Source organism: Gobio gobio (assembly GCF_949357685.1).
Source record: "Gobio gobio genome assembly, chromosome: 4".
In the NCBI taxonomy this organism is placed as follows: domain Eukaryota; kingdom Metazoa; phylum Chordata; class Actinopteri; order Cypriniformes; family Gobionidae; genus Gobio; species Gobio gobio.
In genome coordinates, this window is record NC_137100.1 from 23,945,486 (window position 1) to 24,190,911 (window position 245,426).

Here is a 245,426-nt window from a genome sequence, read left to right on the forward strand (position 1 = left end):
ACCTCCTGCATCAATGCTTGTTTGCTTTGCGGCCCATTTCAATACAGTTTAAAAAAAGACCAAGCATTCGATCTACGTCAGAGCGTCCACAATTCTTCACAGTGGTAAACCGGTGACAGGGTCATGGGCAGCCAAGGCTCATTGATGCATGTGGGGAGCGAAGACTGGCCAGTGTGGACCCTGCAGCTCAAATTGCTAAAGAAGTTAATGCTGGTTCTGATAGAATGCTCAGAATACACAGTGCATAACAGTTACGTATGGGGCTGCATAGCCGCAGACCAGTCAGGGTGTCCATGCGGACTCCTGTCCACCACTGAAAGTGCCAACAGTGGGCATGGGATGATTAGAACTGGACCATGGAGCAATGGAAGAAGGTGGCCTGGTCTGATGAATCACACTTTATTTTACATCACGTGGATGGCCGGGTGCGTGTGCGTCGCTTACCCAGGGAACCAGGATGCACTCTGGGAAGAAGGCAAGCCGGAGGGGCAGTGTGATGCTTTGGGCAATGTTCTGCTGGGAAACCTTGGGTCCTGGCATCCGTTTGGATGTTACTTCGACACGTACCACCTTCCTAAGCATTGTTGCTTGCAGAGCATGTACACCCTTTCCTGGAAACGGGATTCCTTGGTGGCTGTGGCTATGGCTCTTTCAGCAGGATAATGCGCCCTGCCACAAAGCAAAAATGGTTCAGGAGTGGATTGAGGAGCACAACAACAAGTTTGAGGTGTTGACTTGGCCTCCAAATTCCCCAGATCTCAATCCAATCGAGCATCTGTGGGATGTGCTGAACAAACAAGTCTGATCCATGGAGTTTGATCCCCACCTCGCAACTTACAGGAGTTAAAAGATCTGTTGCTAAAATCTTGGTGCCAGATACCACAGCACACCGAATTAACCGGATTGAGGGCGCATTCGTCCTTAAGCTTTATTTGTTTAAATGAGCTCAAATGACTGTCAGATGTAAGTAATTACCTTGACAAACTATACATCCTTTAAAAGATCTAAGAGTCAAGCTTCCATTTTTTACCTCTGTTTTATTCTCAAAATCTTATAGTGACAGTAATTTGTTAATATGTGTCAGGAGTTATGAATATAAAAACCGCGTCGGTACCGTTTGATTGTAATATGAGTGTCAGCTAGGGATGGCAGACGCGAAACAGACGTTTCGGGGCTTTGCCGAGATCCCGAAGCGCAGATGTTTCGAAACACTGCTCCGAACTGTGATTCGAAACACCCATGTCACGTGACTATGGCTAAATGAAGCTTCAAAGTGTTTCATCAGGTGGCGCCTTCCGAAACTGCGTTGATTAAAGGGGGCGGGAACAAGCCACACAGTCACACATCTGTATGAAACTAATTCACCACAGTTTAAAAGTGAAGTAAATCCATCTTCACCTCGTGGGTTTTTGTGAGAGGAGAGTGATTTTGTGATAGCGGTGATTTTGTGATAGCAGTGAGATTTATAGTGCGCTTTGGTTAGTTATATTTAGGCTAGATTTAAATTAGATATAGGCTATTGACTGATAGGTATAGACAGTGACATATAGTTAGTATAGATATAGTGACACATTCATATAGGCTAAGTTAGATAGTGACAGATAGATAGCACAGCATAAGTTAGATATATAGAATTATATAGATATAGATTCATAGGTGATATATAGATAGATATATTAATAGAATATATAAAAATGGAGGCTGCACGCAAGAGATGCCGTACATCTGTGGTGTGGGAGCATTTCCATTTGGAAGCACCAAATAAAGTGAGATGTGTGTATTGTGATAGGCAGCTAGCCTTCTGCAACAATACATCATCCATGTATTTACATCATCCAAAAATATGTGTGCATGCCAGCAACAAGTGTCCCTTGTGAGAGGATTTTTTCAAAGGCTGGAGAAATTATATGTAAAAAAAGAAGTCAGCTGAGTCCTTCAACAGCAGAGCAATTCATATTTTTGAATAAAAATGTTTTGTGACAAATGTGACACATTGTGGCTTTATTTATTTTATTAATGTTCATTTTGTATAACAAACAAAATATGTATAGTTCTTTACAATGACGAGGCTACAGGTTACAAAACCAAGATCATGTAGTTGTCAGACAGATGTTAAAAACAATTTTTTTTACATGGATCATTGTCAAGGTATTTCAGATCAACACATGGAAATGACCACTAGATGGCGCCGTAGAGACGGGTGTCAGATTGATTCGAAGCTTCGAAACAATATGACACATTTGCTTCAACTGCTTCAGTGCTTCACGAAGCCTCGGTCTGCCCATCACTAGTGTCAGCTGCTCTCATTCATAAAAAACTCCTCTATTCTCGTCATGAAGACTCACGACAAATCAACATCCCTCAGGGCTTTTAGTGCAAAAGTGTGCAGATGAGGAGAAATATTGATAGATTATCATATGTCTGTGTCAAATTTCTAAACAGAGGAGTATTTTTTATTCAATACTTACTCAGAATGCGCAGATGTAGCCTAATCATGAGCGATGGAGACTCTTATGTGTTGTTTTCAATTCATACTGGCAGCCGGAGGGCGCTCTGTGCACATGTAGTCCATATATGGTACAGACAGACGAAGAAGATACCATGTGCCATAATAAAAGTCCATAATAAAAGCTTCCTGAGATCGCTAAAGATGCAAAAAGAGACATTTGAAGACAATAAACACAAAATCGCGACGATGTATGGTTTGTCTGTGTTCTTTATACCATGTTGGGTGTATTCATAATAGATTATATTTATAATGCAATGCTATTTTACATAGCTTTTATCAATATGCAGAATATTGTACAATTATATATTTTCTGTCTAATTTTTTGATCCAAAGCCAAATGAGACCACAGAAGGTTATTTAAAACATCCCACTTGTGATATAAAGTCATTTTGGAGAAAAAACATGGTTTTAATCTTTATTATATTTTGATTGTGTGCTAAGCTAACATGCTAGCTAGCCAATGCACGGCTGCCACCTGGGCAAATATGTTATTTTTATTAATAATTTTGAATAGACTGAAATTAAAAAACAACTGAAATGTTTCTACTGTCAACAACGGCATTTGAGGCACTTTAGAAGGTGAAGTGAGAATTTTGATCAAAGAAATGAGGTCTGAATAGAGTCGTCAGTGATTATAATGAAGACAAAAGAATAAGATAACTAGAGCCATAACCTGGCCAGAGATGTGTGAAAGTGTTCTGGGGAGACTGAAACTGAATGGGCAGTTTGCACCTCAAAACAATAGAGACAATAAACTGAATGGTAGCTCAGAAGAGATGGCAATAAACATCAATTAACATTTTAGAGAAATTTCAAAATAAAATCATATGACATGATCTTTCAGAGAGAATTCAGAGTTTTAGACTTATCATCTTCAGATTTGAAATATAACATGGTCAGACATGTGGCTTCAGCTGTAGTGCACTTCTAGATTGCTAAAATGCCAACTTCAATTTTATTTTCATAAAGATTTTTCATACAAATATATTTATAATAACTTTACAAAACTTTGAAGCTTATTATAGCTATTTTTGATTATGAAAATAATTATAATTTTGAATTTACAGTAAACTGCCAAGTGTCTGCTTTCAAATGACGCCATCCTTATGATTTTAGTGCAAAGGAATCATTAAAGGGTTAGTTCACCCAAAAATGAAAATTCTGTCATTAATTACTCACCCTCATGTCATTCGACACCCGTAAGACCTCCGTTCATATTCGGAACACAAATTAAGATATTTTTGTTGAAAGCTGATGGCTGAGAAAGGCTTCACACAGGCCTCCATTGGCATTCAGTACATTTACACTCCCAAGACGCATAAAAGGCACTTAAAACGTCGTTACCAAAGTCCATCTCACCACAGTGACACTACAATAATTTTACGATGGGACGACAATAGTTTTTGTGCGCAAAAAAATCAAAATAACACCTTTATCCAACTTGTTCTTGTCTTCCTTGTGTGCCTCCACGACGCATGCGCGAGAATATGACGCAGATCAGGCGTTCGGACACATGACCCAGAAGCGATTTGTTTTAAAACAGAGGAAGAAGCGCGTGTCTAAGCTGTTGGATTCTACATTGATCGTGCTTTAGGTCTCGGCGTAGTTCTCAAAATGGGGCTTAAGTGTGCATTTCATGGATTCCCGAACGCTGGCGCTACGTAATATTCTCGCGCATGCGTCGTGGAGGCATACACGGAAGACAATAACAAGTTGGATAAAGGTGTTATTTTGATTTTTTTTTGCGCACAAAAACTATTGTCGTCGCATCGTAAAATTATTATAGAGCCACTGTGGTGAGATGGACTTTGTAACAACGTTTTAAGTGCCTTTTATGGGTCTTGGGAGTATAAATGTACTGAATGCCAATGGAGGCCTATCTGAAGCCTTTCTCAGCCATCAGCTTTCAACTAAAATATCTTCATTTGTGTTCCGAATATGAACGGAGGTCTTACGGGTGTCGAACGACATGAGGGTGAGTAATTAATGACAGAATTTTCATTTTTGGGTGAACTAACCCTTTAACTGTAACGGTTATAGTCTGATTATGCCATTTCTTAGTATTTTTTCAAAAGCGGGGGTGCAGGCTAACAGGTTAAGGGATCTAGTGGAGTCCATGCCTCAACGGGCCAGGGCTGTTTTGGCAGCAAAGGGGAACCAACACAATGGTCATAATGTTATACCTTATCGGTATATACAGCTCTGGAAAAAATGAAGAGTCTCTTAATTTTTTTCAGAGTATATATCTATACCGATCAGGCATAACAATATGACCATTGTGGTGTTGGTTCCCCTTTTGCTGCCAATATTATATATATATATATATATATATATATATATATATATATATATATATATATATATATATATATATATATATATATATATATATATATATATATATATATATATATATATATATATATATATATATATATATATATATATATATATATATATATATATATATATATATATATATATATATATATATATATATATATATATAATGTTGTGACAAGATAGTGCTGACTCCCTACTCGTCACCCATGTTAATCTTGGCAACACCTGGCGGTCCAAGCTGATGGCCATGAGGCAATCACTCAGAGGGAGATATAAGCTCCAGCCAAGAAGAACAGAGAAGAGCAGTTTGGACTCTCACCAGGTGTGTGGCTAACCTCTCTTTTCTTTGCCTAGAGAGATTGACTTTCCCCAAGTGTGTGGATTACCCAGCTAAATTGGCTAAACTTCCCTCTCTTCGCGGGGCAAGGAGGAACTACACTTCACACTACAGAACACTTCACCGGCACCAAAACACAGAGACTGAGTTTGATTGCACCTAATTTTGCACTGTTTGGAAGAATAAAGACGGCCTCTGGGCCGACACTTCATTGTATTTCATGTCTGTTCTCCTCTCTTCCTGTAGTCAAGCATGACATTGCTGGAGAATGCGGGCAGGAGACACCAGGCACAAGGATCCGAGTGAGGCCGCTTCTCTCCCTAGTGTAGGGGATGTAATCCGTTATCTTGCTGAAGTGTCAGTGCGTCAACAACAGTTATCAGAACGGCTGGTGGCAGGACAAAACCAGGTGGCAGAGGAAATGGTGTGTCTTCATGCAGACTACATCAGGACCCTTTTGGCCAATGTCAGACCCCCAGTGCAACCCATCACACTTCCAAAGATGACTGAACAGGATGACCCAGAAGTTTTTTTGCACACTTTTGAGGTGGTCGCAAGGAGAGAGGGCTGGGAAAAAAATCAGAATGGATAAAAAAATTTGCCCCCCTTCTCACCGGGGAACCACAACAAGTTTATTTCTCCCTTCCCCCATCTCACCTGGATGACTATGATTTTTTGAAGAAACAGATCCTGGCTCAGGTAGGCTTCTCCCCAGTCTGTGCTGCTCATGATTGGGTTTATGATGCGCGGATACCCATCCGCATGCAAGCGGCCCAACTGACTTAAGAGTACTGAATAAAGAGTACAACTTAGGAGGGAAACAAATACTTCAGAAGTGGGCAATGCCAAAGTAACAAACAAAAGTTTAGTCTACCTTGGGAGTTAAATTCTTACTAAGGGCTCTTTCACACCTACCTTTCTGACTTTTCAGGTTCTGTGGGCCTTGTTGATTCCAGAGGTCGGAGGAGAAAGGCCAGACTGGTTTAAGCTGATAGAAAGGAAACAGTAACTCAAACTAGTTAGAACTGAGGTCTGCAGAAGAGAACCTCTTAATGTACAACACATCAAACCTTGAAGCAGATGAGCTACAACAGCAGAAGACACACCAGTGCCACTCCTGTCAGCTAAGGAAACTGAGAATACAATTCACATTGGCAAAACTGTACAATAGAAGATTGGACAAACGTTAACTGGTCTGATGAGTTTTGAATTCTGCTCTGACATTAAGATGGTGGGGTCAGAATTTAGCATAAACAACATGAAAGTATGAATCCATCCTGTCTTGTAATCAGGGTTCATGCTGTTGGTGGTGTTGTAATGATGTGAGAATATTTTCTTGACACACTTTGGGCCCAATAGGAGCAATTAAGCATAGTTTAAACACCACAGCCTACTTGATTTTGTTGTTGAACACGTCCATCCCTTTAGGACCACAGTGTACCCATATTCTGATGGCTACTTCCAGCTGGATAATATGCCATATCACAAAGCTCAAATCATCTTAAATGGATTTCTTGAACATAACAATGAGTTCACTATACTCAAATGGCCTCCACAGTCACCAGATCTCAATCCAATAGATCACCATTGGGATGTGGTAAAACGGGAGATTTGCATCATGGATCTGTAGCAAATGCGTGATGCTATAATGTCAACTTGGACCAAAATCTCTAAGAAATGTTTCCAGCACCTTGTTTAATTCTAAACCATGAAGAATTAAGGCAATTCTGAAGGCAAGGGAGTAAACTGTTAAAATGTCATTGCATTGTCAAAAAAAATAAAAAAAAAATAAACCAAAAGAAATTATGCCTTTTGACGAACAGTAGGCTATTATGTTCTATCATATAAAACTATCAACTTTTTGTGAAATGTCCTTGAGTGGCCCAGCAAGAGCCCAGAATTGAACTCGATTGAACATCTCTGGAGAGATCTGAAAATGGCTGTGTACCAACGCTCCCCATCCAACCTGATGGAGCTTGAGAGGTCCAGAAGAAGAAGAATGGGAGAAACTGCCCAAAAATAGGTGTGTCAGGCAATCATCATCATACTCAAAAAGACTTGAGGCTGTAATTGTTGCCAAAGGTGCTTCAACAAAGTATTGAGCAAAGACTGTGAATACTTATGTACATGTTATTTTTTTTTTTACATGTTATTTAGATTTCAAACAAACTTCTGTGTTGTTTGTAGAATTTTGAGAAAAATAATTAATTTAATCCATTTTGGAAAAGGCTGTAACACAACAAAATGTGGAAAAAGTGAAGCGCTGTGCCTGTGATACTTTCCGGATGCACTGTAAATAAATAAACAATAATAATGATATTTACGTATAATCAATCCTAAAATGTGAATAGCTAAAATACTTTTTATAGGCTAAGTCGCTGTTGTTGTGCTTCTGCTTAGACTCTCAATGATCATTTCACTGATCATATCTAACAACTTGTTTAGAGAAATTATAGGTCGGGCCTGTACCATGAAGCCGGTTTAGGTGGCTAGCCAGGTATGTTTCAGTTCAATTTGATCCAAACCCTGGGGTTTTAGGCACCATGAAAGTGGCTCAGCTTTTAGCAGTGTTCATCGCTATAGTAACTTACGCTCCACGGCTAACCTGTTCCAGGGCAGGTTATGTTCCAGGTAGAGATCTCAAACAAAAATTGGACCAATCACCTATAAGCAAAGAGACACATGTCATCTCGAAACTAATCTTGTAACCCTGAGATTGTTCAACTACCATCATAGTACGGGCCGCTGGTTTCACAGAGAGGGCTTAGAGGACTAGGCCTTTATTAAATTGGGACATTAAGGAAACTTTATAAATGTGCCTTAGAAAAAAAAAACATTACTAGTGTGACAAAACAATGAAGTTGCTTTCAGTTAAGACCGCTCAAACATGCATTTTAGTCTGGGACTAAATCTACTGTTGATTCATCACACTGTTTGGTGTTTGGGTAAATGGATTTGTTTGACATATTGATGAATTGAAAAGGTGGGGAAAAACTCAAAAAGTTAGTTTGAATAAGCAGTAGAGCATGTGTATAGCAAACATACTTTGCTTTCACCTAAAACCAAACTAAAAGGTCAAACAAAGAGAGTCTGTGAAGGACGTTAACCATGCTAACTATCACTTCCTTGCTATTATTTAACCAAGTCGCTCAACCAAAAATATACATTTCAAAATGACCAAATATAAAATGCACGAATAATCTGAAGGATCAGTGCTGGGAGGGTCTAGTTAATAATTGATTGTAATCTGATGAAGGTGATACAGCACAGGGTCAGTGAATCACTCTTCTGTTACACATGGGTAGTGTTTAAAACTTTAAGAATTTCTGGCCGACATAGGCAGATTTTGGGGAAATATAAGCTAATGAACCTATGCTGTCTAGGTGGGCAGCACACTAGAGACACTTCCCGCTGAGTAAGCGTGTCAACTGCAGTTACACAGGGCGCGAGACAGCACGGGAGCATAGACTGCGTGTTGGAAATTAAAACTCGTCTTCACTGGTCAGAAAGGATAGGCAAAACAGCAGTCGTTTAAAGACAAGCAGATGTGGTTTGTTAAAGCATGGCCTGTTGATTGTCTTGACTGTCATGTCGGGTGAGTTAGCATGCGCGCTATCTGTCACACCACTGGTGATCTTAAGACATGTCGCGCCCATGACATTTTCATCAGGTGGCTTTATTTAAGAACATGTATCGTCGTCATTTGTAGTCCTATTGGGTTGAGACCGCATGCTTAGTGCGAAGCTGTGGTCATGTTTTGTAAATAAGGGAAGCAGCAGCAGCACATGCTAACATTAGCCGTCTAAACTTGACCCTAAACATCTTAGCGAGCTGTGCTACAAGAAGTCAAATGTTACGACAACTAACGGGATGGTCTATCCTCACGTAAGTGACGCTGAGCGACAAAAACATTTGGAGTAAAAGAAGCAGAATGGATTGAAAGACTTTCGCTCGGATATTTGAAGTTTCTAGTGCGGTGATCGTCTCGCGAGTTGGCTAGCAGTGTCGCTAGCTCACCAACCCCAAACAAACAAGTAAGTATTTCTCTTTACAGAAATAGTTTTTTTTGCGCGCTTTAAAACACTATGTCTTGTGTATTGCACCCTGTTAGACCTTATGTTAATGGTGTAGATTGGATTCAATACAATACATGTTGTCATGTATAATTCATATTTTTGTGTAACGTAACTGTACAGCCAGTTTGGCACACTGTCGACTCTGAGTGTTGATAAATGAACTGAGTAACGTGAGTCTGTAACCGAAAATCTCAGCTGCGCTCATTACACCTCTATTCATGCATAATTCATATACATACAGGTGTTTCTTCAACTACGGGTACTTCTAGAACACAAATATCTTAAACTCATTTTTCACACTCTCACCTGTTTATTTAACTTTTCATCACTTCATAATTATGTTTTGGTTGTAATGACATTCTGTTTCGGAAATGACCTTTTCAAACAAAACATAAAAAAAGTAAGAAGTGTACCGTTGTTTTTGTCTTACTAAGGCTAATTCAATAGCTAGCATGTATGTATCTTAACCCTTAAAGAGTTTCTGTATCTTGGAGGATACAGACATTTAACAGGCTGTAGGGGGAAGGGCCATGGGGGGATGGGCATTATGTGGTTGCAGTTGATGAGAAACACTAATGGGAGGATGGGTCATGTAATCAGGGTCATGTGACTTTATGCCAACATTCCAAACATTTGTATCAAAATCCAAAATGGCAGCATACGTGGAAAAAGACACTGGCCATGAGGTAAGTGTTTTTATATTTTCACAATTATGATATTTTAGAGTGATTTTGTTTTAGAAAATAGTTTTTTAAGGATAGTTTTACATGTTCTTGTGCATATTTTTAAAATAATCGTCTCACAACTTTGATTATCAGCCATTGAATGTCTGTATCCTGGGGGATACATTGCCCATATAAGGGTATTTAACAGGGCTGATCACTCACAGATATTCTTATGTTATGAGGCCTAAATGTTAGTAAATGAGTGGAGGGAAGAGGGAAGGAACCCCCCTTCCCAATACTTTATTTCACACACACACACACACACACGCGCACACACACACGCACATACGCGCACACACACACACACACACACACACACACACACACACACGTATACCCTGCATAGGCATCTTGGGAGAAAAAGTTCAGTTTTTTCCAATTTTTCTAATGTTGCATGGATAACATGAAAAAATTTAGCTAAATAATTGTTCATTCAATGTTTTAAAAGTTTTCATATGAACTATAATAAAAAAAGAATACATGTTACAATGTAACCCTAAATGGGCAATGTATCCTGGGAGATACAGACTGTAACTTTGAAAATAAAGGTCATATTTTGGAAAAAATTTATGAACTGTGTCATTTTAGTCTAGATACATACAAAAATAGCAATGAATCATTTTTCCATCAAATTTATTTATGCTTGCCCCTTTAAGGGTTAAAAACAGTCTATTAACTAATGTTTTCACATATTTGTGCACAATTGTATTCACATAGTTGTGCACAATTGTAACGTACCTTGATTGAAAGTTACGCAAAATCAAAATGTTCTGTTCAGTGATTTACAATAAGGTTTCACTTGTTAATATTGTTTAACTACATTTTGTTAACACGAACTAACAATGAAAAAAAAAACATGAATTACTCTTAGTTAATGACAATTTCAACATTTGCTACATTCTTGAAAATATGTATCTGTTAATATTCTTTTATGGACATGATGAGATAACATCTAACCATGAACAGTTGCATTTTTTCTTATCAACTAATAATTGATATAAACTAAGATTAATACAAACGGTAACAAATGTATAGCTTGTTAGTTGTTGCTGATTAACTAAGTTTAACTATCAGGACTTTATTGTAAAGTATTAACATGATATTTATCTTGATTCTTCTTGGTTTACAACAGACAGTACGTTTCATATCATCTAAAGCTCTTTAGAAACATTGGTGTCTCCTTGATAAACAAGTAGCCTACACTGATGTTTGATAAAACTGTATTAGGGTAAAAATGTGTCACAGCCACATTTTAGTCTAATTAAATATGCACTAATTTACATATATTTTCAGAACATAAATCTGAACATTAGATAAAGCCAGGTTAAGCCAGGCTCTTTTTATCACTCAGAAAATATCAAATCAGAAAATGCTGTCAACGGCCAGAACAAAATTTGCCATGATTTTAGAAATAAATTGGTATATAAACCACACAAATTATATATTAACAATCTAATCTTTGTAAAAACTTTCAGAATTTAGATAGAAATAAAACTGTTAGGTTAGATGCATGTAAGTGCTACTGAAGTGAAGACTTTTTTTAAATGTTTTCTAGCCACTAGTCTGAAAGAAGACATGCTATGGAAGCAAAATATCCCAAAATCAAAAAATTGGTTTATTTTTATTATAGATTTTCATAAATTAAGATTCTTGAAGGTAGCAAAAACACATGATGAAGGCATGGTAAAAAAAAGTGTTCAAGGCCGTTTTAATGAGACCTCCATTGTTCAAAATGGACTTAAGTTTTAGGAAAAGAACCCAGTGACACATAAGTGCCTGTAGTTGAAGAAACGCCCACATGTGTGCGATGTTTATTTCAAAGGAACTCTTATGAACATCTCTCAGCTCAAATCTTGCCTTTCATCTTGACCATATAATAGTTTTCGCATTGCAAAATAGTCATGTTAGGAATAAAGCACGTGTTGCGGTTAGGCAGCAGAAATGGCCCGCACCCGTGCTTGAAGGTGATGTTTAAAAAAAAAAATCTCCCCCGCAGGAAGTCGAGTTCAGTCACTTCTGTCTTTTGCTGCAGAAAATCATCCTGTTAAGGCCTTTGCTCCTTCAGAGAGTTTCTGTTCTCTACATCTTCCATTCAATGTTAGAGTTGAAGTTAATTTAGCTTATTTCATGAGTTTTGTGAATGTGCATGCATGGGCTTTTCAGTCTGTCAGGTTTAGTTGTGCTGTTTACAGTATGTGAGATGTCTCTTGATTTAATTCAAAACCTAAGATACAAAAAAGGTTGAATCAAACATCCACAAAGAGCTTTATTTGAAACCATACTGTGAGTCTTTCGGAACTTTTCCAACACATTACCATCCATGTTTACCCATCAATGACAGGTATTGGGTGATCAGGGTTCAGTCTGACATTACTGACTCATGAATCTGTCACAGTGTATGCAGGCTTTGCATTGATGCTTTTGTTTGAAAGATGACGTTTATTGAATCATTACTGAAGGCTCTTAATGAAAGATTCATTGAAAGAGACGTCATAAAGCCCGCTTATTTTTCTTCAACCTTCCCAGTACGAATGAGTTGTTGCAGCGCCTGCATCCCATAGAGAATTCCTAAATATAGAAAGGGCACGAGGGGAATCTGAATGCTTGCAACAGTGCAAACAATATGAGTCAGTTATTAAAGGGTTAGTTCACCCAAAAATGAAAATTCTGTCATTAATTACTTACCCTCATGTCATTCGACACCCGTAAGACCTCTGTTCATCTTCAGAACACAAATGAAGATATTTTAGTTGAAATCTGATGGCTCTGAAAGGCCTCCATTGGCACAATGCACGGTACACTCTCAAGACCCTTAAAAGGTACCAAAGAAGTCGTTACAAAGTCCATCTCACTACAGTGGTTCTACAATAACTTTATGGAGTGACGAGAATAGTTTTTGTGCGCAAAAAAACCCTAAATAGTGACTTGTATAGTGATGACGATTTCAAAACACGGCATAATTAAGCTTCGAAGCGTTATGAATCAGTGAGTCGAATAATGATTCGGATCGCGTGTCAAACCGCCAAACTGCTGAAATTTGGCGATCCAAACTGCTGAATCTTACGGGTGTCGAACGACATGAGGGTAAGTAATTAATGACAGAATTTTCATTTTTGGGTGAACTAACCCTTTAATAAATAAACATGTAGTGCAATAGCACAATCCAATAATCTCAGTGCAGGTTAAAGTCAATGTCTTTCTGTGATGTTGATCACAAGCTTTCTAAAGGCCTTATTGTAAAACAGTAGGCTCTTACTGTAAAAGCAAAGTCAAGACATTACTTTTTCTTTGAGCAAATTTCATAATCTTCTGATGGCCTTTGTGTCCTGTTTTTTTTTTTGTGTGTGTTGCCATAGCAAACAGCAGCAATGATGACAGTCCCAGTTTTGCTATTATTGCTATCCTTTTATGCTGTACTTCATATGGTATTGCAGAATTTTTTTTCTTTTTAGAATTCTTAATGGCAGTATTAATGCTATCTAAAGTCATCAGCCTTGTAAACACTTCTCAAAAGCTGATGGATTTGATTCTGAAGACAAAAGATAGTAAGAACTACTTTGTGAATAGCGATTCTATCTTCTACCATTTCAAAAAAATTCACAAAATTCACAATTTTCTAAAGGTTTATTAATAACTTGATGTTGTTGGATCAAAGGAGACAGTTTAGAGATCCACAGGCTAGCAACGGGGGAAGCATTATGAATGAACCTTACTATATCAATATCAAAAGTAGTAGAAAATAGCCTTAAAGGTGCAGTATGTAATATTGACAACCAGCGGTTGAAATCGATATTGCAGTCCAAATTCAAAATATTGGAGAGAGTTGTTTTCCCCGCCTCGTCCTCCCAGACTTGACGCTCATGCAGGTTGCCAGATTGAGGACACGCAACAGGAACGAGCACAATTGACAATGGAAGGCGACGAGGAGACTTACACACTGTAAGTTTATCAGTTGATTTATACGCGTTTTAATATGCCCCTGTTCATAGAGATTTTGAGATGGGTGCTGAGGCTTTTTAAGTCAAGTAAGCCTGTTTGTAATAGGGATGGGCGATATGGACTTAAAAATGTATCCCGATATTTTCTAGTATTTATTGCGATGACGATAAATGTAGTATCATTCCCCATGTTTTTGGATACAAGTGAGAGCTGCATGCATTCTGCATGCAGACTCAGAAAAACAAACAATGATCTTAAGTAAAACGTACCTGTCATCAAATCGGCTCCTATAATACATAATATATATACATTTATTTTTTTTATGTAAAATTCCACACCAGCCTTTTCAGAAATGGAAAAGTTGCAGATATAATTGTCTTCTGTAAAAGTGCAGGTAATGTTTAAATAGTGCAACTTTGCTGAAAAACATCACACAATACAAACAATAAGAATTCAAATCAATGACAAGCTTTAAATGTAAACCGATTCTGTATTTATTCATACACTCATGGTGCAAACAGTGGTAAAAATAGCAGAAACAGCTAAAGTAATTATCCCAAAAATGTCTTCAGATTACAAAAAAGCTACAAATAATGATTTAATGATAGAACTTCAGTTATTTGAGTTGATAAGATAATAATACCACGAATTCTTCAACTAATAAAAATAAACTGCACTAAATATTAATGAGCTTCTGGGTTCATGAATATTAATCACGTTGTCAGCGCTCATTCAAACTGATTTGCTGAAATCAAAACAGGCACAGTAATAAGTGCACGCCAGCCAATGAGGTTCCCGTTTGTGCATTCGTTTCTTCCTGTTCATGAAAGGCTGAATAATTCCAAATAAACGCCATTATTTTACAGGAAAATACAACAAAGGATATTGTTTACATGTAGCACGTCAATTCTGTGTGGTATAAGACTCTCTCGCTCTCTCTTTGAGTGTGTGTGAAATAGGGCTGCAACGACGTGCGTGAAATGCGTCGACGCGTCGGCGGCACATTATTTACGTTCTAGAATGGAACAGAAGATCTAGAATAATGGCAGCTTCTGCTCCCGGGCATAGTGAAAATGATCATTTATCATATAAAGCCAGACCGCGACATTCAAAAGTGTGGGAGTACTTTAAACAGAAGCAGAGTAAAACTGTGCTTTATTCGCTCTGTAACGCCGGTTTCACACTGCGCGCGGTGGCAGAGCAGGAGCTGTGTGTGTGTGTGGAGAGCGGGAGCTTTCACACTGCAGTCAGTGTTGCCAAGTCCGCTTTTTTCCGCGGAATTGGGCTACTTCTACACTGTTGCCGCGGGCTGTGTCTCATGTCCGCGGGTTGAAGCAAAAAAACGCACATATTTAACCCCCCGAACGCGATGTTTACCAGAGAACCTCCCGGAAACGCGATTGGGCTTGTTTTGGGCTAGTTTTGAGTAACGAATGGGTGGATTTTGTTGTGTAAACCTGGCAACCCTGCTGCCAGTGTTCTCTCGCGCAGCTGAACCGTGGCGCGTGTATTGCAACAGACGGTCACATTTTCCGGGGTTCTTCTCCGACCCCAGTACGTCTCGTGCTTTTATTTATTATGGGCTGCATATTTCTGCTGTAAATGCGACCCGGTTCCCCTCTGTCCCAAACACATATGCATAATAACTTGCTGTATATAGGTAGTTTACATGATTAAAGTAACATTAAAGTTAAGATATGCCTCTAGCTTTAATCATTTAAATGTGTCTTTGAAGTTTGGGCAAAAACTTCTGGCAGCTTTAGTCGTTGTTTATGCACATGTATCTTCAAAATAGACGACTAGTTATACATTAACACTATGCTGAAAGCTCCTGAATGTGAACCTTTTGCAGATAAATACAAGTGCATTTTCGTTTACTATTGACACACATCAATAAGTAAATCATACTCAACTACTATAGTAAACAACTTTTCCTAATTAGGCCTACTCTGTATACATTTTATGATGAATAGTATCATTATATATTATGTTTAAAAAGCTTCTTGTGTTCATATATTTCATTATAAAATGGCATGCTATGTACACTACCCTTCCTGAAATACAATTAATATTGTCATCATTCATTGATTTCATGTTAAAATAATATACAAATTCACTACCCTCTTTGAAATACAATAATCAGTAAAAAAGAATAATAAGATTAATCTGGAAAAATAATCGTTAGATTAGTCGACTAATCGAAAAAATAATCGTTAGTTGCAGCTCTAGTGTGAAACACTGAGCGCTCTCAGTCGCGCGCCTCACACTAGTGTTTAATGTGCGTCAAATACACTGCATATTCATTGAGATGAACTGAAATAGTATGCTTTACCGATCGATTGAGAGAGAGCGAATCTCTTAAGCGCTCAGTCCAAGTGCTCAGCGAGTGAAAATACATCTGTATGTACAGGTTCAGATGGCCCTCAGGTAGCCCCTCGTTTAGCTATGAACTCTTCCGCAGCTTTCGCTGTTTTCGCTCTGCACGTGTGATGCGGATTCAGCGCTTAGGGCACCGAGTGCTGCGGGGGGCACCACAAGAAAATTCTCTCTCCAACCCCCGTTCAGCTATACAAAGTGATGAACGCAGCCACCGCGGCCATTATAAAGTAATAACGGCCAGCGGTGGCACTGTGCGGATGGATCGAGCCATCAACTAGGCTTTATCGTTATTATCGCGGGAAGACAAATTCTTATCGTGGGGAGAATTTTTACCGGTATATCGCAAACGATAAAATATCGCCCATCCCTAGCTTGTAAGCGGTGTTTTCTGCCAACTGGCAGCCCAGGGTGTCAAAATACTATTGGGTAAATTGACAGCGGGCGGAATCACAGACCAAAACAAACACATTCCGACAAAGAACGTACATTTGAGTTGAATAACTATCTGTTTCCTAAATATCTACAAACATATTATGGTATTTTTATGCTTTAGTACAGTCAAAAAATTACATACAGCACCTTACATTAGGGCTGGACGTTTACGATTACGAAAACGTATCGAAACCGAAATCTAGAACCTCTAACCGACGTAATTTTCTCATGTCGGTTATTTCGGTTTTCACGTGACTCTGCCCCGTCAGGCACATCAAGTGCAGTTTGCAGGCACACAGAAAGATGCAGAACTCAGGAGCAGTTATCTTTGTTTATAGATGCTCAGAATTACTATGGTAATTGCATGTTTTACACAGTTTATACACGCAAGTTAATCACCGTTCTTATATGCGCTGATACACACAGACGGCGCGCGCAAGCCCCGAGATCACTTTCACTTGCTTCCTCATGAAGTTTGTCATTTAAAGGTGAACTATGTAGGATTTTTGCAGTAAAACATCCAGAAATCACTAGGCCAGTGTTATAAATTTTGTTCAGTTGAGTACTTAGAATATCCCAAATGTTTTCAACTATTTGTAAATCGTGAGAAAATTGCTATTTTAACCAAGGAGCCGGGACATGTGAGTTATGTGTGTGAGGGAGTCGCCTGTCGATTGCGTCATATCTGCGTCACCCTCGGTCTCCGGTTTTATTCAGTGAAACACTTTACTCTCACTGCATTGTGAACAAGTGTCATAGCAGCCGCCGAGCGAACGTCATAACTTCCTTTTCAACACACTCAGATATATCTAATACGATAAACAGAGCTGCGTTACCTCACGCTCAGCACTGGAGAAGAGGAAGTGCCGCCGGCAACCGTGTCATAATAAAAGTCCCGACAGCGACTATGCCATAATAACAGTCCCACTCTTCAATCGCTCCTGCGGCCTTGCTCAGCTCCACAACACTCGGTCCTGCTCTGCTTCTCTACAGTAATGTTAATAATCGCATCCATGAACATGATTTCTGCCCGAGTCCTATCCTGACTGTTTCCCACCGGCTGTGAGGTGAAGACCACATGTCCCGAGATTCTGCGCTCAAACGTGGCGTCATCAAACTACGCCTTTGTTTTGAACAGGCGACCTCTAGTGGACGGAAAAGTTACATAGTGTAGCTTTAAATGAGTTTAAAGGCTTGCCAGTATGAACATTAAAGCGATTGTGCACTATTCAAGAACAGCGTTATGGAAAACTTCTCCGTTCAGTGCTCATGAGCTTTTTTCCGAGCCGTGTCGTGTCTCTGACAACGCGCGCCAGATCACTTTCACTTTCGTCCTCACAAAGCTTTGTCATTTGTATGTGTTTTAAGGCCTGCCAGTTTGAACATTGAAGTGATTTTAGACCATCAGATGTGTATTATGTTGAACTAATGCCTGATATATTGTGACACACGAACACTCAGTAGACAGTAGCTCGCACATCACGTGAAGATCGCGCGCAGAGAGGAGCGCAGAAACTCATTGTCAACGCTGCCCTGTGATTTATCACTAAAGTAGCTTAGGAACTCAACCGTTATAGCTTATAATTGAATACCTTTGAAATAAGTACAAACCACAGCTTCATAATTAATAGAGACGGTATGACCAATTCACACACACAATCACTCTTTCATTAATGTTTTCAAATAAATGTAATGTAGGCCTACTGTGCTAATTTATTTGATGTACAACAAACAGAAATCTGCCCCATAGACAATAACTGCTTAAAGTGAACCGTTTCCTTCAAGTATTTTAAAATCACTAAGGAATGCTCTTTCATTAGAAAAAAATATCCCACCTTTAATAGTAGAACATATTTACTGTACAAACCTTATCAGTGAACTATGAGGGTAAAAAAAAAGAAAGCAAAATAATTGTTCATTAAGGTACAATGTTCAATTAATCAAGATTTTTATTTTTGGTCAAATCGTTACAGCCCTACCTTACATACATCACCTTTAAATCATTTTTAGTAGCTGGCACTATAGTAGCTGGCAGTAGAAGCACGTTCAATGTTATAACGAACAATACTTGCTTGTAAAAGGGAATGAACACATCACTAAATATTGAGAATGCAACAGCGTGTATCACTTCAAACGATCAGCCACTGTTCAGAACCCGCTGATAATCACTTCCTTGGATTCGATGCATCTCTCAGCTTGACGTTCTCATAAACCAATCACGTTGATGCAAAATGCACAGTGGAAGTGATGTCTCAGTCTCCACCGTGCTAGAGTAAAATAACGCAGTTACAAGGTGTGTATAATTTAAACTGCTTTATAACCCCAGACCAGTTGGCACTCTTTTACTCTCTTCTGAACTCTTCCATCTCTTCATTAAAGCTCAGGTGAAGGGTTGCCAGATGTCACAATAAAGCAAAACAAGCCCCTCAAAACTGCAATAAGCAGACATGGCAAAACAAATATAACTAATATTACTAACATCCTTCAAAAGAAATGTAATTTATATGAATAATCTATTCTAATATAAAATATTTATTAGATATTATAAATTGACTGATGAAGTAAAACAACATGAGATTGATCAACCAAACTTGAATTAAAGTTTAATTACACCTATGAGTTGTATTTTAATATCAATCACTTTAGGGCACATAAAAAAGGTTTCAAGGGCAAAAGGTTGTGATCCCCTGTTTTAGATCAGTTGTTTATGTGAAGGATCCAGTAGTAGACATGCTCGATCAATCTTTCCACACAGGCACTGGCACATCACTGCACGTTTCCTTCATTTTTGGTTGAACTAAACCTTTAAATTAAATTATATTATTCTTTATATTTAATGTTAGTTCAAATTAATAAAATAAAATTCAAAGTTTAGAATCAAAGCTAAAATAAAATCTATGCATATATCGAATTGAAATCCGATTCAAAATCGAAAATTGATTATTAATTGAAACGTAACCCCAGGAATCGATTTGAATCCAATCGTGAGACTCCAAAATAATCCCACCCCCTAGTTAATGATTCGTTTTGATGAACCATTACAAATCCCAAGAATCAATCTTTTAGTCTGTGCTGTTTTCAGTGGTTGCGTGAATAAAACTTCACTAAACATTATTTGTAGCGTACCTTCCATCTACATTAATAATCAGTATAAGCTTTGTTACTTTTAATATGAAACAAGTCTCAGTGTTAGCATTGTCAATTTTATCATGAAATTAAAAGAATTACATTTTTAATTTCATGTAATTTTGACTAGGGCTGCACGAATAATTCACAATCTATTAACAATCTATATTATCTGCCACAACAATTATGATTTATTTAAACCAATTTATTAAAACACAGCAATTAACGAGATTAAAACTCCAAACTTACTTTATATCACAACAAGTCAAATGTTTAAAATAACCTTATGTGATCTCATTTGGCTTTGGATAAAAAAATCAGACAATATTCTGCATAATTATAAAAGCTTGAATAGCATTGCATTATAAATATAATCTATTATGAAAACACCCAACATTTAAATAACACAGATAAGCCATATATTGTCACAATTGTGTGTTTATTATCTTCAAATGTGTCTATCTGCATGTTATAGCGATTTCTGGAAGCTGTTTATGTCAGAGAGAATGTCACATGGTATCTTCTTCATGCGTGCTATATATGGACTACATGTGCACGGAGCGCCCTCCGGCTGCCAGTATGAACTGAAAACACAACAGATTGAAATAATAACACTTCTCTGTATAGAAATTTGACACAGACATATGAGAATCTATCAATATTTCTCCTCATCTTCACACTTTTGAACTAAAAGCCTTGAGGGATGTTGTTTTGTCGTGAGTCTTCATGACGAGAATAGAGGAGTTTTTTTTATGAATGAGATCAGCTGACGCTCATATTACAATCAAAGGTACCGACGCGGTTTTCATATTCATAACTCCTGACACATATTAACAAATTACGGTCAATATATGACTGAGAATAAAACAGAGGTAAAAAATGAAGCTTGAGTCTTAGATCTTTTTAAATCATGTATAGTTTGTCAAGGTAATTACTTACATCTCACAGTAATTTTGAGCTAATTTAAACAAAGAAAGCTTCAGTGTTTCCTCGCGCAGGTTTTTGCATTTAATATTCACAGATGCTTACAGAGTAAACTTAGCCTACTTACACACAGCGGTGGAATCTGTTGCTTTCAGAAATGAACAGCTTTTCATGGAGAATTATTCCAGTATTATTAAACGAGTCTCAAAACGATGTAGTTGTAGTAGGAATACAGTACTTTATGTGTTTGTTTGAGATGATGTGTGTGTGGGCGTCGACTCCGGAGCCTCAGTATTTGAATCTCAATAGAATGCGCGCTCCGTGGGCGTTGTCGCATTAGTGTATAATGAGCCACTCAGGAACGACTAACATCTCTCTGCTTTCAACCAGATTACATAAACACAGAATATTTGTTTTTGATTTGGTTTACATTGTTTAAAACCTGACATTTCAGCGTTTCTTTAGACATATGTCTCATGTTTGTGAGACAAGTATTCACTAAGCTAGAGGTCATTTTCTGAAGACTATCATCTTCGCATCAAGTTTGTTTTCTTTATTTTGCAAAAAGCACAATTTGTTTTTATTGTGACTGTACACAAAGAAATAGAAACTTAACAGATTATAATGATGTAGAACACTTGCCTGAATGATAAAAAACGTCAGTTATTTGAATCTCTTTGGCACTGATAAGAAAAAAAAGTGAGCCGATCGCGCCGGCGCAACCGCCGACTCGAGAGGGTTACTTCTAAAATTCTGTATATGGCACAAGTAAGTGTATTTTTATTATAGAAGTAACTGTAAAGTGACTGTAGTAATGGGGTTATCAAATGTAGACTAATATAATTACCACGATCTGATGAGTGAATGTGTGTTGTGTTCCTCTGGCCAGTAAAGTTAGAAGCAAATAGAAAACGAGTAGAAATAAACTGAGATGTGTATCGCCATGCATCTCAAAAAAATACAGAGAATCACTCAAAAGTGAAGTGAAGTGAAATAAAAATCATGACGCAGGGAAGGGCATAGCAATAGGCTATATAAGTAAACTGTGTACGCTTGTTAATGTGTACAGTTCACACAGTGGTTGGTAGTACAGAGTTGTACTCTTCATATACAGACAGGTAAAAGAGCGTTGTTGGTAGAATTCACCTGATTCTTCTGCAGCTACGTTCACACATTCTGTGTTTTGGCCATATATACAACATCTTCTATGACTGTCAGATGGTTAGATGCGTACAGCAGACAGAAGCGGATCGGATCCATTCTCTAATCCGTGAGTAATACCCAAGTGACAGATACTGTTGTTAAGGCATATTTGAGATGATCTGATATGGAATTTCTGGGGTGTTATTGATATCTAATAATCTATATATTGTTGTGTATAATTACCTTTGTGTTTTACACCTATTACCTGGAGCAGCTAAAGAATTCAAAACCCTTTACTTGATTCAAAATCATGTTGTTAGAGTCTGAAATTAGCATGTATTTAGGAATTCTGACTAACTCTAAACTTCTGCTTTTTAAGTTGCTGAAAAAAATAAAAGTTTTATTTCTTGATTTATGATTGTTTATTTTTTTGTTCACATGAAAGAATGTGAAAACCCTTTTATTTGATGTAAGTGGTCGTTCACACAGGACACATTTATGTGTTCAAAAAGAGTGGAGGGGCCAGAGATTTCTATCTGGCGCTTGGCATGTCCACATAAACCTGACCCCCTGGTCATATACAGATGTGGTATCTTTGACAAGATAACCTTACAAAGCGTCAGGACTCAGGTCAAGCTTACATGCTGAACACATGAAAATGATTAGGTCATAAAGAAAAAAGAAAAGTTTTTACAAGCTAGAATACCATGGCTAGCAAGTTACTGGTTAAAATTATCATTAATTCCTCTATCAACATCAACAATAATACAGTTATTGCCGAATATCGGTTGCTGATATATTATACACTGCTACTTCAAATTCACGTTACGCGTACTATGTGGAGCAACTATAATGACTGCACAAGTGCACATTTTACAAGAAAAGATATTTGTCAATGACGCTCAGGATCACCAAATGCTTCACTGTCGTCAGTCATCTCTCCTTACTCTCATCATGTGATATTGTGTAGTAGGGCTGCATTCGGATTAATCACAAAGTTTAACCATCATAGAGCAAATGTTTATCATTTGCATTTTAGGTCCTGTCAGTTTAAACGGTTAGTTCACCCCAAAATTTTAATTCTTCATCATTTACTCACCCTTGTGTTGTTCCAAACCCGTAAGACTTTTGTTCATCTTTGGAAACACAAATTAAGATATTTTTAATAAAATCTCTGCCAGTTCTGTCCTCTCCATTGACAGCTACGCAAAGAGTTTGTAAAACTAATCCATATGAATCGAGGGGTTTAGTCCAAATTTTGTGAAGAGACACACTCTTTATATAAGATGCAAGATTAAATTTAGGCCTTTATTCACATATGTGAATGGGAAGTTTAAACATTCGAAGCATGTGTCCAGAAAAGTGCGTCTCATCTTAGTATTTTTTTTTTTTCATTTTGGTTTCACATTTCTGAGATCTCCTTACTAAAAGTATACTTGTTAAAGATAAATAAATGTTAAGTTATTTTTATAATGCGTATATTAAAAGCTCTGAAAATAACAATAATAAAGTCAGTAATTTTTTACCCCAGACAGATGCAGTTGTAACCTAAATATTTTATTTTTGGATTTTATTTTTGTGCACATGAAGTGGGGGTGGCATGACATCAGTTGATTCTGTCTTTAGCTTAAAATAAAAAATTCTAAAATTATTTTAGAGCTCCTTGGATTATTTTTCATCATCCATTTCATAAAATGTTATTACAGATTAATAAACTGTATATAAAATTATTTGATTTACAAGTGTCATGCTTGTGATTTGACATTACTGCTTTATTTATTCAGAGAAAGAAGTAACTTCAAGTTATTGGTGTATTCTACTTTTCATTTTATTACTATAACAGCGCCCCCACTAAATGTATATAACATTCTACCAGCAGGCACTAGGACCTGGAGGAGGCTTGTGCTGCTGTGGAGGCTGCGCCTGCGCCTGCACGCGCTAGAGAGTGGGGAGTCACTGTTGACGGTCACGTACGCGCATTCACAAATTCAAGGCAGCATTTAAAAACTGTCAATATAAATCACCATACATGTAGTGTTAATTTTGTCACCTATTTTTAATTTAGTCTTAGTCTTAGTCTTGTGCCAAATGTCCTTGTTAGTTTTAGTCATATTTAGTCATTCACATATCTTTTTTTGTTAGTCAAGTTTTAGTCGACTAAAAGTCTTGTCATTTTAGTCTAGTTTTAGTCAAAAGACAACTCAAGGTATCTTAGTCAAGTTTTAGACGACCAAAAGTCTAGTCATTTTAGTCTAGCTTTAGTCAAAGGAAAACTCAATATATTTTGTGGCAAAATAAGTTACATAAAATATATATAACCTGCATAATGTGCAACAACACCATAGCTAACTGGTTGATTTACAGCATAGATGCCTAAAATCAACATTAGCTCATGAGATGATGGGCACAAATATTGATTTCGATCTTGATTCAGTATGAATTCATATGTATATAGCCTACTGTACATATAAGGAGCAATACGTTTTTTACACTTTTTTGGGGTTATATTATATTTGCTTGCATTCTTTACTATTCACTATTATTAACATTTCAAAATTTCACAAATAAGTAAGCAGTTATGATCTGCAATACTTTTTTGAGCAACTAGACTACATGTGTATTATTAAAGAGCCATACAGGCACCCAGTGGGTAATGGCATTACAAGTGAATTTTTGTATTTTTCCAGCCACAAAATGGCTCTAATTTACCTCTTTGCAGTGGAATTCTCTATTTTAACCTTAATTAACACACTAATTGTAATATAAATAATAAAAATATTAGAAGAAAAATATTTTAAGTGGTCATTAATGGACCATAAGTATTGCACAAATAGTATTTAGTACCAAAAGATCTCCTCAAAATATTCAATAAATATTATTGAATTAAAATATAGGCTATTTATTTTTAAAATAGTTAAGGTGTATGGTCACATTTGACCACCAATGAGTATAAGTGTGACTTAATTAGTAAGGAATACCTGAGAGTTAAATACAAGAAAAACATTAATATTAATGTTAACAATGTTGCATCTCTACCACTCTCCCTAATAAAATGATACTGTAAATGTGGCTGACGCACACTATGCTGTACGGTTTACCAAAAATTGCTGCAAACACCTGTATAGTGAAGCTGTTGTGTAACTTGCGCGGCTTAAGCCATTCACATACACAGACACAGCGCTAGAAGTGTTGAGCGCTCCGGGAACCACGTGACCACGCGTGCCCCCCGAGATGACAGGAGGAGTATGAGAGACCTGTAACCTACTCGAGCAACAGCGGGAACTCTTTCTGAATATTTTGAACAGCTGAATATTCATCTCATGATGAAAAAGTAGAGACAATTGTAGACGAAAATGAAGAGAGATTTTATCTTAGTTTTTATTTTATGCAAAACATTTTAGTCTCGTCCTTTTTCGTCAACAATAATGCATGTTAATTTAGTCTTAGTCAGTGTTTTTGGACATTGGTGCAGTCTCGTCTTCGTCATGGAAAAAAAGGTCGTTAACGAACATATTTAGTCTCGTCTCGTCTGACGAAATTAACACTACATACATGCAATGTATTTGCTTGTTTTTGCTTGCTGACATACAAGTTCACTTCAAGAATGACCACACTGCTCACATGATCTTAGCGCCATAGCACTCCTTACGCACGTGAGTTATTGCAGGCGCATATCAACACGTTATCATATCGACAGACAAATCGGCATTGTTTTCATATCGGCCGATGCCAATTTTTATATTTTAAGCGTATATATCGGCCGTTTCCGATGTCGTACCGATAATATTGTGCATCCCCATCACCAAACATTGTGTAACACTGCCAACACAGTAAAACTACAGCAGCAAGTAGATAATGTACACTTTCTCCATTTCCTCCACCAGGTGAATGTTGCTGTTTTATCTCTCATCACATGTGTCTCTGTGATGGACATGGAGACAGCTGTCTGTGAACCACGTTACCAGAACGGTGACGTCCACCATGAGGAACTCTGTTCAAAGCAGCCCACCGTTCTCAAGATCCACCTCTACCACAGCAGCTCTACTAACTGCACCCCTCTCTGTTACCCACCGGGAGAGTACGTGACCGAACAGCTCATCGTCGATGCTGCCAAGGAGTGCGGTCAGTTATGCCCATCATGTGATTATAGAAAAGAAGCTAAAAATGTATTTAGAATTTATAAAGTAGATATGAATATGTTCTGATAAAGAATAATATGTTACACCGTGTTCCTTCCAGATGCATTGCGATAAATCCCTTCCATGGAGACTGTGACAAACGTCCCACAACATGATTTTATTGGTTGCTTGGTGTTTAAATTTGTTTTGTTGCACTGATTAGCCCCACCACTGTGAAGTTTAATTTATCAAAAACTGGGATGCTCTATGCTGTGTATTAAACAAAAATTATACTGTCACGCAACATTTTCGCTTTCACTGTGAACAAAACTAGGACTGTGACTGAAAACTTGTCACGTTGCTCCTGTTTAGGACACTGTGTTAAAGTGATTTCCCTTAAAAAAAGGGTTTACCAGCCTAACATTGTTTTCTTCTTGCCCAAGTACACAGATTTATTATTGATAAATCTTTTTTATTCCTATTAAGGAGATATAATTATTGTACTGAGATTATTACAAAAACCTTTATTGGAGGCATGTTGGGGATTCTCACATTAAAATCAGGTGCAGTATTGATGGCTTATATAATAAAAGATCCTGTCAGTCCACCTGTGTTTACGGTTAAAAAAAGATAAACATCATCCCCGGAGCCATCAGCTCGTCCCCCAACAGGGCATTGGTGACAGACATGCGATGGTATTGTAAGATGTCACACTTTTCAACTGCTAAGCATAGTGCTGATATTAAAATAATGTAAACGGGCTAGTAAATTCATCGGTGATTGATTGTCATTCATTCTGCAAAACTGTATAGAAAGACCTTGTCTTTTTTATGCACTGAAGAAGACATCAACTAATAAATGCATGTGCATGTTTAGGTGTGAAGTACACTTACCACTTAAATTATTACATTTATAACAAGCCTCAGCAAATCTTTGTTACCAGTAAGATTGCAGAATAGTATATATATTAAATACACACTATAATATAAAAAATCTGATCACCAAGGCTGTATTTATTTGGTCAGTGTTATATACATTGATATTGTGAAATGTTATTTTAAAATGTCATTAAGAAATGCTTCTAATTTGCTGATTTGGTGCTAAAAAAAAACATTTATCAGTTTTTTTCAGGATTCTATTCTGAAGGATCATGTGACACTTGAGTAATGGTGCTGAAAATTCAGCGTATATTCAAATAGAAAACAGTTATTTTTAATTGTAATAATATTTCACAATATTACTATTTGTAATCAAATTATTTTCTTTTAAAACTAAAAACTTAATTATTTACACTTGACTGATAGTGTAGATAAGGACCATTCTGTTCTACTAACTAACTAGTTAACCTCACAAATTGACTAGTTGGCTGTTGGGCTATTGTTGATGATCCAATCCCTGGTTTATATGTGCAGGCATTTCTTACTTTACACTGGATGTTTTAGTGTGAAAAAGTGTTTTAAAGCATTTATGGTTTCTCCATTCTTTGTTTTTTTACGTGTTGTTCTTGGGCCATAGGGCTGATGTTGTGTCTGTCTCTCGTCTCACTAGTGCCTGTTCTTTATGTTCATCTGTTTCTCACAGGAGTTACACCAGTCTTCTGCAGCCTGTTTGGACTGTACAGAGAAGATGAAGGGGTCTGGTTATCACCCAATCATGTTCTCCATTTAGACGAAGCAGCCAATGATAGTTTGTTATTCAGAATTAGGTAATTCACTGAGCTCCATCTTTCACTTAATTAACCTGGTTTATATTATTTGGTCTTTTGTCCTTTCTGTCTCAATATTTTGTAGCCTGCAGTTTAGTGACTGCGATATTTCCTGTCAGGTACTATTTTCCCGGCTGGTACAGTTGTGGAGCGTCTCGGGCGTACCGCTATGGAGTGACTAAGGGATCTGAGAGTCCTGTCCTGGATGACTATGTTATGTCTTACCTCTTTGCTCAGGTGAGGCTTCCCCAGTAATAAAAAAATGACCTTTTATTGTGAATTAAGCATTGCTGTCTGTGGATACTGAATCACCATAGCAACAGTATTTTACAGTTAGGCATCACTTGCCCTGAAATCTGAGCATATCTTGTGTAATTGAGCACATCCATATATAATTTAATTACAGTTTGGCCTAGATTATCTTCTCAGAGAACAGACAGTCTTGGTTTCTGATTTTACAGTGTTGAAATGTGAATTACGCCACTCTGTATCTGCACGGATAAAGGCCCCTATTTACTAAACGAATGATAAATAAAGGAAACTCATGCTGGCTGCTCTCCGACTACCGAGTGGGCTGGTTTTGTGGCGCCCGCTTGTCTTCCTTCAACAGTCTGGTATGTGATGACTGTCACTGAGGGGAAGGTGATTGATCTGATGTTTTATTAGTACTTTTGCATAGTGCGTCTCATTAGGACATCTTAAAGACAATTCAATTTTTTTTTTAAATTTTCTAAAGAGCATGTTAATACAGCTTCCCAATGCAAAATGTAGCCACAATGCTGGATCTTAAAATTCTAGGCTATTTTGTCAAAGTAAATAAATGACTGAAAACTAAGATTGTTTTAAATGGCATCTTAAAAAAATGTGTAGTTATTTAAGATTACATTTTAATAGTGTTATTAGTAAAAAAAAATACTTTGAGCATTAGATCACGGCAAAGGTAATGTAAATGTAGAAATAGAGGAAATGGTCTGCACCGTTTAAATTTGGGTTAGTTCACCCAAAAATGAATTTATTCCATGATTTAGTCACCCTCAAGCCATCCTAGGTGTGTATATGACTCTTCTTTCAGACGAACACAATCACAGTTATATTAAAGGGATCCCATGGTGTTGAGACTTGTATGGCTTAATATAACATAAATTATGTCTCTTACTGAAATATGTAGTTGAAAATCCATGAAAGATCCACGTTATTTAAAAAATCCATTATATATTTAAACAATGGGTGCCGCCATTTTGTTTGCGTTCTAGGTTGATGACGTAGAATGGTTGCACTCTGCAATCAACTGGCTCTACCCGTAGCTATTTTTACCACAACACACCTCAAAAAATGTTTGAGTTAAACAAAACCAATCAATTGCTTTGTAATTGCATTTAAAACACACTCAAACACACGTGCACACAAACGCTCTCTCTCACACACACACACACACACACACCAACAAATCGCGCCCACGCCCACAAACACACACCTTTTTTTTACGGTCTATGACACACACACACACACACACACACACATATGTCAGACTGCTCTGTTCTCAAACGAGATGTGTTATGGGCTGCCCTCGTCAGTCTCCACGACAGGGGCTGAATCTGAAATAACATTCAATGTGGGATTGAATGAGTGCACTCAATAACGTCCACTATGGTTTCGAACTCACTACAAATGGCTGTGCCCTCAAATAGTGCCCTTCAAAAACAGCCATTTGTAATGAGTTCGAAACCATAGTAGTGCATAGTAGTACTATTTTGAGTACCCTCAAATAGTAGGGCTGTGTTGAAAAAATCGATTCACCAATTCTGAATCGATTTTCATATTAATTTCTAAAGATCGATCCGTAACTCAGAGGATCGATTTAATAATAGGCTTACATTTTAATTTGCTGCGTCACTGAATTCACGCATTCGCGCGAGGTGGAAGGACATTAAAACAACGAACATGGCATCTTTGAAAACTCCAGAAACGCTAAAAGCTGCGATCTGGCAGATTGTGGTTTCTCTTGATTTCAGGCGTTTATCCTCCGAAGCCGTACAGGGTGCATCCCTGCCGCTTCAGCGCGTACACAACATCCATGACGGTCTTTCTCTTGGCGTGCTCGGTGTAGGTCACGCGGCATCGCGGATCACGTTCTCCAGGAACACCTTCAACACTCCGCGCGTCTCCTCGTAGATCAGACCGGAGATGCGCTTGACACCGCCGCTGCGAGCCAGACGACGGATGACGGGTTTGGTGATTCCCTGCAGGGCCGGCGTTTGCTATAGGCAAAACTCAATCTCGCCTAGGGCAACCAAAGAGCTAGAGCCGGCCCTGATTCCCTGGATGTTATCGCGCAAAACTTTACGGTGACGCTTAGCGCCTCCTTTAACTTTGCGATCTTAATGTCAATTCTTAATGTCATTTTTAATAATACATCAGGTTCGCGTCTAAATAATTGGTCTACTGCTGCTGATATACCTCTGCGTCCTCTGTCATCTACACCAGTGCAAGTTTGTGAAAGCAGTTGTATCAACACTCTGGAAGGGGGATTGTTCTTTGCAACCATCAATACTCCATTAATTTGCAGTTGAATTTCTATAATAATAGTATCAATATGTTGCATAACTACAGTCCTGTAATTCAGGTAACAGCTGGAAAAAAATGCTTTCTTAAAAAACACTTATTTAAATCTCGAAGATCGGATCAGATCGAATCAAATCGAATAATGATAATCGATTCAAGATCTTGAGAATCTGAATCGAATCGATTCTTGAAATTTGAATCGAAACCCAGCCCTATCAAATAGTGCCCTATTTGAGGGTATAGGGGGTGATTTCGGATTCAGCCAGGGAGAGTGCTGGCCTGCCGAATCGGAACCAGGTGACAAACTAGGCAAGTCAACCTCATGTATAACATTACAGCTGATTGAGCGTGTGTGAGCAGGCCGATCTATTGGCGTGTGTGTGAGAGAGAGAGTTTGTGTGCACGTGTGTTTTAAATGCATTTAATTGGTTTTGTTTAACTCTGAAACATTTTTTTAGGTGTGTTGTAGTAAAAATAGCTACGGGTAGAGCCAGTTGATTGCAGAGTGCAACCATTCTATGTCATCAACCTAGAACGCAAACAAAATGGCGGCGCCCATTGTCCAAATATATAATGGATTTTTTTAAAAACGTGGATCTTTCATGGGTTTTCAACTACATATTTCAGTAAGAGACATAATTTATGTTATATTAAGCCATACAAGTCTCAACACCATGGGATCCCTTTAAAAAAAACATCCTGACTCTTCCTAACTTTATAATGTCCAAAAAAGTGCATCCATCCATCATAAAAGTAAACCATATGATTCCAGGGGGTTAATAAAGGCCTTGTGAAGTGAAGCAATACTTTTAATTAAGATAAATATCCATCTTTCAAACTTTATAAACTAAAATAACTAGCTTCCGACTGGCGGCCATATGCATCGATTAACCCTTGACCTGACGCTCAATGTATTGACGAACATGGAAGCGCAAGAATTGGAAGTCTAAAACGAGAATTTATAAAAAAAAAAATGTCAGAGGATTTCGATATAAGAGAAGAGAAGCTTGAGTTTGTTGCCCAGCCCTATTTTTTTTAACCGCTTGAGGCGTCAACGCTTACGCTACTCATACATCGCGTCAAGTTGCTCTTGCCGTAAATCGACTTGCATAGGCTGTATGACGGAAGCTAGTTATCTTAGTGTATAAAGTTTTAAATATGGATATTTTTCTTACAAAAAACCATCGCTTTGCTTCAGAAGGCCTTTATTAACCCCCTGGAGTCGCATGGATTACTTCTAATGGATGGATGTGCTTTTTTGGACTTAAAAATAGGTCTGCCATTATAAAGCTTGGAAGAGCCTGGATATCTTTAAATATAACTCTGATTTTGTTAGACTGAAAAAAGTTAGTCATATACACCTAGAATGGCTTGAGTGTGAGTAAATCATGGGATAATTAATTTTTTTGGGTGAACTATCCCTTATCAAATATTAAATACCGACCAATAAAAAAACTCTAATATCGGCCGATATGCAATATGGTACTAATAATTCAGGCTTTGTTCAAATGTTTTACACAGTCATAGTCTGAAAAGGAATGAGAAATATTCTTGAATGTAGGTTACGTTCACCTTCACCCAATTTTATTTAAAAATATCATCGAAATATCATCGTTAGCAGATTATGCGAAAGAAACCTCTTAATGGTGGTGCAAGATCTCACTGCGAAATTATACCACTTATAATGATTCCCTCACCGACTCGGCATGATGGCCAGAGGAGAACTGGCACCTTGACTGAGCCTGGTTTGATAATTTAAATGAGCTGGACAACATCACCATTTTGGTACAGTGGCTGTACAGCCAAATCAAATTCTGTTGCATTATTTTCCTGTCTAACACTGTGAGGCTGCTTTGAAACAATCGGCATTGTAAAAAGCGGTATATAAATAAAGGTGACTTGACTCGACTACTTGCCCCCTAAGTAAATAATTTAACTCAAAATATTAATTTGATATATTAATATAATTTTAAAATGATCAGTTTTAGCGGTTGCTGTCATGGAATAACAGACCACTATAAAAGAATGATGCATGGTTCTGTACTAAGCATGGACAAGTTTGTGAAAGGAACTACCAAAACACTGTGTCTACACCAGACACGAGCAGTGTGACGTGATGTGACGAAAGCAAATAGAACCTATTATAATCAGCGATGCTGTCTACACTAGATATGCCGTGACTGACAAATCCCTGACAGTAAACTGATGCCCGTTCTATTTCCAAGTGCTTGCGCTACTTTTGACACAAAGGACAAATGGATTTGCAACGTTCGCTTTTTTGCGTCTTGAGTAGACATGCCTCGTCATATTTTCTTGTCTTGAGGCTATCTCGTCCTTGGATTCACCAGTGCAACGATGGGTAATGAAGAGTGACCACAGTGTGTTGCGTGCCTCAAAATATTAGCTTCTGACAGTATAAAGCCCAACAAGTTAAGATGGCACTTAACTTCAACTGGCTGCTCTTAAAGTGGTCTCTAAGACGTTTTAGTACTGCATTAATTATAATGCTTCAAATAAATCCTATAAATCCTGGATTTTCCAAGCAACGTCATGTCTGTTGAGAAGTCTTTATGTGGGTGAATGTTGGTGTGGGGCTCGAAAATATTTTTCTCTACTAAGTGCGGGCCCGATAGAAGAAGAAACCACTATCATAGAGAAAGCTGTGTTTGAGTGGAAGTGTCGAGTCAGATCAGATGACGATCATGTTGAGTTCATTCAGGGAAAGAACAGGCTTATTGGGGGTTTAAAATTAAGCTGTGATGTGTTTGGAGGTGGACTCTCTGACCCCATTGGATTACATGGGTTTATGTCCTGTAAAAGTGCAAGTCTGACACTGACAGTGACAGGAGTCATCTTTAAACACGTTGAGGAAGCAGCTTTGCAGTGTCATCTTGTTGTGTACACTTGTCAGTCTATGGCTGCTCTGTTTGTGGTTGATGTATTCACAATGTATGTTTGCTTTTAGCAGACATCCCAAGTCTCCCGGAAGTCCCGGGAGTCTCCCGCATATTTATAGCGGCTCCCTGATGCCCGCAAATTAGTTAAATTCTCCCGCAATCTAGAGCGAGCGAGCAAGAGCGCGCATGCGAGACACAAACTGTGCACGCGCGCACGGCAGAGAGGGAGAGAGAGCGAGAGACCTTGCGTGTGTGTGCTAGTGTGCACCTAATGAAGCGCATGTAAGACGGAGAGCGTCCTGATTGGCTTGTTTCGGTAAGTCAACCAATCAATTGTCAGTGTGGGCGGGCTTTTCTCCCGAACCGAATTAATTAGTTCAGTGTATTTAGAAACTGGAGCGCCATGGCAGAGGGAGAGTGCCCCAAAAAACGAAAGTATAAAGTATAAACATAATGACAATCTTGCACGCTCTACAGTTTGTAACTGACATGTTATGGTTGAGTTAAACAAGTTTAATTTCATGTGCATATTTTTCAGTTCGGCTAGTTGCCAAGGCTACATGAAAACAACAAACTCCTTAGACCTGTTTAAAGTTGCAATGAAATATAAATAAAAGCAGTTTACATAAATAGAAGCAGCTTATGTAAATAGTAAAAGTGATCTACATAATTTTACATATTTTTTTTTTTTACAAATAATTGCATAGGCCAATAGAAATGATATATTAATGATATATTATATTATACTATACAAGTATCTGTACAAATACTATACAAGTATAAGTAAATGTTCTGTGGTGAAATTCGGGATACCTTTCCTCCTTTCATGTTTTTTTTTGGGGGGTTGGAGAGATACCTCCCTAAAATGACTTTTTTTCAGGTTGGGATGTCTGTTTTAGATCATCTGAGGTTTTCTCTAGCACACTCGTATTAATGCACAGCCGTGTCGTAGTTGATAGTATACAATGAAAACAACATTATGTTTGCTTAATGATTCAAGTTTAACATGGTATGTTTTATAAATGGTGTTTTTCTGTGTAAAACCCCAGTTCCATGATGACTTAATCTTTCTATTGGGTTTTAAACGTAACATACTCTTAACAGCAGTTAATATAATTAACCTTACCCAGGGCAATTTTTAGATATAGGCTGTTATCGGCCAGGCTAATTATTTGGCTGATAATTACCATCTTGAGATTATTGGTTGATGCCAAATTGGCCAACAGCCTAGCCATTTGACAGTGCTGTAAATAGATAGTGGACATTTTACATTTTTTTTCCAGTAAATATTGTGTAAAATAAGTGTTAATTCAAATTAAGCAAATTTGTGAACATCCATCATTACTAAGCTAATTGTTTTAATTACAGTACCAGTCAAAAGTTTGGAAACATTACCATTTTCAATGGTTTTGAAGTCTCTTGTGCTCATCAAGCCTGCATTTATTTGATTAAAAAAGCAGAAAAAAAAGTAATATTATGAGATCTTATTCAAATGAATATTTGAAATAATGGTTTTCATTTTTAAAGGGGTACTTCAGTGCTGGGAAGATGAATGTGTATTTAAACTGTGTCATTTATGTAGTAGAAATGTGAAATTATTTTTGAATTTGGTGCCTTCTAGACTGAGAAAAGACAGAAAATGTATTTGTCTCGTGGGTAAAGACAACAACTCCCAGAATGCACTTGCTTCGCTGCCCTACGAGGCCACTCCCTACCCCGCCCCCAGCGTCATTTTGATCTTCATAATAATACAATAATTTCGTTCAGTTAGATAATAAACACTACAACTAAAAGCTGAATATGTATTTTCAATATAGTGTGAGTGAGCCGAATGAAAGTCACAGGACAAACGCAGCAGGAGTCAGATCTCATTCATCACGAGAGCGAAGCGCTGAGGTAAGCGCGGCATTCATTCTCAGCGCGTGTCCAGTCTGGCGCGTTTTCTGATCGCATATGGAAGCTAAACTTTCATAGGAATTCACTGAAGTTGAAACACTCACTTTGCTCTGCATCGCTCCGGTTATGAATGCCCGAGGCGAGTCGAGCGCATTTACATTCTGTGCGTGAGATCTCTACCCTGTGGGCGGATTGAAAACATGCGGAACAGCTCCCTCTACTGGCTGTAGTTTTTAGCCTCTGGCCAAAAAATACTCCGATGACGAAAGGATTTTTTTCCAGAAATAAAATGCCTAATTCTCTTGTCTCAGGAGGATACGAGGGGGGAAAGTACCATAACTCAAATATACTACGGGGTTTCTACTGATACAAAGCCTAATGCTAAATCACTGAAGTGACCCTTTAACATACTTTACTTAATTTATTTCTGTGATGCAAAGCTGAATTTTCCGCATCATAATACCAGTCTTCAGTGTCACAAGATCCTTCACGATTCTTTGATGAATGAAAAGTAAAAAAAAAAAAAGAACAGAATTGATTTCATATAGAAATCTTTTGTTACAATATACACTACTGTTCAAAAGTTTGGGGTCAGAATTTTTTTTCCCGAAATAAATTTATATTTTTATTCCGCAAGAATATGTTAAAAGCTGGGGTTTCAGTCAGGGCCTTCACTAACGATCAACACACCCCACGCCGCTGCCATAACACCACACACACACACACACACACACAACGATACATATACAATACAATCATGCACTGTATGCACTGTTACGAACGTGCTTGTAGGGGAGGGGGCAAGCAACAAAAAAGGACACGTGACACAAAAAGGCAATTTAACTATTTATTGATACCACTGCACTCACACGTCACCGTTTAGGCAACTGGTGGAATGAATGAAAAATCAACTCGCTGACATAAATACTCTTAAACAAACAAACAAAAACACAGAACAACAAGAACATCAAAAGAGACACAGATAAACACAGCTTGTCAGCTAACGTTACCGGTTTGACATCAGGATGCACACAAAGCTTGCGCAGCCCGTCATCTGCAGCGGCCTTAGCTTGTTTCTCATAGATCGCTCGCAACCTGCGAAAAGTTCAAACGGCGGATGACATCAGCGGGGGGTAGCGCCGACACATCGCTGGGCCTTTGGGGCGTTCTATCACTACACCTCAACATTTGATTGGCTGAGGACCCACGTCAGTCAAAGTTATGATCCAATGGAAAATGGCAGCTTCAACTGAAGGCTTGCTATTCTACTTGTGCTGGTCCACGGAGCTGTGATGCGTTTAGATGATGAAAATACAGCTCAGCCTCACAAAAAATAACCACATTCTTTCTGGGAATATAATTGTAACGTACTGAAATGGAGAGCAATTGAATTTAGATACGTTCAGACACACATTAATTTAATTATGAAAAAATATATATTTTTGATTTTGACAGGGCCAGCAGAGAAGGCCCTGATGGCCCTGACAGCCCACCACTGGTTAAAAGTGATATAGATTTATATTGTTAGAAAACATATCTATTTTAAATAAATGCTGTTCATTTTTTATTATTCGTCAAAGAATCCTTTAAGTATCACCGATTATAAACAAATATTAAGCAGCACAACGGCTTTCAACATTTATAATAAATCTGCATATTAGAATGATTTTGAAATGGAAAAATTCAGCTTTGCTATCACAGGAATAAATTATATTTTAATATATTAAAATAGAACACGGTTATCTAAAATTGCAATAACATTTCACAAAACTGCTGTTTTTACTGTATTTTTGATCAAATAAAAGCCCTCAGGTTTAAACGTGGCCTTAAAAGGTTAGTTCAGTTGTTATTCTTTCGCTTTCTGCCAGAAGCTAGTTATTTTACTTAATAACGTAATAACCGTGAACCGTACACGCACGCACGCGAGAAAGGAATGTAATATCACTATTTAAGATAGCCGTCGGCAGGCTTGTGATACGTTTTGGTAGCCCGTCTGAAAAACGCATAGCCCCGGGACGTTGAGCTTTGCAAACACTGCCGTTACAAGTCAGAGTCTGATCACGAATGAACCAATAACACCTTCTCCAGCCTGTGACAGCGTGCTAAGGTATGTAATCAATAGATATCAAACGATCTGTAACCAATGCAATACTAACACATATAAAAAAACATGTTTTACTCACATAAGTGTGTTGCACCGTTCCTGTCGGATCCAATATAGAAGGCACAGCATTGTGTTTTAATCTCAATATGTCTACAAACACAGTCTCGACCTGTATCTTGTTTACAATCGATTCTGCGCGAACAAACGCGCAATGTCTTACACACGTGAGCTGGAACCGGCATGTTTATTGCTCGGTAGCGTGACCCGTTTAGCTCCACGAGTCGGTGGGCGGGCTTGAGGCGGTGCTTCTGAGATCTCTCGTTTTCTGGGCCTGGTGTCAATAAAAGCTTTTCTTTGACTAACAAGGACGTTTTCAGCTCTGAAACTTACAGGAGATTCTTATATCACCATTAACTTTTATATATCAAAGGCTCAAGGGAAAGTTGATTTGTCAATTCATCACCCCTTTAATAAAACTCAGATTGTGTTTTTCTGAAAGAAGAATGTCATGTACACCTAGGATGACTTGAGGGTGAGTAAATCATGGGCTAACTTTCATTTTTGGGTGAACTAACTTTTTAAAGCTTGTTTAAAAAGGGTTTTTAAACATTGTGCCCAGAGAGTTACTATCATGCCATTCAACTCTCTCTCTCTTACTGCTTTCTCCAGATTTTTATACTGTCATACTGATGCGGGGTTCCCCTCTATTTTTTGTGTATGCAGTGGAGGAGTGACTTTGTAAATAGCTGGGTGAAGTTATCCAGTGACCATGAGGTTCAGGAGGAGTGCCTTGGCATGGCTGTGCTGGACATGATGAGGACTGCCAAAGAGAAGCAGTGCTCCCCACTGGACATCTACAATGACATTAGGTACTAGTAATGGGATGATCTACTTGATCTTTAGACCTGTTAATATGTCAGATCTACTGTGAGTCTTTTTTAAATCCTCTGTAAATCCTCCAGAATTGTAACGCTTTTTTAAAACCTGCTTTGTTGTCTGATTCCAAACAATCTCAGGGTGTGTTCACATTTGAAAAGCATAGTGAAACAGTACGCGACACGCTAGTTTATGATTGAATCAGAAGAAAATGCACGAGCGTGGTTTCTCGCAGATCAGAAGCAAACTTAAGACATGCGGAGACATTATACGTCACACCCTGATGTAACGTGTCTTTACGGGATCTTTACAGGATGTGTGTGTGTGAATGCACGCACAGATTCCAGAAAATCACTGGCAGTGTGAATGAACCAAAATAAAACGATCCTGGGACATATCCTGGGAGACATAATTAGTGTATTTTACAGAATTTCTGTGTGAAAGGGGACATGAGATGCCAAAAATAAACCTAAACCAACCACTTTGACCTGACTGCATAGCCTAGAAAGCCTGCATTGACCTAGCCTAGAAATCTAGATGCACCCTAGCAGCAGCAAATATAATTTGCAGCCAGGGCCAAACTCTAGTCAGGCCAATCACATCATGTATAGAGTCGGCGGGCGGGCTTAATATAATGACGGCTGAGTTGCGGCCGCATGCTTCTTGAAAACAAAGATGCTGGCAAACATCTGTCTTTCGAATCGGCTTTGGCCGCGACTCTGGACGACTTGGAGTTAAGCTTTTCTTTGAGAAAAGAACAAAGAACGGCACTGAAGTCATTCTTAAAAAAAGGAAGATGTGTTCAGTGTTTTGCCGACCGGATACGGTGAAAGTTTAATATATCAACTAGCTCCTCTTCACCTTCTTCGTTGCTCTGGTTGGTTGTAGTGCTATCCTATTGCGTGCAGAGGGACTTTGAAAGACAACCGTTTATCGCGCCCCTCGGATTGAGCTCTGCCAATGGTGGGTCTGGCTTGTCAGGCTAGCATATACCTAGGGCTGTAACGATTTGACCAAAAATAAAAACCTCGATTAATTGAACATTTTACCTCGATTACGATTAATGAACGATTATTTTGCTCTTTTTTTTTTTTTTTTTTTTTTTTGCTTTCCCTTTTTTGCCCTCATAAGGTTTTAGAGTAAGTTCCTGATAAGGTTTTAACTGTAAATATTTTCTACTATTAAAGGTGGAATTTTTTTTTCTAATGAAAAAGTGAATTTCTTTGTGATTTTAAAATACTTGAAGGAAACGGTTCATTTTCAGCAGTTATTGTCTATGGGGCAGATTTCTGTTTGTTGTACATCAGATACAGATAAATTAACACAGTAATAGACCTACATTACATTTATTTGAATGCATTAATGAGAGAGTGATTGTGTGTGTGTGTGAATTACTCATACCGTCTCTATTCATTATGAAGCTGTGGGTTGTACTTACTTCAAAGGTATTAAAATATATGCTATAACGGTTGAGTTTCTAAGTTACTTTAGTGACTTTACTTTAGTCACAGGACAGCGTTGACACTGCGTTTCTGCGCTGCTCTCCGCGCACGATCTTCACGTGAAAAGAGGTCTGCCTTCAGGGCGCACGCGCATTGTCAGAGACGCGACACGGCTCGGCTCTCTGTGTCACAGAAAAAAGCTGAGCACTGAACGGTTAAGTTTTCCGTATTATATTTGTTTTTGAATAGTGCACAATCGCTTTAAAGGTTCAAACTGGCAAGGCTTTAAATGCATTTACTTGACAGTTTATGAGAACGAAAATGAAAGCGATCTGGCTTCGGGTCTTGCGCATGTGTGTGTGCGTGTGTGTGTGTGTGCGTGCGTGTGCGTGTGCGTGTGCGTGTGCGTTTGTGTGTGTGTGCGTGCGTGTGTGTGTGCGTGTGCGCGTGCGCGTGCGTGCGTGCGCGGCAGCGTAGGCTATAAGAACGGCAATCAACTTGCCTGTTTAAACTGTGTAAAACATGCAGTTACTATAGTGATTCTGGGCATCTATAAACAAAGAGAACTGCTCCTGCATCTCTCTGTGTGCCTGCAAACTGCACTTGATGTGACTGACGAGGCGGAGTCACGTGACTAAAACCGAAATAACCGGAATGGGAAAAATACGTCGGTTAGAGGTTCTAATTTCGGTTTCGATTATTTTTCGATTAATCGTACAGCCCTACTAATACAGTACACAGATTCATTCAGAAATACAAAAAAAAGCAACATACACATGACAAATCAAAACGTGTGTGGAAACGCACGTCGAGAGCACACACATAAAGCACACAAAGGTTTGTTTGCACATCAATATATAATGGACACACACTTACTGTACGACTCCTGTACATCACTGCAATAATTTTTACCTTGATTACAAACAATGTAATGAGTAATTCTCTGAAAACGCAGTGCAAGTCTCTATTCTCTCTGCCATCTCTGTAATAAGGCTGGTTTTCTTTAAATTTGTGCTGTTTTGGACTGATTGTTTGAATGAATTCGTTTACCGGATCATTGGACTGAACTTTCTTGGCGTTTAGCGGCTTAAATTGATCTGATTGCAAACAGAGAAGCAAAATCAAGTTAAAGGGTTCAAATAGAAATTTCCGCCTACCAGGGTTACATATGCTTGCGCCATTTTAGATGCTCAGTGTGATAAATTTTGCATGCCGTAAATTGTTAATGACTAATTGATATTAACTCTCATTATCTGCTTCATTCACAGTTACAAGTCTTTTCTCCCTAAAGACATGAGGGAGCGAATCCAGGACTACCATTTTGTCACAAGGAAGCGGATCCGCTATCGCTTTCGGAAAGTCGTGCAGCAGCTCAGCCTGTGCCGAGCCTCAGCGCGCGACCTAAAACTCAAATACCTGATCAGCCTGGAGTCCCTGGACTCTGGCTTCTACACCGAACGCTTCCAGGTCAAAGAGCCCTCGGCCGAGCAGGTCACAATCGTCATCTCCGCAGACCACGGCATCCAGTGGTGCCGAGAAAGATCCAAAGAATCGCAGTCTGAGGTATCCAGTTTAAGATGTTGAACCTAAATGTTTTATTTCAAATTCATGAGTACTTCAAAATCACGTTTACCCCCTGGCCATGCCTTTACACAAAGCAAGTTTTAAACTAGTGTGATTGAATCTGGTCACAAATATATTTAAGTAAATGTTTAAACCGCTTTGACTTTTATGAACTCTTATGAAAGCCTCTTTGTTCTAGGACCCACTACACACTTCAGATAAAACCCATCTGACTTTCTAATTGGTAGAGGTCTAGTTAGGCCAGTAACTTTGTAGTGTTTTACTAACAGTAGTTTTAAATAGTGTTTTCAAGGCAGAACTAATAATCATCAAACATTCTGTTTTTATTCTTCTCCACAATTAATTCAAAAACTATATACACTACCGTTCAAAAGTTTATGGTCAGTAAGATATTTAATATTTTTGAAAGAAGTCTCTTATGCTCACAAAGGCTGTTTTTTTATTATTATTAAAGATTGCAGTAAAAATAGCAATATTGTGAAGTAATATTACAATTTAAAATAACAAATCGGCTCTGAGGTGGCATTTTGTTTATGTTAAACTAAAGCCTAAAAACCTAAACCTTCCTGGAACTTTAAAACAATTATGTTGCTGCCTTTAATGCATTGGCATATCCTGAAGGAAATACCAGTCTTGTTGTGTTTATTAATATTTCTGTACTGATGCCAAAATAAAAAAAGGGGGGGGGGGGGTTCAGCTGGCGAAATTTCATAACACTATTGTACTTTCTCACAAGGACCTGCAGACGTATTGTGATTTTGCGGAAGTTGTCGATATCAGTATCAGACAAGCCAGCAAAGAGGGTACCAATATGAACCGCATTGTCTCCATCAACAGACAGGATGGAAAAATTCTAGTAAGTCTGTTGTAACTCTCAGGGATATCCTTTCATTGTTACACCATTTTAAATGGTCTCAGTGCCTTTGAACTTCTGGATTTCTTCCCGCTATTATATGAATATTTACAGAACATGCACTAAAAAGGGATTTATTTTTTATTTTTTATACAGGAGCTGGTGTTTTCCACCTCAATGGAGGCGTTGTCATTTGTGTCTCTAATCGATGGCTACTACAGACTGACCACAGATGCCCATCACTACCTCTGCAAGGATGTCGTCCCACCTCATCTGCTGGAGTCCATCGACAGCTACTGTCATGGGCCGATATCGTAAGCACTACAGGAAATAAAACCCATCTGACAGGCTATATGAATTGACAGGCTATTTATTTACTCTTCATTTTCTGTAAATGATTGACAGAAACGACTGTAAATGATTATTATAGAGCCCCATTTTTGCCTCTGCAGTGCTTGTACTCTACATCCTCATACGCCTGATGGAAAGTTTTAATCTTAGTTTTAGTTTTTTTTTTGTAAATGAAAATGATTCATCAAATTCTCAGAAGATTTGCATTCATGCATCATTTGTAAGCATCATCATTGTTTTCATTGTTGACAGAATGGAGTTTGCAATCAGTAAACTACGTAAGTCGGGGAACCAGAGAGGTCTCTTCGTACTACGGTACAGCCCCAAAGACTTCAACAAATACTTCCTGACTCTTGCAGTTGGGGTACGTTCTTGCAAAGTGCCATTTTAATTACACAAAACATAATAAATGATCAATTAGTAGCACTAAATGTACTTTAAGGCTTGTTCACAATGGGACGATTATTGTGTGCGCTTATCGGCGTTGTTTAATGCCTCGTGACTAAACCAAGGGCACCAATGTGGTTGTGCACACCAACGCGCAAAACGGCAGGCGTAAAAATGTAATTTAAAAATAAAAAAAACACACCTCAGGTTCTTTTTTTTGGTTTGATGCGCCACGTTAAAAAATGGCCGACCAATGAGATTGGCGCTTTTGTTCACATGCCTGGAGCTATTGAAGTTACAGTACTTGCCGAGCACACATTTCCGAAGAAGATGCAATGAGGCAAGATGAATATAGAGCTGCTGGTCTCTTTGGTGTCTGAACACAAAGAACTTTGACAAACGCCACAAAAATCTCGATAAGAGGGAGTTTTTATGGAGAGGAATTGCAGATCAAATAGGATTCGATGGAAACTCACCATCGAATCCTATTTGATCTGCAGTCAAATCAAAAGCGCCATCTACTTTCAGGGAGTGAATTTGCACATTCACTCTGTGCATTGCCATTGAAAATCGCTTGGGTATGAACATAGACACATCAAATAAACACTGGAGATAAACATGCGCGATTATCGCCCCGGTGCACAAGGCTTTAGATTGAATATTCCGCCACTGTAATCCTGACCTTCGTATACTACCATTCAAAAGTTTGGCTGTTTTTTTGTGTGTTTTTGAAACCAAGGCTCACCAAGGCTGCATTTATTGACCAATTTGCATTTATTTATTTATTGATTAAAAAATACAGTAAAACAGTGATATTGTTAAATATAATTACATTTATTATTATTTAAAATAAGTGTGTTCTATTTTATTTATTGTAAAATGCAATTTATTCCTGATGGCAAAGCTGAATTTTCAGCATTATTACTCCAGTCTTTAGTGTCACATGATCTTTCAGAAATCATTCTGATATGCTTATTTGCTGCTCAAGACACTTTTCTTATTATTACCAATGTTGAAAATTGTTGTGCTGCTTAATATTGGAAAACATTATACACTGTTTGATGAATAAAAATAATTTATTTGAAATAGAAATTTTTTGTAACATTATAAATGTCTTTACTGTCACTTTTAACCCATTTAATGCATCCTTGCTGAAGAAACATGTTACTTTATTTCCCAAAAATATCTTACTGACCCCAAAACTTTTGAACGCTGGTGTACATTCAGCTGTGTCCTTCTGAACAGCCTGGCAGTCTCTTGACATAATGATTTCTTTCCATTAGGCGTATGAGGACGTGGAGTACAAGCACTGCCTGATCACCAGGTCTGAGAATGGCGACTACAATCTTAGTGGAACCAAAAGGAGTTTTAGAAGCTTACAGGAGCTGCTGAAGTGCTACCAGAAGGAAACGGTCAAATCAGATGGTGTCATCTTTCAGTTTAGCAAGTGCTGTTCACCAAAGGCCAAAGGTCAGTACTGCACCTGATATTCTCATTATGCTTATATGACAGGGTTTTTCCTACATTGAAACTTTTTTGGCGGCCGCCAAAACAAATTTTTGTCCCGCCAAAGCTTTATTTGATGAGTTATTTTAATTTATGAATGATGTAGAATAGATGCTGCGCATAACCGACTGTCAGAGAGAACGATCAGAGAGCTCCTCCCCCGCTCGCACGCTCTCTGTATTCAAAATAAGCATTCTTAGCTTTCTAATATTTCACATATTACGTTAATCAAAATCAAAAGGTCGGAAGACCGAATCCATGTTGCACGTGGCGCTATCAGACAATATGTTTTCCTTTAATAACCGCTGGGTGTGAAATGCGCTCAAAAAACATTGACTGATTCTCTGACCAGCTGACATAAACCATACTTTCAATAAACGGGAAACAAATCCTATCCGGTTATGAAGTGTTTTCTGTGTGTTTACAAATCTTTCGCGATGTTCTAACAGACGGGATTCGCACACAACGCGTCTGCTAATGTCCAATTCGCCACCTAATGACTCATTTGAACCGAATCATTTCAACGACTGGTTAGAACAACTGATCTGTCCAACACTGAGCTCACAAATCAGTTTATTAATTTACTCAGAACAATCTGAAATGAGAACACAAGTGTGCTTACCCAATTTAGCAAGAGTGTAAGAGTTAGTTTTAATTATCCACAGTCTTACAGCTTATTTATGTTCATAATGTGTAGTAAAATAAATAGCCTATAAATCACTTAGTTTAGACTGGAGTGAGGTGAACCCAGAACAAAGTTGTTGTTAGCTAGCTGATAATTTTATGAAATTGTATATGGCAGAAAATTAGGCTATTTGTTCATTTTTTTAATACTACTTTTTAATATTGATATGATTATATACCAAAACAATTATCAGTAAATAGTGTAAAAATGAGGAACAAAAACAAACATCAAGGTATCCCACATGGAAAAATACTATAGTAAAATTACTATAGTGTTTTTGAACCATACTATAGTAAAGATACTACAGTAAATTGTAGTATATTATAGTATTTAATACACTTTGTTAATTTACTGTAGTATATTTACTATAGTACGGTTCAAAAACACTATAGTATTTACTAGAGTAATTTTACTATAATATACTCTAGTATTTTTTCATGTGGGATCAAAATAAGATAAGCAAAAGTTACAAACTTTCTTTGAATTTATATAAAATGTATTGTCAGTATTGTGCTTGCAGATCACGTGGGTAGGGTACTTTTTTACTGTGTGTGCGTGCGTGTGTGTGTATGGATGACCATGTCTGTCAGGCACCACCGAAGACCATTTTTGACCCAGGAAAAACCCTGTATGATATATGAGTACCAGAAATGTGCAACTCTTCAATATCATCTTCTGGAAAACAAACCTTTTTGATTATGAAAGTGTATTATTGATCTTTATCCTTTGACATAATAGGTTGATTGTTTACTTTTTTGATTTGAATAGAGAAGTCGAGTTTGTTGGTGTGCCGAAGTCATCGGGGTTTGGAGGTTCCCCTGTCCTCCTCACTGCATAGACACAACATCAGTCAGATGGTATTTCACAAAATCAAAAAAGAAGACCTTGATCTTGTAAGCATCCTTTTATCTTATACATGTAATGAGATTTTTTTTAAAGGAATTAATGCTTTTATAGAGCATGGATTCATTAAATTAATCAAAAGTGACTGTAAAGACATTTATAATGTTGCAAAAGATTTTTATTTCAAATAAATTCTTCAAAATATCCTGAAACACATGTATCTTAGTTTTAAAAAACAGTTTCATCAACTGTTTTTAACATTGATAATAATAAGAAAAGTTTCTTGAGCAGCAAATCAGCATTTTTAGGATCTTTGCCATCACAGGAATACATTACATTTTAAAATATATTAAAATAGAAAACAGTTATTTTAAATTGTCGTAATATTTTACAATACTACTGTTTTTACTTTATTTTTGTACAAATAAATGCCTTGTTGAACATAAGAGACTTCTTAAAAAAAGAAAAAGAAAACCTTATTGACCCCAAACTTTTGAATGGCAGTGTGAAATGTCCATTTAATGTGATTTATATGTTTGTAACATTGTTTCCAGGGTGAGAGTCAAGGTCAGGGGACATTCACCAAGATCTTCAAAGGAATTCGGAAAGAGCAGGGAGACTACGGAGAAACCCATAAGACTGAAGTCATTGTCAAAGTTTTGGACAAAGCACACAGAAATTACTCTGAGGTAAGATATAGATAAAATGTCCTGTTTTAATAGAGTTCATAAAAGTGGCCAACATAAATGTAGGGGAAAATATGCAACCAATTCTGGCGTAATTTTGGAATTGAATTGTGACTCCCTGAATCGAAAAACAAATTGAATCCTGGTGACCCACTTCTGAGGAGTTTAGCTCAAATATACCTGAACCAGCTAATCAAGCTCTTCGGGATCCGTTGGATATGAACTTTGCAGGGCAGCGTGTCTCCAGGAGCAGGGTTGAAGACCTCTGCTTTAATATAACATTTCATAAGACATGACATGTCTCACTAAGGGAAGTATGCTCGTTTATGCTTGATTAACTGATGTACCGTATGGTTTCTTCAGTTTCTTAATTTTCCACTCTCTGTAAGTCTTTCTTTGAGGCAGCCAGCATGATGAGCCAGCTCACCCACAAGCATCTGGTGTTGACCTACGGTATCTGTGTGTGCGGAGAGGAGAGTAAGTGTTCACATTGTTCACATGTGGCCAAAATGATTTACCGCCGCATACTTGAGCTTGTGTTTTTTTGTCTTAGACATCATGGTGCAGGAATATGTGAAGTTTGGGTCCTTGGACACATACCTGAAGAAAAACAAGAACTCGATATCAGTTAATATCCTGTGGAAGCTGGAAGTGGCCAAGCAGCTTGCCTGGGCTATGCTGTTTTTGGTAAGAAACAGCAACAATTCAGGAATAGCCCATGTGGATTGTGAGCCAAGTAGACTAATGCTTATGTTTTTTCATACACAGGAGGAAAAGAATCTCGCTCATGGGAATGTGTGTGCAAAAAACATCCTTTTGATCAGGGAGGAGGACAGGACGTTGGGAAACCCTCCATTCATCAAACTAAGTGACCCTGGCATCAGCATCACAGTGCTGCCCAGAGAAAGTGAGTGAACGGCATGGAGGCCCTTGGGAGAACATGTGTGAATCTGTAGCCGCCTTTTCATTATCTCTGATATTCGCATATGATGGTCACATTTTGCCCTCCTAGTGGCAGTCGCACAGAACTTTCAAACTGGTCATGAAGCAGCCGCAACTCTCCACTTATTCTCCATGGTAAAGTGAATGAAAAATGAATGGATGGATATTTCCACACAAAAAAAAAATGACGGCCAATACGTTTGAAAGAAAAACAGTAGGTTGTTTAGGGCTAATCAGCGTAAATAATTATTTAACAATAATTTTTCATAACCACCAATTTTACAGAAAAAGGCTTTTTACTCTTGAAATGCTTAACCCTGGGTGATTTTCAACCCTGGGTAAACAAAATCCTTGGTTATCTTGCTTCACATTTCACATGGCTCATGATTTATATTAATCCTGGGTATTCATAAGCTGATGTTTCACACTGTACATTCCTAAACCCTCAGTTATTGTCCTTATTTGCATAATTGCGGCGTCATTGTCACTGATTGGACGAATGCAGCACGCAACCTGTTTATATAAAAGCTCTAACATTGCACGTCCTCGTATTATACATTGTTGAATATTCCATCATGTTGTTTTTTTTCTGACTTTTTGGATGACTTCACTCCAATTGATGCATTTTCGTTGACATTTGACATTTTTCCCATCAAAATGCTGCACATTTTGTACAGCATTGGTACAGCAATGCATTCAAAAGCGAGGTTTTGAAGAATGATAACCCTGAGTTAAGTACAGTGTGAAAAGCCTATAAAAAGAGTTTAAATAACATACATTTTAGTGGAAAAATAGTTAAAGGGATAGTTCACCCAAAAATGAAAATTCTGTCATTAATTACTTACCCTCATGTCGTTCGACACCCAAAAGACCTCCGTTCATCTTTGGAACACAAATGGAGATATTTTAGTTGAAATCCGATGGCTCAGAAATGCCTCCATTGGCACAATGTACTTTATACTCTCAAGACCCATAAAAGGTACTAAAGACGTCGTTACAAAGTCCATCTCACTACAGTGCAGGTTCTACAATAATTTTATGAATCGACGAGAATAGTTTTTATGCGCAAAAAAAACCCTAAACAACGACTTATATAGTGATGACTGATTTCAAAACACTGCATCATGAAGCTTCGAAGCGCTATGAATCAGCGAGTCAAACCGCCAAACTGCTGAAATCACGTGACTTTGGCGATCCAAACCGCTGAATCGACTCACTGATTCATAAGGCCTCGGAGTTTCATGATGCAGTGTTTTGAAATCGGTCATCACTAAATAAGTCGTTATTTAGGTTTTTCATAAAATTATTGTAGAACCTGCACTGTAGTGAGATGGACTTTGTAACGACGTCTTTAGTACCTTTTATGGGTCTTGAGAGTGTAAAGTACATTGTGCCAATGGAGGCCTTTCTGAGCCATCGGATTTCAACTAAAATATCTTCATTTGTGTTCCGAAGATGAGCAGAGGTCTTACGGGTGTCGAACGACATGAGGGTAAGTAATTAATGACAGAATTTTCATTTTTTGGTGAACTAACCCTTTAACTCTCACTTTGTTCTTCACTGATCTCATAGTTTTGAGTTCAGTAGTTGTATGCGGTTTAGTGGAAAAAAATTGTAGTACTTCAACGCATCCAAAAATTTATGGTGCACCGTATATAGTGTTGTATTTATGAGGATCTGTTGACACAAATGCAATATAATATACATAACTATGTTTTCAGTGGTGTATGAACCGTTGTGTTTTTATTACCTTAGAAAGAGCCATTTCTATCTACATGCACCACGGGTCCCCTTACAGTGAATTTACCATTTTGCGGCGTCATGTTTCTACAGTAGCCCGAAACGGACAAACTGCTCTACAGAGAGCTAGCTACTCTCTGCGGTCTCAGGCGACGACATCTTTGTCCTGTGTCGGCCACTGTAGCTTCTCTATGTGCTTTGGAAGGGAGGGGTGAGTGGTGGGCAGATGGAATTCGCAACCTCACCGATAGATGCCGCTAAAATTTACACAGTCCACCTTTAAATCAGATCCAAAAATTCAGAATATGCATGTTTAGAGAACTCCATGTAGCTCCTGTACTAGTCTGTGTTAGAAGTGAATAACTTTCCGTCTGTAAATTGACCGTGAAAAGGCAGCTTTTGCCTTTTGTTTTTTTCTGTATAAAGATGTAATAAAAATAGACCATGTTCAGATATAAAGATTTGTGAATGTTTAATGAAAAGAAAAGGATAGAAATTCTTAAATTTTTTTTATGTGAACGAGAAAATCTAAAATCAGAATTGTTTAGTGATGTTCGTTCCATTCGTAACATCACAAAAATGAATTGTTCTGCATACTATAGGGCTCGTCCGAATACCATTTTTTGAGCTTTGGGGGGACAAATATTTGCTAACCAAATTTGAAAATCTAATACCAACCCATCGAACGAATATTCGAGTATTCTGGTCCAGCCCTAGTATACTACAACTAGGGTTGGGTATCGTTTGGGTTTTTTTCGATACCGGTGCTGAACCGATACTTTTAAAATGGTACCGGTGCCTAAACAATGCCTGAACCGATACTATTAAAAAAAGAGCCACAAAACAAGGTGGGTGAGATTAAAGAATGGCTTTTTATTGATTTTTTTTATTATTATTTAAATGTAAAACTTTATTACAAGTTTAAAGTATACTTAAATATATAAATATAAATAAATACAAAACACAATTTACTGTGCAAATTCACAGTAAAACTAAAGCCACCTAACCCAACTACAACTAATTTAACACTAAATAACAGTTACAGTAATAACAGCAGTAGTCTGTATTCTTGGTATGCTACAAACCAGCTTCAAGCTTCAGCTTTATTTTGCAGAAATGTAACCATATTCTCTGGCTAAATATTTTAGAATGCATCGCCTTATTGTTTCCATGGCGACACATCAGTACAATATTTCAGTACAATTAACTTTCAGATTTTAGTTTTTCAAAGGAAATGTTTGTTTGTCTTATTTCTCTATATCTTTTTAGATAACCGGTATCAATCTAAGACAGGTTTGTTAAATCTACTAGGTTGTTAGACCATAACATTGCACCATTTCATGCTTTTCATCTTCAGAAAGATCTTTCTTCCTCCCCATGTTGCATGAGAACTGTGACTTGCCTAATAATGTGAAGCAACCTCTTTATGTAGGGTTTTGTTGACCAGTTGACCTGGCAAACTATCTAACAAACCTGATAGATAGATAGATAGATAGATAGATAGATAGATAGATAGATAGATAGATAGATAGATAGTCCAAACGTTGCTTTAAAGAGCACCTATTATGGCATTTAAAATGTTCCAAATATTGTTTTAGAAGTCCCCAACAACAGTTTTGCATGCATGCAATGACAAAAAAGACTTTAGTTTTCTTATAATATGCATTTATTTTTACCTGTTTTGACAGCGATTCTCAAATGATTCCTTTAGTGATTCACTTTTCAAAACCCCGCCTTTACGTGACGGTGGGGAAAAACGTGAAAAAACTCCTCTATTCTCCTCACGAAGACTCGCGACAAATCAACATCCCTCAGGGCTTTTAGTTCAAAAGTGTGCAGATGAGGAGACATATTGATAGATTTTCATATGTCTGTGTCAAATTTCTAAACAGAGGAGTATTTTGAATTCAATACTTCCTCAGAATGCGCAGATATAGCCTAATCATGAGCAATTGAGTCTCTTATGTGTTGTTTTCAATTCATACTGGCAGCCGGAGGGCGCTCTGTGCACATGTAGTCCATATATGGTACAGACAGACGAAGAAGATACCATGTGCCATAATAGAAGTCCATAATAAAAGCTTCCTGAGATCGCGAAACATACAAATAGAGACATTTGAAGACTAATAAACACTCAATCGCGACGATGTATGGTTTGTCTTCACCACCGAGTCTTCAAATGCTCATCCTTGGGCAGATGAAAAAAGTTTGCTTTTGAGTGGCACTTCAGAACACAGCGTCTCGTCGCCATGATGTTTTCTAGTTTTCACTGGCGTCTTGGAGCGCAATAAGTGGGCGTATCGTATTCAAATAACTTGACAAGTTGACGTCATCTAGTCAGAGAAAAAGCTTCAGTCTTCTAACGATTCTTAAAAATGACTCCGCGTCGACTCTTACTTTTGAAAGAAAAAAACTATATATACGGTGCACTGTCATATTTCAAACTTTGCAGGATGTTTTTGTTCACTTAGATCTATGTTACACACTACATGAAAGGTAAATTTCAAAATTCCATGATAGGTGCTCTTTAATAGCTGATGGCCAACATAATGACAGCTTGTGTCTCACCACATAATTCAATGAAAGCTAATTACATGTACATTAAATTGCTAAATTATATTTACTAAATTAAATGAACTTTATTTAACTAAATGAAACTATGCCAAATGGGAGAATTTATTTGCCCCATGCTGATAATTAAAAATAAAGTCCCCCTGTATTCAAACTTTTTATCCCTTAAAACTAATCTTTTATCACCAAAATTACATATTCAAATGTTTTTTCCTGTGAAAATTCTTCATGCCTTAAAATAGCTTGAATGTAGTCTACACCCTTGCTTCATTTAGTATGCATGGACCATGAATATGCAGCTCAGACACCCACTTGTTCAACTTTACTGTAGTAAACGCTGCACAATTGCAAGTGAAAATACTGTTTTAATTCAGCCATATATTTGAACCAGAAACTTATTCAGAAGAAGTGGAAGAGTAAATTATACAGGCTCGTATACAAGTCGATGTATCAGAAAGGTAATGCCTTTTATGTATGGCTCTCTACAGCGTTGATCACATAACGGTAATTCATATAATTAGCCTTTGGCTTGACTGCGTTATCAAACAGCTAATAATGTGTTGCTAATGTTAGACAAACCATGCTCCCATTCGCCATCTCAGAGTTAGACAGCTGCTTTCTAAAAATCAGTATCCTGCTTTGAACAACTTAGAACGTCAGTCAGTGTAGAAATGCATATAGTTCATCATCACATCGTAATATACATCATATACATAATTCACCCGCTATATTGCTTAATGTACCGGATTTTTCATATCAACAGAAAAATATACCTTTGAGAGTCCCCTGCTTCGTAGTTAGTAAGGATATGCTAAAGCCCGCCCAGACATTGATTGGTTGCAACATATTTGTGATGTAGCGAACAGGGACGATTTCAACCCGCGTTTATGAGACTGTCTTTGGTTCACTGCAGTTTTAAGGAGAAAATACTCAGCAAACTGTTGACTTATGAATTTGCACATGGTTTGTCTTAAAGCATGTTAAAAACAACACATGGACGTATAAACAATTTTTAAAACCTGATTTTCACCATAGGTGGTCTTGTATAGATTCAAATTAACCTAATGTTAAATGCAAATATTTTAATCAAATAAAAAATCTAATTTTAAATATGTTTTTTTAGTTCTCGTGGAGCGAATTCCCTGGGTGTCCCCTGAATGCATCTTAGATCCCAAAAACCTGAGCCTTGCCACAGACAAATGGAGCTTTGGGACAACTTTATGGGAGATTTGCAGCGGAGGAGAAAAGCCACTTGCCAACATGGACAGTTCCAAGGTAAATCAATACTTGCGTCCACAGAATACAAATACAGTGAATATATATTTATCAGAAAAGCCTGTTTTAGGAGGAAGTGCTGTTAAAGGAATAATCTGAACCTCTTGAAGAACATTTCTTGTATTCCTCCGTTCAGAAACACTTGTTCTATGAAAACCGTCACCAACTGCCTGCTCCCAAGTGGACAGAGCTTGCTAACCTGATCAGCAGCTGCATGGACTACGAGCCAACATTCAGACCTTCATTCAGAGCCATCATACGAGACCTCAACAGTCTCTTCTGCCCAGGTCAGGACGGTCACACTGTAACACACCCAATCCCTCTGACATTTTGATGTGTCACAATTTATTCGTGTTGTTGCTCATTCTGGCACTTACTGTGTAATGTTGAGTGATGAAATTTGTTCTCAGATTATGAGATCGTGAAGGAGAGTGACATTTTACCCAGCAGAGCAGGAGCATCAGGATTCAGTACTGGAGCGTTTGAGAATGAGGAGCCAGTGCAGTTTGAGGAGAGACATCTCATTTTCCTACAGCTTCTTGGCAAGGTAGACCCCAACATCCCTGTTGGATCACTTTTTATTTTGTACATAAACTACTGTTCAAGTGTTTGGGGTCAGTAAGATTTTGTAAGTTTTTCTTCAAAGAAATGTATAATTTTATCCAGCAAGGATTCATAAAATGATCAAAAGTGACAACAAAGACATTTTATTATGTTGCCAATGATTTCTATTTTTAAATAAATGTTAACTTTCTATTCATCAAAGAATCCTGAATGAAAATGTATTTTGGTTACATTTTTATTTAGGTAAGTAACTCTTTTCCCGCCAGCATTTTTTAAAGTTGACAGCATTTTCGATAAATTTCACACAATTTTCTTGGCCCCCTGAATATTTTGTTTTATAAATATCTGTACATGCAATATATCAAAATATCCCCAAAATTGCGCTCTTCAGAAACAATCGCAGAATACGACAGAGTTCATGTTTTAAAGCAAAGCACACTGGAACTAGCAATTCACTAAAAACACAATGTGAAGTCTCTATTCTCTCTGATATGTCTAGTCTGATGTAATCAGCCTGGCCTTCTTTACATTAGCGCTGTTTTGGACTGTTTGAATGATTCCGATTACTGGATCACTGAACACTTTCCCGGGGTTTAACAGAGAAGCAGAATCAAGTTAAAGAATTAGGGAAATTACCTCTTACCAGGGTTACAGGTGCTTGTAGATGCTCAGTGTGATTGTGATAAACTCCCGACTTCTAACATCATCTAACTGTGTGACGAAAATTACGATTATTTTAACGCGTTAAAGTCCCTGTAAAGGCAATACTGAGATTTGTTTCTAAACACATTATTAATGTTAGAAATGTATTGCTGAAACATGTTACAAAGACTGTGAACTATGTAGTTCTGAATTCAGAAGTTAGACCGTTAAACAGTTTTTCACCGTTGCTGTGTTCAGGATTTTCTGGGCGGGGCTAAAATGGTGGCTCGATGACACACTGGAGCCACCGAGCCTGGCTCCTCCCCTATCACGATCATAACTAGAGCACATTCGCATCAGTTCGATCGCGAGTTACTGTCAGTACTGTTAGTTACTATAGTAACTATACTATAGTACTATGTAGTACAGCCTATACAAGCTTACAAAACAAAAACGATGATCAAGAAGAGGTGGATTAATTTTGTGAACAGCAACCTTGATGGAGAGCTGATGATCACCACCAGCACATGCCTCTGCAGTGACTATACACCGGATCGTTTTACTAACTTTCACCGGAGACAACTGGGATTCACTGATAATCTGCTGCAGAATGGGGCGGAACTAGTGATGTTACGTTCGTGAACGAATCGTTCTTTTTGAACGAATCTTTTAGGTGAACGAATCGTTCTCGTTCAAGTAGTCCACTGACTCATATTTCTCGTTCACTGAAATTCCTCCCTCCACAGCAGCATGGCGCTATTAGCAGCGAGGAGCGAGCGCAGCGCATGCGCAGCTCTGTGGACTGTTTCATCCTGTCAATGACAAAACTTCGAGCCAATAGCGTTCGAGTATAAGATGTGACGGAGCATGTGATTTGTTGAATTCAGTGAACGAATACGCCTTTTACTGACCGAGATGCTTTTGAGTCCGACTCTGAACCAAAGACTGATCTCCTTCTCGACTTGTTCGTGAACGAAATGAACCAGCTATTGAACGATACTGATAGCGAACATGTAGAGCTCGGCTTGTGTAGTTAGGCATATACGGTATGCAGCAAAGAAAGACATGTACACTTTACCATTTTAATGAAAACAGTGTAATAATGCAGGCTGATGGTTAAATGAATGTATAATTACTGATGTAGCCTATTGTGTTTGTATTATTTATTTTCATTGTTGTTGTTTTATAAAATTAATACAAATTACTTCATTACGTTTGAGTCATGTCATGCAATTCTCCAAAAACTGCAAAACAAATAAAAAATGCGATATTATTGGAGTTAACGAACACGTCCATCACTGACCGAGTTGCTTTTTTGAGTCTGAACGAGAGATCTCGTTCGTGAACGAACGAACTGGTACATCTGGTTCATGAACGAATTGAACCACCAACGATACTGAACGAACACGCCCATCACTGAACGAGAGAGAGAGATCTCGTTCGTGAACGAATTGAACGAACTGCTGCTACATCTCGTTCGTGAACGAATTGAACGAACTGCTGCTAGATCTCGTTCGTGAACGAACTGGTGGTGCTTCTCGTTCGTGGAAATGGATGTCGGTCATTTAGCATGTGAATCACTCTCGTTCAGCAATAAGCAGAGAGCGGATGGCTGCAAAGCGAAGTTTTAGGCTACGATTGTTTATAACTCTACGTTCGTTTACCATAATCCCAGATATATCTGAATAATATGAATGTGTAAATGTCTGACCAAACAATTAATTGTTAATCATGCAAGAAAACCTTTGTGCTTTGGTCTTCTGAACCACTTATTTAGACTTATTTTATTTAATGATAGATGCACACATTTTAATAAAGCCAAATGATTTTTTTTGTAAGTAAATACGTTCGTTGACTTAAGAAATAACGCATAAGACACTCTTTTTGCCACCTGCTGGGATATTTATGGAATATAAAAAAAAAGGTCACTGAACGAATCAATGAACGAATCTGAACGAATCATTTTGATGAACGAACTGAAAATGAACGAATCTCTTGAAAGAATCGAAATTTCCATCACTAGGCGGAACCGACAATCCCCCGCCCCGGCCGCCATCCTCCCGTCCCGCCGACATCTGGTGCGTCGTGATTGACCGTACTGTGAGTGTTGTCTTGTGTGCTACGGCAGCTTTCCCGCGAGTGGGTGTGGTCTCGGCGCCGACAGCGGACACACCCCCAGCGTTTGAGAGCAGAGAATGCTGTTCATTTTTTTCAAGTTTTTGATGAGCTATTTTATGTACTTGGCGGATTTTTTTTTATGATTCAAATTTGGCTGGGTGGTTAATAGCACATTTATCTGTGGTGTGAGGAACTCAGAACACATGTTTAGTTTTATATATATATATATATATATATATATATATATATATATATATATATATATATATATATATATATATATATATATATATATATATATATATATATATATATATATATATATATATATATATATATATAATAAATTATTATTATTTTTAAATCGTTTTATTATTTTTATCAATACTTGAATGCGGGTAAGTTTCATAAAAAAAAAAAAAAAACCTTTTGAGCAAAAAGCTGAGAAAAACATTTTTGTCAAAGACTACATCCAGATCAGATTCAGAATGATGATCAAATACAGATGGAGTAGATCGAGTCCATCAACACCCCTAAAGCTTGCACAGTCCTACAACTCTTCCTGGGTCAACATTTCATTCAGTAACATAATTTTGATTTATATGCTGTTTAATGTTTATGATCGTGTTATTTTACATATGCATATGCTTACATATGATATTGTTTGTTTCTGCTTCTTTTTCACCTGTTTTGATCAAGAGATGAAGTACTCTTTCAGAAAATGCGTAATAGCTGTATAACTGTCTCAGACTTTATTTACTTCTATTTTAGAACACTTGATAATTATCTAATAAAAATAACTAAATATGCATTACAGTGAGGATGAAAAAAGAACTGAAATCGAATGTATTTCTGATTTGCATGGTGATACAGTTCCCTTTTTCACGTCCCTAGCTAACAATTGTGACGTTAAACATTTGGGTTGGGCTAGTACCACTTGTGGTACTAGTAATGGTAGCGTCCTCTCGGCCTCGACAGCACTAATACAGCATCTAGTCAACAAATTAATTACTTTATAATGATATGAAATGTCATTATAGTGTCCCGCTCTGTGCAGCATGCGTCCTCGCGTGTCAAAACAAACTCCACGAGGTGTCATTGATGGTTATTATTTTGCCTCTAGAGGCCGCTCTCGTGCTGTATAAAGACAGCGCACCCTTCTCAGCCGCTCCAGCAATGAATGCAAACCGGAAAAACTATTGGTATGCATATTTGCTGATTAATCATCAAAAACGATCAATCGTTCGACCTCTGTTTTAAATACTGGAGTGAATCCCCTAAATTGTGGGGTGTTCCCGGTCTGCAGTGGTCAGTCTCTATCAAAAGTGCTCCAAGGAAGGAACAGTGGAGAACCGGCGACAGGGTCATGGGCGGCCGAGGCTCATTGATGCACGTGGGGAGCGAAGGCTGGCCTGTGTGGTCCGATCAAACAGACGAGCTACTGGAGCTCAAATTGCTCAAGAAGTTAATGCTGGTTCTGATAGAAAGGTGTCAGAATACACAGAGCATCACAGTTTGTTGTGTATGGGGCTGCATAGCCGGAGACCAGTCAGGGTGCCCATGCTGACCCCTGTCTACCGCCAAAAGTGGGCATGTGAGCGTCAGAACTGGACCATGGAGCAATGGAAGAAGGCGGCCTGGTCTGATGAATAACCTTTTCTTTTACAACAAGTGGACCATCCATGTGGGTTACTTTGAGATGTACCACCTACCTAAGCATTGTTGCAGACCATGTGCACCCTTTCATGGAAACGGTATTCCCTGGTGGCTGTGGCTCTTTCAGCAGATATAACTGGTATAATTTGTGTCAATGATGGGGAGAGAGTTAAGCAGCACAACGTTTTTTAACATCAATAATAATAAGTAATCAGCATATTAGAATGATTTCTGAAGGATCATGTGACATTGAAGAGAAGACTGGAGTAATGATGCTGAAAATTCAGCTTTGGCATCACAGGAATAAATTACAATTTAACATAAATTCAAATAAAACACTGATATTTTAAATTGTAATAATATTTAACAATAGCACTGTCACATTTTTGATCAAATATGTGCAGCTTTTTTTCAAAAAGAGTAAACAAATCTTACCAACCCCATACTTTTGAATGGTTGTGCATTTATGAATTGTTGATTTGCTTCATATTTCTTTAATGCTTAAAGGGAAGCATCAAGTTAAACTCTACAAAAAAATAGTTTATATGACCATTTCAATTACCACCGTAAATAAATTCATGAGTATTTGGAAATAGTCAAAAATAAAGGAGTAGATGTGTGCTAATGAACTAACCTACGTAATTATCTCCTGTTTCCAGGGAAATTTTGGCAGTGTTGAAATGTGCAGGTACGATCCCCTGCAGGACAACACCGGTGAGGTGGTGGCGGTGAAAAAATTGCAACACACTACCACTGAACACATCCGTGACTTTGAGCGAGAAATCGAGATCCTCAAATCCCTCCAGCATGAGAACATTGTGAAATATAAAGGCGTGTGCTACGGTGCAGGTATGGGATGGAAGTAGTGTTGTGAAACCTTTAATTGCTTTAGATGCGTCATCTTTAGACCCACACATTTACACCGTTTGAGTGACAGACAAACAAGGGTGTAGTTCTAGATGCATTGGCCTGTTCTGTCATATTCAAGGCTGTTTTCAGATTTGGTTCAACTGCATGGTCTTTTTTTTTATTTATTTTATTCTAGACAAGCAATTCATAGAAATGAAACCAGTGGTATTTAGGCCATTTACCACCAGTGATCTAGACAGGGTAAACTCAGCCTGATCTGCCAGCGATTTGATTTACACTTTGTTACACGTTTGCGGGAACCAATCACAGACTGGCTTATCCACCTGGCCCGCTATTGGCAGGTTTAACACGATGACGGATAGAGAAGCGATGGGTCGTTGCCCGTTGATCACGGACTGATCATTTTTTCAGTATTGATCAAGTTCTTTGAGTTAATATTAATAATATTACTGTAATTAAGATAAAATTAAGGTGTTGTGAGACCTGACCAGCACGGTAATAGCATTAATAAAGGATCGCAGTGTCATTACATGTTCCCATGAAAATTTGCTGTCCAGTTCAAACATATTAAAGCGTGAACTGAAAATTCCCCCCATCTATTTTTTAAATGCATGCTATTGATTTTATTGTGAACAATTTATCCATGTTTATGCTTAATTTTTAATCAAAATATCTTCTGGTGGAATTTCTTCTTCCACAAGTTTGCATTTAGATCTGCCTTCATCCAATCAACAACGATCAGGCCCTTACCCTACTACTTTTTTTTTTTTAAGAACCTTTTTCACTATTTATAACCTTTTTTGTCACTACAAATATTTCAGCAAATTGAATTACTAAACATATTTTGGAATGTGATCTTAACTGCTCGTATCTGTCTAGGACAGACTGGTTAGATGATAATGCTCAACATTTGGTATGTTGCATTATCCTGCATTGCTGATTAATGCTTTACTTCCACAAATGCACCAAACCCAACTCTTGTCTCAGATATTCGAGTCCGAACCAGAGGAGATCCCAAAATGAGTGCATCATTTTCTCCCTCAATCAGTACAGGAAGTGTAAAACAGTGTGCATTTATCATTGTGCACTCTACGTTGTTTCCTGACTGATGTTTACCACATTGAAGAAATACAGAAGACCTTTGCTTTTGTCTTAATGTTGGCTTATTGCAAGCTCTAGCGTCATTTCTTGTTCTCTCAGGAAGGAGAAACCTTCGACTGATTATGGAGTACCTGCCTTACGGAAGTCTACGAGATTATCTCAACAAGAACAGAGACAGGATTGACCACAAGAAACTTGTGCATTATGCATCTCAAATATGCAAGGTAATGTGGAAAAGAGTATTTGAAATGAGACAAAACAATAAAAAAAATCAAGATATTTCTTTTTATAATTCACCCCTTCAACAACTGTTTTTCTTTTTCTTTGAAGAACCAGGATTCTTGAAAAACCATATATGATGACACCGCATTTTAAAAGTGTGACTTAGGCCCTGTACACACAAAGCCAGAGCTTTCCCTATCCGTTTTTTTTTTTTTTTTTTTTTTTCTCGTTTCAAGAAATATCCGCTTGCACACGAGAGCGCTGAAACCGACTCAAAACGATGAAGTATACATGCCAGGCCAGTATGTGGCGCTGTAATTCTGCCACAGAAACACACTAAAAACAGAGATGAAGAGTTTGGCTAGAAGGGGTACAGCAATGGTAGGAAGTGAGGCAAAATCTCACAATAAAATAACAATAAATAAATTTGCTACTTACCAGATGTGTTTTATTAACACCTACACCTACCCCAACCCTAAACCTACCCAAATACAGGAATTAAATTACGCAATATTGATGGATATCACCGTTTCTCAAAATATACGGATTGGCTGTACACACGAAAACGCAAGGGTGTCATTTTTAGATTTATCCACTCTGGGACCCGGTTTCAAAAACTATCGGATTCATGCTCCCAAAACGCCGGATCCGTGTGGATAAAACACTGATACGGTACAACATTTTTACGTATACAGCTAAACGCGTGTCCGTGTGGATGGGGCCTTATATACTTGGCAAAGTTATGGAAATTAAAATCATAAAACCCTGATCAAACTCACCTGCCGATTGCTTTCTAGTAGGACCTGATTAGACCTTGATTAGCTTGGTCCAGGTGTTTTTGATTGGAGTTGGAGCTAAACTCTGCAGGAAAGTGGGGGCCAGAACTGAGAACCCCCTGCTCTGAAATAGAAATCGGTAGATATTGAGTAAAAAATATTTTTTAAAATCTGTATTTTTAGACCTTATCCAGTGAATCGCATACACATACAACTAGAAAGGTCATGAGGCCTTTGTGCATTGTTGAGCGTGGGAGCCTTCGAGTCAAAAAGGTTGAGAACCATTGTTTTATAGTAATATTATCATGCGTCTCTAATTTTGATCTGTAAGCCTCCTCTTTTTTCTCTTCAGATATTTTTAAATTTAGTCTTGAGGCTTGTTCACACCGGGACAATTATTGCGCGTGTTTATTGCCAACGTTTAACGCCTTGTGACTAAACAAAGGTTGCCAATGTGAGTGTGGACACCGACACGTTAAACGGCAGGCGTAAAAGCGGCATTTTTATTTAAAAAAAACGCCTCGGGTTAGTTTTTTTGTTTTGACGCGTCGCGTTAAAAACTGATAATATCTTAAAATATGTCACTGCCATTGTTTTGTCTCGAGATGTTTCTTTCTAAGGCATGTTTATAAAAGCTACTTATGTCCTAATAGACCCTTTTCACATTTCCGTGTTTCTCAGAGCAGAAGTCGTCATAGTTGGGTTAAATATTATAGCGGTGAATGAGATAATACATAAAATCTTTTTTTGTGTGCCCATTTGCTCAAATAGCAGATGAAAAACTCCACAATAGTGATTTCACAACTTTCAAAAAGAGGGAAAAAATAGAGTGAGATTGATAACGGCAGTCAAAAGACAGAAATATGTTCATTTTTACCATCACTCCCATAGACGCTATATTAGAAACACACTCACAGCAGCGGTAACTTGTTTTTTGTGATTTTGATGCAAAGTAATAAAATTAAAAAAAGTTTTAGTGTTATAAATGTACATACATAAAAAAAAAAAAAATGAAATTACAAAAAACATTGCAGGATTTACGATATTGATGACCGTTAAAAACGCGTCATCACAGTCTGTGAAAAGTGTTGAACTAAATCCTAATCCTGGCTTAATCTAAGCCGTGTCTGTGAAGCCAGGCTTAAATGTCTGGGTATTTTAGTCTTGTTTTAGTGAACAACAACAAAAAAACTTTCACATTTTCTTCATGCTGCATAATGGTTAAAATAACAATTATTTTGCTCATGTTGAATTATATTCACAACAATTGTTGTCATTCAAGAAATGTATTTTTACTAGTGGTGGGCATAGATAATTTTTTTTAATCTAGATTAATTCCACAAGATTAAAATGGCTCATTTGAATTCTGCCGAAGGCATTCAGAATATGTGTGCTCGTAAGTGATCGTTTGTCTTTTTGTAGTTTGAATAATAAATAACTTCTGTCCCTTTAAGACCTGACGCACGCATGGATCCCAAACACTGTTCCTGTGAGCTGGTTACTACTGTGTTTACGTTAAAACTCACCAAGATGGGCATTGAGACATTTTTGAGTGTATTTGACCATTAATAAGCTGGAAAAAGGAGCTCATTTTTGCACTTGAATGTCAGAGGCAGCTTTATTACGGTATGTGTGTGTGCGCTTCAGATGCGAGCGCGAAATCTGCGGGAATTAGTAGAATTAACGTTATGTGCAACCCCTCAATTGCAAGCATGAAAGCTAGTCGAGGCTTAGTAGAGCTAGTCTCCTCTTTTTATTCGACAAAAACAGAGATTTTGCGAAGACATTTTAGTCTCGTCTTTTTTCGTCAGTGATATTCCATGTTGATTTTAAGTCAGTTATTGTTGAATGAAGTTGGTGTCATCTTGTCTTAGTATTCATTTTCACTAACAAAATCTGACACAAAATATGAACAACCTTTTTTTTTTTTTTTCATGACTTCAATTTCAAACATGTCTCTTTACTGTTCAAACTTCCATATCTTTCCCTTTTTCATTTTTTTTTTACATTATATCATTATTACATTCCTCTACAGGGCATGGAATACCTTGCCACAAAGCGGTACATTCACAGAGACCTGGCCACACGAAACGTCCTAGTGGAGAGTGAGTTCAGGGTGAAGATTGGTGACTTTGGCTTGACCAAGGTTTTACCTCAGGATAAAGAGTACTACAAGGTTAAAGAACCTGGAGAGAGTCCAATATTCTGGTATGTTTTTCATTCACACCTGTATGACTTTCATGCTTTGTTGGAACACAAAAAAATTTTCAGCAGAAAGTTTTCCAGAAGAAAGTCAGTCATAGAAGTTTCGAACAACATGAAAGTGAGTAAATGATCTGTCTGACAAAGATGTGTTTGTTGTGACAGGTATGCGCCCGAGTCTCTTACGGAGAGTAAGTTCTCAGTAGCGTCAGACGTCTGGAGTTTTGGAGTGGTTCTGTATGAACTCTTTACATATAGCGACAAGCTCTATAGTCCACCTACAGTAAGTATCACAGCTGTCCTTTGTCATTTCTTGCTTTGTTTTCTGGACCTGTAGGGCCATATGAAATCGGGTTTATTTTTTCCTAAATTCCATGTTAATTGTTCTGGATTCAGTTTTTTTCCGTTTTAATTTTGGACTCAATTTTAATAGTTACATTAGATTGTAGTAATTAAAATCATTAAACTTTAAAAAATGTAAAAGTTTAACAAAAATTACATTTTTAGGGCCCTATGAAATACCTTTTCCCCCCTCAAATTCCATTTTATTTTAGAATATTCTGTTTTCTTTTTTCCATTTTAATTGTTGAATTCAATTTTAATGATCAAAAAGCATGTCTAATTAATTGAATTCATAAATAAATCTTTTTGAAATAATAAATAATCATATTAAACAATCTTACATTAATATTCACAGACACTAGTCTATATTGCCATTTGATTTCACTGTACTGACCTACTTTTTATTTGTTAATACATTTTTACCAATTCTGTAACATTCTGCGTTATACAGTAAACTCTGTTTTTATGACTGGATTCCTTGATTCCATCCGTGTTTTCCGCACCCCGGAAATCATAGGGCCCTTGACATGCCACATTCTTGTAATAAGGACAACATTTAACAGTTTTGAATTGCTTTGGACATATAAATCACACAGGACCTGTCCGAAGAACCTGTCAACAACACCGCATAGAATAACTGTTAAATAAGAACCTCTATTTTGCTGTGTTCAGGTTTTCCTGAGTATGATGGGAGGTGACAAGCAGGGACAAACGATAGTCTATCATCTCATCGAACTCTTGAAAAAAGGAAACCGTTTACCCCAACCTATGGGCTGTCCCTCAGAGGTACCAGATCTCAGAACACATACAACACAATGTCTACTGAATTACATTTTTTGTATTATTATTATTAAAATATTAATTTGTTGTTGTTAACTGTGGAAACACGTCATCATAGTCCTTGAGAAGGGTCTATTAGAATGATTTCTGAAGGATTATGTGACACTGAAGACTGGATTAATGATGCTGAAAATTCAGCTTTGATCACAGGAATAAATTACATTTTATAATATATTACAATAGAATTTAAATTGTAATAATATTTCACAATATTACTGTGTTTTTGATCAAATAAATGCAGCCTTGCTAAGCATAAGAAACGTCTTTTAAAACATTAAAAAATCTCACTAGACAACGGTAGTGTAGAATTGTGTAATTGCATTAATTGCATCCTTGTCATTACAAATCAGCTCACGTTAAACATTGACTTTTTGAATTCTTTCAGATGTGCGAGATCATGCAGGAATGCTGGGACAACGATCCTAGCCTTCGGCCAACCTTCAAGGAGCTCGCTCTCCGTGTAGACTTGATCCGGGACAGTAGCGATTCAGACCGATATACCCAAGTGCCTGGGTTTTAAGAGAGATGCTTCGCTCACTCACTCACTGCTGCCACGCAGATACCCAGCCCTGCGTCTGTCCTCTGGCCCTGCCCGCTGTCTTAAAATCCTTCTTTGTGCCATTACGGCAGATCTAAGGACTTGACCTCATCTTCCGGCTGAACCGTTAACGTCATTTATATCAAGAATGGGTTTCTCTTTTGCTAGCAGTGCTGGCATGCGCCCCTCTATCAGCAATGAATGAATCGTTTTATTAAGAAATGCAAGAGCTGTGCATTTTTACATCCACATGTTTGTTTGTTTGTTTGTTTGTATGTACATATATAAAGATGATTTTATAATTTTATAAAAAATAGTTTGGAAGCAGTCATGTAAATTAAGATTGGAGAAAAAATATATTGTTTATAAGTTGTTTGTTGTAATGCAGGTGGTGTCTGATTGAAAAGATATAAAAGATCTTGCTATTGTAAGTCTTTCTGTTTTTCTTTGAATAAAAAATGCTAATATGTCATCGCTACAGCCCAAAATAGCCGTTAATGAGCCATTTCCCTGTGGTATATTCCCCATTAAACTCTTTGTAACGCAATGGGCATGTGGAGTACGCGCTAACGTATTGCTCTTCAGCACCACATATTCTGTCAAACTGCTATGCGTATCTTTCAGCCCTGCTTTATATTCACGCAATTCTATGGATAGAATGTAAAATTTAATTGGTTTCCTGTTTTTTGGCCTCAAACATTTTGATATTTACTGCAAGAAAGAACATACGGTTTGTGTATTCTGATCTGTCAGGCCCCTGGAGCTGTGGAATGGCAACATTGCGGGTGTCAAACATAGACTTGACCATATCCTCTTACCGCTGGCTGGTACCAGTTTTCACCACACAGATTGACCCTTGTGTTATTGCAGCAATTTTAAAGTTTCTGAAATGAAACTGATCTGAGTACAGCACTTAGAACTCTTTTGTGAAGCTTGTTAACATAAGCAGCGTTGGCCTGTAAACCAAACATTCCTATTTGCTTTGTCCTTTCATTGTTTAAGGAAATGTAAGCAGTTTAGTCGTTTCCCACAATCCAAAGTGAGAATGACTTTTTAGTCTTATATCGCTATCATTTTGGCATTTACATTGTGTCTTAGTTTGAATAACTTAAGAATAGATGCTTTAGCGTTTGCCTCTGTCATGAATCACTTTGCTTCTAAAATGACAATTTGATTTGGATTATGATGCCAATTGCTCTGCAGTTCGTAAATGCCCTGATTTTGGTCCTGAAACCAGCTCCGATTAGGCTCACCATCTAGTTGACATTTTCATGGTAACCACAATTCTGAGTTTTGCTTTTTTTGAAACCAAAATGTATATGCTGACAGTGTCTTCTCAGTAATTCAGGATAGTGCAGAAGACTTCATGTACCCTACTTTTGATGTACTGTAATTTATCTGTTCTTTCAGTGTGTACGTTTACGTGATCTCCTCTCAGTTAGCTCCGTTATTTTGTTTAAATATAAAATATATATAATTTAAATGTTTTAAATATATTTGTATGTTATACAGATAGAGATTGTAACATGTTGACAACACAATACAACTTTACATGAATATGTAATATTGTAAATGTATATTTACATGAATAATTCTGGCAGGAGGTTGACTCCAGGTTGACAAACCGCTCCGAGAAATTGTTGTGGAATAGCATTCTTAAGAACTGATCCAGCAGCTTGTTGAATATGCATCAATGCATATTTTGATGAAAGTGTGAGCGAATGGACAGAAGTATGGCATGCCTTTTATTCCTTAAAACTATAGTGTTTCAGTCATGTGATTTTACTCATCTGCCAAATACCTGCCACATAGCTTGCTCTCAATATTCCCAGCCTATACTAATTCAACAAATCACTTTGTTTGACCACTTGGCCAAAAGACGTCCACAAAATGATACAATTGAACAAGTGCAAAGTAGGGATGTGACGGTGAGGAAATTTTCCCACGGGTTAATTGATGTGTGACAACACCGGTAATACCGGTATCACCGGCAGAGGCTTTTAAATCACTAATTCTATCTAACCGAAAGTAACATGCACACGACCGCTCTGAACTGAAAACGCGCCAGTGCGCACACACCGTGAATGACCGCTCGTCTGTAAATGCGCGCTCTGTGAGGCCATGGGCGCGTCTCAATCAGTTCCCTAGTTCAGTAGTCAGGGCACTGATCAAGCATTGATCAGTCTATGATTGAGATGCACGCCATGAATGCACACTGTTAGTTCGTCAGTAAAGCCTCGTTTATACTCGACGCGCCCGCACGTAGCAGCGTAGCGCGAAGGCTCGCACTGCGGAGCCAGGCGAAAGTAAACAATGCGCGCTCTGTGCGGCCGTGCACATTTTACTTTCGGTTTTTAATTAGCGCCAATTCGGCTGCGGGTTGCTTGAATTGTGGGTTCATTAGCCTATTATTTTTAATGAAAAACACAACAACAAAACAAATGACAAACTCCCTTAAATAGGCGCTTTTACGTTTCGCTTTGAAACCAAATCTTCAGCGATCATCTCAGTCAGCTCCTCACTCTTAAATCTGATGAATGACTCCTGCCGAGACTCACGGTCGGATCCTGCTTTATTAAGCAGACACGTTCAGTTTTTATTTGTATTGTCTGTTCTCTAACTGAACTAAATTATTTTATTACTATAAAAAAAAAATCAAAAAGACGGTGGGCGGTGCCACGGTGGGCAAGTGATGTAACCGGTGTTGAGTCTGGACACCGGTAACACCGGCAACACCGACTATCGTAGCAAGCCTAGTGCAAAGAATCCAATAGGTCGGAAATCACTTTTGGCCACTACTGTATATATAGTAGGGGAGAGCGGGGCACAACCTAACGCTTTTTGACTTTCTCAGTTTGTGTAAATCCACTTGGGGATCAGAGTACCCCCCCCCCCCCCTCCACCCACATTACACATGTCTAGTACAATTATGTGATTTTGTTTAATTCATACAGTGTATTATTTTTTTTCTTGATTTACCCTGAAAGAATGCAAGTGACTGTGACAACATGCCCCATGGGGTACATTGTAACATGACCAAATGACAGCTTAAAATGGTCAGTGATATCTTCCAAATATTTTTTAATACTGGCACAGTTTTTTTCTCTAAATAGTGTTGATATGGCAACTAGTAAATACACTAACTTTCGTCATCCTGGCATGTGTGGAAAGTTTTAAACCATACCGGCGCCGCCATTATGGCTCGAGATAACTCCAGTACCAAATGTACATTTAACTCGCTTAAACTTTCTCATCCAATTACAATCCACATATAAACACTTTAGAAACATTCATCAACTTTTTTCACATGAGTATTTTCTCTCAGTTCACTTCAAATTCACATATTTGGCACTCGTGTGTAATCTGATATGACTCATTACTACTGAATGCGTTATAATAAAAGGAACAGTCTTTCTCTGCAACCCGTCAACAATAACCATATACATCTTTGATAAACAGTGTTTAACATCAGTTTCGACCAGTTTTAGAATAGTTTTTGCTCACCTGTAGAATAATAAGAGAAACGCTGTGAGACAGGTGTACTGGCTGCAAGCCTTAATTCAACAGCCCTATAATAACAGGATAATAACAGCAACATTTTCTTAACCCATAACAATTTTATTTTAACTTCTCTCGTTTATTTTAACATGCATGCATATACTTTCCAACCTCCTACATATACGTCACAATAAGGAAGAAAAAGCTATCGTAACTTCCGTTTCGTGTCGACTTTGGCTGCATTCCAGTTTGTTTTTATTATGCCCTTCACTCCTAACTTCCCTCCCTCTCGTTCACTCAAATGTGACGTCATTGCTTTTTGCGTTTAATTTATTACCCCACAAACAAATCTATGATATTTTAATTATTTTATTAAATATTTAAAACAACCCAAACACAATACATTGAATGCTGCATTGAACAATTTTGCAAGGGGAAAAAAATTGATAATAAATCAACTCCATAGTGGATTCCAAGTGATCAAAGGCTTAGGACGTTCCAGTTCAGCCCATTGCAAAGGATCCGCCAGTAGTGGGCACTCATGCAACGTAATGACGCACATCCAAGTGAACAAGATGGAGAGAAGTTGGCGTGAAGGGCATAATAAAAACGAACTGGAACACAGCATTGGAATCCACTATGGAGTTGGTTTTTATTTTTTTCCTTACAAAATAGTTTAATGCAGTATTCGACATATAGCTAGGTGTGTTTGGGTTGTTTTAAATATTTAAAAAAATATATATCATAGAGTTGTTTGTGGTGGGATAAATTAAACCCGATATGCGGTGATGTCTCAATTGTGTTGCATTGTGGTATATGAAGCTGTCTGAAGTGTAAAGTATACTCGCTCGAGGGTCTGTCCTTAAACTTCCCTCATCCACTTCACGAAGTGGAACGCACTTCAAAATGGCGGCAGTGATTCCCAGAGGGGAAGTGCTTAGGGGGCAAGTGTGTGTCTAAAAGTGGAGTGAAACAGATTTGAATGGAATAAATGCTTCAACGGCTTGCCATATGGAAGCGTGTTGAGCAGGAGGTCGGAAGGGGTGTGGCCAGTGTCGTGCGAGTTTATAAATACAGATCCGCTCACATCAGTGGAAGCATTACACACTGCTAGCCTACTACGATTGTGTTACAGTCTGCGATGAACAACATGAAGAGGACCTGACCGAGGACAGGAGAGGAGAAGAGTGCGGTCGCCCCTCTGGTGTAAGTAATTTCCCTACTATAATATGTAGAGCAGGATTTTATTTTAAAACACTGAAAGACGTACATCATTAATCCTTGATGGAAAATTATCCTGAAAAAAAACCCTGCAACGATACGACAGTCTGGAATAAGATATACAATACAGTAGAGGACAGTGGCTCGTTCACCATTTACTCCAATTAAAATTTGGTTTTATTTTTAAATGTCAGTTTCTGTATCGGCACTGGTACGTCCAACCTGGATATTCATGAAGAATACTCGTTTTTAACTTTCATATAGAGCTGACTCTTGTCTGAACCATTTAGTAAAACCATAAAAACATTTTCGTTATTTGAATAAAATAAATGTTAAATTAAATATATATATATATATATATATATATATATATATATATATATATATATATATATATATATATATAATATATAATATATATATATATATATATATATATATATATATATATATATATATAAATTATATATATATATATATATATATATATATAAATATATAAATTATATATATATATATATATTATATAACATTTCTCATTTGCTTGTAGTTTAACCTGATATGTAATTAAAAACTGAAATTAATAAAACAATTACAGACCAAAAAAATTAATAAAAAGGACAAAAATACACAACAAAACTTTGATTAAAATGAAAATGGAAAGTATATAAAGTTAAAAACTGTATTGCCAGCTAACAATTTTTGGTTCCCAGAACGTTCTTTTTAAGGTTTGTTTTTGGTTAGACAGGAAAGTTTTAGTTAGCAGAACGTTATTCTAACGTCATTTTAAAGTTCCCTTAACTCATCCATCACACCCGCTAATCAGTAGCCTAACGTTATTATACAAACCATGAACCGCACTATTAGATAGTTTTCTACAGATATATTCAAACACTTTCAAAATCATAATATAGCATATAGTGCTATCATTTATAAACCTTTTAAAGGGATAGTTCACCCAAAAATGAAAATTCTGTCATCCTTTACTCACCCTCAAGTTGTTCCAAACCTGTATGAGTTACTTTGTTCTGCTGAACACAAAAGAAGATATTTTGAAGAATGTTTGTAACAAAGCGATAGAGCAACCATTGACTACCATAGTATTTTTTTCCCTACTATGGTAGTCAATGGTTGCTCTATCTGCTTGGTTACAAACATTCTTCAAAATATCTTCTTTTGTGTTCAGCAGAACAAAGTAACTCATACAGGTTTGGAACAATTTGAGGGTGAGTATAAAGGATGACAGAATTTTCATTTTTGGGTGAACTATCCCTTCAAGGTTCATCGCGATTTCAAAATAAAACTCCTCGCATGTTTTGATGTCCACATTGTTCAAAAAAATTACAGTGGCTGTAGAATTTCTATCGTAAGGAGTGACCAAATATTAAAGATTAAGTGGACATTTCAATTAAAGGTTGTTAAATACATATGTTATTATAAGTAATATGTCGTATTTGGTATTACGAAAGGGTCATAGAATATTGCATGACTGGAAAGGCTCTCAGCCAATCAGATTCGAGAACCAGAACAAACTGCTCGTGTGATATTTATTCAATAAAGAGACCTAACAAACAAGTTAGTCAAAGTCCCTTTAAGATAAAGTCTTTGAGTTCGTCGGTCAGCCAGTAAAACAATATGACCGTTCGTTTTTAAATTACGCACGTGCACGGCTTTTTGTGGAATACAGGAGAAAGCTCGTGCAGATCAGAGGCGCATACTAGTAAAATTGTGACCCTGGACCACAAAACCAGTCATACGAATCAATTTTTTGAAATTGAGATTTATACATCATATGAAAGCTGAATAAATAAGCTTTCCATTGAGGTTTGTTAGAATAAGACAATATTGGACCGGAATACAACTATTTGAAAATCTGATAATTTTGACCCATACAATGCATTGTTGGCTATTGCCGTGCGACTTATGACTGGTTTTGTGGTCCAGGGTCACAAATGAAGATGGAAACAAATGTATGATTTCTGTGCTTTTCACACTACGCTTAACCCTGGCTTAATATTTTAGCTACAGTTGGATTTATCAGATCATTAATAACCTCTGTCATTATTAAACCCTTAAGTTTACTCTGACCTCTGTCCGAAATTAGATGATTTTGTGTCATACACAAACTGACCTCTGTCCGAAATTAGATGATTTTGTGTCATACACAAAAACATCTGCAATGTTTTAATTGGAAGTTTAGTTTACATGGTTATAAAAATAATTATCTAAAAGAATAACCATTAGGGAACGTTCTGTATAAATAATTTTTAGGTTATTTAAAAATAACCTCCCTGCAATGTTCTATGTACATTGTATTATGGTTGAAATATAATAACCTAAAATAACCATTAGGGAACGTTCTGTTTAAGTTATTTTAAGGTTATTTAAAAATAACATCTGCTATGTTCTAGGCACATTATTTTATGGTTGAAAAATAATAAACTAAAAATAGAACCGTTAGGGAACATTCTGTATTAGTTATTGGCAGATATCACTCGGTAGACCAAGACTGGTTGCCAACTGAAGCTAAGCAGGGTTGAGCCTGGTCAGTACTTGGATGGGAGACCTGTTGCTGCTGGAACTGGGGTGCTCACCCTGTGGTCTTTGTGGGTCCAAATCCCCAAGTATAGTGATGGGGACACTATACTATCAAAAAGCACCCTCCTTCGGATGAGACATTAAAACCGAGGTCCTGACTCTCTGTGGTCATAAAAATACCAGGATATCCTATACTAAAGAGTATACTACCCCCACATTCTGGCCAAATTTGCCCATTGGCCTCTGTCCTCCTAATCATGTCAGGCTGTCCAGGCTTCATCACTCGGTCTCCTCTCCACCATAAGCAGGTGTGTGGTGGGCGTTCTGGCACAATATGGCTGCCGTCGCATCATCCAGGTGGATGCTGCACATCGGTGGTGGTTGAGCAGATTCCCCTCTTCCATATGTAAAGCGCTTTGAGTGCAGAGAAAAGCACTATATGAATGTAACATCATTATTTAAAAATAACCTCCTGGCAATTGAACGTAATGGTTGCAAAATATCAAACCTAAAAGGAACGTTATTTGGTTCCCAAAAAAAGAACTAAACTGGAACCAAATACTAAGGTTAGGGGAACGTTCTGTGTTTGCTGGGTGTCTGAATGTGTGTCAGTGTGGGTTTTAATGTGTCAGCTACAGCACAAAGATATCAAATTATTGCAATTTGGAATAAAGCTCACTTTATGTCTCGTAATATTGTTTATGGAAACATAAGTTTATAAGTTTGCATACTTTTTCTATGAACAATGGAATCGCTGAACACAGCTCTACCAGTTTTCTGAGTTCACATTTGATAGTGCACAGTGATTCAACATGCAACAACTAGATGCTGATGCAGACAGGATTTTGCCCTTAAAGCTCAGGAGTGCCTGTATTTACTCTTACACCCAAATCTATAGACACAGTCAGAGTCTGCATTAAAACCGATTCATACAGTAAAAGATTTGAGCAGATTGGGACAGATTCTATCAGCAGGGAAGCAAGGTGTTTTGAAAGGTGAAAACGGTCTCATGAATGGCATAGTCGGTGGTAAGCAGCTTTTTATTTGGATTGCAGGACATCAGGCTGTTCTGTACTGGAGGCTGCTGACAGTTTGATAGCTTCTTTAATACGTCAAGCTGTAGCGTAATAGGGGTACAAGCCAAGGACAAGGTGGTCATGAACTATACTGTAACATGAGTATGTTTGCCTGCTGCTAGTGGTGCTGAGTAAATGGCAATGAAGGACTGGCTTAGTCAATGATCGCAGCAGGGCTGGGCAGTGGAGCAAGCATTGTGGGTCATGTGTGTTGACGCACACAAGCTTATGATTTCTGGCACTTGCTACAGATTTCCATTGTGACCGATTGTTCCTGTTAGGTCTGTGTTGGTTACTGCTTGTGCTTGTGCTGTTAAATACTTTGCTAAGACGCAAGTCCTGGCCAAGAACCACCAGAAATGGAAAGAGCCGTCTAAATGTGCATCCGCTGGGGTGCCTTGACCCTCCGATGGATTATGGGAAAAATTACGTGATTTATGAAAATCATCCAAAAAAAAAAATTAAATTACACACTATGTGGAACAGGCTGCAGAAGTGCCGACACAGATACATTCATCACATTATCAAATCATAACAATTCCTTTCAAATAATTTGTCATTTTATTGAATTTTTTTAAATTGTATGTATAGGGGTCGGCAATCTTGACACACATCAGGGATAATCGCATACGGTCGCACAAAGGGTTTGTCAGATCTGCTTGCTAGCGGAGGTTAAAATCTCACATTTTAATAGTAGTTATAGTGCCTAACTTAAAAACAGGCTGTGGGACAACGAGGAATTATTACCTCAATGTACGTCAGTATGCATATTTGAGGGACTTTAAATTAAATGCAAGGATGCAAAAAAATCATCAAAAGTGACAATGAAGAAATGTATAATGTTGCAGTTACAAAAGATTTAAATTTCAAATAAGTGCTATTTTGTTTAACTATCTATTCATCAAAGAATTATGAAAAAAAAAATCCTACAAAAATATATATTAAAAATGTATATATAAATAAAAGAAATTGTTTTGGTCATTTAAATACAGGTGAAATAAAGTATACACAATTTGTATTAATTTAATTTTTATGAAAAACTTTTTTTAAAATATTGCCTTGGCAGCTAAGTGGAAAAGTATGACCTAAAATTGAAATAAAAATGAATTATTTAACAGAAGGTGAGAAGCGACTGTCAGATTCAGTATGGAGAGGCATTCGTTCACCCCACCGGATGGAGGCTATGGCTGGGTTGTGGTGACCTCGGCCTTCTTCATCATGGGCCTCACTGCTGCTGTTCATAAGAACTTTGGTCTGTTCTTCCTTGAAATCCAAAGTCACTACAGTGTTAGTACTAGTACTAACTCATGGATCACCTCAACCACCATTGCTGTGTTTCATTTGGGAGGTGAGGAATGCCTTATTTGCTCATTATCCACAGAAATTGTGTGAATTGTCTAAACTGCTATTACAAACTGTCTTTAAACCGACATTTCATGATGACACATTGACACCCTAGAAAGCGCCGGACCTGCATAGTGAGAGGTGTTTTTTTTCTTTGTCCGTTTAGCTCCTCTTGCCAGTGCTCTCAGCATGCGCCTGTCCCAGCGCACTGTTATCATGGTCGGAGGGCTTTTGGCTGCCTCAGGAATGATTATCGCCTCTTTGGGCCTCAGTCTGCCCTGGATGTATGTGTCTGTGGGTATACTGCTGGAAATAGTGCTGGAATTTTAAGTGCATAATCCTCTTTTTAACTTGTGGCTGGAATACACTACATGACTTTCAAAATCTTTTCATGGTGGTGAAAAGATTTTCATATGGTGTTTTCGTTAATGGAAAACACCACACACTTGCTGACTTGTAAATGGTTACAGAGTAAAACTGGTCATAATCAGGTGGCAACCTCCCCCAGTTTCTCTTGAAGCCAATACGGAAGTGACTTAAACTGCAATCCACCGACTGGCCGCTAGAGACAGGCTCCAGAAGGGAGCAGAATGTCATTGAGCCCCATGTTAAAATGCCCAACTTTACAGCAGAAACAAACATGTTTACAGCCTGGTACAAATTGTGGTTTTGGTCTATACAAGTAATTTTGCCCTTCATGACAACTGTGAGGGGAGTAATTTAAAAAAAAATATATTTTATAACTCATTAGTTTAATTTATATTAAGCCTTAACGTTCTGCATAATTAAGGGCGTGGCCACTTGAGTGACAGGGGGATTGCCATTTGTCTGCTGTCTGTTAGACACCACGTCCCCTCAGCTCCACCCACGTCCCGCCTCTTTGCCCATTTTCTGTTATCCGGGTGACACGTAGCTAAGATGGCAACGGCCGGCTCCGCACACTTTCAGGATTCAAAAATGCTCTTCAGAAACCTACAGGTGACATCACAGACACTACGTCCATATTTTTTTACAGTCTATGGCAATACACTAAATGGTTCACATCCACATACGTTCAGACTTTTAAGTCGTTCCGAACACAACAAACTCAACATACACCTTGTGAAATGAAAACCGATGAAACCAATATGTGTTCTAAAAGTTTTTGATATCCTCTGACAGGATGGATTTATAGTCTGAAGCTAAAAAAAGTCTGAAAAATATACAGACTGGCTCTGACTTTCGTCAACTATATTTCTTTAGACTGCAAATCAGAGCAAAACTCTGGGCCAAAGTCTTGTGTGTTCCAACCTTAAGGCAACATGCTATCATACACTTTTAGGAGAAAAGGTACTACACAGAAGGGACTACCAATGAAAACTAGCCTTTGGGCTAATTTGGGTACATTTACATTAGTTAATGTTGATTTAATGTACACTGTCCCTTTTTAAATAAATAAATAATACTATATAGAACCTTACATGGTTCTGTCAAGTGCTTCATTTATTTAGAACCTGCTTTTAGGGTTTCCCATCATCAATCCTACAGTATATACATGAATAATAAGAATACTTTGCATTTAAAGATGATTTATCGATGCATTTATTATTATTTTTCTTTTACAGTTGACTAAATTAAATGGTAAAATATTTATCTATTTGTCTACGGATTTATTTTTCTAGTGATATATTAACTGTAGTGTTTTTTGTGTGCGTGTGTGTGATCTAGGACTTGGAGTGTCATTTTCGTGGATACCAGCAAACAGCATGGTCAGCCATTACTTCAAACGCTGGCGCCCCATTGCCTATTCTATTGCTAGTTCTGGAGAGTGTGTCTTTGCCATGGGGTTCAGCCCATTTTTCCAGTGGCTTATCGACAGCTATTCTTGGCAGGGGTCTCTACTCATCATCGGCGGTCTTCAGCTGAATTTGTGTGTGTGTGGTGCTCTGATGAAGCCCCTTCAACCTGCACAAACCTCTATCCAAGACAAACTTTTGCTGAACTCAAAAGATGAAAGCAGGACATTAAAAAAAGGCACTTTCCAGTGGGATCTCATTCAGAGGCCTGAGCTGCTGCTATATATTGTGTTTGCTGTCTTGGCTGTAGCAGGTTTCTTCATTCCACCTTTGTTTCTGGTGCCGTATGTCAATAGTTTGGGCATGGAGCAGTATTGGGCCGCCTCCGTTCTGTCAGTGCTGGCATTGGCAGACCTGTTGGGCAGACTGGCATGTGGATGGCTGGCTAACCTGCGGCTTGTGAGAAACCTGCAGCTGCTGACTATGTTGGTCACAGCGCTGGGGGTGGTGCTGTTTCTGCTGCCCATTGCACAGAGCTACTGGACCATCCTGGTCTTCTCCTCGTTCTATGGCTTCCTCTTTGGCTGTGTGGTGGCCATCCATGTGACGAGTATCGTGGATATTGTTGGACTGGATGGGTTTGATAGCGCTCTAGGGCTGTTCATGCTGTTCCGGAGCTCTGGAGGATTTGTGGGTCCACCTGCTGCAGGTCAGTGCTTGTCTTTAACTAGTCTTTCTAGGGATTGTTCTCCCAAAAATGAAAATTGTCATAATTTACTCATTCAAAGACTGTATGACATTCTTTCTTTTGTGGAACATAAAAGAAGATATAGAAAGTCATATAGAAGAATGAAAGAATGACTCAAGGGCAGATAAATGATGGCAGAATTTAGTTTTTGGGTGAACTATGCCTTTTATAATTAAACCATCATTTATTTACTTTTATTATTCATAAGTTATTTTCTTATTTTATGTATTAAAGATGTTAAAATGCATTCATCCATTGCGATGCATCAATATGACAGTGAAAAATTACATAATAGAATTTAAGAATTTATTATACATGCATACAGACAGACCGACCGTAACATTATGAACACTGATTTTCACAAGGGCCAAATTGGTGTGGCTAGATGACTGGGTCAGAGCATCTCCAAAACTGCAGCTCTTGTGGGGTGTTTCCGGTCTGCAGTGGTCAGTATCTATCAAAAGTGGTCCAAGGAAGGAACAGTGGTGAACCAGCGACGGGTGATGGGCAGCCAAGGCTCATTTATGCACGTGGGGAGCGAAGGCTCCTTGGACCACTTTTGATAGATACTGACCACTACAGACCGGGAACATGCCACAAGAGCTGCAGTTTTGGAGATGCTCTGACCCAGTCGTCTAGCCATCACAATTTGGCCCTTGTCAAACTCGCTCAAATCCTTATGCTTGCCCATTTTTCCTGCTTCTAACACATCAACTTTGAGGACAAAATGTTCACTTGCTGCCCTTATACAACCCCGAATCAGAAAAAGTTAGGACAGTATGGAAAACGCAAAAAAAAAAAAAAGTGATTTCTAAATTTATTTTGACTTACAATATGAACACAAAATATTTCATGTTTTGTCTGGTCAACTTCATGTCATTTGTAAATATGCATCCTTTCCTGTCATTCAGACCTGCAACACATTTCAAAAAAAGTTGGGACAGTAAAGCATTTACCACTTTGTAATGTTGCCATTCCTTTTCACAACACTTAAAAGACGTTTAGGGACTGAAGACACCAAGTGATGAAGTGTTTCAGGTGTAATTTTGTCACATTCTTCCTGCAAACAAGTCTTAAGGTGGGCAACAGTACGCGGTCTTCGTTGTCGCATTTTGCGCTTCAAAATGCGCCACACATTCTCTATTGGAGACAGGTCGGGACTGCAGGCAGGCCAGTCAAGTACCCGTACCCTCTTCCTCCGCAGCCAGGACTTTGTAATGTGTGCAGAATGTGGTTTTGCATTGTCTTGTTGAAATATGCATGGACGTCCCTGGAAAAGATGTCTTCTTGAAGGCAGCATATTATGCTCCAAAATCTCTATGTACTTTTCAGCATTAATGGTGCCTTCACAGAAGTGCAAGTTACCTTTGCCAAGGGCACTGACACAACCCCATACCATGACAGACCCTGGCTTTTGGACTTGTTGCTGGTAACAGTCTGGATGAGCCTTTTCTTCTTTGGTCCGGAGCACACGGCGTCCATTCCTCCCAAAAAATACCTGAAATACTGATTCATCTGACCACAGTACACGGTTCCACTGTGTGATGGTCCATCCCAGATGCCTCCGAGCCCAGAGAAGTCGACGGCGCTTCTGGACACTGTTAACATAGGGCTTCCTTTTGGCACAGTACAGTTTTAAATGGCATTTGTGGATGTAACTACGTATTGTGGTACTTGACAAAGGTTTGCCAAAGTAGTCCTGAGCCCATGTGGTGATATCGCTTATAGATGAATGACGATTCTTGATGCAGTGCCGCCTGAGGGATCGGAGATCACGGTTGTTCAGCTTAGGCTTGCGCCCTTGTCCTTTACGCACTGAAATTCCTCCAGATTCCTTGAATCTTTTAATTATGTTATGCACTGTTGAATGAGAAATATCCAAATCTCTTCCTATCTTTCTTTGAGGAACATTGTTTTTAAACATTTCAATAATTTTCTCACGTATTTGTTGGCAAACTGCCGATCCTCGGCCCATCTTTGCTCCTAAAGGATTAGACCTTTCTTGGATGCTGCTTTTGTACCAAATCATAATTACAATCACCTGTTGACATCACATGTTTCAAATCACATCATTATTTAACCATTTTACCTCATTACTAGCCCTAAATTGCTCCTGTCCCAACTTTTTTTTAAATGTGTTGCAGGTCTGAATGACAGGAAAGGATGCATATTTACAAATGACATGAAGTTGACCAGACAAAACATGAAATATTTTGTGTTCATATTGTCTGCAATGAAATACAAGTCAAAGTAAATTTAGAAATCACTACTTTTTCTTTTTTTTTTGCGTTTTCCATACTGTCCCAACTTTTTCTGATTTGGGGTTGTATATCCCACCCACTAACAGGTGGCATATTAGAATTAGTAAAAAAAAAAAAAACATGAATGTAGTGTTTATCATTTTAATTTGTGACCAGCATATTTGTGAAAATGATTATGAAGCATCTCAAAATAATTTATAATTTAATATTTTTTTTTTAGCTGGTCAATTTGAATAAAAGTGCCTGCTAAATGTGTAAATGTAAATCTAATAATATGAATAAAATTGAATTGTGAGCAAATTTCATAATTAATGTAGTAAAAATCATCAAAATGAATCATTGTCAGCACAAGTATTTATACATCTATTATCTGCACACATCATATTTGTAATGATATCATATTAATATCATTACAAATATTGATTATATTCAAGTTGGTTTAAAGTGGTCCTTTTTAAGATTTATGTGAAAAAATATTATTTAAATAATGTATCCACTTCCACACAATTCAAAATTAAGATTTGCTCTTTGACATTTGATAAAACGTGAACATAAGTCTCTTTGCAAATTTAGCTGCATAATCTTTTTGAACCAAAAGCTATTTTAAAAATTAAATTGGCTAAATAAGTGTAATAGTACGTCTCCTGTTTCCTATAGACCTTATTCACAGCAGCAGTGCCATCTTTGAATAAAAGCGAGGCTGTAAGGGACATGCGTGCATGAAAATTTAGAAAAATGTAGTGTCCCCAACACGCCAAGCCAGAGGCAACAGTGGCAAGGAAACCAAAACCCCATCAGGTGACCTAATGGAGAAAAATAAACCTTGGGAGAAACCAGGCTCAGTCGGGGTGCCAGTTCTCCTGGCCAGTTTCACCCCAAAATGAAAATTTTCCTGATAATTTACTCACCTCAATGCCATTCAAGACGTTCATGTCTTTCTTCAGTCGAAAAGTGAAGAGCTGCACAAGATAAACAATTTAGGTTAAAAAGTATATTAATTTAAAAAAAAAAATTGAAAATGACCGATCGTTTCGCTAGATAAGACCCTATTCCTCATCTGGGATCACGCAGAGCCTCTGGAGCCCATCGAAGCGCTTTGAAACTGCATTGATTTGGACCTTCAGCATTTTGGTTGCAACAGAAAAACTATTATATGATGAAAAACCCTGGAACGTTTTCTTCAAAATACTTAATTTCTTTTCGACTGAAGAAAGAAAGACATGAACATCTTGGATGGCATTTGGGGTGAGTAAATTATCAGGAAATTTTCATTTTGGGGTGAACTAATCCTTTAATGTGTTTTTGGATTGTTCTGCTGGCGAAACCCTGCAAAAATATCTTTAAAAGAAATTTCAGTAGACAAACTCCAGACAATGTGAGCTGTGAAAAAGCTTTATACAGCTTTTTACAGCGAATGTCATTGAAAACACAGTAAGTGTATCCCTCACAGCCTCGCTTTCAGACTGGTCATGGCGCTGGACTGAATAAGGTCTGTAACTGCACTATGACATGCCGGGCCAAGTAGGTGTGCATGCATGTGTAAATGTAGGTGTGTATGTGTTGACAGCCATTAATCTCTGTTATGTCATAAAGGATGTAATGTTGCGAGCCTAGTTTTTTTAAACCGTTTTTGTACTGTAGAAAAAGGTTGGAGTATGCTTTCATGATGGCGCTTTAGTGGGGAGAATACAGACGCCGCTAACAGCAGGCTTTGTCTGTATCCCATGGGCTCTTTGTTCACCTGTCTCATGTTTCTTTTGTGTATCTGTGTCACAGGCTGGCTGGTGGACTGGACACATGACTTCGGTGCTGCTTTCTACTTGTCTGGCGTCTGTCTTGTCTTGTCTGGGTTTTTTGTGGTGCTTGTTGACAGGCTGGTGGAGAAGAAAAAACTCAAACTACCAGATTCATGTACTACAGAGACTACAGATCATCCAATACTTAAAGCAGACAGTTCGTATGTTTAAAAGCCACTGATTGTAATTTGCCAGTGTTTTACTTTTGTTATATTAACTTTTTTTGTATCTATTTAAAGCCATATTATATTAATGTTTTTTTTACCTGTCAAAAAAGCTGCAGGCTTTTTATTATCTCAACCTCTCGCCCCATTTCTTCCAAGCAGAGAGATATTAGTTTAAGACTGTGGCATTGTCACGTTTAAAGCCACTAAATGTTCACAAACAATGACAACGACTGAGATGCGTGCAATTCAGAGCCTGTTTCTGACCCTAGAAATAATTATAGAAGCATTGAGTTCAGATAAGGCTGCTTATTTCATCATGTACAGAACAAGTATTAAGTGAGATATATGATGATTTTACATTATCTGAAAGCACTATAAATATTATAATGTCTCTGTTTGTGTGCATGCATGCCAAGTGCAGTTATGTGAAACTACAAATTATATATGCATATAATCTACATACATGGCTCCAAAAAGTAAAGTGGTATCTGCAAAGAAATTATGACTTTATCATTTATGCTACTTGCTGATTTATTTATTTATTTATTTATTTTTTTTGAATGGCTTATCGGTTTTGTTTTGTTTTTATATAAAAAAACTTCTTTCTCTGAAATGTTTTGCTTTAAAAGTGTACTTTAAAATAAATATCACTTGGTTTAATATATTGTTAACAGTGTTATTTTAGTATCATGTAGTTTTTGTCAATATTTTTAATTAGATTTTATTTTTATATTTTCAATTTGAATTACGTTGTAGTAATTTTGTGTTTTTGTCATTTTGAATTTTTGGTCTTTTTTATTATTATTTTTTATTAGGTTTTAATTTATTTATTTAAACTAAATGAATATGAGAAAAGTTACAGTTACGTTCATTAGTGTCTGAATACTTTTTGGGGCCACTGTATTATTTCAGAAATCCTCAAAGATTTATGCAACAAAATCAGAATAATACATGGTATTCGAGCAGTTGTTGAGAGAGTGGACTCTTTCTTATAATTTCCTGTCTTGTGTTTATTTGTATACCACCACATTGCTCTGAGTTCGTTGGGCAGTACATGTCTGCTCTGAATATTTGGTGTATTATGTGCACACACATACCTTGGAATCACAAAGATGCCTTAGTAATGCTGAAATCTGCTTAAATGGGCAAAGCTGGCAAATTAGTTTTACAAAGAATTTGCCACCTTTAACCTCAAAATATCAGCAGCCAGCCAAAATTATGTACACTGAATTAATGTTCCACTAAGGCAGCCGACATTATGTTCAGGTTTATGAAAACACACTGTTGACTGTTTATATCACGACCAGTGTTGGGGGAAACGCATTATAAGTAACTTGAGTTATGTAATCAGATTACTGTAACGCACAAAGTAACGCAGAACAAATATCTGAGTTACTTTTTCAAATAAGTAATGTAAGTTACTTTGTTTTCCCATTTAATGACCTCCTATTGTATTCTAGATTCACAACTCTACTTACTCTTGTAGGTGTGAATTTGCATTTCTTTCAGCCTGAGGCTTATTCGTTTAATTTGCCAAAACTAGAACCTGTTGTTGTTAAAAACCATGCAAGCCCAGCACAGGTGAGAAAATGAAGCAAAAGAAATGCATTACTTTCGATAATTACTCTTTTAGGGAGTAACACAATATTGTAACGCATTACTTTTCAAAAGTAACTTTCCCCAACACTGATCACATTTAATTTGCTTATATCTTCAAATGGTATGTCTTTGATGTAAATGTGCCATAACCTGTAGATTCATGCTATGTAATTTAATGTCATATACATATTTTAGTCTTTTGATACTTTCCCAAATGCACATTCTCTTTCCAAAGATAAATAGAGAAAACACTGCTTTATTTTGGTTTATTGAGCAAGGAATGTCTTTTTATTTGTTGTTTTATGTAAAGTGTTTAAGTTTTTTGGTGATGATGACAAGACTTGCCTTTTTTCCTATAATTGCAATTAAATGACAATCAGGGAAATTAAATACAAGTAATATTAATTTAAATTAATCCAATCAGATTTATTCCTGTACAGCAGAGTTATAGAGGATCTGTTTCATTCGTCCAGCCTTTAAATTTTATTACATGCAAGAATTATATATATTTATATATTCAGGTGCGTTTGAATATCTTTTTTGATATTTGCCTTCATACAAAGCATTTTTAATATTTTTTAAAATAATTTTTAAATATATAATCTAGTATAAGAACCACCAAATTGAATGTGTACAACACTGCCACACGTTATGTTTAAAGTCAAAGGTTCGTTTTTGATTAATTTTACTAAAAAAACAAAAAAACATGGTGATGATCACTAAGAATTATGTTGAAAATTGTTTGTGAGACCAGTGTTCACATCCTATCAGTTTGTATTCTCCTATGTAAGCAGTGGATATTGAGAGATCATCTCGCTGTCACCAGGTGGCAGTATGACCACAGTAAGAGAAGCATGTGGTGTGTGTTTTGTTACATACAATAAATATACATTTTCACTGTGTAAAGTTTTTTCTATTAATAAATAAATAATGAAAATTCTGTCATCTGTATGACGTTGGTTCTCTTTGAACACAAAAGGAGATTTTGGACGGAATGCTGCATGGCACTGTGTGGAAAATGCATAGTGTTTTCATATGTAGTGAAACTGGTTAACTGACCAGCGGATGTCAAACAAAACAAAACAAAAATACTATGAAACCAACGGGGTTGGACATGACAACGTGAGTACATGATAAGAGAGTGTTTATTTTTGGTGATCTATCCCTTTAATTATAATTTGAAAGTCTACAAATTGAATAAAATGTAATGTGACATGTGGACGTTGAGCTCTCAAACACACCTCCCTATTGCTGATAGCATTTAGCATTAGTTCATTTAACATGCTTTATTACCTAGTAGATGTTAAAGGGATATTCACCCAAATATGAAAAGTTACTCACCGTCATGTCGTTTCAAACCTATCGTTTTCGTCATGACAGATAATAACACAACCAAAACTTTCACCCATAAAAAGGCTCATAAATAGATTGTAAAAGTAGCCCAATCTATATGAATTGAGCGGTTAAATTAAAGTATTTTAGCTAAAGGAGCATTACTTTGTATGCATGAACAGATTTAATTTAGGCTTGATTCACATATAAACAAAAATCAACATACAGCCCAACAAATATGGTAAACGAAAGCTCAAACATACTTTCCTGATGTGCAAGTAGCCTACCAATATTTTGTTTGTTTGGCTGGTCAAGCAAGCTTGGTTAAGCTTCTGTGTGTACTAAATTGGATGAGATATTTGATGACATTTATAATTTACACTGGTATGAATTTCTCACAGGATTAAAATCATCAGAATACTCAGTAGTGGAAACACAATGATATATGAAGACCAGAGCAGTTTCACTGATGCTAAACTCTGAAGTTCCACACAGACAACAACACATGAAATGGTCAGTTGAGTAAAGGCCCAGTTTAGACACGCATACAGCCATTTCCTCCACAGGGAAGTAAGCTTTGGATGCAAGAAGTGATGTAGTTTGTAGTCCCCCTGCACAGTGAAGGCCCAGATGAGAAAGCCCAGAATCTGCCCTGGATGAAGGCCATGCCACCACGCTGAGAACCCAAAGGTCATGAACAGTGGAGATCTGATGGACCTTTTGAAAACCATTCTTCGAAGCCACGCCGCAGTGGTTCTGTTCCACTGGCGTGCAAACACTGAAGGACGACTCGACGCTTCAGTCACCCATGGATTTCCATCAGAAAGCACATCCCATGATGTTTTTCCACTGTGACCATAGAGACCTATTCCTGCAGCACTGTTAACACACTCACTGATCTTCCAGTGTGCATAATAGTTCATCTTAAGTAGCAGTGACAGGATCCAGATCCATAATACATCTTGACAAACATAAGTGCTGTTTACTCCGAATGTGACTGATTTTAAGAGTTCCTTGAGAGGATATTTAATCCACACCAAAACTACAACTTGCAATATATTTGAAGTAAGATTCCCTAAATGTGAAGCAAAGGGTGGAGTTACACTCATTTGCCTAACAGACTCCACAAATGTTTTGAAACTGCAAAGTGGTCCTCCAAGAAGAGCAGGGAAATAAAGTGAGTAGCTTAGAAATGGAATAAGGACAGATTGACCCTGACTGCTGTTTTGAAAGGGACTAGAGAGTCTTCCTTCCTGCAGATCAAGTGATAGAGAAGACACCCTCTGGGTCATCAACATGAGTGCAGATACGGCCAGTAAAAGCCTGTAATAAAAATAAAAGCTTAAAATTGGATAAAATTGGATGTTGTCATACAGTGTATACTTTTGGAGAAATACCTAGAGTCTGGGGTTTCTTGAAGGCAGTATAACTGGTATTGGATGTACAAATGCCAGCAGGTTTGCCAACACATCTGCAGTCCCAGCGTCCACTGATGAATATGCATTGGATGTAGACAGTGGATAAGGAGCAGGAGAAGGACGGCACTGAAGAACAGCAATAAGCTATATGGACCCATTGTTACGATGGCCAGGATGAATCCTCCCAATGTCAGATAGATATACCTTACAGCAGGAGATGAATTTCAGCTATTTCATTTCACAAGTGACCTAAACATTCTGAGACAATGGATTTATGAAAAAAACATGAGTAACAGCATGCATGTTGTCATACTGTACCTGTTGATTATTGAGAGATGTCCTTGTCTGGCTAAACAACAAAACAGAAATGCAAATGGTATGTTCACAAACTGGTAAAATAGCTGTGGGTTTCCATCACACAATCTCCAAATGAGATCCATCCCCTGGCCAGATAGTTGTAACTGCTCTAGTGATTAAAAAGAGTGCAAGAGTAAAAGAGATGTGATGAGTACAGTATGGCCGACTTCTCTTTTATTTGATCTTCAGAGTAAAATGTCTTTCTGGATTCCAGACGTGCATAGATAGACAGACATTCAGTACGTAACATTGTGCACTTATTTCCTAAATGGAATCTGACAGCGTGCCAACCAAGTAATGAGTAAACAATTCTCTCAAACAAGACTAGAAAATGCTTTTTACACACACTGCACAAATGGATGGATGGATGGACGGACGGACTGAAAAGAAGTCTACTAATGGAAATTGTCATGTACATTTTCACATGTACACTAGCTTCACATGTTATATTAGTTATATTAAATTAGTTATTTTCTCTCTCTTACCAAATAGGCTTAACTTTACAAATACTAATGCGTTCATTTCAAATAAGTTTTTGGAATATTCAGGGTCTTCATTCTTCGACATTTGGTTTTAAAAGCACAGACCCAGAATTAAAAAAAAAAAAATTATATCAAAGATGCTGATATTATAATCCCAACTGAAACCTGGTGTCGAAATGATGCTTATACCTTATCAGGCTAGTGCCCTCAGTTAAATCGTGGACGAAACTCAGGAGGAATTTTGGTGTGGTACAGGGAGAATTTTTGTTATTAGAGTTGGAAAATTTAGATCTAACAAAGATCCAATGGGCAATGAATATGGCCACAACCCCCTGAGTCTCACAAAAAAAAAACTCCCACCAAGAAACAACCTTAACCAAACTATGAATAAAAATGGTACAGAGTTAGTGCACCCCTGCCGGTTAAACGGCAGGATCAGAGGGGACTCGTGTTGTTCAGCTCTTGGAGCTAGTGTAGTTGACTATACCATCACTGTCATGAACCCATCCTCCTTCAGTACCTTTACTGTCAAACAGCAAACTCCGCTTTCTGACCATAACCAAACTAACATTTATATCAAAGCACATCACACACCAGAACAAAACAGGCTGGAAACCTGCATCAGGTCCAGCAGATTTACAGATGGGCTCCAGACAGTACAGACAAATTTATTCAAGCCCTCAATTGAACTGAAAAATCTGATAAATACATTGATTACTACACAATTTGAGACAGCTAAACATGGTGTTGATTTGGCTCCGAATGAAATCAATTCAAAAAGTAGCATATAAAAGTGAATTGAAAAAGAAAGGCAAAAAATATACTAAACGACACCAAAAGATGAAAATTGGTTCAACTCAGACTGCAAAACATTAAGAAAATTATCAAATCTGAAACATAAAGAACAAAACAACACAGACATAAGAACCGAATACTGTTAAAATATAAAACAATACAAAGACAAAATTACAGATAAAAAGCAACACCATCTGACCAAAAGTTTACAGGAAATAGAACACTCAATCATCCAAAATCACTTCTGAAATATGTGGAATAATCTGGGCACAACAAAACCAAAAGACCTTCCAATACAAGATGGAGAAATTTTGCAAAGCATTTTGAAAAATTATATAAAGAAATCCCGCCAAAACAACTCTTATAATCAGATCAAACAAAATCGACAAACTTATGAAGACACAATTAAAAATCAAAATCCACTTGATTTCCTAAATACATACACTGTAAAAAAAAAATCTGTTCTCCAATTGAAAATTTTCTAGTGAGCGATCACATCTAAAATTTTCAGTTGGCCAAATTGAATTTCTTGAATTTTAATTGAATTAAATCGCATCAATTCATAGAAATTCAATTTGGCCAACTGAAAAATTTAGATGTGATCGCTCACTAGAAAATTTTCAATTGGAGACCTGATTTTTTTTTTTACAGTGTATGAATTAACAAACAAATCTTGTGAAATTGCTGCGGACGGCTGTGCCCAAATTATTCAACATTGTACATTGAACACCGATCAGGCATAACATTATGTCCCAATACTTCCTAACACTGCCTCCGCCGGCTTGCCTTCTTCCCACAGTGCATCCTGGTGCCATGTGTCCCCCAGGTAAGCAACGCACACACACCCGGCCATCCACGTGATGTAAAAGAAAGCACGATTCATCAGACCAGACCACTTTCTTCCATTGTTCTGATGCTCACAGGCTCACAGGCGGTGGACAGGGGTCAGCATGGGCACCCTGACTGGTCTTTGGCAATGCAGCCCCATATGCAACAAACTGCATGCACTGCGTATTCTGACACCTTTCTATCAGAACCATAAACTTTGAGCTACAGTAGCTCGTCTCCCACACAGGCCAGCCTTCACTCACCATCTGCATCAATGAGCCTTGGCCGTCCATGACCCTGTAGCCGGTTCACCACTGTTCCTTCATTGGACCACTTTTGATAGATACTGACCACTGCAGACCGGGAACACCCCACAAGAGCTGCAGTTTTGGAGATGCCCTGACCCAGTCGTCTAGCCATCATAATTGGGCACTCGTCAAACTCGCTCAAATCCTTACGCTTTCCCATTTTTCCTGCTTCTAAAACATCAACTTTGAGGAAAAATGTTCACTCTCTGCCTAATATATCCCACCCACTAACATGTGCCGTGATAAAGAGATAATCAGTGGTATGCACTTCACCTGTCATAATGTTATGCCTGATCGGTGTAGTTCAGGCTGTTTTCCTGACAAGGGTTTATTACGCCAATTCATAAGAGTGGAAATAAATTGGACCCTAATAATTTCAGAGGCATGTGAGCAGTAATGTGGGGAAGTTATTTAGCATTATTTTAAATTGTAAACTTCCTTAACGAACACAATGTCCTGAGCCTGAGTCAGATTGGCTTCCTTCCAAATCACAGAACTACTGACCACATTTACACACCCTAATCAATAAACAGGATCAGTGATTTCAATAAAGCATTTGATTTTGGCACAACGGATTATATTACAAACTTTTACAAAGTGGTGTAGGGGGTAAAGTTTATGACATTATAAAACCAATGTATTCGAACAACAAATGTGCAATACGAATGGGCAAGAAACATACAGAATTCTTCACCCAGAAGAGAGGAGTGTGACATGGCTGTAGCTTGAGTCCAACGCTGTTCAACATTTACATTAATGAATTAGCAGTGCAGTTGGAACAGTCCACAGGCCTTGGATTCACTCTAGAAGACAAAAACGTCAAGCTCTTCTTGCTCTATGCAGGTGACCTGGTGCTGCTCTCAACCACTGTACAGGGACTACAGCAGCACCTGGACCTGCTGGAGAACTGGGGCCAGAACTGGGCCCTGGCAGTAAACCTCACAATGACCAACATTATGGTCTTTCAGAAACAGCCCAGATGTCTAGGCAGCACCACCCTAGAACACACGATGCAGTACACTTACCTCAGCCTGCCTGGTCATCCCTGTATTGGGGAGTTTCAGTATGTCAGTGATAGCCTACCTGGTGCACTGCTCACCGAAACATCAAAATAAACCAAATGATCAAACAATGTACTGTTTATTTAAGTTTGTTTTGTTATAATATTTTAATAATATTTTTTTATTTATTATTTTATGTTCATATATTCAATATTGTATTATTTACATTCAATGTAAACCAGATAGATAGATGTGTTGAGAATGTGTGAATGAGGAACCTTAAGCGTTACCCGCTTCTATTTCAGATTGCTCCACAGTTTTCTCAGCGTTTTATTGGGCAACTAAAACGCAACTACAAAACATGTAAAGACATAGAAAAGATAACGAGCAGATACCAACTGTATGAGTAATGAAGCTCTATAAACTCCCCACTGCACATTCGAAGTTACGGCGGAACCTGAACGAGCGGGGCTTGTCCCTGCGTCAGAGAGAGTTCCCTTATCGATTGGCTGCTCCGAGGAGGCGTATAAAATAGACACTTTTAAGGAATTTCACAGACATTTAGTGGGTTACACGGCGTGGAGGCTAGCTGAAAGATTATCGCGAACAATTTTCGGCAATCTCAAGCGAAGAACATGCAGAGCTGCGCTAAATCCTGGCGTGTTGTCATCAGCAGGTCGATGAACGCTCGCGTGCCGTATAGGAATACCAGCAGCAAAGGGAATGTTTTTATGAAACTTCAAGGTTTAACCGCAGATGTGTCTGCAAATGTGCGCTGTATGGGCACCTCACAAGTTTTGTGGTCCAGAAAGATTGAAAGAATTCTGCCGAGGCACGATGATTTCTCTGAAAGACACATTGGACCGGGTGACAAAGAGAAAAGAGAGATGCTCAATACTCTTGGACTTGAGGTAATACTTATTTATTTGAATTAAACGGCATATTTTTAACTAATAAGCTTGATTGCTAGCCTATTTAAACGCTTTATGTCAGAATCTCAAACTTTCTAACGCAACCATCGTTTTGTGTTGATATAAATGATAAACAATAACAATAATAATTAATAATATAGTTTACATTTTAATTTTGATTTCAGTCAGTCGCTCAGCTAATAGAAAACACAATTCCCGCATCCATCCGCCTGGGAAGAAGTTTGAAAATGGACGATCCTGTGTGTAAGTTGCTCTTACTCCTCTCAGCAGCCGCAGACAGAGGAAACACGTGTCGTTTGTTGTTGTGAATTCATCATATATTTGCATTGCACTGTCTTGTGAGGCAACCCGCGAGGTTACATTTTCATTTAAGAGGTATTTAAAAACTATGTGTGTCGGCAGATTTTAGGGCAGCGGAATCATCCATCAAACCTTGTTATCAAATGTATATTTTTATATCGAAAAATTTCGAATTAGGGGTTTCTTATGGACAAAACTCTAACAAAGGAGTCTATCTCAGCGAGGAATGTAGGTTACACGCTCTTTGTGTGCCAATAGACCTTACTGGAGGGTTTTTCACCGTTAAGTCTTCCTTTGAACATATTTGGAGTTGTTTTTGCGGAGCCCGGCGAGCAGCACCAATCTCCTGACGCCCTCAGCCGATGCCAATAGGATGACAATTAGAGTGTAAAGTTCAGCGTCACACGGCCAGTTTGATCTGGTTAGCAGTAGCATTACATCACGCGTGCACCGCTCAACATATAACTTTGCGTAATAATTGACAATTTATCGGGAATAATGACGAATAGCAGACATAACTTTGAGTAGCATGTCAATCATAACGTCCGACAATTATTTCAAATACACTTGCTACAAAAAGCGACGATTTACACATGCAAACAATACCGGAGTGTGAACAGCACGTTTTATTTTACAACACGATTAAAATGTAAAACCACAATTTCTCTTTATATTAACACATCTATGCAAAGTCTCAATTTTAAGAGCTTATGCCAACATAACCACTCACAAGATTCCCTCCACAAATCATTATGAATGACAAAATGAGGGTTTTAAAAGGTATATTGTCTTGAAATACTTAATTTATTATAGTTACTACAAGGTTTGACTTGGCAGGAGTCAGTTTTCTCGTGTGTGTGTGTGTCTCTAATGAAGCAAGCCATGCTGAAGCTGATGGGGGAGCTATACTGGATTCTGCTGGTTCAGCTGCACAGAGCTTGATCTGCAAATTCACTGCTCAACAAGAATGGGCTGCTTTGGCTCTCTAAACTTTCCCATTTGTAGTTTTTATTTGAAAATATTTACATATCGTTTTAAAGCAATTTAAAAGCTATATAAAACATCAAACAGCTGCCTGCTTCATTATCGCACACATTTTCTCTGTAAAACAAGATGAACACCCTGCATACATTTTAGTGTGAGGGGGTCAGTAATGTGTATTTCTCTCTAGCTGTTTTTACTACAGCATTATCTTTGCCCCGCTCAGTTGCTGTGTTGCTAAGCTGCAACACAATGCCTCGGGAATTTGTGAGTCTCTGTGTGAAGCGGCTCCAGTGCCCTCGAACTACAACCATTTAACTAGTTACCTAGCCATCAGGAAATGTCCCATATGTGCTATTTATTTAACTTTTCGCTACTAAACTATACATTGCAAAAGCTCTTAGTGCACTTATTAAAGGGCATATTGCAGGTTAGAGACCCCAGCGAGGTCATGTGATCTTGTATTATTCATCAGTAGGTCATACCATGTTGCAATTGATGTGATATTTTTTTTTTAGGGCGTTTAAATACCAGGTATATTTGCCAATTTCAATTTGATGCAACACAATCCTTTTTGGAAGGAGCTTAAATCTGAAAGATGTGATCATCTTTTTTTTTTTTTTTACTGTCAAATCAAAAATCAATTCTTTCATTACTACATTGCAAAACTGCTACACCCCCAAAGTATGCGAGCACTGTTTAATGAATCTAGGGAGTTTTACACAGTTTGTTTTAATCAGTAACCTCCGATATCCAAATCGTTCTTATCTTTGTACTTCATCACCACAGGTGAGAATGAAATTCTTGACTCACTCCAAAAGATTGCATCGAGGAACAAGTTGTGGAGGTCCTATATTGGAATGGGCTATTATAACTGCTCCGTTCCACAGGTCATACAAAGAAACCTTCTTGAAAATTCGGGATGGTATGTATTACCTTTTTGTTTTTTGTTTTTTTACCCTGTGGTCGAACAAAAGCCAAAAACGAAACTATTTTGACACACATCAACCCTTTGTTTCAGTAATGGGAATTAAAATGTACAGCCACGAGCTAGAACACCATGTTCATAAATGTACAGCCACGAGCTAGAACACCATGTTCATTATTAGTCTCTCACGGTCAGTTCAGTTCTAGTCAAAAAGCAATTGCATTTTGATGATTTTTATTACATATAGGAACAGCTTGCCCAGCATCAGATAAATCTTGTGACTCAAGCTGAAGGTCTTTGGTTAGAGCTTTGAGTTGTGTGTGTGTGTGTTCTCTGTAGGGTCACTCAGTACACACCGTACCAGCCTGAGGTCTCTCAGGGGCGTCTGGAGAGCTTGCTCAATTATCAGACAATGGTCTGTGACATCACTGGAATGGCAGTAGCCAATGCATCATTGCTGGATGAAGGTACTGCCGCTGCAGAGGCCATGCAGCTCTGCAACAGGTTAGTGCACAAACTGCTGTAAACAACACCTGAACCAGCACATTCTGGTCTTTAGCGTGCCCCAGGGTGAGGAGTGATGATTAACACTCACCTTTTCCTTTTCAAAGGCAAAACAAAAGAAGAACGTTCTACATTGACCCACGCTGCCATCCACAGACAATTGCAGTTGTGCAAACCAGAGCCAAGTAAGGACGTACACCAATTTATAGAATAAAACATTCTCTGTCTCTCTATATCTGTCTGTCTATCCCTCTGTTGTTGTCCATCTATCTGTTCTATCCATCTGTCTCTCTGACTGTACTTATTTCTCTATTATGTCTCAATTCAATTCAAAATTGCTCTATTGGCATGGCTGCACACATAACAATTTTGCCAAAGCTTTGAATATATGTACATGAAATTCTACTACTAATAATAATAATTAAAAAGTACAAAATAATTGAAAATATTATAACATAACTTAAACTCTGAAAATTCTGTTATCATTTACTCCCCCCTAAAGTTGTTCCAAACCTGTATGATTTTTCTTCTGCTGAACACCAAATATATTATCTAGAATGTTGGTAACCAGTAACCAACTGTCCGGTTACCAACATTCTTTAAAATATCTTTTGTGTTCAACCTAAGAAAAAGGTTAGGAACAACTTGAGGGTGAGTAAATGATACATTTTCATTTGGGTAAACTATCCCTTTAAAGCTACACCGTGTAACTTTTTTAGTTTATTCTTAGCTAAAAACACTTAGTTCTTTCAAAAATATGTGCTCATTAATGTATATTTACTTCTTTCAAGTAATAAAGTATTCTCGTAAGTTTATAATATGCCATTGAAAATACATACGGGTGAGGGGTTCGAATGCCGGTCGCCATGTTGCCCCTCCATCTTGAAAGTACATTAGCCAAAGAGGGACATACCCGTAAATTCAAGCTTCGCCTTTCGCGTTTTAACTCTCGATGGCACAGTGTCGAATGTGGACGAGGTCGAACTGGAAGTCATGTTAATCTTGGACTAAATCGGCCACCGTAGGAGTTAAAACGAAATCGGAATTGAGAGGAACAGAAACTAATATTCACTGGATGGTCCTATACCTTTTCACTGCTAGATGGGGGAAAATATCACACAGTGTAGCTTTAAATAAACAGTGTAACAAATTAGAACGTGTGTGAACATTTGATAGCACAGTGTATATAATGTATTAATATATGTATACACGCACATACTGAGGGTCACTGGTGGATACACTGAGGTCAGACACAATACATGCATACATTACTGTCATTACACGCATTCACTTGCTGTCTAAGTTTGTGGCACATCCACACAGCTGTAAAATTCTTTATTCATTTGATGAATTTATGTAGTGCTCTCTCTGTCTGACTGTCTATCAATCTCGCCATCTTATCTATCTCGACTAAATAATTGTTTTATCCTTTAGTTACATTGGTGTGAAGACTGTTCTCAAGCTTCCTCATGAGATGGACTTCAGTGGGAAGGATGTTAGCGGTGTGCTCTTCCAGTATCCAGACACTGAGGGCAGGGTGGAAGATTTCACTGCACTTGTTGACCAGGCTCACAAGGGTGGTGTATGTACATCTCACCTATGTTTGTCATTTTATAAAATTCACATTTATATTTTTCACATTACTCACCGTTCCAAATCCAAACCTGTATGACTACTTTCTCCTTTGGAAAACAAAAGGGGAAAAAACACTTTCACGTTGTGGAACACTTTGTTCTTTCCATACTACTAAATAATTTAGATCTGTCAGTTACTGATGTCAGACCAGGGGCCGGTTGCATAAACCGTTAAGACTAGTCTTACAAGTTAGACATACATTTTTTTTCTTTAAGACTGTTCATAATTTTTTTTTTTAATCAGTTACATAAAAACATAGACTGGCCTAATTTGATACGAAAAAAGTAAGACTGAACGCCACTTGCCTAACTGCTAGTGGCTCATATTAGATCTTAAGACACTGTCTTAACATAATGGCTTAGTTTATGCAACTGGCCCCAGGTGTGACCCATCTTCATGGCAAGTTTTAATGTTGAAGTGAGATAAAAAAAAATCTGTGTTCCATGTAGAAAAAGGAAGTCATTCATGTTTGGAATGACATGAGGGTGCACTATCTTCTGTTCCCACCACATAATCTATTTTGAGTTTTTGTATACATACGCATTATAGTTTACTATTCATACATGATCAAATTATGATTCTATTGTTTTTTTTCCAAAGGCACTGGCTTGCTGTGCCACAGACTTGCTGGCACTCTGCGTGTTGCGTCCTCCGAGTGAGTTTGGAGTTGACATTGCCTTAGGCAACTCTCAGCGCTTTGGAGTTCCTCTCTGCTATGGCGGTCCTCATGCTGCATTCTTTGCAGTCAAAGAAAATCTGGTCAGGATGATGCCTGGAAGGATGGTTGGAGTGACCAGGTGAGTCTGTCCTTTTTATAGTCCTAAGACCTCAGTGTAGTTTGCCTCATCAGTGTTGTGTATAAACTGTCAAATGTTTCCTGTTACAGAGATGCAGCTGGTAAAGAGGTTTATCGTCTGGCTCTCCAGACCAGAGAGCAGCACATCCGCAGAGACAAAGCCACTAGCAACATCTGCACTGCCCAGGTAGAGCTTAACTAATCTGAAAATACAATGTGTGTATGACCGATTTGAGTTTTGGACCATTGGCGTGAGGACATTTTGGCCGGTCCTTACTTTGAGACCCCTTTAAAGGTCTGTTCGAGGGTCAACACTTGGTTTTAGGGATAAGGTTATAATTGGGTTAGGGTAAGGTTATGACTTAGGCACCTAGTTGTGATTGGCAGGGTTCGGGTAAGGCGATAGAGGTGGCACTGTGTCAATGAATGTCCTCACAAAGATGGCTGTATTAGAATGTGTGTATAATTTGTGATGTGTGTCTGTACTCAATTTTAATGTCTTTAAACTCAGGCTCTTCTTGCGAACATGGCTGCCATGTATGCATTGTATCATGGTCCTCAAGGATTGAGGCACATTGCGGAGAGAACCCACAATGCAACATTGATTCTCGCTGAGGGCAAGTTGTTTGACTTCGGTTTACTCTTTTTTTATTTTTTTTTACTCTTTTTTTTTTTTTTTTTTTTTTTTTTTAATAGGGATTTTTGTGATGCTGATTGTTTCTTGTTCTAATAGGACTGAAAAGAGCTGGGCACAAACTCCAACACGAGAACTTCTTTGACACGCTGAAGATCAACTGTGGTGTGGCCGGCAAGGACATCTTAGAAAAAGCTACGCAGCGGGAAATCAACCTACGGTTGTACGAGGATGGACTGGTAAGACCTGGAAAAATGTTAAAACACAAATAGACAATTTTTTTTAAATTAATTTATTTAATGTTTTTCATGTGGCTTTAGCTTGGAGTTTCTCTGGATGAAACTGTCACTGAGAGAGACTTGGACGATCTGCTCTGGATCTTCGGGTGTGAATCATCAGCTGTAAGTTCCTGTCTGATTCAGAAAGATTTGAAATATTCCTAAAAATCTGTTTGTCTTCGTACTCTTATGAGCTATCTTTTTTTACCTTCATCAGGAGCTTATTGCTGAGAAAATGAGTGAGAGAACTAAAGGATTGCTGGCAAGCCCTTTTAAGAGAACCAGCAAGTTTCTCACCCATCCAGTGTTTAACAGGTTTGCCAGTTTCAATGCTAGCTATTGTTTTTAACAAATTTGTTTGTGGTGAACTTGCTACAACTGTGTGGATGTGCTTTTTTTTCTGTATAATAATTACTTCTATTGCTTTCAATTTCAGTTATCACTCAGAGACCAATATTGTGCGTTACATGAAGCGCCTGGAAAATAAGGATATTTCTCTCGTACATAGTATGATTCCATTGGTAAGTAAAAAATGAGAGCATCACCGAGGTTTACTTTGGGATTTATCCCATGTGATGATGCATAACATCACCGTAACACAAATTCCGCTTTTGAAACCAGGGTTCATGCACAATGAAGCTGAACAGTTCCTCAGAGCTCATGGTGAGTCCGTCTTGCTCTGCTCTTTTAGAATAGCCCTCCTTTTTACTCATTCTTTTCTCACTTTAACCAATCAGGGCTGCGTTTCTCACAAGCTTTGTGAGCAAAGTTGATCATAGAGACCATTTGTGACACTGGTTCTACAATCTACTTGGGCTTACGATGCTTTTGAGAAACACAGCCCTGGATCTTTGCATTGTTTCACTGTAACCTTTTCACAACAGCCAATCACCTGGAGAGAATTTGCAAACATCCACCCCTTCGTGCCTTTGGATCAGGCTGAAGGTTATCAGCAGCTCTTCAGACAGCTAGAGAGAGACCTTTGTGAGATTACAGGATATGATAAGATCTCCTTTCAACCAAACAGGCAAGTGTCTTGCCTGAAATTGCTGCTACAATATCAAGCAGATGATTCATTCTAATTGCAAACAACAGTGGTCTTGTATAGTTGACAATTCAAGTGTCAACGTGACGCTCTGTTTTATTCCGGTTTCTTGCGCTGATAAGTTTGGGGGTGTGTACGCATCTATGTTCTGCTTGGTTGACACTTTAACAGGATCATTAGTATACTGTACTCTTGGGCAACTTTTGAAGCAATCTTTGAACTCTGTTGTGCTGAGGTAGAATGGTTACATGATGCTATTGATTTCTTTGTCCCGTAGCGGCGCACAGGGGGAATATGCGGGCTTGGCTGCAATCAAAGCCTATCTGAATTCCAAAGGAGAATCTCATAGAACAGTGAGTATCATCCTGCAGTGAAACACCCCTCTCATTTAAACTTAAGCCTCATGTTTGACCTCAGGGCCTTTTTTAAAAACATTCTTGACATCAGGTTGACCCTTCATGACTTGCATCAGAGCACGTATGCAAACGCGTTGGGTTTCCATGTTTTATGGGGACTTTCCATAGACATAATGATTTTAACAAACTGTATTCCATCCCCTGACCCTAAACCCAACCCTCACAGAAAACTTTGTGCATTTTTACATTTTCAAATACATCTAGTATGATTTATAAGCTGTTTTCCTAATGGAGGCCAAAAATGTCCCCATAAGCCAAAGATTTCTGGTATTACATAGGCTACTGTCCAACGTAGAGAGAGGGCCTAAAAAAACACACCACACCCAACACACACATGTTTATTTGGGTACATAAATTGGGACATTGCATGATTATAAATAATGATTAACCTAACATTAACAGGAAAAATTCCTGCATTTGTATAGGCGTTCTACACTGCTTTTACAAATAATGATATCCACTAAGGGTTTTAGATGTGTTTGTGTTTTTTATATACATATATACATATACACAGTCATGTTTAATTTTATTATTTAAAAAAAATATGAAAGTGCTCCAATATGTTACCTATCAGTGATTTCACTCCTGACAAAATATTTTTGTCAGCAACTGTAGTGCGCATGTTGCACAAGTTGGTGAAAGCAAATGATTCATGAGTGATACAAAAGTGGTCTTTTTTGGACGTCAAATTCTCTCCACAGAGTAAACTGGAAAATGGTCAGAGGCGTTTTGAACCTGAGGGAAAAATTGCTGAAGTGGCAAAGGCTTGTGGCAAGTTGGGACTGGAAAGAAGATCAGCGATAAGAACGTTTAGTCAAGTCATTGTAGTGTTTTGTAACCTGGCCTTTGTTTTTTTTATCATCTCCCTAATAAGCAGATCTTAGATAGCGGATGCAGCTCTTAAACCAGCCAAGGTTCAAACTGCCGTGGTTGAGTAAATAGCCATAGAAAACAACCACCCCATAACAGGATTCTACTGCAGTGCAAGATTCCATATTTGGTGATTTTTAAGACTTGCAGTCCTTGGACAATGAGTTTGTCTATGGTGACCTGCTGAAACTTACATAATGCTAAGTGTTTGGGTCACTGTGTCCTTAGTTCAGAAAGTCTGCCATACAGTCTGTTATGACATTTGATGATATTTAATGGTTTAGTGGAAGATGCTTGACGTAAAATTAAATACTCCCATTTTAGAATTCAGTTATTTTACTCACTCGCATGTCAATCCAAATGTGGATTGGAACATAAAAAGATGCATAACGAACATAGAGCGTAGAACATATACGGTAAGCTCAAATGAGTCTTATCACGTCATCTTTCTTAGTATTACATATACCATTTCAGTAAAATACATTTGCATCTTAAACAACCAGTAAGTTTCTTTGGTTAAACAAGCAAAAAAAAAATCTTTTTTGTCCATTAATCTCTCATATTAAGTCTGTTATGGATTTGTTCAGGTCTGTCTGATTCCCAAATCAGCACATGGAACAAATCCTGCCAGCGCACAGATGGCGGGCATGAAGGTTCAGGTGGTGGAAGTGGATAAAGATGGCAACATCGATGTGTCTCACCTTAAAGCCATGGTATGTACAATGATTTAAAGTGTTTCGTGTTGCATCACTTGTCAACAGGAAGCCTTTATCTTCTGTTAGAGAGAACTATTTACACTGATGTGATAATGTTATCAGACACATTTATCAGTGTAAAAGTGTGCAATTTCTGCCCCACTAGCAGCACCAGACAAAATTGAGAAAATTACAAGATTCAAATCAGTTTCTTGAACGCACTTGTCGACCGTTGGTTAAGTAAAGAAATAGTGCCAACTTTAAACTCGCTCATTGTTGCTGTGTCATGATTCTCAAATAGAACAATGTTTTGAAAGCTCAATGTTCATACTTTTTGGAGGGAATCGATGAATGGCTTGGTTGTGGGGGGAGTTTACTCGTAACTCTTTGGGAAAGAGTTTTAACATCTAAAAAATGACACTTTGCCTTAAAAGACGTACTTTTATCACACGTTTTTGTCAGGTGGACAAACATAAGGCCAACTTGGCCGCCATAATGATCACCTACCCCTCCACTAATGGTGTGTTTGAGGAGAACGTCCGTGAAGTGTGCGAGCTCATTCATCAGAACGGTGGACAGGTGTACCTGGATGGTGCCAACATGAATGCACAGGTAAGATTAAGAAAGAACTAATGCTTTACAGTTCTGTAGTAATTACAGCTGCACAATTAATCTGTAGAAGATTGGGATCTTGATTCAAACACCCACACGAGCTTACTCCTAAATGACAACGCTTTGGCTGTGTCTGTTAAACCTTTGACAAAATCACACCGGAACATTCAAATCTGCGTTGGTGCTGCCACTGAGTCAGAGAGCGCAGTTGTATAGGTATGAAATGGTCTTTTCAACCACACAGTATTGTTATTTCTGTTACAAATATTCTAATTATCACAGAAGTACTAGGATAAAAGTTTATAGTTCACATATAAACACTGATGTCTACGGTAGTGATCAAAATGGAGAAAATCCCCTTTTGAAAATAACTTGATGCTTCAAATACCGGTTGGATCGATTATATCGTTACACCAGTAGGTGGCGACAAGTGACTGTTAAAAATTGTAATTGAACCATTCATTCATTCAAGAGATTAGTTCAAAAATGCTGATTCATCCAGTAATGAAACAAGTGAAGTCTTTATGAATGAGTCACTGAATCATTTAGTCAAACTGGGTTTTTTTTTCAAATTTAACATTTTAAATAGACAGTAGCAATTAAAATTGTCAGAACCTCTAGTAAAAGTTTTTTTTGTTGTTGTTCAGAATCGTGATTCTCAATTTATCTAGAATCGTGCAGCTCTAGTAGTAATCGTTAACATTAGTTATACAATAGTTAACATGAACTAAAAATGAACAATGCTTTTACAGCATTTATTAATCTTGGTTAACAGTTGTATGTGCAATATGAGTAAACTGTGCACCATGATTCTGTATTATTATTATTATTATTATTAATAAGCGCTGTGAAAGTTTTAGAAGCTTGTTACAGTAAGAGCTGTTTTCAGTGTTCAAGTTTTACATTTAAATGCTCTTTTTCTTATGAATCATCAATTATCTCTTTGATTCAGGTTGGATTATGTCGACCAGGAGACTACGGCTCAGATGTTTCTCACTTGAATCTCCACAAAACCTTCTGCATTCCTCATGGTGGTGGCGGCCCTGGGATGGGACCGATCGGAGTGTAAGTGTTTTGAAGTGAACAGGCCTTCCCTATGGCATCTGTACCAGAAACGTTGACTCCAGTTATAACCTAATTGGTTTTGCCTACAGGAAACAGCATCTTGCCCCCTTCCTGCCCAATCATCCAGTGGTGAACATCCAGTTCACTAATGCAGGAAGTTCTCTGGGCACCATCAGCGCCGCTCCCTGGGGCTCCAGCGCTATCCTGCCCATTTCATGGGCGTACATTAAGGTCAACATTCCCCGTGCATTTCTTATCTTACCTTTTGAATAATAGGAATGTACTGTTATTAACAATGACCAATTTAGATAAACACTTAGATTTACTAAACAGGGTGAATTAGCATGTGAGCGCAATTCCAAAAAAGCGCAGATGGGAGTGGACAGTTCTGCGCACAAATTAAAGAACGAAGACGCAGCCGGATAATTTCCATAATGATGAACCCAATATACGAGGAGCGTCTGGCTTAAGAGACATGTGTTTTATTGGTGGTAAATGGCGCAAATACCAGTAAATTGACTAACGTAAACCTTAGTAAATCACCTTGCATGGTTCATTTAAAGGGTTAGTTCACCCAAAAATGAAAATTCTGTCATTAATTACTTACCCACATGTCGTTCGACACCCGTAAGACCTCCGTTCATCTTCGGAACACAAATGAAGATATTTTAGTAGAAATATGATGGCTCCGAAAGGCCTCCCATTGGCACAATGCACTTTACACTCTCAAGACCCATAAAAGGTACTAAAGATGTCGTTGCAAAGTCCATCTCACTACAGTGGTTCTACAATAACTTTATGAAGCGACGAGAATACTTTTTGTGCACAAAAAACCCCTAAATAACGACTTCTATAGTGATGACCAATTTCCAAACACTGCATCATGAAGCTTTGAAGCGTTATGAATCAGTGATGAGTATGAATTCAGTGGTTTGGATCGTCAAAGTCACGTGATTTCAGCAGTTTGGCGGTTTGACACGCGATCCGAATCATGATTCAACACACAATAAAGTTATTGTAGAACCACTGTAGTGAGATGGACTTTGTAACAACGTCTTTAGTACCTTTTATGGGTCTTAAGAGTGTAAAGTGCATTGTGCCAATGGAGGCCTTTCTGAGCCATCGGATTTCAACTAAAATATCTTAATTTGTGTTCCGAAGATGAACGGAGGTCTTACGGGTGTCGAACGACATGAGGGTAAGTAATTAATGACAGAATTTTCATTTTTGGGTGAACTAACCCTTTAAATACTCTCTCCTCACGTAAATTTTGCATCTGAAACGGAAACTCCTACAAATGCATATGCAATAAGGTCAGCTGCAAAAATACCTGTCCATGCCTTTTCAGTGCGAATTTGTCTTTACTAAATCCTCACAGTAGTTTTTTTTTAACGGCAAAAGAGGATTTGTGCTGGCGCAAGCTTTTAGTAACTCTGGCCCTTATGTTGAAGTATGTCCGATTATTAAATTTCTATACTATTTTCCTAAATGTATTAAAAAATAAAACCCTAAAAAAGTTAATTTAAATCCTACACATGAATTTGGGCATTGTGACGTTAAATGGTACAACATGAAAAATTTATATTTATTTTGATATTTGCTAAAGATTATTATTAGTGATTTTAAATGAGTTTTAGATGGCAAATGAGCTGCACAATATAGCACTGTAATATTGGCTGATAAAGTACCCATATATCATGCATCCCTAATTTATTAATCTAATATTTGATTTATTTTTCATTCAACAGATGATGGGCTCAAAGGGTCTTGGGCACGCTACAGAGGTGGCTATCCTTAATGCCAATTACATGGCTAAAAGACTGGAAAACCAATACAAAATTCTTTTCAGAGGCACTAAAGGTTGGTGTTATTGAATGAAATCTTGTATTTTCTGATCTTTAAAAATAAACTGGAGTTCCTCACAAACATTTCTGATCATTTTCAGGATTCGTTGCTCATGAATTTATCTTGGATGTGCGGCCTTTTAAGAAGTCTGCAAACATTGAGGCAGTTGACGTAGCAAAAAGACTGCAAGATTATGGTAAATAGAAAAACAGACAATTTAAAGCAGGATGTTTCATGGATGACAATTCACTGATTCTCCACAACCTTTAATGACAGGTTTTCATGCACCGACCATGTCATGGCCTGTGGCTGGAACTCTAATGATCGAACCCACGGAGTCTGAGGATAAGGCAGAGCTCGATCGCTTCTGTGACTCTCTGCTGGCCATCAGACAGGAAATCGCAGACATCGAAGAGGGCCGGATGGACTCGAGGGTTAATCCTCTCAAGGTGAGCGTTAACTTAACGGAACATTCCGTGTCAGCAGGGTCTGTGGAGCTTTGCAGTAATGCTCTTGGAAGTTTGTGGAGAGTAGAAATATTTTAATTCCTCATGCCAACTCAAATTAGACGCATTTATGTACAGAGGAATTAATAAAGCGTTTTATTAAAAACATGAGCTTTTTAAACCCTGGATATAACTTTTTAATTTGTCTTTCATTTGTCATCCAAAGATGGCTCCTCACTCATTGGCCACAATTACCTCGACCACATGGGACAGACCTTATTCCAGAGAGGATGCTGCATTCCCCATGGTGCGTACCTTAAATCAATGTAAAATACAGACAAAATGTGTTCCTATTAATTCAGTTTTAAAATGTAACTTTAACCCTGTTATTTCAGCCTTTTGTGAGACCTGAGACCAAATTCTGGCCCACAATCTCAAGGATCGACGACATCTATGGAGACCAACATCTCGTCTGCACCTGTCCACCCATGGACGCCTACGAGTCTCCATATGAAGAAAGAGCTTCCTCGTGACCTCATTACTCAATGACGTGCTTCTTCATCCAAATGAACCATTCCCATCAAATATGATCATACATTGTTCCTTATGATTTACAGTCTCTTCGGTACGTTCAGTGCCTCAGATTTCCTTTTGCATACAATGCACAAATAGCTGGTCTCCTCTGTTACTCTACTAAAACAATCCAAATCTGATTAAGATACTGTAATCGACCTGTATAGGGGTTCATTTTTGTTGTTGTTGTTTTTATATTTTTATTCACTGTATAAAAATATTTGGGTGTTTTTGGTCTGTATCTAGGCATAACTTACTGGCACTGTTCTCAATGTTAACAATAATTTTATAGATGTAAGTTTTCTAATTATTTAAGAAATAGAGCCTGTTTGTTGCAATTTAATAAATATTTTAAAAGGAACACACATGCCTCGTATATATTTGGTATTACAAGTCGCACAACCAGCAGACACTCTAATTTGAAATGGAGTTGAGCTGTGTTTCATACTGATCATCGTTTCTCTTTTTCCATAAACCTCCAGTCACTATTCCTAAGAGTAAAAGCAGTCCGAGGTTTCGGTTTGAAGCAAATTTTTTCCAGCAGTCCTCGGGTCTGTTGATGTCCACAGCGTAGATCTGAGGAACACATGCGCACAAACCCTGTTAATTGTCAATTTAAAACTTCTTTTAATTGATTCTCATCAAATATTGATATGCAAGTAATTTGATAAATTAATCTAGCATATCATGCAATTAGATTTTTAATCCCAAATGTTTGTTTTGCATTAATGCTCCACTACAGTGAACTGGAGCTTTTAAGAAAAAAAAGAAAAACCCCAAAACTTTTTAAATGGCTCATGATTATGGTATGCAATATATATACATTTTAAATATTATATACATTTTTAGGGCTTGCACAACTATTCATTTTACTAGTCGAACAAGTAGCAGGGAAAATTTATTTTAGAGAGAATGCAAGACCGAAACTATTTTAACTCTAGCATTTTCAATAATTTAATCAAATCTTTTCCTATTATTCCAAGCATGTGCATTGCTTACTGCTGGCAATCATGTGACTGACTGACCATGAGCAAGGATCACAGAACCCGCTCCTCCACCATGAACAAATTGCCATCCGAATTAATTTTCTCGCTGAGGTCCCATGCAAATGAATTTTTACACTACCTCCACATGACCATCCAAAGGCTTAATTTTTTTTGTAACCCCAGACAGGCCACTGTTATCAAGTACAGTTCGTCTTGCTCACCTGATGTGCGAGATGAATAGCCACTGCAGACACTGCACAATAGTAGGGCAAAGTCTGGTCCGCATTAACTCCTGCTAGAACCAGCCCTGACAACATCGCCCCTGTAAAGCCACTCAGCCACAGTTTGGTGTTCTCCAGGAACCTCAGAGCTGTAGACTTCACGCCCACTTTTAAATCATCATCTTTGTCCTACTCACGAGAAGGAGATGATTCAGAAAAATGTACACTACACACATTTATGTTAGGGTGTGATAACTAATCGTACCTGATGGGCATAGATTGTGTCATAAATCAATGTCCACATGACACCAGACACATAGAGAGGTAAACACACAGACCAGTCACATGATCCCTTCACAGCAGACCAACCGAGAAGAGCACCCCAGTTAAAAGTGAGACCTACAGGGGGACAAATCATGTACAGAATTTTTTTTTTCACTTTTACATTTTTATCAATAATATGGAAGGGAGGGGTTTGAGAAAGATTACATTAATGGTAACAAACCTAAGACAAACTGGGGCCAGTATGTGATTCTCTTCATGAGAGGGTATGTGACCACCAGCGACAAAGAAGCAGCTCCGAGAGCTATGCTAGAGAGAGAGAGAGATGGGAAGTTAAAGTCACCTTGAAACAAAAACAAAAATTGTAATAATCTTTTCTTCCTATTGTGACGTATATCTGAAATAAACTGCTTCACCAACAAGAAAAAATTGTAGGGACCTGCAATTCCTGTCCATTGGGAATTGATTAAATCGTTGTTGTTTGCAACAGTTGTGTTCCAAAAGTAAAAAAAACTCCATTCATTTTTCTCCACAGGGAAATTGATTTTTAACAATCATATTTAAACCTTTGAAGACAGACCTACTGTGAGCAACAAGGTTGTTAATTGATGGCATTTGCTTATTTCAACGTGTTTTTCTTAAATAATCATCATTTGTGGTGAAAAACTACATTACCCATGATGCTGTACAGAAAATTCCACGAATCAGTGTTGAAACAAAAAAGCATGCCAAAGGAGCTCTTTAGCACCACCTACTCCCATGAAGCACTGCAGATTAAACGACAATTGTGTTGGCCTCTCAAAATATTTAAATATTTGTATCTCTAGATTTATGCATATTTTGCAATAAACTTAAAATATATTGATTATATATAGTATTATATATATACACACACACCGATCAGGCTTAACATTATGATAGCTACAGTGAATAACACTGATTATCTTTTCATCACGGCACCTGTTAGTGGGTGGGATATATTAGGCAGCAAGTGAACATTTTGTCCTCAAAGTTGATGTTTTAGAAACGGGAAAAATGGGCAAGCATAAGGATTTGAGCGAGTTTGACATGGCTAGATGACTGGGTCAGAGCACCTCCAAAACTGCAGCTCTTGTGGGGTGTTCCCGGTCTGCAGTGGTCAGTATCTATCAAAAGTGGTCCAGGAACAGTGGTGAACCGGCGACAGGGTCATGGGCAGCCAGGGCTCATTGATGCAAGTGGGGAGCGAAGGCTGGCCCGTGTGGTCAGATCAATCAGATGAGCTACTGTAGCTCAAATTGTTCAAGAAGTTAATGCTGGTTCTGATAGAAAGGTGTCAGAATACACAGTGCATCGCAGTTTGTTGCGTATGAGGCAGCATAGCCGCAGACCAGACAGGGTGCCCATGCTGACCCTTGTCCACCGCCAAAAGCGCCAACAGTGGGCACGTTAGCATCAGAACTGGACCATGGAGCAATGGAAAAAGGTGGCCTGGTCGAATCACGTTTTCTTTTACATCACGTGGATGGCCGGGTGCGTGTGCATCGCTTACCTGGGGAACACATGACACCAGGATGCACTGTGGGAAGAAGGCAAGCCGGCGGATGCTTTGGGCAATGTTCTGCTGGGAAACCTTCCATGTGCATGTTACTTTGACACGTACCACCTACTTAAGCATTGTTGTAGACCATGTACACTTAAAAGATCTGCAGCTAACATCTTGGTGACAGATACCACAGCACATCTTCAGGGGTCTAGTGGAGTCTATGTCTCGATGGGTCAGGGCTGTTTGGCAGCAAAAGGGGGTCCAACACAATATTAGGAATCATAATGTTATGCCTGATCGGTGTATGTTTATATAGAAAAAAATCAACATTTTAATTGTGTAGCTTTATATTTCTCTATAGTTTTTAACTTGATTATGCTGTTCACAATTCTTCATGGAATTGTAGTTCTTTCTACAGTCTTGTACCTTTGTATTTTTCCCGATTTTTAAATACTTTTTTGCTTCAAATCAAAGTTTGTAATGTTATGACTCACCTCGTAGCTGATTGACTTGGTTCATGGCTTATAACGCTTTAACAAAGACTTTTTAAAATCCCTATGGGAGAAATTCATGGAAAGAAATAACTTCCATAACCAATGATGCTGAAAAAGGGGGCGGGCACTGTTGCACTATTGCTACAATCTAATTTGAGTGACAGGTTGCTAGAGGGGTTATTTTCTCGCCCTTGAGCCAGTAATGCTGCCTTCTTGTGCTCTAGGAATTATCGTAAAAATTGCACATGAACACAACTTCAGAAGTGGGAATGATCACATTTCAGATAGCACATGAAGGCAGCATAAACACGTCATCAGAGAAGAGATGTAATTGCGAGGGGGAACGGAAGTGAATAATTTTGATTAAATATTATGAGGCACTTTTTTTAAGTGCACAGATAAATCACTTATAATAAATACTGCAATATTCTATAAAAATAAGAACGGTCAGTTTTGATGTCATGGTGACTAAAAAAGAAATACATAAAAATATTGTTTAAAAAAAACTGTAAAATGTTAAGTACCTGTAGTAATTGAGGCAGAGCAGGACCCCCAATGCTAAACTCAGCTGGCCTCCAAGGAAAACCAGAGCCCGAAACTGGGTGATCTCCCCTGATGCAATGGGCCGAGAGGCTGTCCTTGACACCTACCAGAAACATGACATACCCCAACATCAGATTCCAACGGCTGCCAAGATCAAATTCAGATTTTATGTTTTGAGAAATGCCTGAGAAAAAGTGTTTTATACGTCCATGCAATGGAAGTCAATTATCACCAAAACTGGTAAGGTAACCAACATTTTTTTAAATATCTTATCTTATGTACCACAGAAAAAATGTCATAAAGGTTTGGAATGACATGAGGGTAAGTGATAAGAGAATGTTTTTTTGGTGAACTATCCCTTTAAGTCTGACACTGCAACGGTTTATGGAGAATGGAGAATGCCAATTACAATTGCTCTGGCACAGGTAAGATTAGGAGATAAGTTAGTCTTGAACAGCAGATGACAATGCTGAAATTAATGGAAGCTTGTTTCCGGCACCGAATAACAAATAAAAAAGTTAATTGCGACTTTTTATGCACATTTTTGAGTTTACATGTACATGTACATTGTGAGACATAAAATCGCAACTGTGAGTTTTAAAGTCCGAATTCTGACAAATAAAGTCCGAATTGCAAGATCTGTGCCCGGTTTCACATACAAGGCTTAAGGTAGTCCCAGACTAAAATGCATGTTTGAGCTGTTTTATCTCAAAGCGACTTCTTTTTTAGTTCTAACTGAACTAAATCTTAATCCTGGCTTAATCTAAACCCTGTGTGTGAAACCAGACTAGAAATTTACATAATTCAGATTTTTTTTCCCCCTCAGGATTGCAAGATATAAACTTGCAATTGTGAGAAAATGTCTTAATTAAGATGACATTTTTTTTCTCATAATTGGATTTTTTAACTAATTGTGATCTCACTTTATTTCTCAGAATTGCTACTGTTCATCTCTCAATTCTGAAAATAAACGTCAGAATTGCTCAATGTAAAGTAGTCAGAATTGTGAGATAAAATTTCGCAATTACCTTTAGTTATTTATTTAATTCTGTGCTGGAAACAATCTTCCATATAAATTTACTCCACTAGTGGAATGGTAATCCACAACAACAAAAACAAAAGATGACTTTTTGGGACTGAGGGAGGAACATTATGAGGGGAAGCTTCCACTCCCACTTTGAGCAACATCTCTTCTCTGATTACGTGTTTTTCGGTTAGAGGGCAGGACAAACTGTCACTCATATGAGATCAGAACAAAACAGCAAACCACAATGATCCAACAATCCAATCAATTCCCGGTGGACAAAAAGCTACATTTATTCTAGTTTGAGAAGTTGTTTCACTCTGATATATTTCACAATAGGGAATCGCAACGACTTCATGTACTCATACCTTCCTGTCAAAGTCTTTATCCCACATGTCATTGATAGTGCATCCAGCTCCTCTCATAAGCAAAGCTCCGACACCGAACAGCGCAAGCATGCGCAGATCAGGAAGGCATCCTGGGTCTGCCGCCAGCCCAATACTCCACGTACAAGGCAGATACAGCAGCCACGTTCCTACAAGAACATATAATTCATATTTTAACGAAACACAGAAGAGCTTGTAATGTTTGAGCATCCTGGATAATGACACATTGTGTCTTCTATAGGCAGCTGGGAGGCGTTTGACATGAACTCACCTATGGGTTTGTCCAATCTCATTAATCTGAGGTATGGCTGAACGGACGCTGGGGCTGCATTGACAATCCCAGCAGGTGTGAAGCTGAAAAACCTTCTGCCATAGTTGTGACCTGCCAGTGAAGGAGACCATATTGTCTGTTCGTGATCATCACTTTTATTAAAGCAGGATCCAGGCTGACGGAAGGCTGTGATGATGTTTTCATGCTGTCTTCTGAGACTTGAAAAACGGGCAGAACAGATCTGTGGTAGATTCCTCTTCACTGCATGTGGCTTAAGCAGTGTCAGTAGTCTGGTGCACATCATTTCAGCTGTCATGACCGACTTTTAGTAAGAGATGTCACGACTGCAAAGTAGCGGGGTGCTTCATTGTCTACTTGCATTCATGTGTAAATGAGGGACCTCTTCAGGAACAATAAACCTGACAATCCAAACTGCAGAGAACACAATACACAGTATTCAGTACAGATTACTGACGAGTCATGAAAATGCCAAGTTAGGTGAAAATAAGGCTTTATCTTGTGAAATTGTGTGCCAGAATTCTGTAACTGTAATCAAACTGAATATAATTTTAAGTTTATGGATACTGCGTTTCTTCTGTTACAATGCACACTTATGCACACTTTGCCATTGAAATGCCCCCTGATTGATCAACCAAAGGTGTTACAAACATGCGTCATGTACGGTGGAAAAATTATAGATCAGTAATGTCAATGATGTTTCCCGTTAAAACGTTTTTAAATCAATAATTTCTATTCGACATATTGAACTTACAGCGCTGTGTGACAGCTGAGCGATTTTGAAGTCCTTACATTGTGTGCGCCGGTGTCTCGCTCCTCCTGAAACGTTTGTTTTCTATATGGTTCCGCCTGTTTGATGGTTTAATTTTTAATTCTTGTCTACTCGTTGTCTTTTATGTTATCCAGTATTTGTAAACACCACTTTAAGATGACATTTAAAGAAATATCAGTCAATAGATGCATATAAAACATTTGGAAGCATCAAAAAATATGCTTTACAAAAAGTTACTTCAAACAATGCAATACGTTTAATTCAAATGAAATAGTCATGTACTTAGTATATGAATCTGTTCATTATGGCTGTCTTTGATAAGCACTATAACAAGCTATATAAATACATTAAATTGTTACTATAGCATGGTCATAAATTAACCAGGCAAACATGCCACTGAAAATGACAAAAATGACCCATATATTTATGTAGAGACAAAAATGCTTGCGTGCATGGTGAATTCCTCGATTTTAACTAATTTAACATTGTCAATATATATATATATATATATATATATATATATATATATATATATATATATATATATATATATATATATATATATATATATATATATATATATATATATATATATATATATATATATATATATATATATATATATGTATATATATATATATATATATATATATATATATATATATTAACCTAAATAGTGAAAGGGTTAGAAAATTACTCAATTCTATAGATTGTGTATAAAATGCACGCTACTCAGAGGCTGAAGACCCCTATTTAATACCAATTAAAATAATTTATTTTATTTATAAATAATATATTCACCGGCCAATTTTTCAAGATCTAAACTTTATAAGTTAGCTCCATCTTGTGGTCTTTGGAAACCATTACAAGTGGCTTATTATTAAAACAGTGATGTTGAAAATTAAAATGAACAAATAAATTAAAACATTTGGTTGAGAGGAATGATTAACTTATTGATTTGTATTTTTTATGGATAATGCATGCCCTATGATTATCTGTTCTGACAGATCAGATGATGATGAGTACATTGATTATTACAGTAATGCATTACAGTACAGTTCCAAATTATACCGTCATAATTTAGACCACATGAACATTTATTTTGTGGAAAACTCTCATTTGTAAATATTTGCACACTTCATTAAATCAGCTCGTGCTCATCCCTCTAGACGTCACGGTTGTCGTAGCTGGTGAAATGAGACACCGCGCTCGCGCTTCCTGGTGTGTGTTCACGATGGGGGAGTGTGTGGGGAAGTAGCAGCATCTTCTGGGAACTTTGATTGCGCACTGCGAGCTCAAGGTAAGATATCAAGTCAACTGTACCGTGTAGGTTAAACGAAGAAAATAACCGACTTAAAAGAGTTTCAAACTGCCAAGTCTCTTAGAAGTTGTAGAGTTTATTTGAGAGCTGCCTGTTTTCCCGGGGACTCCAGCAGACTGGAGTGAAATACTGTATGGGCTGTGCGAGTTTATATGACCAGTGCATGATGAATGTTATTTTAATTAAGTTGTTTTTAAATCAGTCCTCGATTAAATAAGAGTAATTTGAAATATGTATTCAATAATTTTTGGCAAGACTTTATTTTACAGTGTCCTTGTTGTTACACATGTCAACACTCTTGTCACAACTTATGCATAATGCAAGCAACTTACCGTAAAACTCTAACCCTAAGCACGTGCTCTCAGGTAATATTATTACAATTAACAATTACAACAATAACAACCCTAAAATATTTATCAAAGGCTTTTTGGTAACACTTTAAAAGTAAAAGTACTAAAGTAGTAACACAGTAAACTATGCATATTTACCAGCAACTAACCATGGACCAAAGTCCTGTTCCTATAGTAAGAACGTGTTGTTAATTAATATTATCCAGCCTACTTATTTGTGCAATTACAACAAGGACACTGAAATATTTATTAAATTGTTACGTTTGTCGCATGTACTTACCATAGTAGTAACAGTAAATGATGCATAATTACAATAAACCAACCATAAACCAAACCTTAACCCTAACATATAGTATGTATGCATTGTTAATTTATATTACTCTGTACTTATTTGTGCAATTACACTGTAATAAGGTAATCTTAAAATAAAGTTGAACCTACTTTTTAAATTTTTATAGTAAATATATATACTAAAATGTAAATTGGTGGTAAAATATGGTGCGGTGATTTTATTAAATGACTATATACCAATGTATTTGGATATATCCAATGGTACTGAGTGTGACTGAATGATTTGTAATCTATATTTACATGACTTTAAAGAATACCATGGTACAAAAAACTTTACTATAACAGTGCATTTATTGGTACTTTAGTTTCAAGGACAAATCATGGAGTTCATACTGTTGTTCAATGTTTTGTTTTTGTTCAGTGATTCAGTTCACTGCCCACAGGAGATGCTTTAAGATTTCTCAGCTGTAAAGAAAAACTACCAGAGTGGAGACATGGCAGGTGACAAAACTACATCTGAGGACGTTCACTCTTCCAGAGTCATCCGGGTGGTTTTCTTAGCACTGCTGCTTGACTTGCTGGGTTTCACATTAATACTTCCACTGCTCCCTTCCATCTTAGACCACTACAGTCAAACTGGGGTGAGATCATCTTTTTAAGGTTATCATTTGGATAGGCTATATTGTTGTAATAAAATCTCAAAAGGTATTTGGCTGGCTCTTTATTCAAAAAGAAAGGCTGCTGTATTTTGAGCTCGATTAGTCATGCAACATATAACTAGAGACTGTGTGACAGTGCATGATGCATTCCAGTCAGGACATGTTTCCCGTACATATGACTTTTGAAGAAAGGATATACAGACCATTTCTAGTACAAAAGTCAGAGATGACTTATATAATTACTTGCTGAATTAATGAACTTTATAATATTAAGTAGTTTAGTTAAAGAGACAAGTCTGTGGAAAGCCTCCAAGCCCAGAGCTGTTCTTTCTCATTAAAGGAAGCTGACAATGGCCTCATTCACTAAAAGTGTTCATGTTCATGAAGCGCGCTCTCATTGAACTATTCCAATTATTGTGTTATATGTAACATTTTTACTCTGTTACATTATCCCCCACTGGATAGGGGAAAAGCAGCCGTTGAATAGTAGCATAATTATGTGAATTGCAAAAAATTGTTTTCTTTTTCAGTATTCTTGTCTTGAGTCATTTGCCTTCTCAAGTAAATGCATCTTTATTTAAAGGTGCACTGTGTAAATTTTAGCGGCAGCTAGTGGTGAGGTTGCGAATTGCAACCGCCCACCGCTCACCCCTCCGTTTCAAAGCACATAGAGAAGCTACGGTGGCCGACACAGGACACAAATGTCGTTGTCGGAGAGAGCAGAGAGTGACTATAGCGCTCTGTGGAGAAGTTTGTCCATTTAGAGCTACTGTAGAGACATGACGGAGCAAAATGGCGATTTCACTGTAAGGAGATAGAAATGGCTCATCCTAAGGTAATAAAAACATAGCAGGTCATTATGTAAGGTCTTTATACACCACTGAAAACATAGTTATGTATATTATATTGCATTTTTGTTATTAGATCCTCATAAATATGACTTTAAGATTTTTTTATGTATTTGTGATGGAAAACAACAAAAATGCTTAGAAAATCATTGCAGTGTGCATAAAAGAGCTTTGACTTATGATTTTGATGTTGTTGATAACTTGGTGTATTCTACAGGACGGTGTGTATCAGTCATTACAGAGCGTAGTGAACTGGTTCAGAGGGGCAGTTGGAGTTCCTTTGGACACAAAATATAACAGTGTTCTTTTTGGAGGTAACTTCATTACTCTGGCTGATATTGAGGGTTTCTTTAAAAGGGTTAGTTCACCCAAAAATGAAAATAATTTCATTTATTACTCACCCTCATGCCGTTCCACACCCGTAAGACCCGTAAGGAACACAAATTAAGATATTTTTGTTGAAATCCGATGGCTCAGTGAGGCCTGCATAGCCAGCAATGACATTTCCTCTCTCAAGATCTATTAATGTACTAAAAACATATTTTAATCAGTTCATGTGAGTACAGTGTTTAAATATTATATATATAATTCTAAAGCGACGAGAATATTTTTGGTGCTGCAAAAAACTTTATGAATCAGTGTGTTGAATCATGATTCGGATCGCGTGTCAAACCGCCAAACTGCTGAAATCACGTGACTTTGGCTCTCCGAACCGCTGATTCGATACACTGATTCATAATGGTTTGAAACTTTTGGTTTGAAACACATGCAGCAGTGTTTTGAAATCGGTTATTACTGTAAGTTGTTATTTAGGTTTTTTTGAGGCACCAAAAATATTCTCGTCTCTTTATAATATTAATATTGAAACACTGTCCTCACATGGACTGATTTAAATATGTTTTTAGTACATTAATGGATCTTGAGAGAGGAAATGTCATTGCTGCCGATGCAGGAATCACTGAACCATCGGATTTCAACAAAAATATCTTAATTTGTGTTCCGAAGTTGAACGAAGGTCTTACGGGTGTGGAACGGCATGAGGGTGAGTAATAAATGACATTATTTTCCTTTTTGGGTGAACTAACCCTTTAAATGCCGCGCATAATTTGAACATTTGTATTGAGGACATGTACATTGATTATCTTCTTCTTTGGTGTCTTAGGTCTGATTGGCTCTCTTTACTCTTTACTACAATTTCTGTCATCACCCATTATTGGGGCTCTTTCAGATGATTACGGAAGAAAACCACTGCTGCTGTTAACAACTGTGAGTATAGACAAAATTAGATCTAATAGGGCAAGGATTCCCAAATTTTTTTGTATGTCAAACCCCTTTGACCTAAAATATTTACTTGGAAGTAGCCACTGAGATTTTAAGTTAATATTTCCATAATTAAACAACACATTCACATGTTCAAGGTTCTCGTGTTGGTTACTTGTTAAATGACATGCAGGTAAACGAATAAATAAATGTATTTATATATTTTTAATATTTATTTAATCTTTAGCTTTTCATCAACCCCCAGGTTAAATTAATAAAATTAATAAAATAAACGAACCCCGGTTTGGGAAACTCTGAAATAGCATTTAAATGTATCTTTATTAATCCCCTAACATATTCCTTTTTAATGTATGTCAATGACTCAAGGCCTTTTCTAGACTTAGTAGATCTAAGTAACATTTTCCTTGTTTTTCAGGTAGGTCTCGTGGCGTCCTACGTTCTGTGGGCTTTCTCTCACAGTTTTACTGTTTTTCTGCTGTCTCGAGTGGTGGGAGGCATTTGTAAAGGTAATGTCAGCCTGTGCACAGCTGTTGTGGCGGACCTGCCTTGCCCTAAAGCAAGAAGCAAGGGAATGGTGAGTTAAAATCTTAATTGATATTTTCAGGACAGATTTGACATTTTTAACCTTATAGCTTGTGAGTAACTTGAAGATTCAGTGGATTTGTTTTCTTCTATTTTCAGGCAATGATTGGTGTTGCTTTCTCCTTGGGGTTCACATTGGGTCCATTAATGGGAGCATACTTTGCTCTGAGACTCAAAGACACTGAGGTGTTTTATCAAGGCCCTGCCATGCTGGCTGTCTTTTTTTCTTTAGCAGACCTTCTTTTTATTTTCCTCATGCTGCCAGAGACTTTAAAAAAGGTCAGTAATGTGACAATATGCAACAACCAGAGGCTAACTGTTAATAATTAGTTATAATTTAGTGACTAAAATAATGCTTGGGATTTGCAATTTGCCACTTCAGGTACATTCTAATAATATAATGTAACTATGTAATTCTAAGTGAACTCATTATTCAAATGTGCTTTAATATTTATTGGTCCGGTTTCAAAGACAGGGCTTAGATTAAGCCAGGTGGATTATGCCTTAGTTCAATTAGGGCATTTAAGTAGCTTTTATAAACGGGCCTTAGAAAAAACATTACTGTTATGCATCGTGAGACAAAACAATGGCACTGAGATATTTTAAGATATGCCACTGCAAGTTGCTTTCAGTTAAAACAGCTCAAACATGCATTTTAGTCTGGGACTAGTCTTAAAGGGTTAGTTCACTCAAAAAATAAAAATTCTGTCATTAATTACTTACCCTCATGTCGTTCGACACCTGTAAGACCTCCGTTCATATTTTAGTTGAAGAGTATGGAGAGGTGGTGGTCCAGTGGGTTAAACCACTTAGCTGATACGCAGAAGGTTGCTGGTTCGATCCCAGCGGTCACCACCAGTGTGTCCTTGAGTGTGTACTTTACTCCATGTTGCTCCAGGGGGATTGTCCCTGTAATAAGTGCACTGTAAGTCGCTTTGGATAAAAGCGTCTGCCAAATGCATAAATGTAAATGTAAATGTAGTTGAAACCCGATGGCTCAGAAAGGTCTCCATTGGCACAATGTACTTTACACTCTCAAGACCCACAAAAGACGTTGTTACAAAGTCCATCTCACTACAGTGGTTCTACAATAACTTTATGAATCGACGAGAATAGTTTTTGTGCACAAAAAAACCCTAAATAACGACTTATAAAGTGATGACCGATTTCAAAACACTGCATCATGAAGCTTCGAACCGTTATGAATCAGTGAGTCGATTCAGCGGTTTGGATCGCCAGAGTCACGTGATTTCAGCAGTTTGGCGGTTTGACACACATGATTCGACTCACTGATTCATAACGCTTCGAAGCTTCATGATCCAGTATTTTGAAATCGGTCATCACTATATAAGTCGTTATTTAGGTTTTTTTTGCGCACAAAAACTATTCTCGTCGATTCTTAAAATTATTGTAGAACCACTGTAGTGAGATGGACTTTGTAACGACATCTTTAGTACCTTTTATGGGTCTTGAGAGTGTAAAGTTTCTGAGCCATCTTCCGGGTGTCAAACGACATGAGGGTAAGTAATAAATGACAGAATTTTCCTTTTTGGGTGAACTAACCCTTTAAGCTTTGTCTATGAAACCGGGGGATAGTAACATTTAAAGTTGGCATGAAATGGAAATTTACCTATCATCTATTTTCTAAATAAATCTTATTGATCATAATAATATTGCGAACTATTCATCGATGCATATTTAATTTCGAAATTAAATTTTCTGGTGAAATGAAAGACTTCTCTCTAGTGATGTATGCTTAAACCCCCGCCCCTTTCTTACAGTTGACTGCATTTCTAGGACTATTTTATAGCACTTACTATTCAATTCTGTATTTTTAATATTATTTTTTCAGAATTTATTTAGTTGTTTAATTCAAAAAATATAATTGATATATTGTCCTATAACCAATCCCTAACCATACCAACCTGTTGGTTACCCTCTTGAAATACATTTAGCCTTATTTGTTTCAATATATGAGCAACTTATTCTGGTTTTAAATTCAGTTTTCTTGGAAAGAAAACTATTTTCTGTCCCTGTGCGAGACTTTTGGTTTGACACGGTAAAACAATTGCACTACAAACTAGTGTGTTTATTAGTACGGTAATAAATTAACATGATTTGAAAACAATACCAGTTTACAACATCCAGCAGCACAATGCAGAACTGTTTTTGCACACCTAAATAATAATTGGAGACTGCTGACACCGAAAACCTTGCACATTAAAGTTTAAAAAAGTTTAAAAATAAGATGGAAAGATAATTTTAAAAAGAATAATTTCCATGGGTCTAGTCTTTGCATCATTTTGTTTGCAGATTTAATCAGGTCTCCTCTGTTGGAGTGAAATTGGCTAGGTGGCGTTGTCCCAAAAAACTAGCGTCCTAGAACTGTGGTCCTGAAACTGCAGTCTCCAGTATTGCAGGAATATAGTATTGGTCGATTGCAAGCTTGCACTCAGATCTGCCTCCATCCAGTCAACAAGTGATGGTGTTGGGGTAACAGTTTAGGACCCAAGACCAGTAGTGAAAAATGAAGACCAAGGGTCAGGAGTGCAATTAATTAAAGAAAAATGTACTGAAGAATAGTTTGCAGTTTCATCAGCAGAAGCCAGCTTCAAGTCTCACAAGGAGTTCGTTGGCCGCGCTCCCTCTACCCGCCCATCATTTCTCAACAGTTATACTGTTTTCAAGGTCTAGCCACGTCATTAGTCATGGTCAATTTCCACACATTGTCAGTTAATCAGGTTCATGTGTACATACTGTATATCACTTGTTGACATCTTCACCCCGGAATTAGGCACGTAGTGACCTTCCAGGTCTGTAGCAGCCGCCAGCTTGCCCAGAACAACAAGTCCACCTATCTCTTAGGATGCCCGTAATCCACCTCCAAAACTGATCTGTAACACAGAAAACTGCACACACATACAGATACACAGTCTCTCCAAGGTTGATTGAGCTCTAGTACTGACCAGAAAAAGTTTCCCAAAACATACTGATAACGTGCTTTCTCTCAGTGAGAGGTACAGACAATAGTACAGGCAATATTCATACAATTCTTTAGTGTTTCAGTAAAAGGAAATATGAAAGGAATAAAATATAATATAAAAATGAAAAACCGATCCATATTTCATCTCTGGAAGCCGGGCTAAGTGAGCAAGCACTGTTACTGCTCTCCTGTCAGGTTATAGGGGTGTGTGATACCTCCAAAATCCAAACACATGACTGAAATCTCGTGTTTTTAGCGACACGTCACACATCCCTAGGACAGACCCTCAGTCACCACTCAGAGACCGAATGCAAACTTTAGAAAACATAAAGGAAGAAACAAACAATCAGGGGTTCTCTTGATTAAGCAATATCATAACTGGAAAGAATCATCAAAAATCATTATAATAATATAGGAGGATAAATATTGATTAAGGCTTTGATTATGAATTTAATTCGGATATATATACAGTATAGGTATTTTGAAGCGCCAGTGGATTTCAGAATCCAACCTTTCAATGGATAGAACCACGTGCCCCCTATTTCGGATTCATGACACATTACGGAAGAAAAGATCTGGTGCTTCTTCCATTACATTGCAACTTTAATTGTGATCACTTTCTGAATAGACTTCAACTTGGATTGAAATTGTTTAGAGCATTGTCTTCAATTATAAATGTAATGAATGTTTTTCAGGGGGCATCTGAATCTTCAGGCATTCAACAATCTGGAGATTTTCTTCACCCTGTTGCACTTTTCCGATTCACTGCGGTCACAAGAACAGAGAATCCGCCGTCTGAACAAAGTGAGAGCATAAAGTTTCACCCAACCTAGAAGTCTTGAACTTTACCAGGTTGAATAATGAATGAACTGTCGCAGTCATTTTTTGTGATTATTTATTTTTTTACAATAGAAATGCAAAATCTTAAGGTGCTTGGACTGGTTTACTTCACGTATCTGTATCTCTTCTCTGGGTTGGAATTCACCTTGAGTTTTCTGACACATCAGCGCTTCCAGTTTTCCAGGTGAGGCCTAAAATCTATAGCTAACACAACATTGCTGAATGTCACAACTTCTACAAAACTGCTACAAAATCTGTGGCTACTGCTTCAAATTAAAGTGTAACATAAAGCATGCCATTGTCTTCAACAGATAAACTATCCATTGTAAATGAACTAATCGATGAACTAATCGATTTTGAGTTCAGGGCTCAACTTAAACCATGCGATGAGAAAAACAGCCTGTGGGTTTATTTGCATGTAGGCATTAGGAACCAGGAAGTTTTGGAGAATTTTATTATACATCATAAACAACCAGAATGGGGGAAAGTGAACAAAGGTCAAAGGTGTAGCTGCTAGGATAATATGTGATTTCAATATACCAATGTAGTCTTGAACAGTCAGAGATATGTTTTGCTTAATCAGAACCGTGACTTACTGATATCATTGTGTGTATCAGCAGCTGAAGCCTATGGTCTTGCCTGAGGGTTTTAAAGCGAAACACTGCTTTCTTCTGTTGTAGCATGCAGCAGGGGAAGATGTTCTTTTTCATCGGCATTACCATGGCAGTGATCCAGGGCGGATATGCCCGCAGGATCAAACCAGACCATCAGATCCAGACTGTTAAAGTGGTAAACTCTGTCATGCATTACTGGATCACAAGTCAAATAGCAATTTTCTTGGAACTCTGAATATGATTTAATGAACTACTCAAAGGTCTGCACATTGTGACTACATATTTGTTTTCATTTATGTGTATTTCAGGCAATTATATCACTTATACCAGCCTTCTTGCTCATTGGAATAGCATGGAATTTGACACTACTCTATTCAGGCTTATTTTTATTCTCTTTTGGTAAGCAATCATGCATCAATTCTGTCAGTGTACAAATGCATTATTATTATTATTATTACCATCCAAATAAAAATATACTTGTATTTTTTGCATTAGTATTTCAGTTTGTAATAATTCATCATGTATTTATTTTTGCAGCTGCTGCTATTGTTGTTCCGTGTCTTTCAACACAAGTGTCTGAACATGGTGGGCTTTTTTGTTAAGTTCCTTTAAATTTGATCCATTCTGTAGAATTTTTTGAAAGGACATTACTTAAAAGTATAGTTCACCGAAAAATGTAAACTTTTTTTCTTCTGTAGTACACAAAAGAAGATGTTTTTTTAAATGGTGGTGACCAAACAGTTTTGGTTACCATTGACTTCCGTTGTATGGACAAATCAAAATATCTTATTTTATATTCCACAGAAGAGGAAATGTCACTCAAGTTTTAGAACAACATGAGGATGAGTAAACAATGAAAGAATGTTTTATTTCTTGAGTGAACTGTCCCTTTAGTAATGATGGCAATGATCTCTCACACCTCTGTTAGTTTGAATGTGTGATGGTGTTAATGATGTCTGTGTTAATGTCTTAGGCTCAGCCAGTCAGAAGGGAACAGTCATGGGAATCCTTCGGAGTCTTGGAGCTTTAGCTCGAGCACTAGGCCCTATTGTGGCTTCTTCGGGTAAACATATCAAAAATATATCCTAAGATTAAATGTCTTTTTTTTTTTTATATGTACACTGAGTGATTATGTGAACAACCCTAATCAGAATTGTCCCTTTCAGTTACTGAATATCATTTATATATCAGTATGTACCTTTTGTTTTTTGCAGTTCTCAGCAAATCATAACATCATTATTATTATTTTTTTCAGTGTACTGGTTGGCTGGAGCAGAATTATGTTTTATAGTCAGTTCAGTGTTCTTTATAGTTCCTCTGATTTTGCTGAGCCAGCTGAAGAGACTGAAGGAGGAGTGAGATCAATATTTTTAGGAATCACTATTGTGTCATCAGGGGGTCAGACCTCTTTTTCCTTATTGAAAGCCTTAAAGCCCACTAAAGAAAGTTCCTCTTATAGTGTTTACAATGAAAAACAATACAATGTACTTAACACTTATGAAAATATCTTTACTTTTCTGCTAACAAAAACAAAGACTGTAAATAGTCAAACAATATTTCATGGATGTATTTTTTTACAACACAACACAACACAGAAGTCGACAGATATGCATACGTTTATGTCTGTTAGTGCCACCGTTTTGTAATGACAATTTTATAAATATTTTATACACACACACACACACACACACACACACACACACACACACACACACACACACACACACACACACACACACACACACACACACACACACACACACAGTACCGGTCAAAAGTTTGGAAACATTACTATTTTTATTGTTTTTGAAAGTGGACTCTTATGCTCATTAAGCCTGCATTTATTTGATCAAAAATAATCACTATCACTTTTTTGTATCAATTTATGCTGAGTAAAAGTATTACTTTTTGAACGGTAGTGTATATTGTTACAAAACATTCTATTTTAAATAAATGCTGTTTTTTTTTTTTTTTTTCATCAAAGAATCCTGAAACAATAGGTTATAAAAATATTAATCAGCACAACTGTTTCCAACATTGATAATAAATCATCATATTAGAATGATTTCTGAAGGATCATGTGACACTGAAGACACGAGTAATGATGCTGAAAATATAGGAAATTTGACAGGTACTGTATTGTATATAAGTGTGTTTATATATCAAAATATGTATTCTGAATGTAACTTTTAAACGAGATTCATGATACAATAAAGATGATTATTGTCTACCACGTTTTATTAATTTATCTGAATTGTTCTATTCATTTGCACATGCCATGACGGTTCCCCCCGCCCCCCTTAGGTTTCCTTTTTGGATGAGAAAATGTTTATCGTTAGATAAAACTAACAACATAAACTAGTCTAACTCATTTATCTGCTGAATATCACACATCAACCAGTGTGTTGAGTAATGTCGTATTATCAGACCACCCTTCAAAATAAAAGTTCCCGCACCGACTGAGCATGTTGTCAACTTTGAGCTTAATCTTTAATTATTTGGCCTAACGTTACCAGTTTTACATCCGAGCCGAACGGACTACGTCTTTTTAAAATGGAGTTTGGTAAAGGCCGGAAGGTATGAAATATCTTACTATTTGTTGGTTTTCCATATAGCTTATCGTCACGACTGTGTGTACTGTTTACGCTAGCTCAGATGTCTAAACGAGCTATCTAGAAATCCCATTTGGCTGGTGAAACCTGTCGTCAGCTAAACATGCGTCACACTCTATATCATGTTATTAGACATGTAAGGTAGTAGCTCACGTATCTAAGTTTGAATTAAAGTTTGCATGATGTTTACTTCAGTACAGCTGACTGCTAACCGATCCAGTCCACCTCCATTACGACACAAAACCTTAAACGCAACGCAAAAACCTTATATACGTTTACCGATGACCTGTTAAAATAATAAACGTCAGTTTGTAGCAAATATTAACCCGCATTTTTAACCGTATCCTTGAATATGACTTTGATTGACTGGATTATGAAATAATGCTGTTGACTGAGTGGTATTTAGTCTTTAACTTCGGTTTGCTGCGTCATTATTTGTCTTTTACACATGGATTCAGCATCGTTTGTTTAAACGCAGATTTGTGCACTATGGTTATTTTATGAATTCAACTTCATTTCAGCTCGTGCATATTGTGTTATCACCAATGTGTTCTTTGAACCTGTCTCTCTGCTCACAGATAATGAAGGCTGGAGTTTTGGATCCTCTTAAGTTGTTTGATTCATAGCCTTCCACAGCCAGACAAAATGGAGGATTATTTAAAAAGGTAAATATAAGTGATTATGTGGCATCTCTCTTTACCTGTCAAAGTAGGCCAACATTAAAAAATATGATTTATTAACATATTATGTAGAATTTTTTTTTCTTTCTCCAAATAAGCACATTCAGTGCGCCTAAAAACTATTGGGATACTTAAATATCATTGATATTTAATTGAAATTTCATTGCATAATATAACAAACTATCAAATTAAGTGCTTTCTGCAACATTAAGAGGCCACAAATTACTTTTCCCTTTGTTTTTGGGTAAATCCTAGCCACACTTGAACTCAATTAAAACGAATGAATTTGTACAGCATGACCAAGATTTACCTAAAACATGGCCATGAGTTTGTGGGAATCAGGTCTTAATTCGTGGTCACAAGATGGCTGCATGGGCCATTTTTGAAAGTTCACAGTCACACAGGTGTCCTTTCAAAGTAACCACAGGTGTAGTTCATCAGTAGTCCAGGTAGTGAAAACTTAGAAGATTAAAAAAAAAAAGGTCAAAAGGGCATCATAATATGAATCAAGTGGGGTTTTTTTGCTGTTGTTTTGTTCATCATATAAAGCGATCATATCTTTTCACAAGACTTAAATTAAAGGAATAGTTCACCCAAAAATGATTCCATCATTTACTCACTCTTCTTGAACACAGAAGAAGATATTTAGAAGAATGTCGGTAACCAGATTGCACATATTGACTTCCATCATATTTTTTTCTCTACTATGGAAGTCAATGGGGTTTGATTGGTAGTATGATATTCATTTTTTTATTATACACAGACCTCCATCTAAAAACACCACATGCCAGTCGTCACCTGAGGACTGGTTCAAGAAAAGGCAGAGATCAGTTGACAATCAGTATGACGCGGCACCAAGGATGCACGGCTACAACAGCAGCTTTCACGCCAACAAGAGCGCTGATCTCAAAACACGCAGTGGTTTCAAAGAAGGCACAAACAAGCAAACCGGAAAGGTATGATTCTAGTATGGCCATTTGGATGATTTACATCTTTATACTGTTGTGCAAAAGTTTTTCGATCTTCTGGATGTCACAGGACAACAGAGCTGAGCCTTCCTCTCAGGACAAAAGAATCAGCAGGAGATCAACAGACAGAGGTGCTAAATCCTTTCAAGAAGCCTTTTGATGATAATTTACTGATTAAATCGTAATCAAACTATTTGTTTCTGTTTCAAGGTTACAGAGGGACCAAACCTACCCCAAACCCCGCTGAGAGAGCCAAATCGGCCATTACATATAGTAGCACATTTGAAATGAAACTGGCCGATTTCCCAGAATTGGGTGATATCACACCCAGCAACCATACAGCAGCTTCCCTGCACCAGGAACCAACAGTGTGTGCTAGTGCAGTCATGCCAGCAGAGCGTCAGAGTTCACCAGAACTCATTTGTAAGGTAACTTTCATGGATGATGGTTTGAGCCAAAGAACACATTGTTCTGTTAAAGCACAAGCTGTTTACTAACATGCGCTGCCTTCACGGCCTCACTGAAGTGTTTACCATGAAAAACAATACAATGTACTTAACACTTATGAAAATGTGTTTACTTTTTTATTAACAAAAACTGTAAAAAGACTGTAAATAGTAAAACAATATTTAATGAATGTATTTTTTTTACAACACAACACCGAAGTCGACAGATATGCTTACATTTATGTCTGTTGGTGCCACCGTTTTATAATGACAATTTTATAAATATCACACACAAACACACACACACACACACACACACACACACACACACACACACACACACACACACACACACACACACACACACACACACACACACACACACACACACACACACAGAGACAGAGACAGAGACAGAGGTCGGTCAAAAGTTTGGAAACATTACTATTTTTAATGTTTTTGAAAGAAGACTCTTATGCTCATAGAGCCTGCATTTATTTGATCAAAAATACAGAACATGTTTTTCAATTTTAATATACTTTAAAATATCATTTATTTCTGTGATGCAAAGCTGAATTTTCATCAGCCATTACTCCAGTCAGTGTCACATGATCCTTCAGAAATCATTCTAATACGCTGATTTGATAGTTATATATAATAATTATTATTATTACAGTTGTACTGCTTAATATATTTTTGAAACCTGTGATATTGTTTTTTTTTAGGATTCATTGATGGATAAATGGTTAAAAAGAACAACATTTATTCAAAATAGAAATATTTTTTAACAATATAAATCACTATCACTTTTTATAACATCCCTGCTGAATAAAAGTATTCATTAAAAAAAAAAACTAAACAAAACAACAACTTTGAATGGTTGTGTATATTGTTACAAAACATTCTATTTTAAATAAATGCTGTTCTTTTTAACTTTTTATTCGTCAATGAATTCTGAAAAATCTGAAAACATGAAAAATATAATGTTAAACTATTAAGCAGCACAACTGTTTCCAGCATTGATAATAAATCATCATATTAGGATGATTTCTGAAGGATCATGTGACACTGAAGACTGGAGTAATGATTCTGAAATTTTTGCTTTGAATCACAGAAATAAATTATATTTTAAAGTATATTAAAATAGAAAAACATTATTTTAAATTGTAATAATATTTCGCAATATTACGTTTTTTCCCCTGTATTTTTGATAAAATAAATGCTGGCTTGACTGGCATAGGAGACATTAGAGACCTTACTGAAACTTGGCAATTGTTGTTTTCTGTTAGAATGTACCAAAACGAAGAACCAAGTCTGCACAGCAAGTCTCGTCCAGTGGAAAGTGTGACATGTCATTAGCTATCACAGCAGGTAAAGATGTGCAAACATGCTTCAAAAATCAAGTCTCCATAATCAAAATTGACCATTCTTATTTATTTTTTTACGGAATATTGCAGTATGTATTATAAATTATCTGTGCACATTATTATTTTTAAGTCAAGTGCCCTTGTAATGTTTAATCAAAGCGACCCCTCCCACTTGCAGCGACATCTCTTCTCTGATGACATGTTTACTGGCTTGAGGTCACAGAAAACAACAACAATCTTGCGAAATAATTTTCTTTTTTCTTGTTCAAGAAGCCGTTCCACTCAAATATATATGTAACAATATGGTAGAAAACACCATCGCAACTTGTTTCATGCCAACTTTAATAATACACGTCTTCCCTTTTGTTATTTTGCACAATTTCAAGGAACATAAATAAATTGAATATTCAGTTTCATTTCACTGGGAAATAGGCCTATATCATATTACGGAAATGGATTGTGAATCTCTTTAAATTAGATGTTAAAATTCAATATTAAAGGAATGAAATGGATCATAATCTTTCAAATCCAATCTGATTTAGATCAGGGTATTGCAGTATCCAATCCCACTGGATCTTCTGCTCACTCCTGGGCAAACATTGCCTCTCAGCCTCCCAGAGTCATCCAGAAAAGCCCCAAAGCCAACACCTCTTCCCAGGTAAACTATCGCACTGTCCATCAGCATTTGAACATGTACTATACAAAATAGACACAATTTTCACAAATGTTCTGTGTCTAGGAGGATTTATCCTCTCAGACAGCAGAGCAGAAAACCGAGGAGAAGAAGAAGAGGAAGAAAAAGAAGAAATCCAAAACGGTATCGGAGAACACAGAGGAGGCACTAGAGGAACATCTGATACAGCAGGAGCCACCGAAGTTTGAGGTAAAAAAAAAAAAAAAAACTGTTTATGTATGTCATATAATATATTCTCATATTTTCTGAAATTAGACTTTAGAAATGTAATGTTTAAGTTGTTACTTGGAAATAAATTGGTGTTTAAATCAGTGTCATTATTGTTAACTAAAACTATATAAAAAAAGGTTAATTAAAAAAGGAATATTAGATATAAAACTTTAAAAAAATATGCCTTGCCTTGGCAACTAACTGAAATAAGTTCAAGATTATATACTAAAACATACTAAAGCTAAAATAAAATTGAAAGTGTATATAGAAATATAATTAAAACTGAAAGTACTATAATAGTTTATAAATAATACTAAAATAACTGGTATAAATCAGTTTTAGAAACTTATTCACTATTGCACTTTTATTAATAAAATTAAATATTAATTTTACATTTTAATAGTTGAAATATTGCTCGTATTGATCGTTAACGTACATTAGAAGCATAATGGTGATTATCTAAGTGTTGTTTTTGTAGGATGAAGAGGAGTTTCCAGACCTGTCACGTTTTGTGAGTTTATTCTTTTGGCCTGAGCACATCCTAATGCCAGCAGTTCATATAATATGTTTGAATATCAGAGACTGAAATATGCACATTTTTATTGTATCATCTGAAATTATATTGATTCAGGAACTCAAAGGACATTCTTTAGCACAAAAAGAGGGATCGTCTTTACACCCAGAAATAAAACACAAAGCCACTACACCCTCTTCTGCCTCTGGTGACACTAAGAAAACACAGGTTGGTTTCCAGTGCAATGTTTAAAACCTATCAAAACAAAACCATCATGTATAAGGGTGTACAGTTAAATCTGATTGAACTTCACAATACCATGCAATGTAAAATTAATCACCAAATGATTTTTCTGAAAAACGAGATGCATTATAATTGCTTCTTATCCCATCTTATTTCATCAGACTAGTCAGAAAAAGTCAAAAGTTCCTGTACAGCTTGACCTTGGAAACATGCTGATGGCTCTTGAGCAGAAGCAACAGTCTCAAAAATCCAAACAAGATCAACGACCAGTAACACTTTCAGGTAAAAAAAAAAAAAAGTGTATGCACTTTTTTTGCTTTTCTGGTTGGTTTAATGCATTTAAAGGACAACTCCGGTGAAAAATGAACCTGGGGAAATTAACACATGGTTACCGAGTAGATCGTTCTCTGGGATGCGTTTTCATGAAAATCGAATGTAAAGAGTTTTATCTCTAAAAACAGATTAGCTTATAACGCTAGTATATGGGGCATAGAATAAGTAAAATTAAATCGCTAGTTAATACCACTAACAAGGCTCAAAATAGCCTCACACTAACACGGTAGCATAATGAGGGTCCCTACATGCAAGCTGAAGCATTGAGAACTTTGTAAGTGTACAAACAGTTTAATAAGAAGATACTTTATAAAGACAGTACATTACGTGTATACAGACAGGAGCCATCTTGGAAAACAGTCTCGACAAGTCGAGCCACGAACGCTGTGCTAAGTGATGAACTGTGTCTTGGAATCTCATATGGTCCGTTGTTTCCGGAAGAAAGCACTGAACGCAACAGAAAAAAAAAATAAATAAAAATATATTTTTTACAAAACTGAACGCAACAGAGACTAGTGCTTCCAAAGGATACACACTAAAGAGATGGCGGATTATTCAACCGTGGCTCGACTTGTCGAGACTGTTTTCCAAGATAGCTCCTGTCTGTATACACGTAATGTACTGTCTTTATAAAGTATCTTCTTATTAAACTGTTTGTACACTTACAAAGTTCTCAATGCTTCAGCTTGCATGTAGGGACCCTCATTACACTACAGTGTTAGTGTGAGGCTATTTTGAGCCTTTGTTAGTGGTATTAACTAGCGATTTAATTTTACTTATTCTATGCCCCATATACTAGCGTTATAAGCTAATCTGTTTTTAGAGATAAAACTCTTTACATTCGATTTTCATGAAAACGCATCCCAGAGAACGATCTACTTGGCAACCAGGTGTTAATTACCCCAGGTTCCTTTTTCACCGGGGTTGTCCTTTAAAGGGATAGTTCACCAAAATGTTTATCTCTGTCTTCATTTCCTCATGTTGTTGCAAACCCATAAGACCTTTGTTCTTCTTCAAAAGACAAATTATGATATTTTTAATGAAATCTGAGAGATTTCTGTCCCTCCGTTGAAAGTCTATTCACTCAAAACACTGTTGGTTCATAAAAAGAACGTAAAAGTAATCCAGATGAATCGAGCGGTTTAATCTAAGTCCTCTGAAGAGACACGATCACATAATTTAATTTATGCTTTTATTCACATAAACATTGGCTGTGTCTGAAATCGCATAGTCTCTTGAGTAGGTACATATGTTGACCTAGTATTTACTTCACGACTGCTAAAAAAAGTATGTTCTATATAGTATGAGTGTCTGTGTAGTATGAATGTACTCTGGACGTACTACATTCGCCATTTTGTCATTATCATGTGACCTACCAGTCAGTTACGTCTCTTCACTGCCATTCGCAAATCCTCATGGGATACTAAATTGCCCATCGTATGCACAACTCAGAATCTTGACGGAAGTAGTAGGTCGTCCAGGTACTTTTTGCCTACTCTTTTATGAGTTCTGTGAATTTGGACATTCTTCTTTTGTCACATACTGTTTTTCACCTATTATATAGTAGGGAAGTATACGATTTCAGATGCAGCCATTGACCAGCAAACAAACAGAAGCACAACTGTACAACTGTACCTCATTGGTTCTTGCGGAAGCTCAAATGAGATGCGAGAATGAACCTCATTGGTTCTTGCGCATCAAGCAAGCACATTTGAGCTTCCATTTTACCAAATTTGAGCACTCTGCTCTATGCTCATTTGCTGATCAAAGTTTAAATGTGAATAAAAGCTTAAGTTAAATCTGTTCATATAGATTGATCATGTCTCTTCAGAAGACTGCTAAATTCATATGGATTACTTTTCCGTTCTCTTTATGAACGTTTTGAAGCGTCAGAGTTTTGGGTGAATAGGCTTTAAATGAAGGGACCGAAATCTCTCAGATTTAATTAAAAATATCTTCATTTGTGTTTTGAAGATGAATGAAAGTCATACAGGTTTGGAACGACATGAGGGTGAGTAAATGATGACAGCATTTTCATTCTTGGGCGAACTAACCCTTTAAAGAATTTGTAGGACACCATGATGTTAGTCAGCACGTCTAATATAACAAATAATATTACCGGTGTGTTAGTTGGAGGAGCTCTACCTGTAGTCCACAAAGAACCTTCAGTCCAGAAAAAGTCATGGCAGCAAGAGAAAGCACCGCACAACCCGCTGGACTCAACTTGTCCCTTAGTGAAGAAGGGAAAACAGCGAGAAGTTCCCAAGGCAAAAAAACCAACACCACTCAAAAGAGTGAGTCTACTATCCATTTAAAGATGCAGTGTGTAATTTGTTTAGCACTGGTGTCATCAAACAGAATTGTCAGTTATGTTTAGTGCTGCTATTAGTGCAGAAATTACACACACCTTTTAAAGGGGTCATGAACTAGCTTTTACAAAATTTTTATACTGTTGTTTGAGGTCAACTAATGACGTTTGCGTGGTTTTTACATTCAAAAACATCATAATGAATAAGTAATAGGCTATTTTCTACCCTGGTTTTGAGCCTAGCTCCTGGAACGCTCAGGTTTTATGGGCGTTGCATGGAAGACTTGGAAGTAAACACCCACTGCTATTATTGGATAACAGTTTTGCATATTATAATGAGCTTCGGCTCCCCCATTAGTACACGTGGAAAAACGGCAACCAGAATGATTCACCCACAGGGCTCGCAATATGTCTTTATCAAACAAACACAATGATTTATCTCTCTTCCACCCGCAATTAATTGGAATGTTATTTTTTATTACTTGGCTCGCCCAATCGGTGGATATAACCGCAAACCGTGGATCACTAACACACAGACGCACAAACACAGGCCAAGTGCGTGCATCAGCAAAACTTTACTGCAGACAAATCAGCATGTTCAAAACTTTTAGTTTTGTCGCGATTTTGTATTTTTCCTTCAAATATCAAGTTAAGAGAGGGAACAATGCACATCAAGAAAGGAATGTTATTTCACTATTTAAAGCCCATCGGGCAGGCCGGTGATACAGTTTGGTAGCCCGACTGGAATACACATAGCCCCGGGACATCGGGCTTTGTGAGCCCTGGCCCATACATGTTTGAGTCTCATCCCGAATCACAGGACAATGAACCAACAACACCTCAAATACAAAGGATACTCCAGCCTGTGACCGCGTGGTAAGTTAGCGTTAATTATGTTTAGTTAGACACGTAAACATAATCAGTAGATTTCAAACGATCTGTAACAATGCAATACTATCACACATAAAAAACTTTTTTTTACTGAACTCTGACGTCACAGGGAAGAACATTCGCAGATTTTTCAGTTTGCTGAGCCAGCGGTCAATATAAGCTTTTCTTTGACTAACAAGGAAGTTTTCAGCTCTGAAACTTACAGGATATTCTTATATTACCATGACCTTTTATATATCAAAAGCTCAAGGGAAAGTTGATTTCTCATTTCATGACCCCTTTAAAAAATAAATAATAATTTTCTTGTAAATTTTGAATCTCTATTTTTGATAAGCATACTAAAAGATGTTTTGCATTTTGAACAACTGAGGTCATTCTTCGGGAAAGAGAGGAGAGGAAACAGAACCGCCTGCTGGAGGAGAGAGACCCGGCCCGAGTGGCCACTGAGGCTGCTGAAAAAGAAAGTAGTAATAGTGAGAATCCCTCGGAAACAAGCCTGCCTGACAATGAACAAAATCTTCACACAAGTATGAAACACAGCACTGCAATATTATCATCACATAATAAGTGAATCATTGCAGACAATTACTGAGGTTGCTCAGAATATGAAATGTTTTAGTGTTTTTGTAATATGTGAAATGATGCTGTTTCACAATCTGTATCAGATATAGAGGAGAACCCTGAACTTGTTGGTACTGAGGAGTCGGAGTGTGACCAGCCTGGTTCGCCATCTGATCAGAAGTTGGATGACAGTGTGTCAGAAAATGCAACACTAAAATCCTGGAATCCCAATTCCAATCCCAATCTTCCCAAAATCCACAGCAGGAAGTTCAGAGAGTAAGAAAATCAATGTTATAGTTTTGTTTCCCGAAGATATGCAAATTGTTCCCAAAAAGACTTGAAGACATGATGAAAAGAATGTCTGAGTCCTGAAATTATTATTAATTTGTAGTTAACATATTTTTCTTCTATGTCTACAGCTACTGCAACCAAGTGCTTAGAAAAGATGTAGATGAATGTGTGAGCATCTTACTGAAGGAGCTGGTGAGGTTTCAGGATCGTCTTTATCAGAAAGACCCCATGAAGGCCAGGATGAAGCGCAGGCTGGTCATGGGCCTACGAGAGGTTCTGAAACACCTCAAACTCAGGAAGGTCAAGTGTGTTATCATCTCGCCCAACTGTGAACGGATTCAGTCCAAAGGTAGCATGAACTTATAGCACAAACACACATTTCGATTCATGTTGCAGCTTGTGTGTTGTTGCTGATTGATGGCCTGTTGTATTAATGTAGGAGGTTTAGATGAGGCTCTACACACTATCATTGACACATGCCGGGATCAAGGTGTTCCATTTGTGTTTGCCTTGTCGAGAAAGGCATTGGGCCGCTGTGTTAATAAAGCCGTCCCGGTCAGCTTGGTGGGCATCTTTAACTATGATGGTGCACAGGTGAGTACCAGAAGTTTCTGGTTGTAGTTGTGGTAAATGTTGATTCCTATAAAGAATCTTAAGTGGCATTAAAGTAAAACAAGTCATTATACTTAACTTATTGTATCTATTCAGTGAATTTTGCTGATTCCTGTACATGTAATTATCCCATGGCCACAGGACCATTATCACAAAATGATTGAGTTATCAGCCGAAGCCAGAAAAGCCTATGAGGTGATGATTGCAAGTCTGGAGGCAGAATTGCTGGAGCAGCAGGAGGAGCTACAGGAGGTGGAGCCGTCGGGAGAACCTTCTGGAACCGAAGAGCCAGAGTACAGTACGTTCTAATTAAAAACTAGGGGTGTAACGGTTCGTGTATTCGTACCGAACGGTTCACGGGGTGAGTTCCAAATGGAATCAGTATTCCCTATTTGATCATCCCTATGTGAGCAGGACACACGTGTACCATATGTAGCAGTTTGGAATGCACTTGGCAAAGGGAGCGGCGTAAATTCCTCATTATCTTCAGCTGGGATGTTCCGGTGACAACGCAGCACAGTGTCCGTCAGCAGATCAGGGTTGCCAGATATTCACAACAAAACCCGCCCAATCGCTACTCAAAACTAGCCCAAAACAAGCCTAGTCTCATTTCAGTGGGTTTTTTTTGGTAAAATCTCTTATGGGGGGTAAAATATATGTCTTTTTGGCAGGGTTTCCTGCTGAAATACGCATTCCCGGTGCTAAATATCACACAATTGGGGTCGCTTCAACCTGCGGACATGTATGAACTTGGCAACACTGCAGCAGATGTCGCAGTTTTATCTGCATCATTTTCTTTTTTTTAGCCTAACTGTTGCAAATAAAAATAAACATTTTTAATTTTAAAATGTTCATAAAAATATGCTTTGTAATACTGTATATAAAAAGTAATATAACTCTTAAAAATATGAATTGTATATTTATTTATGCTGGCGCTGCATTGTCACGGGAACATCCCAGCTGAAGATAATGAGGAAATTACGCCGCTCCCTTTGCCAAGTGCATTCCAAACTGCTACATATGGTACACGTGTGTCCTGCTCACATAGGGATGATCAAATAGGGAATACTGATTCCCGTGTCCTGCTCACATAGGGATGATCAAATAGGGAATACTGATTCCATTTGGAACTCACCCCGTGAACCGTTCGGTACGAATACGCGAACCGTTACACCCCTATTAAAAACCTAAAAATAGTTTGAATTTATTACTTTTTTTTGTGCAATACTGCGGTTTCATTATTCTTTTAGTTAACTACTCTGTTAAACTACTCATAACTTTTTTAAATATGTAAATGTGTAACTTATTTGCTTTGTTTATCGGAATGCCAGCCGTGAATGACCAAATTATATAAGTGATTGACGATACAGTATGTGTACAGATATAGTGTAATATCTACACAAAATGTATGAAATTAGACAATTTTACACAATGTGTGTGCTCAAAGTTCACTAAAATGAGAACAGAAAATGTGAATTATCTGGAATTGACACATTTCTTACTAAGTAGGGCCACAGCAGAATTTAAAGTGCCCCTATTTTGCCAGTTTAAAGGTTCCTAATTTCGTTTTGGAGGTCTCCTACAATAGGTTTACATGCATCCATAGCCCCAAAAAAAACATTATTTTTTTCATAATATACATTGCAGCATCACCTCTTTTCTCATGTCAGAAACGGTTCGATAAAGGATTCAGTCTCTCTAAACCACTCCTTTCTGCGAGTCTGCTCTGCTCTGATTGGTCAGACAGTAGGGTTGGGCGATGTCTACCAAGTGGATTTGGCATCAGACGATGTCTACATTAATACAATGTCTACAGTAGTACGGTGTCAACCTCAGTGCTTGTCATACATCACAACTATTCAGTGTTTTCAACCACATAATTTTTATTTTAGGTTTCAGACATTTAAAGGTCCCATGGCATGAAATTTTCATTTTATGAGGTTTTTCAACATTAATATGAGTTCCCCTAGCCTGAATATTGTCCCCAAGTGGATAGAAATGTTGATCGGTGTAAAACCGAGTTGTGGCTGTCTTTCTCTGCCTTTGTGAAAATGACAGGCCAGACTAGCCAATCCTGAAGTCTCCTGGTTTGACGTCCAAGCAGGAGCGGTTTCCTCCCTTTCCTCCGCCCAGAGAATCTGGCACGCCCATGCAAACGCTCGTCGAGAGATCATTGCTTGTGAACGAGTGAATGCTGGCAGTTTCTCAGTGTTTGGATGTACAAATGAAAACAGAAGTCTTTTTTCAGTTCCTTCTGATCTGTGATCAGTGATTTCTGATGTGTAGCTAATTATTTATTATTCGTGCACACAATGCGGCTTCTCTCTCTCCAGACAGAACGGTGTTTTCGTGTTTTATATCTTGTGAGTCAGTGTTTTTGTACGTCCTCGTCGCGTCTATCGGTTCTAAAATGTGCATACAGTCATGAGTTTCTGCTCAACATCAGCAGAGATAAACCTCACACACGCCGAAGCTCGGCCTTCAACATCCCCGACCCACAGTACTGCATCTGGCCCACAGCGGAGGCACCAAACGCGGCGTGAGATTAAGCAGAAGGGGGGTAAGGGTGAGCATATTCGGGCTAGCCAGCCTAGCCCCACAATAAACTGGATTACATCCGATTACTGCTGTTGTGTCTTTGTTTGCGCGGTGTACTCAACGCGCGTCACTGACGCTTTTATTTTATTTTAAAAATAATGCCATTATCAACACTTACTTTTAACTCGTTCATCTCGACAGCTGTAATGGTACTTTGCATGTGTTACAAAGTTGGTAGAATAATGATGAAGAGGACTCGGTGTGACTGGGACTCGTGTTTATTCAGAACTCTCAGATACAAACACAATAAACTCGCGCTGACTGACAGCGCTCTCATAACTCAGTAGTTACTATAAATAACTTTGTTAGCAATCGCTGAGCTCAGTCTCTGATACATTAGTGATGTCCGGTTCGCGAACGATCTTTCTTTTGAACCAGTTCTTTTAAGTGAACCGAATCAGTTCACCAAATCGGACTGAATCGTTCTAAACGGTTCGCGTCTCCAGTCAGCGCTGATCCATAATTTACTAAAGTTACTAACTTTCTGACATGAGTGACAGTCCCTCCGACTAGAAATAGACTAATAACCTAAAGTATATGCTGTAACTAAAACAGTTCAGACATGCTGAGAACTGATGTGAAGTGAACTCAGGTCCATCCGTCTCTCTGGCAGACTCGTGCCTGCTCGTGCCTCGTTAAACCACGCCCCCTCCGCTCATATAAAATGCAAAGATGTCAGCCAATCACAACAGTGGGTGTTTTTACTGAAGTCTCACAGCAGACACGCCTCTTGAAGCAGGGCATTCAAGCCACAGGGCAAACAGCAGTATAGAAAAAATGCCTTTTATTTCTAAATTATGACATTTTATGATGTAAAAGTCATACTAACAATATAAGTACAGCTCAGGAAACATTATAAAATAATAGAAAAATGCCATGCCATGGGACCTTTAAGTACACACAAGTTCTAACAAGTCAATTTATAGTTTGTGAAATAAACACTGGTGTCTATGGAAGCGGCAATAACAATCCATTAAAATATAATTTGGCAACGTGTTCATATCAGATACACATAGTGCAAATAACTATAAAGTTTACTCTATTCTTCTGCCAGTTCACCGGCCACTTATTTTCACGTATTTCAGGAGAAACTAATGAATTCACGTGCCGTAAATACGGCTGACAGGACTCTCTGAACTGCGCTGCCCATCTCACGTTATAGATCAATACCATGATCATTTATAACGTTTATTTTTAAATGACAAAACACACTCACTTACAAGTATTTGAGAATCTGAATATCAGTTGATGACATGGTAAGTAAGTTTGTGAATATTTTGAATAAAAATGGAAATAAAAGCGATATATTATATGAAATCACAATGCCGGCTCAACATCGTGATGTCTGTCAGCCTCTGTTGTGATTGGTCTACTCCTTACAGCGAGTGTCAGAAATGAAACGCCCATACAGGGAAACTAACAGTAACAATTGAATCGTTTTTACTTACAATTCGAGTCCGAGTCCTTTGAAAGTTGACGCAAAAAAGAGCAACTTATTGAATTGACGACAACACAAACCAAACTCTTCCAGGCCTCAGATACAACTTCAGTGTTTGAGAGTGGGTCAAAGTAGACATTGTTCACGGGCAGCCAATGAAGACCATAGGCATTATGCAAATTGGTTACAAACTTATGTAGGTTTGTGCAGAAAATAAGACTGGGATTAGAGCCGACTCATTTCAGGCACTTCAGAATCAGTTCTTTCTTTTGGGCGATATTAACATTTTATCATGCACTTTGATCTTTTGAAACTTTGCAGACCTTTTATGTTCATAAATGGCTATATTACACACAGCATGAAAGACATTATCTGGAAAAAGTACAATAGGGTCACTTTAATAGTTCTCTTCAGAAATAACATATTACATTTATCAAACGCGACAGTAAAGGCATTTATAATGTTACAAAAGGTTTCTATTTAAAAGAAATGGAATGGTATCAGGAAAAAAGTCTCCCTGCACTACAACTGTTTTCAACATTTTAAAGAATAGAAAATAGTTCTTGAGCCTCAAATCAGCATATTTGATTAATTTTTGACACTGAAGACTGGAGTAATGATGCTGAAAATGTAGCTTTGCCATCACAGGAATAAATTACATGTTTACAAATTTAGGGCTGTCAAAAGATTAATCGCGATTAATCGCATCCAAAATAAAAGTTTGTGTTTACATAATATATGTGTGTGTACTCTGTTAATTATTATTTATATATAAATACACACACAAGCATGTGTATATATTTAAGAAAAAAATATTATTTATATATATATATATATATATATTAGTGCTGTCAGTTAAACGCGTTATTAACGATGTTAACGCAAACCTATTTTAACGGCGTCAATTTTTTTATCGCGAGATTAACGTTCTTTTTGTTCTAACAAACTTTGTCGTTTTTTCACATGCTGTTGCAACAACTAGTAACGTTAGAAAAACTACAACACCACTCCGGATGTAGCTAGACCGGAAACAAAACATCAGGCACGCTGCGGCTGCTCGCACTCGTTTGGGCCATTAAAAGAGTAGACGTGGATGGCAAGCGTGAGACGCCGAAATGAGAAACGTATTAAGCCATGGTTTAACTCAGGGGTCTTCAACTAAAAGTGCTTGTCTTGAGCGCTGCTTTCTGCTCTGATGGTGCGTTCACACCAGACGCGAATGAAGCGTTTTGCGCGAGTGATTTAAGTCAATGCAAAGACGCAAATAGACATTCTGCGGCGCGGATTAAGCGGCGTGCATGTCGCGTCATTCGCGTCCGGTGTGAAGGCACCATCAGTCTCTTCTTCACTGCATGCTTGACCGCGCGTCTGGGTCTGAACGTAGTAACTGAGCATTGCAACGTTAACTGTTTCATTACGTCAAAAGGCTTCGCGGTCCGGATTCGGACCGGAGTCCGCTAGTTGGCGACCCCTGGTTTAACTGCACTATAGGCGGAGTCCTAGTTTACCTTGCATGTGCACTTTGTAATTTTATTTTGTATCACCCTGTTTTGATCCCTTAGAAAGGGCTGTTGAAGGGGCTGTTTGTGCAACAAAGTATTTGTTTCACCCTTTTATTGATGGGCAGTGTTACATTGTGTGAGCGATTATTTGCTCCAAGTGAGAATGTTGGTGTGAAATCGAACACTAAAGTATGCCAATGTTGTTTTCAATAAAACAAACATTTGTACAAAGCAAGCCGATCCACTTTTCTATGTTGATAAGAGCATTAAAACATGGGCGTCGGAAGCAAAAAAAATGTGGGTGGGTCCTCAGAATTTTTTTACTGGAGTAGATGCCAATTACATTAAGTACAAATATACCGCTTTACTTGGTAAACGTATAGGTCGGAAAGACAAAATTACGTAAATCAATCGCCATTTCATTGAGAGCGACAGTAGTGTAGGGGTAAGACGCACGGCATCTAGTTTTGACACAAATCGACCCGCGGTTCGAGTCCGGCTTTCGCCGAAATCAATCTTCTCCGTTTTCCCATCACATATCAAATCGGAAAGGCATTTATTTTCAATACAAATTAAGAAAATATTAGAAAAGTGGAAATAAAGCATCTAATATGTGTTTAATAATAAGTGTTTATCGATTAGGGTTAGGTAAACAGACATGTGCTGAATGTTAGAGACGATAAAAGTGAGTGGGTCCAATATCATTGATCGTAAAAAGTGGGTGGGTCTTGTCCCACCTACATACAATGGTTCCGACGCCCATGCATTAAAATAAGAAAAAATAATGGGACAAAAAGAAATCAAGGGACATTTAGAATAAATAAAAATGTGCGATTAATTGTGAGTTAACTATGACATTAATGCGATTAATCGCGATTAAATATTTTAATCGTTTGACAGCACTAATATATATATATATATATATATATATATATATATATATATATACATACATATATATATATATATATATATACATATATATATATATATATATATACATATATATATATATATATATATATATATATATATATACATATATATACATATATACATATATATATATATATATATATATATATATATATATATATATATATATATATATATATATATATATATATATATATATATATATATATATATATAAAAAACATTTATATATATATATATATATATATATATATATATATATATATATATATATATATATATAAATAAAACATTTATATTTATATATATTATAGATTATATAAATGTATATACATGCAAATATTTCTTAAATATATACATGAATGTGTGTGTATTTATATATAAATAATAATTAACAGAGTACACACACATATATATTATGTAAACACAAACTTATTTTGGATGCGATTAATCGCGATTAATCTTTTGACAGCCCTATAAAATAGTTCAATAAAAATGTGTTGTAAATTGTAATATTTCACAATTGTACTGTTCTTACTGTATTTTTGATCAAATAATTACAAGTAGTCTTGCATAAGAGTCATAAGCTGATGCTTACACAATAGCCAAATATTGATTCATCAGTTTTTGTGAAAGGAATTTTTGAAAGCATCATTAAAGCTGCAGTAACCTTTTCTGGTTAAAAATTATCCAAAATAAATTTGAGCAAGTACACAACAAGCCAGTATTCAAAACTATCTCCTTACCTTAGCCCCATTCACAACGGTAAACTTGTAATAAGGTGTTATAATTAGAGTGGTATGATGGATTTCTGCAGGAAATTTAAGCATGTCTTTGCGTCATTACGTCATGTCTGTATACATAAAGAAAAAAAAGCGGACCACATGGTCTTCAGCAAAATATTAGACTGTATGGAAATTTAAATCTATAGGTAACGCTAATAAACACTAAATACACGTAGTCACACAATGCTAATGCTGTTAGCATTAACAATTTGAGAACCAAGTATAACAATAATAATAATTTGCACGGTTTGATGTTATATTAGCAATCATTAGATTTAATCACCGTTGGTAGCACGATTTATTGAAATGTTTTGTTCCCAAAAATGGCAGACATGTTACTTTCTTGTTCAGATGACACTTTCCGGTGAACATTCTTATTTAGGTTATACTCCAAGACGCAGAATCTGTGATTCTGAAGTACAGTATCCACACCGGTGCGGTGTCTGACAGCAAAGCCGAACACACTCCTCAAAACATTAGATTCATCCGCGCTGAGGAGCCGCGCCGATGCACAACTCGCGGAACTTGCAGATGATAACTCCACAAATAATTGCAATTGCAGGTTTTAAACAGAGATGGCGACACAGAGGAAAAACTTGCGGACTGCAGCTTTAAAGTGCTAATCATTTGTGTACATATTTTGTATATGAATTATTTGCGCTCTGCATTCTGATTCACCCTTTTAATCTGTTCTTTTCTCAGTTAAAACCTGGAAGAAAATGCTTGAGAAGGATTACAACCCCCCTTTCCTGAATTTCGAGGACCAGTTTTCATCTGTTTCCATTGGTTCAGAGCAGTTGCTGGATGACCATGAAGGAAGTTGATGGAAGTAAAAAAAAAAAAAATGTTTTGTTTGTTTGAAGTGTCAAGGTCATGCTTCTGTGACACGGAAACAGATCCAGTGTTTCCGACCCCGCATGAGCCTCGTGAGATATAGGAATGAATAGCTTGTCAGGAATAGCTTGAAATACCAAATGTGCCTGTTTAGAGGATTTTATAAAAAAATGTATACATATTTTCCTGTGACCTGGAATGGTGTATTAAATCAAGAGCTGAAAATGGTGAACAGCCCTTGACTGCATATTTTCTTATAGATATCACATACTTAGTTTGATGTTTCCACAGTCTGAATGGTGAATATTTTTGCAAATAGCTAATATCCCTCTATTTCTATTCAAATAAGTGTAATAGTTTGATAAAATCGTAGAAACAATCTGAACCACTTAATTATGTACATGTTTACATTTGTAAATCAAATGTATTTTCCATGTTGAATGCACAATTTTACTGATCATGACCACTGTGTTTGCAGCCCACGTATCGTCATTATTGGCAGGTTGATGTTTAATTCTGAAGGCTCATAAGCGAATGAATGTTACGACCGTGAACTGTTTGTGGGAATACCGCTCCCTCCTAGAACTTATTAAACTATCACTTACCTAAATCATAGTCTCCACTTTTAATTTATAACTCTCCTTTGGCTGTTCCTCAACACTGGCTAATCCATTAATACTGAGTCCTTGAGGTGGTTTTCCTTAAATTTCTCTATGTGAGTTTAGCTCCATGTCTTTATGCTATCGACTGCAGTTAATAGGGTGTGTGTGTGTGTGTGTAGTCTGTGGTTCATGGCATATTCTTGCAGCACAGAGCTAACAATTCAAAACTTCACTTGGTAGTAACACTATTTTTTCACTTAAAACCTTTTGCTTTGCTTCTGTGTAGTTTCAGAATGTTGACTTTGGGACCAAAATAACTTTGTGATTGTGAAGATTTTAGAGTTTTCTCCAGTATTTGCAATAAATTAATTGCAGTAAATGATCTTGTGTCAAAAATGCCTTTGTCTTTGGAATACCATTATACATTTTATAGAAATCAGAAATGTATATGTAGTGCTTTAACGGAATGGTTCACCCAAAAATATATTCTGTATGAGAATATATTTAGAAGAATGTCGATAACCTTACAGTCGATCGACCCCATTGATAGTATTTTTTATGGAAGTCAATGGGGTCCATCAACTGTTTAGTTCCCCATATTTTTCAAATTATCTTCTGTGTTCAGCAGAAGAAATTCATACAAGTTTGGAACATCTTAAGGTTGAGTAAATGATGACAGAATTTTCATCCAAAGGAATAATTCATCTATGTCTATCCATTAACCTAAAAGTTCATAAAGACGCCATCTTCTGAAGAGACATGATAATTTTTTCCTCCCTCACATGTAAACATTGATTAACGCACACATATATAGAGCACATAAATACAGTAATCCACTTGATTCATAGATTACGTTTAGTTCTTCATGAACTTTTAGAAGTGTAAAAGTTTTGCTTACCTGGACTTTCCCTCAGGTTTCATTAAAAATATCTTTACTTGTGTTTGGAAGATAAATGAAAGTCTCGTGGGCTTATAATGACATGAGGGTGAGTGAATGATGAGAGAATTTACATTTTTGTATGAACGATCCCTTTAAATTTCATTATCAAATGAGACGTACTTATCACGTCTAACCCTACCACAAAAATCTTACTTAGGGCTACAAATTTATGCTTCTATGCTACTCGAGAATGTGAAAGTGAATGCTTACTGATCTGGAATAAACCACCACTTCTTGGCCGAGCCAGTTCTCCGACTCTGCTTTTAAGTTTCATCTATCTTTGAGTTTCACTAAGAAAATGTTCAACTGGTTGAATACCTTTTTTTAATTTTAGCTTTAGACCACCTCTAAAAAAAAATTGCAAAACTGAAATGGTCAACAATAAAAAAAAAAATCCTAACCTTTTAGCAAGCTTCTCTGGACTTTGTCCAGCAGTGGATAGAAAACTGCATTACACATGCCATTGTCAGTGAAAGAATTTGAGGAGCTCATGCTAGAAACACCAAGGACCCAACATTTTCTTTTCCACACAACTTCATATGAATTTTCTTGTAGTATTAAACATCTTGAACTCGTCACAAACAAACAAACCGAATGCAGTACATGTACCACAATGGGTGGTATAAAAAAACAAAACAAATGGCTTACATTCAAATTCCAACTAAACAAAAAAGCTGCACAATGGTACTAGAATTTTCTTTTCATGCTGACCCAAATGTTTGTCCTTGTATAGTGTTAAGTCAATGTTTGACTTAAAGTAACTCTTTACTGCTGCACTGCAGACCATAAATGTTCAGTGATGAGACCAGCTGACCCGTCTATGTCTGCCGCCGTAACTAGCTCCTCTGAGGCGGTCGATATAAGACTTAAAAACAAAACATCAAAGGCCTGCCAGACCATTCTGGGCTCACTGCCCTTGTGTTTGGTTAAGCTTTGACAGTAGTTAGGCTTTGACGGCCCTTTTGTGCCAGCGTTTTACACAGATCTAATCTATTATTTGACATTAGTCTTAATTCTAGAGGTTCCAAGTTCATATAGTTGTAAATCAGAAGGATGTATTCAGACTGTTCAGGCAAAAACGAGTAAATATTGATTGCCATTTTAACATTGAATCAGTGTTATAAATCAAGATTAAATTAAGTATAAATAAAATGGATTGTGAGCTACACACAAATAGTAGATTCAGTTCAATAAATACATAGTAAAATCATTAGTTGTTTTTACCAAAGAAATCTCACACTTTTTATATTCATAGTATAATTTTGAATAAATATACAAAAGGCGCTTTTCCATACAACTATAAAAATGCTTAACAACAATCAACATTGAAAGATTCAGGAGCAGCAAAAGCATTAAGAAAAGTGCCAGGTCTTTAGAGAGAGTGGTGAAACTCCAGTGTGGTGTTTTGTATGTCAGCTATGAGGTAGTAAGTTGAACAAACATTTGGAGAGGTTTAACAATTAATATCATTTAGTGGGGTATTTTTTAAGCTGTTGGTCGATGTGTAATGGGTTTAGAAATACGCTTTCAATCTCCTTTTCCACTCATTAAAGCAGCTTCCTGTTTTTTTTCAATTACCCACAGAAACTGTTCTCATTATTTTGTGCAAACTGTAGCTGTAGTTGTGCAGGTTGATAGATACAACATTACAGGGGTGCATTTCACAGTATCGTTTGCAAACTATGGTTGCAAGTTCTGTTGTTACCAACACAGTTCAATGATCTGGTCTTTCCCAAAACCAAAGTTCCAACAAATATTCGCAAACAAGTTGTGGGGATGGAACTACAGCTCTCGACTTGTAGTTAAAAGCTAGTTTCTTGTTATAATGACATGGCCTTAAATCATGCTCTCAAGCAAAATAAGCAAGGTAATGTAGTACAATCTATACCTTTAATTTCATATATACACTTGCCGGCCACTTTATTAGGTACACCTGTTCAGTTGTTCAATAACGCAAAGATATATTCAGCCAATCACATGGCAGCAATAGATAATCTGCTGACGTTCAAGACAAGAACGTTGATTTAAGTGACTTTGAACGTGGCATGGTTGTTGGTGCCAGACGGGCTGGTCTGAGTATTTTAGAAACTGCCGATCTACTGGGATTTTCACGCACAACCATCTCTAGGGTTTACAGAGAATGCACTGAAAAATATCCAGTGAGTGGCAGTTCTGTGGGCAAAATGCCTTGTTGATGCCAGAGGCCAGAAGAGTTCGAGCTTAGAGAAAGGCAACAATGAGTGACCAGCAGGATAACACACTATGTCACAAAGCTCAAATGGGTTTCTTGAACATGACAATGAGTTCACTATACTCAAATGGCCTCCACAGTCACCAGATCTCAATCCAATAGAGCACCTTTGAGATGTGGTGGAACGGGAGCTTCGCATCATTGATGTGCAGCTGAAAAATCTGAAGCAACTGCGTGATGCTATCCTGTCAATATGGACCGCAATCTCTGAGGAATGTTTCCAGGACCTTGCTGAATCTAAACCACGAAAGAATTAAGGCAGTTCTGAAGGCAAAATGGGGTCCAACCTGGAACAAGCAAGGTGTACGTAATAAAGTGGCCGGTGAGTGTATACAAATTTCATTCTACATCCTTTAGTTTGAAAAGAGAATAAAAGCACAGTTTTTAAAGAGTGCATGTAAATGTGCTCTAGCATCCCAGGATTGAATCAAAATAATGGCAAAAGAAAATATTGAAGTAGTCCTCAGACTACTGGTTATTTACAGCAATAATCCGACATTAATTAAATCATAAACCAATTCATTAGCAGAAGTTATTACTCCACACAATTCTTAATTGTTGAGCCCACGTGGTTTAAATGAAAAAGGAGTGGTTTTGGGAAACAATCATGACTAGCTAGTTCATTTCTCCAATGATTGCATTGTACTATGGCAGTTAAGCAGCAAGTTACGTCATTTTATGGGAAACGTACCACATATTTCTGAAAGAACCCTTCTACTAAAGTGCTTGATAGTTTGAACAGGACGTTACAAGACAAAACAGTCACGAAATAGTCAAGATCCACTTGAAAATGTCACGGTTTCCATGTATCCCAGAGGTTTGATGACACCTCCAGTTTCCTCAGCTCCAGAAGTTTTGTCACACTGGATGTCTTTGTGTCCCTGTACAGGGATGCTGTCTTGTAGTACAAGAATACTATCGCTGATAACGTCACTGACCATACTGTAGTCCTCCCCTACCAGGGGATTCTGGTCTCGTTTCTCTTTGTCAACCTCCACGTACCCTGTAAGTTCAGCACAGGTGATGCTGACGTGCTCACATTTGCTCATTTGAGTGTTTTGGTCCTGAGCTTTTACTGGTGAGCCATTGGAAATAAGGTGAAGTCGCTGTTGAGGATCGCCAAGGACACAGCTGGTGGCACTTGGCTGATTGGAGACAGTCCCAGGGTGGACCTGGTCACTCAGTGGAGTGTTTAGCCCCTGACTGCTGTTCCATGTGATCTGGAATCTGTTTTGTGCAGTATCTGCGGGACCATTTTTCTCCTTTTGGTACTCAACACAAGCTTTGCTATCAAACTCTGTTTCCTCATCATAGTTAGAGACCACAATATACTCCACTTGATGGTCTGAGCTCTGGGCTATTTGGGGATATCCCAGAGTAACCAGAGCACTGAAGATCTCCTCAGACCTCCCACTCTGTGAAACAAGAAGTAAAATGACCTTTGTATTTTGGAACAGCAGTTTTGTGGGGTCAATTCATTGTCAGTTGGAAATGTTTATTTTTTTGTGACCATAATAGAACGAAGAAGAACATCTCAGTACAGATTGTTTTGTGAAAATTTCACAATGTAATACAAACATTACAAAGAGGCTATTGAGAAATCTGACCATTAAAAACAATATTGGATTTAACAGCAAGGGACAGTTTACATCAAAGGGGTAGTTCACCCAAAAATGAAAGTTATGTCATCATTTACTTACCCTCATGTCGTTCCAAACCTGTAAGACTTTCGTTCATCTTCGGAACACAAATGGAGATCTTTTTGATGAACAGTCCATGCAACTACCACTTTGATGCTTCAAAAAGTTTGTAAAGATGGTAAAACGAATCCATATGAATGGAGCGATTTAGTCCAAATTTTCTGAAGAGCCTTGATCACTTTTTATGATGAACAAATTTAATTTAGGCTTTTATTCACATATAAACATTGATCAGCGAACATGAACAGAAGCTCAACCGAACTTGATTGAGGCACGAGAACAAACCTCTTGCAGAAGCTCAAACGTGCTGCGTAACACACTAGAACAAACCTCATTGGTTGTTGCATGTTTGACCTTCTGTTTATCGTAATTGATGTGCGAGTTGATGATGCTTATATGTGAATAAAAGCCTAAATTTAATCTGTTCATCATATAAAGCGATCGAGTCTCTTCTGAAAATTTGGACTAAACCGCTCAATTCATTTGGATTAGTTTTATGATCTCTTTATGAAATTTTTGAAGCATCAAAGTGGTAGTTGCGTAGACTGAACAGAGGGACTGAAAGCTCTCAAATTTCATCAAAAAGATCTTCATTTATGTTCCGAAGATGAACGAAAGTCTTACAGGTTTGGAACGACATGAGGGTGAGTAATTAATGACATAACTTTCATTTTTCGGTGAACTATCTTAAGTCTTAAAGGCACAAAAGCAAAAAAATGGCTCATTTTATTTTAAATCAGGTTTTTCTTTTACTAATTTGTTAAGTATCACGTAAATCTCAAGAATGTATCGTGAGTATCAGTTATCATGTAAATAAAAGAAAAAAAAGGCCAAAAGTTAAACTAAACAGCACTAACATTATAAGTGCATTATAAGAGGGGAAAATAAATAATAAACAGCACTAACATTATAAGTGCATTATAAGAGGGGAAAATAAATAATAAATGTAATACATGATACGGCCTAGGGATGCTCATTTCGGGTAATTTTCCCAACCGAAAACCGCCACTCATTATCCGATTATTAACCATTAACTGATAATTATAATATTGAATTGGCATTAAATAAATATACAATTGACGAGTGTCTGTGACCCGTTAAAAAGACACTTTTTTTCACGGGTTTATTTTACCGTTCAAACAGCAGCATACAGAACAGATCAACAACAGAACCTGGGTTCACACATTTTCACATGTTCACGCACATGCAGCGTTTCTGACAACAGAGAAAAACAGAATAAAATATTAATAAAAAGCATAAAATAAATAGGCCTATACTAAATACTTTTCACTTAAATGATAAATTAAGATAACAAAACGAAAACACACTTTAAAAGTAGCATGTCTAAGTGATGTGGGGTTAGTCTGGAGCGCAGCCTGTTGACAGAAAACATGCTCTCAAGCCTTGTTTATACTTTCCTCTGGCTCCACAGCGCGACAATGTTTACTTTAGTAAACTTTACCAAAATCACACTACGAAAAGCCTTAAACAAGGCTTCAGATGGCACTGATGCCCCTGGAATACAGAGATAACGCCTCGCTAGAGTAGCCAGCCTTGGGAAGCGCCTTTCATTTTTCTTTCCACCAGTCTAGAGCTTGTACTACTGCTGTATTTTAATACCGCGTAGCATATTTTGCAAGTCGAAATGGCCCCACAGAGTAGGCCTACTTTTTTTCCATTGCGTCATTTTGCGAAATACGTCTGTGTAAACACGTGTGGTTTCACGTGTTGACGCGACCCGTGAGTTAAAGGGATAGTTCACCCAAAAATGAAAATTAGCCCAAAATTTACTCACCCTCAAGTCATCCTAGGTGTATATGACATTCTTCTTTCAGACGGATAAAATCGGAGTTATATTACAAAAGTCCAGGCTAATCCAAGCATTAGAATTTGATTCATAGTTGCTCTGTTTTTGAAGTCCATAAAAAGTGCATCTGTCCGTCAAATAACTGCTCCACGCGGCTCCGGTGTGTTAATAAAGGCCTTCTGAAGCGAATCGACGCGTTTGTGTAAGAAAAATATTCATATTTAAAACTTTATCAAGTAAACTTTCGGCCCACAGCCTTCCGTGGAAAAGTGTTGAATGTAAAACTCAAGATGCGTACGTGACGTTATGACGAGCCTACCTGCTCGCGTTAGTCTTTCGATCGGTAAGGGAACTTTCAACAATTTTTCCATAAATTGAACAGGGAAGGCGGTCGGCCGAAAGTTTACTTGATAAAGTTTATTCGTCTGAAAGAAGAATGTCTTATACAGCTAGGATGACTTGAGGGTGAGTAAACTACGGGCTGATTTTCATTTTTGATTTTCATTCACTATCCCTTTAACAAATATTATAGCATATTTTTCTGTAACATGCAGCAGAAGCAAAAAAAAAATTAAATAAACCTTTTAAACCGGTTAACTGATAGTATTAAATCGGTCACTTTCGGTTAACGGCTAAACGGTCAATATGAGCATCCCTAATACGGCCCCTTTAACAAGCTAGAAATTCACAAATTATGATAGTGTCTGCTGTACCTTAAGAAGCTGAGTGTCTAAGCCACTGATCTTCGGTTCAGGAACTGGTGGCAGTACAAAATCTTTCACCCTAGAGAAGAATATGGAAATGCAGAATTAACTTCATGGTGTTATCCACCTGATTTTTTCTTTTTTCATTATGCTGTTTGACATCAACTGGTATTTGTTATCATATTATTTAAATGTATTTATTATTGTAATCAAACAAGTTTTTTAGCACAAATAGTTTTACCATTTACTACACAATGTTATTCTTCTAGTTATTGACCTATAGTGGCTAATGAATGGGAAGTCCTGCACATACACTGGAAAACTGTGTTGAAAAATAAGGTGGATTCAATATTATGTTAATGTACAACTGAATTATTCATTAGTCATACATTTAGGTATAGAATTCTGTATTCTGAAGGAAATCCTGGGAAAACCGCTATCTTTTATGCACAGTTATTAGTGTAAATCCCTTTGTCATTTTGATGAGGTAGGTCATGCTTACCGTTTTATCTTGACTGTCAGCACTCCTGCAGTCAGCAGGAAAACGACGACAGTTAAAGTGAAGGCAAGGATCATAACTGCATTCTGTGTTTCAGAAATATCTGCAATATAAGAAACACAAAGACTTGCCATGCCAGTCATGGTGCCAGCGTTTTTTATCATTTTCACAAAAATGTGTATTTTATGAATATCTGAGCATGCATATCAAAAGAAAGAGCAGACCCTCTGCTTAAAAAACAAACAACATTTTTTTTTTTATTCTAGCTTCATGCATTCCATTTTTATCAACACTTGAATATGGGTAAGTTTCATAAAAAAAAAAACATTTTTAACAAAAAGCTGAGAAAATCATGTTTTTGTCAAAGACTACATCCAGATCAGATTCAGAGTGATGATCAAACACAGATGGAGTAGATCGAGTCCATCAACACCCCTAATGCTTGCACAGTCCTAGAGCTCGTCCAGGGTCAACATTTCATTCAGTAACATCAGATAGTTTTGATTTATATGATGATCACGTTGTTTTACATATGCATCCACTTACATACGATCGCTTGTTTTTTGCGTCTTCTTCGCCCGTGTTTTGATCAGGAGATTCTGTACTCATTCGGAAGATGCGTAATAGCACCCCCTAGCGTATAACAGTGAAAGCCCGGAAACCAGTAAAATTTCTTGTTTGGCGGGGAAGCGTTTTCTTACAAATAACGGAAAATTCTGTGTTTGGCGGGGAAAGAGTTAATGCTGTAGATTGAGTTAAAGGGGTCCTCAAACAACTATTTTCTTTTTTTCTGGCTGACCAAACTCAAGCCAGGACCAAACAGATGCCTTTTACTTTTTGGTTGGTTTTACTCAGAGTGCCGAATGTAAGCCAGATTTGGCCCAGACTCAGTTGCTATCTGGGTAGTTACAAAGCACAAAGTCCACTCCAAAGGAATGTATTCCCGTATTTCCTCAAATAATAACTGGGTTCCTTTATTTACCTGAACTGCAGAAGGTCACAGGCTTTTATTTGAAACAGGCTTTTGTTAGGGGCAGGCATGTATTTCTAATTCCATCTATTTGAAAAATAATTGTTTTAAATAAACTGTTTTAAATGAAAAGCAATAGCGTTCCAGTGGACAGATATCATAGATTTTTTAAAGAAACATTTGCAAAAATATCACCATTTACAACAACAGCCAGAAGGGCGAACATTTTTATTCCGTGCTTAATTTCTATATTGTTTGCACGTGAGGGAAAAAAGCTTTGTTCCACTTAGGAAGAGTTGTGCACTTTTAAGCATTTTTTTATTTTACTATATCTCTTTACATAAATATTATTTTCTACTTAAAAAAAAACCTATAATTTCGTTATTTTACTAACCCAAATGCATCCGCGCTTTCTATATTCTACGTTAGGGAAAAAAGCTTTCTTCCTCTTAAGCAGAGTTGTGTTCCTTTAAGCACTTTTTATTTTAATATATAGATCTCTTTACATAAATATTATTTTCGACTTAAAAAAAACCCTATAATTTCGTTATTTTACTAGCCCAACTAATGCATCCGCGCTTCCTATATTGGTTGCAAGAGAGGGAAAAAAGCTTCCTTCCACTTAAGAAGAGTTGTGTTCCTTTAAGCACTTTTTATGTTAATACATCTCTTTACATAATTTTTTTATACTTATAAACTGTAATTTCGTTATTTTTCTAACCCAACTAATTACTCATTGCGCGCACTTTTCTCAATCCGTTATGGAGCTATTCAATTTTGATTTTGCATATTGTTTTTTAAACGTTCGTTCGTGTAGTTCATATGACCACTTTACAATACTTCAATAACATAATTTATTTTGAAGCCTATTCTGTTTTCTTGTACAAAATAAAATATTTTAAGTTAAATGCAGAGGAAGACATGTAAAAAAAGACAAGAGGCTAAGAGATTGTCAAGATCATTTGTGTAACCTGCCAGACACAGTATCTTCACAGACTAACACACGTCACATCTCTCTACAGTATTTAAAATGGCATATATGCATCAGTTATATTCTCAATTTAATTTACAGAGCAATCCATGCAAAGTTTTTAGTTTAACTATAGAAGAGACCAGGATTAGTGTGCGTCGCACTCGCGATGGTCACGATGGTTTCGGTTCATTCGGCACAACCCTACTGTACATTACGATGAACTTGACCGGCCTTTATTTGTTCATGCTGGCCACGCCCCCGGCCACTATCAGAGGCCCGGCGTTTAATTGACTACAGGCTTTTATTTGAGGAAATACGGTTTTCTCTACATCAGTAAGCACTGTTTCTAAACTCTCTGAAACTGGATTGTTGTCTTCTGGGAACGTATAAATCACAATATTCTTCATTTATATAATTTCTGCCCAGAACAAATGCAAAAAAGGGGGCGAGGCCTGATTTAAATTGCATTTCGACCATAGACTGTAAAAGATTTCAACGTGTGTCGAACTTGAAACACGCAGTTATGGTAAGGGCAGTGACAGCGGTTAACCAAATCACAACACACTGGCCCAGCCGACTAATCAGAGCACATTGCGTTTTACAGGAGTAGTAGATTCATAGAAACCAGATATAAAGAGTGTTTCAGACAGGTTAGGAAGAGAGGTGCTGCAATATGGTAAAATATGTGGGAATTTTTTTTTTTTTTTTTTTTTTACATTTCTAGAAGAAAATGTAAAACAAAAACAAAATCAAGATTTTGAAAAAGGGCAAAATAGGTCCCCTTTAAAATGTATCTAAAGGCAGAACTGTTGCTTAGTAATGTAGAACAATGGCTGGAAGGTGTGAAAGATTGAGTTGCTGTTGCTGGTATCATCTTACTGTCTGGAATCTGTATGAAAGTAGATGGGCTCCATTCGCTCCAGAGGCCTTGGTCTAGTTTGCAGCGCACTTGCACGACGTACTTTACTCCTGGCTGAGGACTATAGATGCTAAACTCCAACTGTTTTCCAGCACCATATGACTACAAACACAAGAAGTATGTGTCTCAATCATAATTATTACATGATATCAAAACTTTTGAATGCAAAAATTAGCTTCTTAAACCTAAATATTGCATCCAGTGCATCCGGAAAGTATTCACAGCGCTTCACTTGCTCCACATTTTATGATGTTACAACCTTATTTCAAAATGGAACTCATTATTTTCCTCAATTCTACAAGCAATGCCCCATAATGACAACGTGAAATAAGTTAATTTGAAATCTTTGCAAATTTATTAAAAATAAAAACCAAACGTATGTACATGAGTATTCACAGCCTTTGCTCAATACTTTGTTGAAGCACCTTAGGCCCCAATTACAGCCTCAATTCTTTTTGAGTATGATGCTACAAGCTTGGCACACTACTTAGGGCAAGTTTCTTTCTGGCCACTCTACCATACAGGCCTGATTGGTGGAGTGCTGCAGAGATGGTTGTTCTACTGGAAGGTTCTCCTCTCTCCACAGAGAAACGATGGAGCTCTGTCAGAGTGACCATCGGGTTCTTCGTCACCTCCCTGACTAAGGCCCTTCTCCCCTGATTGCTCAGTTTGGCCAGGCTGTGCTCATTGGGACCTTCAATGCTGTAGAAATGTTTCTGTACTCTTCCACAGATCTGCGCCTCCATACAATCCTGTCTATGAGGTCTACAGACAATTCCTTGGATTTCATGGCTTAGTTTGTTCTCTGACATGCACTGTTAACTGTGGGACCTTATATAGACAGGTGTGTGCCTTTCCAAATCATGTCCAATCAACTGAATTTACCACAGGTGGACTCCAATCAAGTTTTAGAAACATCTCAAGGATGATCAGTGGAAACATGAGGCACCTGAGCTCAATTTTGAGTGTCATGGCAAAGGCTGTGAATACTTATGTACATGTGATTTTTTTTTTTTTTTTTCGTTTTTCATTTTTAATACATTTGCAAATATTTCAAATAAACTTGTTTGGGTATTGTTGAGGAAAATAATGAATATAATCCATTTTGAAATAAGGCTGTAACATAACAAAATGTGGAAAAAGTGAAGCACTGTGAATACTTTTCGGATGCACTGTATAAAAAGGATATTTCTTTTTAAAGAAAATCCTATTTTTATTTATGGACCCCAAGTTGAAAATCCTGGCCTAAATAGTGTCAATTTAATTTAGTCATAAAAACATTTTTTAAGAACCTTGGTGAATCTCACCTCCCAATTGCTGCTGTCCTCCTCGTCTCCACTGTTTATTTTTAAGCGAACTTCATATTTGATTGTTACCCAGCCCGAGCGGGTGTCTGCGTCACGGGGAGGCTGCCACTCCACCAAGAAATAGGGACTGTGCTTGGTCTGCATTAAAGTCACATTCACATTCTCTGGAGGGTAAGGCTGCACTGTGTGAAAGAAGATGAATCATCTTAAATGACATTCAACTGCACAGACACACAATGTTCCATTAGAATCCGTGTGCAACTGAACAGTGACAACAACACATTTACTAAAAGAGGAAAGAAATGAATGGATGACTATTCCTCATATTCTTCATGTATACTACCATTAAATTCAATTGTATTTATAAAGCACAATTAAAAACAACCACAACCAATGTGCTGCACTGAACTAGAATTAATCATAAATACAATGGAACCTACAATAAGACATAATGGATGTAAAACAGGGCATAGACAACAAAAGACATCACAAGTTGTATGCTAAAGAGAAAAGATATGTTTTTAACTTTGGCTTAAAAATATGTACTGTTGCTGCAGTCATAATAGAAATCAGTAAACCAAAGTTCCAAAGTTTAGGTGCGGCTAGATTTTAACTTCAACTTGGACTTGGACACAAAAGGTAAGAAGGGGTCATTTCAAGTTTTAAAGACAAGAGCGCTATGAAATCAATTCTAAACCAGACCAGAAGCCAGTTGAGAGACCCTAAAACAGAGTGATATGTTCACATCAAAAGAACCATTAAAAAAAAAAGTAAATTGTTGTTTAAAGAAATTAATACTTTTAATTCAGAAAGGACGCATTAAATATTATATAATTTCTGAAGGATCATGTGACACTGAAGACTGATGTAATGGTTGCTGAAAAATCAGCTTTGCCATCACAGGAATAAATGATCTTATTAATATATATTAAAATAGAAAACAGTTTATTTAAATTGTAATAATATATCACGATATTACGGTTTTACTATATTTTGATCAAATAAATGCAGCTTCGGCGAACAAAAAATACTTTTTTTCAAAAGCATACTCTGAACAACTGTATTAATGCATTTTTTTTTTAATCACCAGTGTGTTAGAGCCTGAACCATATGCCATATGCCAGCACATTCAAGCAACTTCAGTGAGATATTTGATATATGCGAGACACAAACCTGTTCATCCTCATTCTGTTCAGCTAGTCAGCCAGAGCGGACTCTGTTTAGTGCCATTTAGTACTTTTCCGTTCCACTCAGATGCTCTAAAACTCACCGTTACAGATGGATAAGCCCAGTGAACACACATTTCTAGCAGGAACTGAATTGGTTGGGGGAAATTGTAACTAAACTATATAATTGCACATGCAGCGTTATCTGCCTTCTGCAGCTGTTCTGGTATGATGATTTAACTGAAAGTAATAAAAGTTCAACAGTTGTGTCACACACTGAACTATGTAAAATTACAGGAAGGCGTGTTTGATTAGGGATAGAGCTCAACTCTGCAGGACAGTGGCCCTCCAGGACTGAAGGTGCCATCCCTGTTTAATATACACTATATTTAGCAGGCAGTTCACTGCACTGTGGCTGTTGTCAAAACAACCCTGAAATTGCTATCTGTAGTAAAACATCATTAACCATTCATGCATGCTCAGTAGGCGATACGCTAGGGGCAATTTGCAAGCACATAAAAACAAATCCATTTCTGGATGTGTTTTAGTATGTTGTGAACACAATAAATGAACTCACCGATATCCATAACATCAATTTCCACAGATTCTGAATAGGCTTTTCCCAGTGTATTGGAGGCCACCACTGTGATGTTGTATATGATCCAAATAGAGGTGTGTCGCTTGTCAAAATAACAGGAATTGTTCCCCGCCTTATGATAATCCGGGCATTCAAAGACTTCCACAGAGCTGAAAAAGTTTATTGATGGTTTAAAAGTTGAAATTAATGACATAACTTTTGGACAACAGATGAACCAGAACCTGAGATTTATTGTTAGAAAATATGTAAACATAGACTAGCTTACTTTAGTGTGCTTATGAATAATTGTGAGTGCTGTACAAATGTGTAATGTTCTGGGAAAACATATTTAGAGAATAACCAAAAAAATAAGTTCCTGAATTATGAGAGCTACAAATATACACTACTTTTCAAAAGTTTGAGGTTAGTAATATGTTATTCAAAGAAATTAATTTTATGAATTTTACTCAGCAAAAGTGACAGCAAAGACATTCATAATGTTACAAAATATTTCTATTTAAAAAAAAATGCTGTTCCTTTGAATTTGACAACAAATCCTAAAAAATGATCAGGGTTTCCCCAAAAAGTTGTTTTCAACATTGATAATAAATCAACATTCAACATTGACAAGTAATGTTTCTTGAACAGCAAAACAGCAAATTAGAATGATTTCTGAAGGATCATGTGACTCTGAAGACTGGAGTAATGATGCTGAAAATGCAGCTTTGCCATCACAGGAATAAATTATATTTTAAAATATATTACACTAGTAAACAGTTCTTTTAAATTGTAATAATGTTTCACAATATTACTGTACTTAACAGCAATTAAAAAGTCTTACCAACCCCAAACATTTGAACAATAGAGTATCATTCTCAGTAACAGTATATGTTCCTGATACACATGAAATCATGGGATATTTTATTGAGCCAAATAAAGCCTATATTCTAAACGGTGTCAGAATAAGCACACAATGAGGCAATTGTCCACGCATTGACACATGGTGGAAATAATGTAACCACAAACCTTTCAAGTGACAAACCTATCCAAACCAAACCTTTTTATGAATAGTGATTTAGGTTGCACTAACCTCTCTTTTCTGTAATACAGGTGGTAGCTGGTGGGCAATCCACCAGTCGATCCAGGCTCCCACCAGCAAGTAAAGGTCTCTTTCTCAGGTGACCGACATTTTGTTAGTCTGGGCCTCCCTGGGGGAGAATGACCTGGAGAGATATTGTAATTGAAGATTATATGATCTATGATAGGTCTGTAAAAAAGCCTATTATATATTATTGAATTCTTCTGGAAATAGGCCATATGTTGAAACATGTTTATAGGTATTTCATACCTAAAATAAAATTAATTATTAAAAGCTATATAGAAACTTTGGTAAATTCTTTGAATTCGACTTGGTTAAACTCAATATGGAATTTAAAAATGCAACATAAATTCAAATTAGGGCTGCTCGATTATGGAAAAAATCATAATCACGATTATTTTGGTCAATATTGAAATCACGATTATGTAACACGATTATTTCACATGACTTTGGGAATGTGTTGTATTTATTAAAAATACACCTTTCAACAATTCAATTGAAATTGTAACATTTGTTGTACTTTTTGAACTATTAAAATAAATAATATAACATATATTCGAATCAAAGTATAAAAGTATTCACGTAAAAATGATAACCACAAATAAGATCAACAATATGGTTCGGCTATGCTTTTCAGGTACGTCTAACATTAGTTTTCAGGTACAGAAATGTATCAAATGTAAAATAACATTGCATATTTGAGTGCATAAATTAAAGATTAATCCTATTAAACTTACAAAAGCTATTCAATCAAGAGCGGTGAGTGATGTCCTTGTCTTTTGTTGTTTGACATTAAACAGACAGCAGTAAAGGCTACTGCCCCTTTAAGACCTCGCGTCTTCTTTCTCGACTGCATTAAGTTCACTTAAGGCATATACAGACTATGTCTGCTAAGATACTCATCAAGATGGACATGTTGACATACGTTTTGTGTGAGTTTGTCCGTTCAAGAGCAAGACTTGAAAGAGAACTCAATATTTGCGCGCTGAGAGACGTGTGCGCGCTCTCGGATGAACGCACAGAGACACATTTTCTCACAGCGCGCGCGGCTTCTCATTCTAAACCTAAACCCTAAAGCACTAAACCCGGGTGATGACGGTGAAAACGACTGGTCATATTCGAAAATATGGCAGCACTCGCAATCTCGCATGCATTGAACAAAGTTTACAAAGAGAGAATTATTTGAAAAATATGAAGGAAAAAAAGGACGTTTACGTGGCACCCCTGCTCTCGTCAGTTTTTGTTTCTTCATTAGATTGTCATAGGTCACTCTGTTTAATTTTCAAGTGGTTAAGCAAATTCGTGGTGTTCCTTGAGTTGCAGCCACTACCATGTAGCAAATCTTGCACGTAGCATGTTTCTGCTCGTCGTCTGATTCCTCGGAGCCAAACTGTTCCCAGACAACGGAGTTGGTTTTGCCTTTTTTGCTCACCAAACGCTGCTGTAACTGCCCTCCTTCTGCCATCTTTACTCGCGCCGGGTTTTTAAATTCCAGCGGATGATATGCACACGAGTCACGAGACTCACGAACTGAGAGAGATTTGTGGGTTCGGGAGGGGCGGATGAGCGCGTGCGCGTTTCATTCAGAACGCAAGGCAAAATAATCGTTTTTTCTCGATTGTACTATTTTGGTGATCGTTGGGAGGCAAAATCGAAATCGAAATCGAAATTCGATTAATTGCACAGCCCTAATTCAAATGCAGGAATTAAATTCTGAATGGCACACAACTCTGATGTAGTATATAAACAAAAGGCCTTCAGATTATTCAATTATAGATTTAAAAGCTTTAGTTTTATAGCAACCGTCTGAAGTGATTGGCTGGATTTTAAAGTCCACTACATACACTTACACATGCTGTGTGGGATCCAAGAGAGGAGCCACATCAGAGTCAGAGCCTGCTCTGCATCTCTCCGCATTTTTCCTACATGAGAATTAAACGTCCACAATGTCAACACCACACCAAGCACGTTAAGTGACACCTGTAGAGTTTGTTTCTACTTTAAACATCAATCTAGACATGCAAAACAACCACTTATCATGTGTAAACACATTCACTCATCACAACAGCTGAAAGGTCATTATGTGAACAATTGTATTGGGTTAACTCTATACCAAGATAATATATATATATGTATATATATATGTTTTTATGAATAATGGCTATGATGGCATTAGTTTTTTTAAATGTAGTAAATACATAGTAAATTAGTTTCTCTCAGCTAAGTAAAATGATGACAGAAAGTAAATGTTGATTTGAGAAGACTCAGGCTTCTGATTATGAGAGCAGGACAATCACAAGCACTAAGTCACACTAGACATGAATTTTCAAAACAATTATGTTCTCTATTCAAACGGGCGTAAATGAAGAAGCACAAGCACATCATGTTCCCAGAAGAGATGTTTAAAGGGTTAGTTCACTCAAAAATGAAAATTCTGTCATTAATTACTTACCCTCATGTCGTTCGACACCCGTAAGACCTCCGTTCATCTTCGGAACATAAATGAAGATATTTTAGTTGAAATCTGATGGCTCTGAAAGGCCTCCATTGACACAATGGCACGGTTCACTCTCAAGACCCTTAAAAGGTACTAAAGACGTCGTTACAAAGTCCATCTCACTACAGTGGTTCTAAAATAACTTTATGAATCGCGATAATAATTTTTGTGCGCAAAAATTTTTCAAAAACTTCAAAATTTCAAAACAAGGCATCATAAAGCTTCGAAGCGTTATGAATCAGCGAGTCGAATCAGCGGTTTCAATCGCCAAATTTCAGCAGTTTGGCGGTTTGACACGCGATCCGAATCATCATTCGGCTCACTGATTCATAACGCTTCGAAGCTTCATGATGCCTTGTTTTGAAATCGTCATCACTATATAAGTCGTTATTTAGGGTTTTTTTGCACACAAAACTATTCTCGCCGATTCATAAAGTTATTTTAGAACCACTGTAGTGAGATGGACTTTGTAACGACGTCTTTAGTACCTTTTAAGGGTCTTGAGAGTGAACCGTGCCATTGTGCCAATGGAGGCCTTTCAGAGCCATCAGATTTCAACTAAAATATCTTCATTTCTGTTCCGAAGATGAATGGAGGTCTTACGGGTGTCGAACGACATGAGGGTAAGTTATTAATGACAGAATTTTCATTTTTGGGTGAACTAATCCTTTAACACAGAAAAATTAACCATGATTATTTCGGATAGCATGGTAATGCACAAGGTTATGAATACAAGGCTTCAACAAAAGAATCGAGCAGGTGCAGAGAGGTGACTTAATGGAAAGTTCCAGTGAGAGACAGAGATTGAAAAGGCCATCAATCTTCTTTATGTTTTTGGATCGTTTTTTTAGAAACACTTGGCAACAACATTTTATGTTTACATGTTTTAGTTTCCATATGCCATCAGCTTTATTTATATAAGTCGTTAAAATGCCAAGGACAAGACCCAAACGTTCATGCAATGAACTTGGTACAAATCCGACAAGCTATTGTCTGTGGTCAGTACAGTCCTTTTTTCCCATTTTCCAAGTACCCCATTTTATATGCATATATGAGAAGGAAGTGGGCTGAAGTCCAGGTTTAAATGACCTCAGAAGATTTGACATCCACTTTCTATTTCGGTGCCAAACAACTTAAAATAATAATTTTTCAGCTTGGCAGCAGCAAGATTAACAGCACATCAGTAGCTAAAATATTACAGTATTATTTTACATAACCTACACATTCCTCTACATTCCTAACCAGTGTTGGGGAAAGTTACTTTGAAAAGTAATGCATTACAATATTGCGTTACTCCCTTAAAAAGTAACTAATTGAGTTACTTAGTTACTTTTTAAGAAAAGTAATGCGTTTAATTACTTTTGCGTTACTTTTTCTTACCTGGGCTGGGCTTGTTGCTATTTTTGTGCAACTGTAAAGACCTCTTCATACCAGAATTTAAATAATAAGCCTCAGGGTGATAGCATAGAAATCTAGACGCACCCTAGCAGCAGCAAATATAATTTGCAGCCAGGGAGTCAAGCAACTCTCCGTTGGCTTGCGAGCTGGAAAAAACAAAATCTAGTCAGGCCAATCACATCATGTATAGAGTCGGTGGGCGGCCTTAACATAATGACGGCAGAGTTGCGGCGGTTCCACGTGCTACTTGTAAACAAAGAAGCTGGCGAACAGCGGTCTTTCGAATCGGCTTTGGCCCCGACTCTGGAAGACTTGGAGTTAAGCTTTTCTTTGAGAAAAGAACAAAGAACGGCACTGAAGTCATTCTTAAAAAAGGAAGATGCGTTTTGAGTTTTGCCGACTGGATACGGCAAAAGTTTAATCTATCAACTAGCTTCGCTTCACCTTCTTCGTTGCTCTGGTTGGTTGTAGCGCTATCCTATTGCGTGCAGAGGGAATTTGAAAGACAACTGTTTATCCCGCCCCTCGGATTGAGCCCTGCCAATGGGGTGTTCCCAGACCCAACATCTTGATGTGGGTCTGGCTTGTCAGGCTATCAGGCTGAGGTAAAAATTAAAATTTACGCATGAACAGTAGAGGGCGCAGCTCAAACAAACCTCTCAGCTGTGCTGCCATTCTGGATAATGGAAGAATAGGACGCAGGAGAAAAAGGTTTTACCAATAAAAAAATATATATTTTTTTTTTATTTTTGCTCATGCTTTAACTGAATCATCTAAGGATAGTAGCAAGACATTGGTCAATAAAGGAAGATTAAATGCATACAAATATTTGTTTTATTTAACATTTATTTAATTATTGGAGGTTTGCATAGTACTCTAATTTTGCATTTGACTGATTTTATTCATTTTGAGGAGTACTGAATCTTTATTGTGCAAGTGAGATGAATAAATGCTCACATTTAGTCTAGAACTACAAGTTTACACACAACGCCTCTGCACTTACTCTAGATTTTTCTCAACATGGGGACAGGAGAGCTGTCTGTCAAATAAATGTGAAAAAGTAACTCAGATATTTTGTTGTAAATTTTAAAAGCAATTTAAAAAAAAACATTACTTGAAAAAGTAATCTGATTACATAACTCAAGTTACTTGTAATGCAACACTGTTCCTAACAGCTAATAAATAAGGTAACCAATGTGGAAAACCAATAGGCAGTGCTTTAGATGAAGCATAAAATTAGACATTTATATACAGAAAGAGTTGCCCCTCACCAACCAAAATCAAACACTATGTAAGTAACTAAACTATCTAAATAAATATTCATCCTCAAAAGACAGATATAACAGGGCACAAAGGGCACAGGAGGGAGAAGCTGGCAGCGGAGGCCAATCTGGGATCAAACTAAATGTATTAACAGTCAAAAAAACAAGGTCAGTCAATACATATTTTGCAACTCTAAAAAATCTGTTCATCTGCTGCTCAAAAAAACTGCACTACTATTATTACTGAGTCTACACAAACTCCAGTCTCCTTTGGTCTCTCCTCCAGGGGCCAATTTTACCACTGCATTCGCAGTCACTGATAACAATGTGATAGCCATAAACAAACACATATTGCCTCAGTAAACTGAGATGAGGCAGGTCAGACAGTCAACCCAGCGTCCCAGGTCAACCCAATTGAACAAAACATTTACCCTGGAGAAAGAGATTACTCTGGTCACTATGAATTTTGGCAATACAGACATGTTCGTAGATCAATATTTTGCTGATCCTGGAACAACTATACTGTCTGTAAATTCAGCCCCCCACCAAACCAACCATACATTTTCCCTATAATCAGAAGTGAATAACTGATGTAGAAGCACTGGTTGTAAGCCAAAACTTGACAGACACTAAACGTGTCTTTGCAAATGATGTTGTTCCAGGATCAACAAAGATGTTGAACATGTTGTACTTGGTGACACGACGTTCTGCTATTCCTTCAACATCTAATCTTATTTAAACAGTCATTATAAAGAAAAAAAGACATAAAATAATATGAATTATGTATTAAATATGTAGACTAGATGCAATAATCCAAGAATAACAAAAGAATAGTGCCAATCTTGGCTGTTTACCTCTATAATAATAATCCTTGCATAGCTACACGAGATATAGTTTTGATCGCGGTATTGTGCACAATAAGAGCACAATGACAGATCATAAATCTTTCCGCCGCAAAAAAACAAACAAAAAACATTTAATATCGAATTGTAGTTTTTTACGCGGAGACTCACCTGGATCCGCCACCCAATCCGTGCCCGAATTTATACACACAGCTTCACCTGTGATTTTCCCATAATCCAAATCCACATACGTGCTGCATTTTGGACTGTTCCGCCGTGAAACAGTCTATCCGAAGCGATGCCCCCCGCAAAAAGCGCAAATACAAAGTCACGCTGTTGACACCACAGTCCTTCTGAGTCTCCAGTTGCACACAAACAGCCCTAAAGCTTCAGGGAGAGTCTTGAGGAGTGGCATGTTACTACATCACACAGATCACGGGCCAATGACACGGTGTGTGTTAGAGCAACTGTAAAATAGATGAGGAAAGTTCGTCAATAAAACATTGATGTTCGATTAATAAAGGCTCGTCAGGAAAGTAGTTTTTTTTTTTAAAAAAAAGATGTCAAATTATACGGGACTAGACAGATTGAAAGACAGGTAACTTACAGACAGATAAAAAGATGGACAGTTGCTGGGGTTCTAACTATTCTTTTTGTAATACTCTGATAGGACTTGAATTTTAGTCTGGGACTTTAGCCTTGTCGTTAAAACCTGGGGTTGTTATCTTAATTTTGCTTCTCAAATAAATGTAGCTTGATTTAAGAATTTGTAGATATTTGCAATAGAAAACGAGACAAAAATACTGAGTAAGAAAACTTGCCGTGAAGGCTATGCTATAACTTCATGAGCATTTTTATACACTTTTCTAACATATTTTAGGGGATAGAAACTGAGTTAAACATAAATTTAAAAAAAACTTATTCTTAATCCTGCAGTAAAAAAAAAAAAACAAAGTCATAAAGGAGTCAAAAAGGTTGAGAACTGCTGTGCTCACACTGTGTGTAAGCAAAATGTAAATAATATAGGCCTATAGCCTATATATTAGGCTATGTGTAGCTAATATGGTGGCAGAGTAGGCTACCAAAACTGCTCAATATGTTGAAGATCTGGCCATTATTAAAATCGTTTGAATTGGTCAACTGGTCCTCTCACAGGGCTCAGTCTGTCATTCTTAGTGTACTTTATATTTATGAACAGAGTCTCTCTGTCTCTCTGTCTTTTTGACTATATAAGAACACACTTCCGTTTAAGGACTCTTTGAACTCGGGAGAGACGAGATGAACACCTTCCTCTTTGTTTGACATCAGGAAGTGATGCGTACACACACATACACGTATATTTTGTTGGATTTCCCCGCATCAGTCAGTGCAGCGAAGGATAAATGGGATGCATGTAAATAATGGGATTCATGTCATTGTCAGCATCTGATCTGCCTGCGGTATGTGCGCTCGATGTTTACACTTTCTGATATTAGGCTACTCTTTTTCTGGTGAATTCTGATCTGTTTTATCTCTGTTTGTTTGCATGAACATTTACATTTAGAAATGTATAACAGTTGAGTAATCTGCATTTGAATTTTTGTTCAGGAAGGAATTGCGCTGGCTAACGTTAGGCTAGTTAACACACATTCATCACTCAACATTCGGTTGTTGTGCACTCACTGTAAAAAGTGAAACTATCTTAAAGGTACCTTTCACAATAAATTAAAATGTTAACTTCATGACTGCCTTCATGCAGGTAACGTAGGCTGCTTATCTTCTTCTCGTTCCAAACCCGTGTCGACTAACTTTCTTCTGTGAAACATAAAAAAGATATTAGGCAGAATAAAGTTTCAGTCGACTCTCCATTCATTGCATGTTTCGATACAATGGTGACTTTGGATGTCATTCTCTCTAGCATCTCATTTGTTTGTATTCCACGGACAGAAATAAAGTCTTACAGGTTTGGAACAACATTAAGGTGCGCAAAATATGAAGGTGCATATATATATATAATAGTTTCAGTGTGCAAAAAAAATAATATTTTTCTAAATATTATAATACATTTTAAGGTAAAGTTTATATTTTAGGTGTTGGTCATGTTTTTTAGTTCAATATTTTTTGCACTTTATTTCATGTCATGTGGTGCCAAATTAATTTATTTAAAAAAAGTGCTATATATTATCTTTTTATGTATCTTGATTTTTTCATATGAAGTATATCACATCTCAGGACACTGCCTGAAATGTCTTGTCAATGTCCCATATTGCAGGTGCTTTGCTGAACATTTAAAATCTCAGCCAATCGCAGTCGTCTATGAGCCGTTATCATCAATCATGTCAGATTTGAATGACAACTCTTTGAACATAAATTTCTTGAAAGAATCTGTGTTAAAGAGGCTCTGTGAGTCTCTTGACAAGGCCAACAATAAGGGATGGCGAAAACTGGGGGAGATTGTGACAGTGAAAAGTGGCAGGCGATTCAAAGTGAGGTAAAAGCTCTCTATTTTTCTCTATTCACATTTCCTTTTAATACACTAATAAACTCAGTCTTTTTCTTGTTTTCTCTTTCCGCTCACATGCACAGTCTCGATGATATGGACATGTGTTCTCTGAAGGCTTTGGAGGTGGATGGGAGTCCCTCCCGCACTCTGCTCAAACTCATTGGAGACCAAGGATGTATGTTGGGTGAACTGGTTGAGTTTCTACAGTTCATGGGTCATACGGATGCCCTGCAGTGCCTCAAACCTCCAGGTACAAAGAGAGAGTTTATGTCTCATCAGTACAATGCTGCATCGCATTATCTGATGTTGATTGTTTTGTAATCAGATATTTAATCATAAAAGACGTTAAAGTGAAATTCTAACATGACATTGACAAATGCATGAAGAAGTAACATAGTCCCACACAGAATATATTTATATCACATTTTGTTAACTGATTATCAAGGGAAAATCTGAATTCTGTGAAATGGATTTAAATAAGGAAAATGTGTTAAGGTGTGGTCACTCAGTTTCGGCAAATTTTTGCGGGCATTGTCTATTGTCTAGTGCAGGGGTTTTCAAACTGGGGTCCTCCAGATTGTTCTAAGGGGTCCCCAGAAAATTTCAGAGAATAAAAAGACAAAGCAAAAACTGTTAAAGTCTACTAAACAATCTAACTGTTTCATTTCTAAATGTTTCTCCTTTATTACTGTATACATACTTTCCAGAATTGTATATGCTTGCTTTTCTTTCTTTCAAGTGAGTTTTTCTCACTATAGTGCACTTTCTCTTGCTCACTGGGATTGTAAGGCAGTAAGTATTCTTAAAGCAGTACGTAAGCTGCTTATGTACATTTATTGTGAAAGTTGCTTATAGAAATAATTTTTAATTGAAAAGGACTTCTTCAGGTTTATGCATCCAACATTAAGTATAGCCAATTTAAGTTCAGAAACAATATGTCACTTTTACTATTTATCTAACAGTTTAAATGTTTTTTCATACATAAAAATATATAGATGGATTTTAGGAAGGGGGTCCCTCATGAAAGGTTCATCATATTTGGGGGCCCTTGGCATCATAAAGTTTAAAAAACCTCTGGTCTAGTGTAGCGATGTATGAAGCTCAGACGGAAATCCCTTTTAAACCAATCAGCTTTCTTTTGATCAGTGCACTGAATACGCATGACCAGTTTGAACCTGTTGCAAAATCTGCATATTTTTCGGCTTCACGCAAAATTCCTGATCGCGTGGATTGCTATCGAAATGACTGGATTTTGCCTGCAAAAATTAGCAGAACATCAGTAAATGTGGCTGCACCTTTACACTCTTATTGGTAACTGAAAGCATTATAAAATTTGCCAAAATATTTAATAAACAAACATGCAACTTTGTAAATTACATGCATGACAATTCTGACAGATAGATTTTGTGCAGATAAGTGATTTATTTGCATTCATTAGCCAGTTTCAGATGCTGTTTTCTCAATTGATCTCACAGGAATTCAAATCCTCGTCCAGCCGCAGTCTGTGGCTGTCATTACTGGACACAACCTTCGTCTCAGTTGTTGTGCTGTTGGTTCTTCAAATGTGCAGTTCCAGTGGTTTAAGAGAACGGAAGAGGTGGGTAAACTTAGGATGTTACAATGAGGAACATAATTCATTTTCAGTCATTCACATGAATCATATAACTTACTCAATACTTCAGGTACATAACAGCTCTTCCCCAGACCTGGTGTTCAGCCCAGTTCAGGTCAAAGATGCAGGGTTTTACATATGTAGGGTGAACTGTGGAAACACATATGAGTTCAGTCACTGGGCCCAAGTAGATGTCCTTGATGTTCCACCAAGATATGGTAAATCATTTCTGATCAGTAGAGACAAGAGATAAATTAGTTTCAATTGCCATGATATATTCACTGTGTGTCATTGGTATCCAAATGGATGCTTTTTTGTACAGGATTAGTGTCTTTGGCGTCAGAGGGCAGGCCGAGGGTCCTGATCCATCCTCAGCCTCAAAGGCTGCTGGTGGGTGATCTACTCTATCTGGAGTGTGGCGCTGTTGGCAGACCCCTACCTCAATATCAATGGTACAGAAATGGAGTGCCGATCAAAAAAGCCAACAGGAGAAAGTACACTGTGAGAGGATACATTTACTATTGTACTATATATTGTATTGTACTTTGTGTCTGAAACAGTTTGGATGCAGTAGATCAGAGGGGTCCTATTATGCTTGTCCACTTTTTCAAATTTAGTTAGTGTGTAATGTTCCGGTTTCAGTATAAAAATGATCTTCAAGGTTACAAAGCTCAAAGTCCACTCCAAAGGGAGATATTTTATTTAACAGAATCGTCCCCCTCGTTTGGACTACAACGCAATTTTTCCGGATCTTATGAAGTCACAATGTTACTCATTTAAATAATTCTCACGGAATATGCAAAAAATATTTGAAGGTCTGTTTGACCTTCCAAAGGCCGACGAACTTAGAATGGTTAACTTATTTTAAACACTGTTCCTAAACATTATAACCCCAACGTTTATCTGTGCACTGCACTTTATGGAGAATAGCTTGTTTTCTGTTGCTTTTGTAAGCTTGTGCTTTTGTAAGACGGTTCACTGCTCCTTAACCATGGTAACCATGGTTTTGTGATCAATTTCTGTTTGTATTACCTTAGTTTTCTGACAAATATCACGATTAAATGGTGGATATCTATAATGTGTAATAATGTATAAGAAAATTACAAAAAACATACCACTGTGACGTCTTGTGAAATCCGTGCTCTAAAAAGTCTGTGCATGAAATTATCTGGGCTCGAATTGGTTTGAAATTGATGCCATCCGTAATATTTACACAAGAGAAGAACTTGCAGTTATGGAGGGCGGGGCATTTCCCGAACATGCGCTAAGCGCTGCCAATCACAACACACTGGGCCAGATAACAAATCACACACACTTTCAAATTTCTGAAAGAAGGGGCTTCATCGAAAATGGCGTATTTGAGCCAGACTGAGGAGAGAGGTGTTGTAATATTTTAAAACGTGTGAAAAAGAATGAATTTTTTAAACAATCAAACATGAATACATATTTTAGTGCACCCCAAAATCAAGACTTTGTAAACGGACATAATAGGACCCCTTTATAAAAAGAGCCCACACTGGAGGAATAAATGGTGTAAGATTTACTTTGAAACTAATTTCACTTAGGAATTGCTTGCAAATTTGACAAATAATTACATAGAAACAGCAAGTAATGAATTAAACTTTAAACATTTTAAAGGTTTGGTTCAACCAAAAAAAAAAAAAAAAAATTATCAGTTACTCAACCTCATGTCGTTCCAAACCCATAAGACTTTTGTTAATCTTCGAAACACAAATTAAGATATTTTAAATGAGAACATTTCTGTCCCTCCATTGACAGTCTACGCAACTACCACTTTGTCACTCCAAAAAGTTCATAAAGAGATCATAAAACTAAATGTATAACTAGTCCATTTGAACCGAGCAGACTGAATTTTCTTGTAAAACATGCTCCAGTAATCTTTGTTTTATTTACAACTTTTTTTTAAAATCTTTGTTTCAGTGAAGTGAGAGTGAAAATATGTTTTCCATTAAAATAGGTAAAGAATTTGTTGCCAGAGCACCAGGGAAGATATCGCTGCGAGATCTTCTGCACTAATGAACGAACATGGAGCAATGAAGTTGATGTTGTTATTGGTATGCATCAAGTCTTTTGTTTTATATTTATTTTTATATTTGGTTAGATATTTTCTGATCAAACCAGTTGTCTGAACAGTAGTGAGTTACAAGTGTATCTAACATAAATAACTAGTAATGCCAAAAAATAGTCTGTGCAATGTTAAGTGTATCCTATCCAACTCTAGTGCAGAGATGGTAACCTCTACTGTAATGTGGATTTGTATGGCAGGGTTAGTGGACTGCCTTATTCAGAGTTATCAATAAAGAAGTGTGAGCTGCTCTCTTTTTAAGTTAAAATTCTCTTTTAACTTTATATACTCATTTTGTGGTCCAACCCCTTGTTCTTCCTCAAGAAAATCCTTGCCATTCTGAAATGAAAGAGCCAAGAATATCTCCTCAAATTTCAGGCGCAATGGAGTGCTCTGAAGGTATTATGTAAGATGTAGTGGCACCTCTCTAACACCAAGGGACTTTTGGCATCAATCTGAATGTGGTGCATGTCATACCTAATCATCATACCGATTAATGCATGCTATAACAGCTTTTAATGAACGTTTCAGGTTCAAAACAAGCTCCATCAACAGCAATGCCACAAATAATGTGAATGCATTACATTAAACGCACATTTTTCTATGGGGATCGACAGCATGCCACAGTTGAGCTTGTATTGAACCTGGAAAACACTTTTAAATGTCTTCTGACTATTACTGATTGAGGTGGCGGAGAACACTTTGATAGATATGATGCCTTCGGTAATGCAGCTCTGCATGTCTGTTGAAAAAATTTCCCATTCAAATTGTAATAAATGCAGCATGAGAACATGATCAATTGTGTGTAGTAGCTTTAAGGGTTCACTGTGGCAGGATTGGGTCAAATCTCATTTTTTTTGTCTTTAAAATATATTCTATTTGTGATCTATAATTATCTTTTCATTACTGTAATCATCATCGTGCCTTCTGAGAAGAATCCTCTGAATACCTATGTATTTCTTTTTCAGATGACTTTCTGACTATTGATAAGGGTAAGTTTTTGTGTTCCCATCACATTCAGTCTCAAAGATTTCTTGCTTTTAGTACGTCAGTGAATAATTATGACTTTTTTTTAAAATCAGATTACAGTCTTGAGAAACCTTATGGTGAGTAGACCAAATATATTCTATGAATTCATTTAACTTGAAGAGACATTTCCAAGTGAATATGTGTTTCTCCCTTCAGCTACAGACAAAGTGGCCCTTCTGATCGGTAACCTCACATATCGAAACCACCCACAGCTGAAGGCGCCCATGGTTGATGTGTACGACCTCACTAATCTGCTGCGGCAGCTCAACTTTAAAGTGGTGTCTCTGCTGGATCTGACAGAGTCAGAGATGCGGAACGCCGTGGAGGAATTCTTGTCCCTGCTTCATAAGGGAGTTTATGGTACTGTGGCTTCTGCTATATCGTTTATGCTACCGTAGTCTGCTTTAAACATTGTAATTGCCTCGAAAGATCAAACAAACACAATTTTTGGAAAGTATATAATTGCCATAATAACCATGCCATCCTGCAATGTGTAAGACTACAACTAATTGGATGTTAGTGGTAATTAGAAGACTATTAGTTACTATATTTTCTCACCATTTACTCACCCTCATGTCATTCCACCTGTATAATTTTATTTCTTCTGTGGAGCACAAAAGGAGATCACACTTCTCATTTCCATGTAACAGAAGTGTACAGACTCCAAAAAGTAAAAAAAAGCACCATTAAAGTACTTCTCTTTGAGCTTTCACATAATAAAACTTGCCGTTTCACCTATCAGTTTTTAGATACAAGAGAATTAATGACATTTGACATCTTTGATGCCAAATCTGGTACAACACATTTTAATGTGCCATGTTTAAAAATGTACTAGACCTGTGCTGATATTTGGTGTAATATTGTGAAAATGAACAGTGTATGAATAATTCTAGATACCTTGCATATTAGCTTTTTTATCAAAATTTACATCACTGCGTGTATGTTGCGTAAATATTTAGGCCTATTTTTTACATTGATGAGAAGAAGAAAAAAGGCAGACAAGCTGTGAAAATGCTTAATATTTGTTTAAAGGGGTGGTTGATTATGATTTCACTTTTTTAACTTTAGTCAGTGTGTCATTTTGCTGTTTGAGCATTTATTGCAATAGTACGTAACACAAATGCAATAGCATGCCATAAAAGCAAGATGACAACATAAGTTATAACCGTAATTAAACTAAACTATACCTGTTCTATCTTCATGCAGCAAATATTTTCTGGCTCTTACAACAGTTCCCACACGAGCGATTTATAGATTATCCTGACAGAATATGCTAATCAATGACTTGAAGATAGTTAACTCCACATAAACTACATAAATTCACCAACTAACCATTCAGAAATGTCCTGTAGCATTCTACATGTCACTTCTTTGTGAGTCTCTCTATCAATGTCTGACTCCGGTTTGAACATAAAAGGCTGAACAGTTTCAAACCTTTTCAGTGCGTGTCTATGTGAAGTAATCGGAGCTGCTAGAGCTCTTGAAGCTCCGCCCTCTTCCTAAAAGGGTGCCGGGGCACCAGCTCATTTGCATTTAAAGGGACAAACACAAAAACGGTGCGTTTTTGCTCACCCTCAAAAAGTGACAATTTTAACATGCTATAAAAATGATCTGTCGGGTATTTTGAGCTAAAACTTCACATACACACTCTTGGGGACAGACTTATTTTACATCTTGTAAAAAGGGGCATTATAGGACCCCTTTAAATACTTAAAGTAAAATGAAATGGTAGTTGCGATAGTCCTTTCTTCCGTATTGTGACGTATGCCTGATTGAAATGGCTTCTTGAACAAGAAAAATGTAGGGCGGCACTTTATTTTCAGAAAATTGATTGGATCGCGTTTGGGTTTGCTATTGCTGTGATCTCGTGATTGACAGATTGTTCTAGAGAAACGTCATTAGAAATGAGATGTTGCTGCAAGAAGGAAAGGGGAGTTCTTTTAATTAAAGATAATAAATACTACAATATTCCATAAAAACAAGAATCGTCCATTTTGGGCTTGTTTACACCTGCTCATGCGTTTTCTCTGATCGGATAGCTAATGCCCTCCTAAACGCATTCGAGATGGATTTAAATCCGATCGCTCAAACCACTTCAGGAGGTGGTCTGGGCCGCATTCCAGTCAAAACTGATCAAGTCTAAATGCATCTGGTTGTTGAAACCACATATGTAAATGTTACTCCTCCCAACAATGCCAAAAAATAAACGTGTGAGAGCGTGTTATAGGCTCTATATGACATGTTATTATAGCCAGATATGACAGCGCTACTGCAGCACGCATCAAACGCAGATGAGCAGCTGAGTATCTCTTCATCAAGCCAACGCACAAACTATCGCAAATAAAACCCTAAGTAAGTTGCAGATGCTCAATACACAGTCATCTTCATTAAAAGTAAGGAAATAAAATCTATTGCCGTTTTTGATTTTTAAATTAGCTGATGATCAATAAAATGCAGCTTATATCTGTTGCTTTCGGTGACGTGAACTCCATTAAATCTGCATATAGCAAGGGAATTGAAGATCGGATTTATATCCGTTTTGCGGAGACACATTTATGTGACCTAGTGTAAATGGAATCGTTTTGATAAATTAGATAGATATCCGATCAGTAAAAACACATGACCAGGTGTAAACAAGCCCTTTGATTTCATGGTGACTTTAAAGGAGCACGCCAACTTTTTGGGACTTTAGCTTATTCACTGTGTCCCTCAGAGTTAGATAAGTCCATACATACCATTCTAGAAAATCGCAACTTTTCATTTTCTGTCGGCCTTAGTACACGATGTAACTATACACATCACAACATGTAAATAGGAAAATGTTGGCGTTATTTTGTCACTTATTGAGCAGTAGGCTAGCTGGAACCGTTTATCCAGTCTTTGTGCTAAGCTAGGCTAGCGGTGGGTGCGTCAGACAGAGTTATGGCACAGAGATGAGAATGGTATGTATGGACTTATATAACTCTGGGGGGGTACGGTGAATAAGCTAAAGTCCCAAAAAGTCGGCGTGTTCCCAAACATTTGTTTAGACTAACTAACACATTTTTAATCTTGACTAAAACATGCCAGTCCTGAAAAGATATCTTGATATTGCTTGAAAAAGTTTTTTTTTTTTAATACTTTATACTTTAATTTCATTGTGCATTGTTTTGTTGAATTTAAACATTAATGCTTCTTTTTGTTATTTAAAAAAAGTTATTAAACTTGTTATTAAGAGAACAACACTGAAGTTTATCTTTTCAACTTGTTTTTGTAATTCAATACTGTGAAAATACCGTATACCATGATAAATGTTTCAGCAGCCATTGTGATACGAAAATTTGATACCATCATATGTCTAGTATGTAGGCAAGTTTGAATTAAGGGCTGCCACAAAGGGGTAGATTCTCAGCAAATAACAACTTGCAAAGCTATCATTCAGCACACGAGTCAAACTGGACTACCTTTATGGTAGTTTTGTGTCCTTTTTGGGGCTTGACAGTGCGATTCACCATCAGTTTTCGTCATATGGAAAAAACAGACTAGACAATATTTAAAATACCTTCTTTTGTGTTCGACAGTAGAGAGAAAGTCATGTGGCTTTGGAACGACATGAGGGTGAGTAAATGGTGACAGGATTTTCTTTTTTGGGCAAACTGACTCTTTGGTGAATGCTCCTCCCTGTAGGTTTGTTGTATTATGCTGGACATGGTTATGAGAACTTTGGGAACAGCTTCATGGTGCCTGTGGATGCCCCAAATCCATACCGCTCAGGCAACTGTCTCTGTGTTCAGAGCATTCTGAAACTGATGCAGGAGAAGGAGACTGGACTCAATGTGTTCCTCCTGGATATGTGCAGGAAAAGGTAGGGATTTTGTGATAATACACCATATTCACATTGGTAAATCATACATTGGTTGTCATCATTCTAACACTTTTACATTTTGTTTCAGAAATGTACATGACGAAGCCATGCCAAATGTCATGCTCAAAGTTACAGCCAATATTGTGTTTGGATATGCCACGTGAGTTTTTCCATCTTTCTTTTTCATCCAGAAATAACATGCTGAAGTATGTTCTCTATCTGACATGTTACGCCGTGATATATTATTTTTGTGAAGTTGCCAAGATGCTGAGGCTTTTGAATTGAGTTCAAGTGGATTCACCAATGGAGTCTTTATCAAATTCCTGAAGGAGCGCCTCCTAGAGGACGAGAAGATAACTGTTCTGCTGGACAGTGTGGCTGAAGGTGAGGGAACCACAAGCCTGTTGAAGTTAAATGAAGCATTACAGCTTTTATTAGTTAAATGCAGGTCCATTAAGCTCAAACAAATGATTAACTGATTTGAAAATAGTACTGCTATTTTCAGTACTTGCTTATTTTGCACTATGACTACTACTTCTACTTAACATATGTTGTTATTTTAAAGATTAATTTGGAATTTCAAATAAATCAAATATAATTGAAATATGTCAGTTAAAAATGTATATTTCATCTACCTGTGCTTGGTGTGTCTTCATTATCAAACAACTGTACTGATTATTTGTAGATATGGGTCAGTTTGACCCCACAAAGGGAAAGCAGGCTCTAGAGATCCGCAGCAGCCTGTCAGAGAGACGATCCCTCACCGATCCCATCCGCTCCGGGGACTACTCCGATCCAGCCGAGGCACACAACATGCTCTGGTCTAAAGCACATGGTATTTTCAGCTACTTCAAAATAGTGTGCAACTCATATAAGTAACAGTATTAAAAAATCTAATTTTTGTCAAGATGTAAGCAGTGGTTAAACAGAATATTAATAATTACAAAAAAATGCATATTTAAATTGTTTTATTTTAGTTGCAAGTAATGTGAAAGATGATTAAAAAAATGTATCAAAATCAATTATTACAATGTATCAACCAAAAAACGCTATCCAAAAATGTAATGTATTTTTTTATCATTTATTAAATTAAGTAACCGTTAAGTTGGTTTATTTCAATCAACCATATTTTTTTTCTCTAACAAATGTTCAGTGCATTTTTATTTTGCTACAAATTATTATTTTGATATAAATTATTATTTTATCAACAGTATGTTTTAATTGAAATCTGAAAAATGTTCACCTCTTTTTCATTATTGACAATACCCATATCATTTACTTCTCAAGTAACTCCAAGCCCTCAACTTGTTCCAAACCTGTATGCATTTCTTTCTTTTTAAGATATTTTGAAGAATATGGTTAACCGAACAGTTGATGGGCCCCATTGATTTCCATAGTATGGAAAAAAAATACCAAGTCAATGGGGTCTATCAACTGTTTGGTTACCCATATTCTTCAAAATATATTTTTTGTGTCCAGCAGAAGAACAAAATTAATACAGGTTTGGAACAACTTGAGGGTGAGTAAATGATGACAGAATTTTAATTTTTTTGGTGAACTATCCCTTTAAAACAGATGATAGTTCAAGATAAGTGAAATAGTACTGGAAATTAATGTACTAATGTAACATTTTCATATTTTAACCCAGAACTGCCGGAGAGTAAAACTCTTGACTTTGACTGTGGAGTTCAGATAAAAATGGACTTCGCTGCTGAGTTCTCCAATGTGCTGGTCATCTACACCAGCATTGTGAAAAAGCCAGAGGAGATGCTGTCATGCCAGGCGCACATAACTAACCTTCCTCTGGTTAGTGGTCTTTTTTCATTTCGAAGATGAATCTGCAAGATCTCGTTATTTATTCATATACACTACCGTTCAAAGGTTTGGGGTCAGTATAAGAAAATAAACACTTTTTAAAGTATACTTTTATTCATCAAGGAAGCATTAAATTAATAAAAAATGAGAGTAATCACATTTATAATGATGCAAAAACTTCTATTTCAAATAAGTTCTTGAAAAAATGTATCATGGTTTCCACAAAAATACTAAGCAGCATATCAGTTTTTAACATTGATAATAATAAGAAATGTTTCATGAGCAGCAAATCGGCATTTTAGAATGATTTCTAAAGGATCATGTGACACTGAAGACTGGAGTAATGATGCTAAAATTTCAGCTTTGCCATCAGAGGAATACATTACGTTTTAAAATATATAAAAATAGATTTTACAGTATTGTTTTTACAGTATTTTGATTAAAGAAATGCAGCTTTGGTGAGCATAAGAAACGGTTTTCAAAAACATAAAAAATCATACAGACCCCAACATTTTGAATGGTAGTGTACATCAAGAGAAATAAATGAAATACTAATCTGGCTAATTATTTAGCTATACAGTATAACTAATCTTTTTTTTTAAGTATCTTAATTGGATTAATAGCATTCTTGAAATGAAATGTGTTTCTCAACATGTGTTTGCAATAAACATGAATGCTTTGAATCTGACTTTGAAGGACTTGGATGTAGACCCTAAGCTAATGAATAAGGAAACTCTGGAGGAAACGGGAAGTTTCTTACTTTCAGGCAGTCTTCCTCAGCACTGCCTCTACACCAGACTCAGCTCAGTGCAGAAACTCAAGGTACATCTCAACTTCATCAACACATAATCTAGAAATACTTATTCAAAACTACATTGATCCCTTTTTTTTCTTCTCACTTTCTTCCGGTTTTATAGGAGGAACTAGCTTTCACTGTCTGCCTACAAGTCCAGTTTAACTCCCTAGATGACCTGGTCCAGTGGAACATGGACGTTAATATCGGCAAGCCCCTCACCGCCAAACTGGATCTCAACCGCCCCACTAGGAAGAACAGCTGCCAGCTGACGTGTCACATTCCGCACAGCCCCTCGACCAGCCCCAGCCACAGCCCCGGATCTGACCGCCGCTTCCACAGCCCCTGCTTCCACCAGCAGAACGCCAGCCCCTACCTCAACGTCTGCGAGCCTCTCCACGGAGCTGTAGGGGGTTGTGAGGATTTTCGATTGCACAGGGACCATACATATCAATACGAGGACATGCCATGCTTACCCTTCCTAAACCCACCGAGCATTCCCATTGAGACCACTGATGACATTGATGACATGCAGAATGATTTCATGAATAGTTTGCAAATCTATAACCATCATTGAGTGAGTTGAGTGCAGTTCTTTTCTCAGATGAACACAAATGAAGAGTTTTAGAACAAGTTCATATAATGCAAGTGGATGGGACCCTCAAAGTTGATGCTTCAAAAACCACAGAAAACAAACACGATGGTAACCCATATGACCCCAGTTGATGAATCAATGACATCTGAAGTGTAACTATAGGTGTGTGAATATATAGCACACAGCGTGATGTAAGGGTGTTCCGTGTGGTTTTTGAAGTGTCAGCTTGGAAGGTCCCATACACTTACATTATATGGACTTGCAAATAATTTATCTTAATTTGTGTTCATCTGAAGAAAGAAATTCATACATCTGGGACGGCATGAGAGTGTGTAAGCTGGGCTCAGACTACAGGGAATTCAGGCTGATTTATGCCCGATTTACCCCTCCCAACATTCTGAGAAAAAAAACGTGTCCACGGCATCGGTCAGTTCCAATGTTCGGCCCAGATTATCTGGTAATGTGAAGCGTTTACAGATCAAATCTTAACACAATCTGCTCTCGGACACTGGGGCCGTCCCGACAATATCAAACATGCATTTAGGATTTAAAAATAAATATATCTCCTGCGTCATCATCACACGCATGCGTCGTGGTGCTCACGTGAACAGCATCGGCTGCCATAGAACTCGAAAGCGATGCACTGTTTACAACGGAAACTGCGTAGGAGACTGACACAGGCTAGAATGAAATTGAATAAATTCGTTATTTTTGTTTTTGCACACAAAGTATTCACGTTATAAAATTAAGGTTGAATTTTTGGGTGAACTATCCCTTTAAATCGGGATGATTACGACTAGGATTACGTCAGTACTTCTACACTAGCGTCTCCTTGTAGACTTGCCTCTCATTGGTGCCAATTGACCGTGAAAGCAGCTGTACGGGTCCTATGGAGATGAATGAACGGCTGGTCAAATGTGGCAACAGCACGACTGCCTTTATAATGTCTCCTCATATAATGTCTACAGCAAGTTGCCGCGACACAGTATCAAAATCGATTTTGTTAACATCCGCTTCCCCGTGATGTGCTAAATCTGGCATGATAATCGTAAGAATATCTCATAGTGTGTGATGCGGCACAATTTTCAAATCTTGTGTGCAGGTTTGAGATTTAAAAGAAGAAAATCTGTGAAGATTCCCGTTATGTGCGTGATGATGCAAACTGATTTCACAATCGGTTAAGATTTAAAAACTCCTGTAGTCTGAGCCCGGCTTAAATGATGATTTTTCATTGTGGGTTTAGTATGTTAAGGGTGAAGGGTGTCTTTTAAGTTAGTTAAAATACTGTCTGCTATCCCAGCTTAATGTCCAGACTATAAATAATCATTTCATAAATTGTCTGCATTATTTTTTGCATTTGGTGGTGGTAGTGATGTAAAAACGATATCCCAGGTGGTCATGTCTAATTTCCAACAGTTTTTTGTCTTCACCTTTATGTTATTAACTTGTTACGGCACCTTCAAAATGTTTTATCGCAAAGAAAATGTAACATACTTTAAGTATTAAGTCATGTTAAATTATCATTTATGTTAAGAAAATCTCATCTCATTACATTTAAACATGTCTTTTTCATGTGTATTTTAAACAGATTTTTAGAAAAATAACCTTTATTTTTAAATAAAAAGTGCATGAATCAAACATCATCATCCTCTTTTAGCATACTGGTCATAAGTCATAACATTGACTTTGCAATTTAAGATTATTCGGTGATCACAGTCACAATCACAGTTTGGTTAAAAAAAGAAAATCAAGAAACAAAAGGGAAAAAAAGAGTATGATTAAAAAGAAAATAATGAAAGAACTATTAATTTCTGAAAAAGGACACTGATCTCTTAAAGAGTGATCAACATCAGGTTATTGAAACTATGCATAAGTACACTATATTGCCAAAAGTATTGGGACACCCCTCCAAATCACTGAATTCCAGGTGTTCCAATCACTTCCATGGCCACAGGAGCATAAAATCAAGCACCTAGGCATGCAGACTGCTTCTACAAACATTTGTGAAAGAATGAGTCACTCTCAGGAGCTCAGTGAATTCAAGCATGGTACCATGATAGGTTGCCATCTGTGCAATAAGTCCATTCGTGAAATTTCCTCACTAGTAAATATTCCACGGTCAACTATTAGTGGTATTATAACAAAGTGGAAGCAATTGGAAACAACAGCAACTCAGCCACGAAGCGGTAGGCCAACTTGTAAAATCACAAAGTGGGGTCAGCGCATGCTGAGGCACAGTGCGCAGAAGTCGCCAACTTTCTGCAGAGTCAATAGCTACAAACCTCCAAACTTTGTGTGACCAACAGATTAGTTCAAGAACAGTGCGTAGAGAGCTTCATGGAATGGGTTTCCATGGCCGAGGTCCATTTTGGACAATTTCATGCTCCCAACTTTGTGGGAACAGTTTGGCCCCTTCCTGTTTCAACATGACTGCGCACCAGAGCACAAAGCAAGGCCCATAAAGACATGGATGAGCGAGTTTGGTGTGGAGGAACTTGACTGGCCTGCACAGAGTCCTGACATCAACCCGATAGAACACCTTGGGGATGAATTAGAGACTGAGACTGTGAGCCAGGCCTTCTCGTTCAACATCAGTGCCTGACCTCACAAATGCGCTTCTAGAAGAATGGTCAAAAATTCCCATAAACACACTCCTAAACCTTGTGGAAAGCCTTTCCAGAAGAGTTGAAGCTGTTATAGCTGCACAGGGTGGGCCAACTCCATAAACCCTACGAATTAAGAATGGGATGTCATTAAAATTCATGTGCATGTAAACGCAGGCGTCCCAAAACCTTTGGCAATATAGAGTAAATGAGTGTCAAGATTAGACAACTAGACAACTTTAACCTCTTCTAGACATTACATAACAGTGCACTTCTCCTCAGCCTTGGATTTCATCTCCACAAATGTGGCCTGAGCCTTTTCTTTGATCTGCTCCATATCCATGTTCTGCATTTGGCCCATGATGGATTCCTTTTCCTCCTCCTGTGGAACCTCTCCATCCACCATCTTGACCAGTTCATCTGGCACGTCAATGTCATCTCCGGCCTGCTGAATCATAATCTCATCCTGTTCGCTCTGGGAAAAACAATCAGGATGTCAATCAAACCTAATAAAGAAATTCTAATATCAGTTCTTTGCTTATATATGTAACATTTGTGTACTTAGAAAGCATAGTTTGCAGACATGCTTTGAAGGAAGCCTCAAGCATGACTTTTATAAATAAAACCGATCTTTACAAATACCTTTATTTAGCATGCTGTTATATCAAGCTTTTTAGCTACTTCAGTAAATGATAGCATTGTCTCTAAAAATAATGATGGTCATAAAATCAGAGTTATATTAAAAAAGTCCTGGCTAATCCAAGCATTATAATGGCAGTGAATGGTTGCATAACTGCTCCACAAGGCCCCGGGGGGTTAATAAAGGTCTTCTGAAGCAAAGCAATGCATTTGTGTAAGAAAAATATCCATATTTAAACTTTATAAAGTAAATTATCTAGCTTCAATTCAACTTACGGAAAAAGTGTGACGACATTGCACACCAGTTACGTTTTTTTCCGATCTGGCGGAAGCTAGATAGGCCTTTATTAACCCCTCGGAACCGTGTGGCGCAGTTATATGATGAATAGATGCACTTTTATGGACTTTTCATTTTTGGGTGAACCCTTTAAGTCCGTCTCCCTCGGTCCGGAGGGGAGCACAGGGATGTCCATGGGGAACCCAACCCAACCAAACCCACCCCCCGGTGCCAGGCCTGGTTTTGTGTATTTTTCGTGGCATTCACGCTGAAAAGTAACCAATGCTGCCTCTCAGTGGGCGTAACCATAGCAACTCAGGCCGACGGTGACATCACGTGCAATTAGTTTTATACTCTATATTTTACTTTACCCCTGTTTTTTTCCTTTTCTTTGAAGAACCAGGATTCCCACCGTCTTGAAAAACATGGATATATGAGGTAGCCCGATTATAAAAGCCTAATCATAAAAGACTTTTGTAGATTTATACACCTAAAAGGCCATGTAAATTAATAAAATCTTATACCTCCAATGATTCACATCATACAAATGTATATGAAATTGCTACCCCGTACAAGTTTCCCAGTGCGACCGGGTTGGAAATTGCTACAGAATCACACTATACAGCAGTGCTTTTAGAGCTCAGTTCAGAGAATCACTGCGGGTGGTTAAGCCCTAAACATCCAGAGTGACTATTTTAGTCTTACTATTTTATAACCTAATCTCCAGCCACAATCTGCAATGGAAGCTTTCACACACGTGATAGTTTAACCATCTTTTCAAACCGAAGCTATTAATGTGCTGCTTACAGTCAGTCAGGGACAGGAATAACTCAATTAAGGCAAGACACCTCAGGTGAATAGGATAAAAGATCACCATACGTCCTCAGTTGATTTATTACATTAAGAATGGCACATCTTTTTATATTACAACTTTCTTAAATGATATGTTTAAATATGCAAATGTGGCATCATCTAAATTCATTTGCATACATTTCCAGAACAGAAATCTGAACATTGTATAAAGCCAGATTCGAAATTCTTGTTTCATTTTGCTGACATATTAGAGTCGAAGGTTTAAGGAGATTTTGGATATCACTCCATAAATCAGATTGAGAGGGAAAAAAATTTTCACCATGTTTTTAGGAATACAATTTTGTATATATTGAATATGAATAAACTATAATTTATTTATCTGCATCTGCATGGGACTCTTACCTTTGGAAGTCGATATTTGTCTCTTAAACAAGTCCTCAAACACGCCCTTTCCGCTTTTTTTGTAGAATATTCTGCATCTCTCTCCATCCTTTATTGATGGGAAAACACAGAGAACGGGAATATATAAAACGAACAGCAAAGACACCAGTTGAATTCAAGAAATGTAATAACAGGTACCTCATATTTAACATGTATTTACCATAGGGGAAATTGGGGGTATAGTTTCTTTCACAGCTCAACCAATGTAATGATCATTATCTTTTTTGTCGGTTTGGAAGGGTAGTTATATTTGCTGCTATATTTCCATTCATTCCTTGTGAGAATAATACTTGATGAGTTTATAAATCTGTCACAAATGCAGTGAGAGTTTATTTTCTGACCCAATGTTTGTTTGTTTTTTTAAAGAGATTCAAACTTACTTTTCTTCCACCATCTGCTTCTGATATTCTTCATATTCCTCTCTGGACATTCCATCATGAGACATTTTGCTATAGTTGTTCCTGCCTCTTCAACTGGCTGATCACAATGAATGTGAACTGATGATATTTGCAAAAGAATGATGCACTTCTCCTTTCCTTTTTTTCTGTATCAAGCTTAATCTAGCTTCAGGATTGGTCTATCAGAGTAAATCCAATGAGAGGCTTTTCTGAACAGCCCTGCAGACGAGTTGCATCACCAAGTACATCCTGATTCCTGACAATGACCCAGGCCAAAAAAAGAGTAACAATATTCTGCCAAATTCCATCACCTCGTCTGAGTCCTCTATTTCCATCGTCAGACTATATATTTATTAATCATTTGCTCAACATTTGCAACTTTTTCAAGGCCTTGTGGTGTAATATAAAAACGTTCACAAAAGTTGTGCCAGACAGTTTCAGGAATGTGAGTGTGTGTATTTATTTATGATGAATGCTAATAATAATTACAGTTGCATGCATCTATATAATTATATATGAAGAAGTGTGATTCGTCACTCCAGAGAACAAGTCTCCACTGCTCTAGAGTACAGTGGCGGCGTGCTTTACACCACTGCACCCTAAGCTTCGCATTGCACTTGGTGATGTAAGGCTTGGATGCAGCTGCTCGGCCATGGAAACCCACTCCATGAAGCTCTCTACGCACTGCTCTTGTTTGTAGAAGCAGTCTGCATGCCTAGGTGCTTGATTTTATACACCTTTAGCCATGGAAGTGATTAGAACACCTGCATTCAATGATTTGGAGGGGTGTCCCAATACTTTTGGCAATATAGTGTATGCCTAAAACTTAAGCACAAGCACTACATTATTTTAAATACATATGGATTTTATATATTTATATACATGTATTGTTCCAACCCAGATCGATTAAAAATATAAATAAAAAATACTAAATATATGAAATTATGAAATGTAATTTTCCCCTATAACTACTGAGCTTCCAGTGCAAGTGTATCTAATGAAATGTTTACTGTAAGATAAATTGTGCTGTTTGAACCATATGCTTAAACAAAGAAACAAAAAAAATGGGTATTGCTCCTTTAAATGTCAATAACAGTACAGAACGAGAGGGGGAAAATCATATATTATGGGTAAATAAATAAATAAATAAATAACAGTAATATTCTTTATTCTTTATTTAATATAATATCCCCACCCCCTCTCTTTTCATTGGTCTACTGGATGATTGGGTAATTTATTTAGGTCAGGTGTGATCATTCATTATGTTGATATATAAGTTGTATTTAGTTGTATATGTTGTTTGTCTGACAAAGACCTTGTGGTCGAAACATTGCACGTTAATAAATGCCAAAAAGAGAGCATGAATAGCAGTGTGCCGGTATTTTAGCTAAACACTGAGATGTGCCAGCAGTCGTCATAGTGCCTGCTCCATCTCAACAGAGGGTGATGTTATAGGCAGGGCTGTAGCCACCTCCTGACGCTCATGGTTAATTTAAAACAGGAAGTTGCAAGCGTACACCAGTCTTACCAAGTCACCATGGCTGCAGTAAAGGATGGGTGAAGGGAGGGGGGATTGGTCTCTGGGGACCTGCTTCCAAAAACAGACGCACCAGAAATGATGCCTCGCACACAGCAGAGCTGCAGGGAAAGAGCGCTCTTCTCCATGGCTAATGTCATGCACCTCATCTTACTACTTCTCTACTGTGATGGAATGAACACAGGTTTGTGGACGTCTGCTTTTTAGTCTATTGTAACATTTATGAGGCTGTGTTATGTCATTTTCAAGCTTTGACATTATGACCTTGTTATCAGTTAGACTGAAATGAAGTCCTCTCGACTGATCTTCCAGTGTTTCTATAGGGGATGTTAAAGTGATTGCACAATTCACAAATGTTTTTATTATTATTCAATAAGCTGAGGCTTATAGTAATGCAAATCTCATTTAACCTTGACTAGGCCTGTCTCCGTAGTAGAAAGGTGAGTTAGTATTGTAAATTCAATGCAACATTTTATAACACAATGTCTTCTTTTTCCAGAGACAACTCCTTCCCCAGAGTCTGATCCTGTAATTACAACCAAAAAAGCTGAATCCAAAGGTACGGTTATCCTGTCATGTCGTATTAGCCAACACAAGCATGCATTTGACATCGACGGATGTATTAAAAAAATTATAAAAGTGTACAAATGATCAAATACATGATTAATATGTAAATGTAGTCATCATTTTGTACAAATGTAATCAAAAATAGCTGAATTTAATTTACACAATTGCAACGAAGAGGTTTGTTTTGCTGATTGGGCTACAAATGTTTTGGCATACAGGTCAAAGTCAAGTCATTATTGAAGAGCTTGCAATCCTGACACCGCAATATATAGAGCTTTTATGTAACTTAACTGATATGCCAAATAACCCCCTGTACATTACTGGCTATTGGACTAAAGATGGACAAGAAATTGAAAACTCTGAAGAAACTGTAAATAGAAACAATGAACAGTATATTCTTAAAAGGACGTAAGTGGATGTCTATTTCACAAAATAATTGTTTCATTTCTATTAAATGTCAAAATAACGCGCATAAGAAATGTTAAAGAATCAAACAAACAATTCAGTATTACTAAACAATGACATAACACTGCTCTAAGTTGTTTAACCTTCTTCATAGTTTCCATATACAGGCCAGAGACCTGGGAAATTATTCATGCGTCTTCAGAGAAAATGAGGCACAAGTAACATTTGTTTTAGATGGTATGTTTATCCTTTTATGCACATCTTGGAATGGTTTTCATATTCATCATCGTTACAGATTTTGGCGGTTAAACTGATGTATTGTGCTTTTCCTCAAGTTCCGGAAATGAAAGAAAAAAGAGGCAAGCCGATAGTGAGCTACATTGGAGATTCAGTTGTACTCGAGTGTAAACTCAAACACACACCAAACACATGGAAATGGTACAAGGCAAACGACACTGAAAAGGTGAATCAGAAATGGGGAGTGTGGGATTGATTATTCTTAAATGAGACATTACCACGCAATAAAAGGGTTATTCATATACAGTGTTATTATACTATTATAGTATCTATTCATATTTTTCAATATGGTGTGGAGTTGTGTTAATCTGTTTTATGATTTTATTCTACATGCTCTTATAGTTAAATTTTTTTAATGTTTCATGTCTATTATTTTATATTGATATTGAGGTGAAACTGTATTGTCAATTTCTTTATTTTACTGTGAATCTTTTATATTTGTTTTCAAATATATTTATATTAACTTATTATTTGTATGCTTATATGCATATATTATTTGTTTAGAAGAAGCACTTTGCGTTGCATTTCATGTATGAACAGTGGTATACAAATAAATGTTTTTTTTTTATATTACTATTTTATTATATTTTATATTTCGGTTTAGCTTTATTTTTTATAAAAAACAATATTTTATTTTTTTATGAGTCTTCAACTCAAACCTATTTTGGTAACACTTACAACAAGACAAGGTTTAACGGGATAGTTCACCCAAAAATGAAAATTCTGTCATGAATTACTCACCCTCGTGTCGTTCATCTTTGTAACACAAATTACAATATTTTTGATGAAATCCATAGACAGCAATTTAAAGGTCTTATGGGTTTGGAACAACATGAGGGTGAGAAATTAATGACAGAATTTTCATTTTTGAGTGAAATATCCCTTTAATAACTACACGAGTTTACGCACAAACAATGAAAAACACTTCTAAAACATTTATTAAATTCAACATTTACTAATGCATATTTTTTAAATCAAAAGTTGTATTGGTTTATATTTTGTAATGGTCCTGAGCTAACATGAACTAATAAACAATTTAATTTGTATTGTTCATTGTTAATGTTAGTTCATTAAATAAATAAGGTTAAAGGGACAGTTCACCCAAATAAAAATTCTGTCATCATTTACTCAAGTTGTTCCAAACATAATTTTCCGAACAGTTGCCATTGATTTCCATTAGTATTGGGGGGGGGGGGGGGGGGGGGGAAGCAGAAGATAGAAATTCATACAGGTTTGGAACAACTTGAGGGTGAGTAAATGATGACAGAATTTTCATTTTTGGGTGAACTATCAACTAATTGGAACATATTTACCCTTTTAGTTATTTGCCAAGGCAGCATTTCTTTTCATCTAAAATGTATATTTTATTCAATCTTTATTTCGGTTACTGAAAAAAAAAAAAAAAGTTGTAGTTTAAGTTTTGCTTAACAATAAGAACTCAATATTTTTCTCTTTCACAGGTGCTCATCAATGCCACTGTAAATCCTCTAAACTATAACATCCTTATTAATGGAAGTAAAACAAAACTGACTGTACTGAATCTGACTGAGGAAGATTCTGGAAAGTACATCTGCAGTGCGGAGTTTGATATCAAACCCAGCGAGTCATATGTAGTGCTGAAGGTCCTGTCGTACACCGAGCCTCTCAAACCCTTCATAGCCATAATGCTTGAAGTCATTGTCCTGGTCACACTGATTTTACTTTGGGAAAAATGCAACAAGCCGCAACAGAACAACTGTTCTGAAGGAGGTACAGTACGACTTCAATGATTAAGAGGAATATGTCGGGAATCGTTGTTCATATTTATATAGAGCGGTCTCAAATGAACATTTTCCTTTTGCAGATAATATCTACTCCGAACAAACCAGAAAACTGTAAGTGTATTTTCAGATCAGTTCATATGATTTTAAAGATTCACTGAAGAGTTACAAAGTAATAATTGTTAGTGATGGTGCTGATTTCTGTTCTAGCACTCATGATGACAGCAATGGAGTGGAGAACAACACAGCAAGACAAAGAAAACTGGAGCACTGAGATTTCATTTAAACAGACCAAAGATGCAGCGCGTGATTATATAAAACATTTGTATTCGGCTTTTGAATTCTGTGGCTTGAATCGCATACGCAATAAGGTTTTTTGTCTGTCACAGCAGTATCCTATATCATATATATTTATATTCCTAATATTACGTTTTAAATGTTTCATAATGTTATTGTAAAGGGTTCAGGGTTCATATGACCCATTTTGGACATTAGTTTAATAATAAAGGTCAACTAATGATGAAGCCAATTCCTTTTCTGAAGGCTTTATTAAAGGTTTAGATCGCTTTACATGATGAACATGGCTGTTATTCAAATCTAAATCAACGCACATGCATAGAGGTCAATAGAAGCTCCACTGTGCTTGTTTGTTTGACAAGCGGGGACCAATGAGGTTTGTTCATCGCGTAAAGTCTGGACTTTAGTTGTGTGGACTTTCAATGGAGGGACAGAAATGAAGAGCAATTATTAAAAAACATCTTAAGTTGCATTTCAAAAAGTTGTATGGGTTTGGAACAGCACTACAGTGAGTAAATGATAACATAAGTTTCATTTTTTTGGGTGATTTGTTGACTAACAAACAATGTGTAATCTTTTTATCAATATGAAAATACATTCATTCAGTTTTTTCCCTCCATTTCTGTCACCTTTGGCTTGTTTAGTTAGGTACACATAATATTGAGCAATATTACTGATCTGACTGCACTGAAACTATTGGATGAGAACTCAACTGAGCTGAAAGAAGACATCACTGTTTTCTTTATAGCTGAATTGAACTCATTACATCTTTGATGTACTTTACACAGTTATTGAACTGAAATTAATCAACACTGAGGTGATTTCAACTGAATAATGACTGTTTACTATTGTATTTGAGCTTCACTGCAGAATTGAATTCTGTTTGCATTATTGAATCGACGTTGTCCTGTTTATCCCTGTAAAGCTGCTTTGAAACAATCTGTATTGCATAAAGCACAATATAAATAAAGGTGACTTGACTCCAAAACGCACTCTTCTTTTAAACATCTAGTTTTTAAATGAAACTTGAATGGAGACAAAAACTACGCAGCTGTATATATATTATGTTTATTGACACTCAGAACAATATCATATCCATGCTTCAGCCTTCTCACTGTGGTTTGTTCAACAAAAACTGCAGCAAAAGCCTCAGAACGGCATCATTCCAGCCAACTATGTCTCCGTCTGTGACACTCTCATACAAACGCATGCTTTCTGAGCCCCAGCATAAGTTCTTCCTGGCATTGTTGCCATCAGCCCTTGGACTCAGAGCCAAAGTATTGAGCTGATAGCAGAAAAATGAGAAGAACTGCCCATCTGTGATGACAGCCTGAGACACAAACGGCCTGCTCACGTCCTCTTCACTCCAAAAGCCTTGGCAGAAAAAAACATTTTTAATTAAGGAAGTAGGGTTTTTTAGTTGTTGTTTATAATAGAGATCACGATTCTCCAACAATTTTAGTTGGACAAACCTAACATGTAAACGTTTTGAATGAATGATTCAAGTTTATTTTAAAAGGTGAGTTACAGGGTTCGTACAAATACTGTAAAAGGAAACTCCAGGACTTAAGGACTTTTCAAGCACTACTTTTTTGGTTTTCAAGGACTACAATCTGAGATCTCACTTATCAAACAATATCTTTATTTTCTTTCAAAATAAAAAAAGGTAAATAGATGATTAAAAATAAACTATATATATATATATATATATATATATATATATATATAGCATTAATTTCGCATGAAATTGTTTTATAAATAAAATTAAACACTAATTTCACATACAATGGGGAGCACAAGTATTTGATACACTGCCGCTTTTGCCAGTTTGCCCACTTACAAAGCATGTAGAAGTCTGTAATTTTTATCATAAGTACATTTCAACTGTGAGAGACGGAATCTAAAACAAAAACCCAGAAAATCACATTGTATGATTTTTAAGTAATTAATTTGCATTTTATTTCAAGTATTTGATACATCAGAAAAGCAGAACTTAATATTTGGTACAGAAGCCTTTGTTTGCAATTACAGAGATCATACGTTTCCTGTAGTTCTTGTCCAGGTTTGCACACACTGCAGCAGGGATTTTGGCCCACTCCTCCATACAGACCTTCTCCAGATCCTTTAGGTTTCGGGGCTATCGCTGGGCAATACGGACTTTCAGCTCCCTCCAAAGATTTTCTATTGGATTCAGGTCTGGAAACTGGCTAGGCCACTCCAGGACCTTGAGATGCTTCTTACGGAGCCACTCCTTAGTTGCCCTGGCTGTGTGTTTCGGGTCATTGTCATGATGGAAGACCCAGCCACGACCCATCTTCAATGCTCTTACTGAGGGAAGGAGGTCGTTGGCCAAGATCTCGCGATACATGGCCCCATCCATCCTCCCCTCAATACGGTGCAGTCGTCCTGTCCCCTTTGAAGAAAAGTTTCCACCTCCATGCTTCACGGTTGGGATGGTGTTCTTGGGGTTGTACTCATCCTTCTTCTTCCTCCAAACACGGTGTCGTGGCAAAATTTCAACTATCACCGCATTACTGAACAAGAGACAAACCTTGCTCAATTGTCTTTATAAAGATTTATTTTCTTGCAAGCAAGAGCCCACAGTCAAAACAGCCATACAATGCCTGCATCAAGTGTGGACTGGGGACACAAAGAAACTACAAGCTCTTATACCCCCAATGTCTAAACCCCCTCCTCAGGAGTTTTCCACTCCACACATGGTAAAAGTGAAAAACACAACACACAAATGGCCCCCTGCTGTCTTAATTTAATTAGTTCTATCCGACACCTTTGGTCCTGGGTCACAACCCAGTCAGTGTGTTTGTTAAGCTTACAGTGGTGTTTTGCATGGCCGAAACAGATGTTGACTCCTGTGTGAACTCAATCATAAATGATTTAATCTTCTTCTGTGATTAAATTTTTCCCCGACAACGGCAAGTGGAGTTTAGACCAAAAAGCTCTATTTTTGTCTCATCAGACCACATTACCTTCTCCCATTCCTCCTCTGGATCATCCAGATGGTCATTGGCAAACTTCAGACGGGCCTAGACATGTGCTGGCTTGAGCAGGGGGACCTTGTGTGAGCTGCAGGATTTTAATTCATGGCGGCGTAGTGTGTTACTAATGGTTTTCTTTGAGACTGTGGTCCCAGCTCTCTTCAGGTTATTGACCAGGTCCTGCCTTGTAGTTCTGGGCTGATCCCTCACCTTCCTCATGATCATTGATGCCCCACGAGGTGAGATCTTGCATGGTGCCCCAGACCGAAGGAGATTGACTGTCATCTTGAACTTCTTCCATTATCTAATAATTGCGGCAACAGTTGTTGCCTTCTCACCAAGTCTACAATTTTATCCCTGATGTCCTTACACAGCTCTCTGGTCTTGGCCATTGTGGAGAGGTTGGAGTCTGTTTGATTGAGTGTGTGGACAGGTGTCTTTTATACAGGTAACGAGTTCAAACTGGTGCAGTTAATACAGGTAATGAGTGGAGAACAGGAGGGCTTCTTAAAGAAAAACTAACAGGTCTGTGAGAGCCGGAATTACTGGTTGGTAGGTGATCAAATACTTATGTCATGCAATAAAATGCAAATTAATTATTTAAAAACCATACAATGTGATTTTCTGGATTTTTGTTTTAGATTCCGTCACTCACAGTTGAAGTGTACCTATGATACAAAGACCTCTACATGCTTTGTAAGTAGGAAAACCTGTGAAATCAGCAGTGTATCAAATACTTGTTCTCCCCACTGTATATTCAAGGTTCAAAACAAGGCAGTACAATTCTGGTCACAGCTGAAGAAAAAACATTTTACAAGCATTTATTTTAATAATAAGCTAATTCGATTTTTATTTTGAGAACACTATCATATACATTGTTTCTCACAGTCTTTTCTTAGACTGTGGAAGGTGGACCACGTTCCTTCTAGGGGGGTTCCGGGGGAATGCAAGAACATTTTAAAGATAAATTCATTATTCTGGTGCACTGAGATTTCTAAATTAAGAGCTCCAAGCTATATTCAGTGGGAAAATTGAACAAAGAAAAAGTCTGTGCACTGACTTTTACCTGAACTTTAAAGGGGACTCGTGCACTAAAGATGTGTGGATCAGCTCTAACATCACCTGAATCTGCTGTTAAAAATAAATCATCCACCCGCCAACCGCCTGAACCTATGATATTCTCTGATTTAGATATTTGCACCAAATCATCACATTACAATTGTTCAAATGCTCAGTTTTAAGCATGATGATATGATAACATATCACACTGCAGTAGGCTGCTTTTAAATTAACATTTACTTAAAATAAAAGTTCTTTTTTGGCTAAATTACATTTCATTAATAGCCTAAACACAGAGCTTTACGCCCTTCAAACTTAAATTGTCACTGTTTCATTAGGTTTCAATCATTGTTGGAAAACACTCTTATCATAACTTCTGTTAAGCTTGTGAATATTTTTGTTAAAGCTGTTAAGTTATAAAGCAATATTTCATGTAGGGTTTTTCCTTTGTTTTATATAATGACCACTGGGAGGTGCTCTAGGCATACATTTTCCTTGATTGGTTTTCCGTGAAGAGAAATACTCCGAAAGCGAACCGCTTAGAACGATTCAGTCCAATTTGGTGAACTGTTCGACCAGATCACTAAAAAGAACCGGTTCAAAAGACCAATTATTTCATGAACCGGACATCACCATGTTGAAAACGAAAGTAAATAGTGTCGCACGTTCGTTCCGTTTTACCGTGAAATGAGAGTTCTGTGTAATCTTTATTAAAATGAACATGAATGATTTAGCTCTCATCCACCCGCCCGTGTATCGCAGCATGTGACTGCAAGTCTTGAGTTCTCACCAGCAGTAGGTGGCACGAAATTTGACGGAGGCAGCCGCCTCGTAATTCCCCATGCAGGAAAACCCCTTGTCTTTTTAATACTTTAAGCACTTTTCAAGTACCTTTTCATAAATATGGCTGTTTTCAAGGGCTTTCCAGGACTTAAATTTCAAAAAGTCAAATTCAAGTACTTCAAGCACTTTAAGCACCTTGTACGAACCCTGGAATTACCAAAGCAGATTTGAATGTTCCGTGATTTGAATGTTCTGCTGTGATCGTCAAAGTTTTAAAAGACATGGCCGAATCGCTGTAATTGAGGAATAAGATTGGGTGTTTGAATAGAGTTTGCGATATTTTAACGATCAATCATGCAGCTCTAGTACATTTTAACCCGCGCACAGGACAATTCTGGCATTATTTAAAAATAATTACCCCAAAAAGATCCAAAGCTTAAAGAAATACTAACCTTGATACATAGCCTGTGCCCCTGTCCATGCAAACATGCTGGCAATACCGTTCGCTCTTAGTGACACCTCGACTTGATCAGAGAGGCCTCTCTTGCTCATTTTGTCCCTGCGAAACCTATCAGGGACCATGTGAAACTGCGTGTGACCATAGCAGCATGGATCTTCCAGTTTGGCGCCTGTGGAGTAAAAATTTAAATTTAAATTCAAAACAAATAGATCATTTATCATGTACCACTGGAGGCTATGCACTACAGCAGTGGGTCTAAGCTGTTATGTACCAGGTCTAACAAATAGACAAAACATATTTATTATATATATAACTAATCTTGAATCATTTTTAAAAAAGATTCATTGGGGCCCCCTGGAAGTTTGCTGAGGACCCCTAGAGGCCCCGACATCCGGTTGAGAACCACTACACTACAGTGATTTTACTACAGATAGTGATGGGAGAAATGAACCCAAAGAGCTCAGTTCTTTGTGAAGAAAGCAAAATGAGCCCCTTTTTCCTGCTTCTAACACATCAACTTTGAGGATAAAATGTTTACTTGCTGCCTGATATATCCCACCCACTAACAGGATGAAGAGATAATCAGTGTTATTCACTTCACCTGTCAGTGGTCATAATTTTATGAACAATGCCTGTAATTCATTAAATGAATGAATGAATAAGAAAGACTGAGAATGAGGCATAATAGAGTTATAATCTAACACTAAGCTTTTCGTAACATTGAATCAATTGCTTTGCAATATTCACCATTTTGAAGAGCTTGAAACTCCACACGATGGTGACCCCTGCTGGCCAGAGTAGTGTAAATGTAGCAAACAGACCAAATATGCATAAAAACATCTTTTACACATCAATTGCTAATGTTTTCTTGAATGTGTAATCTATTTAAATGCAATTAACACATCATCTAATGCCATTAAATATAAAGTGTCTTTTTTAATATGTTATTTTATTAAATTGTAGGGCTTTGTTTTGTTTGTTTTATGGAGAGCTTTGTTAATCAGACCAATAAGAGACTTTAAACTACAACTCTTCCTTTTTTATTATTCAATTGTGTCATTATGTCTAAAAATGTATAAACTTGATTCAAGGACCGGTTAAAAACCTAGATATAAACACAGGTACATTGGTTCACAGAGATCATCTCTCTCTAGAGGCAGACAACTGAAATTTCGTAACATTTTGAAGCAGTTATGTTGTAACGAAGCCTCGTTTACCAAAACCATGTGACTTTGGCAGTTTGATACTGGCTTGAAACAAATGATTCTCAAAGTTTTCGAAGCTTCATGCGTTTCAAAAGCGCCCATCACTAACTACAGGTGTTCATAAGAGTTGCTTTTCCGACTACTACTGACACCAGCAATGTGATAAGTCACAGATGCTAAATAAACAGATAAATGACTAATAATACAATGATTTTTTATGTATAATAGTGAACACTTCTTTCACGTTATAGTTAACAAGCAACATTTAGTAACTGTATACTTTAACTAACTAAAGTTGAAGTACACAATTACTGAAACGGAAATAAAAATACATTAAAGGGGTGGTTGCATGCGATTTCACTTTTTAAACTTTAGTTAGTGTGTAATGTTGCTGCTTGAGCATAAACAGTATCTGCAAAGTTACAGCGCTTCAATGCATAAAGTTCAATGCAAATGGAGATATTGTCTTTTAAAGTTATGGCAGTTTATTGCCTACAAAAACGGCCGGTTTGGACTACAACAAGCTTCTTCCCGGGTTGGTGACATCATAAACCCGTGCTATTAACATAAACACTGCCCCCGCGAACACGCAACAAAGTGGGCGAGGCCACGTCACAGTCATTACGAAAGAGAGAGAGCTGTTGCAGACAGGGCCGGCCCGTGGCATAGGCGGAATAGGCAAATGCTAGGGGCGCCACTCATCCATAGGGCCGCCAAAATGTATTACTGATACTATTTTATTAATATTAATTTGAAATATTACCAAATAAAGCGCAAAAAAAAACGTAACTAAGTCCCCGCATCTTTCCGGTCCGCCTCATCAATCTCCCCCCGCGGATCAACTTGAAGTGCGTCAGAAATACAACGCGCGATCAGTTTATCGTTAGGGGAATTTGTTGTGTCGCGTCGCCTCTCGCAGACAGGGTTGCTTTCATTTTTTAGGGTGCTTGGCCATTCGCGCCAGGTGTTGACACGGTGTAAGTTGCCTGATTATTTATGACGGATGGCCGAATTGAAGTGTCTAAAAAAGACAGAAGCCCTCTGATGCAGGGAAGATAAGGGATACACTGCTCTTCTTACATAGTATTTGTGTCTTGTTTCTAGTCTAAATATCTAAAATTCCTAAGGTTGAAGGTGCATTTACTAGATAAGTTAAATGACAGAAGATAGTTTTCTTGAAAATAAAATCAAAATGAAGTGAGTTTTTGCTTAAAACAAGCAAAATGATCTGCCAATTGAGTAGAAAAATAATCTTGTTTCTGATTGAAATCTTGTTTCTGTCCCAAACAGAAATAAGATTATTTTTCTCACCCCATTGGCAGATAATTTTGCTTGTTTTAAGCAAAAACTCAAGACATTTTTCTTGTTTACTTGAAAATAAAATCAAAATGAAGCATGTCATTTTACTCATCTAGTAAATGCACCTTGATTTAAGAATTTTTAGATATTTGGACTGGAAACAAGAAAAAGATTCTAAATAAGAAGAGCATTTTTTGCTGTGTAAAGACAGAAGTAAAGGGATGTAGGCAAATTAGTTGAACAGTTAATGAACAGTTTATTTAATTGCATAGTAGTAAAATACTAATGTTTGCTAATTAATTCCAGTTATTTTTACCTTAAACTTTATGCAAGCAGCTGTTCTGGGTTCTCCAGAGGCCACAGCCAGTGTGATTTTGTAAAAAATAAATAATATTAAAATATTAAACGCATGTAATATCACTTTTTTAATAGCCTAATGTTTTTACTCTGCAGTTGTGCAGTTTTAAGGGGGTGTATAGCAATTTTAAAATGTATTTGCCGAAATTAGTAATGATATTTATATACAGGTTTATTTAAAACGGCAACATTTTATGTAAAATTCACATTAAATATCAAAATTTCCCAGTTGAATTCCTGGTGAAAGCATGAATGCTCATAGTTTAGTGGAAGATTGCTGCCATCTACTGGAAAACAAACACTTTTGCTAGTTCTCAATGAATAGTTTGTGCATGAATGTTAGATTCAATTACTCTTGCTATTTGTGTTTAGGCTGTAATGTGGCATAGGTGTAATATTTGTACAGTTTTACTATCATCAGCCTTTAACAAATAAAAAACAATAATAATATCATGAACATAATGATGGGGTAGAATGGACTGGACATCATATAAAACAACAACAACAATAAAAATAAAACATCAATGCATTACAAAAATAAAACAGTACGAGTGTTTCCACAACTTAGACTGATAATGTGTAGTGCTAAACCTTGATACAAGGGGCACCAAGTAAAATCTTGCCTAGGGCAGCAAATTGGTCAGGGCCGGCCCTGGTTGCAGAACTACAAACTACATTTGGCCATCTAACCAATCTAAGACCATTGCGTTTTTCGGAGGGATGGGCTTCATAGAAGCCGGAAGCAAACGAGCCGTTCAAAGAACAGTGGAGACAGCGGTGTGGAATAAAGGTAAAATATAAGAAAAATATGGCGTTTAAAAAAAAAAGAAGTATTAAGACATGTTATACTGCGCCCCATAAACACAACCAAGCCTAGAAAAAAAACACGGAACCGCCCCTTTAAAGCTAAATAGAAATATATAAAAAAACATAAAATTACAAAATTAAAGCTAATTGAAAATATTAATAAATACTATATTGTATAAATCATGTAAGACTAGAAGAGACCAACCTATGAAGATGTTGTTGTCATACTGTCTCCTGAACAAGGGGAGTCGATCAGGAGCCAAACTGATAACAGGAACTTCAGCAGAGATCTCTGCCTCAAGAGGAACAAACTGCAGGAAATGACATCACTCTTAAGCACATATCATACATTAATGCTATTCTTGCAAAATATTGCATGACAACCAGTTACAATTTAAACACTACCTGTAGTCATGATTACATTTGCATAAATGATATTCATCATAATGTGATCCACTTGCACATTATCCTACCTCAGGAAGTTGTTGTGGGATTCTGATCTGACTGTGAGGTTTGTCATCAATCTGGAATCTTATGGGCTCGATCCGTCCACTCCTGTGTCCTGCTGGAATAGTCCTTTCTCCCCGTAACCAGTAATAGTTGACTTGAGGGTCAAAATCTTCAAAAGATAAATACGAAATAAATTATAATAGCAATAGTCTTTTCTTCCCTATCGTGACGTATATCCGAGTGAAATGGCTCCTCGAACAAGAAAAAAAAAGTAGGGTGCGACTTTTTGTCCATCTGGAATTGATTGGCTCCTTAGAGCAGTGACATGACAGGTATGAAAGCGAGGCTGTGAGGGATAGACTTACTGTGTTTTCAATGACATCAGCTATAAAAAGCTGCATAAAGCTCTTAGATCACTTATCATTTTTCACAGCTCATGTTGTCTGGAGTATGTCTACTCAGTACTGACATTTCTTCAGAAAGATATTTTTGCAGTGTTTCGTCAGCAGAACAATCCACACATTAAATAACAGTACAACCCACTGAAAAGATGCATGTCTGTCCTTCACAGCCTCGCTTTCATTCAAAGGTGCTGCTGCTGAGAAAAAGGTTTATTGCTGTGATTTCAAGTGATTGACAGGTTGTCCCGCCCTCACGCCAGTAAACACGTCATCAGAGAAGAGAAGGCAAAATATTGCATAAAAACAAGTCAGTTTTATTTTTTTAGAGAAGTCTCACATGAGAAAACTGTTTGTTGCAATAAAGAGAGTAAACATGGTGGAGGTCAAACTCACCTAAACTAGACAGGCACAGCACGGGGTTTTCTTTGGCCAAAAGGTTTTTTAGACCACACACCAGGTTCCTTAAAAACGGAGTGACGAACTGCTCTTGCTCTTTGTGGATGAAAGTTCTCCCTTTCTTCAAGTACCAGTGTTCTTGTAAGATGAAGCTGCAGACTACAGATCGCACCTCAGACAACACAGACTCATCAATCACCGGCGCGGACTCGGTGTATTTCTCTGGCACGCCGCTGAGATATGCGGTTTTGGTGTAGTGCTGGTACCATTTATCCGCGTTGAGAGCAAATGTCTGGGGATAAATCACGTACTTCTTGCGCTGAACGCGAGTGAGCGCTCGGATCTTCTCCTGGACGGTGCGCGTGCGCAGCTCCTCGAAGAACTCAGTCACCACGCGCCTCTTCGCTGACTTACTCTTCGCGGTCCGAGAGGGCAGAACAGGTGGATATAAACTCTTTGCCGCGGAAGCTTCAATCTGGACATTTCTGTTACAGGCGAGGCGCGCTGATGTAGTGCAGAGAAAAGGATGCAAGGGCAACCTGCTGCAAGACGCCATGTTTCTCCCACATGAAGTTATTCTTTGGTCATTCAGTGTCCCTGCATGGTTCTCTACTGCCATCTGATGGAGTGGATGAGGCGAGAATAAAACTAAGCGAGAAATGTATCATTATTCACAAAAAAACTATATGTATTTCCTGTAATAACTATCATGAAACCACCTAACATTTATTTGGGCATTGTACTTATTCATTTAATTTATACTGTGGCATATAGGAATTTACAAATGGAAAATATTTATTTCATAAATGTACTTATATTTTTCGCTGTTTCACTTTCATAAATTCACGTTTATTAAAAAATACATAATATGTAATACACACACATATATATATATATATATATATATATATATATATATATATATATATATATATATATATATATATATATATATATATATATATATATATATATATATATATATATATATATATATATATATATATATATATATATATATATCTGTTATATATTTGTATGCATTTAGTATTTGAACCAAAGTGCATAATGTTGTGTTTTTTTTAATAAAATTTTTTTGAAAATCTCACGGAAATGTCATGGCTGATCACATCATGATTTCACCTCAAAAAAGTGAAACTAAAATATTTCTACTGTGATCAGCTTGGCGACTTTTATTTTGAAATCAGCACCGGGTGTAAACAAAGCATCAGCAGAAGCACATGAGAAGTGATTTTCCATGGAACATGTACGCTGTTTGTTCTTAAACAGTGCAATGACAGCCCGCAGTATTTTGCTAACCCGGCAAGTTTTGCCTCTCGGACATCTACGGCGGGCCTTACCCGTGAAGGTGTTTAATTTTATCTTTTAAAGTGTTTAAGTGCCGTCTGTGTTTTCTCTGAATATAAAGTGCGCATATATGAAGGCTTATACTACTGTAAGCATGATGCAGGAGAGATGATGTTGCTGAGGGTTTGTTTGTTTACTTGTTTGTGTCAGAGCTTCTGCTCTTCCACGCGCGATGAGGTTCGCTTGGCAAAGGAGGCCAGCAAGAAATACGGAAAACCTGAACCCACTATATTTTCTAAAATAATTGACAAAACTATTCCTGCAGTTATCATTCATGAAGACGAGAAGGTATGTTACAGACCACAAATCTGATTAATATATTGTGAAATATTTGATGGCAATTTTGTAGTCTAATATACTCATTGCAGTCAGATTTTATATTTTATTTACAGTTTATAAATTGATAGTTTGCATGTCATGTATTTTGTTGCAGTGTATAGCATTCAGAGATGTAAATCCTCAGGCTCCCATTCATTTCCTGGTTATTCCAAGGATTCCAATTCTCAGGATCAGTGAAGCACACGATGATGATGCACAGGTTTGTCTGTCCATAATATTATTAATATTAGTTATATATGTTATACATTTCTTGGCTTAGTAATTACAGAGTATGATACACCTTTTAAAATCTTGACGTTTTTCCATCCAGCTCCTGGGTCATCTCTTGATAGTGGCCAAAAACGTAGCAAAGAACGAAGGACTGGATGAAGGATACAGAGTTGGTGAGCGAAATGTGTTCATTTAGTATCTATATTATGTGTATATTTGCAGCATATTTAGTGTACTACACTATAATACTTTTCCATTTGCTTTAATGTATGTAATAATTGCTTAATTATCTGTCATTAATATTTACAGTCATTAATGATGGAAAAAATGGGGCGCAGTCCGTGTATCACCTTCACATTCATGTGCTTGGAGGACGGCAAATGAAATGGCCTCCAGGATAAATGGACCTTCTGTCAGAATAAAAGTAATGTTCTGCATTTTTGAAGAAGACAAGCATAACTGATCTATACATTTTAAATGTGTTGGATATTATCAAAAAATGTATGTCAGATAATGAGAGAGTGGAAAAAATAATAATATTGTTTTCTACATTAAAACCTTTACTGGATTTTAGTCTGCAGTTGACATTAACAAGATTTTGGGTAACCTGCATTTAACTGGGTTGGGTTGTGTTTTCACGGGTTGCATGTGTAAACAGCACGAAGATGAAGGAGAATCAAGGTAAAAGTATTTTAATGACAAAACTCAAGAGAATAGGGAGATATACAAACTACACACAACATAGCGAACGAGAACGGACAGAGAATGAGGGAGAACACAGGGTATAAATACACAGTGAACTAACAAGATGATTAACTGAACAGGTGAATGCGATGACACATTGGGAAAACTGTGTCACAGGGAAAAAACACAATAAAACTCTTAACATGGGTTGGTTGGGTTGCCTTTACTATTGTTTACTGTCATCAGTGGGTAATAAAATGTTCTGGTGAGTTTTGCAACTGTCCCAGGTTGTTGAGCAATGGATATTACATGTTCTGCTGCATATGCAACAAAGTGCTGCAAAGAAGGACAGGAGGTATATAAAATGCACAAAGGGTTTTATTCATGAAATGCAAGAAGAACAAAGTTCTTGCACAAAAAAAAAAAAATGTTGCATTCAATTCAATAGGACTATTTACATATAAATGAGTTTATAGCAATTTACTGTACACAGCGATTCCTTCTGCTCATGTTTAATGAATAAGGGCCAAAGTGTTTCATGAAGACCCATTTTAGGATGTGCAGAAAAAAAGAGAAAACGATGATCTGAAATCTTGCATAAGAATTGGTTCGGCCTCAGTTAAGGTCATCCTGTAGAGCTGTTTCACTGGTGACGGGTGGTGTGATCAAGTGACCTTGGTCAGTCTGCATGCTTCTATGGCTCACGCATGAGTGTTTCTATTAACTGGACTTTCATCTTATTTGCTGAAGCATCAGATGCGTCGGTACAATTCATGTGCTGACTAGATGAAAAAAGTTACTTTCATTATACAAATTTTTTCTTCATTCTTTTAAAACATGTTAATTCCATCTCATTTAACCAAATAAATCATAATTAAATTGTCCACAATTGTCTTATCAATAATGAAAGTCCTCAATTGTCTTATCAATAATGATTTCTGCTTTATCTTATCCGCTCAGATACTTCAAATCATGAGCTCTTTCATACTATCTGTTGGTTATAAGTGTATCTGCTTTGTGGCCTTGGACTGGAACTTGTATGACAATCTTAATGAATAACATGCTGATCAGTAACCAACACTGAATTTAGCAAAAAAACGGAAATACCAAAAGCAGGCCTGCAAACATCAATGAATGACTGAATATTAACACAGACATTTGCTGTTGTTGAGATGTACTGTCTGCAAGCTTTATGCAAATGCAGTGAAATGCAACCTAAATGGATGTTTGAATGCAAATGTTATTGAAATATCAAAATATTTACATGACATACACAAACATGATCACATTTCTTTAATGTGCTGTTTTAGGTTATATATGTGACAGACATTCATAGTTCATAAAGTTGTATGAATGTTGTTTTTTCTTTTATATATATATATATTAAAAAATGGTTCGACAAACGTCGAATTTTTACATTTATTCCCCCCCTTTTTTCATTTAAAAAGTGTATCTATTGTGCTGTGCCGATTAAATCGTTTATAATGGAAACGTGAGCGCGGACACCAGCTGTGTGAATAAGCAATATAATCTGACACGTCATTTGACGATTAGGCTACACTGAGGTCCATAGGTTTGAATGGAACATCAGGTGCCCTTAAAGATCTACTGCACCTGAGAAACATAAGGCAAAATCTGTGTTTCATCCACTCCTGCCACACACTGTAACTGCACAATTTCAAGTCTTCAACATAACAAGGAACGATTGAGGAGGGGAAAAAAACATATACACGTAAGTAGTCTTCACTTTTTTTTAGTAAACGACGTATTTGTTATGAAGATAATTTGTTTTGCATACTTGTAAAACGAATGACATTTCCTTCTGCGTGTGTTCTTAAACTAACAACGAATCTGTCGCGGTATAATTGAAACAGTTTGAAATGAAAAATGTAGGCTATTGTTAGATAAAACTAATGTTATTTTAGTTGAGTGAAATGTAATGGCTGCTTCCACTGTGATTTACAACATGACAGTAGGCTATGTCTATATATGGGATATTAACTGTATATTTTTACTAGCCCTGGTCTTCCTCCGTTATACAACAAAAAAAAAAGCATTCAAGCAGTCTTCACCTGCTTTGAGCATCTGCCTGCAAAACCGGAGGCTGCATTTTCAGGACCGCAGCTATAGGACCCTAGCAATGATTTAGTTGTTTAATTGATTACGTTTAATTTATATATTGTCCTAACCAACCCCTAGCCCTAAACCTACCCATTTTACCAATGGGTAAATGTTACCCCCTGTTGAAATATTTAAACTTATTTAAGTAATTAGGCCTACATTTTAAATGGCCGTGCCTGCTGTTATGTATAAAAAATAAGATGGAAAAGGTTTGAATCAGGTCTCCTTTGTTGGAGTGCAGTTGGCTAAAACATGGAAACCCAACGTGTGTGTTTTAAGTTAATAAGGTCCTGTTAGTTAGTCAATGTATTAACTAACAAGGAACAATATGTTTATTTATTAATATTTTAAATGTAAGAAATTCTGACATTAATGTAATTTTTCACTAGGGTCCTAGAAATGAGTCCTGAAACTGCGGCAGCCCTAAAAGTGCAGCCTCCAGTATTGCAGGCAGATAATATTGCCTGCTTTGTCATCCATCAGGTGGTCTATTTTGTAAAAAGTTGCCCATGTGAATAAGTGAACTTGACACCTTCACTCCCACTAGTTTTAACTACAGATTAGGATCCGATTCCTTAAAGCCATCAAATTCTTTCACAAGATTACTTGAGCCTGTTTCCTTCTTGTCAGCAATGGACTGTGTCAGTCTCAGAGTTTTTTCTCATCTGGGTACAAGTTCAGAATGGCAAAGATCATGATGTGGCCACAATTATGTTGTAATTATCATGAACTTTGTCATTTTGCAATCTTGAGTACAGTCTAGTTGTGAACTTCTACGCAAGATCATTACAAGGATTTCAATTTTCTTTATGAACTGAATAAACTGAACTATCATAAAAAAAAATCATAACATTATTTTATGCGCATTCTAATGACCCAATATATTACAACTATACATATTTTATGTGATTTTTTCCAATCTACGTCCAATCTACCCAACGTCCAATCTACCCAATTTAATTGTCAAATGTATGCCTCATATTAGACATATACACTAGATGGCACACTTGTGCAAATGCAAATTTTTTGGACTAAACCTCAGGCATTTCACATTTGTAATTCTAGATTTAAAGACATGCACATTTGACTAGCCAGTCTAATACTTTAGTTTCCTAATGTTGATGAAAGGTTAACATTTCACAGAAACCCTCTCCTCTGCTGCTTTCATCATCTGGCACTGTATCCACTGGCACATATTGCTAGTATTTTGCAAGAGTTGGGGTACATATAAAGACAAACGACATTTTGAAACCACTAGTGTTGGATTCTCGGCCAGTTTTGACTGGAAGGAAGACATTATACTTATAATATTTTAATTTATATTATAGTTTATTATAGTTTATATTGTATTTAGTCGCTACTTTGTGAGCCCAAGATTTTGGAGTTTTGTAAATAATATTACTTTTTTGTCATCTTAAGACTCTGTACAATGTCTGCCGATGAGTGTACTACACCAAGTGATTCCAAGGAAACTCCTGCCTCTGGATATGGGTATGTAGACTTTCTGTCCTCTGCAATATTTTAGTACTTGATCGTTTACAGCATTTTTTTTTTTTTTTGCTGATCTATATATGATGTTGTCATGACATAAGTCTCATTTGTCTTTCTGGTTAGTTCTGTTGAAAGCGAAGAATATCAGACTGTAGCACTCCATGACTCCAAAAACCAACCAAATGGAAATTGTTCGTTCTCTGTAAAGAGTAACACAGGTACAATCTTCACATTAATGTTTACATATTGAAAATCCAACTATTTTGCATAAATTCTGAGGAGGATTCAGTACCCATCAGTCATGTCCTACTTGCTGCAAATATATAATAGATTATTCACACATACATTCTTTTGAAAATGACATTTGGTTTCTGAATGACACATTTTTCACATAAAATTATAACCAGATCTAAGGCAGTGTATTGTAGAAATACACACGCACACACGCACACACACACAATTATATACATTTAAAATTATAATTATAAAATATAAAATAATGTATAATATGTGTGTGTGTGTACTACTGTGTACCATAGAGAATCTTTTTTTACCCAGAGGTGAGTTAACCCTGACAAAAACTCCTCTTGGGGATGTCCTCATTTGTAAAAACACAGTTTTTATTTTTTTTATTTTGTAAAAATGCACCCTAAAGTCCTGTTAGGGTTAGTTTATAGTATTTATAACCAGCTGGATAAAACAATAGTGTCCCCATAGCTAAGTAAATTTGTGGGTGTGGTTTTTTAATAACATAACATTTAAATAAATAATACATTTAACAATAATAATTATTATGAAAATATTAAAATTTAATTTCTGAATGTAGCTGCAGCAGATATGTATATTTGTAGCCAATAGTAGTAATAGAAACAGATTATGTTCTGTTCGTAATTTTTTTTTTCACCAGCCATTCATGTGAAACCTGATTGGTGAGACACACCATATCCTGTCAGTAACCTGACCTATTTCTGCACTCTTGTTCAAGCTTTCAGTTCGTCTGCGTTTTTCTGAATGTGTGACAGGAGATGAGGGCAGGTGCTTGGATGGACTGATCTGTTCTTGTTTAGACACCATACAGACGCTTCATCCATATATTTACAATTCCTTTCAGAAGCACTTTTAATATATAGTCATGTCTCCTGTGTGTCCCTGCTGTGCTGATCATAAAGACGATGAACCGGCGATACCACTGAAGGCTGAAGATGTGCGTCTCGCTCCAGCCGAGGAGCTGTGGAGCACAGCCAGAGACAAGGCTGTCAAACTGAGGATGAACGCTTCAGAACTCAGCTCAGAACCACCCATGACGGTCCATCAGATGTTCATGGCTACAGTGCAGAAGTACGGAGACTCTCCTGCCCTCCGTGCGAAGAAAGATGGAACATGGGTCACCCTGACCTATAAGGAGTACTATCAACATTCAAGAGCAGCTGCCAAGAGCTTTCTGAAGGTATGAGTTCATATTTTTTTATTCTTTCAAAAATGTATTTCAAATGCTTTTCAGAAACATTTTTACAAACGTGTATGAAAATAATTGATATTTGACACTTAATAGCTATTTAGTTCATGCATGGAATTCGCTGTGTTGTACAAAATATGTTTGTTGGATGTTTAAATCGTTTTAATCTAGACGTTTATCTAGCATATTTGTCCACTTGAATGATGTTTCCTATCATTTGTGAAATGATCAAACACTTGGCTTAAGATATTAAGGGTTCAATATTACAGCTCTTGTTTCATTGTTGTGTTGAAGCTCTAAACAACACTATCTGATGAATTGTTTTTGCATATTGAGTCACTGTGCTCTTTGTGTACTCTAGCTTGGCCTGGAGCGATTCCATGGTGTCGGTATTCTGGGCTTCAATTCTCCTGAGTGGTTTATTGCAGATGTCGGATGTATCCTAGCAGGGTATTGACTGGAGATTCCTTTCATCTCTTAAAAGTTAATCTTCTTAAAGTTAGACAATGAGGAAAAGACTTCAGAATAAGTGATTATGGGATGTAGGATCAGATAAAGTAGCTGTGTGAACATACAGTATATCTTGTTTTGTCACAGGGGACTGGCCACTGGCATCTACACCACCAACTCTCCAGAGGCCTGCCAGTATGTTGCTGAGAACTGTAAAGCTAATGTTCTGGTGGTTGAAAACCACAAACAACTGATCAAAATCCTCCAGGTAGTTGAACAGTATTTTATCGTTTAGTAGATACTTTTATCAAATTACAAATGTTCGGAGCCCTGGAAGTCACCTGTAGAAGAAAAAAAAACAAGACCTGCAAATCCATGGCCACAGTTTTGTAATTTGTCCCCTCAGTTTAAAAACCGTACTCACAGATTCTTAAATTGTTCCCTCGGTTTAACAAATCGCACCCACGGATTAATAAACCATACCCATTATTTGCCAATCTGTGCGCTCAGATTTGTAAGCCGTACCTTTGTTTTTTCAATCCGTGCCCAACAATTCATAATCCGTGCCCATGCTTTCGCAATCCGAAAATTTTGTGGGTCTTGTTTTTATTTCTTCTACAGGTGACTGACTGAACTCCATAATATAGCTACAATTAAGGTGATTCATCCTAGAAAGACATGAACATGAGAGGTGATGCAATACAAAGTTCCAGAATTGCTCAATAACTAAAGAGTATACGCAATAACATTTATTAGTTACGCTTTTATGAAAGAATTCAGATAGAATTGGAAAGATATATATATATATAAATTATTTAGTTTACCAAGTTAATAATTTCAATAGAAATCTTGATTAATTATTAGACCCATCTTATCTAGAGTGTGTAACAATGAGTTAAAAGCAGATTAATCATTTATTCATTAAACCACCTTTAAAAACAACCCCACTGAATCTAAATACTTTCTTAAGACATAATACTTGTTATGAACAAGAATGCTCATAATAGAGATCTTATCAAAAAATGTAAGTTATGTAACATGCTGTTTTTTTCCAGCTTGAAGTACAATAACCTGTCACATTATCTAATAAAGTCAGAAAGTTCTTATACAAGAGTCTTCAGTAACAAAAAGGTTCTGTATGTTAACATTAGATAATTCAATAGCTAAGTAAAGGATAATCCATGGCTAGCTGTGCATTAAACTGTTTTAATGCATGACATGCATAATGAATCCTTATGTCATTATGAATGCTTTGCAGTTCTTTGTCTCCACGTCGTGCATTAAAATAGTTGAATGCATAGCTAGCCGTGGATTATTATTCCATAGCACAACTTCCAGCCAATTAGAATTGAGTATTCCGACAGATCGGTATAACATTAAATAATAATGAACAATACTTTTGCAGCATTTATTAATCTTGACTAATGTTTATTTTTACTTACAGGCCTGGTTTCACAGACAGGGTTTAGATTAAGCCAGGATTAGGCCCAATTAGAGCATTTATAGTTTTTTATAAACATGCCTTAGGGGGGAAAACATTACTGGTGTGCATCTTGAGACAAAACAATGCCACTGACATATGTTAAGATATGAAACCAGGGGAAATAATACTTCCTACATCATTTATTATTGTTAATGTAATATGAACAAATAACAATGAATAGTGTAGTGCAGGGTTCCTCAAATCTTACCCTGGAGGGCCAATGCGCTGCAGAGTTTAGCTCCAACCCTAATCAAACTCACCTACCTGTAGTTTTGTAATGAACCTGAAGACATTGATTATCATGTTCAGGTGTGTTTGATTAGGGTTGGAGCTAAACTCTGCAGCGCATTGGCCCTCCAGGGTAAGATTTGAGGAACCCTGGTGTAGTGTATGGATATGACTAGTGAAGTGTGTCAATAGTTTATGTGTATATATATGCAGCAAACTTGATTTATAAACATACACAAAATGGTTAGAAAACCAACACAAAAATGAATAGATGAGAACTAAACAAGGGACAGGTGAGCATAATCAATTAAAGGGTTAGTTCAACCAAAAATTTAAATTCTGTCATTAATTACTCACCCTCATGTTGTTCCAAACCCATAAGACCTTCATTCATCTTCGGAACTCAAATGAAGATATTTTTGATGAAATCCAAGAGCTCTCTGAGTCTGACCCCTCCATAGACAGCTATTTAATTAACACGTTAAAGGTCCAGAAAAGTAGTGACGACATTGTTAAAATCGTCCATGAGACTACAGTGGTTCAACCTTAATTTTATGAAGCGACGAGAATACTTTTACAATTTTCAATTTCAAAAAACAATTTCTTTCAGTCTCCTACGCAGTTTACATTGTAAATACAGTGCATCTCCTGCGCCATCATCACACACGCGTCGTGGTGCCCACGTGAACAGCATCGGCTGCCGTAGAACTTGAAAGAACTGCGCTATTTACAAAGTAAACTGCGTAGGAGACTGACACAGGCTAGAACGAAATTGTTGAATAAAGTCATTACACTGCCAAAAATGCTTTTCTTACTTAGTATTTTTGTCTTGTTTTCAGTCCAAATATTACAAAAATCTTACATAAAGAAGCATTTACTAGACAAGCAAAAGTTTTTGTCTTATTTTTGGGGAAAATAACTCAAAATGAAGGGAGTTTTTGCTTAAAATAAGCAAAATAATCTGCCAATGGGGTAAGAAAAATAATCTTGTTTTCTGTTTGAATTAAGATTATTTTGCTTACCCCATTGGCAGATTATTTTGCTTATTTTAAGCAAAAACTCCCTGATTTTGAGTTATTTCCCCCCAAAACAAGACAAAAACTTTTGCTTGTCTAGTAAATGCTTCTTAATGTAAGATATTTTAGATATTTGGACTAAAAACAAGACAAAAATACTAAGTAAGAAGAGCATTTTTTGCAGCGTATTTTTGTTTATTTTTGCGCACAAAAAGTATTCTCGTCGCTTCATAAAATTAAGCTTGAACCACTGGTCACATGGACTATTTTAACAATGTCTTTACCACCTTTCTGGGCCTTGAAAGTGGTAATTAAATTGCTGTCTATGGAGGGGTCAGAGAGCTCTCGGATTTTATAAAAAATGTCTTCATTTGTGTTCCAAAGATGAACGAAGGTCTTTTGGGTTTGGAACGACATGAGGGTGAGTAATTAATGACAGAAATCTTTGGGTGAACTAACCCTTTAACAAATCAGAAACCATGGAAACAAAGTAGCAGAGGAAAAAAGGGAACAAATGACACAGGAACTAAACATATGAACAGAAACCAAAGCTAAACAACATATACTGAATTTCCTCAAATTTTCTTTCGCTGTCATCATAGGTCAGGGATCAGCTGCCACATTTGAAGGCTATTGTTCAGTACAAGGATGAACTGGAGCAGAAGTTACCAAACGTATATACAGTAAGTGTTTGCCAAATAATACAATAAAAATGCAACTGGTTTTCTGTACAAAACATACAAATGCAAGCTGCAGGTCCACTGATAATTTTATATGTAAATATATGAATGCATACATGAATTTTATGTTCTCTCAGTGGGATGAATTTATGAAGTTGGGAGAGAATGTCCCTGATGCTGAGCTGGATGCGCTTATAGACCGTCAAAAGGCCAACGAGTGCTGCACATTAATATACACCTCAGGCACCACAGGGAATCCCAAAGGGGTCATGCTCAGCCATGATAATGTGAGTACCACGTATAGTGTCACATAAAGTGACTAGTTCAGCACTTACTTCAATATAAAATGTAATTAATCACAGATAAAAGCAGTGTAATTCTCATTTTAAAGGGATAATTAGTGTTGTTCTTAAATTCATCCCTCCTCTGTCCAGATCACATGGACAGCCAACTCGGCAGGTCACATGGTCAGGTTAAGGATGGCTGAGGAGGAAGTGGTGAGCTACTTGCCCCTGAGTCATGTGGCAGCCCAGGTCCAAGACATGTGGATCACATTGAGGTTTGCCGCCGTAACCAATTTCGCCGAGCCAGATGCCCTGAAGGTTAAAATCCAGCTTATATACCAAGTCTTAAAATGCTTACATTATTTACTTATGGAAAATAATGTATTTGCCTAGATTTATATTTATCCGTTCAGCAGACACTTCTGTAGAAATGAGGAAACACAACTTATTAACTCACAATGTCTTGGTTAAACTCACTGCAGGGCTCACTGGCCAACACTCTGAGAGAGGTGCGTCCCACAAGCTTCTTGGGAGTTCCCAGAGTGTGGGAAAAAATGCAAGAAGCAATGAAAGCCGTTGGTGCGAAGTCATCCGTCATGAAGAAGAAGATTGGCGACTGGGCAAAGGGGATCGGACTTCAAGCAAGCTATAATGCCATGAATGGGTGAGTTTTAAAAGATTCACAAATTAATTTATAAATGTAATTATTTGAAAGAAATCCGAAGCTCATGTTATTTCTTTGCAGCGATTCTTCAGTGCCTTGGGGCTTCACATTGGCCAATAATCTGGTTTTCAAGAATGTGCGAAAAGCTCTGGGTCTTGACCGTTGTAGAGCCTGTTATACTGGTGCAGCTCCCATCACCAAAGACACACTGGATTACTTCATGAGCCTTCACATTCCTGTATTTGAGCTGTACGGCATGAGCGAGAGCACCGGACCTCACTCCATCTCCTGTGCTGAGGGTTATCGCATTATGAGGTCAGAGGCATGACGTGCCATGTATATATATTAACATATCTGCTGTTTTTGAAATTACAGAGATGTCGTTATACTCGCTTCATGCCGCTCCAAGCCTGTGTGCTGGTATTATTTCTATTTTCATATAGAAAAAAACTGTACGTGTGTTTGGAATGACATGGTGTTAAATGATAACTTTATTTCAGGGTGTCATATTTACACCCATTACATGTACTTACTATAGGGTTAGGGTTAGAAATAAATACTGAGTAATATTAATTAACTACATTAAGAACAACCATTCTTCTAGAAGCACATTTGTGAGGTCAGGCACTGATATTGGAGAAGGCCTGTCTCGCAGTCTCCGCCCTAATTCATTCCAAAGGTGTTATATCAGGTTGAGGTCAGGACTCAAGTTCCTCCACACCAAACTCGCTCATCCATGTCTTTATGGACCTTGCTTTATGCACTGGTGCGCAGTCATGTTGGAACAGGAAGGGGCCATCCCCAAACTGTTCCCACAAGTTGGGAGCATGAAATTGACCAAAATGTTTTGGTATGCTGAAGCATTGAGAGTTTCTTTCACTGGAACTAAGGGGCCAAGCCCAACCCCTGAAAAACAACCCCACACCATAATCCCCCCTCCACCAAAATTTACACTTGGCACAATGCAGTCAGGCAAGTAACGTTCTCCTGGCAACCGCCAAACCCAGACTCGTCCATCGGATTCATCACTCCAGAGAACACGTCTCCACTGAGTCCAGTGGCGGCGTGATTTACACCACTGCATCCGGCACTTTGCATTGCACTTGGTGAGGATTGGATGCAGCTGCTCGGCCATGGAAACCAATTCCATGAAGCTCTCTATGCACTATTCTTGAGCTAATCTGAAGGCCACACGAAGTTTGGAGGTCTGTAGCTATTGACTCTGCAGAAAGTTGCCGACTTCTGCACACTGTGCGCCTCAGCATGCGTTTAAAGTGTAAACCAGAATTTGTTGCACTATTTAATTGGTTTCGTATTTACAGTGACCCTAATAACTAACTGGATGCTTAAGCCGCATTAAAGGGATAGTTCACCCAAAAATTAAAATGCTAAATTAATTTACTCACCCTCTAAACCTGTATGAGTTTCTTTCAACTGTTGAACACAAAAGAAGATATTTTGATATGTTGGTAACCAAACAGTTGCTGGTGCCCATTGACTTCGGTAGTATGAAAAAAAAAATACAATGGAAGACCGAGGGGACCAGCAACTCTCTGGTTACCAACATTATATCTTCTTCTGTGTTCAACAGAAGAAAGAAACAGGTTTAGAACAACTTGAGGGTGAGTAAATGCTGACAGAAATTTCATTTTTGGGTGAACTATGCTTTTAAATTGTTTTTTATTTTTTATAAAACATAACAATAAACATTTGGTAACACTTTACAATAAGGTTAATTAGTTAACATTAGTTAACTGCATTAACTTATAATGAACTGCACTATAATATTTGTTAATGTTAATTTCAACATTTACTAATACTTTATTAAAATCTTGTTTACATTAGTTAATGCACTGTGAACTAACATGAACAAACCATGAACAGCTGTATTTTTATTAACTAAGATGAACAAATACAGTAACAAATGTATTCCTCATGGTTAGTTCATGTTAGTTAATACATTAACTAATGTTAACTAATGTTACCAAGCAAAAAAAGTTATGTAATACAAGTTATAAAACAAAAAATGTATTCATTTAAAAGATTTTGGTTCAGGTTTTATGGAACATGTCCAAGATTAATGTGATAATCTCAACTGAATTTGACTCCAAACATCGACTAAGAATAACTACTGGTTAAAAGTCACTGGATACTTCTGGAAAAAAAGTTATTGCAATATTAGCAGATGACAATCGTATGTGAAATCATGTTGTTTTTTTCCCCCCTCCAGCTGTGGTAAGGTGATGACAGGCTGCAAAACCAAGTTAGACAAACCAGATAGTGATGGGAATGGTGAGGTCTGTTTCTGGGGAAGGCATGTGTTCATGGGATACCTGAACATGCCAGACAAGACTGAGGAGGCACTGGATGCAGAAGGGTGGCTCCATTCAGGAGACCTGGGCAAACATGACAACGAGGACTTCCTGTACATCACTGGCAGAATAAAAGGTAGAAATAAACATAATTTTACATTTGGAGAATTTCACAATTGTACATTTAGGGTGCAACAGTGCCTGTTCACTTTTTCAGCATTCTTGGTTCCATAAGTACTTTTCCCATGGATATTTTTTAAAAGTCTTTAGGCCCTGTCCCAAATGGCACACTTCAGCCGTGTTTCCACTGCAGGTACTTTGGGTTGGTACTCGGTGTGTTTCGACCGCGGGGAAGCATTTGCATTTGTCTAAATTAAGTTAAGGGTTAAAATTTCCCCCTCAAAAATTCCCAGCTCACGAGGTAGTACTTCAGCAACTTTCAGGGATGGGACTTGGGCACTTTTGCTCCACAGCAGACTTCTTCCCGACAGTCAGAGGGGCGTTACGTCACGAAAGTGCAGACTTGTAGGAAAACCGCAAGTGTTTAGGGTGACATTTGGGACAGGGCCATATATGAACCAAACCAACCAGTTTCGAGGTGAATCACAACATTACAGATTTTAGTTTGAAGCAAAAAAGTATTTGAAACTCTGACAAAAAGGCAAAATTAAAAACAAAATTATTTTGGTCCTTTTTCCCACCCATCAGTTTTCTGATGAGATTTCTTTGCAAAATCATGGGTTATGTAATTTTTCTCTTGGCATTCTGCTGTTAAACACAATTATTTAATAAAAAAAGTGGACTCAACAATAACATATGCCATTGATCAAGTAACAAACGCATAGGTCTGTCTTTTAAAAGTTTGAGTTTGAGTCCCCAAAGAAAAAATTATTTTCTCTATGCCTTTGGATAACACATGTTACTGTGAGCAGAAGATTATCACATCAATTAGATAAATGCATAAAGCGTGATAACCAATAAACATTTATTTGTATCTAATAACCTTGCTCTTGCAGAATTAATCATTACTGCTGGTGGAGAAAATATACCACCCGTCCCTATTGAGGACGCCCTAAAGGAGGAGGTGTCAATTATCAGCAATATCATGTTGGTTGGAGACAAAAAGAAGTTCCTCTCTATGCTACTTACACTCAGGGTAAGTCTATGTTTACTTAGTGGGACAATTAAATGTTCAATTAAACATTTATACCAGCCACTATAAGGCATCATTTTCAAAATGTATGTTGAATCTTACTTTTAGTGTAACATTGATGACAATGGAGACCCCACTGATGAACTGACACCACTAGCGGTGGAGTTTTGTCGGCAGCATGGTGTAATTGCCAGCAAAGTCTCAGAAATCATCAACAAAAAAGAGCCAGCCATTTACAAAGTCATCCAGGAGGGCTTAGACCGCGTGAATGCCAAAGCGACATCCAATGCCCAGAGAGTCCAGAGGTGGACCATCCTTCCACGAGACTTCTCCATATCCGGCGGAGAACTTGGTATGTGTTATTTCTTTATAAATACAAGAATATAAAATAGATGAAGGGAGTTTATCGATAAGCTATATCTAATACATGTCTGTTTGTGATTATTATTTTTTTGTAACAAACTGCATAAGTACTTTTAGCTTGACGGACAAAATATGAGTTCATGTCAGTACAATTCATGTAGGTCTCACATGACTTACTAAACATGTTTGCCTAACAGCATTCTTGAATGCATAATTGCTGAGAGGTATGTAAACAGACTGATGGATCTATTAGATGTGACGTGAGCTAAAGTTTTTTGCTCTTCTCAGGTCCAACCATGAAGCTCAAAAGGCCTGTCGTCAGTAAAATGTATCAAGAAGAAATCAACAAATTTTATGGTGAATAACAGAAGAACCCAAATGAAATGGTGGTAAATTCACTGGATCATATTCTTTTGCCATTATTCAGTAATCAGTATTTTGATCACTCCAATGGACCTCAATATAACACACTCACTGTCCTCAGTCAAACTTGACATCATTTTATACCAATACAATCATTACCTTCTATAAATGGTCAATTCATATGTTTTCAAATCTATCTATTTGTTATTATAACTGGTTCTGTATATTCTGTACAATATATGAAATTGGAGTTGATTGTATGTGATATTACTGTTATTATACGATCTGTGAAGAAGTTCAGTCAATTTGTCTAGAAACAGGCTTAGATTGAGTGACATGTACAAGGTTAATATTGTCGCTTGCACAGTGTTGTTGGTAAGTCAAACAGTTACAGCGTAACTCTAAAGACGCAGACGTGTGATGAATGTTTGTCTTCTTAATACTGTTGAAATTTCACCCAGCACATTTAATATTTATGAGAGTGGAGGCTGTCAGCATATGTTGGAACAATATATTGGAACTCCACATACTTTGTTCCTTTTATGTAATTGTTTCCTTGTGTATTTCTGAAAATGGGAGTGTCACTAGTGAAAAGCAGGTGCAGGGAAACCTGCTGATTTGTTTGTCTGCCTGTGTGCTTGTGTTCTGAAACAACACAAAAGTCTGTCTGATAAGGTCTCGCACATTGTGGTTTATCTCCACCCCGCCCCCCAGTTATTGTTTATATTGTGTTCCTGAACCAGTTTTGAGGTAATGCAGAAACACAAGACGTTCTTCTTTTGTTCGCTTCTCAGACGGTTTCATTGAGACTGATCTGTTTTGAGTTTTGCATTTCCATTTGTTGGAGGTTCAGTAGAAACCAACTGCTATCATTTTTTAATTATTGAACGTATTTATAATACAGGTATGTAATGTGTAGCTCAGAGGTTAGATTTTAGGAGACAAAATGACATCTTATGTAATTTTACAGCTCATTGTCATTGTTCTGACTAGTTATTAAGAGCCACTATGTATGACACTTTTCTATAACACATACACTGTAAAAAAGTTGTTATAGCAATGTAAAAACTCATGTTGTCATATAACTTATTGATCATATAATTTTTTTTTACAGTGTATGGAAGACGCTTTTAAAATCTTGGGAATCACCAAAGCTTCTTTAAAAAGCTTTGTCACGTGAAAGGGCCCATCATACATACGCACATGGCAAAAGCATCAAGAACTGTTTATTAAGCTAATCTTTTTTGTTCATGTTAAAGTAAATTTTGAAAATGATTTTTTTATATTCTTTTAAAAGATAATTATTCATATTCTGAATAATATAGCTTGTCCTGGTTGGTAAACTAAAATAGTAAAATGTGAATGATGTGCTGCAAAATAAGACTTGGCAATGGGATTGTGCATTCGTATCTATTTTGTTTCTCAATTGTGTTCATATTTGTATTTGAAATGTAAATCATTCACTTGTCCCCCAATGATTCAATGTATCCCTTCAACATTTAGCATAAATCCTCTTTCTTAACACTGGTCATTGCTTCTCTGATTAACAACATGATATCTGTCCATTAAGGACAAAGTCCTCAGACCACAATCTACTTGCAGAACATTAAATCAAAGGAAGTCATCAGTTCAACTTACATAATAAAACCAGTAATAAACTTACAACCAGTAATAAAAGTGCTGGAAATGTACCATTTTCATTTACTATCTCTGCTGACATCAGAAACGGGACATTGATCTAAACACTACAACACAACTATAAACTAAAAAATATTTCACTTGAACTCAGCAACAACTATTCTCGCTGTCTTGCATCTTAATGCTTGCACATTTCATCCATCTGACCTGAGCAGTTTAAAATGTGACCTGAGCAGTTTAGTATGTGACCAGACTGGCTCTGGAACAATCGAATGTCCCCTCAGGGTTTGCCTTTGGCTCTTGCATCATAGACTGACTGGTTTAAACACTTTGTCCCCAAAAAATGACTTGTGTTGGTTTTGGGTTTGACTTTTATTTAGAAAATTACAACATACCAATTTACTGGTTGAAATCTTACTACACAAGTCAGGGCAATTCACCCCAAAACTTAAATTCTGTCATCATTTACTTCCTCTCATGTCATTTAAAACAGCTTTTTCCCCCCTTTTGCAGAACACAGAGACTCTTTAGCAAAATCTTTTTAATGATTACTTTGTGCGTTGTAAGTCCTTTGGCCCTTACTTTAACAATAAGAAGGCAGCTATCAGCTTATAACACAATGTAGAATATGCCGACATGTATTCTCTGGGTAGGCTATAGACTCTCTGACATTGACAGCAGCCTTTCACCAAAAAAACGGTTTATTAGGAACAGTGCAGCACTGCGCTCATGTGGTCATGAGACACTCAGTCACACCAGTTGCATAACAAATGTCATTTATTATCGACTGGATTTCTGTGTCCCTGTTGAACTGGCTGTTTCACCAAAGGCAAACTAGTCTCAACAGTGGCTCTTTGAACAGTGAAGAGCCGACTAGTGGTTTGTGGCAGGAACTGCAGGTCCTGTCTAAATATATTTTGTTATAGTTAGTGTTTATTTTGTCCAAACCAGAGATACATTTTGACATTTTCATACATAGATCAAAGGTATTAAATCACTTACGACTATATGTTAAATAGCCGGTCTACATCAGTCTGCTATAACATATATTTGAATATGTTAAATAACGTGTACCAATATAGCCACAATTTTAACCTGAACATCCAAGTATTCATATAGCTGTATAAAATCTGTATGAACTGTAAAATCTGTATGTGCAAGATAAATGGAATACATCAATGAACATAAAAATGCAACAGCAAAAAATACTAACAATAGACAAAAAAATACATGAAAAATACAGTATTTCAGAAAGTTAAGAACTGAATTTTGCCTAATGCTATTCTTTTATACCATTACAATATGTTTATTTTGTATTATTATATAATGGTGTTTTAAAGTATTATGCAAATCTTAATGAGACAGCAGCTCAGTTTTAATCATTGTTTGGGTTATCAAAATTAGCTTAAAATATGAAGACTAGGGATTGATGTTAGTGTTTTGTGTTACACAGTAAATCAATATAAACAAATGCACATAAAAACCTGAAATTATAGACTAATAACGATTACAAATTAATAGAAGTTGCATTGATAAAAAATAAGGCTTTTCACATTTCATTTCACAATTCATATGCAGTATGTTTGAGAAGGCAAGAGTGCATGCAGCTAATTGTCATTTCTTTCTCTCCATTTTTACCCCTTGGAATTTCATGTCAAATCCAATTTACATCACAAAATGTCCCAAATGTGGGCAACACGTTCTACAAGGTTTTGTCAATTACTTTCTTGCAATTCTCCCAACCTTTCTTTGGCGTTAAGAAACCCCTTTTAAAATTAAAATAAGCACCATATATATATATATATATATTTATTTATTTAGAGAGAGAGAGACAGACAGACAGATAGACAGATCATATAGTCTGACAGTCTTTGCTAGTTCCTGTGATACATAAAGCCAGAATTTCTGAATGAGTATGTTACAAATGATAAATATTTTACCCTTTTAAATGAGATTATTAGAAGCTCTTATTTGGTAAGTGAAATAAATGTAATAATATAAGTGAAGTGCAAACTCATTTGGTGATGATAGCAACAGCTTTCTTCATCCAAGCATTGTTATTGAGTAGAGAGAGCATGAAACGAGCCACATCCCCTCTCGACACACCCTGGCCGATTGGCAGACCATTTTCATCAGGGACATAATAACCTTCATGCGTGAGGAACTCATTGGCTTTGAAAACAAAGAGAAAAATTACCACAAATTTAACAAAATTCATAAATTTGCAATTTATGATAATCTAATAGCTTTGCAGCGAAGGCAAAGGCTTATTTGTCAATAAGCATTTTACCAGTGGTGGACAACGTATACAAATCTAGTACTTGAGTAAAAGTACAGATACCTTATATCATATTTATTGACAACAATTATTGACAATATTTTCACTAACATCATGGGGAATAAAATTACTAGTGGCCTCTTTATAAGTGACATAACTGACCATTTACCTATCTTTATTGTTCTTGATCATGATTGTAAAAAGAAAAGTAAGAAAGACAGTAAGTTAACCTACAAACGGATAAAAAGTGAGGAATCTATAAATGCCCTCAATAATAGTCTAATGCTTCAAGAGTGCTGGAGTGCAGTCTATAAAGGAACAGATGTTGACGAGGCGTATAACAACTTTTTAGATATTTGTATGTCCCTGTACAATAAACACTGTCCTATTAAAGAACTCAGAATAAATAGAAAAAATACAAATAGCCCTTGGCTAATAAAGGGAATAATAAATGCTTGTAAAAAGAAAAATAATCTCTATAGAAAATTCATTAATTTAAAAACTGAAGAAGCCGAACTAAAATATAAGAGATATAGAGACATCTTTTTTACCATTGTTGGTATGTGCTGTCCATTACCAGTGTTGGTATCTGTAAAATTTCCTTACCATTGTTGGTATCTTATAGTTATTATTGCAATCTAATTATTAAGTTAGCAAAGATAAAACAGTTACTTATCGTCCTCAAGTGTAATGATATGAAGTAATGGTCCAATGAAAACAAAAAGGAAGCTTATTATGTTATGTTATATGATTTATGAGAAATGGGGGTGGGATTAAAAAAGTTTTCTTCTTCCCACTCCTTTTTGGGCAAACGGGAAAATAACTTTGCACATTACATGCAAGTTTTTTTGTGTTTTTTTATTTTCATTTGTGGATTAACCGCACAAACTGTCAAAAAAAGATGTTAATTATGTTTCTTTGTGTTAAAATGTTCACTTGCCCAAAATAAATAAATATTCAATTTCATAAAAATACTTTAATGAACTTGATAATTAAAAGCAGGGCTCTGAACCGGTTAAAGGAACTAAAACGAAATAAATTTTAACAGGAACATAAACAAAAATGAAAAGTTTAATGCTTCTTAACGAAACGCTTAGGCCTATTTGAAATGACCATTAATCGGTTAATAACATTATTTTATTGTTCTGTTGAATATTTTAATTTGGAAGCCAACCAATTATGATATGGCTTGACTGGGGCTAAAATTCGACCCTGGCAAACCCAGCCATCTGAAACGACTAAACTGGAGACATGGAGTGGGGTCAGACATGATTTTTATTGAGTGTTGTTTTGCAGAAATAATTTCCTTAAAGGGAATTTCGTTTTCTATAAATTGTATTTTAATGTTGATCAAGGTTTCATAAACGAATTGCCTGTATATTTAATATATAAGAAGCAAAATAAGAACGCAGTGAATGGATTGACGTGCGTAACGAACCCACTGGCCTGCTTCCGCGGCCTTTGAGTAAGGCTGAAAGCGTCTTTCTTTTTAATACATTTCTTGAATATCTGAATTACTGTAGGCCTTATAGATAGTTATGATATTTGTGGCTACACCGGGGTCCGTCATTACTAGGTTAAAGTTATGCCACTCAGGCGAATCATGAGCGGTCCATGGCACCAGCTACCCAAGGCTGTTGAGAACTATCTGCTACATCAATAAATTAGGCTACAACAATTTCGTGCTATGGGCACTGCCACTGATACAGGCAGCGGATGAGCCTATTTTACGCTGAGCTTGCTTATGCTTTTCAAACAAGTGTGACCAAGGCATTGGGCTAAATACATTCTCTAATGTGGATACAGACATATACACATCACTATACAACACATGCCCTTATTAGGAGAAAATAAATGTCATTTTAACGAGAAAAATATGTTGTTTCAACGACATACAATCTCGTTATTACGAGAAAATGATGTCGTTTTTAGACTTAAGATCTCGTTATTACGAGAAAAGATGTTGTTAAAACGACATAAGATCTTGTTTTTACGAGAAATGTTTTTGTTAAAACGACATAAGATCTTGTTGTTACGACATAATTGAGTGGGAAAAATAATATGCATGTGGCAGCAATGCGTCACCGTCTGTTCCCCGTGTCATGAAAAGTGGCTTTTTCACTCCAGTTTGTGAACCTTTCTTGTTGCATGGCAACTTGGGGAGTGCTGGAGTCTTGTGATCTGGGTTAGATGGTGATTTCATGTGGTTGTAGCTAGAACGGTTTTTGGGCTCCCCTTGATTCGCCGGTCTTCAGGGTTTAGTGTGGAGTAGAACCTACTGGGATTTATTTTAGTGCAGGTCCTTCGCGCCCTCGATAAGCTCAGGCCGATCTCTAGATCCTGACAAAAAATGGTATGTATTGGAGTCTTAAGACCTTGGCCTGCATTAATTTGAGTGGTTGCAGCTATTTCTCTGCTGGCTCCCCTTGATCAGCAGTTCCTCAGGTTCAAGGGAAGAGTTTCTAATTAAGGTCCTCCACTCCCTTGTAATGAGCTCGGAATTATATTCTCTACACAGCAATATTGAGTAACTTGTGCTCTAGAGCTCCCCTTGGTAAGTGTGTCTTTAGGGGTGAGTGTATGTGGTACTCCCCTCACTACAGAGGGTCGTCATGCTGAGTCTTCTGCTCCTCTGCTCTTCAGAGCTACCCTTCTCTAAGCCCCAATGAGAAGTGGCTTTTGGGCTTTTAGCATCCCTTCTTGTTGGCAAGTACCTGGTCTCTTGAGATTTTGACTATAGTCAGACAAGGCGTGAGCACTTTTCTAACTAGGTAGTGAGGTTTTCTTTTAGCTCCCCTGGGGTGTCCAGGGGTGGAGCTTGCTCCCCCTGGTGATAGTGACAGGCTACGGGACTGACTAAATATTCCATGAGCCAGTATTCCCTTAAAAGTATTGTCTAGTACAGGGGTTTTCAAACCGGTCCTGGAGGACCCACAGCACTGCACATTTTGTATGTCTCCCTCATCTAACACACCTGATTCAACTCATGAGCTCATTATTAGAGACTGCAAGACCTGAAGTGGGTGTGTCAAATATGGGAGACATACAAAATGTGCAGTGCTGGGGGTCCTCCAGGACAGGTTTGAAAACCCCTGGTCTAGTATACACTGTAAGGCTAAAGTTACCAGACCTTTGAGCTCTGCCCTTGGGACAGGCAAGGTTCAATGGCCAGAAATTTCCTTTCATTAGGGTATGAAGCTTCAGTGGTGGCTGTAGAGTATCTTGTCACTGACAGTTCACCGGTGGCATGAGTTGGGGAATTTTTTTTTACTCTAGGTCTGTAGAGTTCTTATTCGAGTGCTTAGTCACAGCCGAAAGTGACATGCCATTCCACAAGTGTTGATGGACACTTCCGTATTAGCATAGACTCCCCGCCCTAAGAGAACTGTACACAGTCCGCCATGTTTATCTCCTTGCCAGAGCAGCATTCAAGTAAGAAATGTCTTCTTAATAAAGCTACTAAAGTTCATTCAGTCAAGAGCAGGGAGTGATTTTCTGTTTATCTTTTGTTGTTTGATTCATATTAACAGCATATATAGCAGTAGGTACTGTAAATATACAGTACCTACTGCTATATATGCTGTTAATATGCTTTCACACTGCTTTCACTTTAGTAACGTTACACAGATCTAATGGCGCTTTTCCATTACCAGTACCAGCTCGACTCGACTCGACTCGGCTCGCTTTTCGCTCCGTTTTCCATTGTAGATACCTCGACAATAGTACCTGGTCGTCATAGCGACGCCGCAGGAAACTTTTTCGTTCCTTGTTGTCCCATCAAGCTCTCGCTGGATCCTCTCTTCGGCAACCAAACAAAGGAAACCTCCTCGTTTGACCACAGCGTATTCTTCAGAGTTGACATAATAGGAATGGGTATATCACGCAATCTCTGGCCAAACTATTTAAAAATGGCGGGTTATTCCATAGACCGTAAAAAAATATTCAGGATACTCCGTCTGGTGCGCGCAATGATGACGCAGTGAATAGTGACGATTCTCTCTGACCAATCAGCAGTCTGCCATGTTTTCACGTCACATTTTAGTATCGCCTCAGCTCGCTCAGAACCTCGCCGGAAGTGATACGAAAAAAAGTACCTGGAAGCAGGTACAGGTACAACTTTTACATGAGTCGAGGCGAGTCGAGGCGAGCTGGTACTGTGTAGTCGAAAAAGCGCCAAAATATACACACAGGATTTCTGTACTTGATGCATAAGAGTACAGACATAACCAACTGTTTTCATGTGAACTTTGTGTGTTTCTGACATAACCTTGTGTGCATTTTACAGTTCCCTTACGAGAGTACTCTCGTATTGCGTTTTGCTAAAACGCTATGGGGGAATTCCTTTCCTCGAGATATTGAAGCAAATTTTTATCCAAAAATACCTTTTATACGCAGTGCAGCTGCACAACTCTCAGCAGGAAGCAGCTGCGTGCTGATTGGCTGTGCCGCTGCAACTGCAGCAACCTATAGCGAGACCGTGGGGTGGGACGGACCAATCAGGTCCTTCCAAATTCCCGCCACAAGGAGCAACAGAATTTGCATAGCCAAGGGTATATAAGACCCACTCTCGCAAGTTTAGTCAGATTAATTCTTCTTCAGCGACTTGCAATCGTTGAGCTCTGGATCGAAGCCTGCCGTCGACACGCACCCAGCGGAACACTGCAGCCTGAGGACGTCGGATTCTCCGCCTTCAGCCTGCCTTCCAGCTGCGCCATCCGGCACTATATCCTTTCATACCTTCTGTTTTTTCAAACATTCAAAAAAGAGCCGAGACGTTGTTGCAAATGTCTCGTTCCTGCGCCTCGTGCAGAGGTTTTATCGCGGACGAGGATCGGCACATCATCTGCGTGTCATGTCTCGGACGAGACCACACGCAGGCTGCACTCAACCAGGGCGGCTGCCCTGAGTGCGACGAGCTGGCGCTGCAGTCCCTTCGGGCTCGGCTCGCCAGCTTCGACTCGGATCCCGTCCCTTGCTCCCAGCCTCTAGAGCCACGGAAGAAAAAACGTCGCGATCAGAGGCCACCGGAGCGCTCTGACGAGCACACGCCGGGCATGTCCCCGCGTGCCTCGCCATCGCCCGTGTTGTTCGACGACGAACAGCACAGCTCCCCTCGCATGGCGGCTGCTGCTGTTTCGTTCGGCGGACCGGAGGAGGAAGAGGATGACAGCCTTTCCCTTGCTGCATCCGGAAGCGGGTGGTCGGACGCCGCCTTGGAGCACGCCACTTCGACGCGGACGGCTAGCGGCGTCATAACCTCAGTTGACGCTGAGCTTATGCGCTTGCTCACCAAGGCCGTGGACGACCTCGGCATTGACTGGTCTCAGCCCGAGGAGCCCACGAGAAGCCGACTGGATGAGGGTATTTCGAGAACCGCCGTCAACCGACCGCTCAAAGACCCGCTCCCTTCTTCCCAGAAGTCCACGAGGAGCTAACAAAATCGTGGAAGGCGCCATTTTCTTCTCGCGCCAAATCCTCTTTTTCTCCAGCGCTCTCGGTAGTCGATGGCGCTCAGAAAAAAGGATATCAAGCCCTTCCTCCCCTCGAGGAAGCCGTCGCTGCACACCTTTGCCCGCCCTCCGCCAGAGGATGGCAGTCAAAGACTGTGCACCCTTCCAAGGCCTGCCGCACTACGTCCAGCCTCGCCGGTCGAGCATTCGCCTCCGCCGGCCAGGCGGCGTCAGCGCTACACTCTATGGCGGTGCTTCAAGTCTTCCAGGCCAAACTCCTCCATTCCCTCGACGAGTCTGTTCCTGACAATGAGGCTCTGAAGGATCTGCGCGGTGCCACTGACTTGGCCCTGCGCGCCACCAAGGCCAATGCTCAGGCGATCGGCAGATGCATGGCCAGCCTGACGGTGTTGGAGCGCCATTTGTGGCTTAACTTAACTGAGATGAAGGACACGGACAAGACCGCTTTCCTGGACGCGCCCATTTCGCCTTCAGGATTGTTTGGTTCCGCCGTGGTTGGGTTCACGGAGCGCTTCACTGAGGCACAGAAGGCTTCGCAGGCAATGCGACATTTCCTTCCTAAGCGTTCCAGCTCCTCCGCTAGCCGTCACGCTAAAGCTGGACCAGCCCAGCCCAGCCCACCAAGTCGCCGCCTTCAGCTCGCCAGCCTCACGCGGCTTCCAAGCCCGGTCAGCATTCCCGCTCTACGAGCCGCAGCAGCCGTGTCGAAACCTGAGCTTCCGAAGCTGTCCTAGCCAGAGGTATGAAGAGAAGGCGGATAGTGCCCGCTTCGGCCGGTGCACCGCCTCGCTCTCTTCTAAAACGTTCCCCAGCTCCCTTCAAGGCGGCTGGGAACGCCACATTCACAGCCAACGAGCCCGCAAGCAAGCGCGCTCGCCTGTACACAAACGCCGTTTTCACGGCGACCCATATGAGTCACAAAAAGAGCTTTTTCTCTGTAGGCAGTGTGCCAGCATTAAAGCATGTACCCCTACACTCAAGCACTCCCCCATGTTCCCCAGCCCCCTGCACTCAGGTGGCTGGAAACATTATTCTCACAGTCAACGAGCCCGCACTCAAACGCGCTCGCCTGTACACAAGCACCAATACTCTATGTCCCCCAGCCCCCTGCACTCAGGCGGCGGGAAACATTTCCCTCATAAGCGCCAACTTAGCGCAAGGCATTAGCGCCATTCCCGGCATTTCGAAATGGGTGTTGAACATAATAGAACGAGGTTACTCGCTACAGTTTGCTCGCAGACCACCGCGCTTTCGCGCCGTGGAAGAGACAACGGTGAGAAGCGACAAAAGTCACGTGCTTCGAACCGAGATATCAAAACTGTTAATAAAGGGAGCGGTAGAAGCCGTACACCCCTCACAGAGCGAGTCGGGCTTTTACAGCCGTTACTTCCTTGTACCAAAAAAGGACGGTGGTCTAAGACCCATCCTAGATCTCAGACATCTGAACAAAGCCCTTATGAAGCGCCCGTTCAGAATGTTGAGAATGAAACAAATCCTCGCGCACGTTCGCCCGGGAGATTGGTTTTTCACTGTGGATCTAGAGGATGCCTATTTCCACATACAAATAGCCCCCCATCACAGGCCATTCTTGAGATTCGCCTTCGAGGGGAAAGCATACCAATACAAGGTGCTACCTTTTGGTCTATCTCTAGCCCCCCGCACGTTTACAAAGTGCATGGAAGTGGCGCTAACCCTGCTGAGGCTTCGGGGAATGAGAATTCTCAACTATCTCGACGACTGGCTCATAATAGCTCAGTCAGAGATACAGTTATTAAACCACAGATCTTGGCTTCTCAACCATTTACAATGCTTGGGACTCAGAATCAACGTGGCAAAGAGTTTATTGTCTCCCACACAGAAAGTTTCGTTTTTGGGAACAGTATTGGACTCACTGCAGATGAGCGCGCGGCTGACGTCACAGCGCGCGCTCTCTGTTCGGAACCGAGCGGTTTCCCTCAGGTCCGGTGCACACATTCCTCTCAAACACTTTCAGAGGATGTTGGGTCTCATGGCCTCGGCGGCGCCAGTTCTCAGACTGGGTCTGTTGCACATGCGCCCCCTACAGCACTGGCTGAATCGCCGCGTTCCAGCTCACGCATGGCTTTCGGGCCGATTGCAAATCAAGGTAGACCACAGCTGTGTGTTGGCTCTGGCTCCTTGGAAAAATCCTGTCTGGTACAAGACGGGCGTGAGTTTGGGCACTGTTACGAAGTGGAAAGTTATCTCGACAGACGCATCCAACCTAGGTGGGGGAGCCCTTCACGAGGGCAGGCCGATCTCCGGTCTCTGGTCAGACTCGGAGAAGAGCCTTCATATAAACTGTCTAGAGATGAAAGCGGTCACGATATCGCTAAGAGCTTTCCTTCCGTACATAAAACACCACCATGTCCTGATCCGAACGGACAGCAGGTCAGTGGTAGCCTATATAAATCGCCAAGGCGGTCTGAGATCTATCGATCTGCACTCAATGGCGGAAGAAGCCCTAATATGGGCAGAGCACAATCTGAGCTCGCTGAGAGCGACTCACGTGCCAGGCATTCTGAATTTGGATCCGGACATGCTGTCCAGGGGCAAAGTGTCCCCAGCAGAGTGGTCTCTTCACCCAAATATAATTCAGACAATTTGGGGCAAGTTTTGGAGAGGCAAAAGTGGATCTTTTCGCCTCACAAGACAATGCTCAATGCCGAATATATTTCTCCAAGCACGATGATGCGTTGGCCCACGAATGGCCCAACCTTCCTCTTTATGCATTTCCCCCAATCTCAATGTTACCTCAGGTCATAGAAAGGATCAGGGAGAGCAAATGCGCTGTGCTTTTAATAGCCCCGCTTTGGAGAAATCAACCTTGGTTCTCACTGCTGAGTCAGATGTCAGATACAGCTCCGTGGCCGATCCCGCTGAGGAGAGACCTCCTCATGCAGGCGGAACGGCAGATCTGGCATCCCCGTCCCGATCTATGGGCGCTTCATGTTTGGCCCATCAACGGGTACATGAGAACCTTTCTGAAAGCGTAATGAATACTATTACTGAAGCTAGAGCCCCCACAACTAGGCGGCTCTATTCAGGCAAATGGTCAGACTTTTCAGACTGGTGTAAAGCGCGAAGTCTGACCCCACATGATTGTGCAGTGTCAGAGGTGCTTACATTTTTACAAGAGCTTCTGGACGTGGGTCGCTCCCCCTCCACGCTCAAAGTTTATGTGGCTGCTATAGCAGCGTATCACATTCAAGTGAACGGACTGTCACTAGGAAAGAGCGATCTCATTGTTCGCTTCCTTAAAGGGGCTAGAAGGCTTCACCCACCTCGCACCCCTTCAGTCCCTATATGGGACCTGTCCACGGTCCTGGATGCCATGAAGAGCTCTGCATTTGAGCCTCTGCATTCTGTGAGCTTAAAGCTCCTGTCACTAAAGACCGCTTTTCTGCTAGCGATTGCATCAGTTAAGCGAGTGGGTGATCTGCACACGCTCTCTGTGAGCGCCTCGTGTCTGGAATTTGGGCCAAACGACTCCAAAGTCGTCCTCAAACCAAGACATGGATATGTACCTAAAGTGCTTTCAACTCCGTTCAGAGCACAGGTCATTTCACTTTCGGCACTTTCATCACAGTCAGATGAAATAGATGCTAATTTGCTCTGTCCTGTCAGAGCGCTGAGAATATACATAGAGCGTTCCGCTGCTTACAGGCAAACTGAACAGCTCTTTGTATGCTTTGGCGGCCGCACCCGAGGGTACGCGGTTACAAAGCAGACCAGGTCACGGTGGATAGTGGATGCTATCTCACTGGCCTATGAGTCTAAAGATCTCAGCTGCCCCTTAGGCATTAAAGCCCATTCTACTAGAGGCATGGCCTCTTCGTGGGCTTGGTCTACTGGCATTTCTCTGAATGATATCTGTGCGGCGGCAGGCTGGGCCTCCCCGTCCACTTTTATCAGATTCTATAATTTAGATGTTCCGGCTTTACAAGCTGGGCTTCTTGCTGTATGAACAGATTTAACCCCTTAAGGCTCGATAAGTCCGGCCTGGGTTGAATATTGTTTAAGTCATAAGCATATTCCTTATACGGCCCGAAGTATCTGGCCACTCATTATTCCTGACCCGACTATGTCTGGTCTATACTTATTATTGCACGTATATCGTGTTCATTCTCATTAGGGCCCGACTCAGGTCTGGCTCATTCTGAATTATTGATATCATACAACGGGCCCACCTAGGTTGGCCTGGGTTTGGTGTCGTCGGCTTTAGAGCCGTTAAGCAAGCACGGCGTTTTGCATTGGTCCCCCATAGCGTTTTAGCAAAACGCAATACGAGAGTACTCTCGTAAGGGAACGTTTCGGTTACTAACGTAACCTCGGTTGCCTAAGATGAGGGAACGAGTATTGCGTTTTGCTTGCCATGCTTGCTCACTTGCTCAGGAGTCGCTTCAGTCGATTAACCTGACTAACCTTGCGAGAGTGGGTCTTATATACCCTTGGCTATGCAAATTCTGTTGCCCCTTGTGGCGGGAATTTGGAAGGACCTGATTGGTCCGTCCCGCCCCACGGTCTCGCTATAGGTTGCTGCAGTTGCAGCGGCACAGCCAATCAGCACGCAGCTGCTTCCTGCTGAGAGTTGTGCAGCTGCACTGCGTATAAAAGGTATTTTTGGATAAAAATTTGCTTCAATATCTCGAGGAAAGGAATTTCCCCCATAGCGTTTTAGCAAAACGCAATACTCGTTCCCTCATCTTAGGGAACCGAGGTTACGTTAGTAACCGAAACGTTTAATCGCAATAACATATGAAAGAAAACTAGTCTAGTTTAGCCTACTCACGGATGCGCCGACATCTAGCTCTTTGAGCGCATACGTCGGGTGTGTGTGCTCAAGTTGAGAGCGATAAGGCTTTAAAACGCATGCAGATGATAATATTTCATGATGATGAAGAACTGCAATGTCACATGAGCGTGTCTGCAATAGAGATGATCATCAAGACAAACACATCATGTATCATGTTTCAGTTTTCATTCGTGTGTTCACTGGTGTTCACAAGCTGTGAAGGCTCCGCCCTCTGGGGGCCGGGAGCAGCAGCTCATTTGCATTTAAAGGAGACACACAGAAAACAGCAAATTTTTCTCAAACCCAAAAATTGCCATTTTCAAAATGGTATATTAAATGATCTGTCAGGAATTTTGATCTTAAACTTCACAGACACACTCTGGAGACACCTGAGACTTATATTACAGGAACCCTGTAGTTCACAAACAACTGGCAGTCATGACATAAATATGATGATCATTTGCAATAATAAATCCTAAAATTCGGAATTAGCAACTTAATTTTTTTATGCCATCCGTCGTGCGCACACTCAAGCGCACAAGATCTCCTGTTCTTGGCTCAATTGGGTCAGACTTGTGAATACAGTGAGTTGTTAACTGGAGACTCACTCTGACCAGATCATTTGAATCAGTGAGTTGTGCAAACCGTTTTAACAAGTTCATTAAAAAGAATCAGCTCGTTCACAAATCGGACACCGCTCTTGTATCTGAGAGCGGTTGATGATTTCCTTAGTTCAAAATAACAAGGAACGACGTGTTTTTATGAAATGTAGTGAAGTAAAAGTTTCCCTAAATAAAAATACTGTACTAAAGTACAGATGTACTTAAAGGGGCTATATGCAACTTTTTCCCCAAAATAAACGTAACAATAGCCTTTTTATTTGACCATTTATGACTCAAACATCTCCTGATGAACATACGGACACCTTGTCCGCTCACAGTGGGTGCACCTATTAGCCTGTATCCTATTTTTCCTATTTTCTGGCGGGTCGTCTTTTCCCGCGCTGTCTGCGGATGTGACGTCAACACCGCTGCGAGAGCGAGCAGAAAATGAGAGCAGTTCTGTTTTTTGGCCACAGGTGTCAGTCGCGAGTTTAAATTTCAGAAAAACGCATATAGCCCCTTTAAAGGTGAACTATGTAGGATTTTTGCAGTAAAATATCCAGAAACCACTAGGCCAGTGTTATATATTTTGTTCAGTTGAGTACTTAGAATATCCCAAATGTTTCCAACTATTTGTCAATCGTGAGAAATTGCTATTTTAACCAAGGAGCCGGGACGTGTGAGTTATGCGTGTGAGGGAGTCGCCTGTCGATTGCGTCATATCTGCGTTACCCTCGGTTTCCGGTTTTATTCAGTGAAACACTTTACTCTCACTGCAGTGTGAACAAGTGTCATAGCAGCCGCCGAGCGAACGTCATAACTTCCTTTTCAACACACTCAGATATATCTAATACGATAAACAGAGTTGCATTACCTCACTCATGACTGGAAAAGAGGAAGTGGCGCCGGCAACCGTGTCATAATAAAAGTCCCGCCGGCGACAATGCCATAATAACAGTCCCGCTCTTCAATCGCTCCTGCGGCCTTGCTCAGCTCCACAACACTCGGCCCTGCTCTGCTTCTCTACAGTAATGTTAATAATCGCATCCATCAACATGATTTCTGCCCGAGTCCTATCCTGACTGTTTTCCACCGGCTGTGAGGTGAAGACCACATGTCCCAAGATTCTGCGCTCAAACGTGGCGTCATCAAACTACGCCTTTGTTTTGAACAGGCGACCTCTAGTGGACGGAAAAGTTACATAGTGTAGCTTTAAGTACAGTAATGTAGTACTTTGTTACTGTCCACCACTGCATTTTACCTGTTACTTATAACAATGTTCTATTTTAATGTATATTAAAATTTCTTTTATTAATAAATCCCACCTGTTGTTGGTGTATTCTTGAGGCCAGGGGGCCGGACAACAGTCCAGTTGATGTCGTCAGTCTGCTTAAGAAAGTTTTCCATTTCATACATGTTGTTCAGAACGCTTCTAATCATGGGAAGCAACATGAAGCGGATGAGAAAGGAAGAATTGGAGCCTGAATTAGCTGTGAAGAGTGTCATAACAGTCAAATTACTATCCCAGACAACTGATTAGACCACAAATACTTTAAGGTAAAGAACCTTCAGTTTCATGTACCTACAAAAAATAACAGCACTTACGGTCAGTGTACCATGAGGTCATGGTGATGATTCGATTCACTTTGGCATCACGCATAGCATTTAATGCTGCCGTCATAGACTGGGTGTAGCCAGTGATTCCATAAAAAAATGAGACTGGAAAGCCAAGACAGGACAACACAGCATCCTGGCCTTTGAAATGCGGTTTAAGGCTGTCCTCAGAAAATATGTCTCCTTCAACCACCTATCACATGAGGACATGCAATTAAACATGGTTACATGGTTATGAGGTTGCATGCTAGTTGTAGCTACAAAGTGGTCAATGAAAATCTAAGAGAAAAATTGATTATCTACACTGACATCATTATTTGGCATTGCTGTCTGGAAAACTGTCCATAAAATACTCTCTGCACAAAAATTGGAAAGCAAGCAAATCATGTGATGATATCAACCCATAAATGAAACACATTTTTATGCCACCCATGTGACTGTTATGCTAAATTTGAGCAGTGTTCTTCAGTAATACTGTACAAATACTCATGCAAAATAAATGGGTGTAAGTTATGCATTACAGATGTATAACTTAGCGACTTAGAAATCCTTACTTTTATTCAAATTAGGTTGGAAGGATAAGCTTCAGTTTGTCATGAAGGACATTGCAAAATTTATTTATTACATTTGAGATTGTGGGTTTGCTGTCCATTCTTACAATGAGAAGCAATACATAAATAAATGTAACGTAAAATGAACTGTTTGTTTTATAATTTAACCATGCCATTTAAAAAATATAACCATAATAACTTTGACCTTACATGTTCATCCTACTATTTACCTTGAGGTTCTCATGTGTTACCGTCAGTTTCCCCGGGTTTCTGACGACGGCTGTGACGGAATGTCCTTGCTGAAGAGCCTGATTCACCAGCTGCTGTCCGGTTTGACCAGTCGCTCCAAGTACAGCGATCTTCATGTTTTAATCAGGACAACCCTTTTATTCCTGCTAAAAGAAGATTAGTAAAATAACCGCTGCTATAATAACACAGTCACACTCGTTCATACAACACACCAGAGAAGGGCTAAAACATGCATATGGGTAATTTGCGAAGTAGACGGTCGTGAAAAGCTATATTCTGCCTGTGAAATAACCTGCTTACCAAACGTCCGGAAATTACATTTATTTTCGCAAGACTCCTCCTCAAGGACAAGCACAACATTACATGGCTCTACGGGCACAATAAAACCGAATTGTGTTTTAGCCGAAGGAAATTATTTGTAAATCATCTTGTGTGCATCACCAAATACAACCCTGTTTAAAAATTAATAACAATTGATACCTGTCGTCAATGCAGAAAGGAAACAACAAACCTCAAGTGACATAATGTCATACAAGCGCACTGTAAGTTACTTGCGGTGATGGTCGGCAGCGTTGGTGTGCAAGAGTGCAGTGTTCGTCATATACAACATGGATAACAAACAAAACAAAACCATATATCAGTAAATATATTCCTTACAATGATCAAACTCACTCTAAAATCGTTCCTGTTGATGGGGGTGGCAACGCAACAGTAAACACATGCATGCACTCCCTGCTGTCAAACAGCCTGATATAACTTTCACCCTTGTCGACTTTAGTGCGCATGCGCATAGCGAGTACTCCGCAAGGGTCCTGACAGGTCCAAACCAATTTTTTTTTTACAGTCTATGGTCCAAACCATGGTCCAAACTCATATTTCCCAATAAATAAATAATGCTACTGACTACATGCATTGTAATATTGTAATAAAATGGCTTTATATCATTTTTTTTTTGTTTTTTTAATTTAAGAAGAGAAAAATGTAACCTACTCTATGGTGGGCATAGTCTTTTTTTTTAAACTTTTTTTTCTTCTCCAAATAAAACTGCATATGCTGTGATTCACCTCATAGCTGGTTTGGTATGGTTTGTATAACTCTGGGGAAATTAATGGGGAAAAATACGTCTGGAACAACGTACGCCACTAACAAAAAAGTGGCCGACCAATATATGACTTTCTATAATGTTCTCTATATAGATCAGTGGGGCGGACACAAAATCAGTAGACGAATGCGTTTTTGTAAGTGTAAGATTAATCATTTAGCCTATTCCATAAGATGCTACTCAATTTAGCTGCGTACCGTTAAAAATGAACTTGAACATTTTTTTTGACACTTGCATTCAAATGGTCTGAACAAAGAAAGTCATGTGAGTAGAAGTGTTTTTCCCAATGGTTTTTCCACTGTCGCCATCGACCGTCGCCAGTAAGGAAGTGCAAAACCATCTGCACGTGCACTCTCTGTGCGTTTATAAACACTGCGTTTCGTCAATCTGCGACCACAAATCTCAAATCAAGTCAAACACAAACTGTATAGAAGTTCTCATGAAAAAGTGCTCAAATCTGCTTTTCTTTTTTTGGGCGCATTATTTGGACCACTGATCGAGAACATCAGTCATAGATCAGTGATTTGTTTGGACACACATTAATCGGACGAACGAATCTTCATGATGAACAACAGAAACCCTCCACACCAAAGCGATGATGCACCTTTATTATTTGATTTCACACAGTAGGATACACCCCCTTGTGGTTAATGTGTTACTGTCACAACAATCACTGTTCCTTCCTTGTTTTCAAATACAGAAGTTGGGGAATTTGAAGGACTCTTTGGTTTCGCTTATTCAAATGTCACCATCACAAGGACAGTTAGTGTTCAGCATTCACCATGAAGCTTCAGATTTGTCTATTTCTCGGCGTGACATTTATCTGCGTGTCGAAAGCTGATTTCTCTCCTCCAGTGGTGAACATTAGTCTGGACGTTCCTGCCGATCAGCGATGGGCTCCTCTAATGAAACTCTATGACATTAATTTCTTGAGAAAAGCTGCGTCTGAAGTGATCGAGTAAGTATCAAATAGTCTGATACCGCACGCGAGAAAAAAAGTTGCTTCCGGTGGTATAGCCTACTCTTGCGATTTTAACAAGATTTATGTGAGCCATAGATCATTTTACCTAGCTGAACAAGTTTACGCATAGAATTTGTAATCAATCAGGTGTCACATGCAAAGCATAAAAATGTACACGAGTCACGTGGTAAAGCGTTGCTGAGGGCTGATATTTCCCCTCTCGTTTTTTATTCACTATCGTTTTATACCCGTAGTTTATAGATCTTTAGGGTAAAGTTTAGTATTTTTTGCCATATGATCCCAGAACCACAGTATATTCATGTTTAACCCTCTCTTCTGCAGCTCGACTGTTCCCAAATGGGTTCATGTTGCCATTAAACCTGTAGTGGAGGCTCTGGAGAAATACATCCCACAGCCGTATGCGGGAGAAATAAGGGGCATGGCATCATTCTATGGGACTGACATTTCAGATATCGTGCTACTGAATTTTGCCTATGAAGTATCTGCGTAAGTACTGTAGCCTATAGCTGTTGACTTTAATGCACTTTTTGGCACAAGACTTTTGAAGTGTTTTAGTTGTCAACTTCTTTTCAACATTCATTGTGATTGCTTTGCTTTTTTCAGGTTTTGCACCAGTATTGTAACTCAGGATACAACGGGCAATATATACCACGGCAGAAACCTGGACTATCCCCACGACGTGCTCAAAAATCTAACTGTAGACGTCCTTTTCATGAAAAATGGAAAGGTATTATAGTGATTATTATTTCTGTATTTTTATATATTAATGTTTTATTAACACAGTTCGGGATTAACAGCTGTGCATGTAAACCTCACTCCCCTGGACTCAAGAGGCACGTTAGCAACTGATGTTAGGTCTTTAGTAGCCTTGTTAGCGCATCCCACGCCGTAGACCTCAGTTCGAATCCCGCTCAAAGTGGGTAGAGTAGGACCGTTTACATTTGGTTCTGTGATCCAGATGGTAGTGAGGTTTAGGGAGGTGAGGGTAGGCCAGTGAGAGCCGTGTGCTAGCGACTGCGGTCTTTAGCATCCTTGTTAGCACACCCGCCTTCTATGCCAGAGACCCCGGTTCGAATCCTGCTCAGAGTGGGTCGAGTAGGACCGCTTACATTTGGTGCCGTGACCCGGATAGGAGTGAGGTTTAGGGAGATGAGTGTAACATAGGCCAGTGAGAGCTGTGTGTGTAAACCTCACTCCCCTGGACTCATGAGGCGTGATAGCGACTGATACTAGAGGCTACGGCCTTTTGCGACCTTTTTAGCTTGTCCGCCTCCCACGCCGGTTCGAGTCCTGCTCATAATGGGTCGCGTAGGACCGGTTACATTTGGTACTGTGACCCGGATGGGAGAGAGGTTTAGGGAGGTGAGTGTAATGTAGGCCAGTGAGAGCTGTGCATGTAAATCTCACTCCCTTGGCCTAGGCAACAGTGGCGGCTGGTGATAATTATTTTTTGGAGGGGGGGCGTTTTTTTTTTTGCGGGGGGTGGGGCAGTATCAAGCTGCATGTTGACTAAATTCAAGCATTAAAGAGAAAACAGTGTCTTCACTTTTATCTTTTTACACATTCATTTCCCACATGTAATTGAATGAGGAAAGGAAAAACAAAAGAATAAAAAAGCATGTTGACTACTTGAACATACATTTTGCTCTCCTTTCTTTCTGGCCAGCAAATTTCTCAATGACTCTCTGATTAAAGTCAGTCATCTCAGTAGTGTCATGACGTTTGCATTTTTCAGTTAGATATTTGAGGTCTCTTACCCCCGTTGTTGTCCACAAAACTTCAGTACCGACACTTTGAAATAAAAGACAGGGAAAGCAATAAAGGGCATTGCTAACAACACATCCAGCCAGCCACCTACGTTTCTCATAGCAAGCGCGTGAAGCTCCTAGTGCAGCTGCGTCCTGTCACTGGCCTGCTGCTGGATTTGTAAATCGCGTTGGTCAGGTTCGGGATCCTTTATCTTTTTTTTTCTTCCAACGAACGCCTTGTGAAAGAATTTGGTTTAACTGCTGCCATCTCTACGAAAGTGATCATCCAAATAAGGTTTTGGCGGAGTCGGAGTGACTGTGTCGCCCGCACACTTTCGCTTTAGTGGCCAAGAGTGTAAAGTTGAATGACAGGTGACGAGAACCAATCAGATTAGATAAAATAACACGCTTCCAATTCTGATTCGCCAGGGACACAACGACCTGCGTCCGGAGGAGGATCTTTAAGAACCAATTAGAGACCAGCTTCAGGTCACATGCTGCCCGTATATTTTTAGACTCAGATAGACATCCATTTGTCCAGCGTCCCTCACGCATGAAACATATTGAAGAACATATAAAATAGTTAACCCATCAAAGCCAGTTTTTATTAAATGCTGAGGCTCTTACTAACAGCCAGCACATCGTATGAGTAAACTATTTTATTTTTATTTCACTTTTACATAATTTTTGTATACATGTATATTTCTAGAATTTTGATGGGGGCGGCGCCCCACCGCCCTCTATTGACCAGCCGCCACTGCTAGGCAAGCTAGCGACTGACACTAGAGGCTGAGGTCTTTGTAGTACACCCACCTCCCATGCCAAAGAGGCCAGTTCGAATAGTACTGGTTACAAAATAATTTATCCAGTCAGCCTGAGAGGAGGCCTATATACTGTATATACATACCCAACTCACCTATGTTCCTTGACAGTTTTCCAGCATCCCTCCACCACCCCAACTCCTCACTCTCGATTGTTCCTCCGAGCTCGGAGCCCTCCCCCCGGACAACACGCCAAATACACATACTCTTTTAATCGGACTATTTGTAAGTGTGAACTCGTGAGTAATATATTCTTAAATCTGAAAATGTTCTTCAGGTGGCATACAGAGGAACCACTTTTGCTGGTTATGTTGGGCTGTGGACAGGACAGAGCCCCAACAAGTTTACAGTGTCTGGCAATGAACGCAGTAGGTTTATTTTTTTTATTTTTGTGAGATCATCGATTTTGCACAGATTTTATTATGTCTTTATTCCCACAGATAAGGGACATTGGTGGGAGAATATAATTTCAGCCATTTTATTAAAAAGTTCTCCAGTTAGCTGGCTAGTACGAGAGGTGAGAGAACACATGTATATACTTCTTACTTACTGACTTTTTGACTATTAAGAGACTTTCGCATTGAATAACTCTGCTTTGTTTGATTCTCTTCAGACTCTTGAAGCAGCTGTGGATTTCCAGGATGCAGTAATGAGGCTGGCCAAGGTGCCGATCATCACAGATGTTTATTACATTTTGGGTGGTGTTCGTGCTGGTGAGGGTGTGGTCATCACCAGAGACAGGGGAGGATCAGCTGACATCTGGCCCCTGGATCCACTTCATGGAAAGTAAGCACCAACCATAATTTTTAAATTATATAAAAATGTTACAATGAAAGGCAAACGTGATGACGATGCTACAATAGGATTCCATTTGAACATTGTGTTATAGTACTAGTATTTTCTTGAAAGTGTCTACATTACTAAACCTGTGATTTTGACTGTTGCTTATTTTAGCTGGTATAGAGTTGAAACAAATTATGACCACTGGCTACCCGCTCCTAAACGAGATGAACGAAGGCAAGGATACAATACATTTTTATCAATTACATGAGAACATAAATGAGGGATTATTTACTGAACTGAACAAATTAAGGATTGTTTCTCACATTTCCTGTTCTTTTTTTCTTTTCTTTTTTTTTTTTTAGAGATGTGGCAATGAAAGCATTAAATGCCACCGGTCAAAACCATATTAGTATGGATTCTCTGTATAAGGTATATGAACAAATCCATTTTGGCTGCCTATTATTGTCATAAGTTATGGCATTTATTTCTGATCAACAGTACATTTTTAATGTGCCATAAAATGTGCGTGTATAAATGTTTTCATTGTGCACGTAAATGCATTCAATCATAAGCAATTTCGGCATTTGGATATCAAAAAGATCTGAAGATTTGTGTTTGTGCACTTTTATTAAATCGTTTATTGAAAATAATTGTTGATTCAGTGACCATGTCATTTTCATTTTTACAGGTTTTATCCGTGAATCCAGTATGTAATTGGTAAGGACAGTTATGCATTTTCACCTATCACATGATAGTCTATGGTTATGTAATGACCTCAAGTAGAATGCTCATTTCTCATATGTGGTAACCAGTAGTACAAATATACTATATACTTCCCAATGGAGGTTATTAATATTAGGATTTAACAATGCAATGCAGAATTTAGGCATCATCCTGAAGGACACAGTGACAGAAACAAGTCTTGTCTCTGCCTTTTCACACAGCTTCACAGACACTCATTGTTTCAGCCACTCAGCTGTAAATCAGAACAGTCCAAGCATTGATATCTGTTGAACTCTCACCCTCTTTCATGTCTGGTGTCCAAACTTAACACTGATTCTAAACTCATCTTGCTTTACTAACTTTTTTTCCATTGTTTTTCAGAGTTGTTATATTGCCATGTGGTTCTAGTGGGTTTCTTTGTAACCATATGATGATATTAATTAACTTTTTCTGTGGATCTGTATATAGTTAGTAATATATACAGTGGGGAGAACAAGTATTTGATACACTGCCGATTTTGCAGGTTTGCCCACTTACAAAGCATGTAGAAGTCTGTATTTTTATCATAGGTACACTTCAACTGTGAGTGACGGAATCTAAAACAAAAAATTGATTTTTAAGTAATTAATTTGCATTTTATAGTATGACATAAGTATTTGATACATCAGAAAAGCAGAACTTAATATTTGGTACAGAAACCTTTGTTTGCAATTACAGAGATCATACGTTTCCTGTAGTTCTTGTCCAGATTTGCACACACTGCAGCAGGGATTTTTGCCCACTCCATACACATCTTCTCCAGATCCTTCAGGTTTTGGGGCTATCGCTGGGCAATACGGACTTTCAGCTCCCTCCAAAGATTTTCTATTGGGTTCAGGTCTGGATCACTGGCTAGGCCACTCCAGGACCTTGAGATGCTTCTTACGGAGCCACTCCTTAGTTGCCCTGGCTGTGTGTTTCCGGTCGTTGTCATGCTGGAAGACCCAGCCACGACCCATCTTCAATGCTCTTACTGAGGGAAGGAGGTTGTTGGCCAAGATCTTGCGATACATGGCCCCATCCATCCTCCCCTCAATACGGTGCAGTCGTCCTGTCCCCTTTGCAGAAAAGCATCCCCAAAGAATGATGTTTCCTCCTCCATGCTTCACGGTTGGGATGGTGTTCTTGGGGTTGTACTCATCCTTCTTCTTCCTCCAAACACGGCGAGTGGAGTTTAGACCAAAAGCTCTATTTTTGTCTCATCAGACCACATGACCTTCTCCTATATCTCCTCTGGATCATCCAGATGGTCATTGGCAAACTTCAGACGGGCCTGGACATGTGCTGGCTTGAGCAGGGGGAACTTGTGTGCGCTGCAAGATTTTAATTCATGACGGCGTAGTGTGTTACTAATGGTTTTCTTTGAGACTGTGGTCCCAGCTCTCTTCAGGTTATTGACCAGGTCCTGCCTTGTAGTTCTGGGCTGATCCCTCACCTTCCTCATGATCATTGATGCCCCATGAGGTGAGATCTTGCATGGTGCCCCAGACCGAGGGAGATTGACTGTCATCTTGAACTTCTTCCATTTTCTAATAGTTACGTTGTTATGTTGTCTAACAGTTGTTGCCTTCTCACCAAGCTGCTTGCCTATTGTCCTGTAGCCCATCCCAGCCTTGTGCAGGTCTACAATTTAATCCCTGATGTCCTTACACAGCTCTCTGGTCTTGGCCATTGTGGAGAGGTTGGAGTCTGTTTGATTGAGTGTGTGGACAGGTGTCTTTTATACAGGTAACGAGTTCAAACAGGTGCAGTTAATACAGGTAATGTGTGGAGAACAGGAGGGCTTCTTAAAGAAAAACTAACAGATCTGTGAGAGCCGGAATTCTTACTGGTTGGTAGGTGATCAAATACTTATGTCATGCAATAAAATGCAAATTAATTATTTAAAAATCCTACAATGTGATTTTCTGGATTTTTGTTTTAGATTCCGTCACTCACAGTTGAAGTGTACCTATGATAAAAATTACAGACCTCTACATGCTTTGTAACTAGGAAAACCTGCAAAATCGGCAGTGTATCAAATACTTGTTCTCCCCACTGTATATATATATAATCAGGTTGCAGTGCACTGCATTCTTTTTTTAATACAAGAGCTTTAATACATTTGGAACATTGGTGTAAGTGCATTGGTTTAAAGGAACACGCCGACTTTTTGGGACTTTAGCTTATTCGCTGTATCCCCCAGAGTTAGATAAGTCCATACATACCATTCTCATCTCCATGCATGCCATAACTCTGTCTGACCCACCCACCGCTAGCCAAGCTTAGCACAAAGACTGGAGGTAAACGGCTCCAGCTAGCCTACTGCTCAATAAGTGACAAAATAATGCCAACATTTTCCTATTTACATGTTGTGATGTGTATATATACATCGTGTACTAAGACAGACGGAAAATAAAAAGTTGCGATTTTTTTAAGCCGATATGGCTAAGAACTATTCTCTCATTCCTGCGTAAAAAGTAATCAAGAAACTTTGTGCCGTACCATGAGTGCAGCGGCGCAATGACATTACGCAGCGCCTGAAAATAGGCTAACTTCCGTCAACATAACCACGTGACAACCTGCTTGCACAGAGCATGCTGGGGACTATTTTCAGGCGCTGCGTAATATCACCCATGGTACGGCACAAAGTTCCTTGATCATTACGCAGGAATGAGTGAATAGTTCCTAGCCATTTCTGTCTAGAAAATCGCAACTTTTCATTTTCCGTCGGTCTTAGTACACGATGTAACTATACACATCACAACATGTAAATATAGGCGTTATTTTGTCACTTATTGAGCAGTAGGCTAGCTGGAACCGTTTATCCAGTCTTTGTGCGAAGCTAGGCTAGCGGTGGGTGCGTCAGACAGAGTTATGGCATGCATGGAGATGAGAATGGTATGTATGGACTTATCTAACTCTGGGGGATACGGTGAATAAGCTAAAGTCCCCAAAAGTTGGCGTGTTCCTTTAAGGTTGTGGGGTGGTTAAGTGCTTGTTTCTTCAGCTCACTTTCAGTAATAAAGCTTTTTAATGTGAGTATGTTCTTCCTTCCAGGATCACAGTTTATACAACCGTCATGAGTGCCGCCACACCTGAGAAGTACACAACAGCTGTCAGAGATGTAAGAACAAGACAAAGACATAACACTACTCAATTCCACATAAACTATATTCTGCTCAAGATTCACTTTACTTACGTTACCATCATCATGTTTTGTGGTGTCATTTGAGGAAGTCTTCTTGGCTGGTTTAGTAACATTTCGTTTTTTGTTGGATGAAACATAATTTCTATCAAAATGTAAGAGGTTGCTATAGTTTCTCTAAAGTCATTTTGACATTAGGGGAATTTTGCAGCACTCAGCTGACTTCAGTCTTTTGCAAGGAGGATCACAAGAATTGGGGTGAATAACTGGGTCTCGTGTCTTTTCTGTGCTTTCGAAACTTGACTATTAGCTGTCTTTTTAAATATAGTTGATGGTCTTTCCTTTCTGTTCCCAGATGTGTGTGTGATGGAATGAGCCATAACTCGGCTTAATCCTGATCTACCCAAGAAATGGTAGATCTACCCTGATCTACCCTACTTCTCTTCATGCTTTTAACAATGGAAATTATTAATTTTAATATCTGTAAAGTAGGGCTGCATGATATTGGAAAAAAACTGACTGCATTATTTTTTTGTGATAAATAGCCTATTGCGATACAAAAAAATACAATCATTTTCACCAGATGATTTGAATAGCTCTATTTGGAAAGAATTAATCATTCTAGAATGATTGCTGTAATTGTGCATCTGCATAGTAAATAAGATGACTGAATAAACTGAGAAATAACTTGATTGTCATTGACTTTATTTAAAAAAAATTGATTGTCATGACTTGATTTAAAAAAAATTGGTCACACTTTACAAGAGCTCAAATATCTTTCTACTTGAGTTTTCATAGGCATTCCCACTGTTTTGACCCATTCAGTATGACTATAAAATAATAATAGTTATGTTTTAGATAATAATAATGCATGTTATTGTTTTTTATTGTGATTATTATTAATTCAAAATTTTTAAATGTACTATTGTATTGTCAAATAAAAATATTTAATTCAATATTTAATTTAAAAAACAACTGTAATTCCAACTTGTCTGCAAATAAATATGTGCTTGCTGTGAGTTTCAGAGTAAAACACAGCACTCTGTTTATGATACTGTGTACTGTTGCAGCATCTTTCAGAGGTGGACAAAGTACACAACTCCATTACTCGAGTGAAAGTAAAATTACTACTGGTCAAATATTACTCCGTTACAAGTGAAAGTTGTAAAAAATTATTTTTACTTAAGTAAAAGTACAGAAGTACTTGTTTATAAAAGTACTTAAGTATGAAAAGTAAATTTCCTTTTTTCTTTCAATGCATTATTTTATTATTGTTGCATTGTTGTATGAATGCACACTATAGCCATCATGGTGGCTTAAGCCAGTCAGTGATGCTCCATCCAACATGCTAGCGTACGACCACCTTGAACTAATTTAAATACTTGTATAAAAGTTACAAAGCTTTTTACAAAGCTGCTGTCACTTTAAAGCAGAATGCACAAATCCTAAACACTGATACACATCCGATATTCCCCCAACTGTTTACGTTCACTTAAGACATAATCAACTTTGTTTACGTGAATACTTTCCAAAATGAAATTTGGTCTGTTTAAATGCAACAACAACAACAAAAAACGCAAAAGAAAGCTCTATTCAGTACTCGTGCTCTGGCATCTGAGAGGCACAAAACTGAGAGCTGAGCTCTTTCATCATGCTCTTTCAGATTCATCCATATGTCTATGCTTCTCTTTCTCCCAGACATTTACATTTTTGAACATTTTATGAGACATTCATCAAGTGTATGCTAAAGAAACTGATCTTTTCAGAAAACTGAAACTTACTATTTCTAATATGGCCATGGGTGCACACTCCGTGCCGAGGAACATTTTACTATAAAATGATCAGTGTTCAAAAAATGTTGGGAAACTTCTTATGACCCTACAAAAGTGATTACTTATAGGCTAACAAAACAAAAAAACGTTTAAAGAAGAAAAAAAATCATCCACTGACTTGCAAAGCTGCTATAGAAACGACTTTCGACTTCGAGGACCTTGATAGAAATGTAGTGGAATAAAAAGTACGATATTTGTCTTTCAAATGTAGTGAAGTTAAAGTAAAAGTTTCCTTAAAAAAAATAATACTTCACATAAGTACAGTACTCAAGTAAATGTAGTTACTGTCCACCTCTGGCGTCTTTACCCTGAATAAACCAAGCCGCCCTGAGACGCTAAAACACCATATCATGATCACATACTTCTGCGCTTGTAAATGAACACAGTGTTGTGCTTTTTTTTTTATTAAACGAACCCATCTATTTGTGATTTTAGGACACATAATAGGCCTACTAATAACTATATATTTTTCCACAACTGAAATGAAAAATGTCATTTGATCATTACATATTTTGTAGAGATGACAGCCTATTGTTAAATAGACTTTTTGAAATAAAACATCACAGTTGATCAGATATGTAAGGTTGGATTAAAGGCACAATATGTAAGATTTCTAGATTAAAATATCCAAAAACCACAAGAACAATGTTATATATGTTATATTTTGTTGACTTGTTGTGTACATACATTATCCCAAATGTTTCCAAGAATGTTTAAATCAAGAGAAATAAGCAATTTTAACCAGTACATGGACCGTGTCTGTGCATCACCTATAAATGACATCATACCCACTCAAGTCAATTTCCAGTTTTATTTTATAGAAACCAGAGGTGGACAAAGTACACAACTCCATTACTTGAGTGAAAGTAAAAGTACTACTAGTCAAATATTACTCTGTTACAAGTGAAAGTTGTTAAAAACAATTTTTACTTAAGTAAAAGTACAGAAGTATTTGCTTTTAAAAGTACTTAAGTATCAAAAGTAAATTTCCTTTTTTATGTCAATGCATTATTTTATTGTTGTTGCATTGTTGTATAAATGCACACTATGCCATGGTGGTTTAAGCCAGTCAGTGATGCTCCATCCGACATGCTAGCATACGACCACCTTGAACTAATTTAAATAATTTAGTTAAAATAAATAAAAGTTACAAAGCTTTTTACAAGGCTGCTGTCACTTTAAGGCAGAATGCACAAATCCTAAACACTGATACACATCAGATATTCCCACAACTGTTTACGTTCACTTAAGACATAATCAACTTTGTTTACGTGAATACTTTCCAAAATGAAAATTGACATTTTGTGTGTATTGGTCTGTTTAAGTGCAAAGAAAACACACAAAAGAAAGCTCTATTCAGTACTCGTGCTCTGGCATCTCAGAGGCACAAAAACCAGACTGAACTGAGCTCTTTCATCATGCTTTTTCAGATTCATCCATATGTCTATGCTTCTCTTTCTCCCAGACATTTACATTTTGCACAAAAAAGAAAAAAAAAGAAAAAATCATCCACTGACTTGCAAAGCTGCTACAGAAACGACTTTTGACTTCGAGGACCTTGATAGAAATGTAGTGGAGTAAAAAGTACGATATTTGTCTTAGTTAAAGTAAAAGTTTCCCTAAAAAATAATACTTCAGTAAAGTACAGATACTCAAAAAGTGTACTTAAGTACAGTACTCAAGTAAATGTACTTCGTTACTGTCCACCTCTGATAGAAACCCTGGAAACACCAAAGACGCTTTAATATATTATGTGTTGTATTAGATAGGTGAGCAACTGTTTGGATACATTCATAGTAGTTGCTGAGCGAACGCACAGAGAAGCATTATAACATAATAGGGGTGTAACGGTACATGTATTTGTACCGAACCGTTGTAGGGCTCTCGGTTCGGTGGCTCTCGGGTGCGTGTGTGTACAGAAACGGTTACGAATCTTTAACAGTTAACAGTTGGCTTGTTTTAAGTGCGGAACACACTTCAATCCTAGTTCCCACTCGAACATATTAAGTATTCAGTCCATTTTATCACGAAATTCAAACGATAAATGCCGTTTAGACGCTCTTTAATGTGACGACTGATCAGTGTAGGCGCGTCAATTCAAGCGGCTGCAGCGCGCGCGCGAGTGAACGCGATCATCTCTTCCAGAAGAATAAACATGAATTAATATCTTAAGGTATGTTGAGGATAACACTTACAGAAACGTATCATATGTCGTGTAATCGCTCAATCAGTGTTTCAATCGCGGAAAGACATCAAACAGCTTGTAAACAATGTCACAGCATCATTTACCTCAGAGTCAGTCCTTCAGTGTCCACAGCTGTTAATTCACTAGAGAAATTCACTCTTTCACTAAATATGCACTATATATATATATATATATATATATATATATATATATATATATATATATATATATATATATATATATATATATATATATATATATATATATATATATATATATATATATATATATATATATATATATATATAAATTCTACTTAATCTGTTAGTGATGTCTTGATTATTTAATGCTATGTTTAGATAAATCTGTCATGAAAATGACAGTCACTAAGATTATATTTCAACAACGAATTGGAGAAAAAACATAATTTTATAATTAGATTTAGGAGTTAATGCAAAAACTGCCTTATGTGAAGTTTACATATTTGCACACAATGTGTAATTTGAGTGTTGATTATCCTATAACTAAACATGAAAATCAGCTATAGGCTCATAGTTTGGGCTCTGTTGTTAACCTTTAATATTATAGTAATAATGTGCAAGTAAGAGCTCCCTATGTAGTTTATAGCATTATCTTTAAGAAACTTTTAGTTATAATTTAATTCATTTAAGGACAGACACAATTGTTTCAGTAAACCACAGTTTAATCAAAAATAAATAAAAAGCAATTTTTTAAAACTGCTGTACCGAACCTGTACCGAACCGTGACTTCAAAACCCTAGGTACGTACCGAACCGTCAGTTTTGTGTACCGTTAAACCCCTATAACATAACTTTCAACACAAATCTAATATATCCCCACAAACTCATGAGCGGAAGAAGCGGAAGCAGCGACTGTGGCATATTAAAAATTCTGTGAAATCAAGGCTTCATCACGCTATGCCTTTTTTGAATAAGCAACCTCTAGTGGCAAAAAATTGGGGCTTTAATCAATAACATTTCATTCTAAATTATGACACAAATAGAACATAATGCAATTATTGAACAGCTAAATGCTATAACAAATTGTATCATTCAATGTCTTATTTTTTATTTAGTAATGTAGGACTATAAGCTTCTCATAGTAGTAACTAAAAGCATCAAATCTCA

At 37.7% G+C, this 245,426-nt stretch overlaps 16 protein-coding genes across 32 annotated transcripts; 10 read left to right on the plus strand and 6 right to left on the minus strand.

Moving 5' to 3' along the window:
• The first annotated feature begins 8,415 nt into the window (after positions 1-8,415).
• Positions 8,416-65,311, plus strand: jak2b (Janus kinase 2b). Its single transcript, XM_079814797.1, has 24 exons — positions 8,416-9,223; positions 25,818-26,055; positions 27,633-27,756; positions 27,876-27,993; positions 37,939-38,084; positions 40,802-41,096; positions 41,854-41,973; positions 42,127-42,284; positions 42,574-42,685; positions 43,992-44,178; positions 45,668-45,792; positions 46,297-46,431; positions 46,818-46,905; positions 46,982-47,115; positions 47,197-47,335; positions 52,805-52,956; positions 53,093-53,243; positions 53,367-53,503; positions 58,596-58,785; positions 60,007-60,131; positions 62,941-63,113; positions 63,273-63,390; positions 64,122-64,235; positions 64,675-65,311. The coding sequence occupies exons 2-24, from the start codon at positions 25,860-25,862 to the stop codon at positions 64,807-64,809; spliced, it is 3,372 nt and encodes a 1,123-aa protein (XP_079670923.1). The 5' UTR covers positions 8,416-9,223; positions 25,818-25,859; the 3' UTR covers positions 64,810-65,311.
• Positions 65,312-69,449: 4,138 nt separating this feature from the next.
• LOC307125275 (monocarboxylate transporter 13) lies at positions 69,450-83,746 on the plus strand. 2 transcript variants are annotated; one of them, XM_079815024.1, is made up of 5 exons: positions 69,450-69,531; positions 74,279-74,508; positions 74,671-74,802; positions 76,212-76,988; positions 81,065-83,746. In XM_079815024.1, the coding sequence occupies exons 2-5, from the start codon at positions 74,307-74,309 to the stop codon at positions 81,253-81,255; spliced, it is 1,302 nt and encodes a 433-aa protein (XP_079671150.1). In that variant the 5' UTR covers positions 69,450-69,531; positions 74,279-74,306; the 3' UTR covers positions 81,256-83,746. The 2 variants fall into 2 exon arrangements, with proteins under 2 accessions (XP_079671150.1, XP_079671149.1); XM_079815023.1 differs by lacking the exon at positions 74,671-74,802.
• Positions 83,747-84,577: 831 nt separating this feature from the next.
• Positions 84,578-86,040, minus strand: mboat4 (membrane bound O-acyltransferase domain containing 4; the record flags this gene model as incomplete). The annotated part of the gene is made up of 3 exons (XM_079814253.1): positions 84,578-85,505; positions 85,580-85,804; positions 85,919-86,040. The coding sequence occupies 3 exons, from the start codon at positions 86,038-86,040 to the stop codon at positions 84,578-84,580; spliced, it is 1,275 nt and encodes a 424-aa protein (XP_079670379.1).
• A 3,764-nt stretch (positions 86,041-89,804) lies between these two features.
• On the plus strand, positions 89,805-104,279 carry gldc (glycine dehydrogenase (decarboxylating)). Its single transcript, XM_079814044.1, has 25 exons — positions 89,805-90,282; positions 90,468-90,546; positions 92,374-92,509; positions 92,852-93,016; positions 93,124-93,201; positions 94,451-94,598; positions 95,252-95,448; positions 95,538-95,634; positions 95,959-96,064; positions 96,181-96,320; positions 96,402-96,482; positions 96,577-96,674; positions 96,796-96,880; positions 96,981-97,022; positions 97,244-97,386; positions 97,682-97,757; positions 99,278-99,403; positions 99,848-99,997; positions 100,950-101,062; positions 101,152-101,293; positions 102,811-102,922; positions 103,008-103,103; positions 103,184-103,356; positions 103,580-103,660; positions 103,749-104,279. Exons 1-25 carry the CDS (start codon positions 90,007-90,009, stop codon positions 103,884-103,886), a joined length of 3,078 nt encoding a protein of 1,025 aa, XP_079670170.1. The 5' UTR covers positions 89,805-90,006; the 3' UTR covers positions 103,887-104,279.
• coq2 (coenzyme Q2 4-hydroxybenzoate polyprenyltransferase) lies at positions 103,431-110,501 on the minus strand. Of its 2 annotated transcripts, none has more exons than XM_079814048.1 (8): positions 110,431-110,501; positions 109,659-110,090; positions 109,370-109,536; positions 107,959-108,080; positions 105,639-105,724; positions 105,399-105,532; positions 105,134-105,322; positions 103,431-104,502 (listed from the first exon to the last, which is right to left on the minus strand). In XM_079814048.1, exons 2-8 carry the CDS (start codon positions 109,972-109,974, stop codon positions 104,341-104,343), a joined length of 1,176 nt encoding a protein of 391 aa, XP_079670174.1. In that variant the 5' UTR covers positions 109,975-110,090; positions 110,431-110,501; the 3' UTR covers positions 103,431-104,340. The 2 variants fall into 2 exon arrangements, with proteins under 2 accessions (XP_079670174.1, XP_079670175.1); XM_079814049.1 differs by having other exon boundaries at positions 103,434-104,502; positions 110,280-110,488.
• A 1,160-nt stretch (positions 110,502-111,661) lies between these two features.
• On the plus strand, positions 111,662-122,459 carry LOC307125650 (major facilitator superfamily domain-containing protein 10-like). Its single transcript, XM_079815685.1, has 13 exons — positions 111,662-111,748; positions 112,832-113,051; positions 114,135-114,231; positions 115,080-115,183; positions 115,614-115,772; positions 115,880-116,059; positions 119,459-119,567; positions 119,676-119,787; positions 120,284-120,392; positions 120,526-120,616; positions 120,755-120,802; positions 121,191-121,280; positions 121,473-122,459. The coding sequence occupies exons 2-13, from the start codon at positions 112,905-112,907 to the stop codon at positions 121,574-121,576; spliced, it is 1,350 nt and encodes a 449-aa protein (XP_079671811.1). The 5' UTR covers positions 111,662-111,748; positions 112,832-112,904; the 3' UTR covers positions 121,577-122,459.
• Positions 122,460-122,505: 46 nt separating this feature from the next.
• Positions 122,506-142,822, plus strand: LOC307125651 (selenocysteine insertion sequence-binding protein 2-like). 3 transcript variants are annotated; one of them, XM_079815686.1, is made up of 18 exons: positions 122,506-122,794; positions 123,408-123,494; positions 124,273-124,465; positions 124,548-124,608; positions 124,688-124,905; positions 126,213-126,294; positions 126,833-126,948; positions 127,030-127,173; positions 127,673-127,705; positions 127,826-127,936; positions 128,113-128,233; positions 130,415-130,578; positions 131,854-132,010; positions 132,149-132,320; positions 132,464-132,684; positions 132,775-132,929; positions 133,089-133,245; positions 140,909-142,822. In XM_079815686.1, exons 2-18 carry the CDS (start codon positions 123,475-123,477, stop codon positions 141,028-141,030), a joined length of 2,247 nt encoding a protein of 748 aa, XP_079671812.1. In that variant the 5' UTR covers positions 122,506-122,794; positions 123,408-123,474; the 3' UTR covers positions 141,031-142,822. The 3 variants fall into 3 exon arrangements, with proteins under 3 accessions (XP_079671812.1, XP_079671814.1, XP_079671813.1); XM_079815688.1 differs by lacking the exon at positions 122,506-122,794 and adding an exon at positions 122,842-122,965; XM_079815687.1 differs by lacking the exon at positions 122,506-122,794 and adding an exon at positions 122,983-123,132.
• A 65-nt stretch (positions 142,823-142,887) lies between these two features.
• On the minus strand, positions 142,888-162,926 carry prlrb (prolactin receptor b). The gene is made up of 9 exons (XM_079814100.1): positions 162,725-162,926; positions 158,405-158,476; positions 156,546-156,678; positions 155,456-155,625; positions 153,713-153,894; positions 152,366-152,507; positions 149,547-149,646; positions 149,054-149,123; positions 142,888-146,248 (listed from the first exon to the last, which is right to left on the minus strand). Exons 2-9 carry the CDS (start codon positions 158,469-158,471, stop codon positions 145,607-145,609), a joined length of 1,506 nt encoding a protein of 501 aa, XP_079670226.1. The 5' UTR covers positions 158,472-158,476; positions 162,725-162,926; the 3' UTR covers positions 142,888-145,606.
• An 881-nt stretch (positions 162,927-163,807) lies between these two features.
• malt1 (MALT paracaspase 1) lies at positions 163,808-178,451 on the plus strand. 8 transcript variants are annotated; one of them, XM_079816270.1, is made up of 18 exons: positions 163,814-163,992; positions 164,141-164,240; positions 164,805-165,023; positions 165,119-165,285; positions 166,511-166,632; positions 166,718-166,865; positions 166,970-167,148; positions 168,626-168,722; positions 169,058-169,132; positions 169,786-169,839; positions 169,919-170,122; positions 173,429-173,606; positions 173,695-173,766; positions 173,863-173,990; positions 174,292-174,441; positions 175,255-175,412; positions 176,118-176,243; positions 176,339-178,445. In XM_079816270.1, the coding sequence occupies exons 3-18, from the start codon at positions 164,869-164,871 to the stop codon at positions 176,789-176,791; spliced, it is 2,466 nt and encodes an 821-aa protein (XP_079672396.1). In that variant the 5' UTR covers positions 163,814-163,992; positions 164,141-164,240; positions 164,805-164,868; the 3' UTR covers positions 176,792-178,445. The 8 variants fall into 8 exon arrangements, with proteins under 8 accessions (XP_079672398.1, XP_079672396.1, XP_079672397.1 ...); XM_079816271.1 differs by lacking the exon at positions 164,141-164,240 and adding an exon at positions 169,702-169,725 and having other exon boundaries at positions 169,816-169,839; XM_079816274.1 differs by lacking the exons at positions 164,141-164,240; positions 169,058-169,132 and adding an exon at positions 169,702-169,725 and having other exon boundaries at positions 169,816-169,839; positions 176,339-178,451.
• cplx4b (complexin 4b) lies at positions 178,214-182,130 on the minus strand. 2 transcript variants are annotated; one of them, XM_079816276.1, is made up of 4 exons: positions 181,963-182,130; positions 181,544-181,631; positions 179,657-179,887; positions 178,319-179,538 (listed from the first exon to the last, which is right to left on the minus strand). In XM_079816276.1, the coding sequence occupies exons 1-3, from the start codon at positions 182,025-182,027 to the stop codon at positions 179,669-179,671; spliced, it is 372 nt and encodes a 123-aa protein (XP_079672402.1). In that variant the 5' UTR covers positions 182,028-182,130; the 3' UTR covers positions 178,319-179,538; positions 179,657-179,668. The 2 variants fall into 2 exon arrangements, with proteins under 2 accessions (XP_079672401.1, XP_079672402.1); XM_079816275.1 differs by having other exon boundaries at positions 178,214-179,887.
• A 1,259-nt stretch (positions 182,131-183,389) lies between these two features.
• Positions 183,390-187,834, plus strand: emb (embigin). The gene is made up of 8 exons (XM_079814754.1): positions 183,390-183,701; positions 184,017-184,076; positions 184,303-184,492; positions 184,644-184,726; positions 184,825-184,952; positions 186,247-186,535; positions 186,630-186,660; positions 186,757-187,834. Exons 1-8 carry the CDS (start codon positions 183,596-183,598, stop codon positions 186,818-186,820), a joined length of 951 nt encoding a protein of 316 aa, XP_079670880.1. The 5' UTR covers positions 183,390-183,595; the 3' UTR covers positions 186,821-187,834.
• A 62-nt stretch (positions 187,835-187,896) lies between these two features.
• mrps30 (mitochondrial ribosomal protein S30) lies at positions 187,897-197,636 on the minus strand. The gene is made up of 5 exons (XM_079814703.1): positions 197,054-197,636; positions 196,283-196,428; positions 196,015-196,120; positions 192,134-192,310; positions 187,897-188,217 (listed from the first exon to the last, which is right to left on the minus strand). The coding sequence occupies exons 1-5, from the start codon at positions 197,610-197,612 to the stop codon at positions 187,955-187,957; spliced, it is 1,251 nt and encodes a 416-aa protein (XP_079670829.1). The 5' UTR covers positions 197,613-197,636; the 3' UTR covers positions 187,897-187,954.
• A 626-nt stretch (positions 197,637-198,262) lies between these two features.
• hint2 (histidine triad nucleotide binding protein 2) lies at positions 198,263-199,541 on the plus strand. The gene is made up of 5 exons (XM_079815798.1): positions 198,263-198,425; positions 198,575-198,712; positions 198,858-198,962; positions 199,074-199,146; positions 199,283-199,541. Exons 1-5 carry the CDS (start codon positions 198,315-198,317, stop codon positions 199,372-199,374), a joined length of 519 nt encoding a protein of 172 aa, XP_079671924.1. The 5' UTR covers positions 198,263-198,314; the 3' UTR covers positions 199,375-199,541.
• A 3,573-nt stretch (positions 199,542-203,114) lies between these two features.
• LOC307125724 (long-chain-fatty-acid--CoA ligase ACSBG2-like) lies at positions 203,115-215,411 on the plus strand. The gene is made up of 14 exons (XM_079815799.1): positions 203,115-203,269; positions 203,393-203,487; positions 204,439-204,716; positions 205,087-205,175; positions 205,323-205,443; positions 208,505-208,585; positions 208,720-208,869; positions 209,017-209,184; positions 209,349-209,530; positions 209,612-209,845; positions 211,761-211,978; positions 212,859-212,998; positions 213,104-213,347; positions 213,647-215,411. The coding sequence occupies exons 1-14, from the start codon at positions 203,208-203,210 to the stop codon at positions 213,721-213,723; spliced, it is 2,139 nt and encodes a 712-aa protein (XP_079671925.1). The 5' UTR covers positions 203,115-203,207; the 3' UTR covers positions 213,724-215,411.
• Positions 215,412-215,725: 314 nt separating this feature from the next.
• Positions 215,726-231,724, minus strand: LOC307124903 (flavin reductase (NADPH)-like). Of its 4 annotated transcripts, none has more exons than XM_079814394.1 (5): positions 231,610-231,724; positions 230,919-231,083; positions 230,129-230,330; positions 229,849-230,013; positions 215,726-217,531 (listed from the first exon to the last, which is right to left on the minus strand). In XM_079814394.1, exons 2-5 carry the CDS (start codon positions 231,051-231,053, stop codon positions 217,374-217,376), a joined length of 660 nt encoding a protein of 219 aa, XP_079670520.1. In that variant the 5' UTR covers positions 231,054-231,083; positions 231,610-231,724; the 3' UTR covers positions 215,726-217,373. The 4 variants fall into 4 exon arrangements, with proteins under 4 accessions (XP_079670520.1, XP_079670521.1, XP_079670522.1 ...); XM_079814395.1 differs by having other exon boundaries at positions 230,919-231,080; positions 231,610-231,711; XM_079814396.1 differs by having other exon boundaries at positions 231,595-231,677.
• A 432-nt stretch (positions 231,725-232,156) lies between these two features.
• LOC307125381 (N-acylethanolamine-hydrolyzing acid amidase-like) lies at positions 232,157-241,313 on the plus strand. 2 transcript variants are annotated; one of them, XM_079815230.1, is made up of 11 exons: positions 232,157-232,997; positions 233,343-233,507; positions 233,625-233,748; positions 235,868-235,958; positions 236,031-236,107; positions 236,204-236,376; positions 236,545-236,607; positions 236,736-236,802; positions 237,062-237,090; positions 240,175-240,241; positions 240,618-241,313. In XM_079815230.1, exons 1-11 carry the CDS (start codon positions 232,822-232,824, stop codon positions 240,627-240,629), a joined length of 1,044 nt encoding a protein of 347 aa, XP_079671356.1. In that variant the 5' UTR covers positions 232,157-232,821; the 3' UTR covers positions 240,630-241,313. The 2 variants fall into 2 exon arrangements, with proteins under 2 accessions (XP_079671356.1, XP_079671355.1); XM_079815229.1 differs by having other exon boundaries at positions 232,685-232,997; positions 235,868-236,107; positions 240,618-240,953.
• The last annotated feature ends 4,113 nt before the right edge of the window (positions 241,314-245,426 follow it).

Excerpts from the sequence above, each read along its gene's own strand:
- jak2b (XM_079814797.1), top strand. The coding sequence starts at position 25,860 with ATGGACATGGAGACAGCTGTCTGTGAACCACGTTACCAGAACGGTGAC. Across the intron at positions 44,179-45,667 it reads CTGTTCACCAAAGGCCAAAG|AGAAGTCGAGTTTGTTGGTG; the intron begins GTCAGTACTGCA and ends TGATTTGAATAG. Across the intron at positions 63,114-63,272 it reads GGAGAGAGTCCAATATTCTG|GTATGCGCCCGAGTCTCTTA; the intron begins GTATGTTTTTCA and ends TTGTTGTGACAG.
- LOC307125275 (XM_079815024.1), top strand. The coding sequence starts at position 74,307 with ATGGAGAGGCATTCGTTCACCCCACCGGATGGAGGCTATGGCTGGGTT. Across the intron at positions 74,509-74,670 it reads TGCTGTGTTTCATTTGGGAG|CTCCTCTTGCCAGTGCTCTC; the intron begins GTGAGGAATGCC and ends TTGTCCGTTTAG. Across the intron at positions 76,989-81,064 it reads TGTGGGTCCACCTGCTGCAG|GCTGGCTGGTGGACTGGACA; the intron begins GTCAGTGCTTGT and ends TCTGTGTCACAG.
- gldc (XM_079814044.1), top strand. The coding sequence starts at position 90,007 with ATGCAGAGCTGCGCTAAATCCTGGCGTGTTGTCATCAGCAGGTCGATG. Across the intron at positions 90,283-90,467 it reads TCAATACTCTTGGACTTGAG|TCAGTCGCTCAGCTAATAGA; the intron begins GTAATACTTATT and ends TTTTGATTTCAG. Across the intron at positions 92,510-92,851 it reads CTTCTTGAAAATTCGGGATG|GGTCACTCAGTACACACCGT; the intron begins GTATGTATTACC and ends TGTTCTCTGTAG.
- coq2 (XM_079814048.1), bottom strand. The coding sequence starts at position 109,974 with ATGACAGCTGAAATGATGTGCACCAGACTACTGACACTGCTTAAGCCA. Across the intron at positions 105,533-105,638 it reads CTGGCCCCAGTTTGTCTTAG|GTCTCACTTTTAACTGGGGT; the intron begins GTTTGTTACCAT and ends GTCCCCCTGTAG. Across the intron at positions 104,503-105,133 it reads CTATTCATCTCGCACATCAG|ATCTACGCTGTGGACATCAA; the intron begins GTGAGCAAGACG and ends TGTGTTCCTCAG.
- LOC307125650 (XM_079815685.1), top strand. The coding sequence starts at position 112,905 with ATGGCAGGTGACAAAACTACATCTGAGGACGTTCACTCTTCCAGAGTC. Across the intron at positions 113,052-114,134 it reads ACCACTACAGTCAAACTGGG|GACGGTGTGTATCAGTCATT; the intron begins GTGAGATCATCT and ends TGTATTCTACAG. Across the intron at positions 119,568-119,675 it reads GAATCCGCCGTCTGAACAAA|AAATGCAAAATCTTAAGGTG; the intron begins GTGAGAGCATAA and ends TTTTTACAATAG.
- LOC307125651 (XM_079815686.1), top strand. The coding sequence starts at position 123,475 with ATGGAGGATTATTTAAAAAG. Across the intron at positions 126,949-127,029 it reads AAGCCAACACCTCTTCCCAG|GAGGATTTATCCTCTCAGAC; the intron begins GTAAACTATCGC and ends TTCTGTGTCTAG. Across the intron at positions 132,930-133,088 it reads TTAACTATGATGGTGCACAG|GACCATTATCACAAAATGAT; the intron begins GTGAGTACCAGA and ends CCATGGCCACAG.
- prlrb (XM_079814100.1), bottom strand. The coding sequence starts at position 158,471 with ATGCGGAGAGATGCAGAGCAGGCTCTGACTCTGATGTGGCTCCTCTCT. Across the intron at positions 156,679-158,404 it reads TTGGATCCCACACAGCATGT|GTCATTCTCCCCCAGGGAGG; the intron begins GTAAGTGTATGT and ends ATATCTCTCCAG. Across the intron at positions 153,895-155,455 it reads AATTGATGTTATGGATATCG|TGCAGCCTTACCCTCCAGAG; the intron begins GTGAGTTCATTT and ends TCTTTCACACAG.
- malt1 (XM_079816267.1), top strand. The coding sequence starts at position 164,668 with ATGTCATGTGGTGCCAAATTAATTTATTTAAAAAAAGTGCTATATATT. Across the intron at positions 175,413-176,117 it reads ACATAACTAACCTTCCTCTG|GACTTGGATGTAGACCCTAA; the intron begins GTTAGTGGTCTT and ends CTGACTTTGAAG. Across the intron at positions 176,244-176,338 it reads GCTCAGTGCAGAAACTCAAG|GAGGAACTAGCTTTCACTGT; the intron begins GTACATCTCAAC and ends CCGGTTTTATAG.
- cplx4b (XM_079816275.1), bottom strand. The coding sequence starts at position 182,027 with ATGTCTCATGATGGAATGTCCAGAGAGGAATATGAAGAATATCAGAAG. Across the intron at positions 181,632-181,962 it reads AAGCAGATGGTGGAAGAAAA|GATGGAGAGAGATGCAGAAT; the intron begins GTAAGTTTGAAT and ends CCATCAATAAAG. Across the intron at positions 179,888-181,543 it reads ACAAATATCGACTTCCAAAG|AGCGAACAGGATGAGATTAT; the intron begins GTAAGAGTCCCA and ends TGTTTTTCCCAG.
- emb (XM_079814754.1), top strand. The coding sequence starts at position 183,596 with ATGATGCCTCGCACACAGCAGAGCTGCAGGGAAAGAGCGCTCTTCTCC. Across the intron at positions 184,493-184,643 it reads CAGTATATTCTTAAAAGGAC|TTTCCATATACAGGCCAGAG; the intron begins GTAAGTGGATGT and ends CCTTCTTCATAG. Across the intron at positions 184,953-186,246 it reads AGGCAAACGACACTGAAAAG|GTGCTCATCAATGCCACTGT; the intron begins GTGAATCAGAAA and ends TCTCTTTCACAG.
- mrps30 (XM_079814703.1), bottom strand. The coding sequence starts at position 197,612 with ATGGCGTCTTGCAGCAGGTTGCCCTTGCATCCTTTTCTCTGCACTACA. Across the intron at positions 196,121-196,282 it reads TCCCACAACAACTTCCTGAG|TTTGTTCCTCTTGAGGCAGA; the intron begins GTAGGATAATGT and ends CATTTCCTGCAG. Across the intron at positions 188,218-192,133 it reads GGCACAGGCTATGTATCAAG|GCTTTTGGAGTGAAGAGGAC; the intron begins GTTAGTATTTCT and ends TTTTCTGCCAAG.
- hint2 (XM_079815798.1), top strand. The coding sequence starts at position 198,315 with ATGGAACATGTACGCTGTTTGTTCTTAAACAGTGCAATGACAGCCCGC. Across the intron at positions 198,963-199,073 it reads CACACGATGATGATGCACAG|CTCCTGGGTCATCTCTTGAT; the intron begins GTTTGTCTGTCC and ends TTTTCCATCCAG. Across the intron at positions 199,147-199,282 it reads GGATGAAGGATACAGAGTTG|TCATTAATGATGGAAAAAAT; the intron begins GTGAGCGAAATG and ends TAATATTTACAG.
- LOC307125724 (XM_079815799.1), top strand. The coding sequence starts at position 203,208 with ATGTCTGCCGATGAGTGTACTACACCAAGTGATTCCAAGGAAACTCCT. Across the intron at positions 205,444-208,504 it reads AACTGATCAAAATCCTCCAG|GTCAGGGATCAGCTGCCACA; the intron begins GTAGTTGAACAG and ends CTGTCATCATAG. Across the intron at positions 209,846-211,760 it reads GAGGGTTATCGCATTATGAG|CTGTGGTAAGGTGATGACAG; the intron begins GTCAGAGGCATG and ends TCCCCCCTCCAG.
- LOC307124903 (XM_079814394.1), bottom strand. The coding sequence starts at position 231,053 with ATGAAGATCGCTGTACTTGGAGCGACTGGTCAAACCGGACAGCAGCTG. Across the intron at positions 230,331-230,918 it reads TAACACATGAGAACCTCAAG|GTGGTTGAAGGAGACATATT; the intron begins GTAAATAGTAGG and ends CTCATGTGATAG. Across the intron at positions 217,532-229,848 it reads CAAGAATACACCAACAACAG|CCAATGAGTTCCTCACGCAT; the intron begins GTGGGATTTATT and ends TTGTTTTCAAAG.
- LOC307125381 (XM_079815229.1), top strand. The coding sequence starts at position 232,822 with ATGAAGCTTCAGATTTGTCTATTTCTCGGCGTGACATTTATCTGCGTG. Across the intron at positions 233,508-233,624 it reads TTTGCCTATGAAGTATCTGC|GTTTTGCACCAGTATTGTAA; the intron begins GTAAGTACTGTA and ends TGCTTTTTTCAG. Across the intron at positions 236,108-236,203 it reads TTAGCTGGCTAGTACGAGAG|ACTCTTGAAGCAGCTGTGGA; the intron begins GTGAGAGAACAC and ends GATTCTCTTCAG.